Source organism: Artibeus jamaicensis, unplaced genomic scaffold (genome assembly GCF_021234435.1).
Source record: "Artibeus jamaicensis isolate MK-2021 breed Jamaican fruit bat unplaced genomic scaffold, CSHL_Jam_final contig_1085, whole genome shotgun sequence".
Lineage (NCBI taxonomy): Eukaryota > Metazoa > Chordata > Mammalia > Chiroptera > Phyllostomidae > Artibeus > Artibeus jamaicensis.
The window spans coordinates 1,215,777-1,499,299 of NW_026521214.1; the positions used below are offsets into that span (position 1 = coordinate 1,215,777).

The 283,523-nt window shown below is 48.8% G+C and overlaps 4 protein-coding genes and 2 pseudogenes across 8 annotated transcripts; 4 read left to right on the forward strand and 2 right to left on the reverse strand.

Moving 5' to 3' along the window:
• The first annotated feature begins 38,405 nt into the window (after nucleotides 1-38,405).
• Nucleotides 38,406-88,814, forward strand: UNC5A (unc-5 netrin receptor A). Its single transcript, XM_037164044.2, has 15 exons — nucleotides 38,406-38,588; nucleotides 76,514-76,735; nucleotides 79,896-80,039; nucleotides 80,285-80,388; nucleotides 80,493-80,673; nucleotides 81,824-81,988; nucleotides 82,978-83,166; nucleotides 83,272-83,574; nucleotides 86,042-86,129; nucleotides 86,362-86,530; nucleotides 86,637-86,870; nucleotides 86,957-87,106; nucleotides 87,193-87,357; nucleotides 87,953-88,131; nucleotides 88,360-88,814. The coding sequence occupies exons 1-15, from the start codon at nucleotides 38,519-38,521 to the stop codon at nucleotides 88,523-88,525; spliced, it is 2,529 nt and encodes an 842-aa protein (XP_037019939.2). The 5' UTR covers nucleotides 38,406-38,518; the 3' UTR covers nucleotides 88,526-88,814.
• Nucleotides 88,815-89,465: 651 nt separating this feature from the next.
• Nucleotides 89,466-105,576, reverse strand: HK3 (hexokinase 3). Of its 4 annotated transcripts, none has more exons than XM_037164073.2 (20): nucleotides 105,492-105,576; nucleotides 105,269-105,331; nucleotides 102,477-102,597; nucleotides 98,626-98,788; nucleotides 98,286-98,440; nucleotides 98,060-98,179; nucleotides 97,876-97,971; nucleotides 96,886-96,985; nucleotides 96,625-96,808; nucleotides 96,031-96,186; nucleotides 95,643-95,876; nucleotides 95,005-95,300; nucleotides 94,756-94,895; nucleotides 94,550-94,669; nucleotides 92,529-92,624; nucleotides 92,261-92,360; nucleotides 90,512-90,695; nucleotides 90,279-90,434; nucleotides 89,872-90,105; nucleotides 89,466-89,792 (listed from the first exon to the last, which is right to left on the reverse strand). In XM_037164073.2, the coding sequence occupies exons 3-20, from the start codon at nucleotides 102,570-102,572 to the stop codon at nucleotides 89,648-89,650; spliced, it is 2,775 nt and encodes a 924-aa protein (XP_037019968.2). In that variant the 5' UTR covers nucleotides 102,573-102,597; nucleotides 105,269-105,331; nucleotides 105,492-105,576; the 3' UTR covers nucleotides 89,466-89,647. The 4 variants fall into 4 exon arrangements, with proteins under 4 accessions (XP_037019968.2, XP_053519437.1, XP_037019967.2 ...); XM_053663462.1 differs by having other exon boundaries at nucleotides 105,269-105,412; nucleotides 105,492-105,575; XM_037164072.2 differs by lacking the exon at nucleotides 105,269-105,331 and having other exon boundaries at nucleotides 105,492-105,572.
• Nucleotides 105,577-111,923: 6,347 nt separating this feature from the next.
• Nucleotides 111,924-223,304, reverse strand: UIMC1 (ubiquitin interaction motif containing 1). Of its 2 annotated transcripts, XM_037164027.2 has the most exons (15): nucleotides 223,165-223,304; nucleotides 216,726-216,880; nucleotides 197,901-197,988; nucleotides 182,498-182,622; nucleotides 180,627-180,833; nucleotides 173,482-173,546; nucleotides 171,400-171,476; nucleotides 167,682-167,785; nucleotides 158,494-158,647; nucleotides 122,599-122,658; nucleotides 118,183-118,261; nucleotides 115,371-115,542; nucleotides 114,049-114,112; nucleotides 113,023-113,065; nucleotides 111,924-112,505 (listed from the first exon to the last, which is right to left on the reverse strand). In XM_037164027.2, the coding sequence occupies exons 2-15, from the start codon at nucleotides 216,870-216,872 to the stop codon at nucleotides 112,292-112,294; spliced, it is 1,599 nt and encodes a 532-aa protein (XP_037019922.2). In that variant the 5' UTR covers nucleotides 216,873-216,880; nucleotides 223,165-223,304; the 3' UTR covers nucleotides 111,924-112,291. The 2 variants fall into 2 exon arrangements, with proteins under 2 accessions (XP_037019922.2, XP_053519441.1); XM_053663466.1 differs by lacking the exon at nucleotides 122,599-122,658.
• Nucleotides 194,433-194,949, forward strand: LOC119062942 (40S ribosomal protein S25-like; annotated as a pseudogene).
• A 13,227-nt stretch (nucleotides 223,305-236,531) lies between the features above and the next one.
• Nucleotides 236,532-239,825, forward strand: LOC119062961 (RNA-binding protein 8A-like; annotated as a pseudogene).
• Nucleotides 239,826-248,381: 8,556 nt separating this feature from the next.
• On the forward strand, nucleotides 248,382-279,267 carry ZNF346 (zinc finger protein 346). Its single transcript, XM_037164071.2, has 7 exons — nucleotides 248,382-248,591; nucleotides 260,799-260,902; nucleotides 261,440-261,532; nucleotides 263,193-263,337; nucleotides 266,970-267,203; nucleotides 275,771-275,864; nucleotides 277,981-279,267. Exons 1-7 carry the CDS (start codon nucleotides 248,417-248,419, stop codon nucleotides 278,066-278,068), a joined length of 933 nt encoding a protein of 310 aa, XP_037019966.2. The 5' UTR covers nucleotides 248,382-248,416; the 3' UTR covers nucleotides 278,069-279,267.
• The last annotated feature ends 4,256 nt before the right edge of the window (nucleotides 279,268-283,523 follow it).

Genomic DNA, 283,523 nt, shown 5'->3' on the forward strand with positions numbered 1-283,523 from the left:
TTTGGGTATGTCAGACTTCAATAAAAACTTCTTTCCTAAGAAATGACATCCAGACACCGGAAACTAGCTGAGATCCTGAGCTGGGTGGTGCCCTCAGCTGAAGCGTAGAAATGGCATCTTGTTGGTGTGCACAACGCCTGTGAGGATGATCAGACAGTATATGTACGTATCTTCTTTCAAAATTAATAGACTCTGTTTCTTAAAGCAGTTTTAGGTTCTTGGCAAAATTGAGCGGAGCCCACAGAGAGTTCCCAGATACCACTGCCCCGACCTTCCCCACCACTGACGCTTGGCCTCAATGGGGCGCATTTGCTGAGTCAGCCTTGGCACCGCGCTGTCAACGAGTCCACCCTTTACAGTGGTCTCTCTTGGTGTTGTGCTTCTGCAGACTGTGGCCGATGTGTGGTGATGCCTCTCCACCACCACAGCATCGTCCAGTTCCCTGCCCCCAAACGGTCCGTGCCCCACCTGTCCACCCCGCCCTCCCCTGGCCACCACTAACCTCCCTTTACTAATTGTGGTGAGATCACAGAACAAAACCCACCATCTGAACCGTTTCTAAATGTGCCGATCAGTGGCATCCAGTACATTCACACTGTTGGACGCCACCACCACCGTCCATCCCAGAAACCTTTTCACCCTGCAAAGCTGAAACTGGACCCATAAACATAAAACTCCTCATTATTCCCTCCCCAGCCCCCGGCAGCCACTGTCCTGCTTTCTGTCTCCATAAATCTGACCCCTGCAAGTACCTCCCATAAGTGGAACCACAGCATATGTGTCCTTTAGCACCTGGCTTATTTCACTAAACATAATGTCCTCAAGGTTCATCCATATTGTATCGTGTGTCAAAATTTCCTTCCCTTCTAAGAATGAATAATAGTCCACTGTACGTATAAACCACATTTTTTCTGTCAACAGACAATTGCTTCCAAGGTTAGGCTGTCGTGAATAATGGTGCTATGAACATGGGCGTGCAACTCTTTCTTTCCTGACTTTTAACTCTTTTGGGAACACACCCAGTGGTGGGCATTGCTGAGAAATCGCGGCACTGTTCTCCACCGTGTCCTGTTCTCCACCGTGTCCCGTTCCCGCCAACAGTGCGTGACGGTCCCTATTCCTCCACACCCTCGCCAACAGTTATTATTTCCTGTTGTTTTTTTTTTAAATAGTAGCCGTCCTGATGGGTGTTAGGTGTTATCTCATGGTGGTTCTGATTTGCTTTTTCCTAATGATGAATGATTTTGTATATCTTTCCATGTATTGATTGGCCATCTGTACCTCTTTGGAAAAAGGTCTATTCAAATCTAAAGAAAGACTGTTTCTCTATGACAACACTCTGACACCAAATGTGTGGGAGTTTTTTTTCCCCCGTACCAAACAACTTTGCAACTCTCTGGATGCCAGGGGACTGTCCTGTCATTTGATTCAGTTCTGACACTAACCTCCCGGAATTAGTGGCAGACCCCAAAGGTCAAGGCTCAATCCCACAAGGCTGCCCTCCTGTCAGATGCCAGTCATAAGCAATGCATCCTCAGGGGACCCACTCTTCTGTCTGATGTGGCCACAAAATCAAGTGCTCCCCAAACCCCCGCTTAGGTTCCATAATGCACTGGAACAGCCCACGAGACTCAGGAAAACGTTTACTGGTTCGTCGTCAAGGATGTCGTGAAGGATGTAGCTGGACACCCAGAGGCAGAGGCACCTGGACAAGGGCTGGAAGGGTCCTGCGTGCAGGCGCTTCTGTCCCCAAGGAGTTGGGGTGCCCCACCTCCACCCCGGTTCATGGATGTGTTCCACTCACAAGCTTTCTGAACCCTGTGGTTTAGGAGGTTTGGGGGTCCCAGTATCAAGACCGATTGATTAGATTATCAGCCATTGATGACTGACTCTCCAGCCCTGCTGCCCACCCTGCAGGTGGGGGCGGGGCTGAAGGCTTGGTTCCTCCCGTCACCAGCCTCCATCCTGCAGCTGCCAAGCCCCCTTCACTCACCCCAGTAGCAGAAAAGAGACACCGCATCCTTCTGCGGAGTACAGGGTCTGTGAGACTCTCTGTCAGGACCAGGGAGGAAGACCAAGTATAAAATATTTCTTAACATATCATGACATCACAATGTCCTTTGCCTGTTTTTAATCAAGTTGTTTTGTTGTGGGTGAGTTGTAGGAGCTCTTTATACGTTCTTGCTGTTATCACCTTATCAGACACAGGGATTGCAAATATTTCCTGGCTTTCGCTCTGTTGATTGTGTCCTTCACTGCACAGAAGGTTTGGATTTCGATACAGTCCAATTCACCTACTTTTTCTTTTATCACCTGTGCTCTTAGTGTCATTTCCAAGAAATTAATGCCAAATACAATGCTGTGAAAGCTTTCTTCAAAGAATTTTATAATTTTAGCTCTTCCATTTGTTAATTTTTGTAAAGATTTTATTTATTTTTTTTTGTAGAGAGTGGGGAAGAGAGAGACAGAGGGAGGGAAACATCAGTGTGTGGTTGCCTCTCACACATCCCCAACTGGGGACCTGGCCTGAGACCCAGGCATGTGCCCTGACTGGGAATTGAACCAGTGACCCTTAGGTTTGCAGGCATGTGCTCAATCCACTGAGCCACACCAGCCAGGGCAGCTCTTACATTTAGATCTTTAATCCATTTTGAGTTAATTTTTTAATATGGTATAAAGTAAGGCTGCAATTTCATTCCTTTGCCTGTGAGTATCCAGTTTTCCCAGCACCATTTGTTGAAGAAATTGTCTTTTCCCCATCGAGTGGTCATGACATCCTTGTCAAAAATCATTTGGCATTTACGTGAGGGTTTATTTCTGGACTCTCCATTCCCTTCCATTGGTCTGCATGTGTGTCTTTATGCAGGCACCACATTATTCTGATACCATAGCTTTGTAGTAGCTTTTGAAATCAGGTAGCATGAGATTTCCAACTTTGCCCTCCAATCACTGATTTTATTTACTGTCTCCATGGTTCTGCCTTTTCCAGAACCATACAGTATACACGCAGTCTTTTCATATTGGCTTCCTGTTTTTAAAGCACATTTTATGGATTATGTTATTACAGTCATCCCAATTTTTACCCCTAACCCCTCTCTGCCCAGTACCACCGTCCCTCTAGCATTCCATCCCCCTTAGTTCATGTCCATGGGTTGTACATATAAGTTGTTTGGCTTCTCCATTTCCTGTACTATTCTTAACCTCCCCCTGCCTATTTTCTATCTACCAATTACGCTTTTTAATCCCTGCCCCTTTTCTCTCATTCTTCCCCTTCCTCTTCCCAGCTGATAACCTTCCAAGTAATTTCCATACTTATGATTCTGTTACGGTTGTTCTGGTTGTTTGCTTAGTTTGTTGTTGTTTTTAGATTCAGTTGTTCATAGTTATGAATTTGTTGCCTTTTTAATGTTCATAGTTTTTATCTTTTTTTCTTAAATAGGTCCCTTTCACATTTCATATAATAATGGCTTGATGATGACGATGAACTCCTTTAGCTTTACCTTGTCTGGGAAGCACTTTATTTGCCCTCCCATTCTAAATGATAGCTTTGCTGGATAGAGGAGTCTAGGTTGTAGGTCTTTGCTTTTCATCATTTTAAATACTTCTTGCCATTGCTTCTTTCCTGCAAACTTTCTTTTGAGAAATCAAAAGCTGATAGTCCTGTGGGAACTCCTCTGTGTGTAACTTATGCTTCTCTCATTGCTTTTAAGATTCTCTCTTTATCTTTAACCTTTTGCATTTTAATTATGATGTGTATTGGTGTGGTTCTCTTTAGGTCCAACTTGCCTGGGACTCTCTGTGCTTCCTAGCTTGTATGTTTATTTCCTTTGCCAAATTCAGAAAGTTTTCTTTCATTATTTTTTCAATTAAGTTTTCAATTTCTCGCGCTTCCTCCTCTCCTTCTGGCATCAGATGTTGATATGTTTGATATGATATGTCCCAGAGTCTTCTTATACTATCCTCATTTAAAAAAAATATTATTTCTTCTTTCTGTTCTGGTTGAATGTTTATTTCTTCCTTATGTTCCAAATCATTGATTTGAATCCTGGCTTCCTTCCCTTCACTGTTGTTTCCCTATAGATTTTTTTTTTACCTCACTTAGTATAAACTTCATTTCTGCCTTTATGTTGTTGCTGTACTCAAGGAGTTCTTTGAGCATCCTGATCACCAGTGTTTTGAACTCTGCATCTGATAGGTTGGCTATCTCTATTTCATTTAGTTCTTTTTCTGGGGTTTTGTTCTGTTCTTTTATTCTGGCCATATTTCTTTGTCTCCTCAATTTGTTAGCCTCCTTGTGTTTGTTTCTGTGTGTTAGGTAGAGTTGCTTTGACTCCCTGTAAAAGGCAGCTGTAAATTGTGTGGATGTGTAAATTGTGAGCTTTAGACAATCACTAGGTGGAGCAATCTGCTTCACTGCTCTTTGGCTCTGTGTGGGGGAAGGGCTTGGAGAGGGGACTGTGCTGTTACCTGGCTCCTAGGGGTTTGCCTTGCACTTGCCTGACTTCCATTCACTTCACCCACATTCCCTATACGTGATTGGTACCCTTCCAGCTGTTGTCCTGCTGTTGAATCCTGGAGCGGGTGGGTTTGCGTATGTTTTAAGACCACGTAGGCCCCTTAAGTGGAGTTTCCTGAAAATCTGGCAGTTTCTTCTGCTGCCCAAACCCCCACTGGTTTTTACAGCCAGAAGTTATGGGGCTTTATCTTGCCAGCACTGGAACCCTGGACTGTGTGCTCTGGCCTGGGGCTGGGATGGCTCTCTTCCAAGGTATCCCTCCCAATTTTTATCCACCACATGTGAATGTGGGACTGCTGGTGCCCACTGCACTGCCGGTGCCTGTCTGCGCTACACTGCATCTCCTCACCTCTCTGCCCCTCCTACCCGCCTGGATGAATGTGGCTTCTTTAAATCCTTCATTGTCGGACTTACATACAGTTCAATTTTCTCACAGTTCTGGGTACTATTTGTTTTGAGATTGGTTGTAATTCTGTTTGTGTTGCACAAGGAGGTGACATGTGTCTACCTATGCCTCCATCTTGGCCAGATGTCTCCATACTGGCTTCTTTAACTTAGCAATATACATTTAAGTTTCCTCCATGTCTTTTCATGGCTTGACAGCTTATTCCTTTTTAATGCTGTATAGTATTCCATCACCTAGAGGTACTGAGAGACATTTTGGTTGCTCCCAAGTTTTGGCACTTATGAATAAAGCTCCTATACCACAGACATTTGAAGTGGTTATTGATAGAGATGGATTAATATCTACTGTACTTGTTACTGTTTTCTATTCATTGTCCTCCTTCTTGATTCCTATTTTTGTCTTCTACCATTTTCCTGTCTTCTGTGGTTTTATGTGAGCATTTTATTTAATTCTGTTTTCTCTCCTTTTTAGCATATAAATTATTTTTCTCTTTTTCACTTTAGAACTAATCAGAGTCCCTTGTCAGATAACATTACGCCACTTCACAGGTAGAGCAAATACCTAATTCCTGCCTCCATCCCTTCATTTCCGGCTTCCATTTCACTTATCCATAATCTATAATCATCACATACATTGTTGCTATTGCTATTTTTTAAAAAAATCTGTTAGACCAATTAAAAATTAAAGGAGTTAAAGTTTTTATTTTACTCTCACTCATTTTTTTCTCTAGTGCCCTTTCTTTCTTTATGTAGATTCCCATTTCTGGTCTATATCATTTTTCTTCTCTCTGAAGAAGTGCTTTTCACATTTTTTTAAAAAGTAGGTTTGATGGTGACAAATTCCCTCAACTTTTGTTTGTCCTTATTTCTCCTTTGCTTCTAAAGAAAAATTTCCAAGTTGGTGGAAGCAGGGGGGTGGTTTCTCTCAACACTTTAAATATTTCATTTCACTAGCTTCTTGCTTGAAAGCTTTCCGAGCAGTTGGACGTAATTCTTAACTTTATTCCTCTATAAGTAAGATGCTTTCTTCCCTCTGGCTGCTTTCAAGATTTTTTTCTGTCTTTGATTTTCTGAAGTGTAAGGTAATATGTCTAGGTGTAATTGGGGGACATTTATTTTGCTTGGTGCTCCCTGGTGTCTGGCACTGATTTAGAGAGATTCTTAGTCATTATTGCCTCCAACCGTCTCCTGTTTCTTTCCCGTCTCTCTTCTCCTTAGGCACGCCCACTATGTATACAAGCATCACACCTTTTGTCCTGGGCCCACAGTTCTGTTCTATTGTTTTGGTTTGTTTACTTGATGTTAGTTCAGGCAGTTTCCGTTGACATGTCTTCAAGCTCATCCATTCTCTCTTCAGCTGTGTCCACTCCACTGATGAGCCCATGGGAGGCCGTCTTCATTTCTGCTGCAGTGCTTTTGATTTGTAGCATTTCTGTTTGATTCTTTCTGAGAATTTCCACGTCTTTGCTTATATTACCCATTTGTCCTTGAATGTTGCCTAATTTTCCTTCGTCATCCATAGCATATTAACCACAATCAGTTTAAATTCCCGATCTGGTAATTCCAACATCTCTGCCGGGTCTGAGTCTGGTCAGATGTTTGTTCTGCCTCTTGCACTCTTTACCATTTAGTATGACTTCTGATTGTTTTTGTGGTTGAAAGCTGGGCACAGTGTACTGAATAAAAGGAACTGTGGTCAATAAAACTTTAGTGATGTGCTGGTAGGGGGTGGGGTGAGGAGAAGCATTCTATAGCCTTAGGATTATTCCTGTCTTTTTGGAACATTAAGAGGCTGGAAACAAAATACATGTCCATAAGAGGGGACAGGTTAAATACACCAGGAAACATCCTTGCACTGGAGACCTATCCAGATGCAGAAACCAGTAAGGAACCATGTTAATGCACCACTATGGATTATTCTCCAAAATATGGTTCTAAATGGGGGAGAAACCCACCAAAATAAAACAAAGCAAAGGGAAAGGATGCACCTCATACACTGCCCTTTGCAAAAAGAAAAGGGGGCGAGGGATAACATGAACGTAATTTTTTTTGTGGATGCCTAAAGTATCTCTGGAAAAATAAACAAGACACAGATGACGCTGGCTACCTTTGCAGATGGGGGCAGGGTTCTGGGAACAGTGGTGTCAGGGAGATTCTCACTTCATGCTTTCTTTTTTTTTTAAGATTTTATTTATTAATCTTTAGAGAGGAAGGGAAGGAGAGAAGGAGAGAAATATCAATGTATGGTTGTCTCTCGTGCATCCCCTGCTGGGAACTGGCCTGCAACCCAGGAATGTGCCCTGACTGGGAATGGAATCATGATCCTTTGGTTCACAAGCCCGCGCTCAATCCACTGAGCTGCACCAGCCAGGGCTTCACTTCATGCTTTCTACTTTTTGATTTTACATTATGGAAATACACTGCCCTAATAAATGAATGAATGAGTGAGTGAAAGAAATCTAAAAGGAAGGCAGGAAATCCTTTCTCCCGCAGCTTGGAGGATAAGGAGGTTGTACATGGAGCGACCCACACACTGTGGAATACCTGCACCCCTGGCCAATGTACTCATCACAGATGAGTAATGCTCCCAGTGCCTCTGAAAGGTATGTGGTCTACGCCCATGTCACAGTTGGGGAAGCTGGGTCTCAGGGAGAGGAGAAACTTGCCTGCGACCGGCTGCCCCCAGCAAGCTGCTGAGCCAGCCCGGAGCCCAGGTCTGACCCTGGCGGATCCAGCCCATTTCCCCGATGAGGAGGAGACAAGGCAGCTTGACTTCCCGTGTTACAGTGAAGACAGCAGATCCGAACTGCCAGGTCTCCAGCGCGGACTCAGCGGCTCCCGGGGGAGCCAAGTCCACTGTGCAGGCAGAACACCCGTACCTTCCCGTTCGCCCACTCCCTGGGCAGAATCACGTGCTTCCTTCCCCAGAGACTTGAGCTGCTGGATTAATCCCAGTGTTCTCACTTCCTCCACCTCAGAAAACAAGATCCAATTTAATTTAGGGAGGAAAAAATTCACAAAAGCCCTAACACTCAGTTTATCCCTTGAAATGCAATCAGCTGAAGAAAAGAATTAATTTTTAATTCCATCTTAATTGCTCAGAGAAATAATTTAGCCCTGGCTGGTGTGACTCCGTGGATTGGGTGCCGGCCTGAGAACTGAGGGGTCGCCAATTCAGTTCCCAGTCGGGGCACATGCCTGGGTTGCGGGCCAGGTCCCCTGGTAGGGGCGAAGGAGAGGCAACCACATATGGATGTTTCTCTCCCTCTCTTTCTTCCTCCCTTTTCCTCTGTCTAAAAATGAATAAATAAAATCTTTTTTAAAAAAGGAAAGAACTTCTTGGCAGAGCCTGGCCCTGGGGTGTCCTCCTGCCCACTGCCTGCTGCCATGGCCTGCACTTCCTCCAGGCACTGACCAGCAGGGGCAGCCCTGGGGCCGGGCTGGTGCTCCTGCACGGGTGTCCTTTGCTGAGAGAGTCGTGAACTGAAAAAATTCATGTGTTACCTTTTCTTCTGCCACCTCTTAGATTTCTTTAATAAAGCCATGAGGTTTTTTAAATTTAAAAAAATATTTAATTTTAGAGAGAGGGGAAGGGAGGGAGCAAGAGAGGGAGAGAAACATCACATGGTTGCCTCTCACACGTGCCGGGATGGGGGACCAAACACACAACCCAGGCATGTGCCCTGACCAGGAATTGAACTCTCAACCCTTGGCTTTGTGGGATGACACCCAAACAACTGAGCCACATCAGTCAGGGTAAAGCCATGAGATTTATTCCTTGGAAAGGCACAACGGAGGGGTCGACAGACTGGGCTGAGGAGATGGGGGCTGTGTCTTCCTCATTATCCCCTTTTGTTCAGCAAGTATTAATTGAACACCTACTATGTGCCAGCATCTTGTGGGAGCTGGAGACCCGCAGAACAGGTCCCAGCACTCCTGGAACTGACGTTCTAGGGAGGGGAGACACAGATAGTAAACCATAAGCAAACAAATATGATCATCTCAACTGGTAAAAGGTCCTACGTGGTAAATAAAATGAGGCAGTGTGTTGGAGAGTGATGAGAGAGGGTCTGCAACAGCAGATGGGGCGTCAGAGAAAAATCTTCCAGAAACGGGTGTTGGGGGCTGAGGGCTGGGTGGAGCAGCCAAGCAGGGGAGCCAGCAAGTGCAAAGGCCCTGAGGCAGGGACAAGACCCTGCACACAGAGTAGAAAAGCTGGTCTTGCGGGAGCCCCTGAGCTGGGCAAGGGCTAGAGTCGACGGCTGGTCCCAGGCAAAGCCACTGGACACAGACAGGTACACACACACACACACACAGTAGGTAGTCAGGAAGCACTTCCTGCAGAAACAGCACCCATTGCTGCGACAGCGTTTGGGAACGAATTTGTTGCCAGTCAGACCCTTCCCTGCTGCCAGGGAAATTCGGATAACCATCAATGTCCAGGAAGCCGCTCTCACTAACACTGTTGTGATATGTTAACCACTCTTAATGAGGATCCTAATGAGTCACTAAAAATGGCATCATTAGGTTGAGAACAGAACAGTCTACACAAGCAATGTCCAAAACAACCCAGCAATTAGTCAGGGGGCAGACGCCGCCCCAGCCAGCCTGTGCTGGGCAGCTGCCCCCCAGCAATGAGCAGGGAGCCGGGAGCCCGCGGTTCCACCTGGCTCTCCCTGGACTGTGAGTCCCCAGCCCCGAGTGCAGTCATGGACCGTTTGGTCACCACCCACATGAAGCTGTTAGCCTAAGAACTGAGAAAAATGCAAAAAAAAAAAAAAAAAAAAGAAAGAAACAGGGAGAGACTATACAGGGGTGAGGGCTGCAGGCTACATCCGACGCCTGAAGTTTTATTTGGCCTACACAGCAGTTACAAGAAATTTAAATCATTCTCCTACTTTAAATTATTGGAAGAGTTTCCATTAAAATGTGGATGTTCAGCTTCCCCTGAAAAGCCAGGAGCTAGTGGCCCTGGGCCCTCGAGCTGCAATGGGGTGGGTGACGGGGGTGGCTCCTTAGAGCTCTGCCCTCTTTGGCGCTGCCCAGCCGGCCCCCAAGGTCTCCCCACCCTGAGGCCAAGGGTCAGGTGCCATTTATCAATAGGTTTTCCCTGTTGATTTTCTATTTGAAGATTTAAGAAAGGAATATATTTCTCAAGTCTCCTCTTGATCAAAAGTAGGCAAACAAAACACATCGAGAGAGAGAAAAGAGGAAGGAGAGACTATTTTTTGAGGAAATGGAGTCAATTCTCACATGTTTAATATGCTAACAGAGAATCCACTGAGACGCAGGGGGAGCCACCGGGCTGGCCCCCTGAGGGACCCGGGGACTATTGCTAGGGTGTGGGCAGCCTGGGAACTGAGCTTCCGCTACTGGGGCATGAAGTGTGTGACTTGCCTTGAGTCCACTGCAATATTATGAGTATCGTGCGTTGTATTCTCAGTGAAACTGAGAGCCACCGTTTTTCACTTGAATCTGAATCTCACACTCCATCAGAAGGTCCTGCCTGACCCCTGCTATGGCTCCAGCCCTGGAACCCACTGAAGGCATTTATAGCCAGCCCCTGCCCGGGGAGCTGACCTCTGACCAGGGCCTCATGTAAGCAGGGTTGGGGAGATGGCGTGTGCACAAGACCCTTTGAAGGTGCCCAGAAAACTGGCTCGCTGGATCACATATTGCTTGAAGCTTGTAAAGATAGGTGAGGCTCAGGTGCTGGAGCGCCATCCCACGCACCAAAGATTTCAGGTTTGATTCTCGGTCAGGGCACAAACCTGGGCTGTGGGTTCAAATCCCTAGTTTCGGGGGGTACAGGAGGCGACTGATTGATGTTTCTTTTCACATTGATTTTTTTCTCTCTTTCTTTCTCTCAAATAGAAAAACACATCCTCAGGTGAGGATTTTTTAAAAATTTTTATTTAGTTATTTTTCAAGTACAGTTTTTTGTCTATTTCTCCCATCCCAGCCTCCCCCACCCCATGCCCCCTACCTCCCTCCCATTTCCACCCCCCTTAGTTCTCGTCCCTGTGTCCTTCCTATTTCTTCTTCCAAATCCCTCTCTCTTTTTCCCCTATAATTCCCTTCCCTCTCCCCTCTGGTCACTGTCCCCTTGTTCTCTATTTCAGTGTCTTTGATTTTTTAAAATAGGCAAGACATGCTCTTGGGAAAGGAGTCAAACAACACAGAGAGGGTTGCCATGAAAAGCAAGTCTTCACTCACCCAGACTCCTGGTCTCCTGATTTCCTTCCCAGCGTCCTCTGCTCTCCCATGGAGCCGGAATCTGACATGGAAATTGATGTCATTTTACTATTGATTATGTTCTGTTAGAAAAGAGTTTGATTAAAGGGTAAAATCAAATCACACATAAGAATTCTACCAAAAGATTATTTTTATAATGAGAAAAAATATGATCCCCCCCAAATATGCCCTAATCCCTGTTACCTGTGAGTGTGACCTTGTGTAGAAGAGAAAGCTCTTTGCAGACAGGCACTACCTAAGGATTCGGAAATGCACCCGGACTATGCCGATCTGGCCCTAAATCTAATGAACATAATAGACTCAGGGACGAGGAGGAGGCAGTGTGGCCCTGGAGACAGAGGCTGGAATGATGGAGCCCCAGCCCAGGAGGGCTGGCGGCCACCGGGCCCTGCGAGGGGAACGAGAGTCTCTCCTGACCTCGACCTCATGGGGGAGCGCGGCCCTGCGGTCTTCTTTGTGCTCGGGTAGCATTCCACCCGGTGGAGGTCGGGCTGCCTGGCCTCGCCCCTCCCTTACTGATGGCACTGAGGTTGTCCCCAACCTCTTACCACCACCGCCAGCGCCGCGAAGTGCATCGGTTCCCGCACCGTGGCGTGCGTGTGCGTGTGTGTGTGCGCGCGCGCGTTCCAAACGCCCAAAAGCCGGGTTCCCACGGGCAAAACTGCATCCAAGAGCGCGTGCCGTCACTGGTTTCCTGGGTATTACCAGACTGCCCTCCGAGGAGGCTGCACCAGGGATTCCTTTTTTTAAAGTGCACTTTTCTCATTATAAAAGTAATCGTTCAGAAGAATTCTTGAGTGTGATTTGATTACACCCTGTAACCAAAATCTTTTCGATCAGAACATAGTTAAGGGGGAAAAAAACCATCAGTTCCCTGACACTTTTTTCTGGCTGGGTTGACTTCTTTCTGTTAAACGAGGATGCTCCAGTTAGGTGTCCGTCTGTCCGCTCCCGGGCTGTGCCCACTGGGGCCGAGGCAGGGCCTAAGGATGAGGCTCTTTGAGCTGCATGGTGGTCTGAAAGGCCCCCTCCCCGCTGGTGATTGGCTAACGCCCCTCCTCCCCTCAGTCTCCCAGCCCCATGCTCCCGATGGGACAAGAGAAGGAAGGCAAACAGGAAGTCACTTTCCCCACCTGGAAGCTCCCATGCTGAGGGTTGAATGTCCAGCTTGTCCATGTTTTTCGTGTCCCCAGACCAGCCTTTGGCTCAGAGGACAGTTCAGAGCCTGGCTCCCCGAGGCGCTGCCCAAACGCCCGGTTCAGGCACAGGGGACCTCTCCTCTGCTCTTGGCCTGGATCAGCCACCAGGACAGATGGCCTCCGCAGTGGCGTCCCTCCCCTGTCAATCCCCTGTGGTGGTTTCAGAGCTGGAGAAACCCCGAAACCCTTTCTTGTTCAGTCTCTCCTTTTAGGGATCGGCCAAGGCCCTGGGGACGGGGACGAGTTGACTGGTCCCCGGCCACACCCAGAAGGCCCCCAGTCACCTGCTGGTGAAAGAGGTGAGTTCTCTTCTGGCAGTCAAGGGCCCGGATGTAGGCCCTACCTTCATCTCTCGCCTCATTCCCTGCCACTCACGCCCTCACCTGAAATGGCCAGAATGGTCAAAGGAGTTGAAAGTCCAGCCCTCCCTCCACTGGGCGCCCCAGGCTGCACCTGCCCTCCAGCCCACTTTTATACCAACCCTTTCCCACCTCAGCTTTTCCTGGTCAATGCCTTCTCATTTTTTATGACTCAACTCAGACATACCATCTCCAGGAAGCCCACCCTGATTTTCCCTAGCTGGGTTAGGTACCTGTTCTTGGTGCCGTAGCACTTAACCACATTCATCATGATCTGGCCTGGCATCTGTCACCCCTTCCCCAGCACACTGAGGTCTTGGAGGGCTAAGAAAAAACTGAGGTCTCCTGTGTGTTGCCAGTAACACTTCTGTGGGATGAATGAATGACCAAACCAGAAGTCAGGTGGCAGTCACTGCAGTGGAGTAGAAAGAAGGAATCTCGGGCTAGGTACCAAGAGGCCTTTGCTATTTACTATTTATACGTTATTGGTCAAGTCTCTTAACTTCTTGAGGCCTCAGTTTCTTCATCTGCAAAATGGTGTACCTCGGTCAGCTGTTGCTAAGCAACAGACAACAATTAGATGGGGCAACATTCGGCAGTAAGCTTTGTTTGGCTTGTGGCTTCGCGGTTGTTGGGGCGTTGATGGATTCACTTCCTGGGCTCCACAAGGTGACCAGCTGGGTCTGGCTCTGCTCCGTCAGGGGGCCGGGTTCTGTCTTCAAACAGGAGCATGAGTGGGAACATGAAGAAGCCTCTGAAGGCCCAGGCTGCCCACATGCCACTGGGCAAAGCTGGCATACCGCAGAATCACAAGTCAGAAGACCGGGGGCCTTCGGCTTTGGAGGGTGGGAGGAGGAGCTGTGAAGTCACGTGCAAAAGGGTGTAGCTACACAGGGGCTGAGACATAGGCACCAACAAACCAGTCTGTGCAGGCGTCGTGGTCCCTAAGGCTGTGCAAGGCCTGGCGGGCAGCGGCCCCGAGAGGACCCAACCCCTCCGCTGTGCCCCTCGTGCCCTGCTGCCAGTGGGACTGCCCCCTGCTTCCTGCTGCCCAGGTCTCTTCCAGTGGGCGAGCGTGTGCATAGTCCTGTCTTCTCCCCTCCTCAGCCTGCTGTTTTCATCCTGTGCAAAACCTCTGCTAGCATCTGCCCCCTCCTTCGGCAAAAGAACAAAAGCCCACCCATCTGGCCCACCTCTCTAACCAGAAACCTGGTGTTTGCCCCCCTCTCGCCAGCCCTGTGACTGTCACCTCCTTGGTGCCCCCTGACCTGCCATCTCCTCCATTCCCACCTGCTCTGCCGTAGCCCAGCCACCTCACGGCCCCTGGCTGGACTCCTCCAGAGGCGCCCTCATCGTGCTCACCTGCAAACTCTTTGTAGTGGGTGGGTCTGATCGAGCCACACTCTGCTGGGTGCTCACTGCCTAGGACAGGGCCAGCCAGCCGGGACATGTCCGGCTTTGAAGGCACAGGGTGAGTGAGGTGGGTGGATCCTAATTTAATACGACTGGTGTCATCATAAAAGAGAGAAGTTGGGACACAGACAGACATGCATGGAAGGCACACAGTCTGAAGATGGAGAGAGCCCATCTGCGGGCACACCCACGGCCCCCAGAACTGAGGAGGCGGGCAGGGGACAGACTCTCCCTCACAGCTCTCAGCAGGAACCAACCTGCTGGCATCTTGATCTTGGACTTCTGGCCTCCGGAACTGTGAGACAGTAAGTATGACTTCGCTACTAGGCAGCCCTGGGAAACTAACACAGTGTGGGAACAAAACCCCCAAATATTAGTGAAGCAGGGGGTAAATGATAACTGGGAGGCACACAGGGTCCTTAAACTGGGGAGGAAGAAGCAGAAGAGTCAGAAGCAGAGAGGCGGCGACAGGAGGCTGCACATGCCCCTGCTGCCTGGGAAGGTGGCAGAAGGGACCACAAACCAAGGAAGGAGAGTGGACACCCTCTGGAAGCCGAAGAAAGCAGGAAAGGGGATTCTGCCTGAAAACCTCTGGAAAAGAGCGCAGCCCAGGTGACACCTCGGTTTCAGCCAGTGAGACTCATTTTGGACTTCAGACATCCAGACCTGTAAGGGAATAAACAGGTGTGTTGTAAGACACTAAGTTGGTGATAATTTATTACAGCAGCAATCAGGAACCACTATAGCTCCCTTCCCTACCCCCACCCACCCTGCTGCTCTGCTTCTTCTCTCTCAGCCCTGTGCCTGGGAAGCTGACCTCCTGGCCTCACACCCAGGCCCCCTGGGCCTCTGGCTCACAGTTGGGTGCAGCCGAGGGAACCCTGGGGCCAGAGGTGGGCAGGGGCACCAGCTCAGTAGGTGCTCATCAGATGCACTCAGGGAGCAGCAAGGAGACGGGGGGCCTGGAAGGTTCCGGGTAGCATGGCCCAGAGGCATCTAGAATCAGGGCAAAATCTTTGGATTTAACTCAATAGGCTGCTCTGTGAGGGGTTTTGAGCAGGGGGTTGGGGGAGAGGATTAAAAGGCCAAGCATCATCCCTGGCAACTTCCTTCGGAGAATTTTTCAAAGCCATCTGTGCCCTGTTTTCTTTATTCAAAAAGGGGAGCTAGAGTAAGGTAGAACTCCCGAAGCACTTTATTGACAGCTGAGGTCCTGAGAGCAGTTTTTTCCTGGGTGATGTGCCCCCAGATAGACTGGAGGCTCTGACCACCTGCTGTCCAGCAGTGGGCTGGGACCAGGCAGGGTCGCTGCACCGAGTGCTCTGGGGGAGGGCGCTCCACCCAGTGTTGTGCAGGCGGTGCAGCTCCTGGGAGACCCAGAAGGAGAATTCACAGGGACCCTGACTCACAGGGCACCTGACTCACAGCCCCTGCTCCTCACCCCCTCCCCTCTGGGCACAGAGCTGTGTGGCCAGCCAGCCTCGGGCTCCTGCTAACACCTGCATTCCCTTCAACCAGAAAGGCAGGCAGAACCCTGGTGCAGTCTTGTTGGCTGGCTGCCACTGGGTAAATGAGGTGGTGGACGCCAGCCTGTCACATCAGGGTCAGGGCGATGCGCCAAAAGTAAAGATAAAAGCACCATTCTGTGAAGCTCAGGGTCTGGCCTGCACAAAGGGGCCAGCCTCCTCTCAGCCTTCAATCCTGCCAATTATCTTACCTGCTGCACCAGTCACATAGATACCATGTAGATATCTTGTAAATTATTGTCATCGTAATTTCCTTAAAATAATTTATTTGGGATATTTACTCTATAAATCAGAACCCTTTTTGTGTGTCTGAGTCAGTACCCCAACTCAAATAGATAGGCTCAAGAAAACAAGGGAACTGAGCAGTGAGAGTATGAGTGCAGCTTCAGGCATGGCTGGATCCAGGTGTAAAACACCGTCATCAGGGTTCTGCTCCCTCTCCCCACCCAGGTCTCAGAGGAAAGAGAAAAAATTTCTAATGGATGTGATAAATGTCCCAGAATGAGACTCTTTGGGCTTATCCAGGGTCATGTGTCCACCTTAACGTCATTGTGTCGGGGACAGCAACTCTGGGTTGGCAGGCCTTGGCCAGGTGCCTGTCTCAGGTGCCCACCTCCTGAAAGGGTCGGTTCTAGAAGGAAAGTATTGGGGCACAGAGAGTGAGGAGACGGGGGGATGCTGCATGGGGTGGTAGCGCAGGAGCCCTCTGCTCATCCCTAATTTCACTTTTTGCTTTCAGTAGCCGGATGTGTCTTCTAATGCAAGAACATCTCCACTAACAGATCTGCATGTGACCACGACTCACCAGAGAAAACATCAAACTCCTGGCCTGGCTAAACTGGCCAGCTTCCTGCTAACCCCTGTGACAGCCGGGTCTGGCAAAGAGGCAGGGACAAGAATGGCTGGAGCCTTCTGCTCAAGGTCATTGTCCCATAGAGGCAGTCTCTGAGCGCCCCTGAAAGCCCTGCCTGTCACCTTAGAGGGTGGAAGGGACAGAGCCAAAGGCTGCGGCTCAGGCAGGGCCTGAGGCTGCTCCGTGAGAAGGGCCTGGGAGGGCCCTTCCACTTCAGCCGGTCTCTGAACTGCTGTATTGCTCAGAATCCTTTGATTGCAAGAGAGAGAAACAAAATTCAGACTGGCTGAAGCAAAATAGTAATAGTAAAATTACTATTCACAATATGTAAATCACAATAATTATATAATCAGAAACAATGATATATTATATATGATTTTACATAATATAATTTACATAATGATACACTACTACTAATAATTATTATAAACAATAGTATTTCCTGGATCGTGGAACTTCCCACATGGCTGGACCCAGGTGCTCAGAAAACCCTCAGGAAGCTGTAAGTCCCCCCCCTCAGGTCACTTTCCTCTGTGCGGGCTTTATCAGCGCTCCCTGGTCCCCGCAGAAAGAGAGGACCCCCTGAGTCACACAGGGGGTGTCCCCTGGCACATCTCCAAACCGTTCTCTGTAACCAGAGTGATGAGATGCGCTGATCGGCCAGGCCTGGGGTATGAGCACCACCCACATCCCTCCCTGCGTGATGGGCTTCCTCTGAACCCCAAGAACTGAGCCAGGGGGAGGGATGGTCCCACAGAGGGGGACTGACGCCTGCGGAAAACAACAACAGCTGTCCCTCGCTCTGGGAGCGGGGCGGGGAGGGAGTTCGAAGGCAGCCTGCCAAGCCCGGGAGGGAAACTGCCGCTGAGGGAGGAGTCTGAGCAGCAGGAATGGGCGATGCGGGCGCGGGTGGAGGGGCTCGGGAGCAGGTGTGGGGCGATAGCGGGCAGGGGTCTCCGCAGCGGAGCTGACGGGCAGCCCTCGAGGCCGGACAGAGACACAGAAGCTGAAGGCCCAGACAGAGGTCTGGGGCCAACGAGAGAAGCCCTGCCCTCTGTGGCTGCAGTCGGACACCCGCCCCAGCTGGCCCACCCACCATGGGCCCCTGAGGCTCTTGGCGGCTGGGAAGCCCCCAGTAGGCAGCCAGTCTTCCTGGGGTCTCCCGGGGTGGCCAGGGACACGAGTCCTCCCCCAGGAGGTCGAGGCTGATGCTCTGAACAGACAAGGTCCGGGCCTACAGGGGCGCACTTTCTAAATGGGGCCAAGGACACGCCCTCACTCATTCGCCCGGCTCCGCCCCCAGGGGAGGAGGGGCTTCAGGAATTGTTCGCAGAATCAGGGCAGCGAGCTCATCGCCTCGGTGAGAAGCTGCTTTCAGTCCTCCCCACTCTAACTGCCTGGGTGACCTTCACTTAGCCCAACCCTCTCTGGGCCCTCAGGCTTCTCATCAGTCGAAGGAGGGGTTGGAGCGGTCAGTCCCCAAGTCCCTGTCCAGCCCCGTCCCTCTCTGGCTCTCTGGCCCGCCCTCCTGCAGAGGGGACCCTGCCCCGGCAGCCACAGTCGCTCCAGCCCTTCTACCGAGCGCCAGCTCCCGCCCCGCACCGCCGGGCGGGGGCGGGGAGAGGCATCCGAGGCCCTGTAATTATTGTAAAGAGGAGAGTTTAAGTGTTTAGTTTTACGAGGTAGCCGGCCCTCTCTGTCAGCAGAAAGCCGCGCGGCTCCCTGGGTGTGAGTTAATTTCCTCCGTGGCTCGTTTCCTCGCCCGCTGTCATTTTTCCTTGGCTGCTTTATGGCTTTCAGGGCCTTCGGAGCAGAGTGTGGTGGCGGTGGCTGCGCACACTGGAGCTAGGAGCTTCCCGCATCACCCCCCACACTGAGCCCATGAGCTGCAAGAGGTGCGGCTGGTGACCTCTGGGCTGGATGAGACTCCCAGCGGCAGGCTGGGGGAAAGGGGGAGCCAGAGACTGGGCCAGGCTGTCTCCAACCAGGCCATGGCCCCTGGTACCTCCTTGTCCAGCTTGCAAGGAACGAGTCTAAATTAAATGACAGGCCAGCCTTGGAGCCGTGTCCAGTGCTTCCTTTAAAGGGCTGAAGACTTTGCCCTCTGGCCCACAGTGGGCCCGGGGAGGGGGGTGGGAGAGGAACAGGTGAACTGTGGCCTCAAACAGACCTGGATTCAAATCCTCACTCCACCAATGCTGTGTCACCCAGTCCAAGTGACTCCACCCCGAGCTACTATTTCCCAGTGTGCAGAGAGAGGTTGCCTGTGGCACTCACCCCGAGCTACTATTTCCCAGTGTGCAGAGAGAGGTTGCCTGTGGCACTCATCTGGTGGAGCTAAGGGGGTGCAGGATAGTCATATATGCAAAGCATCTGAGATGGGGGTTGGCTTTCGGAGCCACACTGTCACTTGGGGTGGTCTCCCGCCTCCTCTGTGGGCCGTGGGGAAATCGCCCCTACACTGGGGAGAGGCAGGGTCCTGATGAGCAACCTCTCAAAGACGCTGCAGACCTGCCGAGACCAAGAGCCTCCTCTTACCTGCATCAGGCCTGGCCAGCACATGGAACTGTCACAAGGAGGACCTGTGAGGATCCGCTAAACAGCCTGGCAAGGGAAGGATTGCTAGTCCCATTTCCGGTTGAGGGTCCTAAGCCCTGAGAGGTGACACCACATGCTGAGAATCAGCAGGCTCATAGGACACCAAGCCCAGGGCCTGGCAGTCCCAGGAGAGTGTCCTTATGGGCACAGAAAAAACGGGCTCCCTTTCCGAGGCCGCAGATTGTCAGTGTTGTGACCCTGTGGGCTGAAGTCACGTACCTGGGTGGTCCCAAGGAGTGCCAGCGATAAAATAAAGGGAAGAGGCTTTTCGTGCTGCAAAGAAGGACTGTGTGGAGTCAGATTGGGCTTTGAACCCACTGTGCCAATCATGGATTCTGCCATCTGCCAAGCAGGGCTGGCAGCTGCATCCCAGAGCACATGGGAGGGGGGGCTCCTGTTGAATGAGAGGAGGCACGTGGACCAGCTCAGAGCAATGGGAATGTTGGCGGTGTTGGCCCTGTGAGTTGCAGAGGGGCAGGGGGTTTGAGAGACCAGGTTCTCTTCTGGATTCTGCTTCCAGCTCTTGTTCACCCTCGAGCACCTAGCTCGAACCTTTTAGGCTATAGACCCTGTGGGACTTCATCAAGTTGTTGATCCTTTGCTCAACAAAGTGCACACGCAGGGCCCCGTGGACCTGACAGAGCCCTGAAAGCTGTCTGCGGGTCTTTGGTTGAAGCCCCTGAGCTGACGGCTCCTCCATCCCTTCTATGGTCCCAACTTTCTGTGTCTTTGTAGGGGGCCTGGAGGAGGGTCCCACGTGGTTAATTGTGTCCTTTCTGGACCCAGCATCATGCCAATCCCCAGACTGGGCCAGCCTATAGTCCCACTCAACTGCACCCAGGGGAAGAAAAGACACTGTTGTAAGAGTCCAACCAGCCTCTCAGTGCCTGCTTGACTCACCTGCCCACATTCAGGACACCCTTGGTTTGCCTCCAGCACCCATCCCTCTGCCTCTGGAAACAGACCTTCTGAACTCCCTTTGGGAACACACTCCGTGTCTCAGCCTATGATTGGTGAGCTTCCTCCACAACCACCTGCAGGGGTGACCCTGATTGGCTACTCGGCATATCCCCGCCCCTTGGCAGTGGCTTCTCACAGCCAAATCACAGCCAAATCAGCAGCTTCTCACCCCCTTCCCATCTCCACTCCAGATGGTTAGGTAACCCAATCAGGGCCAACGAGACATTACAATATTTCCAAAGTTTTGGGGAAAGCAAGGTCTCCTTGTCATACGTGGACATCCAGAGGAGAACTTCATTGTTCTCCTAAGTGATGCGGCATAAGATCAGGATGAAGGCAGCTGTTTTGCTACCAAGAAGCAGTAGCCTGGCGAAGCTCATGGCAGGTGTCAAGGTCGGCTCTTGGAGGAGCCTGAGGTGAACCTCATGACATGGAAGTCAGACCAGAGAGATGGACAGAAGCCAGGACTGGTGGCTCCTTTGGAGCTGCTGGACCAAGCCTCACCTGATGCTAAATCATCTGCAGACTAACGCTGTATATAGCTCAGCAAACTCCCCCATGATGTGGCCAAGTAGGCCTGTGTCTTCCTGTCACTTGCAACATAGAGCAGTCTCGCTAAAACTGTCTGTGGGCTGGACCAGAGAGAATATCAGGAGGGAGCACTGGAGAGTCAGGAAGAGGAAGTTCTTCCCAAGGAGGTGGGAGGTTGGGGTATCCACCCCCCACCTCGCACTGGGAAAACTTCAGAAGAAAGCCCAAGCTGAGTGGGCAGGTGAATTTTTTGGTGTTATTAGTCTGGACAGGAGCAAAAGTTGGGCTATTTGGAGTTTGATCAATGACCAACTCCACTCGTGTCCACAAACGTTTCCTGAAAGCCAGTCCTATTGGGACGCTCTGCTGAGTGATGGAGACACACGTCCAATCAGGACGGTCCCACAGTGGGGAGCTCCCCAATCAGGTGAGAGGACAGCAGGCTGGGGCAAAACTCGCCTTGTGCGAACAGGACGACGGGGTAAATGCTGAGGTCCAGACTCGAGACACCACCCGCAGGCCCAGGAGCCTGGGGACAGCATGATGCAGGAAGGCAGGATCCAGGGGAGAGAGTGTCACCTCCACCCAGAGAGCACCTGTTCCCAGTTTGCATGAGGACACCTTAGGTACTAGAGTGGCCCCAAACGCCCGGGGCACTGTGGTGGGGATGGTCTCTCCACACCTACCCCTACTGAGTTCTCCAGATTCCGAGTTCCCGGGAAGAAGACTATGGCAGGGTTGGATTTCAGAAGGGCCCGCGAAGGGAGCCAAGTCCCACTGTCTCTCGCAGATGTCGAGACAGTGAGTCCCTGTGCAGTCCCTCTGAAACCTTCCACCAAGGACAAAGTCTCGGTTCGCTGCCTCTCCCGCACTTGCTGACCGCTCCTTCCAACCGAGAGAGCGAGAGCGGGCCTCACCCTCTCGCCTTCTACAGGCAACAGGCGCTTGCTCAGATTTTTTCACACTGTTTTATTTTTGTGGCATTTATTTTAACAGTTGTCTTCTATTTATGGCAAGTAATATTGGCTTTCCATCTATGACAGTGATAAAAAGCTTCCTTTCATATTTCACTTCTTAAGTTGTTTAAAGGTGGCTGGTTGAAAGGCAAATATTAGATAGGGCCAGCAGGACGCAGGCATGGCCACAACAGCAAGGGAGGGTGTGAACGGCCCCGAGTTGGGGAACATGCACAGGCGACGGGGGCTACCTGCTGTGTGCAGATGGGGGGACACAGCCGGGGACCGCGCAGGCAGAACCCCTGCCCTCAGGGGGTTCCCACGAGCTTCCTGTCTCGTGGGAACAGGAAGGGGAGAAACAAATGCCTGGTGTGTTAGCTGGTGGTCGGTGGCCTGCATGCCCGTGAATCCGGGAAGGGATGCAAACCCACTGGGTCAAGCTTCACTGAAACCTGGAGCCAGTGAGTCTGGGAGGCGAGACCATGGCTTCAAAGACACCCCAAGAGGGACCGCAGCAGGCAGCAGGCAGAAGAACCCCGCCTTGCTGCCACTGCTCCTGGGTGAGTCTGGTTTTGGAGACTCTTCTGGTCACGATGACACACTGTAGGAAACCGGAGTCAGGGCGGAGACCAGAGGTGTAGCCTAGCGGGAAGCCCCGGGGCTCAGCGGAGTCACTGCGGCTTTGTCCTGGCCCCACACTCTGCACAGCAGCGGCCCCATGTGTGCCAGCGATCAGGACCCAGCACAAAAATACCCCGCGAGGCTCTGAAATCATCGCCTCCTGAGTCATCAGATTGCCGTTGACTTGCGGTCAATAACAGTATGGGGTGCAAAGTGGACTGTTATCCCACTTGTTTGAAAATTGGTCATCTGTGGCCCATCTGCAGCCTGGTGGGCAGAAAAGCCTCGAGGCAGGTCTGAACCTCGGCTCCCCTGCGTGTGAGCCGTCTGCTCCTGGCCAGCGCCCTTCACTCGCTCGAGCATCTATTTCCCTGCGTGTGCAGTCGGGCAACGCATTGAGTGAGGTCGCTTGTACTGCTCTCAGCACAAGTGGCCAGTCAGTAACCGCCCTGTTCTTCCACATACCTGACTCTGAGTCTCCAGACACCCAAGTCCCTTCCACAAATGAGAGCTGGCAGGAGGAGATGGGCAGGAATCCCATTCACTCACTCAACAAGTATATGTTAGTTCACACCGGGTACTGCCCTGGCTCGTGCAGGTAAAGCAGCAAACAACATAAAGATGATCATCTCCTGCTCCTGTGGGAACATGTCATCAAAGCAACACGGGAGATTCCAGCTTGTCGCCAGGAGCCCACGCAGACTGGACATCCAAGAGGCCTCTGCCTAAGAGGGGACAATGGGGTGAAAAGGAGGACCTTGCTAAGGTTTGGGGGAGAGCACCCCAGGCAGAGGGCAGAGCAAACTTTCCTGGGAGCTGTCTTCAAGACAGAAGGAAGGTCTACTGCTGTAGGAAGTATGTGCTGGGAGTTTGGTGGGAGAAGGCAGGGGGTGTCAGCCCCTGTTGGAGAGGCCTGGGGGTGCGGTGGTGTGGGCTGGGACATGTGAGGAAGCCTGCAGTTCCCATCGGGGGCCAAGGCCCCTTTGACAACATCCTTAGAAAACCCCTGCCCGTTTGAGCCAGACCCTGGGCTCCCACCTGCTGCCCGTGCCACCCCCACCTCGCCTCCCTCTTGGGTCAAGGTTGTCTCTGAGCAGGTGCCCAGGGCACCCACATGCTGGCTGATTCCCCTCCCTGAGTTCCAGCTCTCCCTTGGGTTGGGAGAAATCTGTGTGGCGCTGACAAAGGGAGGGATGGGGGCGGGGAAGCAACGTGTGTCTGCTGGCACGAGAATCTCCACACAAGCCAGTGCTGGAAGCCATCCCGAGTAGTTAGAAATTAAAATAACAAAAGAAAACTGAGCATATGGAGTTTGTAAAGTGCAGTCCATCTTCAAGATGGGACATGGCTTGCTCAGAATGCATGGGAGAGCTGGCATCCGGGAGGACGTGTCTGTGGGCTGGGGGCGGGCATCTGCCTCCCCCGTGGGGACAAGGGGCAGAGTGTGAGAATCCCCTTTGGGTTGTATTTTTGGAAGAGGAGAAAGACTGTCCTCTACAACCCCAGCCCAGGGAATGCCCCCTCCCCAGGCCTCAACCCCAAGCTTGTCTCTAAGTCTTCCCTTCCTGTCCACAACCCGAGCAGTCCTGCACGCCGACCTCCAAAACGCCACCCAAGTCAATGCTCCCCTCCTCCACCCGCACTCTAGTCCAGCAGTCCTCTCGGCCTAGTGGCCCGACGCCTCTCCCACTCAGTCCAGTGTGTCCTCCCCACAGCCACCAGATGGGCCTCTTCTCCAAAGGCTTGTCCTCCCAGTTAGGCTAAACTTGCAGCTCTTCCCCATGGCCTTCAGGTCCAGGGCGATCCAGGCCCCACTGCTCCCCACAACGCTGCCCTTCCTTCTGTTTCTGAAACAGGCCAAGGTCATCCACCTTGGAGCCTTTGTACATGCAGGTCCCTCGGCTGCGAACACCCTCCCCTGCCCTTTCTATGGTCAGCTCCTCGCTCAGGTTCCACCCCCAGTGCCACCTCCTCAGGACAGCCCTCCCCGGGCTGCCTCACGTAGAAGGCCCCCTCTCCGCTCCCTTTGACATCACTGTGTTCCTGCGCAATCAGTCCCACCTGAAGCTGCTGTGTCAGTTTGTTTGGTCCGCTACCAGGTAAGTGCCATCAGCCCTGGACTCCGTCCTCTTTCCTGTGGTGTCGTCACGCCACGAGTGGTGCTGGGCCCAGAGCAGACCCTGCAGAGGCAGTTTATTTGGCTGTCCCCTGGGTGTGCAGGTGGCACTACACACAGCCTTGCGATGGTGGCATGGCAAACCTCGCCTCGCTCAGACCGAACTTCATAGTTCTGGTGGAGCCCACGTGGTTGCTGCAGAATGAGCCCTACCTCAGCCAGATCACCAGATACCCCAGTGGGTGTCCAGGGCTCCCGTCCAGACGGAGCACAAAGCCAGGTGAGGAAACTTGGCCTGTGGCCCTGGAGCCGGGAGCCGACCTGGGGGGCCCAGGTGCCTCCCCCTACCCCAGGTGCTCAGGTGTCCCCTGCGCCAGGCAGCCCAGCTGGCACGTGCAGATGCCCACGGGGGAAGCGCAGAGGGGGCCTGTCCCAGGGCGGCTGAGCCTGTGGAGCCGAGGGGAGGGCCCCTTTCTCTCCCTCGCCACCCCGCTCCCCGTCTGGCTGCTCGTCTCCCGCTCTGCTGCTCGCTGGCCTCTGCAAGATGAATGTTCCTGGCTGTGCCAATCTTGCCGCCACCTGTTCGCGCGGTGCCGGCGCCAGCACCGTGGCTCCGCTTCAGACCCGGAGCAGCTGGGAGAGCGGTTGCCAAGCCTTGTTCTCCTCTCTCCTCTGCTTTGTTGCGGCGGTGGCAGCCTGGGCTCCGGTCACCTGCTGTCAGCTGGACATCCCCTTCTCTCCCTGACACACCCACTGGGCCCCTCCAGATCGCCCCAGACCTCAGCTCCCCCTGCATCAGGCTGCAGAGCAGGGCACAGGCAGGACATGCACCGGAGCCCTCGCTACCCGCCGGCCCCCCAGCCCAGCCCAGGCTCTCAGTCCCCTTCCCTTCTCACGCTTCCTGTGGGGTCCCCCAACTTTCTGCTCCCGGGAGCCTCCTGCAGAAACTCCTGACAGGAGACGGAGGTCTGACGCTGGGCTCGGGATCGGAGGGAGCCGGACCCGTCCTGCTTCACCCACCGAGCCGGTGACTGAGCGTGTGCCAGTGACAGGCGGAGCACATTCTGCACCCCTGGGACCGGAGATTCCTGCAGCAGCCATCCCGCCCACGCTGAGGCCGAGTCCCAGCCCTGCCCCTGGAGCTCCCCCGGGGCTGCATGCCCTTGGTGAAGCCCCTTTGAACCACAGTGTCCTCGGCCGCCCGCCCGCCTGCCCTGCAGTGTCACTGGGAAGACACACAGAGGACCGGTGCCTTGAACTCCTCCGGGAACAAGGCAGGGGTGTAGTTAAATAGGCGTGGGGCAGAGAAATGAGAACCGCGAAGTGGGGTGCCGCTAAGGCGTGATGTCGCTCTTCCCTGTGGGGTGTGGACTGGCTCCCGGGCGGTGGCCCTGTGGCCGTGGCCGTGGCCGTGGCCGCAGCAGGAGTGCGCCCGGCCTCTGCAGGTGGCGACTGTCTCCAGAACTGCAGCTCCCGCTGAGGGGGCCTCTGTTGGCCGAGAGAAAGACACGTCGGAAGATGGAGCGAGACTCAGGAGACAGACAAATGGGCACGGATGAAACAGCCAGGGGTGGCGGCCCCCCCTGATGGGAGCAGACGGTGGTGGCAGCTGGGCTCTATGGCCAGGACCCTTCCCTGCCTCCTGTCACAGGTCAAGAGCCCTCACACGCAAGCACCTGTGGGCACAGGGGCGCAGCATCCCCACGGCGGGCACAACTCGCTGCCCCTGCAGCCGCAATGGGCAGTGGAGGGCGGCAGGAGTCCGGAGAGGGGAGGCCTGGATCCTGGAAGCCTGAGACGCCACTGAGAGAGGAAATAGTCTCTGGCATCTGGGGGCAGGCTCTTCCCTCGGCACGCGGGCTACTTGGGGTCTGAGCAGGCGGGCCCTTGGTGACAATAATAGGGAACTGCAGACCATTTCCCCCGGGGCAGCAGGCGGGGGGGGGCACTTATCTGGGGACAAGTCACCGAGGAGAAGCTGAGGCGGCTGTGGAGAAACCGCAGTACCTGCTCAAGGTTGTTGAGGTGCATCCTTGCCCAGGTGCCCAGAGCTGGGGGCTCCTGCCCTGCCTGATGGTGGAGGGGTGGTTGCTGAGCTGAGCTGGGCTGGGGCGCAAGCACCCGGGGCTGGCAGCCCTGACCTCCCTGCCACCGCCCCCCGGTGCCCCTGCTGTGGGTCCTCCCACTACTGCCGGGCTGCTCTTCGAGAACAGCCATCAGGTCTGTCCCTTCCCCGCTGCCCTCCCCTGACCCAGGGCTTCCAGTTGCACACGTGGTGAAGCTCAAACTGTACCTATGGCTTTGGAGGGCCCAGGGCCTGTCCTACTGACCTCTCCTACCCCTGCCACAGCTCCCCCTCATTCACGGCCCTCTGTCCACACCGGCCTCATTGGTCCTCCAACCAGGTCCCACCTCAGGGCCTTTGCACCTGCCGAGCTGTCTGCTCTCCATTTAGGTCTCAGCAGAGAGGGCTTTCCACCTGCTGACTGGCGCCTCCTCCTTCACTCAGGTGCTATTGCATCTCCCCAGGTTTTGTTCGTTTTCTGATTAGCACGGAACCCCTACGTGGGACTCTGTCCTTCGCATGTTTTCAGTCTGCCTTTTCCCTCTAAAATTAAACTGCTGTCTTGTTCGCTGCTGTTCCCCATGGTCTGGGGCAAAGCCTGGAGCACAACAGACATTGAACACATTCTTCTGTGGCCCTGGCCAGTGTGGCTCAGACATTGGAGCACTGTCCCCTAAATCCCAATGTCATGGGTCTGCCGCCCGGTCAGGGCACATGCCTGGGCCACAGGTTCAGGTGCAGGCCAGAGGCCGCCGATCGATGTTTTTCCCTCACATCGACGTTTTCCTCCTTCTCTCTCCCCCTCCTCGTCCTCTCCTTTGAAATCAATAAGCATGTCCTTGGGCGAGGATGGATACATAAATAAATAAATGCCTCCATGAATGAGTGAGTTGCGGAGGAAGAGTCCAGTGGCCTGGGGCTGGGGACAACAGGCCCAAGAAACCGAGGCTGCGCCGGTGCTGGAGAGACCGCCGGGGGCTCGCTGATGCCCGTTCCCCCATGGGTTTCCTCCCTTCAGCTCACTTAGTGCTCATCGTCGCTCAAAGCTGGGACATTTTCAGCCCATCTCACAGCGGGGGCAGCTGAGGCTCCCAGGGTGTCAAGCCCCCTGGCTTCTACAGCCAAGTGGGCTTGTGGCTCCACTTGCCGCACTCTCCCCTCCGTGGCGCGTGGCCCCCGGCTGGTTAGAGGAAGGTCCTAGGGGCCCCTTCTGCCTCCCTGGAGTCACTCACAGTCACACTCCTTAAAGGGAGTTGCCTGCTTGAGGGGCAGTAGACAGGGGTTGTGGGCGGAAGGCTCATGAGGACCCTGAGCAAAAGTGGGCAGTGGCTGGGAAAGAGAGGCCAGAAAAGTGGGTCCGGGCCCCTAGGGGGCAAAGGAAGGGTGAACAGGGGGTGGCTGTGACTGGGGAGAAGTCTCTGGAGATGACCAAGGGCCCGGATCGGAGTCCCAGCCTGCTCGGGCAACCCGTCTCCTCCGTGGAACGCAGATAAACATGGCCCTCCCAGCCAGGAACGAGCCAAGCCCTGTGTGAGAGTGTTTTTATAACCAACCTGCCAAGGGTCAGAAATCCACCTCAAACTGGCTCACACTCCGAAGGGTGTTCATTGGCTCTTATACCTGAAAAGCCCCACAGCACGAGTGGTGTGGCCTCAGGTGTGGCTGGATCAGGGTGTTCCAACAGAATGAGTCTCCTCTGTGGGGCTCCCTTCTCGGGCAGGCTTTTCATCCATGGGTGGCCATTGGCCCCCACAGGCCTCTGGGCTGACAGATGACCAATCCCGCCTGAAGGGGAGCATCTCCCACATAAGGCCCAGCATAAGCCCCAGGACTGACCCTTGTTTGTACAAACTGCGGCCCCACCCTGAGCCAACCACTGTGGAAGCCAGTATCCTGGGAAGCTCCGACTGGCTACCCCTGGAGCCAGGGGCAGGAGTGGCTCCCTCTGAACCACAGAGCCACCGAGCGGTGGTGGGGAAGGCTCTGCAAAGGAAAAGGGGGCTCCGCTGCCGGACCAGAAGGTGTGGAGCTCAGCTGGCAAATAACATACGTTGATGGCGAGATCGATGGTGCATCCTCCCCTTGCGGCTGGCACTGCAGAGCAGCGCCCCCAGGGGGCCCCCCTCCCGCCTGAGGTTCCACTCTGCACGGCCCTACAGGGCTCAGAGGGAGGGTCCCTAGGAGAGTATTGACTGGGACCGCTGTGAGAGTTACACAGAACCAGTCCACAAACGTGATTTGAAAATGGTGAAAATGCCCTTCACATGCTACCGATCGTCCTTACTGCTGTTTTAGAATAGGAGTGGGGTGGGGACTTCAGGGTTCTGGAACTGAAAGGGGCTTAGAAATCACTGGCCACACAGCCCTCTCACAGTCATTGCCACGAGGCAGCCGGAGGAATGAGTTTTGGACAGAGAGGCCCGGCGGCCCCTGGGCCTGATCCTCCACTGGCTTCCCTTCGCTCTCGGAATGGTTGCAATTCCCCTGCGGGCTCAAGGGTGCTTGGGATCTGCTCTGCTCCCACGGTCAGACCCCTGCCCCCGCTCCTGGCCTTGTCCCCTCCTGCCACTCCAAGGGCTCCAGCTGCCCTGCCCTTCCTCTGGTCACACAACACCAAGATCATTTCCTTCCTGGATGCTTTGCGCTTGCTGACCCCTCTGCCCAAAACACTCTCCCCCCCAATAGCCGCCACCTTCTCATCACCCCGCTGAAACGTCACCTCCTCAGAGACTCTCCTGGCTGCCCTGGAGCTCACGCCCCCCACACCGTCTCCCCCAACTGTCTTCTTTACCCGTTTAAGATCCTTCACCAGCTGGAACTATCTCCTTGGTTTGTTCTTATTTGTTGCTAGTTCCTCTCCTGCCCGCCACCCACAATGGGAGAACCAGACCCAGGAAAACGGGATCTACACTCAGTACAGGCCCTGGCCCGGAGCCGGGGACCGAGATGTACCTGTTGTGTGAATGAACGTGTGCAGGTGGGTGGGCAGAGGGCAGAGCGGAGGGCGCGTGGCTGGGCGGATAGATGGGTAAACGGGTGGCTGGGTGAGTGGACGAGGGAACGGATGGATGGACCACTGGGCTGAGCTCATCTCTAACCTGTTTCTTGTCCTCAAAACACTGTGCCCTGTTACCCCTTTAGAACTGGAATTGACTTGGAGCTCTGGTAGCGAAAGACCCCACCTCAGAGCCGCTCGTGCAAGGCAGCCTGAGTGCCACCTGCTCAGGTCCTGATTCACCTGACGTCAAAGCCCATCCAACCAGCTGGTCACTAGAAGGTTGATGGAACCCCTTCCCCTGCGTGGGCGCATGTCCACCTTTGCTGGAAGCCTGCTGCCCACTGGCTGGGTCTGCTGTCACCGTCCCCAGGAGCAAAAGAGAGCTTGCTGCCCCCTGGCCTGGCAGCCATGCAGGGAGCTCAGCCCTCACAACAGCCTCGAGGGAGGTGTGTCTCGCAGGCCCTGTCCCCCAGGACTGTTTTGGGAGATGGGTAGGGGAAGGTGGCCTGTCTCTTTGAGGACCTCACACCTGAGCTGGGGTAGGGGATGGTTGTGAGGTGGTGCTGTGGTGGCCTCCGCCTGCTGTGGGCTGCTCTGGAGCTGGAGTCTCGGCGACAGAGGCTGGAGGAGGGAGGGGGTGCTGCTGCGACCCTTGCTCGCTCCAGTCCCTGAGGAGAGACAGGGTCTGGGAATCGCTCCAGCAGGCAGGGCCGAGGGGGGTGGCCCTGCAGGGGACAAGAAGGACCCACTGGGCTGAGACCACAGTCAGGGACGCCGTGCTGCATGTCCCGGGCCATTCTGAGCATGAAGTCCCAAGGGCAAAGGAGACTCCTGTCTTTATCCGGAAAACGCCGTTTTGGTGAGTGAAGAGAGCACCAGCTGTCGAGGGGCGGGGTTGCAGGGAGAGCACCGAGGGCACATGCGCAGCAAGACGCCACATTGTAAAAATCTAAAACTAAGCAAAACTCCATCTAGTTAAATCAACATATATACCTGTGAATATGCAGAGAAAGGCCCAGAAGGCTACATGCCAGCCTTCCACCAGAGGAAATACCTGAGATTTAAAGCACAGTTATTTGTAGCCATTTTTGTTTGTTTTACAAAAACAAGGTATTTGTGTTTTACATGCGAAATTTCAAATTAATTTTGAAAGATATCCCCCCGGATGTCATTTGCAGTGTGAGGGTCAGACCTAGCCGTGGAGGAGTGGCAGAAAGGGTCGTGAAAGGGCAGGAGAGCGACCCCCGGTCCAAGAGCCCCGCCCCCACCTCCACTTGGGCGCGCCCAGCACACAACCCTCGGAGCTTCCTTGGGACCAGGTGCCTCCAGCTGCCCTCCCAGACCTGAGCTGCCTTGCAGCTGCCTCCTGGGGAGGCTGAGGCAAATCCAGGAGTGAGCGCCAGGACTTGGGGAGCAGGGAGAGCCGCGAGCCAGGCCCGGTGGAATCGGGAGCGTTCTGCTCCACTGATCCCGCAGCGGCTGGGCCGCCCAAGTGACAGCGTCCACATGCTCCTGCAAAGGGGGCTATTTTATTAACCACCTAGATTAAGCATCTCTCCTTCTAATTACCAGTTTAATTAACCTTGGCACACAGTATATACCAACCCCCAACGGACTGAGTCAGAACCGCTGCACTGGGTGAGCATCGCGGAGCTGCAGTTCGCTACCCTCAGCTGGTCCTGGAGGGACCAGGGCCGGGGCTCTGGGTGCGGGGGTGCAGCAGAGGGAAAAGTGGGTGGCGGTTGTCAGACCTTCCTGGAGCGTGTTTCCACAGGTTCTGGACTCCAACATAGCTGCTTCTTCCGCAGCCCTTCTCTGCAGGTGACCCTCTGCGAGGTGGCGGCGACAGAGAGCTCAGCCTGGGCCTCCCCACTTAGGTCTCTCGTGTTGCTGCGACATGTGCTGGGCAAAGCCTGGAACCAACTGGAAGACGTCCGACTACCACTTAATGGACGCCGATGCTGCAGGTGCCGCCTCGCATGCCCCGAGTCTCAGTTTTCTCATCTGTAAAATGAGCACAGTCATATGTAGGACCTGGGACCATTCGTGAGGTTTCGTTAAGAGAACAGAGGTCGAGAAGCCTGGTAAGTGAGATCCATTTATTCATTCGTTTATCCGTTCACTCACTCAGCACACACTGCTGGGCGCGCCTGCACCGCACATCAGCGAAGGAAGCAGCGATGACCAGCGGCGATGACCGGGGAGGATTTAGAGCCCGAGTGTCTGGCTAAGGACCTGAGAGTCACCCCTGCACGCGCACATGCTTGTGCAAGTGCATGCCCGCCTTCCTGACCAGTCCCCGCCCCACACACTTCCAGGCCTGTGCACACCGGCTGCAGGCACACCTTCCTCTCTCACAGCCACGAAGACAGCACGCAGAGCTCCGGAAACGCGCCTGCGTGCGGGAAGACGCCACAGGGCTCCTCCGCTCTCGCTCTCGACAAGCATGAAGCCAGGGATGTCACATTTCTAAGAAGTGAGAAGGCCCAGGGAAGGGGTTTTTCTATATTTATTTATCTGAAAGCTTATTAAATCCTCACCCAGCCTCCTGTTCACGAACACAGTGTTACTGCAGCTCCTGATGTCTGTGCGTGTGTGTGTGTGGGGGGGAAGGCTGGGTGCGTGTGCACTCGCATGCAGGTGAGAGAGCAGCCTGCCCATGCCTCTGCGTGTAGGGCACGCCCAGGTGTGCATTCCTGCGTGTGCGGGTGTGTATCCAGGTGTGGAGCGGGGCATGCGTTATGCGCATGTTTTTTGGGACTTTTCTCAACCTGTGGTGTTTCTCAGCCTATTGCTCACCATCACCCCAGGAGGAGCCTTGCGGGCACTCGTTCTCTGCCTCCCCCTCTCTGAAGACGTGACACCACGGACACACTGCAGGCCTCTGTGTGCCACAGTTGGGTCTGTGCTTTACGAGGAGGACGTCAGATGCTTTTCACCCACCTCCACCCCAAAGAACCAGTTTCTGCCCCCTTGGGAGCAATGTCGTCCCTGTTGGGAATTCACGGTGCAGGGCAAGAGATTCTGGCTCCAAGGGCCTGGGACCCTGCCAACATGCACTGCGACCCCAGCCTTGTGGCCCAGCTGGACCCTCTGAAAATGCAGATTCCTGCCCCTCCTCTTTGCAGATCCTGTAGTAGTGCTCGGAGGGAGTCCAGAAGCTGGGGTTTTAGCAAGCTCCCTGGGGACTCTGGTACCCTGGCTGGGGTAGGACCCTGGGTCAGAAGGGAGTTTAGGACAATCAGGGGCCACCTCGTCTTAGGGGAGAGGATCTGTCAGGAGTCCCACCCAGTCCTGAGAACTTAGAATCAACCCACAAAAGTGGGGGCCCCAGCTCTCAAGGGCCTCCTGTGTCAGAGATGCCCCAGGGCTCCCCAAAGGAGATCTGACAGCTGGACCAGAGTCCACCCCACTGACCAGGACTCACAGAAGACACGATGGAGTCTGCAGTCTGAAACACTCACCCAGGGTGCCCACACCCCATTTTCCATCCGTTGGGTATGGCCAGACAAGCCCTTTTCCACTATCCTGTGCCTCCCTTCTGGGATCCCCAGCCCCCCACCCAGTCCTGGGGTTCCAGTGGACCGGGCCCTGTGAGAGGAGGCAGGCTGCCCAGCCCTGCCCACTGGACCAGCCCTGGGATTGGAATGAACCCCGTCTGGCAGTTGCCACAGAGCTGGCAGCAAAAACAACCAAAAACAGAGACCCCTACCTGGCCCTGCCCTGAGTGGGTGCCAGAGAAAGGCCCTGCCTCTCTGGAGGGCTGGACCAGTGCCTAGCCCTGGCCCTGGGTGTCCAAGTGATCAGAACACAGGGCACCAATCGACTCTCTGTGGCCAGTGGTCCAGCAAGAGGGAAGGAGGGGCCATTGTGGCGGGCGAGGCAGGGTGGGCTGAGGGTAGAAGTGAGCAGGAGAGGGGCAGGTGAGGTGCAAAGGAATGGAAGATGGAGATGGAGGGAACCTGGAGGAAGAGCGGAGGTGGGGTGGGCGGGGGGGCACTGTGGTCTGGTAGGGAAGTGGGGTGGGGGGAGTCCTTCTTCCTTCTCTTAGGCTTTTAAAGGCATCAGAGCATCTTGCTAATTGTTCATCTCCCAGAGATGCTAATGAAATTAACTCTGCAAAATGCTCATCAGGTCATCTGCGGAGGGCACGGTGCCAGATTTCCACTCGCCCAGCCGCAGCCTCCTCCTCTCCTCCTTCTCAGCTCCTGCCCCCTTCCTGAACAATTCCCGCCCCCTCCTTTGCACAGGCCCCTCAGCAGGGATCCCCTCACCCCTGAACCCACCTAAGCACCCAGGAGGGACACTGGAAATGGGGCTGTGCAGCCAGGGAGGCCTGAGAGTCCTAGATGCTGCGGAGCTCATGGAGCCGCAAAGGTTGTCTCTGGGTGTATTTCTGTGTGTGTGTGTGTTTCTGAGTGTGTGTGTGTGTGAAAGATGGAGAGAGAGCACATGCACCACAGGAGCACGTATCTCTAATAAAACCATTCGTTAGACAGAGCATTCTTGCAATCACTCGGCAAACATTCCAGAGCAGCCTTTACATTTAAATCCTTGTTCCATCTCTGACCACGTGGGTGGGTTTAGGCAAGTTATGTCCCCTCTATGGGCCTCAGTTGTTGTGTCAGTGCAGTGAGCATGACCAGAGCATCTACTTCATAAGAGGCTGTGACAATAGAAAGACATGCACCAGGTTAGGAGCTCAATCCTGTGCTGTGCACGCGGTGAGGGTTCCAGACACGCCAGGCGCTGTCCTTGGTCCTGAAGACAACAAGGCGTGGTCTCCGTTGCTGGGCCAAGGCACCAACCAGGGAGGCACTGGCCTGAAGTTCTCAGTAGCACGAGAATGGGCAGGTGAACGGTCTGTACAGGAAAGAAGCGGGGTCTGTGGACGTGTTTTCACATGTATGTTGCAGGCACGCCCCTGTGCGAGTTGGCTGTGGGAAGTGCATCTATGTTAAGAGCAGAAACTTGGTGGGTTTTGGCATGCAGTGTGTGCGTGCATGTATGTGTCTGTCTCAGGGTGTCAGGCTTGGGTGTTGGGGTTCAGTGTGCAAAAGGGTCTGGTCCAGACATTGCCAGGGGTCCTCTGAAGGGGGGTTGTTCCCGGCTTCATTTTCCCTCGCAAACTTACATGCATTCACCCGACTGATAGCCAGGCTGTCAGTCCGCTCTCACCCACACCTGGGTGCACACGTGTATTCTCCCACAGGTGGCAGCTTCCCTCAGTGGGTAGCATTGAGCCTTGCAAGCAGTGCACAATAACAAGTACCTGCCCTACCCTAGGAAAGGCTCTAGAACAGGCATCTAGAAAGGATAATTCTGTATCATTCTTTCAAATGCAAAGAAAAGAAACTAAAGTGGGCTTAAAGAACAAAAGAGGGGAATGTATTGGCTTATGTAACTGAAAAAGCAGGGATGTATCTGACAGCTTCAGGAGGGGCTGGATCCAGGGGTCTGGACTGATGAACCAGGGCCTGGCACCTCCCTCTTCTCCAGGCTCTGCTGTCCTCTTCCCAGTCTCAGACGTGCGCTTCTCACATCATGGCAGCTCTAGGATCTCCTCTTCCGGCAAGAAAAAATTTATTTCTTTCCTTACTTCCAACAAAAGTTCTGGAAGTGAGCTTGTGCACCAGGCCACATGGGCAGGTGATGCCCCAACTCCCTTTGAGAGATGCCTTCTGAGGGGCAGGCTTGGGGGAGAGCAGCCACAGTGGTCCCCAAAGCCCTTCTGCCATGCTGGTGACAGCAGCAGAAGTGTTTGGCTGAGGAGGGGAAAACTTCAAGGTAGACCCAGACGTTGCTTTTTGAAGTAAAAGAAGAGTCTTCTGAAATAACAGAAGCAAAAGGGGGCTCACACATGCTTGGTGTGGCCCCAGAAAGTAAACCCAATGAGGGGCAGATTCTTGCTCCCTGGAGAGAAGAAACTCCTGCCCAGGACAATGGTGGGAGGTGACAACTACACCCTGTCACTGAGATACTGCAAGGGGTCTACAGACATGTGGTGGCAGGTACCACCTAGTTGGGGTTTGGCCCCTCCCTCCCCTGGAGTCCAGAGGTCAAGGGCATAGGAAGTTGGGGACGTCAGGGGCCTTCTTCCCATTTAGCCGTCTACCTTCAGGTCTGAAACAAGGCCCTCCTGGCAGCCCTCCTGATTCTTAAGCAGAATTCAGGTGAAACATGCACCCCCCATCTCTGCAAGGGCACCCTGCCCCTTTTCTGGACACCCCCTGAGGACCACTTGGGAGGGGACAGCTGAGCTCAGATCTGTGTTATGACAAGGATGCCTGGAAAACACAAAGGACGACACGTGGCCAGGACAGAGCCAGGCAGGGACAGGGCTTGAACACTGTCTGTCACGAACACCACTTTGCATGCATTTCCACGACTGCCTTCTAGGCACGGGGCAGGGTTGCTCTTTCTGACCCTCTGGCGGTAGGGGGGCCAGTGAGTTGTGGGTGAAAGCGATATGTGTCGTTTCTGGGCTGAGCCATGGATTGCTGGTGGACGCCCTTCTGGAGTTGCCTTTTCCTCTTCCTCACTGACCAGAGGGTGACCGCTTCCTCAGCCCAGGTCGGCGAGGAAGGTGATGTGGAGCAGCAGACCCATGGTGAACGAGTGAGAAGTAAACCTTGGCTGATGTGAGTCACTGAGATTTGAGGAACATTTGTCACCACGGCATAACCTAGTCTGTCCTGGCTGCTACAGGGCTGAAGAGAGAGACCCAGAGTAGGGAACAGATCAGCCAAACTGAACAAAGGAGAACCTTTCCTTTCTTGTACCCCAAACCTCATTCCCAAATTTTAACCCCAGAACAGAAATTGCAGCAGGAGGAAATGTAAGGAGCGTGGATATTGAAATCGAACCTCCTGGGACCCATCTTGGCTAGCCAGGCAATCACGGAGTAAGACCAGGCCGGCCATGGGCGTGAGGCACTGCCCTCCCCGGCAGCTTGAGTTACCTCACCCCTACAACGGGAATAGAATGTTTACTTACCGGGGTCGTGTGTAAGGAACAAACCGAATTACAAATGTCACAAAGGACCTAGCAGAGTCCAGCAGACACCATTATGCTATCATATCACAGTCCGGTCCCCAACCTCAGTTCTTCATCTTCAGCCTGGTCCTGCCAGTGCCCACGCCCCCGTCCCTAACCCTCCGCCATCCTAGAGGCCCCAACGCAGGTGCTGCCCCTGTTTCACCTCACCTACCCAGCTCTTCCTGGGAGCAGGGTGGGACCCGGGCACCTACTGCTCCCCGTGCCCAGGCGGCGCACGCGCACGCGCACAGTCCAGTCGGCTAGATCAAGCCCTCCTGACAAGAGTACGTGCGAGCAACGCTCAAAGCAGAGTTGAAAAACCAGAAGCTGGTGCATATTTGTGGACATTTTCATCTGGGATCACGGGAAGTTTAAGTTGTTGTTTTTTTTTCCCAGTTAAAGATTTTAAATCAAAAGATTTCACACACATTGGTTTGGCATTGAAACCTGTAGGGAAATTGGAAAGTGTGGCCCGTACTGGGTTACATTCCACTCCCCTCAACTGGCACATGGAGCAAGAAAAGCCAGCTGTCCCTTTAGTTGGGATCCTGTCCCCAGACCCCAGAGCTGGTGTTTTCCCCCTCGGCACTGAAGCTCAGGGCCTGCAGATGTGTATCTGGACATCGGCTGATGGTTTTTATAGGAGAGTTACATTTCTCATAAGCCGTTTCTATCAACAGTGGGAAACAAAAGACCGAGAGAGGGCCTCGTGTATCAAGAAATACAGAAGACCGCACGTCTCTGTGGAAGTGAAGACCATTCTCACATCGCCCAGCGTGCAGCTCCGATCATAGCGATCACCTTGGCCGCTGCAGGCATGTCGGTCTGGGACCCTGCCCTCAACCTTCTTGTCCCCCTCCCGACCCAGAGCAGGACTCTCTTTCTCTGACCACTTGCCCGGTGCACTTGGTGCTTGTGTGTCATTTCCTTTCTCTTTCAAGGCAACCCTCTTGTTTATTTTAACATGGTTAGTGGATGGGGGTGGGGAACAGGACAGTCCAGCGGCGGTCACTACTGGAGGCTTTGGGAGACGACTTGACTCGCTCAAGGTCAAAGAGCTCGAAGGCAGAAGCGCCTAGACCCTGCTCCAGGTCTCTCTAGTTCCCCAAATCCAGCTGGTTCCTTCACGCCCACGTCTCCAGCCTGTGCGCGCTCGGGGCGCAATGCCGTGCGCCCAGTCAGTAGTGCTGCGCCCTGGGGTTGTTTTCCGTAGGCAAACGTCGCCGCAGATTTAGGGAAACCTTGGGTAACGCTGGGGTCTACCAGGCTACGTGCTTGGGACTGCGGGTGGCCGCAAGTTTGGCCTTCCAGGGCACCTCTGCGGGCTGGCTGAGAATCCGGGCGCTCTCCCGCAGTCCTTCATCCAAGCAGCGGGCTGGTGGCGTACCGCAGCGCGCTGACGGCCTCCGAGCGCGGCCGGGAGGCGGGAGTCGTGCGGGGTGGAGGGAGAGGACTGCAGCGGAACCTGCCCCGGGCACCTCTGCCCTGAGCCGCTCTCTGCCGGCTGGCGCTGCGCCGGGGTCGCCGCAGCCCCCGGCCCCTCCCGAGCCACCTGTGAGCAGGCTGACGGGCCCGGGAGAGCCCGGATCCGAGAATTGATCCACTCCGGGCTTCAGACTTCTGTCTCGGCCCCTGGAGACCGCGAGGGGTGGTGGGAGGCCTCCCCACCCACTACCCCAAACCCTCCCTAGAAGAGCCCCGGGAATTGCCGGGAGGGATCCCCGGAGCCGGAGGTGGCCGGTGAACGCAGCTCCGGGGGCCCGGCCCCTCCTTCCTTCCCCCCGCCCCGCCCTGTCGCTGCCCCGCTCCGTAACTCCAGTCCTGGTTTTCCGGCTTCCGCCGGCCGGCTCCGGGGCTGCGGGCTCCGGGCGGCCGCTGGTCGGTGCGCGGCGCGGCTGGCGCTGCGCTCCGCCCCGGCTGCATTGCTGAGCGCCAGGTGCCCAGGGGAGCCACGCGCCGCGTGCGCCCCGTAGCCGGCCGCCCGGAGGCTGCTCAGTCCGCTGGCATGGGCCCCGAGGGCGCCCGGGGCTGGGGCTCTGGGCTGAGGCGCTGAAAGCCGCCCTACCGCCCGCGGGGCGCCGTGCCCGGCCCGCCCGCTCTCCTGCGGCCATGGCCGTCCGGCCCGGCCTGTGGCCAGCGCTTCTGGGCGTAATCCTCGCCGCCTGGCTCCGGGGTTCGGGTGAGTCACGTGTACGGAGGCTTGCGGGGGACCGTCCGCGCGAACGCTCGCTTCTGGGGGTAGGAGGTGTCCCTGACTCGCGTTGCTGGACCGGGTTGGAAGCCCCCGAGGCCAAACTTTATGGGGAGGGACGCGAGGGCCGCTTCTCCTTGCTGCGCAGCTTCCTCGCGCGCGCTTCCCCAGAACCCTGGGTTCTGCCAAGTCCAGGAGCTGCTGTCAGCACGCGGGGCTGGCGAGCGTAGACGCCCCACGCCTCCGGGGTGGGGGGAAGTTTTCTGGCTGCCCAGCCCCAGAGCATGGTCAGGGGTTTGAATTAATGCCGGGGGAAGCCTGACTCGGAGGGTCTCACATTAGAGGGTTTTGACCACATCCCAGTCCCCTCGAGGAGGGGCTTTAACATACCCCTTCCCTGTAGCATCTGCCTCAGCTACTCACAGTTCCCAGCTTGGCACCTGGCCTCTGCCCACGTCCAGAACACAGTGTCCTCCTCTGTCCCCACCACACACGCTCGCACACGTCCACTCCAGCGCGGAGGCACATACACCAGTCCCCAGCTCTTGCAGCCCTTACAGAGCACTGGGAGGCCCGGCTGGGGTTTCTGACCCCCCTGGTGTGCTGGGGCCAGAGTTCCATTCGTGGGGTCCACCGCTGCTTCCCCCTCTCCCTTTTACTACACAGCCCTCCCTCCTCCCGTCATGTCCTGTTGGTTGGCTGCCGGAACCAGCTCGGGAGCTTAGCCCTCAGCCCGGCTCCTCTGAGGGGTGGAGGCGAGTCCCCCGCACCCTTTGTCTGCTCTCCCTGAGCTTCCACCCAGGCCGAGCTAAGGGTCCGTCCTGATCTCCGCCTCCACCCATGCACTCAGCAGAGCCGAACTTATTTATATGTGTATGGGGGGAGGGGTCATTGATGTGATTGAGAGGGCATGGGGCTTGCCCTAGCAATTCCTGATTCTTGCTGCCCCAAGAAGGTGGGAGATGCCCCTCTACCTGGCCAGGTTATTTGAATCCCAGGGGAGTCAGGAGGGAATGTTGGGGTTCCTGGGATTCAAAGCCAGGCTGATCAGAGATCAGTGAGTGATTGCTCAGAGACCAGCCGGGTGACTGAGGATGGTAGCTGTTTCCTTAAAGGGACTCCACACGGCGCATCCTGCGCCCACCAGTGTCTGGCCACCCTCCCAGCCTGCCTCCTCAGTCCTCCCTCTGCCCTACTGCATCCACTCTGTCTCCCTCCTCTGTCGCCCCCTCATCCCCCCCAAATCCTCACCGAACACACCTTGCTGCCCCATGACCTCCCCGTCTAATCCTGACCAAGCCAGAGGCTGCGGTGCCACCAGCGTGTGTTCATATTGCACACGTGTGTGTGTCAGGAGCGTGTGTGCCACACACAGGGGGTGTGGGTTGCACCATTGACCATGGCGAGCTGGGGGTGTTCGTGCTTCTCACCCAGGGAAGGCGGTGCCAGGTACCGAGCAGGTGCCCAGGGAAGTCTTGCTGAGTCTGGTGTGGGAAAGGGCTGTGTGGCCATATCTGCATGTTGCCCACGTGAGCAGTGTGAGGACCGTGGGTTGGCATGTGTGCCCGCTCATGACGGGGCCTGGCAGGGTGTGCAGCACTGGTGCAGATAAGGGAGTGGTGGGTGCTGGCAAGACCGAGAACCATAGCCGTGGTGGGGGGCTGCCACATGGGTTCCTCAGGAGGCTGCAGAGTCGGGGAGCTGCATCCCTTGTTGGTGGGGCACCTGTTGGTGCCTGGCCGGAGGCTGTCCGGGCAGCTGGCAGGTGGGCCCCTGTGCCATAGGACTGCCCTGGAGCAGAGCTGCCCTCCCGGCACCCACTCACAGGCCTGTGCGAGGGGCCCCCTTCTCACCTGGGCCCCTTACTGTTGTTCCCCGCCAGCTCCCAGCACACGTGCCCAGAGAGGCCAGCTCTGTGGTGGCCTGGCCCCTCCTCAGCAACATCAGCGGGGAATTCGAGTGGCCGAGGGAGGGACAGCCAGCCAGGCGGCAGGGGGCACCTGGGGCCAGGGCCGCCAAAGCCTCCCACTGTCCAGGCTGAGTGTCACCCTGGGTCATACAGAAGCCTGTGCCTTCTCCACACTGTCCTGCTAGTCCCCTCTCTGTGCCGATTTTCCCGTTCATGCCCAGTCACACAGCTGGCACCTGCCTCCCCGGCCCCGTGGGCCATGCACACCTGTGGGTTTCCCTGCACTCAGATCTCCGGTCCTGGGAGAGGGGCCCATGTGGAGCTGGCCCACCTTGACCCCGATAATTTGTCCAGGTGGCCTTTTCCTCAGGCCCCCCCTCCATCCTCAGGGCTGGTCCTGGACCCCTCTGTCTACTCCTCACCTCGAAACTGGAACAGTTGGCTGGGGGGAAGGTGCCTTAATCCTGTAAGGCTATACGCTGCTCTCACTCATGCTGCCTCAGGGACAGGAAGGACCCGGCTTTGCCCCACCCCGCTCCAGGCGTCTCCAGAAGAAGGCAGGTTTTCTGGCTTCCCTTTGTCTGTGTGGTGAGGGCCTTCCCAGGAGCCCTGGGACTGGCAGTGATGCAGGTACCAAACCCTCAACCAGAGGCGCTGGCCTGGTGTCCAGGAGCAACCAACTGTGGCCTCGGCCAGGAGCCAGCCCCTGTCCTGGACACCCACAGACTTGCATTCCTTCCCCTGCCTGGCGCTGCTCTGGGCCAAAGACCTGTACACTCAAGGCGTTCACTCTTGAAGGCGGGAGCCGCCCAGGTCCTGGGCCTCAGACCTTCTCCAGGCACAGGCCCCAGTGCTGTCTTGGCTGCCACCTGGGAGCACGTGTGCACACGCACGCGTGCCTGGGCCTGCCCATCCCAGGCCCAGCATCACCCTCCACTCCTCCCTCCTGGGGGCCCTGCCCTCCCACCCCACTCCCCAAGCCCTGGCTGGAAACCTTAGAGTCTCCCTCAGCTTTCCCTTCTCCTTCACGCTTCACTTCTAATTTGTCACCAAGTCCTCCAGCTCAAACCTACTTGTGACATTGCTCATGTCCCTCCCCTCCTGTGTCACTCCCCCCAAGCCCTTAGACCAGCACCGAGGCCACCCCCATTCACCCCGATCCTGAGTCCCCTCCACTCACACTGATGCCCCTGGTGCTCAGGCTGGGAGCTGTTTCTCCCACTGCCTCCAGAGCCCCGAGCCTGGGGCCCTGGGGAAGCCTCTGAGTCACCACACTTCACTGGGTGTCCTCCCTGGCCCTGCCTGCCGGCAGCTGGGCCTCCACACCCCCAGGCCAGGCCCAGCCCCTCACTGTAGTTCCCCCATCTTTCAGAACCTTGTACCCCCGGCCCTGCCAACCACACTCCCCACTCTATACCCCAGAATCCTCTGCTCTGCCTGGGCCATTCTGCTTATCTCAGCCCCCAGATTTCATCCAGCCCCTCCAGAAAGCCTCCCCCACTCCTTGCAGGGCCCACACAGGGGCCAGGGTGCAGTGATGAGCTCCGAGGGGCTACAGGACAGAGGCACCGGTTCCTTGGCCATGGTGGGGCTGCATGGCCTGGGGTCTGAGCCCCTCATCCACTCCAGTGCCTCCCACGCATGTGGCCCTTGTCTGTGGCACCAGGACCCTGCTCTCAGCCCCCAACATGCCCCCCATCCTGGCCAGTCAAGTGCTTCTCTCTATTTCCTCCACTTGGGTTTGCGTCCTCTGGCTGGGCATGAGGGTGGGGCAGGGAGGGGGACGGAGGAGGCTGCTGGGGCTTGAGGGGGAGGTTGGCTTTGCCCCGCAGCATCCCTCCCCGTCCCTGTCCCCGAACAGGGTGCTGGAAACGGCACCTGTCCAGGGCAGGGGGGAGCGAGGTGACACTCCGCCACGGGGTGGCTGTGCCCTGGCCCCATACACAGACGTCGAGCCAGCTGTCACAAGTATCCACGTCTGGGGTCCCTCACACGGTGGTATGTTGGGTCTGTCAACTAGGAGCCTGCCTGCCCACCGCCATCCCTCCCAGGCACACATGTCCCCAGATGGGTGTCTTCCTGTGTGAATAATGTCACTGAGTCCCAGAGCTGCAGACCCAGATCCCTGGAGGGTGGAGCCGAGGGCACGGGGCCATGGTGTCGCTGGTGCTGAACGAACGCTCCCCCCTGGTGGCCCCCTCCTCTTGCCCACCCTCACACTCAGGGCTGGGTCAGCACCAACACTTGGGCTGCCCTACGAGGCACCTGCTGGGGCTCCTGATGAAGCTGAGCCCACCACAGCACGGCCCGACCCCGAGCATCCTTGCCACCCAGATGGGTGCTCAGCTTCCTGCGACCAGTCCTACCAGCCCACCCCTTTGTCCCCCTGGTCTGCTCCCATGGGGGTGGCATCGGCGGGCCCTCCTGCCTCTGGGGAGCATCAGCCCCCCTCTTCCTATCAGGTGGGGTAGAAAGGGCGGGGGCTGTGGAGGCAGGGCGGGCCAGGTCTCATCTAGGCCTCCTGACAGGGAACTTCCACATCTGCCCAGCCCATGCCCCGTGTGCTGAATGGGGCCACACCTGCCACCTCGGGTTGTCGTGATAAGTTGATGGGCAACCTCAGGGTGGGTCCTGGCTTGGAGCAAGCACCTGTGACTTGTTTGCCGCCTTCTTCCACTTCTCTGGCATCTGGAGGGGCACAGTTTAGGGCAGGTGGGGCCTTAAGCTGCGTCAGGGCCTGAGCCCAGGGGTGGAAGAGTAGGTCCCTGGTGTGTGAGCTGCTTCACCTCTAACTGCTCCAGCCCCCAGCAGGAGCCCCCGGCGGGAGTCGCTACCCCCCCACCATCCCCCACAAGAGCTCAGGCTGTTTGGACTCAGAAGCCTCCGGTGTGAACAGAGCTTGTCTGGGGTATGTGAAAAGGGTGATTTGGGCTCAGCTTGTCCCGGAACATGGCGGCCAAGTAGAGTGGGAGCCCCTGATAGAACTCAGTTCTAGTCTTGCTCTGCCCTTTGGTTGCTTTGTGATCTTGGATAAATCACTTAACCTCTCTGGGCTGCTCACCTCTTTGTATTCGAAAGGACTGGACTTGGTGACTCCGTCAGGGCAGAGGCCGGGGACTCTGGTTTGGCCTGTGCACTCAGCAGCAGGTTCCCCCAGGAACTGCTCACACCTGCCCAGCACCTGCCAAAGCCACCAAGCCCCCTGGCAGCAGCTGTCTGCATCACCTCGAGCCAGGTGGCTGCTGCCGCAGGGCTGAAGGGGACCGTGCAGCCCGCCCAGGAAGCAGAGTTCTGCTTCAGCGGGTGAGCATTTCCCAAGGAATGAACAGCCCTTCTCGGCCCCAGGTGGTCAGAGCGCCCGCTCCAGAGGCCCACTCCCTCCGAGACACGCACCTCGGAGGCAGCAAGGAGCCTTGGTTCCCAGGGGCCAGACCCCCAGGCATTCGGAGGAGGCGGTGAGTTGAGTTGGCAGGTTCTAGGGTCCAGGTTGGACCAGGCCTGGGCAGTGAGGCCAAGGAAGTGTCCTGGGTGCAAACTTTAAGTCGTGCCAGGGTGGGTCAGCCCCTGAGTGTGGGTGCCCTGAGCACCTCTGCACCCCACCCAGTCCTGGCTGCGGGCCCACTCCTCCCTTGTACTTCTTCAGCTTTCGCATAGTCAGTCAGAGGAGTCATAAAAGTGCAGGCCTCGTGCGTAGTTGTGCAGGTGAGACAGCCTGACGCCTGTCAATCCCAGCAGCGGTGAGCACTGTCAGTGAGCGTTTGCAATGGGTGCTGATGGATACAGCAGAGGGCGCTGTTCCGCCCTGGCTTTGGAGGCGTGGGGTGGGCTTTGGTGCCCGCTTTGTGGGAGAGGGTGCAGCTAGGGGTCCAGGCGGGAGGGCAGAGGGCTGAGGGAAGGCCTCCATTTTGGGATGAGGACAGGCCTGGCATCTTTTCTCTGCCCCTCTGATGCCCAGAGCCAGGGTAGAGTCACACCTCCCAGGAGTGGTTGTTACTGGCGCACCCCAGCCCTGAGTCAGAGAGAGGGGGAGACTGCAGAGATCGGGGTGGCAGCTGCTCAGTCCCCAGAGTAGGTCACAAAGGGGCAAGTTTTAGGTCCCAGCCAGGTGGGGGAAGGGCCCTGCAGTCCCTGCCTATGAGTGGGGCCACGGTGAGAGCGTGGAGCGCCAGCATCCTGGTGGGTGAGTCCCCAGACCAGGCCCTCCCCGCGCCTGCATGTCAGCGCTGTGTCCGTCTGGAAGGCTCAGGGTCACCTTGAGCTCCAAGCAAACATGTGGCTGGGACTTGGGGAGGGGTAGGCAGTCTAGACGGGCTGGGCCTGAAGGAGAGCTGCTGCGGCGCTCCGGGGAGGCCTGGGCGCGTGTCCCACCGCTGCCCCACACCTCTCCAGCCAGGGCGGCAGGTGGAATTCCTGGCTTCCCACCCCAGCATGTCCCGCTGGCAGCCTGCAGCGGGGTACCCCCGAATTGGGCCCTGCCCCCTCCGAATTGAGGTGAAGACCAGATGGAGCTGAGGGGCTGATGGTTTTTTCCATGTCTGCATCTTCCCAGCCCCCCTTTCACCACTACCCCCCCCCAAAAAAAAAAGGTGCCAGACACAGCATGTAGGAGGGCTAACTTAGCGTCCCCGGTGTGACCAGAGCCCACCCCCTCCCCAAAACAACCCCGCCTGGTGTTCCGCATACTTGGCGGGCAGGGCACCGGGCTAGAGGCCGGCCTCGGGCCAGGCGGGCTGCGGGACCCCGGAGCGGCCCTGGGGCGGCGGCGCCCGGGCCAATGGGAGCTGGGGTCCGGGTGGGGACCTGCGCGTCCTGCCCGCGGCCCCCGCCTTCGCCCCCGCCCCGCGGGGGTCAAGAGGGCGCGGCGAACTCGGCGGCAGCGCGGAGCAGGGGCGGGTCCCGCAGCCAGCCCGCCCGCCAGCCCGCCTGCGGCCGCCCGCCGGATTACTGGCTCTTTGTTCGGGGCCTGTTAACAAGTTCTTGGCTGAGCGCTCGGCTGCCGCCCGGGGAGCAGGCGTCCAGCCTCCGGGCAGGCGGCTGGAGGCCTCCGCCTCCCCAAGTTTCCGCGCCAGCTGCAGCCCCCGCCGGCGCCCCCGCCGCCTTCCCGGGCCGCGACCGGGCTGGGCTGAGTCCCCCCCCCCCGCAGTCTGGGGTGTGAAGAGCTTGCGGAGCCCCGATGATCTCGGCGCGGAAGGGAGGAGAGCGGCCCGCCCTAGCACCTGCTGGAGGTCACGGGCCTCGAGTGCATCACGGCGGTCGTCCCATTTCACAGACCCGGGAGGGCGAGGCGCCCCTGCTACCGCCCCCCACCCCGGCTTCCAGTCCAGCTCTTTGACACCCAAATGCGCTCTCCTGCTGAGAGGAGAGAGGCCTGGGGCAGTCAGAGCAGGAGCCTTCCGGCCGTCTCGTGTTTTATTCTTAATTAACTCAGTGGTAACCGCAGTGGGGCTGCTCTCTGCCCATGACACCTGACAACAGATGGATAGGTGAGGTTCGTCCCATTTATCAGATGAGGACACTGAGGCTCAGAGAAATGACAGAGGTGAGATGCTGTTATTGCTCCGCCGGACCCCTCCCCCACTTTGCCCCTACAGTCATTTTTTGTCAGGGCCTTGGCTGGTGCCCACGGACTCGAAAGACCGGCCCACTTCCTCCCCACACCCCGCCCCCTCCTTTCCTCAACCAGAGCAGGGTTGTTGTCCAGATCAGGGGTTTGTATTACAGACCTGCCTGGGGGTTGGCTTTCTGACTTGCCCAGGGCCACAGGTCTTCAGGTTCAAAGCCACTTTCTTATAATGGGGAGAATCCTCCCCCGTAAATAAGCTCCCCAAATGGCTCTTGGCCCTTCCCCCAGGAGGCTTCCCCCTTTTTACTTCTTTAAGATGCAGCTCCTGCCTGGCGCCTCCAGCCCTCCCAGTAGCTCCTCAGTAGCCTGGCTCTGAGCCCTCCCAGCCCCCCACACCCTTGTCACCCACCTCTGGATGGCAGTCCCAGGCGCTCCCCCCAATGTGACACAGTGCCCCAGCATGGACCAGTAGCACAGTACAGGATGCTAAGCGTACCTGCTGCAAACACTGGAACTCTCAACCCGAACTGGCTTAAGCCAAAAAAAAGAAAAACCAAGATTTACTGGTGCATATAACTGAGATCTGAAATGCCAGGGGTAGCAGCGCTGGCTTCAGGCATGGCTGGACTCAGGGAGACCACTGTGACTGCGATCCAGCTCATTTCTGCTCTTGGGGTGCTGGCACCACGCTCCAACAGCCTGTCCCCTGGAAGTCCCAAGGTGGCTGCCAGGAGTTGCCAGAGCTACATCCTTGCAGGCTGGTGTGAGGCTGTGAAGGCGAGGGGATGGAGAGCATGACTTCCCCCAGCCTCCAGCAGATGTCCAGGACCTTCCTCATTGGTCCAGCCCAAGTGCTGGGCCACGGGTGAGCCAGCCACACAGCCAGGGGTAATCGTCACGCAGTTGAGCTTGGGCCCGAGCCACCTGTGTCCCTGTCCTGCTGCTCAAGCTGTTTGCCACCACTCACAGCTTCCTGCCCACTGCAAAGGGATGGGCACAGCGGCCGCAGATGTGACCAGTGTGCCATTGGTACCTCTGGTGTAAGTATTCAGTGCAGAGGTTGGCCAGCACCAGGGGCATAGCCTGAGGCTCAGGGGAAAGACCCGAGTCAGGATCTGCATCGGCTGCACCAGAAAACAGCAGTGGGCCTTTGACAGGTGTTGCGTTCCCTCACACGTGCTGTCCCCTGCTCCACGGACCTCCCCCTGCTGGTCTTGAGATGTTGTTGTGCCAGGCGCCTGGCTGAAACCCAGCCTGGGCCAGACCTACCGGAACAGGGACCATGGAATAAGGGAAGCTGGTCTGCCTGCCGTGCTGCGTCCGGGGAGGTCCCAGCATGTCCCTCAGTGTCCTCTCTTTTCTCGGTCACCTGCAGCTCGCTGAGAAGCCCTCCCAGAATAGCACCTGAGGTTTGCATCAGGGTCACCAAATTCCAGTTGGTAGGTCTTATATACATCCAGCTTTCAGCCCCAACCGCCCCCAGAATGTGGCCTTCGTGAGCATTTGGGGGCCCCTTCAGCTCAGCAGCAGGGCCCAAGCCAGGCGAGCAGGTCACCTTCTGCCTCGGGACCTTTTCTGTTCCAGGGTCCCCCTTAAAGCCTCTTTTTCTTCCTCTTCACAACCCAATTTCTCTCCAGTACTTTCCCTTTTTGGCTTCAGTTTACAAGTGTTGGTTTCCGTTGCTTGCACGCGGTGATTCTAACTAACTGCCGCCTTCGCCGAATCCGACTTTCTTTTTTGAAAACTAGACCGCAGCCCACTCATCTCCTGCTCCATGGCCTCCCCACCCCCACTGTCCCAGAGGTCAGCACCAGGCTCTGCAGGCCCCCTGCCAGGACCTGGAGACTCACCTGACTGCACTCTGGACCACTACTCAGCCCACCCAGACCCTGCCATCCTCCTGGAATTTGTCCTCACTCTCCACTCAGCGCCCTGGCTTCCCCGTGCTCCGGGTCAGCAGGCCCGCCCTGCTCTAAAGCCCCCTCTGCCCCCACACCGCTTTTGCATTTCCCAGAAGCCTCAGCCTCCCTCGCTCAGTTGTCTGACTCTCACTGGCACCTCTGTGCTGGTTTCAGGCCACCTTCCCGTGCTGGGCACGTCTGGCCAGGCCCTGAGCCTGCCTATGTGCCAGCAGCTGCCCTGACATTTTTCTAGACTCCTCCTCCCTCCAGACCCCCTGGGCCGCACACAGCCAGGGGTCCCTCTCGGGGCATCCGCTCCACCCTCTCAAGGCCCCTCTCCTTTCAGAGCCCTGGCCCCACTGGGGGGCTTGTCTTGGTGTGAACTGGCCAAAGCCCACCCCCAGGGGCCAGGATGCACCCTTCTGTGGGTGCTCAGCATCTCCCAGCAGAGACATGCTGGTGGATTCAGCAGTGGCTCTCAGAGGGACTGGGAACCGCTCTGCCAATTTCCTTGGTGTAAACACTCCCACCACAGCCTATTTTAAGCTACCACTGTAATGTCAACCGGCTTGCAAACTTCCAGAAATTTTAATGATGGGCTCTCCTGAGCCAGGCTGAGCTGGTTCCAGCACGTTGCTGTTCCCTGGCCCCAGGAAGGGAGTGACAAAGGCTCCTCCAGCCTCTGCCTCCCACGGACCTCCCCAGGCTTGGAGGGGCTACTCCATCCAAGTGCAGGCCTTATGGCGGGCCGAGGGGCAGGGTGTCGGTTGGGTCCCCTAGGGCGGTGGTTAAGAGCCGAACTCCGGAGCTGACAGTGACTTCTGCTTTCAGTGCCTCAGTTTCCTCATCCAGAAAGTGCGGGGAAAGAAAGGCTGCTACCTCAGGGGGCTTCAAGGATAAAAGGGGGTGCTCCCTGCGGAGCCCTTAGCCCAATGCCAGGCCCTCAGTGCTGCTCTGGAAATGGGAGCTGCTGCTCCTGCTGGGCAGAGGGCAGGGGTGGGGCTTGAACTTGACCTCCCTCTGTGACCCCCCTGAAGTGTGTGTGTGGGGGTGTGTGGCTGGGGGGCACGGAGTCCTGAGCTGATCACTTGGCGGAGCAGCATGGGCAGGGCCTCTGATATCTCGGGAAGTGCTCATTTGGGGTGACAAGCCTTCAGGAGGGGGCTTGAGAAGGAAGCTTGATGGAGTAAAGGGTGACTTGTCCTCTGCCAGGTGTGACTCCTGACAGCCTGGGAGCCAGGGTGTCCCCAGGACATGCAGGGGTCACATTGACATTGGAGAGCCCTCGCAGGCCAGGCAAGGAGAGCCCAGCTGCTGGCCTGCAGGTGGCCTGTGGCTGGTCCCTGGCCAACCTCTGAGTCCTCTTATCCAGCGTGGCAGGGGCCTCAAGGCCAGAGGAGGAGAGCGAGTCTGCCTGGGACACGGCGTGGGGTGGGGTTGGGCCAGACAGTGAGGGGACAAGGATGAGCACACGGGTACTCCCTGGTGACAGCATGTGTCCAGGGGAGTGGGAGGCGCAGCCCAGCTGCAGCAAACAGTGCCTGTGGGGGACCAGCGAGGGACGGGGCCGGCTCTGTTGTGGCGCTGGGCAGTGGCAGGCAGCGAGCAGTGTTTAAGGAAGATTAATCTGGCAGCTCGTGGAGGATGGATGGGAGCAGGGAGAGGCTGGAGGCAAGGAGACCAGCCAGGAGGCCCAGCGTCATCCAGGCAAGAAATGATGAGGGCTCCGTCCCCAGCAAGCAGGCAGCAGGGACGAGCAGGCAGCAGGGACGAGCAGGCAGCAGGACGAGCAGGAGAGAGGGGTGTGGGAGACACTGGACAGGAGGAGCCTCTGGGTGCTGCGTGGGGGCGGGGCGGGAGAGGCAGGCACGATTCAGGCCTTTCCAGGCTGAGGAGTCGATGTCAAAAGTGGAAAACGAACAGGGAGCCACCAGGAGGGAGAAGCCAAAAGAGCAAGAAGACTCCACCGGGTGGGAGCCCCACCGGGAACCCCCTGCCGGGCCCCACCCAGAGCAGGGCCGTGGAGCAGGGTGCTTTGCCCACAAGCGACGGAAGCTGCCTATGGCCAGGTCAAGTCCAGGGAACGTAATGGTGTGACAGCTGGCAGATGCAGTGGGTGACAGAGGGACAGGTGTGAAGTCCTGTCCCAGGAGAGAGGTCCTCAAAAGGTCCAGCTGGCAATGGGCCATCCTGTTTGCTTCGGGGCACTGCAGGCAGGAGGGACGTGGGCTGGCTCTGTCCTGTGCAGCCCTGAGGGCAGGGACGGGCCTGCAGGTGAGACCGGAGGCTGAAAAAGACCTTCCTGACCAGCAGTGAGCTGGAGGAGCCGGGAGGACCTCCGGCTGTGAGAGGAGGGGAGGCAGCGGCGAGGAAGGCTGTGGGGAGAGGCCACTCAGAGGAGGCCTGGAGGAAACCTGCTCCAGTCCCCAGAGGAAACCTGTGTCATTCCGGGACAGGAGGAGCCACTTGAGGGCCAGTGCTCCACGCCCAAAGCCACCATTAGAGCGCTGGGGAAGAGGAAGGCGGGCAGGATGCAGAGGCCCCTTGGGATTTGTGGGGCTGGGACCAAAGGCTGTCGGAGACACAGAGAACAGAGGTCCTGCAAGGCTTCAGAGAGGCAGGGGCAGGAGCAGAACAAGCAGGCTGAGCACTTACTGTGTGCAGAGCTCCCTGTAGGTAGGCTCGGAGGTGGAGCAAGTGGAATGGCATGCTCAAGTCCCAGGGAGGCCGCGGCAGAGCCCACATGGCCTGGCCCCTCTGAATGTCCATCTGGATGAGGGGGCTGGGGGGAGGGCAGGTCCAGGGCCCCGTGAGTTCTTGAGGGAAGTGGAGAGGATGGATGAGGGGGGCAGGGCGAGGTGAAGACAGGCCATGTCGGCTGGTCAGCAGCACTGATGGATCCCCTACTGAGTACCGGCCCGCGCCCTGCCCTGCGGTGCACAGCGAACAAGGCGGGCACTGTTCCCATGCTCGGGGAGCTCACATTCCAGTGGGAGGAGGTGGCCAAACTGGACAGTCAGAGTCGGAGAGTGCAGGCAGCGCCTCAGGAGTTGGAAGGCAGCGAAAAGGGCCGAGTGGCGGTGTGGCCACAGGTGAGCCAGATGTGGGCGTGGTGGGTAGCAAGTCGGGCTGCTGGGACTGGGTGGTCAGGCCGTCCCCAGGTGGCCACACCTGAGCTAAGACCCAAGTGCCTGGAAGGAGCCGGCAGTGGGTGCCGCTGGGGAGGTGGGAAGGAGCTCGGTTCCTGGAGGGTCTGCAGGGGAGCGTGGCGCTGGGGGAAGACAGCAGCATGCCTAACCCCTGTGTTCACTTAGACTCTGCTGGAAAGGCCCAGAGTGGCTGAGGCAGGTCTGCTCAGGCCGGTGGGGTGAGGGAGGTGGCTCAGGGGTGGGGGAGCTGCAGGAGAGAGCCCAGGTCTGGGGACACTGGACTCAGCCCTGGACCAGGGGTCAGGAGGCCCAGCCCCGAGGTCTGCTCTGTGTTCAGAGTGTGAGCCCTGGACCAGACACACTCTCTGCCTTATTTGTGAAATGGGGAGAATGAGCCAGAGTGACCGGGTCTGGACTATTGTGGAGCTGATACTGAGGCGGGGAGGGTGGGCACCAGGGGGCAGGAGCAGGGCAGGGAGTCTGTGGAAGGACGCAGGGCAGGCCCCTTCCACTCCGTCTGCAGTCCCAGTGCCAGCCACCAGCCAGTGCAATGAGCTGAGGTCCGATGGAGGGGAGGCTCACCCTCTGCTCGAGCACTTTGATATCTGTTTGATGTATAAATATATGTATGTTTAAGGCAAAATTTGTACAACATAAAAGTAACCATCTTAAAGCTCCCAGGGTAGTAGCATCTGGTACATTCAACCACCACTTCGATCTGTTCCAAAACACTTCCATCACCCCCAAAGGGGACCCCGTTAGCTGTCACTTTCTGTTCGCCCCACGCCCCAGCCCCCGGGGACACAGGCCTGCTTCCCGTTGCTGTGGGTTCGCTCACTCTGGGTATGTCACGGAAATGGAACCCTCCACTGGGTGGCCTTTTGTGGCCGCGTCTCTCACTTGGCGCAGTGCATCCGCGGCGCATGCGCGGAGCAGCATCTCAGCACCGCCCTCCTTTCCAGGCTGAATAACGGCCCACAGCGTGGACAGACCACCTCTGGCTTATCCGCTGTCATCCACTTGGGTCGTTTCCACCTTTTGGCGATCGTGAATGATGCTGCTTTGGACACTGGTGTGCGAGGACTTGTTTAGACATCTGTTTCCGGTTCTCCCGGGCTCCTGGCTGGGAGTGGCATTGCTGGGTCTCGCAGAACCGCCACACCGTCTTCCTTGGGAACCGCACCCTTCCGCGCTCCTACCAGGTTCCAGCTTCTCCAGAGGCTTGTTGCTGATATGTTACATTCTTTAAGGAGTCTTTTTAAATTGACTTTTGAAAGAGAGAGAGAGAGACACACATTGATTCCTTGTTCCACTCATTGATGCCCTTATCGGTTGCTTCTTGCATGTGCCCTGACTGGCGACCGAACCTGCAATCTTGGCGCAGGGCACGACGCTCTGGCCAACCAAGCTGCCTGGGCAGGACTTGATGTGTTAAATCCTTGTGGAAATTATTTTTTTCTCCTGTCTTGGTGCTCATGCTTGCATCTGAATGGAGCGTGGCACCAGGCCACGCAGCCCCACTTGGTGCGGGTCTCCTGGCCCAGTGTCGGCATCCAAGGGCAGGTTTGGGGGGACATGAGCCCCGTCTGACTCTCCCTGGCTCTCCAACCTCCAGCAGCGGGCCAGGCTGACTGTCGGGGTGGGGCTGTGCCACACCCACCCTCGGGACCCCTGCTTCCTCCCCCTCTTCCTCTGAACGCCCGACCTGGAGCTGCCGGGCTGCCCCCTGCTCCACTTGGTGCGTGAGTCTCACCACCAGGACAAATGCGGCCACAAACAGTGAGGCGGGCTGGGCGCTAATTTGTCAGACGTGGTGTGTGGCTGTGATTCCGAATACATTAACATTTTCACGTGAAATCATTTCAATTTTTAGTGATTAAGAAGTATTTGTTTTAAAGCATCAGGGTGATTTACTGCAGGCCTCGGCAACAGTGGGGGCAGGGGAGCCCCAAGTGTGATGTCATTCGCTGGCACCAGTGCCAGCCAAGTGCACCCCCGTCACCAGCCTGTGCCCTCTGCGGGCTTCCCAGGCGTGGGGCTGGAGGAGGCAAGAGTGGGTGAGTCACAGGACCTGGGGTCAGGGGAGAGCGTGGGGCCCGAGGGTCCCTGGAAGGCGTGGGGCTCAGACACCTCCGCCCCTGCCTTCTCCCCTCTTCATCATGTCACGCGAGCCTCACTGAAAGTCACCTCCTCAGAGAGGCGCCCCCTCAAGCGGCAGGCTGACACTGTCTGTGTTAGCTTCTCCGCGCCGCTGACATTGGCAGTGATCTTCTTTATTGACTAACATCTTTGTTTCTATTTCCCCCACCCCACCCCCTTTAGAGCGTAAGCTTCTTGAGGAACTGGCCTACTCACAGTTGGGTCCCCTGGGCCTAGAACAATGCCTGGCACTAGAAGCTCGGAATTTGTTGGCTGGACAGATGGATGGGTGGATGGTGGATGGATGGATGGGTGGACAGATGGGTGGGTAGGTGGGAGGGAGGGAGGGAGGGAGGATGATTGTTCAGGGGACACAGCAGACCCTCGCCATACCATGTGTCCTATCATCCTTGAGTCAAGCTTCCTCTGCACCAAGGTGCCCCGCCTGTCCCAGGCCATGGGGTGTACCCTCTGGTGTGCCAGGCTTCCAGGCAGCTGGGAAGTCCAAGCTCATTAGCACTGGGGCCGGCACTCACAAGCCCACACTCCACCCTCTCCCTACTCACCCCTGCTCTTTAAAGCCTGTCTGTGCCTCTCTCTCTGGGAACCTGGGAGCCACTGAGGCTTCCCTAGGACTTTGGACTGACCAGCTCCCGCAGGTCCCAGCCACTGCCAGCCTTCTTGGCCAGGACCACTCTCCTCCCCTCCCGGGGGCTCCCAAGCAGGGCAGCCCTCTCCAGAGCACCTTGCAGAACAGCTAAGCACCAGGCAGGAAGGACAAGCCTGCAGGAGCCCATGTGCATGCATCTCCACCTGGCACAGGGGTGCCGGGACGTGCTCAGGGCTTAGCTGAGCGAGCCTCGGGCCCCTGCAGGCCTCTCTCTGCTGGGGCCAGACAAGAGGCTCCTCCTCACCTTTTTGTGGCCCCAAATTCTGTGGCCCTGCACCCCACCCTGGAACAGACCCCTCCCACCACCTACCCCAGTGAAAGGAAAGTAACTGGAAGCTTTCATCGTTCAACAGAAGCAACATCGGAAAACAACGACCGTTTCCATTACCTGCTGTCGCAGATGAGACAGCCGGGCTGTGAAGTGCAATGACCCTTTCGTGTGGGCAGGCTGCACCTGGCCCAGGGTGCGGCCACAGCACCGCAGGGGCCCCTGCAGTGCGCTGGGCTGGGAGTCCCTGGGCTGCTCCCTGTCCGTGGGGGGCTGTTGGCCTGGAGCAAATCACTCTGCCTCTCCCGCTGCACCTCCCTTTCTTCATCTGTAATGCAGCGTGGCACTGGCCTGTCCCGTGGGACAAGAGCGTCCAGTCAGCTGGAGTCACCAGGTGGGGCCCAGGGCAGGGGGTGGGGTAAGAAGGAAGGCCTGTTGGCTCCTGGCCTTGCTGTTGACACGGTGACGGGGGCTGGAAGTTGAGGCTGAGAAGACAAGTTGAGTCCACACTACGAAGGGCCCTCAATGCCACGGCCAAAGAGCTTCACGCCGCTCTAGAGAGGGTGGGACGCTGCAGAAGATGGCAGATCCGGCAGGCCCCGCGCTCAGGTCCAGATTTCAGAGGGAGCTTGGTTGCACGCCCATCAGTGGGCAAGAGAGCCAAGTCAGGACCAGAATGAGCTGGACAAGGGCTGGCGGGGCTGGGACATCCAGCTCTGCTGAAGGTGGGCAGGCAGGGCTCGGGGTCACCCCTCAGGCAGAGGCGGAGCGAGAGGACAGTCATGGTCTTCATGGGGCTGGCCTCCTCCTGGACACGTCCTCTCTTCCCTGTCTGGTGCCAAGGACGGGACTGGCCACGTGTTGGCCACTCTGGCCTGCAGGACGCAGGCGAGTAGCTAAGAGCCGGGGCCCAGCAGGAACCTCTGGGGCTGAGGCCAAGTCAGAATTGGGGGGGAACTTGGCTCAAGAGGGTCTTTACCTTTGGTCCCTGCCCATCACTGGGGTTCAGCCCCTCTGAGTGACCTCAGGAGCCTGGTTTTGTCCCCTGGACAGGCTTGGGCACAGCAGGCTGCGAAGAGGCAGGCAACGAGCCAAGGGGTGAAAAAGAAACAAAACCATTGCACGCTGCCAGGAGTGCAGGAGGGAGGCAGGGAGGGGCTGAGACGGCCCTGTCTTGTCTGCCTGTGAGAGGCGGCTCACGCTCCCCTGCCCTGCCCAGGTGCATGCCCCACCTGCCTCCCTATCTCCCCGGGTCTGGCCATCACTTCAGCGCTCTGATGTATTCCCCAGGGGCCCGGCAGGGGCCATTTATTTAAAGATCTTCTGCGGGTCTTATTCTCTGAGAATCCTGGGAGGAAGAAAAATGCCAGGGGAGGACCAAAAAGAGCAAAAATCACCTGCTTCCAGAGCTCCCGAGCGGCAGGACCGTGCAGAAGGGAGCAGGGCCCTGCTTGCTTGGAGATGGATCTGTGCAGAGGTGTCAGTGCCCCCCGCCCTGTGTCTCGCCCTCGGCCCGTCTGAGCACCACCCCTCCCACCCCGCCCTGCCCCACCCAGGGTGCTGGGAGATGGTGTTCCTCCCCCATCGCTCCCAGTTCTGTGTGGGGCCACAGTGCGCTGCGAGGGTTCCTGTGGGGACCGGCCTCATGTGCACCGTGCCCTGTAGCTGGGCCAGAGGGTTGGGCAGGCTAGGCCCACCCTGTGCCAGGAGGGTGGGGAAGAGACAGGTGCTGGTGTGCCTGCCCCGAGCAGCATGAAGTGCAAGCGGCTGACCTGAGTGCTCTGGGCCCTGGCAGGTGCTCCTGTGTCTCTCTAGACTGGAAATCATTGCCTGTTTGGGATTTCAGAGGAAACTGCTTCTCAGGGAAGCATTTGGACCTCCAGGCCCCCACCTTGCACCATGGGCAGCCCCTGTGTTCTGTAGGCAGCGTGGCCAGGGAAAGAGGTGGTCTCAGGGTGGCCTGGTGGGGTGACCAGTCTTCTCACGCATCCCGTGAGCCTAGGAATGGGGCCTCGGGCCTGGGGCTGGTGTGTGCACTAGGAGGGGGACTTTGCATTTTTGCGATGGAGGAAGTGTGCACCCATGGGTGAAGGTGACCTCCCTGCAGGCTTGGAAAGCAGGAATGCCCACCCCTCTAGGCTGGCCTCTGGGGGCACAGGACCACCTGCCACGCCTGCCTCTCTTCTCTTCCTGCCTGGCTGGGCATAAGCACAGGGTGTGACTGTCACATGAATGTTCCCAGGTGGGCGCCCTGCGCACTGCTGAGGGGGGCTCCCTTCCGGGACTCTCTAACCACCCAGTCCAGGTTCCAAGGGAATCCTCTCCCAACAGCTCCAGGTGCTCTGGAGCCTCCAATCCTTTTCTTTCACGTGCTGGCAGTCCTCTGCCCGAATGTGTCCCCGTCCCTCCTGCTGAATGTGAAGTCACGGGGCTGCTCAAAGGGCAGCGTGACCGCCCACTCTGCATGCAGGCACCTGAACGAGGGGGGCGTGGGCACCGGGATACCCAGTGCCGGAGCTTGGGTGCCCAGGCACCTGCATCGGTACCTGTGGGCACTTTGATAAAGTGTGTGTGTGTGTCCTCCTGTTTTTATCTACAGTGTTCTGGGTGTGGGTCCCATGCGTTGTAAAAGTGGATTCACCGGGAACTCAGAGCACCTGTTCCATCATTGAGAGGAGCTGATGAAGCGAGGAAACAAAAGGTCTGAATGAATAAACATCGTCAGGATGGAGAAGTGTGAGATGTGAGCTCAGCCAAGAATTGGAGCTGGTCTTTTTTTATTTTAACATTTAAATAAAAGATCTGGAAGAGGATGTGTACAGTGAAATCACCGAGTTTGCAGTGAAATCTAAACTCTGCTAGGCAGGGGGTGGAGCAGCAGAATGCCACGCCTGTGAGGGACTGGCTTTAGGAGAACCTCGTCCTGGAAGGCAGCAGACTGGGCCGAGGATGGCCAGCGAGTTTTAGTTTGGGGGAAAGATGGGGAAGGTGTCTGGGGGGGAGAGCATTTGGAGCTTCCTTTCTAAAGAGGGACCCAGGTGGGCCACAGAAGCTGGCAGGCAGCTGGGAAGGGGGTTGGACACCAGCCGTCGATGTCCCCTTCTCCCGACACGTGAGTGCGGGGTGCCAGCATCCAGCCATCCGGTGTGCTTGTGGTCGTGCCTCTTTAGGGGAGCACCAGGCTGAGACTGGGGGAGCCTGGGTTTTAATACAGGCTGATGTGAGGTGGGTGATTCATTTCCCTCCCTTGTCCCTCAGTTTGTGTTCCTGTGAAATGGAGACAGGGGTCCCCGGGGCCCGCTTTCCCACGTGTGAGAGAGACAGAGCCAGTGTGTGGTGCCACTGAGTGGCTGTTGTCAGGAAGAGTTGTGATGAGCAGGGCGCTGTCATGTAATGTCACTAGCCCATCTGGGACAACTTCAGTGTATGGAGAGAGGCCAAGGAGGAATGTGGCTGAAACCTGTAAAACCAGAAAGGGCACAGAGCAGGGGACACGGGGTAGTGAAGGACCACAAGATGCCGCCCCGCTCCTGGCCCCGCCCAGAGAGGCAAGTTTAAACACGGTAACAGGAAATCCCCCGGCGCTCAGCAGGGAATAAACTTGGACAATAATTTCCCCAGGGGTGATACAAGTCGGAACTATAAATTGCTTTCAGAGAGGTTTAGATGAGTTCATGGATAGCAGTTCCTGGGAAAAATGAGACCATCGGGAGGCCTCGCCCTGTGGGGACGATGCTATGGGGAAGGTCCCCAGCAGAGCCACAAGCCCAGCTTGTCTCTGTCCCTTGAGGGTGTCTGCCCTCTCACCCCTGCCTTTACTTCCTCCCCAGTCCCTCGCCCCATTGCCACTCCGGCACCTGTTAAACTCCATTCTGCAGAGCTCCCTAGTCCCCCTCCCAGGTGCCCTCCCTCACAGTGCCAACCTGTAACCCAGCTTGCCTGTCACCTCAGAGCAGCCACCCCTCTCTCTGCACACTGTCTTCCAGCTCAGGCACCTTGCCTGGCAGTGCCTGCGGGCCGGTGAGGCCTGGAGCTTGCCAGGCCCTCCAGTTAATGCTGTTGGCATGTAGCCTGTCTCTCCGGCTGCCTGCCCAGAGCTTGTCTCTGACTGGCTGCCTCGCCAGGGACCCCTGCGGAGGCTGGCTGAATCGAGGCTGATGTTCAGGCCCCTCAGAGACCCACAACCTTGGAGAGGGTGGACACCTGAGGCTAGCCAGGGTCACCACCAGGTAACAGGACCGCTCAGGTCTGTGCCAGGTTATCTATCTTGTGCAGAAGGTCCTGGGGGACTGGAATTAACAGGGGAGGCCAGGTTATGGAACCTGCTTCCCCGCCGAGGTGTCTTGAGCACGGGCTGCGCTGCCTGCCGAAAGCTCTGTTTCAGCACCGCGGAGAGCGGCCTGGTCCACGGCGGGCGCTCTTTCAGAACAGCGGACAGCTCCGCTCGGTGCCGCCGCCGCCGGTTTCTGGGGCTGCGCCACGGCCACCTCCAGAGAATTCATTTTTCCACTTGCCGGGCTTTATTGAGCACCTGCCTGCTCTGAGCCAGTCCCTGTTTTAGACGCTGAGAGCCTCCATTCTCCGGGTCGTGGACTCCCACCCCACAGGCCCCCACTGACATCCCTAGAGCTCATTGCAGGCGAGGCAGCCTGGCAGGCCCGTGCAGGGCGAACGGATTATGCTTTTCTGCGTATCTGCTTCTCTGCCTAGCTTCTGAGAAGGAGCAGGAGAGGCAGGAAGCAGGGTTGGTGAGGCCAGTTCCGATGGTATTTTAGGATGCTAGTGTGATCCAGCCATGGGCCTGCTGAAGAGGCTTGCAGGCTCCCGAGTGCCCACAGAAATAAACAGCGGTGCCCAGCGCGCAAGCCCTTGGGTAGAATGTTCCAGCTCTAGTTTCTTACCTCTCTTCTCCAGATGAACTGGACCTTTAGTCAAGAATATTTTGCTTGTAATATGACAGGAAACTCAGACAGACTTCAACAGCCAGTGGACATTACTGACTGTTGCTTGTCACTGGGAAGCCCACAGGTGTGGCTGACGTCAGGCGAGGCCACGTGCACCAGCTGCAGCGCCGTTGCTCTGGACTGCTCTCACCGGGCCTCCGCTCTGCCTTCTCCTGTGTTGGCCTTGTCCTTGGCTTCTTTGTGGAGGCCCCTGACAATTCCAAACCCGCCCTGTCTTGCAGGCGAAATGACTACAGCAGCCCAGCCTGCACACCCTCACCCCTCACCCTTCAGGGGACCAAATGCCTTCATGGACTGGTTCCCATGGCTGTCCCGAACCAATCACGCAGTCAGGGTGAGAAATATAATTGGTTTAAGCCAATCAGGGCCCACTCCTGGAGCTGGGTGGGGAGGGGAGGTCATGTCCATCCAATCAAACAACTAAATATGGAAAAATGGGGGGGTCCCAATGATACGCAGCTGCTGTTTGTTGGGATGGGAGAACTGGAGGCTGCGGAGGAGGCAGCAGGTGTCCAGGCACTGAATCTGCCTCTGCTATTCTTTACCTGCCGGTCCCCCATCATCCCACCTTCCGATGACCCTGTGTCACCTTCCAAGCTCTTCTCAGATGCCACTGGCTTGCCGACACCACTCTGTCACTCCCGCCCTCCGGGGAGTCCTGTCTGCCTGCTCTGATCCCTGCCTGCACTTGGCTCACTTTCTCCCTCCCGTCCGTTCACCAGTCCCTGTCGGCAGGCGGTGAGGCGAGGAGGGACATGCCCCCTGGGGGCCCCTGCACCGGAGCTGGGTGACGGGTGGGTGCTGTCGCGTTGGCTCAGTGGGGCAGGATAACCACCTCGCTGAGCTGCAGGCAGGCTCGGGACTGTCCCCTGCAGTCGCCCCCGGTGAGAGCGCAGACCTGCCCAGTCTGTGGGTGGAGTCTCGGCCCCTGAAGCTGCCCTAGCAGGGTGACAGGGTGACAGAGGATGTGCATGGAGGAGGTGGCCCAGCCTCAGTGAGCACTGAGGCACCTGGGGGCAGGTCTGCGGGGGTCCCAGAACAGACACTAAGATGCAGGGTCCCTGCTTCTCCTCAGCGTGGTGACCTTCTTCAGGCCCCTCCGGCAGTGGCCAGGGGTGGGGGAGTTGAAGGGAGAGGAAGGACTTGTAAGAACCTGCTCTTCTCAGGGAGGGGAGACTGGAGCTGAGTGTCAGAGGGAGGAGGGAAGGAACTCAGAGGCGCTGGGAGGGGCGGATGTGAGCGTGTTTGCTGATGGGCGGGGCCTGGGGCTGGGAAGGGGCCAGAACCATTTCCTTCGTTCCCCATCAAGCTTTGCAGCTTCCCACCACACCGTGGGTCACATCAGCACCTTCCCTCCACGGCTCTTGTTCTAGCGACGGGGGAGGCTCTGCTCCGGGCGACCGCATCTCCTGATCTTCTCTGTTTGACAGGGGTCCTGCACCCCGTCCAAGGGCCCTGGTGTGCCGCAGAGCTCAGGGTGGCTGAGGGCTCCTGTGAGCAACTAGTGGGGGTTCTCTGTCCCTCCTGAGCCCTGTGAGCGCTGCCTGGAGGGAGCTGGTGAACAGGACAGGAGGGAGGCTCCTCGCTGGCCTGGCCCAGGCCTCCCTGCTGACCACCTTCTCAATCACTTGCCGAGGGTGTTTGGTGTGTCCAGGCCAACTCCCTTCTACAGTGGACCGGACAGGACCGGATGGCAGGGGACCTGCCCCGGTGACCCCACTCTGATGACCTTACAGAGGTGGAGGGGGGGTGGGGCTGGGAAAGCGCCCTGCTTGCCCTGCTTGCCCTGCTGTCCCTGGGCGGCCGTGGTGGGGAGGGCTGCCTCCCTCTAACCCCCGCACTCTGGGTGTCTGGGCCTTGGTTTCCTCACTGGGAAACTCCGTCCTCCAGACAGAGGGTGTCTCCGTGGGTTCACACTGCCGTAACAAGCGCCACGGGCCTGGTGGCTTAGAAGTGGGCATTCACTGTATTTCTCACAGCTGTGGAGGCCGGGAAGTCCAAGATCAAGGTGCCAGCAGATTGGGTGCCTACTGAGAGCTGCTTCCCGGCTCGCAGACAGCTGTCCTGTCCCTGTGTCCTCAGTGGTGGGGGGCGAGGGAGCTCCCAGGACCTCTGGGACCTGTTACAGGGGCACAAGTCCCATCCCAGAGGACCGATCCCTCAGGACCTAGTCACTTCCCAAAGGCCCCGCCTCCGAACACTGTCACCTTGGGGGTTAGGATTTCCACCTGGGAATTCGGGGGTAGGGGGACACAGACAGTCGGTGTACAGCAGAGATAGCAGGGGCATTGATGCACACAGTGTGACCTGGTGGTGTGTAGAAAGCCAGGGCAGACAAGGTCAGGAACCCTCCTTGTCTCTTCTGCTAAACCCGTGAGGTCCTGGGGCCGGGACAGCGTGGCGATGCTCTCAGAGCTGAAGCGTCAGGGAGCACCGACAGTCCACTCAGCCTGTCTCCTCCAAGCCCTGGGGCTGCTCCGTGAGGCAGGTGGCCGTGGCCGCCGTTTGCGGACAGGGGTGCTCCAGGGTCCGAGGCGCCTGTGCAGGACTGCTACTGACTCCAGCCTTCAGCTCCAGGTCGGGGCCTCCGAGTCTCGCCCCGGGCAGAGCGGCAGCGGAGCCAGAGCCTTCGAACACAGAGCCTGGAGCCGGGCTGCCGGCTTTGCCAGGTCCAGTCGTGTGACCTTGGGTGGGTGACTCCTTTCTCTGAGCCCCCGTTTGTCACCTGTAAGGTGGGGTGAGGATAGTCCTTGACTCATGAAGTTGAGAGAACTGGGATGTTATGTACAAACACATTCGGTGCAGGAAACAAAGACAGAATCTCTAATCAAGTGAAGTATGTGCTTACCATAAGCCCTCGCCATCCCTTCCCTACGAGAAGTGAAGATGTGTGCCCCCCAGGCCGCTGCATGAGGGTTCACGGCAGCCTGTGGCTCCCAGCGCCGATGCACAGCACCAATGCACAGCACCGGCGGCGGGCAGACCAGCCGTGGCGTGGTGGGACCCTCTCAGCAGTCACGGGGGCCTGGTCCCGACCCGGACGACGTCAATGGCCTTCAGACACAGGGTGCAAAGTGAAAGAAGCCAGACACAAAAGACTGCACACTGTGATTTCATTTCCGGGACATTCTAGGCAAGGCAAAGCGGTGGCCGCAGAAGGGCCCGAGGTGGGCGCAGTTGGGAGAGGGGCCTCCCAGCTTGGGGGCCGGAGGGGCCGTGTCTAGGGGGACGGAACGGTTCTCTGCCTTGACTGTGGTGGTGATAATAACATTGGTGGGAACTCACCAAACTATAGATTTGAAGGCGGTGAGTTTTATTTTATTTGGCAAAAAAAAAAAAAAAGCAATCCTGATTTTTGAAAGGCAGAGCCGCCCTGGCCGTACGGCTCAGTTGGTTGGGGCATCATTCCATGCACTGAAAAGTGGCTGGTTCAATTCCCAGTCAGGGCACATGCCAGGCTGCAGATTTGGTTCCCGGTGAGGAAACCTGCAGGAGGCAACCGATAGATGTTTCTCTTTCATCTCTCAAATCAGTGGGAACGTGTCCCCGGGTGAGGATTGAAAAACAGGCAAAGTCGGACAGAGTAAACAGGACGTGTCAGCTGTGACTAACACTCTTGTCACTGGCACTGCCGTGAGAAGGGCCTCTGGGTTGGTCACTCACCCCTGGCCCTGCCCCGGAACCCGCCCTCCACGCACTTTGCCCGCGGGAGGTCTTCTGGCTCCTGGACCCCAGCTGCGGGCAGACAGGAGGGGCACCCTCGGTGGGGGGGGGCGGCGCTCGGCTGGTTCCCGAATCTGGCTTCCCTCCTGCTGATCCTGCGAGGCTCTCAGCAGCATGTTAGCAAGAAAGACGCCAGGAGAAATAAAGTTTGTTACGAATTATTCTACTTAGGGCTAATTATAGGCACAGAGGACAGGATTATTTACAAGCAGGAGGCAGCAGGGAGGCGGAGGGGCCCAGAGGCGTGGGAACCAGATGGAGGGCTGTAGGGAGTTGAGCTGGGTTTGGAGGAGTGAAGCTTTTCTAAAATAAAAGCTGTAGCTAACCTCAGGTCCAGGCTAATGCAAGTGTCTCGACAGACGGAAAGCTGGATCCTAGATGGCAAGTGGAGAGGACAGTGGCCTGTGACACCTGTGGGGAGCAGAGAAACAAGGATAGAAGAGGCAGGTCCAGCGGGCGTCTAGCTGGGCAGCACAGGGCAGTTTGCACAGGGCTGGCCACTTGGGGTGGCCGCCTAGCAGAGCTGAGGGGAAGCATCCTGCGGGGATGGGCCCAAACGTCCTGCAAGTGGGTTTGGGGAGCCTTCGGCCTCCAGGTTCTCACAGAAGCCTGCCATCCCCCAGGAGCCAGCAGGCCAGAGGGCAGTGGGCAGGGGGAGGCTCTGCAGAGAGAGCCCTGAGGGCAAGGGTCCCTGGCAAATGGGAGAAAGGGTTTCATCAAGGAGCTGGAGGGCAAAGCGGGACCGGAAGAGCGGAGCTGGGACCGGGTGAGGGCAGAACTGGAGCCCGGCGGGCGGGAGAGAGACAGGACCTGGTCTGGAGAGAGGCAGGGTCAGGTGCGGTTTTCCTCTCCTTGATGGAGGAGAGTTGAGCACCCCTGGGGACCCTTGGACCATCCAGGCATCTCTGGGACGCCTCAGATCAGGCCCCCGCCGCCCCTGCCAGGCGCTCTCGCTGCCACCTGGGCCTCTCGGAGAGCCCCGAGCCTACTGCCCTGGCTCCCAGCCAGCGTCTGTCTCCCACGCGTGGGAGGGTCCGGAGAGGGGAAGCCCAGGGCCTGTCGCGGAGGGTGGGAGGTCAGACAGGCCTGGTCCTGGTGACAGGCACAGAAGGAGCTGAGGCTGCTGGGTGGCGAACTGGCCCAGGAGGAGGTCGCGCTGACCTTGCAGTGAGCTGGCCTGTGGCCTGAGCGTGCATCTCGGCGGGGGGTGGACGCAGCCGCTCTGCAAATGCTCTGCCTGCCCGGGGCTTCCCCAGGGGCACCCCTCTCCCACCCCGCCCCCACCCAGTTGCCCTCCCCACTGGACCCTGCTCCACATGGGCTGCTCTGACGGCAGCACCCCGCTCTGGTCTGGGGCAGATGGAGGTCCGCCTTGTTCACGTGCTGCCGAATTTGGGCTCCGGCTGAATGCCCACACACAGCAGCTGGGAGGTCCACGGCCCCCCCCCCAGCGCCCCCTCTAGGGCAGGGCTTCCGGAGAGGGTCAGGGCTGGCCTCAGGGACTGGCCGTCTTTGCCGCTGGTTCTGGCAGGACAGCTGGTGTGTGGGGGCCACACACTGACCCATGAGCCCTCTGCCAGGGCCACCCTGGAGTGGGGACCCGCACCAGGAAACAGGGGCCGAGGGGGTGCCCTCAGCAATCTCAGACTCCCTTGATTCATCAAGACCTGCAAGTTTCTCATTGATATACTTCAAGTTCCTTTTAAGGGGAGCAAGCGTAGAGATAATGGATAATGAACCCTCAGTTAATGCCCTGGGTTTACTGTGTGCAATTTACATCCGCTGATAGCGTCGCTCACTCCCAATTACCCATTTAGCTGCGGCGATAGCAGCAGTTCAGTCGGACCGATACCAACTTTTACGTATTCCAGCCCCATAGCAATGAATACCCGCACGGAGACTCCCTGCACCCACTGTATTTTTATTAAGATTTAAATATTCATGCAATTATTAGTGATTTATTAAGAACTAATGACCCCTTCAAGAGGCTCTAAATGTCCGCCCGGAGACCCTGGCCCTCCCCTCCCTCTTTGTCCCCATCTCTCCTTACTGCCCCCCCAAATCAGATGGGCTGCTCTTCCACGGCCCAGTGACAGCACAGCATCGCCTGCGTTTCCATGGCAATGGACAGCAGGTGAGGCAGAGGCCAAGGGTGAAGGTCAGGTCTAGGGAGGGTCTGGGCTTCGTGAGAATGCTCCTGCTCCCTCCCCACCAGACTGGGGGGAAATGGGGACAAGGAGGCCCCCCCAGTCCCAACCAAGCAGCAGCCCCCACAGGGCAGCCTCCTCCAAGCTGGTCTCCAGGATTGTCCCCTCCCTCCCTCATGATGACATTACTGTTACTCCAGCACCCTCCCCTCACCCACCCCTTCCACCATCATGACTTTTTAAAATTCTTTTACCCCCTTCCCCACATCCCCTCATGCCTTTCTGAGGCTGCCCTTCCCTTTAGGGGCCCTTGGGGGGTGGGGGACACTAGCTTCTCTCTCCTCTGCTGCCCTCTCCCTCCTTTTGTTCACTTTGAAAACTCCCACCCCAATGGCATCAAGGACAAGAGGGTGTGCAGGGATCTGGGGCTCTGGGATTCAAGGCCCAGAGAGGGCAGTGGCTTGTGTTGGGCTGCACAGCAAGGCCAAGGCTGCCTCTCTTTCCTCCAGCCCCCTCTTCTCTACCACAAGACCTCAGAGCCCATTATGGGGACAGGAAAGATAATGAACAAGCCAGGAAAACATGAAATTAATATCAGGAGAAAAAATATGGCTGCCATTAAGTGAAATAAACAAGCTAGTAATTATTTGGACAGTGGGTAATTAAAGTGGGGCGAGGGCTCATTACTATTTCGTAGAGGTGTTTTGGGTGCAACCAAACACCCTCTTCCCAGCTGGAAGGCCAAAGCCAGGCTGAGCTCCTGCCTGCCCAGATGTGGAGGTTCATTTTGGGGGCGTCCCTGTGGAGTGCCACCCCTACCATGCACACCTGCCTGCCAGCGTCCCTGGCTCCGGCAGCGTCTCCCTGGTCAGGGTCTCAGGCCCCGTGTGCAGCCAGGCCTCGGTCTGTCTCTCTTCCCTGATCCCACCACTTTGTCAAACCCCTGTTTGGCACCCCAGGTCCCAGCCGAGAGTACAGCGTGTGCTGACGACTCAATGCTGACCCCCGGGGGGTGATGGCCAGAGGGCCCCTCCACCCTCTGCCAGCTGCCCGGGGGCTTCCTGCAGCAGGTTGTGGTGAGGCAAGTCCCAGGGAGAGGAATGGATAGCTGGTGCTGGGAAGGATGGAAGAGTGGGGGCGCGGGGAGACCAGACCTTCGTCCTGCTGTGTATGACCCCAACCCTTGGACTTGTAAAGTCAGAGGAGACCGTGGACATGGTCCAGTCTGGCTTTGGCCTGCCAACTTATTTGGCCCACACAGTGTTTAAATGTTTAAATTAGTTGTCAACATTTTAAACAAGAAGTTTCACATAAAAATGCATTTCCAGCTTCTCCTGAAAGGAAAAAATCTGGCACCTCTTGGCCGGCCTGCCTCGGGTGGCAGCAGTCGGCCAGGCTGAGCTGACCCTGGGACGGCTGTTTTCCTCTCCACTTTTCTTGGCCCCTCCCAGCCCCTAAAGACACCTGAATTTGCCTGAGGCCCAGAGAGGACAATGACTTGCCCACGGCCACCCAGCCAGGTAGAGGCAAAGTGGACAGGGACTGGAGACCCAGTCTCCTGATCCCCTCAGTGAGTGCATGCCATGGGCCAGTTGCTGACAGGGACAGAAGGGACACAGTGCCCACCCCTGGAGCTTGCAAAGAATGAGGGGGACACTTCAATTCACCCACAGTCACTACCCCCCAGCCTACTAGTCCCTGAGTTGGAGACTGCTGAGAAGAGGGGGCTCAGGGCCACTGCGTGTACCTGACGGTGCCCAGCCCGATAGAGGAGGCAGCCCACACCCGTCCTGCCCCGTCCCACCCCACCCTGCCCCACAGAACCAGCCCAGGCCAGTCAACGGAGGTCTCTCAGCCACAGAGACAGGGGAGCAAGCTGTGCATCCATGTGCAGAAGGACTGGGAGGGAATATGGGGGAGGTGACACCTTGCATTATGAATTAACAGGCGGGGGGCATTGGTAGTGAGTGGGGTTCCCTGCGGGGGCCCAGTGAGCAAGGAGGGGACATGAGGGGCTGTGCCCAGGGTGAGGCTGCTGTGTGGGGTGTGGGGAGCCAACCTTCACCCTGCAGTCAGTGAATCCCTTGCAGGGGTTTGAAGTATGGGATCAGATTTTCTTTTCTAGAAGTAGCTCTGTGGCACCATAGCTGACAATGGCACCGAAGCCAGCAGGTGGTCACAGGAAGACACACTGGTGGGGGGCACTGAGTGAGTTGCGTAGCCATGAAGTGAGAGAGGACGGAGTGGGTAGGAGAGGCTTGGGGGTACTCAGAGACTGCAGCAAGGAGGCAGGTGAGATGCTCCCTGAGGCGGCTTGGGGCGTAGCCCTGCTGACAGAACCAACCCTGGGCGCAAGTGAAGGCAGGTGTGAGGTCCTTGGGGACACCCAGAGACAGGGAAGTGTAGGCATGGAGCTCAGCAGAGCAGAGCCGAGGGCCCTAGGTGGGGAGCCGTGTGCAGGAGGCTGGCATGGTGGGGGTGGGGCCATGGAAGCAAGGTCCCTGGGAGAGGGAAGGGCGCAGCCAGGCAGCCTCGGAGGGAGGCTGGGGTGTGTGCCAGCAGAGGCTGGACCCGTGACTGGCTTTCCCTGCAGGCCCCTGTAAGAGGAGGGGCCAGGCGGCTCATTGCTGAGAATGGGTCCCAGGGTGACCAGGGACCAGTGGCTTCAAGGTCACCATCCTGGAAAGGGCAGCAGCTGTCCCAGCCAGACTCAGCCTGGAGGACAGCGGGCAGTGGTGGTGCACATGGCGCGTGCATGGGGGTGTGGTGTGTGTACTCAGCCCTGGGGAGGTGATTCTGGCATGCCGTGTGCCCAGGGCTTGCTGGGTGGGGCCGTCGCCACTGGACACCCCACGGGGCAGGGACTGGAGCCCACGTCAGTCACTGTTGTGTGGCCTGGGCCTTGCACAGCCCTTGGCCCATCGTGTCCATCACACATGGGCTGATCACCTGTGTCCTGCCTCATCAAGAGCAGGGGGGCCCTGTAGCCAGCCTGCTTGGATGGGAATCCATCTCTCCCTGCTGACTCTGCCCCTCTGTGCCTCGGTTTTATTGCCTGCAAGTTGGAGATTTAAAATAGTTCTTCGGCTCCTAGAATAGTTGTGAGAGTTAAGTAAGAAAATCCGTGTGGATTCCGTTGTGATGGTGCGACTGCGTGTGCACGTGGGTGTGCACGTGCTGGCTAGGGGTGTGGGCAGGATCTCCCAGCGGTAGGTCCCGGTGTGCCCTCCCTCCTGTCTTGGCTTCGTCGGGCCGCCGCTGCCCCGGCCTGTGCTGGGCAGGGCAGCTGCTCCTGAGCCACCGCCTGCCCCCCTGGACCCTGCTCTAGCCAGGCTCCCATTAAACCACTGAGATATGAAATGCCGCCATATCTGGGACAGGGTCTTTAATTAAATTAATTGCCAGCAACATTGTAAAAATGCTGATGGGTCATAAACGGCAAGTTGGCGGCACCATTCATCATCTCCTCGGACTGGCTGGGGCTGGGGGCAGGGGTGGCGTGCTGGGCTGAAGCAGCCAGGAGGTCTGCACCCACGAGGACCTCTGCGGGAGGGCCAGCCTCAGAGGAGGGGATAGCAGGTGGGGTGGGGAGCGCCTTGTCTTCAGGGTGTGTGTATGCGACTGTCGCACTGTCCTTACTTAGCTTCTATTTTGACCTGGTGAAGGACACGAGTGGAAATGGGGGGGGTGCCTGGGGGTCTGGTGGGGTGGGGGAGATCCTCTGGCTTCCTGGCCAGTCAGAATCACCTTCGATCCACGGGCAATCTGAGGATCTGGCCTGGCCTGGCCACTGATCGCTGTGTGACCTTGAGCAAGTCCTTCCCATCTCTGAGCCGTTTACTCATCAGAAAGACAGGAGGGCCACCCTCCTGCAGGGAGCTGTGCCCAGGGTCCTTTTATGTCTTTCAGCTCAGGCTGCCACAGACCCTGGCGGGGCTCAGAGCCTACGTGCCCACCTCCTCGGGCACGCAGTGGTGAGAGGGCAGGGCCAGGCCCCTGGCTACCGCTGCCAGGTGAAAGGTGGAGGCGGCCAGTCGCGCACACACAGGCACGCATGCGCACACACACCGGACCGCAACGCAGCAGCAGCACACTGCACCAGTAGGAGATTCCAAAGCAGGAGAACGCCTTCCTTCCCCAGTTCTCGCTGGGCTCTGCGACCACATAATTACCCTGGATTCCATTCTACTTAATTGCAGCTTATTAAATCCTAACCAGCCAATTATCAGCCACAATTACAGCTTAATTCGGGGACACAATAGCTATTTTATCGTTTGTTAATCAAATGCTTATTTAGGTCTCAGTTTTATTAACTATTTCTCTGGTCTGAAGTAAGGCCCCCCGGGCCTGCAGGGGCCCCAGGAAGCGTCCCTGGGCCGGTCCCCCATCACAGTGCTCACCCCCAGGCATCCCATCTGGGCAGTTTCCAGGTCCCTTTCCCTGGGGCGGGGGCTCTGAGCGAGGCAGAGGTGTGGCAGGGGCCTGGGCTCCGGCTCGCAAGGGGGAGGCCCTGTGGGTTCATCCGAGCTCCCAGCGCGTTTACCAAAGCGCCTGCCGGGGCCGGGTCCTGGCACTGCATCAGTGAGCATGGTAAATATGGCCCCGTTGTGGTGACCCATTTCGGGGGACGGGACACAGACAGGAAGGAGATGAGGTCAGATGGTGGTGAGTGCTCTGAGGAAAATGGACTGAAGAGGTGGGGCACAGCAGTCAGGGCGGGCCTCTGGGAGGAGGCAGCACAGGAGCCAAGACCTGGGGTTAGAGGGAGCACCCACGGGAGAGCAGGGGGCAGCAGGAAGAGCACGTGTAAAGGCCCAGTGCTGGGCTTGGCTGAGAAGGTTTGAGAAACATGGAGTGAGCGGGTGTGGTGTGGTGGGCGGGCCAGACGCTGGTCCGGGAAACACTCAGGCCCTGCCCGCCCTGTGCCCTCCTTGCCCTGGATGGCAGGGAGCGCCCCCGCTGCCCTCTGTGGTTGTGTGACCCCAGGCAAGTCCTGAGCCTCAGGGTCATTGGGCACAGCTGCCTGCTCCGTGGCAGCTGGTGGCGGGCAGTGGTGCCCAGCCCACACCCAACCCATGTGAGTCTCCTGAGCTGGTGAAGTGATACCTTCTCCACGCCCCCCAGCCCCGCCTCCTTTGTCCTTTGCGGTTTGGCTTGCAAGTGTCCCCCTCCTGATGCCTGTCGGTCCCTGTGACAGGGCAGGGCCCTGGAGCCCACTGGCAAAGAGGGTGACTTTCCTCCAATGTTAGGAAGGTGGTGGCTGCTGCTGACACTTTCACACACACATTACCATGGAAACCAGAGCGCCACGCACCAGCGTGTGTGAGCATGGGTCAGGAGAGCAGCCCCCCCCTCACAGGCACACCCGGTCACCTTCACCCCTGCACACTCCTCGGCAGCAGAGTCTGCAGTCACCCCTCCCTTGTTAACTGAACACCCCCCACCCCGGGCAAAAGAGCCTGCACTCGGACCTGCCCCTGCCTGCCTTCCAGGAAGTCTTTGCTGTTGGGACTGACAGCCAGAGAGAGAGATGACTAAGGGACAGACCCAAGGGCTAGGAAGAGTGGGTGTCTCGAGACCCCAGGCAGGGCGCCCCGTCCTGGTGCAGGGTCTGCCCCACACGAGGAAACGAGGGTTGAGAAACAGGTGTTGCACTCAGGTGTGGGAGTGGCTGGCGGCCAGTGCGGGGGTTTTTTAGGTGCTGGCTGTGGCGGAATTCTGGGACGTGCACCCCAGCTTGCTCTGGTCCCAGTGGATCCTGTCTTCACCTCCCGGCAGTTCCTGGTGCATCCGGGTATTCTGTGACCTGTAGTCTTGGGGCCTCCCCCTCCCACTCCCCCACTCCCCACAGTTGTCTGTCTGTCTGACAGCAAGTGCAGACTCCACTTCTGCTCCACAGAGCCCCTGAAGGAAGCTCCTCCGTCACAGACTGTCCTGAGTTTAAAAAATAACTCAGGAAACCAGCTCAGGCCACTGGGGTGCAGGGGACAAGACCCCCCCACCCCCACACTTCTGCCTACATCCCCGATCCCCACCACCACCGGGAGCACCATCTGCCTCCCCCGGGTCCTGCACAAGTTTCTGATTGATTGATTGATTGATTGATTGGAATCTGATTGTGTGTCCTCTATCTCTGACCCTCCTTTCTGGGCTCTGGTCCCCACTAAGGGAATGCTGTCCAACATTCATTCAACAAACTTGCTGGGGCCCTGGCCAGGATACACAAAGGGTGGGGGATGTCACCCCTCAGCCCCTGCCCTCCGGTGCTGACAGAGTCCTAAACAGTGTGACAAATAGGAGTGAGGCAAGTTTGCCCAGGGGCTGTGAGAGCTCAGGGGGCTGTGGCCAGCCAGTTCTGTCTGGGGTCAGGAAAGCTTCTGGGGAGAGTATTAGAGCAGGACTTGAAGGGCAGAAGTGGCCCAGGCCAGGAGCAAGCGAGCAGGTGCATCCATGCAGTACAAGGTCTCTCTCCCCAGAGAGGGGTCCAGGCTTGGTGGGAGCCCAGGCCCCAAGGCCGCGGCCCCTCTCTTCCCTGGTGGCTCTTCACGTCAGACCCAGCCGGCCCTGCCCCTCCCCTTCTGCCAGACCTCCCTGGGGCCTCAGCACCAGCCCCCCAGAGGAAGGTTCTCTCTTCTAGCAGCCCAGCCCAAATCCCAGAACCCCACCTGCTGGGCAGAGCGACCTGCTCCGGGAACCAGTCAGTGTCCAGTGCTCACCTCTGGGGCCAGAGACTGAGTCAGCCCGCCTGCACGGAATGACTGTGTGGCCTGGATGGCGTGGGGGTGGGCACTCCTGGGTGCTGTTAGCTGAAGGGGGTAGAGCTGGGACACAGCCCTTGAAGAAATGCAGACAGTGAGGGCACCTGGCATGTCCTCCAGGCGAGGCCAGGTGGCAGGTCAGGCCCTGGGGCAGCAGGGCCTCCAACCCCAGGGAAGGGCGTGGGAAGGGCAAGGGGCGGGGGCTGTGGGCCCCGGGAACTCTGCTCCGTCTGCCTCGGCCTGTGGAGCACAACACCCCCACCCAAGCGCACCTACCAAATGCATGTCAGCAGTCAAGGCTGGCTAGGAGCCCAGGCCCCCAGTTCAGTGCTGCAGGAGGGGGGTTCAGTGCTGCGGGGTGGGGGGGTGTTGGCGGTAGGACTGGAGTAGGACGGAGGCTGCTAGGCCCCAGCCCCCTCCTCCAAATGCACAACATTCTCAGGGAAGTAGAATAAGTGGGGGCTTGCCACCCCACCCCTTTGCTTGTCCCTGAGGTGGGGGGTTGTGAGGATGAAAGGCACCCCCTGCCCCCAGCCTGCCTACCCCTCTTGCTCCCAGAGACTGAGTCCCGCACAGTAAACCCGAGCTGGCTAATAGCTTGATTTAATCACACCTCATATTTTCGTGGTGCCTTTAAAAATAAAACATTTGAAAGCACTTTCACACCCACCCTGGGCCTCGGAGTCGCAGGGGAGGTCTTATCATCCCAACTGCAGGCAAGAAGAGGGGACTCTGCCGCGGAGCAGTAGCATGTGGGTAGGCGGGCAGCCTGCGGTGCAGACCCCTCTCCTGGCGCGCCAGCAGCTCTGCTGTGGGCTGCTCTGCACCCCCTCAGGGCTCCCTGCGGAGTAAAGGGGCCACTAATGGGCAGATCTGAAATTCAGGGGAGCAGAAAGGGTGGTCATTCAGTCACTCAGCAAGTCCTCCATCAGTATCCAGGTCAGACCTGGGGTCCTGTCCCGAGCAGTGGCAATAGGCAGACAAACCCACCCTTGTTCTGGATGCGGTGTGCACCCCAGAGGGAAGTTCGGAGCACAGGCAGGCATTCGGGCAGGAAACAAAGAGTACAGATCCAGGGAGGCCTCCTGGAGGAGGCGACGCATTTGCTGATACTGAAAGCTGGGTGGATGTTCCCAGATGAACCACATGAGGTAGGCCCACCATGGTCCACCCCGCTGGTCTCTCATGCCCCCGCGGGCCCAGCCTCCCTTCACACATGGCACACACTCAGGCGTGGTCTTCCCAGGGCCAGTGGTGGGTCACGGCTGGGATCGTGCCTGCCACCCTGAATGGAGCGGCCAGAGCAGAGGCACCAATGCTTCCTGAGACAGGTGGGGGCCAGCAGACCAGCCCCAGGGCTCACTGAGCTGGGTTCCCACAGCAGGGGCTGAGCCATCTGCCAAGTCCTGGTGACCAAGAGCCCATCGGGATGGCTAAGTAAGCAAGGGAGATCTCCTCCTGAATTCCAGGGCACAGCTGGGCCATGTCCTGTGACGGCGGGAAAGCTGGGGGTGGGGGGGAGGCCTCTGGACAACTTGGGGTGGGGTTCGGGAGGTGGCAGGGCCACACAGCCAGTGGGCTCTGCGCCCTCCTGCCCCCTCCTGCCCCCTGTAGCCCTGGAGTGTCTGCCTGGGACAGCATTTCTCCCATGTTGTCACCTCAGAAGCCCCAAAAGAAGCGGGGACAGGCACCCCAGTCACTAGCATGGGACTAGGCAGCCTTGGATTGGTCAGCAGGGACCAGGGGTGGACAGGCTGGCAGTGGGGACGGAGGCCGCAGCCCCTCACTGGCCCCTCCTGTGGCAGGAACTGCAGCACAGTGAGGGCCGGCCCCAAACACAGAGAGGGCCGAGCAGCCCGTGTGCTGTCCTGGGGGGTGACGTGGGGGATCCCTCTTCCCAGAGGCAGTGGCCATGGAGTTGGGCCCTGAGGAGAAGGTGGGAGAGCGCTGGCAGACCTGGAGGGAAGGGGTTTCAGACAGGGTGCAGACTGCGGGCAGAGACAGTGCCCTGGGGGGGGGGGGGGGGGCAGTAGGCATCTGCATGGGAAGGCTGGAGAGTTGACTGGGCCGGAGCAGGGGGTTGGTTCAGTGATACCAGCCAAAGGTGCTTGACACCATCCCGAAATGCCTGTGGGAGCCAGGAAGACAACAGAAATTGAAGCAAGCCCAGAGAGGGGCAATAGGGAGGGGTGGGGGCTGCGGTGAACTATCCAACCTGCCCTGTTGAAAGGATCATCAGTCATTTGGCAGTGAGCATGCACTGCCTTGTATTATCGTTGATAGGCAAGTATAGTATTCCTGTTAAAAAGTACTCCCTCTGGCAGCCCGAAGTGTGGAGGGGACAGGCCTCATTGGGACACTGAGGTGTCGGCCAGGCTATCGGTGCCGACTGCCCGACAGAACTGAGAGTGGGCTCAGGGCCCAGAGGGAAGGAAGGTGGTTCTGGCCACCCAGGCAGCTTCTGTAGCCCCAGGATGTCACCAGGGGGCTGGGATGGGCCCTCACCTGTGGCCTTGGAGTGTCCTTGCTGGAGGGCATTGCAGTCGCCCAGAAGGTCTCCCTCGAGTCCTACCCCATAAATGCAGCCTCGGGGTGAGGAGGGGAGGCCACACCAGTGTGGCCTGATGCAGACCCTGGAGAAGTGAGCTATGTCACTTATTGGTCACAGTACATTTATTTTTCATTAGCAGTTAAATGCAGACACAAGGGATGGTGCTGGGTTCAGTGCGCAGCCACCGGGAGTGGTGCTTGGCGCTTTGATGGCCAGAGGGACTGGAGGGCCACGTGCCCCACCCCATCCGTGGCCCCAGCCAGGACCCCTGCCCATCCAGCCCCAGCCAGCAGGCGGGTGCAGGCCATGCTGAATCTCCATGAGGGGTGGCCCCAAGCCTGCGGCCCTGCCCCCAAGCCCCTGCAAGCCTCCTTCAGGGGTCCGCCTCAGCCCGGAGTCTGCTGGGCTGCTGTGGCTTCCCCGAGAAATGTCTAGAGAGGCCACTTCCAGGTCCCTACTGCAGGTCCACACTCGGAAGCTTGTCCCTTTTCTAGACCTTGTCGCCTGAGCCTGCTGCCTGGGTCAGGGCTCGAGAGCAGCTGCTGAGTGACGGTGAAGAGCAAATGGAATAATGAGAGGGCAGGAGGCTGCCCCTCCCAGACACTTTCTGAGTCCAGGGCCGGAGGTGGGGTGTCTGGGGGTCTCAGAGTCCCCATTAGTAAGATACCTAAAGGGCTTCTCCCCTCCGCCTGCATCCCCACCACCCCGTCTTGCGGGTAAGGCCCCATTAGCTCTGTGAATACCTCCTCCTCGTCAGCCCGAACCCCTGCAGAGACGCTGTGAGCATTCCGAGCCGCAGCCCTTTGCCATCCTCATTCAGGAGCCCTGGGTGTTGGCAGCAGCCTGCGCTCCCCAAACCCGCGCTGATCCCTGGTTCTGCCTCGGCCTCACAGCCGCCCTCGGAACCCGGTGCTCTCTCCCCATTCCTCGGCGAGTGCAGTGGCTGTGGGGCTGGGGGGCTTTCCTGAAGTCACACCAGGCTTGTCAGCCTCGTAGCAGGCCTTCCCAGCCCACCTGCCTGGCCCTGGACACCTGCATGACCCTGCACAGGTCCCCTCCCAAAAACTACACACTTGGGGCAGAGGGGGTCAATTCCCACCTTTAAAAGGCGGGAGGGGAGGGCCGTGTGGATGCTTCCAAGGGTGGGCACAAGCCCGCTGGGAGTTGGGGAGGCCTGTGGGAAGGGTGTGGCGCCTCCAGATCCCTCCCAGGGAAGACAGCATCTCGGCCCAGGTCACCACTGGCAGGGGACAGAAGTGGCCTCTCAAGCCTTCTTCCCCTCTTGGCGTAGAGGCCACTGTGGACAGAGTGGGTGCTTGTGGGGACATCCCTGCAGCTCTGAGGGAGGCAGGGCTGTCAGTGACCTGTCTGGTGGGCAGCTGGGTGGAGGGACTGAGGGTGCCCCCCTTATCTCACCTCCCCCGCCCCAGCCCTGCCTTCAGGGGCCCTGCTGGTCCAGCAGCTTGTGAGACTTGGGGCTTTACCTCCACCAAAGCCTCAGAGCCAATTACCTGTGTAATTAGCAACAAATGACTTGTGGGATGCTTGTGGTTTTCAGTTAAAATTAGAAGGAAACCCACATTCAGGTCTCCTTGAAGGGTGGGATGTGGCCCAGGTCCCTCAGGCTCCTAGACACTGTCCTGGCTCCCATCCCATGCCAGCCCAGGCCACCCGGCCCTCCCCGGGGTCTCTCCTATAAGCTCTGCCCCTCCCCTCCTTTATTCACATGTTATTTTCTGAGCACCTACTGTGTGAGGGACCAGGAATAGGGGTCAACCCGGAAGCCGCCTGGAGGCAGCTGGAGCAGGGAAGAGACTGCCCCCCTGCTGGGGTCCTCTTTCCCTGCCCCCCCACAACAGCTTTCTCCCAGGGGGTAGGTTGTCTCACCTGATCCCCGAACTCCTACCAGGGCCATGACAAGCCTGACTACTGCATCGCTCCGCAGTCTTCAGAAGTGAGGGGCTACTCTTCCCCCACTTTACAGAGGGGGACTCTGAGGCGGCAGCAGGACATTTAGCAGCCCAGCTTCACTCCTCCCTCGGCCCCCCAGCAACGAGCTCCCCATGGCCCAGCCCCGCCCTGAATGGCAGGGAGCCCCCAGAGGGCCCCCCAGCCCAGCAGAATCCTGGCTCACTGTGCTCCCCCCCACCCCTGGCTCCACCCTGCTGCAGGTGCCCAGCAGAGCGCCACGGTGGCCAACCCGGTGCCCGGCGTCAGCCCAGACCTGTTCCCCCACTTCCTGGTGGAACCCGAGGACGTGTACATCGTCAAGAACAAGCCGGTGCTTCTGGTGTGCAAGGCCAGGCCCGCCACGCAGATCTTCTTCAAGTGCAACGGGGAGTGGGTGCGCCAGACGGACCACGCCATTGAGCACAGCACGGACGGGAGCAGCGGTGAGGCCGGCTGCGCAGCGGGCAGGCTGCAGGAAGGGGGGCCCAGCTGGGGGCCTGCAGGGCACTGCCGCCATGGGTGTCATGGGGCCAGGATGTCGCCAGCTCTGTCTCTACCACCCAGATCCCCAGGAGAGGCAAGACTCCACCGAGGGCTTCTGTGCATCCCCCAAGGCCTGCCCTGGGAGCCCCCCACCAGCCCTCACAGCTTGGTGGGGGAGAGGAGGGAAGGCCCCAAGAATGCCTGGGGGCTCTGGGCAGAGGAGGGGTCCCCACTGCCCTGTCAGCCCAGGCAGCTGTATCCACAGAGGAAAGAGGCTCGGAGGGAGTAGGCCCCAGATGACAGAAGAGCTCACGGCTCCCACACTCTGTGATTACTTTGTTTTTGTGTCCACTCACAGTCCCCGAGCACTCGCTCCATGCCATGGACGCAGCCCCCGCAGAGAGGCGGGCAGCTTAGCAACCTGGGAGCGAGGGCTGGGGACTGCAGCTGCCTGGGGAGGTGACAGGGGAATGGAGCAGGGTGAGCAAGTGGTCAGGGAGAGATGAGGGGTGGGGTGTCCCAGGCCACCAATGCCAACAAGTCCTCCCACTGCTGTGTCGGGTTCTCCAGGGAAAGGACAGGTGAGGAGGAGGAAGCCACAGACCAGAGACCTGCCTTTCTGCAATTGTGAGGCTCTGTCCCGGAACCTCTGGAAGGCCCCAGGCCTGCCCCCCAGGGCTCCCCGCCTCCCCTCTCTTCTCTCCTGCTGTCCAGAGGTCGGGGATCCCTGGCCCAGCCCGCACACCGGGGCCCCGCCAGGCTCTGTTGGCCTTGCTCCCTTCCAGCCAGACAGCGCAAAGCGCTCATGGGGCCATCTCCCACCCGCACGACCAGGACCCTCCTGCCCTGAGCACCCCACCTCAGGTCTCCCCTGGTCAAGAGCCTCTGAGTTTTCATCGATCTTGTTGATTTCTCAACCCAAAGCCACTGAGTGCTTTGGAGCTTGGAGAGAGGCTTCCCTTACCTACCCGCAAACACGTCTCAGCCGCAGCGCCATGCGGACATGCAGACATGCAGCCCCTGACCCAGAGACGGCCTGTGGTTGTTGATCACCCGTGGCAGTGATCAGAGGTCAGTCATACCCATTCATGGGTGGGGCTGGGGGCGGCTGGGCAGCACCCCGTCCCCCCTCACTTGCCCCCATTCCCTAACCAGGAGACCAGGGGTTAGGGACCCATACCTGCTCATACTGGAAAAGCCTGAAATCTGCAAAGTCAAGTACCAGAGTCCAGCCTGGGGGTGTCATTTACTGTGTCCCACAAACTGATTGGTCATTAGATGCAGGTTGGCAAGGAGAGCCTGAGCCCCCACCCCACCAATCACGTAGCCCCCAGAGCACTCAGAAGCCCCTTGGGGCCTTCCCACGTGCCCTGCCTCCCCCTGCCGCCCCACCACTCCTGGGCCTGCAGGGACCCCTCCCAGACCCCGCATCTGCTCAAACTGGGCCCCAGAATGCCCCCAGGACTCAGGCTGCTCAGTGACTCACAGGGAGGCAGGCACAGCCAGGCACCTACTGGACCCCTGGGTCTGCCCTCCCGCCACACACACACCCCCCCCCAGAGCTCCTGGGGCTCCAGGGCGCGGCCTGGAGGCGGTAGGTGCTGGGCAAACTTGGCTGTCATTCCCGGCAGCAGGAAGGAGGTGAGGAGGCAGCAGGACAGGAGTGGGAGGAGGTGGGGAGAAAGAAATAGGCTCGCTTAAATTTAGTGCCGTTCCCCCAGGCTGACTTGCCGGGCGGTGCGCTCTGCTCCCCCACCCCAGAGGGGGATGGAGTGGCCAGTTCACAGACCTGTCTGCCAGGGAGGAAAACTTCCCAGCTCAGAAAGTTCTGGAGGCCTGTGTCTCTGGGGCGTGTTCATGGATTTGGTGTGTTTGACAGGTGGCTGATGCCTAGGCCCTCTCCTGTACACAGCCCTGGGAGGGTCCCTCAGTTCTCAGCCCTCACCCCGCCCCAAGAACCCCAGGCACCCCCGCCCCCTATCTCCTGTGAGAACTAGCCACACAGGGCAAGCTAGGAAAGTTGGGAGGGGAAAGTCTGGGGCCGACATGGGAGTGGGGGTGGGGGCAGGCTGAGGAGGGCTGTGGGCAGGGGGCAGGGAAGACGCAGAGGAGAAATTAAGAGAGAAACCAGCCTCCCTGCTCAGCTGGGCTGCTGCCCCTCCTGCAACGCAGCCCTAATTGAATTTCTCTGTTAACAATGGAAACACATTGCTGCCGGCCTCTCTCCCTCTTTCTGATAAGCCAATGACCCGAGGGAAATTGGGGTCAGAAGGAGGAGAAATTGGAAACACATAGTCTTTTCTCACTCTTGGGACACTGGTTTTGGCCAGGAGGCTGGAGGAGAGGGCTGCTGTCCCCATCTGGGCCCTCGGAAGGTCTGGGCCCTCCTGACGCCCCCGCCCCTGGGTCCCAGTGTGTTCTAGGGCAGGGGACTGAGTCCATTCCGGAGAGGGGTCCCCCGCCCAGGTAGTGCAGAGCGGGTCCCAATGCCCGTCACAGCCCAGGCCTCCCCAGGGGGACCCCAGGGCACCCTGAGGATGCTTCCACAGCAGGGAGTTCTCTGGCAAGGCCCTGCTCCTGGGAGCCTTCGCCCTCTCCTCCTCGGAGGGAGGGAGGGGGCGTGTGGTCCAGGGGTGGGTCGGCAGAGATAACAAGCCAGCATGTGGGAATTGCTTGCTAAGCCCAGGGGTCTATTATCACACTAGGCAATGGCGTAATTATATTGTTAATAGCCGCTATTATATTATCACTGTCAGGAGCCACCTGCTAACCCCCAGGGATCTGAGCCAGATTCTTCCTCATCCCTTTACACCCACCAAGCCCTCAGGGGTGGCCAGTCTGTTCCACCGGCTCTTCCTAGGGTCCGGGGAGGCCAACCCCTGCTGCCGGATGCCCTGCTAGGGACGTTTCTTTAACTGGAGGGAGACAGGTCACTGAGTAACGACGTATGACGAGTGGGAGTGCTCAGATCTACTCCTGGCCACCAGGGGAAATAAACCGGGCTCCCCGTGGGCCCCCCAGAGTTCTCTGCAGGCTGGGAACCACCCCAGTGTCCACTCTCTGGACTGGAGCAGGAAGGCTTGGCACAGCTGGGCCCTAGCTGTGCCCTCTCCTCCCCAGGCCTGCCCACCATGGAGGTCCGCATCAATGTCTCACGGCAGCAGGTGGAGAAGGTGTTTGGGCTGGAGGAGTACTGGTGCCAGTGCGTGGCCTGGAGCTCCTCGGGCACCACCAAGAGCCAGAAGGCCTACATCCGCATCGCCTGTGAGTGCAGGCCCGCCCTCAGGGCTTGGCCCCAGGGTGGCATGGGGAGGGTCCCTGTCAGAAAGCCTCAGCTCCCACCTTGATGATGGGAGCGTCTGTGGGCCCTGCCCAGCTACCGCCTGGCCCCTGGGCACTTGGCACATCCTTCTGCCCTGGGCCGTGGCCCCCTGCAGGATAGGAGGGCACAGCAGGCCAGGCTGGCCAGTGTGAGGTGCTCAGGCCACAGGACACTCTTGCTCTTCCAGATCTTCGCAAGAATTTCGAGCAGGAGCCGCTGGCCAAGGAGGTGTCCCTGGAACAGGGCATCGTGCTGCCCTGCCGCCCGCCGGAGGGCATCCCCCCCGCAGAGGTGAGAGGGCTCCCAGGCTCTGCCCAGTCCACCAGGCTGACTGCCCCCAGGGCCACTGTCAGCCTGGACAAGGGCGGCTGTGCAGGGTGTGGCTCCTTCCCCAGGTGGAGTGGCTGCGGAACGAGGACCTGGTGGACCCCTCCCTGGACCCCAATGTGTACGTCACTCGGGAACACAGCCTGGTGGTGCGGCAGGCCCGCCTGGCCGACACGGCCAACTACACCTGTGTGGCCAAGAACATCGTGGCTCGCCGCCGCAGTGCCTCCGCGGCTGTCATCGTCTACGGTGGGCCCCGGCTCTGGCGGGGGGGGGGGGGTGGCTGCCACAGAAGGGGTCCTCAGAACAGCACTGCGGCTGGTGCCCGAGGGAGCCGGGGCCTGAGGGAGCCGGGGCCAGGCAGGCCCCACTGTGGCTGTCGGGGAGCCGCAGGGCGTGTCTGGGCGAAGGCAAGGGGCCACAGCAACGCCTTGGCTTCTTTGTGGGCAGGGGCGTTGTGCGGAAGGAGGTGAGGGCTCAGAGGGAGGCTAGGAAAGGTGACTTCAGGTGGGAAGCAGTGTCCTGGGCACCCCTAGGAGCAGGCAGAGGGAGGGGGTGGGAGTCGCCCCTGTGAAACGCTGGCATCTGAGCCGGAGGGACGCAGAGCTGCAGTCAGGGCCGGCTGCCCCTAGTGCCCGTGGCACCTGCCAGTGGAAGGAAGGGGCTGGGGAGCGGGTGCTGCCCGCCTGGGGACAGTCCACAGAGCATGGCCTCCCCTCCAGGGCTTCCCTTCCAGCCCTCCTGCCCCAGCCCCGGGGCCAGCGTGTCAGAGGAAGCCCCCGCTCCCTGACCCCAGTCCTTCTCTGTCCGGCCAGTGAACGGTGGGTGGTCGACGTGGACCGAGTGGTCCGTCTGCAGCGCCAGCTGTGGGCGCGGCTGGCAGAAACGGAGCCGGAGCTGCACCAACCCGGCGCCTCTCAACGGGGGCGCCTTCTGTGAGGGGCAGAATGTCCAGAAAACAGCCTGCGCCACCCTGTGCCCAGGTACCAGCGGCCGCCGCCTCCCGCATCGCTCCTCACCACGCCATCTCCGCGCCCTGGCTCCATCGTGCCCACCAGCCTGCCCCCAGGGCTCCATCCCACCTGCCCACACACAGGGCCAGGCTCAGTCCGAGCCCAGGACAGGGTTCCGTGCGCTGGAGGCAGGGCTCCGCCGGTGTGTCCAGCTCAGTCACCGCAGGGGTCTGCGTCCCAGGGCCCCAGGCAGAGTCAGGAAAGGTGTAGTCAGTGTGGGACAAGGGTCATCGTGCCTCCCATCATTAGCATGTGTCACCCAGGCCAGCTGGACACTGAGGGCCTGCAGACTGCTGGGCCTGGGCCTGGCCTCACACCAGAGCCCGAGCTGGCTGCCCAGGCTAACAGTGCCCTGCCCTCTCTGTCCGTGTCTGTCTCCCATTCAGTGGATGGTAGCTGGAGCCCATGGAGCAAGTGGTCAGCCTGTGGGCTGGACTGCACCCACTGGCGCAGCCGCGAGTGCGCGGACCCGGCGCCCCGCAACGGAGGCGAGGAGTGCCGGGGTGCTGACCTGGACACCCGCAACTGCACCAGCGACCTCTGCGTGCACAGTGAGTGCTCTCCGCCTGTGAGGCCTCTCCAGTTGACAGAACGGAACCTGCCCAGCCCCAGGAACATGGTGGCCAAGCAAGGCAGTCCCCTGTCACGGGCTGCACCCTCTCCCAGCTCAGGACCCTCGAGGGGCCTCCATCCATGAACACCCACTCATGAGCCCTTGTATGCCCCAAAACACCCCTTGCCCCCCTGGATGTGCATACATTTGAGGCTTACTGTGCGCACGCAGCCCGGGTACATGCCCCACACCTACCCCCACCCCTCCTGCAGCTTTGCCTCCTCCCCGTCCCCCATGGGCACATGCGAGTCTTGTGGGGACACAGGCTTGTGCGGCTGGTTAATTACAAGGCCATAACTAACAATTAAAGATCTCAGTTGGATTTTTTTCCCCTGGAACACACCCTCCCCCATTCTTTCAATTAAAAACCTAATTATCTGTGTCAATTCTTCTCTGATGGACATTTCTTCCATTACACAAAGCCCTTCTAAAATCAATACCACTTCCTCCAGGCACTCAATCACCCCTCCCTGCCCTGCCCCAGGCCCGCAGAGGAAGACAATGACAGGAGCCCTGGCAGGGACCCCAGGAACCAGATTGGCAGACCCCCCCAGGAAGCAGCTCCCCTGCTTTGAGGATCCTGGGAGGTCCCCACAGCCCCATCTGCCCCAGGCCCCCAAAGAACAAGTTCAGTCTAGCAGCCCCGCCCCAGGCCATCTGGGGAAGTGTCTCTTCTCCCGATTCTGATTCCCACGGCAGCGACCTCAGCCTGAACTGGGCCTCCAAGGAATGCGATTTGCTCGAGGATTGCCGCTGCTGTGAGGTGATGGCCGCTGCAGGGCTGGGGCTCCACGCTCCCTGAGCCGGCATCGGCTGCCCAGAGTGCGCATGCCCAGGAATGGGGCCTCGCCCCCTGGAATGGAGACCGCTGGCCTCTCCTCCCCCACCCCCCACGCCGCCCCTCCAAGGCCGCGCTCTCTCCCACAGCTGCTTCCGGGCCCGAGGACGTGGCCCTCTACGTGGGCCTGGTCGCCGTGGCCGTGTGTCTGCTGCTCCTGCTGCTCGCCCTCATCCTCGTGTACTGCCGCAAGAAGGAGGGGCTGGACTCGGACGTGGCCGACTCGTCCATCCTCACCTCGGGCTTCCAGCCCGTCAGCATCAAGCCCAGCAAAGCAGGTGTGGGGCCCCTTCCCTCAGCACTCCTGCCCTGGCCCCAGGCCAAGGGCCGCTCGGCTGGGGCCGCCCCCAGCGCCACCCCCTGAGTCTGTCTTTGTCCCACAGACAACCCTCATCTGCTTACCATCCAGCCAGACCTCAGCACCACCACCACCACCTACCAGGGCGGCCTGTGTCCCCGGCAGGATGGGCCCAGCCCCAAGTTCCAGCTCAGCAATGGGCACCTGCTCAGCCCGCTGAGCGGTGGCCGCCACACGCTGCACCACCGCTCGCCCACCTCCGAGGCGGAGGACTTCGTCTCCCGCCTGTCCGCCCAGAACTACTTCCGCTCCCTGCCGCGCAGCACCAGCAACGTGGCCTACGGCACCTTCAACTTCCTCGGGGGCCGGTTGATGATCCCGCACACAGGTGGGGGGTGGGGCGAAGGGCCCCCGGGGCTCTGGGAGGCAAGACCAGCCTCCATGACCCTCATGGAGGAGGAGGGGACATCCCTGGTGCCCTTCCCGCGCCGCTCAGACTCGCCCCAACGCTGAGCCAGGTCGGCAAGGAGAGCGGGTAGTTTGGGAGAGGATGCGGTGTGGTTGGCAGGGTGCCGGCACTGAGGCAGTGGCCAGAGCTGTTTGGTTTCTGTGGCCTAGGGCATAGGGTTTCGGTCCACTCCTGCACGCAGCCAGCCTGCATGTGCCAGGCTCGTAGTGGGGAGGGCTGGCCTCAAGCTGGGCAGGTGAAGGGACAGCAGAAGACTGGCGCCTAGACTAGACAGGGGGTCTGTCCACCCACCATCTCCCAGAAACCCCTCTGACCAGCCGTGAGACACCTGGATAGACAATCCACGGACCTTTTCTGTGGTCACCTTTTGTGGCTTCTGGTGTGGCTGGCCACTTCCACCCTGAAACTCTCTCCCCTCGGCTTAAAGGAGCCTCCGAGCCCCCGTCTTCTGGCCTCACTGTAGCCGCTCTGGAGGCCTGTCCCTGGCTGTAGCTGTCCTTCAGCGCCCCTGCCAGCGCCTGCCCAAACGCACTCCACGGCTGTGATCTCCACGTCTGAGCCGATCACTCCTCCTCCAAATTCCCAGCCCAGTTCTCCTGGGTGACAGAATCGCACACCCAGCTGCCTCCTGGGCAGCTCCATCTGGATGTCTCACAAAACCTCACATTTCTGGTGCCTAAAACAGCACCGTCTCCCACCTCCCCCAGAGCCTCCTGCTTCCTGGCTTTCCCCACCTCAGGGACAGCACATTCAGCCAGAAACTGGGAATCACCTTGACCCCCCTGCTCCCCTTCACTCCCCACCCCACCTCTGCACCAGCCTCAGCCACACAGCCATCCTGTCATTCCTTCTGCATCCTCATCTTCCCTCAGCGCCCACCCTACCCGAACCAGGCCGCCACGCCTGCCTGTCGCCTGGTTCACAGCTCCTGGCATTCACCAGTGAAGCCACACTTCATCATGTCTCTCCCCTGCTTGAACTCTTTCCGGGGCTCCCCAACACCCCCTGAAAAGCCCACCAGGGCTGCGGTGGGTGCTCAGCACACCACGAGCACCATGCCGCTCTCTGCTTGCACGAGGCCCTCTCCCCCACCACCCTGGGCCTGGGCCAGGGCCCAGCCGCTCTCCCCGCTCTGAGCCTCACACCCCTGCCATGGGGATGAGGCTGGGCGGTCCACGCCAAGCTCTTACGAAGGGGCAGGTGCCCGTGGTATGCAGTGACCATCTTGAGGTGGTCGCCCCCAGCACCTTGGACTCTGTCCCCCCCACCGGGCTGGGTGCTTCTGCGAGCAGGGCTGTGGTTTCCCCCTGCTTCCTGAGTGCCGGCACTTGGTGTGAGCACTCACCGGATGAGAACACTCTGGGACTGTGACCGATGCTGGGAGCAGCGGCGGGGACAGGTGGAGGGAACCGTCACAGTGAACTCAGCGCTCCCCTCTCCCGCACTGCGGTTCCCAGAGAGTGGCAGCATTCCAGCCGGCCCACCCAGTCGCCCACTCTGCAGGGCATGCCTGTGCTTTTGGACACGGTGGGATAAAGGCATAGAATTCTTTCCCCTCCTAATGTGAGGGCTCCCTGTCCTAAAAGGGCAGGAAGGTGGGGCAGGGCCGCCATTCGCCCTGCCCAGAGCAACACCCTCTGTCCCCCGCGTCCCATCCCACCACTTCGCCCCTGGAACACTCAACAGGCACTTTCTGATGCTGTCCCTGCAAGACACCGGGGCAGAGGTGACTCCGCCGGACAGGAGGGCACATGTGCGATGGCTTCCAGACCAGGGAGAAGCACCAAAGCAGACCAGGCTGCTCAGGGCCCCCGCCCCACTGTAGGGGCCACTGCCAAATGAGAAGCAAAGTCCAGCAGGGTGGCCAAGAGCAGCCATCCCCAGAGGTGGCCACACTGGCAGAAGCGGGGGACGCCTGAGTGGGGCAGGGGGTGGGGCACCCAAGCAGAGGCAGCCGGGATAGTGGCCCTGGAACGGTGAGTGTGCAGTGCAGCACAGGCTGGGCTGCAGGTGCGGCTGGGAAGGCAGTCGGGGCCGGAGGTGTAAATGCCAGGCAGGGAGCTGGGCTTGATAGGGTAGGAGTAACGGGAACGTCTCAGGGAGGGTGATGGGGAGGCAGGTGCAGCATACCCGGCACCTTTTGTTTTGGTGCTTTCTGTGTCCAGGACATGCTTTTCCCACCCAAGCTCCCTTGGCCTCTCTCGAGGTCACTGTGCCTCAGCTTCCTACCCATGTGGGTAGTTGGACCGTCCCTGTGGCAGCTCTGTCCCCAGCCAGACTAGCACTAATCAGTCTTCAAAGGAAGGCGCATGTGGGGGCAGGCAGATGGGGTATTTGGTGTCCGCACAGCCCCGGTGAGTCCAGCCCTCCTCCCACTCTGACACAGGGGTCAGCCTCCTCATCCCCCCCGACGCCATACCCCGCGGGAAGATCTACGAGGTCTACCTCACGCTGCACAAACCAGAGGATGTGAGGTGCGGGCGCGGGCCCCGGGGGCTGGGTGGGTCCGCCCCTGCCTGCGGTGACCAGGAAGCCCCTGCCCCATCACTGTCTGGTCTGGTCTGGCGAACAGGGGCCCAGGGAACAGCTGCCCCTAAGCCTGACCCAGCTCTGCCCCCCCGAGCTGGGTGCCACTGTCCCATCCTGCCCAGGTCCTGTAAGGCCCGCTGACACCTTTCCCTCCCCACCCACGCTTCCCCACTTGAGGTTGCCCCTAGCCGGCTGTCAGACCCTGCTGAGTCCCATCGTTAGCTGTGGGCCCCCTGGAGTCCTGCTCACGCGGCCCGTCATCCTGGCCATGGACCACTGCGGGGAGCCCAGCCCAGAGAGCTGGAGCCTACGCCTCAAAAAGCAGTCCTGCGAGGGCAGCTGGGAGGTGAGTCCTCCACTCCCCACGGAGCCAGGTCCCTGCCCCAGTCTCTGGCCAGCCCCGGCCCGGGAGCCGCATGGGTCCAGAGCTGACCCGTTGGGCCTGCCCACAGGACGTGCTGCACCTGGGCGAGGAGTCACCCTCCCACCTCTACTACTGTCAGCTGGAGGCCGGCGCCTGCTACGTCTTCACGGAGCAGCTGGGCCGCTTCGCCCTGGTGGGAGAGGCCCTCAGTGTGGCTGCTGCCAAGCGCCTCAAGCTGCTTCTGTTTGCCCCTGTGGCCTGCACCTCCCTGGAGTACAACATCCGGGTCTACTGCCTGCACGACACCCGGGATGCACTCAAGGTGCTGCCCCCGGCCCCCGGGGGCGGAGTGGGAGCAGGAGGGGGCTGTCCCTGCCCCAGGCCCGCTGACCACCTGGGGCACTGCAGGAGGTGGTGCAGCTGGAGAAGCAGCTGGGGGGACAGCTGATCCAGGAGCCTCGAGTCCTGCACCTGAAGGACAGTTACCACAACCTGCGCCTGTCCATCCACGATGTGCCCAGCTCCCTGTGGAAGAGCAAGCTCCTCGTCAGCTACCAGGTGAGGGCACTCGCAGTTCCCGAAGCCAGGCACACCTGCCGCCCGCTCACCTGACACCACCACGCCTTCCCCTGCCCCCCCCCCAGGAGATCCCCTTCTACCACATCTGGACCGGCGCACAGCAGCACCTCCACTGCACCTTCACCTTGGAGCGCATCAGCGCCAGCACCAGCGACCTGGCCTGCAAGGTGTGGGTGTGGCAGGTGGAGGGGGACGGGCAGAGCTTCAACATCAACTTCAACATCACCAAGGTGGGCAGAAGGGGTGTCGGCACCACCTGTTCGCCACACCCCCAGGCCTACCTACCCTTACCCCTCCTCCAGGAAACCTCTCGGCCTCTTCACTTTCAGTCCGAGGGGCTGGGAGGTGCAGGTGCAGACAGACAGCTGTGGACGGGTGCAGCGGGCCTGGGGAAGGGGCTGAAGAGGGTGTAGGCGCAGCAGGAAAGGGACGTGGGGCAGCCCGGAGAAGGGACTTTGTACCGGGTCTAGAAGGATCAGTAAGAGTCAAACAGACAGCAGAGCAGGAAGGGCAGTGTCTCGGGTAGCGGGGTGGGGCTCAAGGACACGGTGGCAAGAGGAGCTCTGGGCACCTATGTGCTTGGCAGAGGCTGGGTAGGGAGATGGGGGAAGGGCTGGCAGGTCAGGGGACGAGGCTGACGGCTCCAGGCTCACTGGCTTTGGACAGGTCATTACACCTCTGACCTCGGCAAAGGGTGCCCGAGAAACAGTGGTGCCCACACGACACCATACTCTGGGTGGCTTGGGTATGCCCCCAGCAGGAAGTTGTGGTGGGCCTGGACCAGGGAAAGCCCTAACAGTCTTCTCCACCCCTTCTCATGCCCAGGACACAAGATTCACTGAGCTGCTGGCTCTGGAGAGTGAAGGGGGGGTCCCAGCCCTAGTGGGCCCCAGTGCCTTCAAGATCCCCTTCCTCATTCGGCAGAAGATCATTAGCAGCCTGGACCCACCCTGTAGCCGGGGTGCCGACTGGCGGACTCTGGCCCAGAAACTCCACCTGGACAGGTGCCTGGGAGATGGGCAGGGAGGGGTGGCCAAGGCCACCGGCAGCCCAGCTGGGCAGGGTGGGTGGGGTGGACAGGATGCTCAGTGGGGCCTGTGCCCCGCCCACCAGCAGCCAGGGCATCCAGCATGCTTGGCAGAGGGAAGGCCTGCCTTGAGGGGGCCGGGGGGCAGGAGGCAGCAGCCTGGGGTGATGCGGGCACTGATGGCCCCCTCCCCTCCCCTCCGCAGCCATCTCAGCTTCTTCGCCTCCAAGCCCAGCCCCACAGCCATGATCCTCAACCTGTGGGAGGCCAGGCACTTCCCCAGCGGCAACCTCAGCCAGCTGGCTGCGGCAGTGGCCGGCCTGGGCCAGCCCGATGGCGGCCTCTTCACGGTGTCAGAGGCCGAATGCTGAGGCCAGCCAGGCCCCCAACACCACACTCTCACCAGCTTTGGGACCCACCAGGGACAGGCAAATGCCGGGCAGGGCCCTGCCCCCACACCTGGGGAGCTGCAAGGACAGGCCCCTCCTGGTGGACTCATCCCTTCACACTGGCCCTTCAGACCCCACCCACGCTCCCATCCCTCCATGGCCTGACAGGCCAGGCTGGCACTGCCCCTGCCCCCCAGGGCCCAGGGTAGGCAGCGCCTGGAGCTGGACCAGGCCCCACCCATCTGTGTGTGTGTGTGTGTGTGTGTGTGTGTGTGTGTGTGGCTACCTCTCCTCCGGCCCCTGGCTGGGGGCCATGCACACACAGTGCGCGCACCCTGGTCTCGGGACACGGCCCTGAGCTCCTGCCTGAGCCGGACCTTATGCAAACATTTCTGTGCCTGCCGGGTAGGGGCACGTCTGAGGGACCTGGCTCCAAGCCCGTGGGACTGAGGGCCACAGCCGAATGGGGGGGGCAGCCCCTGGATTCAGGCACATGACCTCTACACAGGCATGTGCCCACGCATGCCTCGTGTGCCATCTCACCCGCATCCCCCTGTGCACACATCTCACGCTGCACACCTGGAGGCCACTCACGCCTCTCACGCCCGGCATCAGCCCGCATCTGCCTCACATGCTGCCCTCCTGCCACCCACCCAGGGACACCCCACGGCTCCTCCCCGTCCTCCCCTGCCCCCCACCAAGAGGAGCCCTGCCCAGTGGGGCGTGTGAATATGCAACGGGAGTCCCGGGCTGGCCGACGGCGAGTGTGCGTGCTGTGGTGTGCCCGCTCCTGGGCCTGTGGTGTGAAGCTCGTGCCCTGACTCTGTCTTAAGTGCGTTTGTGCACTTACACTTGGCCTTATGTACACAGCCTTGCCCGGCCGCCGGGGCGCGTAGGGATTTTAGCGGAAGTGAATGTAAATAAATTATATATATATATTGCTAACCCAAGTGCCGCTTCTCTACAGGAAGCCAGAGGCTGAGGCCAGTGGCCACAGCGGGGTCATGTGGGGGCTGTGCTGGGAGTCCCTGGTGGGGCTGGGCCTGGCCGGGAATGCTTGGGGCCCGGGCCCCGGTCCAGCGCAGATCGATCCCGGAGACTCCTTCAGACAAGGGCCTGCTGGGCCAGGCGGCAGGCGACGGCGGTGACCAGGGCTGCCCCTTTGCCCGACCCATCCTCCGACTGCAGGAAGGTGACCGCGCAGCGAGGGGCCAGCTCCCGCACAGTGGCCTCCACCAGGCCAGAGAAGCTGCGGGGGAAGGGCGCAGGTGAGCCTGGGCAGCCAGGCCCTGCCTGGCCTCCCAACTGGGTGGGGGGCCCAGACTCACTGGGGGTGCAGCTTGTAGAGGGTCCCGTCTACCCCCACGGACACAGTGAGCGCCTCCAGGCCCCGGTTCTCACGGATCTTCTCCACCACGGCAGCCACACCTGCCCCACAGAGCTGGGCGGCCCGCTGGGACACAGCCTGGCACACCTCTAGGACCATCAGGGCGTCGTCTGAGGTCAGGGGCAGCCCCAGGTCCTCCAGGATGGCCCGGACCTGCCTCAGGGCCAGGCTGTCACTGGGGACAGGAAGGAAGAGAGCTCAGACAGGCAGGGTCTGGTATTGGCTGCCCCCTCTCGCGTGACCTCTGCGTTCCCAGGTGGAGCTCCCTCCACGCAGCCTTCCACCCAAGGAGAACAGCCAGACTCTTTGGGAGCCGGGGTGGGGGGGGGGGAGTGCAGGTGTCAGCACCTTTCAATCTCAGAGAGAAACTTGGTCTTGAAAATGTCCCTGGTCTGAAGGCGCTGGGTCTTCTGGCCCCGGAAGAGAACTCCAAGGCTCGTCAAATGCAAGAGGATGTGGCGGACAATCTCCCCCAGGTACATGCCGCTGATCATCTTCTCAAACCTGCATGAAAGTGTGTGTGCCCATGGGGCGGGAGATCCCACCGACCGCCAGCCACCCCCGCCCAGCCTGGCCCCCACCTCTGTTTGCCAGGGTTGATGGATGCCTGATCCACGAGATCGTCGAAGCAGGTCGCGAGTGTGCCCAGAGAGCCATCATCCCCAAAGGCGCCCCACTCCATGTTGATGCACATGAGGCCCGAGTCCCCGGCGACACCCGCCACGTTCTGGAGCTCCTCCATGTAGCAGGCGTTGGTGCCGGTCCCTGTAGGAAGGCCGGACGGTGTGGGAGCCGCTGACTAACGCACACGAGACCCCTCTGAGCCCTCTGCACCCTGAGGCTCATATTTTCACCTCTGTATCTTCCCACACTCATGCCCTGCCCTGGGTCCTGGTCGTCCTTCCTGACCTTCCTTCCGAAGACCCTGCCAGCACCAAACCCTCCAGGCCTCTGCCACTGCCCTGCCAACGCCACTCTCAGTGTCCCTCCCGAGCTGCCCTGGGGGTCCTAAAAATATCACCAGTCGTGTCAGTCTCCTGGGAGAAGTGTAACAGCCCCTTGCTGTCTTCAGGTGAGAGGCCTGAACAGACCGTACTGGCCTTCAGGTCTTTAGGCCAAGCAGCTGGAGCTGCGCCGAGCGCCAAGGACACAGGCAGGTTGGCGTCTAACCAGCGGGGCCCCATGGAGGCCAGAGGCGGGGCAAAGAGCAGCCAGCTTGCATGTGCTGTGTGTGCCCCAACAGAGGTGCAAAGAAGAGCACCGTGGGAGCCCTGGGCATGGTGAATCTTCCTGCCTAGAGGGTCAGTAAAAGCTACAGAGAGGAGGTGACATTGGGATTTGACCGTGAAGCTGAGAGGCACGGAAAGGAACAGCATTGCGGGCAGAGGCCAAAGACAGCCCCTCCCTGTCCCCAACGCAGTCGGCTCTAGGCAGGCAGGCTCCCTGGGGGCCCCACCTGGAACTCCTCCATCCAGGGGTTTATTCCCACGGCAACCTGGGTGTGCCTGTTCTAGAAGCTCCCGGTCCCGTGAGAGGCCGTCATACACCTCAGTCGCTGAGACTAATGCCAAAGGGCCCGCAGACACCCTCCTTCCCCACCAAGCCATAGTCCTTCTTCCCCGGCTTGCTTTGCAGGTCTCCCTGATCATGCAGCCCCTTCCCGTGGGAGCCCAGGCTTGTCGCCCTGCCACAGAGAGGCAGGGTCAGCTCTCTCTGACCGCCACGTGCTGTTCTGGGCTCAATGCCTGCTAAATGGTCAGTTTTGAGAAGGCAGGTGTCTCCCACCTTCTTTATGCATCTTCCTGTCCCTTCATCCAGCCCCCAGCCAGCCACAGGATAGGTGCTTAATAAAGGCTTTGAATCTGGGACGATGGCCTGAAGGACCCTCCCAGCCCATCCCCTGTCTACCCTGGCCCCACCACCTCAGGCACTGGGACCACACCGCTGTGAGGCAGGCCCTGCACCATGCTTTGCCTCAAGATAGGCGTCATTATTATCTCCATTTTAGAGATGAGGAAACTGAGGCTCTGGGGCCCTGCCCGAGGCCATGCAGGTAGAAGTGGCAGAGCCGGTATTTCCACTTGAAGCTGATGCATTAAACAGAAGGGTAAACTGAGGCTCAGAGAGCATCACTGAGTCGGCAGTTGAGGGGGGCTGGATACCCCCACTCCAGACTTCTGACCCAGTGGGGTGTTCCAGGGCCCTGCTGGGTGGGACGGGAAGGATCCTGCATCCCCAAGGCCAGGGGAACTGTCCAAACCGAGGAGGCAACAGGGGGCAATGAATTAGTATCAGGCAAAAGGGGCACAAAAGAGCAGCATCCTCCTCACCAACAATTAGGCCGACCTCACAATGGGGGTCTTCATAGCCACAGGACATCATGGTCCCCACCGTGTCATTGACAATGGCAACGACATTCAGCTTCACTGCCTGCGCACAAAAGGATGCTGCTAGTTGCTGGGCAACATGGTCGTCACGGCAACCAGCACTGGACTCAGAGGTCTCTACTTCAGAGGGTCCCCATCTCAAGAACCAAGAGACCCCTTGCTCCCCGCCAGGCATGCCACTCCCAAAGCACCCGGGAGGCAGACGCCTTACCTGTCTGCGCACAATGGCCTGCCGCAGCAGCCCCACGACGTCCTGGCCCTCGCAGTCTGAGGCGTTGAAGCCCTTCGTCCAGTTCAGGAGGATGCCCTGGCATGGTACCAAGATGGGATGGGGAGCTGGATGCCCCCTGGACTCTCACTTGGCCTCCCAGAGCCCCCACATCCTCCAGCACACAATGTCCGCTGTCCCCAGGCAGGGTCCCAGGCCCACTCGCCCACACAGGCGCCCCTGCCACTCCTCCGATGCCTTCCAGTGTGAAGAGACCTGCGGACAGCCTCCCGCACTGTGTCTTCTGTGTTAGTTCAGAACGCTCAGGGCGGGGCTGCCTTAAGACTTCTCCCAGAAGGAATGGCCCTTTGTGCTTGGGTTAGGGAGGGACAGAGCTGGTCACTGGAGCACTGTGTGTGTGTGTGTGTGTGTGTGTGTGTGTGTGTGTGTGTATGGGGAGGGGGGGCGGGGCGCAGAGAAGCTCAGGTGCCCAGGACAGCAGATTCTGCTCTTTTGGAAAGAACTGGCCAGGGTCGCCTGACAGGAGGACTTCTCAGAGCTGGGATGGAGCCGGGTCAATGAGAAATTCACTTGTGTGTGTTCCAGACGGGAGGGACCCACAGAAAAGCCGGAGCCCAGGCACCTGGCGGGAGGCGCGGGGGACCAGACAGATGCAACTTTATCGTGAGAAATTGGCCTTAAATTGTGGACGGGCCTTGACTGTGCTTTTCTCCATGTGCTTCCCCTGAGGGCGAGCAGGGGAAAGGATGGATGTCCCAGGGGCAGCAGGATGCTGTGGAGACACTAACCAACACCCCCTTTCCCATGTGACCACCTCTAGGGTGTTCTATGTTCACAGCCCCCCACATAGAAGCCGGCAAGCATAGAGAATGAATGAGAGGAGGCTGGCTGTGGGGGCCAGATCGTGAGGGTTCAGCGAGCTTCCCTGCTCCCAGACCAGATGAGGGACCCCTGCCTGGGGCAGGGTGCTGAGCAGTCAGAGCCAGGCCTCTGATGGCTTCCTGAGAAAGTGCTCTACACCCTTCACCCTGGGCCCGCCCTTGGGGGCAGGGAGGGAGATCAGAGATCTGGACAGTCTGAGAACAGAAGAGGCCCCGCCCTCCTTCCCCAGGGGGGCCTCAGGACCCAAGAGAGGGAGCCTGGGTGTCTCCCCAAACGCTTCGCCCTTGTGCCTGCACTTTCTTTACAGCAGAGGCCAATCGCTGTGCAGCTGAGGGGGCCCTGCCTAGGGAAGAGCCCCTCCAAGACTGTGGGCTCAACACAGAACTGCAGCTCAGTGATAGAAGATCAATAGGACCCCATTTCTAGCATGCCTGACTTTGCATCTTGAGTCTACCTGCCTCTCACACCTTACAAGACCTGATCAAAGACTCCAGCTGCTTAGCCTGGAGCAAGGACCAGCAGAGAGACGCCGTGGCCAAGGGTGCAGGCGCAAGTGAGGAGAGGGAGCAGAGTGCAGAGGCCAGTGCCAGGCAGGTCGGAGCAGGGGCAAGCAGATGGCGACAGCCACCGGGGCTGCTCAGAGCCGAAGGTGTGTGCACGGAGAGTCCAGCCTTCTTATGGGAGGGCTGCAGGGGTGTGTGCCGAGTGCCCGCTGCTCTGCCACCCCGCAGCCAGGCACCCACCCCCAGCAGGCACTGGCAGGCCGGGCAGGGGAGAGAGGGCAGAGAGTCCATGTGAGCACAGCCCCTGCAGGGACAGGGGCAAAGACTGTCCCTGCAGGTCCCTCTGCCAGCACGCCAGTGCCACGGTCAGCTGGGATCAGGCCCACCTTGCTCCCGGGGGCCCAGATCTGACCCAGGGCCCTCTCCGCCCCAGGCCTCTTTATGAGCCTGGGTTCCAGGCCCTTCACCACACCCATCTACCTAGGCGCATCACGTCTAGGGAAACTGAGGCTGGCTGTAGGCTCCGTCCAGTGGTGCCTCTGCCCGCCCCTCCCCGTTTCGTCCTGCCCGCTCCCTCCAGGGCATGTGGCTTCTCCCGGCCCTGCTGTTCTCTCTCACCTGGTCCAGGCCGACCTGCCTGCAGGGGAAGGAGAAGGTGAAACCCAGGGGGAGGGTCTGCCCGCTGAGGCCCTGCTTCTGCTGGAAGTTCAGGATGCAGTCCACGATGTGGTCAAAGAGCTGAGTGGGGCAGAAGGGGCAAATCAGCATGAGGGGAGCCCAGGCCCTTGCCCACCTCCCTGCACTCAGCCTCTGGCGGCGGGCACCTGCTCTCCAGGGCCCTGAGCCACGTGCTCAGGGATGGAGTAGATCTCGCTGGTGATTTGCACACCACTCGCGGCCACGCGAACCAGGAGGACTCGGAAGTTGGTGCCCCCGAGGTCCAGTGCCAGGAAGTCCCCCCGCTCTGTGGGGCAGAGATGCTCAAGGCCAGGATGGGGTGGGCGTCTCCCTCCAGCACACACTGCGACCCCCAGGAGCCCACCTCCCAGCCCCGCACTCAGGCTGGTCCTCACCGCTGCCATCAGGAGTGGCCCGGACGTAAGTGGGCAGCATCCGGAGGGAGGAGGCCTCCCCTCGGAGCCCCTGGGCCATGGCCTCCCGCATCTGCGCCTGCACCTGTGCCAGCTGCTCGTGGTTCAGCCGGAACGGGGCCAGGGTCTCCTCCAGCATGCGTTGGTGGGCCGCCACTCGGGCAGCCACAGCGGTCACCATTGCCACGCCCCGGCCACCCCCATCCACAGAGGGGGTGAAGGAGACGTCACATTCGGGGGCCAGGAGCTTCACAGTCTCCCGCAGGACGCTGAGGAACCTACACAGACACATGGCAGGCCACCCTGTCTTGGTACCGAGCCCTGACCCCTGGGGCTCAGTGGAGCCTGGGCCCCACCATTCCAAACCAGTTTGATTTTCAACATGCCTGTGCACTCACTGCACACCCAGCCCCCAGGGACCCCTTGCACACCCAAGGAGAAACAGATTTTCCATCCTTTAGCCTCTTACGGCCCTCAGCCCCGATCTGGCCCCACTCTGCTTGGGCGTCATCCTCACCCACTGCCCTGCAGCCCTGGTACCAGAGTGCCCTCTGGGTGTGTGTCTCACACACGTGTGCTCCTGCTCCCTGCTCACTCAGGCTTGCGTGTTTTCCCCATACCTGGGGTGTCGCTCAAACACTCGGCCTCCAGTAGCCACCGCGATCTGCAGCGCCTGCTGCTCCCGGCCGTGCTGGAGGCGTGTGAGGACGGCAGCCAGGGCGGCAGCGCACAGGTGGGCGGCTCGAGTGCACACCGCCGCACACACGCGCTGCACCAGCTCAGTGTCCGTGGCCCCTGGATTCAGGCCCAAGCCCTGCAGGACGGCTTGCACCCGGGCTGTCCCGGCCGAGGGGCTGGGGGGACAGGGTGCTGATTTGAGGCTCAGGTTTCCCAGATGCTCCCTGTCCCCCTTCCCCCAAACCCCCGAGGCTACGTGGGGCACAGAGTCTCCTCCCTCCCCCAAAACAGAGAACCTGGCTGTCTAACCCGCTGGCTTCCCACACTCACTCCTCCATCTCGGCCACCTGCTCCAGGAGGATGCCTCCTTGGCTCAGCAGGGCCGGGGAGGCACAGCCGCCAAAAAGGACCCCGTGCCGGACCAGGTGAGCCAGCACCTGCCGCACCAGCTCGCCCAGGTACAGGCCGCCAATCATCTTCTCAAACCTGCAGGCGGGAAGGGTGGCTGGACAGAGGTTTTCCTATGCCCTCAGCCAAGGCCCAGCTGCAGGAGCCCTGGAGGAGGTTTCAGAAGCTAATGGCCTCCTCCCAGGAGGCAGGTAGGTGTTTATCCAGACCCACTGCCCCCTCCAGCTTAGGTTAGGGTTAGGGGGCTTCTGGAGGGTGACAGGTGCCAAAGGAGGGTGGGAGCAGTTTGCTTGGCAACCCAGTCAGACCCAGCTCCCACCAGGACTAGCCAGAGGTAGGAATAGAGGCAGGCCAAGGGTTAAAAACTCTAAGTTCTAGAACCTTGAGCCCTTCCTTCTTTGAGCTCAGCCAGGGCCCCCAGGGAACAAGAGGCTGGGCCCCAAGGAATGAAGCACAGGGACAGTGGTGGATGGGGCGCAGAGCAGGGACAGGGCTGAGAGCAAAAGGCCAGGCCACCTCTGAGCACCGGGGTTCAGGGACTCCTGGTCCAGGATGCGGTCGAATGTGGTCAGCACTGGCCCGAGGGCCCCATCATCGCCAAAGGAGCCCCACTCGACGCTGACACAGACGCGGCCCCGGTCCTCGTCCAGCACCGCCATATGCCGCGCCTCCTCCATGTAACAGGCGTTGGTGCCGGTGTCTGGCAAGGACAACCCGTCAGGCCTGCCCACTGGGCCCCTGGGTCCCGCCCACCACCACAGGCAGCCCACAGCTCACCCACGACGAGCCCGACCTCACAAGGCACGCTCCCTGGCCCGCAGCCCATCATGGTGCCCACCGTGTCGTTCACCACGGCAACCACGTCGACGCTATAGGTCTGTGTGTGAGAGGGCAGAGCAGGGAGGCCTGGAGCTGGGCCCGGCCTGGGCCCTGTCTCCATTGGAGATTCCTTGAGTCCGTGAAACACGTGTGTCTACATGCCCAGACCCCCCAGGTCCTCCATCCCCCCCAGAAAGGCTTTCCCACCACCCCACGCCCCTTGGCTCCTTCACCCCCCAGTTCAGGCCCTGGGTCGTCAGTGGCCCCCAACCTTGGCCGTCCTCCCCACTGCACCGGTGTCCCCAGGACCAGGGCCAGGGGGGCCAGCATGGCACCTTGAAGACTGTGCTGGAGGCCCCTCGCTGGCTCACCCCCCTCGAGGCCTGGCTTCCAAGCCCCTCCCCTCGCCCCGGCTCCCAGCAGCGCACACAGCATGGCCGGGCGGCCGGGTGGCTGCTGGTCCTGGCACACTGGCCTCTCCAGGCACCCAGACTTCTGCCTGTGCCCTTCTCTGAACCCGGATCCTCCCCAGCCCCCAGCCCCTGCTCAGGCACCTGGCAAACTCCTTCAAGTCCCTGCTCGAGTCCCAGTGGGCCCTCCCCTGTGTCCCCAGGGTCCGCAGAACTGCCACTGCAGCAGGGACAGTCTTTCAGTGGAATGCTTTCCCCTCTAGACGGTGAGGGCCTTGATGACAGGGACAAGCCTTCTCATCGTTCGTCCCCAACCCCCCCCCCCCCCCACCACAGTCTAAGCACTGAGGTGGCTTCTCTTGGCCTCTTCTTCCTCTTCATCTGGAAATCGAGGATGGTGGCAGCACTGACACCACCCCCGCACCCCCCCAGCCCACCAGAGTCAGGAGTCACACTGGACCAGGCACACAAGCAGGAAAGGCAAGCAGGCCTCCCAGAAGCAGGAGGCGGGCCCTCAGGCAGCTCCGCCCCCACTCACCCCCTGCCTCTGGATGGCCTCTCGGAGCAGCTGGACCACATCCTGGCCTTCCACACCACTACACCTGAAACCTTTGGTCCAGGAAATGAGGGTGCTCTGGGGGCAGAAACACGGGGTCACTCCTGCAATGCGTCAGTCACAGGGCTACAGCCCCGCCCCTGTCCCCACGTGCACTCTGCCATACCCTGTCCAGGCCCGTCTGGTGGCAGGGGAAGGAGAAGTTGAACCCTAGCTGCAGCCTCCGGTTGCCCACTGGGAAGGCGTCCAGGAACTCAGACAGACATCGCGCAGCAAAGTCAAAGAGCTGTGGGACACATGGCGGGGCGGGGGGGTGGCGGGCAGCTCAGCTTCGGCCCCCCCCCAGCCCCCGCCACCCTGCAGGTCCCTGAGCTCTGGCAGAGAGCCCTTACCTGCTGGCCAGGACCCAGCATCAGCTCTTGGGGGATCAAAAACTCGCGGCTGCGGGGCTCCATCTGATGCCCCTCAGAGCCGGTCAGGGTCACCCACAGAACACGCAGGGAGGCCCCGGTGGCCCCCAGCTCCAGCACCAAGAAGTCCCCTTGCTCTAAGGATAAGCAGATCACAGAGAGGCATGCAGCTGGGAAGACCAAGAAACATGCCTGAGGCCTGAGTCTTGTCAAAGGACCTCAGAGAGGGGAACCTCAGAACCCTCAGATGCGAAACGTCCCCTTCCCCAAGTTACAGCCCTCTCCCCGGGCCTGGCTGCCCGCTGGACCTGGTGTCACCCACCAGTGCCGTGTGGGATGGACCCTACATAGGTGGGCAGCATCCGGACGGCGGGTACGGGGCTGGCCTCGCCCCTCAGGGCCAGCTCCATGGAACCCAGGATCCTGGCCTGGATCTGCCGCAGCTGGGGCTCTGTCAGCTTGAACTGGTTCAGGCAGTCCTGCACCTGGGGAGAGGCAGACCGGCACCTGGGCAAGGGCCCTGACGGCCTAGCCAAGTCCCCCAACCCCGACCAGGACAAGCCAGCCCTGCCCAGCTCGCTGCCCCCCTCAGCTTCCCCAGGGCTGGCCTGAGCCCGCTCTGAGCCTTGCTGGTCTCCCCACACCACCCAGTCTGCCCCTCACCTCTTCACCCCCTGGCTCTCTGGCTGCCTACAGTCTGCACCCAGCTCCAACACCCTCAGAAGGCTCCTTTTGGGGGGAAAGATTCGCCTACTTCCTCCTGTTCTATTCCCTTGTGGCTTCTCAGCCCACGACACCCCCAGCCCCTTCTATGTCACTGAATCCAAGGTTGGCAAGAACCTTCTCCCATCACACAACTGATTGGCTGTGGGCGCCCAGGACCCACAGCCAAGCTGTTCAGTGAGTTGTCACTGAACACACTGAGGAGGCGAATGAACACACATGTGAGCACACTTCAAGTTCAGGTGCTTTCCTCCCCAGGTCCACTCGACTCTGCAGCCTGAGCAGGCCCGGTGCTCGCTGTTTTTGCTTTTGCTTTAACGCAGCATCACTCTTCATTACTCTGCTCTCCCTGACAGACCAGCATGGAGGCTGGGAGGGGCTGGGCCTCCCTGGAGATCAGTCCATCTGGGGACCCCATGTGGCCACCCAGGGTGCCCTGGCACCTGGTGGGGGTCCTAGGGCCTGTGACTCTCCCCCACCTCCAGGCTGTCCCTGCCCAGAGCCCTGGTGGGCTGAGGCTATGTCATACGTGGGAAGAGCTCCCCATGTACAGGAGCAGGACCAGTAGCAAAAGGTCACGCGAGGCCTCAAAACCTGCCAAGCTAAACATCCACATGTGACAGGAGGGAAACTGAGGCAAGAGGGTAGAACTCAGGAAAGCAGGACAGGGAGTCTGCAGGGGAAGTGATGAGGGGAGTCTGGAGGCCACGCTATAGGGTCAGCCCTCCCCAAAGCGGCTGGTCCTCCCACCGGCGTGGGGCGAGGCCCCCTGTGCGCCCAGGACTGCTCCCAGCATCCAGCCCTGCACCACCAGCTGAGGCCTGCCCTGTGGCGCTCACACTCCGCTGTAGTGGCAGAGAACAAGCAAATAGACAAGACAGCACGGTCTGGTAGTGATGGTGGCTATTCTTTTTTTAAAACACAGAAATGGAAGTCCGAGAGTGAGCAGGAAGTAAAAGCGTTTTTGGACACCAGCCAGGGAAGGAAGGAGCTGTTTGAACAAGTGGGGAAAGAGTATAAAGGCATGGGATTCGGGGGTGGGGGGTGAGGAGGATTCGGTGGGGAGTGGATCAGAGTGGGGGAGGGGAGAGCAGGCAGGGGACGGGACACCCTGGGTCCTTCTCCATCAGGAGCCCTGCTACCCTCCTCTGTAAGGAGAGCTCCCCAGACAACCATTTGGCCCGTCCTTTGTCCTTTGAAGAGGCCCAGCAGCCTGCCTGGGTTCATGGGAGGGGCCCAGCCCAAGACTCCACTCTCCGGGCCTGGCCTTCCCCGGGCCCCCACCCTCTGCTGCCCCCTCCGGACCTGTATTTGTACAGCAGCCAGTTGGGCACCCTAATGGGGAAGCCGAGAGAGACTGGGAAGGGAAGCTGCCCACTGAGGGAGACGGGATGCCTCTGCCCCACCCTGGCTTCAGGATGCGATGGGAAATAGACCCTAAGGCAGCAAGTGACCCCTACAGGAGGCCAGAGATTGGTTCTCTGTTCCCATTTCCGTTACGCAGATGCTCGGGGCAGCCACAGTGCCTGGAGGGCTTCTTCCCGCTGTGAGTGAGGAAACAGAGGCTCGGGCATGGACCGGCACTTGCCGAAGCCGAGCAGCTCTGAGAGCACAGGGTGGGATTTCACCCTTGCTCTGTCTGACTACAGAGGTGCTTCTAATTGTTATAAAACCCAGCAACTTCTGAAAAGAACCCACAGCTGATGGAGAGGCAGTAGAGGAACCCCATAGGACCTGGGACGAGACGAGTTACATCCAAGTCCTTGTCCTGCCACTTCCTGGCTGTGTGGCCCCGGGCAAGTCACAGCTGTGTCTGAGAGGGTCCCCAAGGCCAGGGGCCATGTCGTACAGCTGCAAGTCAGGGCCACACGGGCTGGCACCCAAAGCTGGCAGCATCGAGGAAGGCTGTGTTGATTGAGTGGCTGTGGGGACATAAGAATTCACGGGGACCCTGTACATGAACATGTAAAGTGCTGTTCAGGTGTGAGGGGTGTGTTTTTATTGCTCAGTGACAGTGGTGGCTGCACAGCAGCCAGGAGGAGCTAGGGACTGCCCCACCCCCCCACTTCCTGGGGGTGGGGGGGAGAGCAGGGAGAGGCCTCAGCCAGGAGAGCGAGAAGTGCATTAGAGAGAGACCAAATCCCACAGGCACCAGGACTAGCTTGCACGCGGTCGGCCGGGTGGCTGGCGGCTCAGCCCTCTGAGCAGCCTCCCTGCTCTGTGCAGCAGGACCAAACGCAGCACCACATTTTCTGGAGGACCGAGAAGGGCTGCGGCAGCCAGGGGGACACACTCACTGATACAGAGGTTTCCTCTCCTCAGAGCGACCCACTGGATAGCCTGAGGTGTTACTGCCCCTCTGGCGACTAAAAGACTCCTGGGGACGGGGTGGGAAAGGGGCTCTGGGAAGGGGCTGCGCTCAGGCCACACACAGTTACTAACCAACTTCCCTGGGAGACTTTGGGAGGGGAGCGAGGGGAGCCTGTGGTGGAGCGTCTGTCTTTCAAGGGCAGGCGTGTGTGGTGAGGCTGGCAGGGCAAGTGCGGGGCGAGCACGGGAGCCTCAGGAGGCAGGGGCAGGAAGTGGTGGGAGAGGGTGGCCGGGGCCAAGCCCCACAGCTGGCCAGGCTGCGGGTGGGGTGCAGAGAGAATGTTGACGGCAGTGGGGTCTGGGGCGGAGGTTGGACAAGGTAAAGTGGGAACATGCAATACAGTGAGGGGTGATGTCCCCACAGTGGGGACAAGGAGCCAAGTCCAGCAGAGGTCAGAACAGGCCGGGAAGCTGCCTCGGCTGCAGGGAAGGACTAGAGAGCCCTGTCCTGGGGTCCCCTCTGTGCAGGTCCATATTCTCTCCTGTCACTCACTCTCCAGGGGCCGGGAGGACACAGTGACTTACACAAGTGTTTCCTGCTCAAGGGTGTGTCGTGCAAGGGCTTTGAATCTTGGTCAAGACCACAGAAGGAGGGGACTCCGGGCTGAGCTAGCTGGGGGCAGGCGGAGTGAGCTGGGCTGTGACCTGGCTCTGCCTGGTTGCACAGTGTATGGAGAGAGACCTGAAGAAGTGACTAGGGACGTGGGGACAGCAAGGGCATTGAGAACACATTTCTCCACCAGAAAACCACAGAAGGTCCTTTCGAGACTGTGTTAACCCACCTGGGGCAGAAGCACGTGGGTGGCAAGGTGGCCGAAGCAAATGAATTTGGGGCTGAGATACCCTGGCTCTGGTCAGACCCCTGTCTGCCCCCTGAGCCCCTCCTCCTGGGCTGCAAAGTGAGGGGCTCATCCCCGCCTTGCAGTTGTGTAGGAGACTGTTACTGGATCAGATGGGAAAGCCTCAGAAAACTGGAAGGGGCTACCTCAGTGGGACCCCATAGCCCCACACCATCTTCAGCTGCTCCTGCTCCTGGCAGCCCTGAATGGGCATAGGATGGGAATCGAGTGCTGAACTTACCAACTCAGAGCTGTCCGGGGGGCGGGGCAAGCCCTCCTGGGGGCAGCCAGGGGCTCCTTCCCCTGGCTGCAGCTCTGCAGGGCCCATGGAGTCCATGTGGTTCCACAGTGGGGGTGGCTGCCTGTAGGAGGAAAGGACCGCCTGGGTGAACCGCTTACTCAACAGGCCCTAGGAAGCTGTGACTCAGAGCCTTGGGGACGGGAAGGAAGTCACAGGCAGAGCTCAGAGCCTCTGACCATCAGAGATCCCTTAGTAACCAAGGAGGGGCTTTCGGTTTCCGGGAGCATTGATGAGAGAGCGCGGGAAGGCTGTTTTCCATTCCCAGCACTGTTCATCCATCCTGGCTTTCAGTTTACTGCTCCGAGGGGCATGGGGGCATCGACAGAGCGGGCCAGAGCCCCGCCTTCGGGGCCTCACAGCCCCCCAGCGGTCCCAGGAGGTGCACACAGGCCCCATCGAGATGGGCATGCCATGCCGCCGGAGCTTTGGGGAGGAAGGGGGTGATGTACTGGAGACACTGGGAAGGCTGGACCGCGGATGGTCCTTACGCCAAGCTGAGGGGCATGGACTTCTCCCTGAAGAGATGAAGATGGGGTGCGGGTGGGGACTCCCACGAGTGGCACAAACATGGGCAAGTCATTTATGACTTCTTGGAATTTCAGTTTCTTCATCTGTAACACAGGAGGAAATATCTACCTGCGCAAGGTGGTTGGGAGAATCACTGTGTTTTTTGGACTATAAGACGCGCCCTCCCCCCCAATTTGGGAGGAATGATGGTTGTTAATGCTGCTGTTGAATTCTGTTTACATTGACATTGGTGAAATGTTATGTCATTTATGTTATTAAATATTTTATCACATTTTTTGCTTCAAAAATTTTTCCCTCTTTTCTCCTCTAAAACCTAGGTGCATCTTAGATGGTCTGAAAACTACGGTACATGGACTCACACCCGGGCAAATGCCTTGGGAACTTGAATTTAAGCCTCAGCTCCTGGGAGGGTTTGGGGAGGGGCGGCAGGGGGTGCAGGAAGGGCGCTGCACCCAGCCGCTGTCCCCAGTTGCTCAGCCTCAGGGCCTGGTTTGCTTCATCCGCCCAGTGGGACCAAGAGAAGCCAAAGGGCTGTGCTGGCAAATGAGCTAAGAGTGGAAGAAGCTTGCTCAGTGTCTTTGGATTATTTAGCTGAATCTGAGTGGGAACTCTAAGAACGTGTTTCCTCTTCTGGAACAGGGAAAGAAGACACAGTTCTCATGACGATTAAAGGAGGCCATGGTTCTGAAAGTCCTTCGCACATGGCAGAGACGTCAGGTGCCACGTTCACTCCAGCTAGAGGTGGTGTCGCCGTTCCAGCAGGGTCCCCAGGGAGCCTCCATGACCCTGGTGCCCTTCGAGGCTGAGGAAAGCGAGGAATGCAGTGGGGCGCCCAGGGTGGGCAGTGGGCCCGTGTCCACGGAATCGCTGCACCCCTCCTCCTGGAAGAGCAAGCTGCCGGAAAGACCCTTCCACCTCCTACTCCCATCATCTGCTACGGTCACCCACAGTCTCCCACGGGACCAGTCCCAGCCTCTTCCTCTTGGCTGCTGCTCAGCCCTCTCTTTGGCGTGCACAGAGAATGCACAGCATTCCCTTTACTACAAAAGCCTCCGGTCGCTTGGCCTCCACAGCCAGCTTCTCCTGAGCCTCCATCCAGAGTCTCTCGTCGTCTTCCTAACTCCTCCCTTTCCCTAAACAAAGTGGCTCCCTGGTTTCGGGTGGCTCTCCTTCCCACAGTCCCTCGTCCTCTCACTCGTCCCCAAGATTTGACTGCAATCGCCCGCGTGAGGACTCCAAACCACGCCTGCCCGAGCCACGTCCCACGTGCTGTCAATCTGTCAGATTCCCAAGCAGGACACCGGGGAGGCTCCTGGAACCCGACCAGCCCTGTTTGTTTCCCTTTCACATTGCTCACGATGCATCCCGTCCCCCATCTGCCCACCCCGCCCACTGCCCACATGCCACCAGAGTGACTGTGCTAAAACAGATCTCATGTCGCTCCCCAGACCTCGTCTCCGAGAAAGGACGTCGGCAGAGAGAAGCCCCAGACTGTGCACTGTGGCATCGCAGGCGCCTCACACTGTCCTCTCACCAGCTCCCTCACTGCTGCCCTTCCGGCTCAGGCTACGCATTGACCCAAGCTTCTGCCCCCTCACCGCCCCCGCCTCCCGGTCTCCTGCTGTCCAGCCTTCGTTCACGGTGGTCCCCGAGTCTGGAGCCGCCATATCTAAGTCACTTCTGCCTCTTCAACACCCAGCACATGGTCTGGCACAGGCAGGTGCTAATGCAACTCTATAAAACTGGGGGTGGGCGAGAAGGTCCTACTCAGAAACCAAGAAATGGTTCCTAACAACTCTCTCCCGAGTCACAGACATCGATCGGTTCCTGCACCCGGTTTCTAACCCTGTCAAATGGGAACGTCAGCTCCACATACATGGCGCGTCTGCCCCAGATACAATGGGGCACCTGGGTGATCGCCTCTGGAAACAGCCGAGGACGCACACCAGCTGAGCTGCCCCCCCCGCAAGGCCCAGCAGGTGCAGCCATTCACTCCCTGACCCTCCTTCACTCCCTCTTGTCTTTGATGCTCATTTGGCCCTTCTCCACGCTGGGGACTGTGAAACTTCCCCCAAGAAGCCCTGGCACTCATACCCTCGGCACTGCACCCACGTCTGTCTCCTCCAGTGGAGTGTCCCTGTGGGGGGGGCACATGTCTCCCTGATCACTAGGTCCCCAGACCTCAGTCCAGGGTCTACACACACCTGAAAAACCGTGAGACTCTTGGCTTCCGCAGGCTGAGTCAGCTAGACGGAACAGGCCTTCCCCTGCAAAGGAATCTCAGGGTTGCTGGCTGGGCGGGGAGCCTCCACTGAGGACCAAAGGTGCAGCCTTTCCAGCCTCCACTCCTGCAGCAGGGCCTCCATCAGAGTGAGGGTGACAGGTAGGCTGAGGAGGTAGGAACCAACCAGCCCTGGAGGATCTTACCTGGACCAGCAGCAGTGGGTCAGCCTTCTCGAGCCTGAGCTCTCCTCTCTCAGTATGAGGCACCCCACTGACCTCTCCATATAAGGCACCCAAAAGTGAAAGTCACCAATGGCCTCAGCAATAATGACCCCCAAGCCCCACCCTTTTACCAAACAACAGCTGATTCACTTCCTTTTGAATCTGTCCTAAGAGGAAGTCAGAGACCTGGACCTGAAGGAACCTGGGACGTGCCCTCTACAATGCTGGGTTTTGAAGTGGTGGTTTCCCCCTGGAAAGAAGATGGAGGGGCCTGGTCTGGGAAACATACCATCAAATGGACAACTTTGCAAAACATGCAAGCACTAGTGAGCAAGAGGTAACTCAGGCTCAGAAGAGGAAGAGACCAGGCCTGGCCTGGTGTGGGTGGGCAGGCTGCGGAGGCCAGCCCGGAAGGAACAGTGGGGGTATTCTGGCAGAGGCGGTCCTCAGAGAAGAGAGGGGCACGCGCAGTGTCATGGAGTGCAGGGCACCTTGAGGAATGGGGTGCAGCTCCGAGGGTCTCCAGAGATGTGCAGATGGGGCTATGCGGTGGGAGAAGTGGCGGCCAGACCACGGAGCTCAGCCTTTGGTCTGTAGGCCAAGGGGGAGCACAGGCTCTCAGCAGGGGTCTTCTGTGCTGAGAGGGGAAGGGGGTCTCGGGCTGTGGTCAAGCTGGCGGCCACCAGCTTGGTCTGGTCTGGTCTTCTTGCTGTTGCGGTACGCAATGTGTGTGTCCTTCTGACATTCACGTTGGCTTCGGAGGTGGGGCCTTTGGGAGATGACTAGGTCTTGAGGGTGGAGCCCTCATGAATGGGATTGGTCTCCTCCTGAGAGAGGCTCCCGCAGATCCCTCTTACTCCTCCAGCCATGCAGGGGACAGAACTAGACAGACGTCCGCAACCAGAAGAGGGCCAGAGGCAGGTACTGACACCTGCTCTCCAGCCCCCAGAGTGTGAGAAACACATTTCTATTGCTTCCAAGTCACCCGGTTTGTTGCATTTTGTTACAGCAGCCAAAACACACTAAGACGCCCACCACAGTAGTAGACGACACACTGCACCAATTTTTGCTTTAGGGAAACTGGTGGGCAGACACTTTAAAACTCCAGGCTCCCTCATCAGCAGTAACCCTAGTGCTGTCCACAGAGAGTACGTGACTTCCACACAGCACCAGGGTGGAGACTGGGGCGGTAACTCTTGTATCAGTTTCAGTATGACTGTGGCACGGGTACCAATTTGGGCCTTCAAAGGCCGGGAACTCGAGGATGGGGGCGGGAAGGAGTCAGCCACTCCGAAGCGTCCTGCCTGGTCTAGAGTTCTAGCCTCTCTACACTTTGCTCATGTGGGAGGAGAATATGGAACTGAGTGCTAGAGGCCAGCTGTGGCTCACGCCCATGGCTGGTCTGCAGTCTCCTGGGCCCGTGCAAGGACAAGCCCCTGACAAGCAACGCCAGGGCTCCCTGTGTTTCTGGAAATCTTGTGTCCGTCTGCCTCTGTAGGAGGGGTCCCCGAACCCAGGCTGATGTCAGGGAGGAGGCAACTTGGACAAGAGGTCTGTAAACAGCTGGTCGGCCCTGCTGTAGCAGAGGCGCAGCAGCGGCCAGCAGTTCTCTGCCAACACCAGATGGCCACGGACCCACAAGGGAAGGGCAACCATGCCAAGGCCCCCTCACAGCCCCATAGTGCCCATCTCCAACTGTCCAGAAGGAACTAAGAGATGGGGGGAGGTGGTCAGTGGGAAGAAATGGGGGGCCACAGCCAGAGTGCCATTGTCGGCCCAGGAACCAGAGCCTCTGAGGGTCTGAGCTGCTCCCAAGCAGACAGTGCCTGGCAACAAGGCCAACGGGCTCCAATAAGCTCCCCGCAACTCCCTCCATGCCCTTTCGCTAGGAGGTGCCTTCCAACTCTCCTATGTCCACACGCTTCTTCACTCTTAGGTCTCTGTTCACACTGATTGCTCTAGGATGACTCCTTCCCTGCCCTCTCCAACCTTTTCACCTTTAAATTACACCTTGGTCAGCACCGATGCCTGGGGAACCTTCCCTGATAAGCTCCTCCTGGCCCTGACCCAGCCTAGTGTGGCCCACAGATCCCATGGTGCCCCAGATTTTCCCCACCATTGCGTGGACAGTCGTGGGCTCCCGGCACATGCTTCCTGTTCATCTTGTGAGCCCCAGGGCCCAGTTCTAGACCTGACAAGGAAGGACACTATTAACTTTTGTTAAATTGAAGAGCCCTCCCACAACTGAGAGGAAATCGGTAAGCTCTGCTAGCCTTCCTGGAGCACGTGACCTCAGCGGCCTTCCCACTAGGGCTGCAGCATGTCCATCTTCCCACGGGAACTACCATCCACTCAGCACTACCTGCCTTCCCCTCGCCCTGGTCTCCGTCTACTAAGGCAACCCAGGGCCTGGGACCCAGGAGCTCCAAGCCGGGGAGCTGCGCTTGCATTTGCGATATTCCAAAAAGACCACCCGGAGGTCCAGCAGATGGGGGCACGCAGTTTATTACCAGGGAGTGCACCCACGGCGGCGGATTGGGCGAGAGACCATGCTCTGCCCCCGGCCTTGGTGCTACTTAGGGTCAGGGAGAGAACAGTGGTTACGGACGAAAGCTTTATTTACATTTTTGTGATACACAAGAGCCTTGTGAGGGCCGGGGCATCCATGTGCAGTTTTCCACATCCCTTAGGACTGCTGGCCAGGCAGCCTTCTGTTCTCTGAAGTCACGGAGGGGCATGTCCCAGGTCACCCCCCCAGGGCCAAAGCGGCCCTGCCTCACAGGTGAGAAAGAACCCATCCACACCTGAAAGCTCCACTGAGTTCTGTCTCTGGGGGGAAACGTAGGCGGTACCACAGTGTAGCAAAGAGAGCATGTGCTCTGCTGGCAGGCAGGCCGGGGTTCAAATCCCATCCCATCTACCAGTTGTAGGACCTTGGGCAAATTTCTCCGCCTCTCTGAGCCTGTTTGTCCAGGCGTAAAACACGTGTAGACTCACTTCTTCATAGCATTTGCCTTAGCGTGGGTTCCCCCGGGATGCGATCAGATTTGACAGCAGACAGTTAAGTTGGGAAGGGATCCAGGCCAGGGCTGGGATGCACGTGTGGCACGTGAGGCTTCTGTGGTCCCCAATGTCAGGGGGCCCTCAGGTTCACGAGCCCAGGAGTGAGCAATTTCCAGCCAGCTGGTGAATCGCAAACCCTTATCTCCCCTTATCAAGGACCCCTGAGAGCAAACAGTTTACACCTCTCCTCCCTAACTGGAGAGTACATAGCTTATATCTCCCTGGTCTAGGAAATAGGGAGCAGAGACCCAATTAATGCCACATGTGTCAGCTAAACCCAAGGACAGACAGAGTCAGGTGAACAAATAACAGAAACCCCATTAAAAGCCAGACAGATCCAAGATAAAAGTAAAACAGTATAACAGACCAAAGAATAATCCCAAACCCTCCCCGAAGATTCTCACCTGCAGGAGATAAAAAGCCCTCAGGACGCAGACTCAGTGCAGGCTCACTCTAGAACATGGCCATGCCGCTTCCTGGGCACAAACCTCTTTACTTCCTCCTAAACTCACAGGGTCCCTCACGAGACTTGCAGCCAGGGGAGCAGCAGGTAGCGGCAGCTCCACCCAGGTTCACCCCCAATCCTGTCTCCAAGGCCCCATTTTTCTCTGACTTTCCAGTGAGCTAAGAACAGCCCCGCCTTGGCCCACTCCCTTCCTATACATCTAGGGAGCTGAAGCAGAGCACTGCCTGGGCGCTCTCCTGTTGCTCTCCCATCCCAGGTCCTTCTTTTGTCTCGCTGTCCCCAGCTTGAATAAATGTGCTCTCAGAAGCACCCGGACTCGTGCTGGGAAGTCTTTCCCAACAAGCACCCACACACTACAGGCAGGCCTGCCACAGACCCACTCCGGGCCAGTCCCTGTCCAGTAGCACTGAGAGGCGAGGAAGCTGGGGTGCTCACCCTCCAACTTCCAGGTTCCACTGGCTGAGGGCTGCTTCAGGGCCCTGATCACGCGGCACTCCCAGCCTGTGCCCCACACGCCCAGAGAAGGGCTATGGCAGAGTCACAGGTTCTTGTAATAGGACCGTGTAGGGTTTTGTACGAGCATGGTGAGTACCCGGGACAAGAGGGCGAGGCACTGCCTCTGCTACAGGGCTATTGTGAGGATGCAAGGAGACCACGCCTCACAAGGAGAAGGGCCCTCTCCCAATTCATGGCAACTGCTTGTGAAGTTTGGGGAGCTTCCTAGATTTCCACGGGTCAGCAACACCAGAACAGCTGCGCCCACTTTGCAAGAAGCACAAATCCCCCCAGACCCCTAGGAGAGCTCTCAGTGCCCAGGACTGCAGCTTACTGTGCAGAGTGGTTGAGGGAGTGAAGGGAGAGGGCTCGCCCCTCTTAGAACTGTTTCTTCCCGCACCTGCGCCCCACCCTCCCTCTGGCTTCTCCACCTCTTACGCTATCCTCACTCCTTAGGACACACAGAACCAGCACCACGTGAGTGACCACAGCTGCCACAGCCCTGTCATCTTCTGTGATGGGTGCTGTGTCTGTACACACACTATTTTAACCCCGAGGACACTGCATGATTTTCCCCACTTTATGGATAAGGAAACTAGATCTCTAGAGAGGCTGACCTGCATCAGAATCAGGGATCCGGACTCAGGGTGGTGGGATACTCTTTCCATGGACTTCCCTTCTTCACCTTCCCAGCAATGCCCCTCCCGCATGACCAGCCTTTACCAGTGAAAGGTGGGAAGGGGTGTCTGGGGAGGGGGGCTGTTTCCCGTGACTCCCTGTGAGCTGACAAAAAGCCTATTGTTCCTGGTCCTGCTCATCCACACCCTCCCCCAACAATGTGCCACTGACCCACATTCTAGGTAGACTGTTCCATTTTAAGCTAAATATTCACTTTGTAAAATCAGCCCTTTCCCTTTCTTACCTTCAGACAGAGAAGTAACATGCTACCCCATGTACGGATTTCTACCTCCAATAAAATGCTATTTCATGAGAAGACTAGTGAGAGTTAAGCTGATGGGACATCACTAACTAACTTTCATTAGGGAGACAGGAAAAGAATACTTCAAAATACAGCATTTTCTTTTCCTGGATATAAAAAAAACATTCTATTTATTTACTTTTAGAGAGGGGAAGGGAGGGAGAAAGAGCGGAAGAGAAGGATCAATGTGTGGTTGCCTCTCACATGCCCCCCACTGGGAACCCAGACTACAACCCAGGCATGTGCCCTGACTGGGAATCAAACTGGCGACCTTTTGGTTCACAGTCTGGGGCTCACTCCACACCAGCTGGGGCTATAGCATTTTCTTAAGGAGTGAAGAGGAGACCATGGACAAAAGTGGCTTTATTTGTCCTTCTCAGCCTTTGTTCACTCATCTGAAAATCGGGAAGGACAATACCTACCTTACAGGACTGCTGTGGGGACTAAGTAAAGGCACACACACTGCTTGAACCACAGCAGCTGCTCAAAAACTAACTGGCATTAGTCATGTGGCGCTGGCCTCAACATCAGTGCCTCCAACACCAAGGAACTGGCAGGGCAGGGTGCCTGCCATCCTGCCTTCAAAGTCAGACAGCGTGTGTGCAGGGCACGCACGCAGGAAACTGTGCCTTCCATCCTAGGTATCTCTGAACCCCCCAGTCTCACACACACCTCATCTGCATTTTAAAATAAAGAAAGGAAAAGGTAACATTGGACTTGATAGATCAGAAGTTGGGAGAGTCTGTGTCCCTGTTCATCCTGTCCCATGATGCCTTCCTGTTCAGCAACCACCCCCACAATCTTTCATTACACCTTCACATTGGTGTGGGCCAGAGCTAGCTTTCCGAAGTCCTTGTCTGGCCACCTTCCTCAGGCGGTCGCTTCTGCCAGTCAGCACCCTCTCAGGACTGCCCGTGCGCTGAGGACAGACCTGGTCTCTGCTCTCCTCTGGGAACCCTGGGCAGCGTGGCTGAGAACGTGCGTTCCTCTACTAATGTTCTGAAATGGACCCCACTTCCTGTTCCTGTTATGATCTCTGACAGCAAGAGAACCAATTGCGCTTTTAACAGATGAATGTGCTTGGCATCCCCACTGGTTATTCCAGGAAGGAAAAATAATTGCACTGGAACTAACTAAAACCAGAGTGCTCACTTACAGATTCTGGGGAAGAACAGCGGGACATAGCCCTCAAAGGTTCTATGCTCTGGCTGAGAATTTGTGAGTGGGCGAGGCAGCAGTAAAGTAACGGGTCACGGCACAGTAGAGGCAGCAGAGTAAGGAGCAGGACTCAATGTGCCGGCCCCTGCAGACAATGTCAGAGGAGGTCAAGGGAATACGCCTGCAGTGTCTGGAAGTGTGCACTACACATTCAGTGAACATGGGTTGCACAGCAAGGACCAGTGAAAAGTCATTCAGGAACATGAAATTTATGTCTGAGAACTAGCTCCACAATTAAAACAGCCCCTCCCCAGACCCTGTAACACACAGGGGAAAAAAGGAAGCTCCATCTCACTGAAATAAGATTTCATACAAACATAGATAAATATATTTAAATTTTCTTTGAACTACAAGCGAATTCAAACAGGCTGTTATAAAACAGAACACTATACACTGATGTCCATACAGATCATAGAAAACATGAAACCGGAACGCTGAGCAGTGCTCACGGCAGGGATGGCAGGGCCACGACCTGCTCAGCAACGAACTGGGCCACCAAGGCTTGGTGAGCACGGCCACCCCTACTGCTCACGGTCTTGTCAGCCTTTAGACACTAGAAATTCAGGATTTTCTCTTTCTTCCTCTGCCTGCTTTGGTCCGTGTCCGGCTACCTGGCCGGACAGTAAACTGCTTTTTAAAGTCAACTAGGCAATCTGTGGCTTCTGAAATGGAAACGAAAGACTTGATGGGAGACTCGGTTAAGTCGAGTTGTGCAAGGGAGCAGCTCTGCATGTCTCTGCTGCAGCCTGCCTCTTCCATCCCCGGGGAGGGCACCCTAGAGAGAAGCGGGAAATTCAGAATTTGATACACACCACTAATAAACAGTATCATGTAGTGCAGCAGGGGCTCTGAGATATATTATTGCTTCACATAACTGCTGTCATCATCCAACCAGACAAGTCCCATCATCCCCCTTTTACAGATGAGGACATTAGGTAAATCATATACATAAAGCCACACAGTTGGACAGTGAGGGAATGAGGATTCAGAACCAAATTCCCAAGCTGCTGGAAATCCAAGTCAGAGGACCAGGGTTGGGTGGGGATAGAGGAGTAGAGAAGAGTAAGAAATAGCTTTTGCTCTGCTAGTTGTAACACCGTAAGTGAACTGAGCTCCCCTCCAGTTGTTAGCCCAGATACGAGGCTATCACAGAGGTGTACAGAGAAGTCATACAGTTCCACTGATTTCTACCTTCAACAGTTTGAAAACCATGCCATACACAGAACCCAGAACCAGGCCTGTCCTTTGCTAGAACTGCAGACAGTCACACCCCAATGCACACCCCAATGCACCTGAAGGCCACTGTTTCTGAAGACTTGGTCTTTATCTTTGCATCTATAATAGGAGAAAAACAGTAATAATGTTGTTAGTAGTATCACAATCATACCACTGCTCACTGATCATGTGCTTCCTGTGTTCTGGGCACTGCTTTCGTCAAACTGATCCAGGTGGCTCAGTGCCAGTTCCCACACCAAGGGAATGTGAGCGTTTAGCATCCGACAGGCTCAACTGCAGAAGTACGGAGGTGAACACTTTTGAATGAATGCCCTTTGCATAAACCTACTTCAAACCTGGACCTGAGGAACAAGGAGTTGCAACCCACCTGCAGAGAATCACAACCTGCTGATCTAGAGGCAGCAGGACAAGGGGCTCAAAGAGGCTGCCTTTTCACAGTCATCAGAAAGGCTTAAGCAAAAGTTCCTCTTCCATTTGCATCTAGTGAATTTTAACAATAGCAACCAACAACCACCACAGTAATAACAGCAGCTAACATTTATCGAGGGCCTATTTGTGCCAGGGGATATGTCTGGAGCTTTACTAGATATAATCCTTACAATCTGTGAGGGTGGCATTCCTCTATGCAATGCACATAACCGACCTACTCTATGCTCCCTAAATACTAGGCACAAAGAAAGTTACTTCCCACAAGACCTCAGGAGCATAGGTTTGAACACTAAGCTCAAGGCAACATAGGAATAAAGCACAAAATCTCAGGAGGAGGCAGTAATGTCAGCATATCTGCTTTTCCATGCCTGTTCCTGTAAAGGGTACTTGGGGCTTGTTTCATTGTCCCGCATTTGGAAATGCTTTTTCCCAGTTCAACAGGCTTTCTAAAGCCTGAAATGGAATGCATGATGCTGAAGACAGGCTGTCTCCCCATCTTCTTTAGGGAGAGATGACCCAGGCCGAGTCTCCAAGGCTGGCTACTCTGGTCAAATGTGCATCCACTTAACTCCAACAGACAGGAAGGTGGCGGAGGTTCTTCTCACTGCCGGGCCTTAGCCAGAAACCCGGAAATCCGGTCCCGGAGTCCTCACCTTCAGCCTTGTGCTCAGACTGGTCCAAGAGACTGAGGAGTCGGCCTTCACTGCGTCCTTTTTCCTGCGACAGAGATAAATAAATGAAGGGAAGGGTTACCTCATAGCAGAGAATCTAAAACACTCCTTTAGCCCAGATCATACCTGTCTCCAGGAGGAAGGGGTATGGAGGTGCCCCTCTAGGGAAGCCTTTTGCTTTCTAATAAATGAGGGTGCACAAGTGAAAAAGATAACCAGGGTGAAGAGAACACATCTTTATGCCCAGTATTATCCAAGAACAGATACCAGAGTGAAGGCAAATTATTCCCCCGAGATCATATTGAACAACAGTAGCCTTTGGCCTACAGCTGATTTGGAGAGATTGAAAATAAAAATTAGCAGTTCTGAGGTACCTTCTAGGGGCAGGGATGCCAGAAGAACCCCCTGGCTCTGTGGTCCAAGCCCAACTCCAAACCACCACCTCAGAACCACCCCGTTCGCACAGGGCCCCTTTCTCATGTCCTGACAGAGAATGGCTCTTCCTCTTAGTGTGCACTGATGGCGCTAGGCCTGCACAATGGAGCTGCTGTTTTATTTTTGATTTCTAAGCTAAGATTTGCTCTTCCTAATCTCTAATCACGAAGCCAGAAAACACATGCACCTGCCCCATGCCCCACACCCCGCGGCCTCCTGAGACCAGGCACACAGAACATTCAGCAAAGCTGGTCTCTCGGCTCCTGGCGGGGGGTGTGACTGAGGAACCTTTCTGCAAAGCAATTTGCGTGTTTCATGAGATTTTTAAATGTTTACGTCCACTGCCTTAAGAATTCCACTTCAGGAAATCCATCTAAGGAAATAATCACTGGTACAAAGACTGATTAATGTTTTAAACGTAGTTTTGTAACAGAGAACTAGAAACAACCTGAATGTCCTATAATGGGAACAGTTAAGTGACTGTTTGATACAAACATTCAGAGTATTTAAAAAAATAGTTTAAAAATAAACCAAGACAAGTGTTTATGCTACAATGTTCAGTGAATACACACATACAGTATGGTGCCAACTATATTAAAAATGCATAGAAAAAACACTGGAATTTTCCCTAATTCTTCATATTTTTAAAATTTCACTTTTCAGTTATAGCTTGTATTCAATATCTTCACTTTTTAAAATATTTGTATTTTCTACAATGAAATGTAAGTATTTTTTTTTTAATTAAAAAATGTTACAAAGCACAAGTCTTGTTTCAAGACAAACAGAAGAAAAGGAGGCAGGAAGGGAGGGGAGAAAAACCCCCGAACAGAACTGCGGAGGGTCCGTCTTTCCCAGAACACCGCACCGACCTTTGGGTTCCGCGGCCACTGCTGCTGCTTCCCCTCCACGGCCAAGTGCGCTCTCCCACTCTCTGCAGGCCCGTCTCCTTGGTCACCCCTTGCCAGCTGGAGACAGGATTCCACATGACACTGGTACTCTTTGAATGGGACCAGGGATTTACAGAGATAACACTTCTCATTCCTAGCCAATCAGAAGAAAAAAAATATAAAGCAGTTTTAAGATTTGCTTTTGCCACTGGCATCCTGGGTATATCTCAAATTGTGTTTTTACGTCTCTGAGTTACTCTGTGGAGTAGGCCTGCCAACCAATGCAGAGTTGCTCAGCAGGGCTGCCGACAGAAGCAGCCCACTGACAATCAAAAGGACGGAGCGCTTAGTGGTTCTCCTTCGCAGCTCCTCCGAGCCCCACAGCTGCAGCGGTCGGACAGCAATAAAAGCACCTCCTCCACCTCAAACAACGCTGACTGCTCTTCAAACATAAACTGTTCTGTCAAACTCTTCTGAAAGTAAGTGTAACAGTCTTTTCAAAGGTAAGCTAACATTCTGACAGAAAAGGGAGCACCAAGAGCATTTAATCAAGATTACAATTTTTACGAAAGTAGATGAACTTGTCTGATTAGTGAATCAAGTCTGTCCATATGCCAACTTCCTTAATTCTACAACTGCAACTAGGAAGTTACCAAAACCATGTGGTTCTGCCAGAGGCTTCTGCATGAATTCATACACATAGTTATTTTTTAACTTTTTGTAACAGTTGAGTTTGTGGAAAGAGAGGGCATTGTGTCCTTGAGGTGAGGTTTACTGGACATTGGGGGAAAATGGAATCACTGGGGACAAAGGAAGAAAATGAACATTTATTGAGTATTTCCTCTGTGGTGAGAACTGGTGGAAGGCACTCTAAATACAATTTCTCAATTAAGTCTCCAGCCCCATTAAAAAGGTGCTTTTCTCCCCAAGGTCCTATAGCTAATAACTGTCAGAGGCCAGGTCTGACTGGCTCATAAGAACAGCATCTTAATTTTAAGAAGCTAAAGCCAACTTTCCAAAGTTTGCTTTCTTAGACTTCTCTTTCTGGCTGTTACTATTCAATTACTACAGCAGGGGAAACTGGATTAACTCTAACGAAGAGTTTCCCTGAAGGTCTTTAAAATGGAAGAAGTCAGTCTCTCAAGCACTCCACCATGAGAAGGATGCACTCTTCCTCACGAGAAGAGCTAGCCGAGTGTCTCTCTCATGGCTGACAGTTAAAGCAGAAAGCGCCTACTCATCCCTACTGTGTGAGGGACAGTGGCACTGGGGAAAGGGTGTGAGTCAGGCAGGCTTTGCCAGTTCTGGCCACATGATCTCAACCAGTTACTTCCAATTTCTCTCTAGTTTCTTTATTAAAAAGACAAAAAAGAGGCACTACCTTCCTTACCATCCATTGTGAGAGTGATATAGTAAACCAAGCATCTAGCACAGTGGCCAGCACACAATATTAGGTGCTCAACAAATAGCTTTTACTCTTGCTGCTGTCTCAGACACATTTCATTAGCTGCTGGGGAACAGAGCAGGAATGAAGGCAAGTATCTGTCTTCAAATAACTAACAGTCTAGCCAGGGAAACAGAAATGTCAAAAAAAAACCCTGACCACGACACACTCTGATGAAGTGTGCTGCAGCGATGACACAGTCCTAGAGGAATGTCCGCACGATGGCAGGATTCCACACATAGCGGTGATCAACTCCGCTCGCCTGGATTAGGGGAGGAACTCTAAAATGTGTTTCAAAGATAAATGTTTCTGCCTAATGACCACCTGCTCTGATGGACTGCTGGCAACGTCCTTCCTTTCGGGAGACAGCACTTTCAACCCGACCCCCTAAGTCCCCCAGAATGCACTGCACTTTCTTAGGCTACAACCCGCAAGCCAAGGAGGTTGTCTACATTGCCCAACCTTTTGCAATTCAACTTCTGTATCATTACATCACAAAATAGCTCACTACTTCCCAAAACACCAAATACAAATATGCACATTCAAAGAAAAAAATTTTTTTAATTTCAAAATTAGTTGAATGCAGCCAGAACTGTGGGATTAAACTATACATAATAAACTATTATACATATACACACATCTACACATATACATACATATATAGATATACACACATATATTTTAAGTTACAGGGAATAAAGTTTATTTTGGCTGATAGTGTTAAAACAAAACTAAAGTTGTAGACATTAGTAACCTAACTCAATATCCTTAGTTTGGTATAAGTGTGGCACATTTTCTTGCTTTCTTGTATTCTATTAAATCGCCATAATCTAAACCACTTTAAAAACTGACAAATTGCCCTGGCTGGTGTGGCTCAGTGGATTCAGCGATGGCCTATGAACCAAAGGGTCACCAGTTCAATTCCCAGTCAGGGCACATGCCTGGGTTGTGGGACCAGGTCCCCAGTAGGAGCATGTGAGAAACAACCACACATTGATGTTTCCCTGTCTTTCTCCCTCCCTTTGCCTCTCTAACAATAAATAAATAAAATCTTTAAAAAAAAAAACATGATGAGTTGAAATCAAGCTTTACTGTTTTCACTTATGCTCTGATTCCAAAGCTAAAAGCGATGTGGAACTGGAGTAGCAGAAGGCTTTTTTAGGGTAATAGAAAGGGATATACGGAGGCCACACACACTGACACAGACTGGGAATAAGAAAGTCGGGCATCCGAGGGAACAACGACTGGCAGGCCAAAGAAACCCAGGGCAAGAGAGTCACTGGTCTCTCTGTCCGTTCTCAGCAACAGCGTGCTGAACAGGAGCTCCCTGAACACAGACAACCTACTTACTTCTCAACGTCCAGGGCAGTCTGGGCAGCTGTCCCACTGTCACTCTTGCTCTGGGCCTCTACTTTTCTCCAAGTTGACACTTTCAACACAAAAAGAAAAAAGAAGAAAAACTGTTAGTTGGCAGCAGACTCTGAATATGAAAGAGGAAATGTAGAGGAAGAAGCAAAGTTGAAGATCTTACTCCACTGGGAGAGGCGCACTTCCTGGGAAACCTCTGCCTTTCTAACACAGAGTAGCCCCTTCAGCACGTGTACTGCAACCGCCATGCGGAAGATATGCCCGTGTTTGCTGATGAGATCTATTTACCCCCAATTTGCCATGAGAGTTAAAGACTCAGGCCACACAGGGAAAGGTCTGTGCGCACTATCCCAACCTGCAGCACCCAAAGGAGATTTTGTACTTTTCCAGTCACTATGTCTGACTGGCTTAAATTGAGCTTAAAGACAAGGTTCATCCCCTGCCTACCCAAATCACCCTCAAATAATATGTTATTAAGACAAGTGTCCTAATTCTATACTTAAGTAACTACATTGTTGGGTATTTTCCCCCTTTAAACACAGGACTTTATAGTTGTCCCTGTTCTTTTCAGGTGAGCATTCCAGTCTGTTGAGTTCATTTGCGGTCTTTTTTTCTTTTCTTTTTAAAAGATTTTATTTATTTATTTTTAGACAGAGGGGAAAGGGTGGGAGAAAGAGAGGGAAACACCAATCAATGTGGAGTTGCCTCTTGAGTGCCCCCTACTGAGGACCTGGCCTGCAACCTAGGCATGTGCCCTGACTGGGAATCGAACCAGTGACCTTTTGGTTCACAGGCCAGCACTCAGTCCACTGGGCCAGACCAGCCAGGGCTCCTTTGTTGTCTTGATTCTATCATCTGATGTTATTAGCTCTCTTTTCCAGCTTTGTGTCATTTGTACACGTAACAAGCAGGCTTTCTGCATCTTCATTCAACCCACTGGGGACAAATGGTTTTAAAGGACAGAGCCAAGGACAAAGAACTGTGGCATGTTACCAGAGAAGCCTGTCTTCGCCCCCCGGTCCAAGTTTCTTTTACATACTTAATAAAGCAAATATTGATAGAGAATCTTCGATGTGCAAGTAATTTGGGGAGATAGAAGAAATGATGAGGAGGGGTCCTAAGGAGGATACAGTGTATTAAGGGAAACAGCACACACAAACAACTGTAACAGCACGTATAAAGAGATATGCATAATTAAACCAGGTTGTACACACAAGCAACTACGAACAGTGTTTGTCTCTGGAGAGAATGGCAGGAACACTTGATGACTGGAATAGTAAGGAGGTATGTTTTTCACTACATACTTTCTGTACTGTTGAAATTAAAAACTAAAAGGGAGAAAAAAGATCAGATTATGGAGAGTAGACAATCTATTTCTAAGGTTCTTTCCAACCCAGAGATTTTGTAAGTAAAAATAAAGTACTGCCACTCGACATCGTTGTATAACCACCACCAAATCCTCCTCCCACTCTATCAGCCAGCCCCATTTCCCATCTCATGTACAAGGACTTCATGAGAGATTTTATCAAGGGTCTTGCTGAAATCAATTCTTAAAAGGTTGGCACCTCACAGATTACAGAAACCTTTAAGAGTTGTTTTTTCTCTCTCTCTCTTTCCATTTGTCCCCAATCTTAACTACCAAGTATTTTTCAAAAATGAATACTTGGAAACCACTCCATAGACAGCGCTGGAAAAGAATTAATTGCTTCTCGCACTTTACATGTACCTCTACTGCACTCAGCACAGTTCTGTTACTTGTTGTATGCCAGTCTCTTCTACACCATGCATCTTTCTGAACTTAGAGATTCTGAGTTTTGTTTTGATCTCTTCAGGATCCCCGGCAGAATAAAGCACATATTAAATGCTAATGAAAATTTGCCCAATTAAATCATAGCAACGGATTCAAGGGGAAAAGAGCTCTTGTTGTACGAGGACCTACTCTGTACCAGGGACGTTATAATCTCTAATCCTTAAAATAAAACCCTACAAGGCATATATCATTATCTGTATTTTATAGATGATGAAATATTAAGTAACCTGATCAAGATCTCAAAACTAAAACAACAACGACAAAAACCCGATGGAACACAACGCAAGTCTAACTTCAAAGAAGCATATGTCCTACAGGAGCAGACTGCCTCTCCTGAGAAATCAGAAGGTAAAGGATGGCAAGAGAAGAAGTTTAAGTGTAAGTGAGTGGGCAGGTGGAAAAGAATGCGAGTGAGTGGAGAGACCTGGCAGGTGGCTGGGAACTGTGTGCCAATTCTCCTATTGAGGTTATCTCTTAGGCTCTCCAGGGTGAACTGGACTAGGCCTTGCAGCTCAGTTTTTCCTCTGAAACCCACTACCCTTTACAAAGGAACAGAAAGTATAAGTTGCTATTAAAGGAGCCTCCAACTCCAGTTTGTGAGGGTTGAGACAGCAATTTCAAGCAGCTGCAGGCAAAGAATTCAGTATGAAACTGAAACCCAAAACCCTTGCTGCTGGTGACAACAGCCAAAAATTCAAAAGGGAACAGTGGAGTCTGAGGAAAACAAGTACCAGGGCAAAGTAAGCAAAATGGAGGAGAGGAAAGGTGTCACTAACTGCTGGGAGAGCCACCTATACACCAACGACCACTAACTCAACCCTTTTCATACCCCTGGATAAACACACCCTAAGGAGCTACACTAGGGACTCGCCTTGGCACTGTTAAGATGCAAGGAAGCAGCAGGGCCTGGCGGAATAAAGTACACCAACTTCAGAGCTGGGCCAAATGGTGTCCAAACTGAGACTCTACTCACTGTTTGCCGCAGGCCGATAATCTGAGTACTGCTGTATTTTACCACACATAATGTGCACTTTTTGCCCAAAATTTTGAGAGGAAAATAAGGGTGCACGTTATACACAGGTAGTGCCTGAAACATTGTGTACCTGTTCTTGTGTTTTGTCATTTATTTGTTACATAAAATTTCTAGTATTGTAATATGTTAAAAAATAAATGCTAAAATTCCTTTACAATATGAAAAATAAGTATCTAAATATAAATAATTGAATTTAAAAATTCAAATGAAAGACTTTTTTCCTGAAAGTTTGGGCCAAAAACATTGGTGTACACTATACATGGCAAAACACAGTGTGTTAGCCGACGTACCTACAAAATGAGATGATACAGTATCTCCCTCACGGGAGTTGGTAAGGATCACATCAGATAATTCAAATAATTGGTAAGGGTGTCCAACCCACAGAAAGCACTCAGCAAACACAAATTGTTAATTGTCATTAATATTCTTCCTGACTTATTTCTTAGCCTTATCCAAAGATTTAAGTGCATCCTTAGAATAAGCATTTATCAGCCTGTCTATAACTCAGATTAGGTATTAGGCTTAAGTGCTTCCCATACTAACTTTCACAAACTGAATGAACAGTAAACAACCAAAACATTACAGAACAGTTATTTATCAATATATACTATGTAGACATCAGCATATTTGTTTCCAAAAACCCAAAGACAAGCAATCAAAAATAAAAACACATGGCCTAGAACTAACAGTGGACACAATGGCTGCTTGAGGGGAGTAGAAATTATAAATACAAAAAAGAGACTTAACAGAATGACAGAAGTTAGTATTCTCAATATATCTCCCTCAACTCAAAACCACCTCAGCAAAAAGTAACAGGAGGCCACAGACTTGCAGGTATTCCCGTTGGAAGTGCCTCTCTTCCAGCCAGGCTCTTCCTCAGTGGGATGTAATGAGAAAGGGAGTGTGTTTCACCTGCACATTGCCGGCCTCAATGCTGCTGGCCTCCCCTAAGAAACTCCAAAAAGGGTTATCATTAGAATTCATTATCTACCATTCTGAGTGATGTGGCTTTTAAAATTTAAATCTTAATCAGAATTAAATAGCATTTAAAATTCAGCTCCTCAGTCCCATGAGCCATATTTCACATGTTCAATAGCCATACATGACTGCTGGCTTCCATACGTGACCCCAGAGATTTGGAACATCTCTGTCCCTGAAGACAGTTCTACTGGTTAGCACTGCTCCTTTAAGAGACAACCAGGACTAATGCAGTAGTATCAGGCCTTCAGTCTGTTCACCTTGGACATCTTGAGAAATTCAAGGCTCCTTGGCCTCTCTCACCACCTAGCTTCCCATCCCTCCATGACTCTGACCTGTCCTCTGGGGGCACTTTTCTAACCTCACTCGGTCGTCCACGCCTACTCTGGAAACAAACGCCTTCCGGAATTCGTGTCACCGGTGGACTAAACCCCTGATGTGCTTGCTCAGCCTCCTCTGAAAGTTCTCATCCTCTTGTTGTCACTGAAAGAAGGCTGTCCTCTTAGGAGGGCACTGCTTCTCCTCGTACCTTCTCAAGCATTGGCTTGTTTCTTCTTTACATCACAGCGCTACTGACCTGGAGTCGGGGTGGATATCCTCTTCCTCCTCGCTGTTGCTTCCAGTCCACTGGGAAGACCTAGTTCAAAGCACAAACCACGTGTTACCCCTGCTACCCACCTCGGAGCAGTCATCTCCTGTCCTCCTGGTTGCCGGTCCCCCACACTTCCCGTCATTCACTGAAAACTTGAACATGTCACTGACTGTCTCTCTCTTCACCACTGCAGCCATCATTCTTGGTGATTTCAGTATCTACAAACTATATGAGACTGAAGCATATGAAGTGGCAGTTTTTATAAGTTTCAATCTAAGGTATGCTCCATTCCCTATGCTTGCCTCTCACTTGCTTGGCTAGTCCTATGGATCATACCATCCTGGCCTTTCTCGAGGGGGATCTGAGAGAGAAGCAAGCCTAATGCCCTAAGGCATCCACTGTATGTGATGAGTTAACCTCTCTCTGCTGCATTTAGAGTGTCTGGTACCAGTTCTGTACCCTCCTTGGGAGAAGTAGAACAATCTGTTCATTTTCTATGTTTCATGGTTCTGCTGAGAAGCCCTGGTTGAGCCTGTCGGTAATAACTGGGCCACTTGCAAGATCTCAAGTTCAAAAGTCCATTTCTCTGATCATCACCACCTGCCTTTTCCAACTCACACCCTCTAGCACCCTAACTCCAATAATTTTTCAGCCCCTCCAGGACATCTAATTCCAGACTGTCACCTTTTCCATGTCCATTATCCTGTCAGGTCCTCAATTTCCTTCTTGCCTAACTTAGATCTCAGTTACCATATTAACAATTGCTTTGAAGAGTCCCTCAACTTATTTCTAATCTCCCTTGTGCTCCCCAGGAAAACCCAGTCTTGGTGAAATCTAGCCCTTCACCTGTTCTGTGTTCCTACCTCCACCGCCCAACCGTGCCGACTGGGCTCACATCATATTGAAGACCGCAAACCTCAAGCGGCCCGTCAGTACAGCCTAATGTTTCCATTGTCGGCTTATTACTGTGCTCGCTCAGAGGCTCTTTCACATCCTCCCCACTATTCTCCTCACTATCCTCACACCTCCAATACCCATCCTGATTCTGCCATCCTCATTCTTTTTATTTCAATATAACAACTATAGCTTCAATATATGAAGCTATAATTCACATATATTCAATGGTTTTCAGTATATCCAGAGCTGTACAACCATTCCTACATCAATTTTAGAACATTTTCATTAACTAAAAAATAAATCTGTTCTTATCCATACTCACTCCCCATTTTCCCCCAAACTCCCAACATAGGCAACCACTTATCTGCTTTCTGCATCTATGGATTTGCCTCTTCTGGGCATGTCCTATAAAGGGAGCTACAGTCTGTGGGCTTTGTAAGTGGCGTCCCTCACCCAACCTACATTTTCAAGGCTCACCCACGTTACACCACGTGTGGGTACTCCATTCCTTCTTCTCCCACTGTCATGTCAGATTCCCACCGACAGTGTGCCGGGGTTCCAATTTCTCCACATGTTTACCAACATTTGTTATTTTTAGGTTGGAGTGTTTGTTAACAGTCATTCTAGTGAGTATGAGGTGTTATTTCATTATGCTTTTGAGTACTGACTAATCATGTTGATCATCTTTTCATGTGTCTGTTGGCCATTTGCACATATTCTTTACAGAAAAGTCTATACAATCCCTTTGGTTTAACTGGGTTATGTTTTTGTTGTTGAATGGTAAGAATTCTTTTTATATTCTGGAATCTAGACCTGTACAGACATAATTTGCAAGTTATTTTCTCCCATTCAGTAGGTTTTCTTTCACTTTCTTGATACTGTCCTTTGGTGCACGATAATTTTAAAATTTGATGGAGTACAATTTATTTATTTTTCCTTATTGCTGGTTCCTTTGGTGTCTAAGAATTTAAAAATCCATTGTCAAATCTAAGGTCATGGAGGTTGACCCCTAAGAGTTTCATAGCTTTCATACTTACATTTAGGCCTTTGATCCATTTTTTTAATATATGGTGTGAGGTAGAGCTCTACGTGTTTTGCATGTGGATATTCAGTTGTCCCAGCCACATTTGTTGAAAAGACTATTTTTCACCCACTGAACTGTCATGCTTTTGTCAAAAACTGCGTATAAATGTATGATTTTGCTTCTTGACTCATAATCCTATTCCATTGATCTATATTTCTATCCTTATGTCAGTACCACACTGTCTTGATTAATAAGTTGCAAAATCAGAAAGTGTGGACTATTTTTTGGCTATTCTGGATCACTTTGTCTCCTACTCCCCCCAAATGGAGTCACCAGTAACTCAGCTGCTTGGGGCAAAACCTTGGCACAACCCGAGTTTTCTCTTTCTTACTCCAACGACGCCTATAGATTCAATCTTCAAAATACCTCCCAAATTGGACAATTTCTGCACCTCACAGCTATTACTCTCATCCAAGTAAGCACTAGCCTTTGCATGGAACACTGCATCAGCCTCCTGCTTAGTCTGCTCACTTCTGCATCTTGTCTCCTGTCCCTTGGCAGACTACTTTTTCCACACAGTAGCCGGAGTTAATTATGTCACTCCCTTGCTCTTAACCCTTCTATGGCTTTTCATCATATGTAGAATGAAGTGCAAAAGCCCCAGGTGAACTGACCACTGCTTATCTCTTTTTTTCCCTATTGTTTATCCCACTTCACTCATTGTGGCTTCCCTCTACACTAAGACACATGCCAAACACGCTCTTGTATTAGGGCCTTTATACATATTCCCTTCACCTGAAATGACTCTATTCACATATCAACTCAAGATGTCTTCCTTAATCTTTTTTAATCTTAATCTCCCTTACCCCAATCTTTCCTGCCCTGGTCATTCTCTATCCCTTGTTCTTGCCTTATTTCTCTTAATTTTTGACATCTATTTCCTCCATAAGAATGTAAGCTTCACGAGAACACAGATTTCTCTTTTGTATCCTCAGTTTGTATCATAGTAGCTGGGTTATGATAGGTGCTAACTAAATACTGGACTGTCAGTTAAAGGAGAATAAATAATACATTATAAACAGCACAGTCATTTTGTGAATTATTGAGGGAGGCTCTCTAAGCTGAGCATCCAACAGTGGGCTTAGTCAGAAACCTGAGCCAAAGCTGCCCTCTCTCATCATGACTCTCAGTCACAAAGTCAGATTGATTCTCTCACCAAAAGATTCTCAAATCTATCCACTCCCATTGACCCTGCTTCATTACCTGTCTCCCTGTTTCCAGTCTCAGTCCCTCCCATCCTGCTTTCGTACTACTCAAAGAGAAATTCAGGCCCAGCATTAGCCATGGCAGAACCCCAAAAGCCTTCCCTGAACCAAGAAGGCCCCAAGCTCTGCAGGTGAACGGCACCCCATGTGCATATCCATCACAGAACTTCTCGCACAACATTGTAGTTATTGCTTTACCTACTTATCTCTCCTAGCAGAATCTCTCCTCATCACTTCAGAATTTCACATTTCTGACATAAAACTGACACTCAATATAAATATATATTTAATGAATTAATTTGGCAAGGTAGTTTCTTATTCACAAGTTTGATGGAGTATTTTCTTGGCTTTAAGAACAACAGGGAGACTTCCGCCAAGATAGAGGCATAGGTGGAGAGGCCATGTTTTCTCCCACAACCAAGTTTACAGACAACAAAATATTAGCAACAGAAAACACAGCTGGAATACAGAAATTTGAACTTTTCGGAAGTCTGATAAAAACCAATTCTTCAGCCTGACCGGTAAGAGGGGCGAAGCCAACAGCTGGTGGAGCAGGGTTGCACAGAAAAACTCGGTCAGACAGACTCAGGCGCGCGGATCCCAGGCGTGGGGTTGCAACGAGCAGACCCAGTGAGTAACCCAGTGAACAACCCAGTGAGCGACCCGCATACCCAGCGAGGAGCTGACTGTGGTCCCGCATTCGTGCACAGATAGACGAGCGAGGGAGTGGGCGGTGAGACGTGACTGAGCAGGCCCCAGCAGCCAGAGGCAGCAGAGGGGGCCACCATTTCCCCGCTCTGACCCCGCCCCCACATACAGCGTCACAACCCAGCCACCTGGGCGGCCCCGCCCTGGTTAAACACCTAAGGCTCTGCTCCTCATAATTAATGCGCATGAACAGACCAAAAATGGCTCAAGAAGATCTCAAAGCCCCAGAGCCCATAAATCTAAGCAACGAAGAAATAGCAAAACTTTCAGATGCACAGTTCAAAACACTGGTGATCAGGATCCTCACAGAACTGGTTGATTATAGCCACAAATTAGAGGAACATATGAAGGCGAAACTCATTGAAATGAAGGGAAACGCACAGGAAAGCAATAGTGATGGGAAGGAAACTGGGACTCAAATCAATGGAGTGGACCAGAATAAAGAAATAAACCACCAAACAGAAAAATATGAAGAAACAAGAATTCAAAAAATGAGGAGAGGCTTAGGAAACTCCAGCACATCTTGAAATGTTCCAACATCCGAATTATAGGGGCACTAGAAGGGGAAGAGGCACAGCAACAAGTGGAAAACTTATTTGAACTAATAATAAAGGAGAACTTCCCCAATCTGGCAAAGGAAATAGACTTCCAGGAAATCCAGGAAGCTCAGAGAATACCAAAGAAGGTGGACCCAAGAAGGAACACACCAAGGCACATCATAATTACATTAGTCAAGATGAAAATGAAGGAGAGAATCCTAGAAGCAGTGTGAGATAAGGGGACAGTCACCTAGAAAGGAGTTCCCATCATACTGTCAGCTGATTTCTCCAAAGAGACCTTACAGGCAAGAAGGGGCTGGAAAGAGGTATTCCAAGTCATGAAATCCAAAGACCTACAACCAAGATTGCTGTATCCAGCAAAGTTTTCATTTAGAATGGAAGGACAGAATAAGTGCTTCTCAGATAAGGTCAAGTTCAAGGAGTTCATCATCACCAAGCCCTTATTATATGAAATGTTAAAGAGACTTATTTAAGAAAAAGAAGATTAAAAAATATGAACAGTGAAAGGACAGCAAACTCACAGTTACTAACAACCACACCTAAAACAAAAGCAAACTAAAAGGACAGCTAGATCAGGAGCAGAACCATAGAAATGAAGATCACATGGAGGGTTAGCAACAGGGGAGTGGGAGGAGGAGAAGGGGGGAGAAGGTACAGAAAATAAGTAGCATAGACAGTAGATAGAAAATAGATGGGGGAGGGCAAGAATAGTAGGGGAAATATAGAATCTAAAGAACTTGAGACACATGGTAATAAACTGAAGGGGGGAGCGGTGGGGGAGGGGGGTACAGGGTAGAGGGGAATGAAGGGGGGGAATAGAACAACTGTAATGGCATAATCAATAAAAATTTTTAAAAAAGAACAACAGAATATTTTTGTAACTTAGATGAAAATGTCTCTAGAGCCCTGATCTAAAATAACTCTTGAAATGGGAAGGCCCTATCTGCCTCATTCCACTCAATAAATACATTCTTACTGTTCTCTTGGGTACTAGATTTTATAATCTTATTCTACTAGAAATAGCTTCTAACTCAAAAATCCTAATGATTATGTCAATAGTTCTTAAGGATAAACATTCCTAAAAAAAGTAGGCATCCCTAAATCCATTTTACAGATGAGCAAGTAAGGGCTCAGAAGCTTCAATCCTGTAAATACCTGGTCTAGGCTATGAATCCAAGTCTGTTGTACTCCGAAGCCAGTATCAAATCTGCTACAATATCAAACTGCTTTCTTTGCTGCTTAGAAGGCACAGAGGACCTCGTTCGTACTCAAGTTGTAGTAATTTCAAGCTTAGAGATAAGCTTTATTTCTTAACAGGTACACCTGAATGTTGAGCTCTTGACCTTAACCTCCAGTGCTGCTGAAGTTAGTGCCTGTATCTGAAGTGTTAGCATGACTTCTTCAACACCTTTGCATACAAAGATAAAAGTACTCACATAAAAATATCTTAGGACTTCCGTCAAGATGGAGGCATAGGTGGAGACGCGGTGCCTTCTCACACAACCAAGTTTAGAGACAACAAAATATTAGCAACAGAAAATACAGCCAGAACACAGAAAATTAAACTTTTTGGAAGTCTGTTAACAACAAATTCTTCAGCCTGACCAGTAAGGGGCGAAACCAGCAGCTGGCGGAGCGGGGTTGCAGAGGAAAACTCGGTCAGACGGACTCAGGTGCGCTGAATCCAGGCGCAGGGTTGGACCTGGTGGGCAACTCAGCAAGCAATAGCGGGGAAACAGCGAGGGAGCAGGGCTGTGGGTTGACTGTGGTCGCGCATTTATGCACGGATAGACAAGCGAGGGAGTGGGAGATTGGACGGCACCCAGCGGGTCCCCACTGCGAGCGGCAGCGGAGGGCACCGCCATTTCCCCGCTCTGACCCGGCCTCCACATACAGCGTCATAACTCAGTGACTCTGAGTGGCCCGGCCCTGGTGAACTACCTAAGGCTCTGCTCCTCACCCAGCGGTGAAACAGCAGAGGGGGCTGCCATTTCCCCGCTCTGACCAGGCCCCCACATACAGCATCACAACCCAGCAACCTGGGAGCCCAAGGCTCCGCTCTGCACACTTAAAGGGCGCAAACAGACCAAAAATGGCTCAAGAAGATCTCAAAGCCCCAGAGCTTATAAATCTAAGCAATGAAGAAATAGCAAAACTCTCAGACGCACAGTTTAAAACACTGGTGATCAGGATCCTCACAGAACTGGTTGATTATAGCCACAAATTAGACAAACATATGAAGGAGAAACTAATTGAAATGAATGGAATTGCACAGGAAACCAATAGCGATGAAAAGGAAACTGGGACTCAAATCAATGGAGTGGACCAGAAGAAAGCAAATAATGGCCACACAGAAAAGAGTCAAGAAGCAAGAATTCAAAAAAATGAGAGTCTTAGGAACCTCCAGGACGTCTTTAAACGCTCCAACATCCGAATTATAGGGGTACCAGAAGGGGGAAAGACACAGCCACCAGTGGAAAACTGATTTGAACAAATAATAAAGGAGAATTTCCCCAATCTGGCAAAGGAAATAGACTTCCAGGAAATCCAGGAAGCTCAGAGAGTACCAAAGAAGGTGGACCCAAGAAGGAACACACCAAGGCACATCATAATTACATTAGTCAAGATTAAAATGAAGGAGAGAATCCTAGAAGCAGCAAGAGATAAGGGGACAGTCACCTACAAAGGAGTTCCCATCAGACTGTCAGCTGATTTCTCAAAAGAGACCTTACAGGCAAGAAGGGGCTGGAAAGAGGTATTCCAAGTCATGAAATCCAAAGACCTACAACCAAGATTGCTCTATCCAGCAAAGCTTTCATTTAGAATGGAAGGACAGATAAAGTGCTTCTCAGATAAGATCAAATTCAAGGAGTTCATCACCACCAAGCCCTTATTATATGAAATGTTAAAGGGACTTATCTAAGAAAAAGAAGATTAAAAAACATGAACAGTGAAAGGACAGCAAACTCACAGTTATTAACAACCACACCTAAAACAAAAGCAAACTAAAAGGACAGCTAGATCAGGAGTGGAAACATAGAAATGAAGATCTCAAGGAGGGTTAGCAACAGGGGAGTGGGAGGAGGAGAAGGGGGGGGAGAAGGTACAGAAAATAAGTAGCATAGACAGTAGATAGAAAATAGATGGGGGGGCAAGAATAGTATGGGAAATATAGAATCTAAAGAACTTGAGACACATGGGCATAAACTAAAGGGGGGGTAATGGTGGGGACGGGGGGGTAAGGTGGAGGGGAATGAAGGGGAGAATAGAACAACTGTAATGACATAATCAATAAAAAAATAAATTTAAAAAAATCTTAGCAGTGCCTCCTACCTTGAGGTCAAAGAGAAGAGTCAATACTGAGAAAATCCTTAAACCACACAATTCCTATTTAGGATATAAAAATAAAGGGTCTAGAACCATTATATTTTTATGAACAAAATTTCTGTCTATGAGGTATTGAATAATTTAGAGGTCTTAGAAAAACAGCCACTTGTCTAGTTCATACTAGTACCTGTATATAATATTTATAGCTCAATCTTTTAACAGCTGGAATTTTTATTTAAGCAATTCAACGATATATATCAAGAATTTAAAAATAACTTGTATCTTCTGACCCAAGAATTATACTTTGGGAATCTACTCTGAGAAAATCATTTGAATTTAAATGAGATCACAAGACAAAGGTATTTTATCAAAGCATTATTTATAACAATAAAAAATTTAAACAACCCAATGTTCAAACAGAATAAAATACTATGCAGGAATTCAAAATAAAGACTGAAAGAAAATACTTGAATACTAAAATATCAACTGTAATTCAGGGGGAGAGAGGTTGGCTCTGGGGTGATTATTTTGGGATGATTATTTTTCTATGTTGCTTTTTTTTCCTGATGAGCATATACTACTTTAATCATTTAAAAAGTTGTTTAAACATTGAGAGACACCCTAAATGAGAAAACAGGTCCAGGCAATGATCAACAGTCACTGTCAGCTGAAAGTTGGGCTTTCTAATGGATGGATTAGTCTGATTCCACTGATCAAAGGTAACAAGAGACTATGTAACCCTGCAAACTGATGCAATATAAAGCACAAAATGCTTATAAAGTACTCTTGTCAAAAAATTTAATAAGTGAATCTGATCAAGCCTCAAATCTAACTAGAAGTTTCCAGCAATTACAGTCCAGAACAGAAGAACATTTTAAAGATAGAACAGGGATACAATCAGCAAAATCCAGGAGGGAAATTCTAAAAGACAAAAGCTGGTCTCCTTAACAAATAAACCACAAGGAAAAAAGAAAGAGAGAGAGTAGAGGATAACAGATTTAAAGAGACTTAAGAGAGACATCAGCCAAATGTACTGCATGAACCTTGTATGGACCCTAATTTGAGCAAACCATTAAAAAAATTAAGAGATAATTGGAGAAGAGGAGATGCTGACTGTTATAATAATGGTACTGTGGCTTTACTTATTTTTATTTAAGTAGTCCTTATCTTTTAAAGATACAAAATAAAATATTTATAGATGAAATAATAGTACTGAAAATTGCTTCAAATAAATCTATTGGGGGAGCAGATGAGAAACAAGTCAGAGGTGAAAAGAGACTGGCCATATGCTAATAATCAACAAAGCTGCAAAATGGGTTCATTGGGATTCATTATACTGTTAAACAATAAAAATTTAAAAACTGACTCAAAATACAATCTGCTGTTAAAAGCTAACTGTGTAAAACCAAAAAAAGTAAAGTAAGAATACACATCGAACTGTTGACACAGTGCCTTGGACTAAGGTGGACCGTGGATGAATTTTTTCTGAGTAAGAAAAATTTCCCTAAAATCTTCCAAAGTAAGATGTACTACTTAAAAATAATTGTTAGATTGCAAACAATCTAATAATTAAGAGTAGAGCGCCGCTGGACAAGTGGCTAATTCCAGGGCTGAAGCAGGAAAAGTCAAGGTAGCCCCACAACCTTGTGATAAAAAGTAAGGAAGTGTTCAGAGAACAGATGGGTATGTGCCAAACAGGGACAGAAGACAACTTAAAGTGACTTTCAAAGTTAGAACAATTTGAACATCAAAACGATTGCTGGAAAGAATGAATCATAACACAATAAATTTTAAAAATGAATCCAGAAGCCCATACCACATTTAAAAAAAACATTGACAGAGGAGGGGAGAGATAGTTTCTCTCTCCAGAAGGATGTCAGCTAATTAATGCAGAAGAATGACAGAATAAAAAGTTACCATTTACTACTATTGTAGTAATTTAAGCAAGAATCACCAATGGATGCTAAAACCACGTGTGACTGCCTGATTGAGAATAGGATATTCATACAGCCTCAAAGTATTACCCCACAGATGACATTACTGATCGCAAAAGGGAAAAAGTACCTTTACAGAAGAAAATCTGATAGATACCACCTATGAATTTTAACAGTCCCAATAGCACACACTAATACCTCTTGCTCCCTCATGTGTTAGGGACTAAATGTTTGTGTTCCCCCAAATCCTTATGTTGAAATCCTAACCCCTAATGTGATGGTATTAAAATTTGGGGCCTTGGGGTAATTAGGTGGTGCCCACTACCTGAGGACACGGCAAGAAGTCAGAAATCTACAACCCAGAAGAGGGCCCTCACCAGAGACCCAGACCCTGATCTCAGACTTCTAGCCTCCAGGACTGTGAGAAATACATTTCTGTTGTTTATAAGCCACTCAGTATATGGTGCTTTGTTCGAACAGCCCAACCTGACTAAGACATGGTGCGTTTAGAAGAACGCAACATTACCTTCATTATGTTCCTGCCAAAAATGTTTCACTTGAATCTAATCATAAGAAAACATCACACAAATGTTGTTCCTTAGTGTGGACTAAGGAATATCCGGGTGGAAAAACCAGAGAGGAGAAGCTCTACATTCTGTGAATAAATTCTGCTCGTGTCCCTTGCTGTCTCCAGAAACACTTGTGTACTAGGTAGACTCTTATTAAGGATAAAATAACCAAACTGAGTTTAAAGTGCAGTTTGATTCCAACCCACTTAACTGTCTTATGAAACAAATAAAAATAATAATTTTCTGAGGAATAAAACCGACTCTAGAATATAACAATGTAACATTCACAATTGTCTAGGATACCACCCACAATTATTTAACATACAAAGAGAATGAGGAACGTTTTCAATTGATAGGGGGAACAACAATTTGATTGGCTACAGATTTCTTGTCAGAAACTAAGAATGCCAGAAGATAATGGAACAAAATCTTTAAAGTGCTGAAAGAAAAAACAAACAAAAGAACCCACCACCCAAAATTCTAATTAGTGAAAATATCCTTTAAGAATGATAGCAAAATCAAGACACTCTGAGATAACAAGAATGCTAAGGAAGCTTGCTGCTGGTAGACTCACACTGCAGAAATGCTCACAGCAATTCTCCAGGCTGAAGGAAGTGACACCACATAAATCAGATCATCAAGACAGCTGAAGGGTATCAGAAATAATAAATAACTAGCAAATATGAAAGACTATTTTCTTCTTTCTTCAGAATACAAATTATTGTTTAAAGCAAAACTGTAACATTGTTTGATGGAGTTTATGATCTATGTAGATGTACATATGACAACTATGGTATGAAAGGAAGGGGAGGGTAGTAAATGGACCTATGTACTTACGAGACTCCTAGATTTCATAAAATGGTATTAACTGTAAGTAGACTATCTAGGTGGTCTACTTACAGTTAGTGGCTGCTCTAGGGAAAGCCTACCTTCCCTAGAGCAGCCACTAAAATTCAAAAAAGTTCTGAGGAAGGAAGGAAAGAAAGAAGGAAGGAAGGAAAGAAAGAAGGAAGGGAGGGAGGAAGGGAGAGAGGAAGGGAGGGAGAGAGGGAGGACAAATTCTATAACATATTCAAATAATTAAAAGACAAAAGAAAAATAATAAAAAACTAAAATGGACAAACAAAAAACAGTAAAATGGTAGACCTAAATCCAACCACATCAATAATTAAGTTAAATGTTAATTAATGAAATTTCCGATTAAAAATTAGAGACTGTCAGAATGGGTGAAAAGCGTGACCCAATGGTATGCTGCCTAGAAGACAGACTTTAAAGAATACAGATATGTTAAAAGTAAATGAACTGAAAAAGATATCCAAGCCTAGGGCACGTGTTTGGGTTGCAGGGCAGGTCCCCAGTAGGGGGTGTGTGAGAGGCAACCACACATTGATTTTTCTCTCCCTCTTTCTCCCTCCCTTCCTCTTTCTAAAAATAAATAAAATCTTTAAAAAGATAAAGTAAATAAAATATATATGGAAACAGAATGACTAGAAGCGGCATTGAAACTGATAGGAGGAGCGGAGATGCTAAACAGCTGGGCAGTTAAGAAAGCAGAAGGAGCTCTGGCTGATGTGGCTCATGGACTGAGCTCTGGCCTGCAACTGAAAGGTCACCAGTTCATTCCCTGTCAGGGCACATGCCCAGGTTGCAGGCTAGGTTCCCAGATGGGGATGCAAGAGAGGCAACTCATTAATGTTTCTCTTGCACATGGATGTTTCTCTCCCTCTCTTCCTCTCTCTCTAAAAGTAAATAAAAACAAAATCTTAAAAAAAATAAGAATGCATAGGGATCTCTCCTCTACAGACGCCCCCACTGTGAAGCGAGGGGACCAGCCTCACATCTAGCTCCCCAGCCCAGAGCCCCAGCGCCAGGAAGAGTCCCCACAACATATGGCTATGAAAATCAGTGGGACTGCATCCAGGTACGATGAAGGGCTACTTTCTACTTAAAAGGACTGTGCTGAGACTTACTCACAACCACTTGCCCTGTGCTCCAGCAAAGGAACAACTCAAAGAGTATGAGGTACACACAGGGAGGAATGAGCAAGGGCTGAAGGGATGGCTCTCTCCTGGACAGAAGTGCCGGCAGATGCCACTGGTCCTTTGTTGAGCCCCACCCACCCACCCACCCACCTATCCTGCAGGCACTAAACCTGAGTCTCAGTCAACTTGGCTAACACTGCTCACCTCACCCTGCTTATTCCTGACACCACACTCTGCCCAACTAGCACACTAGCTGCTCCTCACAATCAGCTGGCCTCAGCCCATGCTGCAGACTTTCCTCAAAATCCTTCAAAGGTCTACAAACCCAAAATAAGCACTGGCCTCAGTGTGCCCTATACCTCTTACTAAGTGACCCCAAGACAGACACTAGTGGTAGCTGGCCTAGCTTCACAGCATGGCCTCTCCCATATGCCTCCAAGCCCAGAATAGGGAGCACCAACTGCAGATCATTTTATAGCACCTACCAGGTGGTCCTAGGACAACCACAGGCAACAGCTGAAGTGTGCCAGCACCAGAGCAGACCTCAGAACCAACACACCTGATGGCTTCAGACCACACCAGAGCATCACCTAATTAGCTACATAAGTGACACACCCACAGAGCATCACCTAATTAGCTACACACCAGAGCATCACCTAATTAGCTACATAAGTGACACACCCACAGGATGGACTCCACAGCCCCCCAGAGCCATGATAAACCAAATTCCACTCCATGGGGCAGCCCCCACACAACAGCTCGTCCACTACAGTCCTGGCCAGTCATCACAGCCAGTCATCCTGAGGACCAATCACACCACTGACATGCCAACAGCAATCCAGGCTCAACTACAACAGGAGGGGACACACAGCCCACACAAGGGCCAACCCTGGAGCATCTGGCTCAGGTGACCAGAAGTTCTCCACCACTGGGCCCCACAGGGCACCTACTACATAAAGACACTACCAAGGTCAGGAGTGATCCATTACATAATGGATCTAACTGCTATGTAGAAAAAAATCACTGGGTGACAACAAAATTGAAGAAACAAACAAACGTCCAAAATGAAAGAATAGGACAAAACTCCAGAAAAAGAACTAAATAAAACAGATGTAAACAACCTACCAGACACAGAGTTCAAAACAATGGTTATAAGGATGCACAATGAACTCAGCAGAATAGGTGGAGTCAGTGAGAACTTACACAAAGAGATAGATAACACACAAAAAAAAAACCAATCAAATGAATGATACACTAACTGAAATGAAGAAAACATTAGAAGGAATCACAGCAAATTAGATAAAGTAGAGCACTGAGTCAGTGATTTGGAAGGCAACAGAAAAAAGGAACCCCATTGGAACAGAAAAATAAAAATGAGAACAGTTTAAGGGACCTCTAGGACAACATCAAGCATAATCACATTTGCATCATAGAAGTGCCAGAAGAACAGAAAGAGCAAAAGACTGAAAATCTATTTGAAAAAAATGAATGAAAAACATTCCCAACCTGGTGAAGAAATAGATATACAATTCCAATCCACAAGGCACATTGCAATTAAAATGCCAAAGGTTAAAGACAAAGAGAGAATCTTAAAAGTAGCAATAGAAAAGCAGTCAGTTACAAGGGAGCTCCATAAGACTGTCAGCTAATTTCTCAACAGAAACTTTGTGGGCTGGAGGGACCGGCACAAAATACTCAAAAGCAATGAAAAACAAGAACCTACAACTGAGATTCCTTGCAAGGCTATCATTTAGAATTGAAGGAGACATAATGCTCCCCAAATAAGAAAACACTAGACTTCCGGCCAAGATAGAGGTGTAGGTGGAAATACTGTACCTCCTCTCACAACCAAGTTTAAAACAACAAAGATTTAGTAATAAAACACAGAAAATTGAACTTTATTGAAGTCCGACAACAATGAACTATTCAACCAGACCGGTAAGAGGAGTGGAGCCAGCAGCTGGCAGACAGGGGTTGCACAGGAAAAACCGGCTGGACTGACCCAGGCACACAGGTGGCAGCTGACAGATCCCAGGCGTGGGGTGGCAACAGACAGACCCAGTGGGGGCACAAGGTGGCTGGCTGACTGCTGTCACACATTCATATGCAAATAAACCAGGAAAAGGAGCGAAGGAGAGAGCAGTAAGACAGACCGCACAAACCAGGGCCCCAGTGATGGGAATTAAAGCCTAAAAGCACCAACTGGAAAAACTTTCAGGGGTCAAGGTGCCAGGAGAGGCTCCCAGGCTCACAGAGTTCGTTGTAGAGACCCACAGGGTCCTGGAGGGTGCACAAGCCCACACACCCAGGAACCAGTACCGGAAGGGCCCAATTTGCTTGTTGGAAGCAGCAGAGGGGACTGAAATCCAAGAAAGAGCATGGAACAAGCGCCATTGCCCCTTCTCTGACCCCACCCCCACATACAGAATCACAACCCAGGTCACTGGTGAACACCTAAGGCTCCACGCCTCATATACAACAGGCGCAAAGAGACCAAAACATTATGGCTCAAGAAGAACAACAGCTCAAAGTCCCAGAGCCAATACTTCTAAGTGACCAAGAGATAGCCAGCCTATCAGATGCACAGTTCAAAACACTGGTGATCAGGATGCTCACAGAATTGGTTGATTTTAGTCACAAATTAGAGGAACATACGAAGGCTAAACTAATTGAAGTGAAGGGAAATGCACAGGAAAGCAATAGTGATGGGAAGGAAACTGGGACTCAAATCAATGGAGTGGACCAGAATAAAGAAATAAACCACCAAACAGAAAAATATGAAGAAACAAGAATTCAAAAAATGAGGAGAGGCTTAGGAACCTCCAGCACATCTTGAAATGTTCCAACATCCAAATTATAGGGGTACCAGAAGGGGAAGAGGCACAGCAACAAGTGAAAAACTTATTTGAACAAATAATAAAGGAGAATTTCCCCAATCTGGCAAAGGAAATAGACTTCCAGGAAATCCAGGAAGCTCAGAGAGTCCCAAAGAAGGTGGACCCAAGAAGAAACACACCAAAGCACATCATAATTACATTAGTCAAGATTAAAATGAAGGAGAGAATCCTAGAAGCAGCAAGAGATAAGGGGACAGTCATCTACAAAGGAGTCTCCATCTGACTGTCAGCGGATTTCCAAAAGAGACCTTACAGGCAAGAAGGGGCTGGAAAGAGGTATTCCAAGTCATGAAATCCAAAGACCTACAACCAAGATTGCTCTATCCAGCAAAGCTTTCATTTAGAATGGAAGGACAGATAAAGTGCTTCTCAGATAAGGTCAGGTTCAAGGAGTTCATCATCATCAAGCCCTTATTATATGAAATGTTAAAGGGACTTATCTAAGAAAAAGAAGATTAAAAAGATGAACAGTGAAAGGACAGCAAACTCACAGTTACTAACAACCACACCTAAACAAAAGCAAACTAAGCAGACAGCTAGATCAGGAGCAGAACCATAGAAATGGAGATCACATAGAGGGTTAGCAACAGGGGAGTGGGAGGAGGAGAAGGGGGGAAATGATACAGAGAATAAGTAGCACAGACGCTAGGTAGAAAATAAGACAGGGGGAGGGCAAGAATAGTGTGGGAAATGCAGAATCTAAAGAACTTGTGACACGTGAACATAAACTAAAGGGGGGGAATGGTGGGGGAGCAGGTGTGCAGGGTGGAGGGGAATGAAGGGTGGGAAATGGAACAACTGTAATGGCATAATCAATAAAATATATTTTTAAAAAACACTAAAATTCATCATCACCAAAACAGTATTTTAAGAAATATTAAAGGGACTTCTTTAAGAAGGAAAATAAAGAGGTCAAAAATTATAAATAATGAAATGGCAATAGCTACACACCTATCAATAATCAGTTTAAATGTAAATAGATTAAATGCTCCAATCAAAGGACACAAGGTGGCTGAATGGACAAGAAAACAAGACCCATACATATGTAGGCTGCCTAAAAGAGAGCCGCTTCATATTGAAAGATACACACAGACTGAAAGGTAAAGGGTACTGAAAAAGACACTTCATGCAAATGAAACAACAACAACAAAAAAACCAACCCCAAAACCTGGGGTAGCAATATCTGTACCAGACAAAACAGACTCTAAAACAAAAGCAGTAACAAGAAACAAAAGAACAGTTCACATACAATAGCCAAGATACCTAAGTGTCAATCAACAGACAATTAAAAAGAAGATATAGGGTGTGTATATATGCATACATACACATATATGTGTGTACATATATAAGAATATTACTCAGCCATTAAAATGAATGAAATCTTACTATGTACAACAACACAGATGGACATGCAGGGTATTGTGCTAAGCAAAATAAGTCAGACAGACAAATACCACATGATTTTTTACTTATATATGGAATTTACTTATGGAATCTAAAAAACAAAATGAACAAAACAGCAACAGATTCATAGATACAGAGAACAAACTGATGGTTGACAGATGGGAAGGGTAGGTTAGGGAGCTGGATGGAAAAGATGAATGGATTGAGAAGTACAAATTGGCACCTATGAAAGTCATGGGGATATAAAGTACAGCAGGAAGAATATAGCCAATAATATCGTAATAACTATGGTATCTATGGAGCCAGATGGGTGACTAGACTTACCGGAGGGATCACTCTATGTATTATATAAATGTTTAGTGTATTATATAAACATTTAACCACTATGCTGTACCCCTGAAACTAATATAATATTGAATGTCAACTGTAATTGAAAGTTTTTTAAATTTTAAACTATAAAAATAAAAATTTAAATTAAAGAAAAAAGTACCTGACTTTAAGACTTACTGTGAAGCTGCTAGTCAAGATATTTTTGGGATAGGCATAAGGAAAAACAAATAGGCCAATTAACTATAACAAAGAACACAGGTATAAGTCCTCACTTATACAGTTATCTGAATTTCTATAAAAGCACCAAAGTAATCCAATGGAAAGAAAGTCTTTTTCAATAAATGGCTGAAAACAAGCTAGATATCCACATGGAAGAAATTAAAACTAAATCCTTACACCTCACACCCTATATAAAACCTCCAGATGCATCATAAATTAAACAGAAAACAATAACCATAAAGGAAAACAACTGATAAATCAGACTTCATTTTAAAACTTCTGCTCATCAAGACATCATTAACAACGTGAAAAGGCAAGTCACAAACTAGAAAAAAAGTATCTGTACGACATATATGACAAATGACTAATATTCAGGACATATGAAGAACTCCTAATCTCAATAATAAAAAGTCAAACAATCCAATTCACTAACTTAGTGATTCTGACCAAGTACTTCTCCTTAACGGATGATAAAATCCAATTTGTAAGGTTACTGCAAAGATCAGGTGAGATAGGGTACAGTCCACCTTTACCACCCACCTCATCCATAGTTCTACTTTTATGTTTTATATACATATATGTATATATATGCACGTGTGTGTGTATGTGTGTATAGTTTCAAATGAGATTTTATTTGAAAACAGGATTCTCTTGTTTAGGAAAAAAAAAGATTGAAATTCATGGGTCTACAACTCACTCCTGGTCTTTCTGACGACAGTAACTACAATTTCTACTGGTTAGTGCTAGGCATTATTATGCACTGTGTCCTTATGTTGGGTTGGTCAAAAAGTTTGGTTTTTTCCGTAAGGTGGCTCTAATAGTGCTTAGTTGTCTTTAACTTCATTTGAAACAATTTTGTTAGATTGAATTGTGACAACTGTCCTATCATCATGCATTTAAAAAAAACTTATCAAAATTGGTGAATTTTTGTGTAGCCATTTTAATATGGAAGAAATATGCAATAATAATATGCAATATGCAATATGCAATAATATGCAATATGTATATTGCAATAATATGCAAATATGCAATAATATGCTTCCATAATATTGAATATGGAAGAAAATATGCAACATTTTCAGCATATTATGCTTTATGATTTCAAGAAATATAAAAATGCAACTGAAATGCAAAACAAATTTTTGCAGTGTATGGAGAAGGTGCTGTGACTGACCAAATGTGTCCAAAAGTGGTTTGTGAAGTTTCATACTGGAGATTTCTCGCTGGACAATACTCCGTGGTCATGTAGAACAGTTGAAGTTGATAGCAATCGAATCAAGACACTGAGAACAAGCAATGTTATACCACACAAGAGACAAATGAAATATTTAAAATAGTCAAATCGATAAAGTTATTGGTGAAAATGAAAAATGTCTTTTACAGAAAAAACACATGCATATACATATATACATATATATATACATAAATATACATCTATGTACATATAAAACACATAAAAGCAGAACTCTGGGTGAGGTGGTTGGTAAAGGTGGACTGCAATACCAGTACTAGTCCTAGCCACCCTGCCCTTTTCACACCTCCTGAGAAGCCCGGTGGTCTACAAAACACGTTGTGGAGAACCAATGCTGCAGAACAGGAATAGAAAAGTCACTGGCTGGCCACCTGGTTTTCAAAATAAACTTTTACTGGAAAACAGACACCTCATTCATTTACATATTGTCTATGGCTTCTTTCACACTATAGCAACAGAGTTGAGTGTCTGTGACAGAGACCATATGGCCTGCAAACCTGAAATATTTACTATCTGTCCATTTAAGAAAAATTTGCCAACTTCTGCTTTAAGAGAGCACATTTTCTGAGAGCTGAGCTGTGCAGCATCATGTGAAGATGCTGAGGAAAAAGAGCTATGACACTGGTAATGACAATACCAAGCTCATGAGTGTAAGTCATTAATGTTTCACTCCTAAAAAGGAGTTTTTTGGGGTTTGACTCTCCTATAAATTAAGAGAGACTGAGATATTATCATCGAAAGCCCTCTGCAATGTGTGAACCTTGTTTGGATCCTGATTTCAACAAACCAACTGTAAAAAACAATCATGAGAGTCAAGGAGATGTTCAACAGACCAGATATCGGATGAAATTAATCAGGTTTAACAATATTATGGTTAGGATTTTAAAAAGAAATATATTTCATTACCATACAATAAAATGACATCTGGGACCGATTTGAAATAACCAGGGGAGGGGGGCTGTGGATGAACTAAATACAGGATGAAACAGCAGTGACTGTAAGTTCATAATTGGGCGACACAAGGGGGTTTCAAGGCACTTCTATTCTCTCAAGTCTCACATTTCAAATTTTCTGTAATTAAAAAGAAAATGAATATACACAAAGCCCTTCTGCATGAGAATAATCAAGGTAAAACTGGCCATTGTCTTTTGAAGAAATCGGTATTACAGTTAGGTGGGCACAAATACAAGGACCTAGAAAAACACCAAGACACCTCTTTCTAAAGAATCATTAATGGCAGTCAAATCCAGTGGTTGCATATGATCATCAGAGCCTAAATTAAGATAATGCTAAATGAGTTTCATATGTAGGAAAAACTCTGAACTCTGAATTTTAGTGGCTGCTTTATTGAAGTTCCTATGAAAGTGAAATGAATGACAATGGAACATAATATAAGCATGAACTTTTAAAAGTTGTCTTATAATACGTACAAAAAAACTATATAGGCAAACCAATCATCCAAGTCAAGAACTAGACCGATTAGTTGTGTGCTCCTTTCTGATCCCATCCTTTCTCTTTACACATCCCCACCAAGAAGTAGCCCTTATTCTCAAAACTATTATTACTTTGTTCTTATAGCATATACTCTTACTATAACTTTTTAAAATTCTATTTATTTATTTATTTATTTATTTATTTATTTATTTATTTATGGAGAGAAGGGAAGGGAAGGAGAAAGAGTGAGAGAGAAATATCAATGTGTGGTTGCCTATCATGCATCCCCTACTGGGGACCTGGCCTGCAACCCAGGCATGTGCCCTGACTGGGAATTGAACCGGCAACCCTTTGCTTCACAGGCCCATGCTCAATCCACTGAGCTACCCCAGCCAGGGCCATAACTTCTTTAAACAATATATTGACTATTGTACTGGATTCAGTGTTCTCAAACTTTTTTTTAAATCTGAATTTTCATGGATGACTCTTTAGAGCATAAGCTTTTGAATTAAAGCTGGTTGTGTATCGCAGCTTTTGCTGCTTTCTAAATATGTAATCTTGGAGAAATTATTTTTCCTGTCAAGCCTCAGTTTCCTCTTCTATAAAAGTGGAATAATATCTGCTTCTCAAGTTTGTGAGAATTAAAACAGAATATACAAAAAGCATAGCTCCTGGGGGAAGGGGGGCAAAAGACAACTAGAGCTAATGGGAAAAAGTGTAATAAAGATTAAATTTTTTTTTAAAAAGCATAGTTTCTGCCCTGGCTGGTGTAGCTCAGTGGATCAAGTGCGGGCCTGCAAACCAAAGGATCACAGTTCAATTCCCAGTCAGGGCACATGCCTGAGCTGCAGGCCAGTTCCCAGCAGGGGATGCACAAGAGGCAACCATACATTGATTTCTCTCCTGCCCTTCCCTTCCCCTCTAAAGATAAATAAATAAAATCTTTTTAAAAAAGCATAGTTCTTAATACATAGCAGGTGCTCATAAATGGCAGCTACAGTTAGTTAAAATTAAATATGATTTATAAAGGTATGGCAAATTTTAAACCCTATTTTTTAATAGGAAAACTGATATCTTACTGTTGAGAATTTCTTTTAGCCCTGACTAGTGCCCTTCAGTTGGTTAGGGGTCACTCCACAAAGCAAATGGCTGGATTGACTCCAAGTCAGGGCACGTGCCTAGGTTGAGGGTTCAGTCCTCAGCTGGGGTGTGTTAAGAGAGGCAACCAATTGATGTTTCTCTCTTGCATCAATGTTTCTCTCCCTCTCCTTCTCCTATCTCTAAAAATAAAAAAATAAAAAATTAAATGAAAAAAGAACAGATACCTTTAAGGGGGAAAAAATGAACCTATGAAAAAAGGTTTCTCCTATAGTAGGCCCTTGGAAAATTCCATAGTAGTCAGTCATTCTGTGACTGGCCGATCTCCACAGCCAACACAGAAGTGCTGGTGCAGCTCGTCTAACCCTGTGACATTGCACACGTTGTGCAGAGGTGACTCGTGTTGCATCAACTCAGTTCATCAGGAAAGAATCTGAATCCATCAAACTGTTTCTTCCAGGTAATTGAAAAGCTGACAAGGTCAATTCTGATGAGATGAGATGAGATGAGATTGCATGTTTACACGCAGGGGTGAAGGGCTCTAGTACTCCACCTTCCTGAAACTGACTTAGACTGCTCTGGTCTCGAACTCTGTCCTGACCGTGTATGTGCCTGTCTCTATGCCTGGAGGGCAGACAGAAGAGAACGAGGAAGAAGACTGCCAGCTCTAGGGTCAGGCCAGCCTGGGCGTGGGCTCCAACTCTGCTGCTGGTGAACTGCCTGATACTGGACAAGCATGATGCCTCTCTGAGACCTGCTTCCTCACAGGTAAACTGGAGGCAACAGCACTCACCACCTAAGGTGATTATAGTCCTGACTGTGGCTCTACAACAGTTTCTAATGGAGTCAGCTGATTATATATATATATACACCTATCTATCTTTAGAGGGGAAGGGAAGGAGAGAGAGAGAAAAATATCAATGTATGGTTGCCTCTCCTGCATCCCCCACTGGGACACTGACCTGCAACCCAAGCATGTGCCCTAACTGGGAATTGAACCACAATCCTTTGCTTCGTAGGCCCACTCTCAATCCACTGAGCTACACCAGCCAGGGGCTGATCTAATATTAATTCCTTGACCTTTCTTCTTTCTTACAATGCTCTAGATCAGCAATTTTTAATCTCATGGCACAAATAAATGAATTACTAAAATTTTGTGGCACACAAAAAATATATATGTTTTGCTAATTTGACAAAAAAAATAGGCATAATTTTGATTCATTCAACCAGATGGCTACTGTTATATTGGCTGTTGTCACTTTTTAATTTGACAGTCTAAGGGAAAAGAGGTCAGTGCCCCTGACTAAACATTCAGGCATTGCATGTTTTAAAAATTCTTGCAGAGTACCAGTTGAAAATCACTGCTCTAGGTACCTAAATTAAAAAGTATGACTAGATCATGAAGTGTGAGAACTTCTTTAAAGTGGTTTTTAGCCACTAATATTCCTTCAATACCTAATGCTCTGGGTATTAACTCAGGTGTTAACAAGAGCTATTTTATTTTTCAAGAAAGGAGTAAGAACATCTGGCAGAAAAAAAACTGCTAAAAGAAATCCTGAGGCCTGGCTCTGCGGCAGCGCAGCACGGTGAGCAGAAGTGAGCAGACACAGTCGGCACTGCAAGGAATGAGATGGGGACAGCAAAGGCAGCGAGAATGCGCACAGACCGAGCCAGCACTCAGACTGCGGTTCTGCGTGCCCCACCACACAGCACCTTTGTTAATGCACCAGAGTGGGGCTGCAAGGAGGAAACACCCCACAGAACGGCTGAATGTAAGTTTTCAGAAGACAACTAAGTTGACCCCTGTACCAGGCCACCATCTCCTTCTACCTCTTAGCTTCCTCCTCCCAACATCAATGGCAATGAATTCTTTATCCTTTCCCCTCGCTGCCCACTCCGCCCTTAATTCTGCGTGGGTTCCAATATTCTTCTCCCCGTATCAGTGCCACTTCTGTCACACCGATTAGATCTTTCTGCAGGGTCAGCAATGCTTCTGCCTGAAGAAATAAAAGCTCTGACAGCATTCACACAAGAAGGGGGTTGCCATCACAGGCTGTATAAATCTAGAAACTTGGTAAAAATTGATGGGTGATGGAAAAAATTTAGAAAGCACCTTTTAAAAAATATATTTTATTGATTATGCTACTATAGTTGTCCCATTTGCCCCCTTTCACTTCCCTCCATCCTGCTCACCCCGTCCCACCCACATTCCCCTCCTTTAGTTCATGTCCATGGGTCGTACATATAAGTTCTTTGGCTTCTCCATTTCCTATACTGTTCTTAACCTCCCCCTGTCTATTTTCTACCTACCATCTATGCTACTTATTCTCTACACCTTTTCTCCCTCTCTCCCCTTCCCACTCCCCTGTTGATATAATAGAAAGCACCTTTGAAGCAAAAGGCAAATGTCTTACAAGGAACTCATATAAACTGATAAGAAAAATACTAAGAAACCAATACTCAGGCAAAGTTCAAAGAACAATTCTTCAGAGAAGAAATACAAATTGGCTTCTATAAACAGAAAATAATTCCTACTTCGATAATAATCAAAGAAATATAAAGTATAATGAAATATCACTAATTAGCATAAATATGCCATACTTTTTAAAAAGAGTATTTCTCAGTATTTGAAATGGTGTGATGAGAGGATCACTCATCTATTAGTGAGAATTTAAATGAATGTAACCTCCCAAAAAGCAATCTGAAAACTGTATACATATAATCCAGTGATTCCACTTTTAATAATCCCCTTTACAGGAATAGCTTTTATCAGAAATTCAAACAATTTATACATTTCAAGGCTAACTGCTATTTTAGATGCATTTCTGTCATAGAAAAAAATGTTGAAAAACTCATGCTTGATATCAGGAAAACAACGAAGAATCTGTCCTTTTCCTCACCAATCAGAAGGAGTCCCTTCCTCCTCAGCGAGCAGTTAGTGCTTCTGTTTAGCACTTCAACTGACCTGCAGTGTACTTAGCTGTGTCCAAGTCTGCTTGTCTCACTGAATTGTGAATTCTCTGAGCACAAATTTCAGGTCCTATTCAGCTCTGTATGGTTATCTTTTACCACCTCTTGAGCAGCCCCAGCACCTAGCACAATACTTACTTCACTAATAGCAGGACACAAAAATTTGTTAAGTTGAATCATGTACAGAACCAATTAATCAATGACTTCAGAGATAGTTTAATTTTATACAAACAAAGCCATCTGAACAAACATAAAAGATAGCAGCAAACACAGTATTTATAACTGACCTAATTCTACCACAACTTGAACTTAATTACACAAGATTATAGAAATAAGTATCAGATTGCATTCTAATGTGGTAGTAGTAGCAGTGGTAGTAGCTGTTGTCAGAATCTGCAGTCACTCCCTTTTATCCTTTCTCTTTCTGCCTGCCTGGAACACAGATACAAGGTCTAGAGATGCAGCAGTTATTTTGAGACCATGAGTCACGAAGCCACAAGTGAAGGATCGTAGAGCCAGAATAGAAAAGCCTAAGTTCTTGTTACATCACTAAGCCACTGCCTCACTCCAGACATCTTGTTATGTGAGAAGAAGAAACACTACATGTTAAGCCCATTGTCAATGGTGTTTTCTGTTACTGTGGTTGAAAGAATTTTCTGGTAAGACTGTGGAGGATTTTTCCATTACTTGTTCTGACTTATAAACAATACACACCCATCCACCTGATTATAGTGGCTAGACCAAGACTGGACACTTAAATCAAGTCAAGTCAATCAGTCTTTCTCCAGACTGACTCATGTGGTCTCCTTGACACTAAAGGCTAAAAGTCCATGGCTGCTGGTAGTCATTATTCCTGTCCCTTGAAAAAGTCCACCTGTTAAATAGAGACGAGTGGAGTCAAAAGATGGAGAGCAAGACAGCTCTGCCTAAAGCCTGTACCAGACTTCTCAATTATCATGCAAACTTTCTCTTTGTTTTGCTTAAGGTTAGTTGAATTATATTTCCAACCAAGAGTCCTACATATTACAGTGGGGCAGGCATACAAATAGTTATTTTACAGCTGAAAAAGACTTTGTCCTATATTAACCCACTTAATTCAAGTTACATTTATTGTTCTCTAATTGTCTGCGATTTCCTTTCATACTGCCCACACTACAACCACAGTGAACTGCTTGCTCTTTCCCACATGCTCTCCACATTTTTCTATTTATTTGTTTTTTGCTTACTGTTCTTTTACATTAATACCCTTCCCTCTCAATCTCTAATCACATTTCCTCTGAAACACCTCAGGATTTTATCTATATGTCCCTTAGTAGACTTGACCTTGTAGTACAGTTATTCATGAGCATGTCTTATCTATCCAAACGCACTATAATCTCAGTGTGTCTGGATTTGTGTATCTCCCCGTAAGACAATGTCTCCCAAATCCATGTTTTTTCTATTAAACCTATGCTATTTTCCACAAGCACATAGTTAACACCTCAGTAGTTGGGTGTCAATAGCAATATACTTAATCTAATTGTTCTGGATATCAGAAAAGCCACACTGATACAAGTGAGAGGAGTAAATGGGGTACAAATTACATTCGGGTGTATTAAAGAAAAAAATCAATTTTGTGCAATTTAAGAAATGTCTTATGATTTTTGCTGAGTCACCCAAGTCACGCCTATTATAGGCCTCAGGTCCTTTTCTGTTAGCTCAGCCTCACCACTTCCACACCCTTATTCTCCCAGGAGCGGTCTGGGGAGAGGAAAACCTCTCCCAGCAGCACCCGGACTCTAAGCCACAGCCCTGTATGCAGGCCCAACGTGTGCACAGTTCATGCCTCCAGCTTCCCTAACTCTCCTACAACCTTTCTCACTGGCTGGTTCTTACCACTTTGATTATCAGACTGCCTTTCCCTGTCTTTCATCTGTCCCTTAACTCTGCCTGGCTGACTACTTATCCTTTACATATTAGCACACAAAAACACAGACTTCACCGAGACTACAAAGGCAAGAATATTCAATAATAACAGCAGCTACCATTTACTGTATACCTATTACAAGCTAGACCCAGTGCTATGTATGTACTTTATGAAGTGTTTCTGATTCTCATGGCAATCCTGATGACATCAGACTAACTGTACAAACGAGGCACCTGATCCTCAAAGAGGTAAGGTAGTTTCTCAAATATCACCCAGCTGACAGCATTCCAGCTCCACCTAGTTGACAGCCCATGTTTCTCCCGCTCTATCATATTGCCGAAACTAAAACACTGGCTGCTCTCCCAGCTTCTACCCTTGTCCCCCTCCCAACAATCTATTCACAGCAGCCAGAGTGATTCTTCACTCAGATACTAATTCATTCTTTGCTCAAATCCCTCCAATAGTTCCTCCTTTGCTCAGAGTGAAAACTGAAGTCCTTACTATGGCCTAAGAGCCCTATTCCCTTGTCCCCTCCTCAATTACCTGTCTGGACTCATTGTTCACCTCTCCTTCAGTTACTCCACTCCAGCCACACTGGCTTTTGTCATTTCTCATACATACCACGCCTGTGGGTCTTTGCACTTACTGTTCCATCTGCCTGTAATATCCTCTCCTCTCCACCCTGAAAAACTCTTAGCTTATTCCCTCACTTCTTTTAGGTCTCTTGCTCAAATGTCACCTTCTCAAGGGACCTTCCCTGACCACCAATTTTTAAATGGCTAACTCCTAACCTCAGACTCTCTATTCAATGCCCTGTCCCTGCTTTCTTTTTTTCTCCAAAATACTTGACATACTGTTTACTGTCAGTATCCCACTGCTAGAATATAAGCTCCTTGAGAACACAGACCTTGTATATTGTGTTTACTGTATCTGCTATTTAAAAGTACTTAATAAATATTTATTGAATGAATAAATGGAGAGCCTTATTCTTCTTAGGTGTTTAAATAAAAATAGTCTTGAAGACATTTTCCAGAAAGCAAAGGCAACCTGCCTTTGTCCTAGTCTAGATTAATTTACCAAATCCTCTCCTCTCAAACAATGCTTTTAAAGGCCACTCTCTCTAATTTTTCCATAGTGTGAATAGATAGCCATGTCATTGAGCAATAGTGAGCAGACTGAGCCAAGTTAACCAGAGTGTAGTATTATCATCACATAAAACTTACAGCAAAGTTAATCAGACACATATTTAATGACATACATAATTGTTATTGTGCTACACGGTAACTAGGCATAAATGGTAGACACTTCATGTAAATGACTCTAATTACTATTTTTTTTTTTTTACACAGCCAAACCAAGCATGTCTAGGATCAGATTCAAAGGAAAACAGAAAGGAGGGAAAAGCTGGATACTTAACGCTGGGATGTCTCTCTCTCATTCCATACCCGTAGGCATTGGGCTAATGGTTTACCAGTCCAGGTTATGTACCTTCGAGAGCAACTCTTTTAGTTACTCCACAGTCAGAGAGGCTTCCTTTTACAGAAGGTAACAAAATTAGGCTGAGGGTCTGCTCTATCTCCAGACACCAAGCTGACAGGAACCAGAACAATCACTGTTGCCCCTGGCAAGGATGACAGGGGCAGGCAAGCTGGTAGTGAAACCAAACAGGTAGGAAACTTACTGAGGGCCTATGCCAAGCACACTAGTAGGTACTTTGCATAATTTTCCTAATGCCATCCCACCTGCAGCCCCAAATTCTGTCTTCAGGAAAGCAGGAGTAAGCAGAGGGGGACAGTTCCAGTGAGGACTCCCTCCGCCAAATTCTCTCACAGGGCTAAAATGGCATCAGAAAAGATAATTTAGGTGAGCAAGCTAACATTACTAGGAAGACGCAGAGAAAGCTGTTGTTTACTGCTGTTCCCCTTGCTTCCTATCCTATCTACCCTGTAACAGGACACAGGGCCCTCTACTTTCCTATGGGTTTATGAAAACCTATCCAGCCATTACAGAGCAGGCTAAGCCCACCCTCTCTGAGACGTCCTCACTATTCACTGCGGCTTCTCTTCTTCCTATTGCACTTACTGTCAAGGACATTCATTTGGGGACACAAACACTCATTTTGTGTCACCCTGTAATGAATTTCTTAGGTTAATGCATCTCTCCCCAGTGAGAAGCTCCTTAACTGCATAAATCTTGTCTTCAACTTCTTTACTAACTCACATAAAGTCCAGGACGGTTAAAAAAGTGTTCCATAAGTATCCAAATGAATTCAAGTTAAGTAGGAAGGCAGTAGGTGATAGAAAGGAATCAAGTTTCTGATTTTAGGTAGATAAGCTGGAGGTGAAAGAAGTTTACTTCTAAACTAATTTTTAAAGATTTTATTTACTTATTTTCAGAGAGAGGAAGAGGCAGAAAAACATGGAGAGAAACATCAGCTGGTTGTCTCTCACACACCCCCAACCAGGGCCCCTGCCTGCAGCCCAGGTATGTGCCCTGACCAGGAATTGAGCCACCAACCTTTTGGTTCATAGGCTGGTACTCAATCCACTGAGCCACACCAGCCAGGTCTGAACTAATTTTTAAAACAAATTTCCTTATGAAAAAGAAAGTGTGACTGTCATTCAGGATAGAGTACACATCTTTGGATGTAATCTGAGACACTTGGATCAGAGCTACAAGAAACAGTGCCAAAAATTTAAGACCTTCCGGTTACATCAGAAAACACACATCTATAATATCCAAAGAGCTCTCAAGACCACAGTGCAAATCCCATTGGATAGTGTTAGACAGGGTCACTGACTGACCTCTGAGCCAATGGAATAAAGAGAACCTGAAAGGCTTTCCCTTAATGGATGGTGATGCAAAACTGACTCTCCTTAGCCCAAACCTGATGGTGTCAGCTTCTCAAGTTCATTGAGAACAACCTGGTTTTGTGGTAGAAATCTGCATTTGGTTTGAGAAAACTCAGAAACAAGCCGAATCAATTTCAACAGCAAATATTTGGGGTTGAGAGTTACCAAACCACACCTCAGTTAAGGAACAAAAGGATTTAAAAAAATCAAATATTGACTTCCAGTCAAGATGGCAGCATAGGTAAACATGGCTTGCCTCTTTGCACAACCACATCAAATTTACAACTAAAATATAGAACAACAATAACTCAGAATCATCACAATTTGAGTTGAATGAAGTCTGATAACTACAGAATTAAAAAAAAATACTCATCCAGACAGTTAGGAGGGGTGTAGATGCAGAACGGGCTGGTCCCTCACCCAAGTGTGGTGAATAAAAATTCAGGAGGGGTATGTGGGAAGGAGGGAGGGAGGGAGGGAGGGAGGGAGGGAGGGAAGAGTCCCAGCCCCACACCAGGCCCCCAAGCCCAGGATTTCAGAAACGTAAGTCCACACAACTTCTGGATGCAAAAACCAGTGGGGATTTAGTCAGTGGAAGAAACTTGTGGAGCTCCAAGCAATTCCTCTTAAAGAACCCACACATGGACTCATGGACTCAAACTCACTTCCACTGGGCTCCAGCACCATGTAGCAACTTAAAAGGCACCAAGTGGCATAAAGAGAGGAAATGAAGTGTCTGGCATCAAGGTGAGCAGAGGACATTGTCCCTTTTCTAAACCCTCCCCACTCAGAGCCAGTAGACTGGTGCCATATCTGAGACTCTATCAACCTGGCTAACACTATTTGATTCTCCTTGGAGAGCCCCAGAAGCGCTGCCCCACCCAACTTTCAGGTGCCCACCCAAGCTGCTTTTCCATATGAATGGCTGGTCTCCATATGAAGTTGCTTCACACCTTCCTAAATCCTCTCAAACAAGCAACAACTGGACTCAGTAACCTCCAGACCCAGCACAAGCAGCAGCCATCTCAAATTGCTTTATAGCTCAGGTAGGTGCTCCCAACAAAACACAGGTGGGGGCTGACCTTGGCCTGCACCACCTGGGAAACCCCAGGGCCTGTGCACACAGTGGACAGCTATCGACCACACCAGAGCATCACCACCTGCCCCTGCACAGCTGATCCTCCACAGAGGGTGGAGGTTGGTGGTCAGTGGTCACAGCCAGTCCTTAGAGCTGACTGGCCTAGATAAATCCCTACCATTGACCTGCCAACAGCAACCAAGGCTCAACTACAAGAGGAGGGCTTACTCAGCCCACACAAAAGGCATATCTCAAGTACCCAGCTTGGATGATAGGGGAGGCTGTGCCACTGGACCCTACAGGACACCTACTACATTAGGCCACATTACTAAGACATGGAGTCAAAGCAGCTATACCTAATATATGGAAACAAACACGGGGGGGGGGGGTGCCAAAATGAGGAGACACAGAAACATAGCCCAGGACTTCCAGCCAAGATAGAGGCATAGGTAGACACACTGTGCCTCCTTGCACAACCAAAAGAAGAAAAACAACTATTTAAAAACAAAAGCAACTAATTTCTCTAAAGAAATGATAGAAAATTGAACTGTATGGAAGTCCAACAACCAAGGAGTTAAAGAAGACACACTCATCCAGACTGGTAGGGAGTGGGAGAGATGGGCGTGCAGAGAGAACTCACCACTGGCAAGTGGCTGATGGAGTAGGTGGTACCACATTTGCACGCAGATAAACTGGGAGGAATAATTGGGGACCAAAACAGACCATACATCCCAGAGTTGCAGCACAACCCAGGGCCCCAGCGCAGGGGAATAAAACCTCAAACCTTGAGGCACCAGCGGAGACACTCCCAGCCTCACAGGAAAGCTCGTTGGAGTGATCCTTGGGGTCCTAGAACATAAACAAGCCAACCCACCCGGGAATCAGCACCAGAAGGGCCCAATGTGCTTGTGGGAAGCGGGGGAAGTGACTGAGAGCTGGCAGAGAGTGGAGCAAGTGCCATTGTTCCCTCTCAAACTCCTTCCCCACATAAAGTGTCACAATGCAGCAACATGGGTTACCCCACCCAGGTGAACACCAAAGTCTCCACCCCTCACACATAACAGGTGCATCAAGGTAAAAAAAAAAAGTGGCCCAAATGAAAGAACAGATCAAAGCACCAGAAAAAATACAACTAAGCAATAAGATATCAGATGCACAGTTCAATACACTGGTGATCATGATGCTCACAGAATTGGTTGAATTCAGTTGCAAACTAGATGAAAAAATGAAGGCTACACTAAGTGAAATGAAGAAAAATGTACAGTAACCAATAGTGATGGGAAAGAAACTTCCTTCACTCCCAATAGTGAGGGGAGTGAAGGGGAGAAAATGGGACAACTGTAATAGCATAATCAATAAAATATTTTTTAAAAATAAAAATAAATAAAATCTTTAAAAAATAATAAAAATAAAATCTAAAAACCACATCCTTGGTTTTAAAAACACACTGCCCAAGAGCTAAAAAGAGAAATAATAAATAAAATATAGCTGGAAAAAAAAAGAAAAAACATAGCCCAAATGAAAGATCAAAACTCCAGAAAAAGAGCTAATCAAAATGGAGATTAGCAACCTATCAGATACAGAGTTCAAAATGCTGGTTATAAGGGTGCTCAAGGAATTTAGTGAGGACCTCAACAGCATAAAAGAGATCCAGTAAGAAATGAAGGATTCATTAATTGAAATAAAGAACAATCTATAGGGAAACGACGGTAGAGTGGATGAAGCCAAGAATCAAATGAATGATTTGGAATATAATGAAGCAAAAAAACACCAATGAGAACAAGAAGAAGAAAAAAGAACCCTAAAAAACAAGGAGAGTATAAGCAGCCTCTGGGGCAACCTCAAGCATTCCAACACTGGCATCATAGGGGTGCCAGAAGGAGAAGAGAAAGAGCAAGAAATTGAAAAGCTATCTGAAAAAACAATGAAAGAAAACTTCCCTAATTTGGTGAAGGAAACAGACATGCAAGTACAGGAAGCATAGAGTCCCAAACAAAATGGATGCCAAGAGGCCCACTCCAAGACACATCATAATTAATATGCCAAAGGTTAAAGATAAAGAGAGGATCTTAAAAGCAGCCAGAGAAAAGTAGTTAATTACATACAGGGGATTTCCCCTAAGACTGTCAGCTCATTTCTCTAAAGAAACTTTGCAGGCTAGAAGGAATTGGCAAGAAATACCATATTTTGCAATAGGTGTAATGCGTTCCTGTGTATAATGGGCATCATGTTCTTGGTGCGAACTTTCAGGAAAAAAAACCTTTCATTTTAATTTTTTAATTTATATTTAGAAACAAAATCAATTTCATATTCCAGGGTGATATTTTGCATACAGATATAGTTATTACTTTCTAGAGTTGTAGTAGTTTTAATGCATAAGCATAAATAAAATAACTAAGAACATTTATATAGATACAGAATTAGTACAACCCATGTATAATATACACCCTTATCTTTCCCTAAAAAATTTGGGCCAAAAAGTGAACATTATAGATGGCAAAATATGGTATTCCAAGTTATGAAAAGCAAGGACCTATAGCCAACTATAATTTAGAATCAAGGACCTACAGCCAAGATCGCTCTACCCAGCCAAGCTATCATTTAGAATCAAACAGCAGATAAAAAGCTTCCCAGACAAGAAAAAACTAAAGGAGTTCATCTCACTAAACCATTATTTTTTTAAAAGATTTTCTTTATTTATCTTTAGAGGGGAAGGGAAGGAGAGAGGGAGAGAAATATCAGTGTACGGTTGCCTGTCGTGTGTCCCCTGCTGGGACCTGGCCTGCAACCCAGGCATGTGCCCAGACTGAGAATTGAACTGCGATCCTCTGGTTCACGGGCCCACGCTCAATCCACTGAGCTACACCAGCCAGGGCTCACTAAACCGTTATTATATGAATGGTTAAAGAAACTTATTTAAGAAAAAGAACATTGAAATTGGGAAAAAATACATCTCTATCGACAATTGAATCTTGCCCTGGCTGGTGCAGCTCAGTGGATTGAGTGCATGCCTACAAACCAAAGGGTCGCTGCTTCGATTCTCAGTCAGGGCACATGCCTGGGTTGCGGCCCAGATCCCCAGTGGGGTGCATGTGAGAGGCAACCACACATTAATATTTCTCTCTCTTTCGCCTTCATTTTCCCTCTCTCTAAAAAGAAATAAATAAAATCGTAAAAAAAAAAACAATTGAATCTAAAAAGCAAACTTAGCAAACAAGAAGAACAGAGCCAGAATCATGGATACACAAGAGCATTTTGATGGTTGCCAGGTGGGAGGGAAGTGTAGGGGAAAAGGATGAAGATGTGAGGAGATTAAGAGGTACAAATAGGTAGTCAGAGAATAGCCATGAGATGTAAAATATAATATAGGAAATGGAGTAGCCAAAGAACTTATAAACATGACCCATGAGCATGAATAATGGTGGGGGGGGGGTTGTCTGAGGGAGTGGTATGTGCTGGGTGGAGAGGTATAAAGGGGGAAAAATTATGACAACTGTAATAGCATAATCAATAAAATATAATTTAAAAATAAATTTTAAAAAGCAAATATATAGCTTAAAGATGTCTGACCACAGTAAATACTATAGCTTCCTGTTTGAGCACACACTGCCCGAGCCCAGTCTGGAAGGTATCAGTAGGGGCTGCTCTATACAGCTCCTTACCTAATAACTCTGACCAGAAGAAGGTCTTCTACTCCTAGAGCTCAAGGGGCAGCCAACTTCTCAAACTCACTGATTTCTGGACCTCAGTGCTGAGCAGGCTGTTGACTCAGACAAGGAGTAACACCACTTGGGGGAGCGTGTTTCGTGAGGCACACGGACAGTCTCTTCCTTCTCTGGTCACCAGATGCCCAACCCAGAATTCTTTCAGTCACTGGAACTCTCTGCTAAAAGTGAGACTAGAACTACATCAAATTAATATTGCATCTAAAATCGCAGTCCTTCAGTGCTCTTCTCGTAAAAGACGTTGATGGCCCTGGCCAGGCGGCTCAGTTAACTGCAGCATCATCTCACATACCAAAAGGTTACAGGTTCAATTCCCAATCAGGGCACACAGCTAGGTTGTGAATTCAACTCTCTCCCTTCTCTCTCTCTAAAAATCAATAAATACATCCTCAAGTGAGAATTTTAAAAAAGCTGATGACCAGATTTAGGTCTTCACCTTTTACTGTATTCAAAAGACTACAATCCTATTAAATAAGATCCTTAAAAATTATGACAAAAATCTTTGACCAAGTAATTTCACTACTGGGAGTAGTAACAGCAGCTAAAAGTTCTTAAGTACTTACTATGTGGTCTGTACCATGCTACCCACTTTCCTGAAAATATCTCATTTAACCTCACAAAAACCAAATAAGGTTGTGACTATCACTGGATAGATGAAAGGGAAGCCTGGAAACTGGCACAGGTCACACACTCTAGTGAGTGACAGAGGTGGGGCTCAATCTCAGACGGTGGGACTCCAGAGCCCATCTTTTTTTACCAGCACCCACATGAGGAATGCATCCTTGGGAAATAACCCCAAAGTATAGCAACGTCTTAAGGCATAAGAGGCTCAGTGCCATGTACATGGCAATTTGAAGCATTCTAAATACACAACAGTTAAGTAAATGGAGACAATTCAAATTACAAAATATTACATAGGCATTAAAATACTTTTATATTGCCCTGGCTGGTGTAGCTCAGTGGACTGAGCACAGGCCTGCGAACCAGAGGATCGCGGTTCAATTCCCAGTCAGGGCACATGCCTGGGTTGCAAGCCAGTTCCCAGCAGGGGACACATGAGAGGCAACCATACATTGATGTTTCTCTCCCTCTCTCCTTCCTTCCCCTCTAAAGATAATAAAATCTTAAAAAAATACTTTTATAGCTAACTTTTACTCATGAAGGAAATTTATGCTATTAGAAGAGAAAGCAAAATACAAAACTTTACACATAGACCTCAACTATGTAAAAGTTACCTGCACATGGAAAGATCTAATTCACTGTTATATAAAAAAGACAAGTTGCACAATAATATATACATGGCATGGTCCCACTTATATAGATAGAACCTGACTCTAAATGTAAGCCATTATTATTATTATCACTACAGTGGACATGTACTACTTTTCAATCAGGAAAAAAGTCAACAAATTTATTTAAATTATACATTTTTATATCTTCCTTATTTAAGAAATAACAAGTGTATTGCTTCAGGAAAATTAAATAACATATCTTTCTTTCCCAGAAATCTGAACTTCTAAACTAGCTCACCGTTTCAGATTAAATGCCTCTATCTTATGGCACTCAAGCAGCACTGAGGAACACACCGCACTACCACCCATCATCTCAAGTACAGTTACATTCTGCATGTCAGACCACAGAAAACCGTGGACCACAGAATACTGATAGTATTACGCATAGAATTCAAAGTCGCAGACAGAAAAGCAAGGCTGCGGTGGAACTTCAAGGGCCCCTCCCTTACTCACACTGGAGTTTTGGTGCACTCTTCAAGAGACAAGCAACAGCTTCAGGGCAATGCAGCAAAAACATGTAGGACACGAATGGGGATTAGAAATGTTTGGCAACTGCTGACTTCAGGTAGAATTTACTTGCACACACACACAGAAACCTACAAAGTACTTTCTTTAAAGATCTTTATTTTTTGAAAGAGGGGAAGGGAGGTAGAAAGAGAGGAAGAAACATCAATGTGCAGCTGCCTCTCACACGCCCCCTATTGGGCCCACAACCCAGGCCTGTCCCCCGACTGGGAATCAAACCAGCAGCGACTCTTTGGCTCAAAGGCCGGCACTCAATCCACTGAGGACAAGGGACTTATTTTTAATTGAAAATGGGCAACTCTAGAACTTAGTTCCTGAAGTTCCATACAAGTTTCAATATTTAAACACGTAAGTTGAAATGCAAATTCCATGGCACTGTCATGAATGTCAGCCTAACTATGGCAAAGAAGAAGCTGCAACATTAAAAGATAAAAGATTTCCCCTTTCCCTTCTCCTCAGGTATGTACTACAAAATGACATACCTGCCAAAGTAATAAAGAACATGAAAAGTAATAAAGAATTAATTAGATAGAAAACAAATAAACAAAAAAAATTATAACTTTGAAGAATTGTCTCTTTTTTCTGTACTGTATTGTACAGAATTACAAAACCGTCACACAGTTAGTCCTTACCTGTATCCTGCCCCACCAGCCCATTGCAGTACATGGCATGTCGCTCAATCTTCGTGGGTGGGAAGCCTTGGTCACACAGTGGGCAGGATACCTTGGTACTGGATGGGAAGGTAGAAACAGGTATTTCCTTCTCAGCATCTTCCCTGTTACCAACCTGAAGAACATGACAAACAGCAATTGTTAACAGCTTTACTTTATAAAATAATTTCCCCCCAAAGAACTATAAGAAACTCTATCCATACTTCATTTACTATTCAAGAGACAACTCCAGTCAGCTTGCATGAGGACTGGACTGAGGATGAGACATACAATGACACACTTAATATTCGGTGCCTGCCCACTATTTGCTAAGTACTCTGCATGTAAAATTCATTTGATACTCACAGCAGTCTAACAAAGGTATTAACATACCCCTTTGACACATGAGAAAAGCGTTGTCCAAAACAGTAAAGCAACCTGCCCACAGTTACAGGACAAGGAAGTGGAAGAGCTCCAAACACCACAGACATCCCTCTGTCCCGCTGCAGGTCCCTGTCCTCCCGGAGTCAGTACACTGTGCCTGCAGTGTTCCTATAGTCTACACAGCAACAGCACCTTAAAGACACTCTCCCAACCTCACAAAAGGACTGCGATGTTGTACTTGACTTGAGACATATATAAGGAGTTAGAAAACAAAAGAGCTCTAAGCAAAAGCAGGACTAGAATTTAAGAATCTAGGTCTCAGCTTACACCAGTTGAGATACACCATCTCTTGTGTTTTATTTATGACTGTTGGATTGAAAGCAGATATACCACCAAGACCCAAATATTCAAGAAGTTCAAAGAAAAGTCATTAAGACAATTCTGCCAAAGCCACTCTTACACCTTCTCTCCCCTGTTCCTCCCATTGTTCCACAGTCATCATTTTTCCAACAGTTGTGGTGTCTCTCAGAGGCAGTTTTGTTTTACCTTTACGGGTCAAAACAGAGAACTCTGCAGTGATATATTCAACAGTATGAGTTAGCACTGCAGCACTACTGCCCAACACTCGCTTGGAAGGACAGCGTGTCCTATCCAATCAACGTGAAACTGTCCTGCACAGTCACTGCTCCCATTTCAGAGCAAGGAGCACCTGGGCTGTCATTACGCCTTACTACAGGGAAAAAATAGACCATCTTCTGCTACAAGAAAACAGGACCAAAACTGCAATGAGTGGATAATCTGAGCTCTAAGCAAACTGGGTTTGGGGATAGTTTTTTGTCTCTTAAGTTTAGAACATCCCTGAAATCTACTGCTTGTGAAAGTGACCCAGCAGAGAGGGAAACAGGCCATCTAAATACCAAGTCAAACAGTTTCTACAAATGCCAGAAAATGCTGTTTTCAACACACATGCTTCGTACTTAAAAAGACATACTCTGAACAGGGCAAAAAAGAAAGATGAGGAAGGGACTAACAGTGGCTGAGTTCCTACACTAAACCGGGCCTGGCCAAGCATGTTCCGTATCCATCCCTCTCAACAACCCAACTAGTCAAGGTATCACTAGCTCCAGTATTACAGAAAAGGAAACTGAGGCGTAGAAAGGCGAAGTAACCTACTGATCACAAAGTTAGCAAGTAGGCAATCTAGACTTAAGGCCTGTATGATATCAGCCCTTCATTTCCACTCCACCATGGTGTGGCAAAAGCAAAAGGCATCTCCTCCCACTTTATTCCTGGTAGCTGGCTCTGCCAGGTATTGGGAGACTATATGGTTCTATTATCCTTCTATAGGAGGTGGGGTCTAGAAGTTCTAGGTGTTATTTATTCCAAGCTTAGTTAATGAGCTTCTTACATATCCAGCTTCTTCTGTTCATAAGTTTTACAATGAAAAGTCATCTTGTGCATGCAAGGCTATCTGAGCAGAGGGGGGGAAAATCAAATATACCCAATAATTTGCAAGTAGTCTTGAATTACTGAAAGTTAGTGTCTTGGCCTTCTGAAGTTCACCAAGTGCAGAAAAACTGTATAACATGAATGTCACAGTGCTCATGCCCAGCTCTGTAAAATGCAGAAAATGTACCTTCAACTATTAATGTATTCAAGAGAGAGCAATCTATTATTGTCTTATTGTAAAGACAAAAAGCACTGCCAAACACACTCATAGGCAACTCAGAAGGTTTCTGAACGTTTTTATATTAAAATAAAATGTTTTCCCAACACCATTAAATGGTCTATTTAAATATTAACTATAATGGAGGAACCTCAGGAAAAAAACCACAAGCAAAGCAACTTTTACCAGGACCATGCACTCAGGGACTAAGTCTCTGCAGGATGGCTTACACTGCATGTAAAATATGTACAGCCATTTCTCAAGAAAGGCAGCTGGACACCACATCTTGACCTCTTAAATGTCTCTTTCCTTCTGGTCTCAAAAGAAACTCCACCTCAAGAAATGGACCCCATGAAAATAAAAGTGCACCCTACAAACTACTCCCCCTCCCCCACCATCTGCTGGGTGACTGAGAAAGCCGTCTATTTAGCTATTTTCCCTTTGACCACAGGTCCCTTAACACAATATATTTAAAAAGCAATGGACTAAACCAGCTATTTGATTTTGAATAACATCTATGAACTCTTCTGAAAACTGATAATCTGAGATTCCATCTAAGGGAAACTCCCCTAAGGGTAAGATACTCAGAAAACATTATTTCCAAAGGAACCTGACCACTGCAGGAAATCATATCAAGAGGGATTACAGTTCTGCCCACGGGTACTCCAAATACCCAAATACTGTAGAGCAATTTGCTGCCATTAGTAAGGTAATATCACTGAACAACTGCAAATACATTACGAAGCAGTAAAATAACAACTAGTTCCACATGCATACTTCTGCCAAATCTCTACTACAGTCTTCATCTAATTTAATCCTCAGAAAAACCCAGTGGATATCTCCATTGTACATATGAGAAACTGAAATTCGGAAAAGTATTCCCCTTTGGTACTCCCCTAATGCCCCAAGCATCTCTCTATCATTGTATTTCTCAGACCACATTATAATTATAATTTTCTGTTTATATATCTGTCTCCTCCCTTAGCAGGGCTCTTTGAAAACATGAATGGTTTTTTTCTTATTTAATTTTATGTCTCATGAGTCCAAAACAATGACTAGGTTCAGTATACTAATTATAAATATCTGCTAAATAAATGACTAAAATGACTAATTAAGTAATTTGTGCAGCCCTGGTCAGTGTGGCTCAGATTGCTGGAGCATTGTCCTGCACCAGAAGGTTATGGGTTTGATTCCTGGTCAGGGCACATATCTAAGTTGCAGGTTCAATCCTTGATCTGGGCATGTATCAGAAGCAACTAGTCAATGTTTCTCTCTCCCTTTCTCTCTCTCTAAAATCAGTGAAGAAAAAAATGTCCTTGGGTGAGGATGAAAAATTTGTACAAGGTCACCAAGTTAAGTGGAGAGACTGATATTCTAAGTCACATCTTCTAATTTCAATGCTCAAGCTACACTTGCACTATACCATACTACTTACCAATAAACAAGAAATTCCAGGACAAATGATCCTATACAGAGATCCCAAGGACAAGAGTACATACCCATTATACTATCTTTGTGTACATAAAATGTACAAATTCTATCTTTCTAATTAGTGACTTATATAACTAGGAAGTGATTACTCAACGACTTAAACACTGCAGTATCTCCAATTTCTTTTAATGAAAACTTCTAAGACTACAGACATCCACGGATATCAGCAAACAGCAATCCAAAAGGAGGACATTCAATGTGAGAAAGACCATACGATTCCATTTGATGTGCGTGCAGTGCTGCAGGCGTATGTACTGTAAATCCTAGTGAGTGTTAATGCCCTTTACCCCAAACAAAGAACAGTCTCCTTTGCAGTCGTGCATGGGTAAAAACCGGGCCCGAAGAACCAAAGGCTCGAAGAGCTTCTTATACACATTGAGATGACTGTGTTAATAACACTCTGTTCCCTCTCTCTCTGTTTAGAAGGTTTTGGTCCCTCATTAGGAAAAGAACCTGCGGCCATTCTGACATTCTCTCGCAGGCTCTGTCCTCAAGTTGCTCTGTGCTGCAGGGAGTGTCATCGTCTTTTCTGTCACCACTGGCATCAGGGAATCTGGGTCTGTCAGTTGTGACAGATCAGATTCCAGGGAACCAAGCAATATGCATGATTCATGAAAGCAGCATTTCTACCCAGTTACCTGCAGTGCAGAAAATAGGGAGGGGTTCTAACTTCAACTGTAAAAACTGTTTTTTAAAAAACCCAGAATATAAAAAGGAATAAGAGAATGAATCCCTTTTAAGGTCCTCAGAATAAAAGAGTATAAACAAATGTAACCCAAACCTTTATTTCCACAGAAATATTAGTTTAATTCTCAGGCTGTTTTCACAATAGATTTTAAAGACTTTAAGTTCTTTTAGAAAAAAAATTCTTGCCCTGGATGGTGTGGCTCAGTGGATTGAGCATCAGACTGTGAACCAAAAGGCTGTTGGTTTGACTCCCGGTCAGGGTACATGCCTGGGTTGTGGGCCAGGTCCCTAATTGGGGACACACAAGAGGCAACCAGTAGATGTTTCTTTCCCCCACCCTCTCTAAAAATAAATAAATAAAATCTTTTTAAAAAGTATTATCTTGTAATTAAATGTTTTATCAGACTCAAATATGAAAAATAAACATTGAGAATTTTCAACAAAAGCATGAATTTGGACTTCCGATCAAGATGGTAGTATAGGAAAACATGGTACTTACCTCTGCCCACAATATACTGAAATTACAACTAAATTAAAGAATAAGCATCATTCAAAACCAACTGAAATCTAGCTGAACAGAAGTCCTACAACTAGCGATTTAAAAAAGAAGCCACGTCGCCATGGCTGATGTAGCTCAATGGATTGAGCACTGGCCTACAAACCACAGGGTTGTTGGTTTGATTCCCAGTCAGGGCACCTGCCTGAGTTACAGGCCAGGCCCCCAGTAGAGGGTGCATGAGAGGCAACCACACACTGATTTCTCTCCCTCTCTTTCTCCCTCCCTTCCACTGTCTACTTAAAAAAATAAAAAATAAAAAATAAACCACATCAAGACAGGTAGGAAGAGTGGAGATGCAGAACAGGCCGCTCCCACACCTACACGTGGCAGATAAAAATCAGGAGGGCTATCTCAGCTGTGGATGTCTCACTTGAGGAGCGAGGGGCCCCAGCCCCACACCAGGCCCCAAGCCCAAGGTTCCAGTGCTGAGAAGAGAATTCCCCCAAACTTCTGGTTGTAAAAATCAGTGGGAATTGAGGCTGAGAGACAGAGGGCTCTGGAATCCCAGGCAGTTCCTCTTAAAGGGCTGGCATACAGACTTATTTTGACTCACTCCCTCTGAGCTCCAGCACTGGGATAGCAGCTCAAAAAGCACAAGGACATACAGAAAAAAACCGAAATGTCAAGCATCAGGGCAGGGGCTGAGGGACAACTTTCTTCCAGACAGAAGTGTTTATAGAGGCCCCTGTTTCTATTCTGAGAATCCTCACCACAGACCTGGCAGGTGGACACCATATCTGGGTTTCCACCAACCTGGCTATCACTGTTTGCCCCACCCTGGTGATTCCCTAAGATTCTGCCACCCAACTTGTGGGCCCACCCAAGCTGTTTTCCAGTGTCTTTTACATACAAATGGCCTGTGTTGGCTCACACTTCAGACTTTCCTAAAATCTCTCAAACAAGCAGCATCTGGCCTCAGAGAGTCCCATACCTCTTGCTAAGTGGTCCCAGGCCCAGCATTAGCAGCAGCCGACCATGATGTGCAGCTTAGCCTCTCCTGGGCACCTTCAAGCCCAGCACAAGTAGCAGGCATCTACAGATGTTTTGTAGCTCAAGCTGAGTGGTCCTTGGCAAAATACCGGGAGTGGATGACCTTGGCTGCACCTCCCTGGAGGCCCCAGAGTCAACACACCAGATAGACAGCTTCAGACCACATCGAAACACTGCCCAACAATCTCCACATCAACACACTCAGGGGGCAGATTCAGTGGGCACCAGAGCACTGCAGAAGTAAGTCCTGCTTTGTGGGGTGGGCCCCTGCCCAGCTGATCCTCCAACAGTGGTTGCAGCCCGTCCTTGCAGGGGACTGGCTTGGGAGTAAATCCCTCTCATTGACAGGTGACCTGCAATCAAGGCTCAACTACAACAGGAGGCTGTACACAGCCTACATGGCGGTGGGGAGAAGGGAGCTTGCAATTGGAGTGCCTAGCTTCAGTGATCAGGGAAGGCTGTGCCACTGTCACCGAACTCTACAGGATACCTACTACATCAGGCCACTCTGCCAAGCCTGGGAGACAGAGCAGCTCTACCTAATACATAGAAAGAAATGCAGGGAGGCTGCTAAAATGAGACAAACATGTCTAAAATGAAAAGAAAAGAACAAAACTCTAGAAAAAGAACTAAACAAAACAGAGACAAGCATCTTCTAGATGCAGAGTTCAAAACACCAGCTATAAGCATGCTCAAAGAACTGAGGGGAAGAGTAGTTGAACTTAAGAGAAAACTTCAACAGCATAAAAAAGAGCATGGAAACCATAAACAAGAACCAATCAGAAATGAAGAATACACAAACTGAAATGAAGACTAATTTACAGGAAATCAACATCAGTTGAGTAGATGAAGCTGAGAATCAAATCAGTGATTTGGGATATTAGGAAACAAGAAATACCTAATCAGAAAGGAAAAAAAATCCAAACAAATGAGGATAGTGTAAGGAGCCTCTGGGACAACTTCAAGCATTCCAACATTCACATCATGGGGGTGTCAGAAGGAGAGAGAGAGCAAGGAATTGAAAACCTGTTTGAAAAAATGACAGAAAACTTCCCTACCTAACCTAGTGAAGGAAGTAGACCAGAGTCCCAAACATGATGAACCCAAAGAGGCCCACACCAAGATATATTATAATTAAAATGCTAAAGGTTAAAGAGAGAATCTTAAAAGCAGCAAGAGAAAGACAGTTACCTACCTACAAGAGAGCTCCCATAAATCATCAGCTGATTTCTCAACAGAAACTTTGCACACTAGATAGAAACTGGCAAGAAATATTTAAAGTGATGAAAAGCAAGGACCTACAACCAACATTACTCTACCCAGCAAAGCTACCATTTAAAATGGAAGGGCAAATAAAGTGCTTCCCAGACAAGAAAAAAACTAGAGAAGTTCATTACCACCAAACCAGTATTACATGAAATGTTAAAGGGTTTTCTTTAAGAAGAAAAAGATTTAAAATATGAACGATAAAATGGCAATAAATACATATCTATCAACAAATGAATCTAAAAAACAAAACAAAATAAATGAACAAGCAGAACAGAAACAGACTCATAGAGAGAATGTTTTGATGGTTGCCAGATGGGGAGGAGGGTTAGAGGGATGGATGAAAAAGGCGAAGCAATTAAGAAGTACAAATTGGTAGTTACAGAATAGTCATGGGGATGTAAAGTGCAGCACAGGAAATATGGTCAACAGTATTCTAAATCACAGGTGGCAAACACAAGGCCCATGGGCCAGATGCGGCCCTCTGCCTCGTTTTATCCCACCCAGCACCTTGTTTCTACCCTGCACCCAGCTCTCACTTAACTGTTTGGGAGTAGTTACATGTATACAGTCCTAAAATCACATTCGGCCCTTTGAAGGCAACCAGGAGGCTGACATGACCCCAGGGGAAAATGAGTTTGACACCCCTGCTCTAATAGCTATGTATGGTGTCAGATGGGTACTAGACTTATCAGGATGATCACTAAGTAAGGTTTTTTTTTCCTATTCTTTTTTTCTTTTTTACAAACTTTCAATAGATGGCAGTGAGGGAGCTGCACTGCTATGTATGAAACCCTGACTCACACAGTAAGTTATATAAATGTCTAATCATTTGGGTGTACACCTGAAACTAATATAATACTGTATGCCAACTGTAACTAAAAAATTAATTTAAAAAATTTTAAAAGTATAAACTTGTAGCATCAGGTTTACAATTAAAGCCAGATATGTGACATTAGGAAAGGTCATACTACAAATAGAGACTTGCTTATTTTATCACACTGCTGTTCTGACTTTGCATTTCTGAACACACCTAAAAATTAGGGCTGAAAGTTAGTTATCTCATAATATGTTAGGCCTGTCCAAAAAAAGTGCAGCCATTGTTAATATAACAAAAACGATTTGTGCAATGTCGATGTAATCTGGCAGCCAAGGAGAGTGGACTGGAATGCACATGTGTGAGCAATGATGATTATCACCTTTTGAGTCAGTGGGGGCGGTAGAAGGCGTTGAGTGAGCATGTGTACTGTGCAGCTGTTGCATTCAAAATGACTAAGTGAGTAGAGCAATGAATGTGCAACAAATTTTGCATTAAGTTTAAATGTTCCCCTGTGGAAACTATTGGGTGATTCAGAAGGCGGCAGCTATGGGCAACTGGTGATTGGCAGCTTTATCATGACAACATGCCTGCTCATGCATCATGTCTCATGCAGAGTTTTTCAGCAAAACATCAAATCACCCAGATGACTCAGCCCCACTACAGCCCAGACTTGGCACCCTGCAACTTCTGGATTTTCCAAAAACTAAAAATCACTTGTGAAACAAAAGAGATCAGACGATCGATGAGATTCAGGAAAATATAACAGGGCAGCTGATGGAGATTGGGAGAACTGTGTGAGGCTCCAAGATGCTTACTTTGAAGGGGAATGTGGTGTCACTGTCCTATGTACAATGTCTCTTGTGTCTTCTTTAGTAAATGTCTCTATTTTTCATATTACGTGGCTGGATATCTTCTGAACAGACCTTGTAAATACAGTGACTATTTCCAAGACTATTCATCTCTATTACTTATCGGTATATAATAAAAATACCCCAAATTTAGAGGCAAATCTATGTTTAAATTCTAACTCTACCATTACCAGCAGTTTGAATTTGAATTACTTAAACATCTTAAGCCTCAAATTCCCCATCTGTAATAGAAATAATAAAGCGTATTAAAGTACTCATGAAACACTATGTTAATTTTAGAAACAATGCTGAACTTAACTGTAAGAATCCTCTCTGAGGTAAGTGTCCCAAAAGATAGTACCCCATCATCTAAACCTTTTCAGTCAAGGTCAGTGTGACATCAGACAGAGGACTACCAATATAGAGAAAACACTGAGAAAAATTAGAGAGAATATTCACCTCCTTATCTGCCATTATTATTCTTACTTCATCCAGGGACTCTCTGCTACCTGGAGAAACTTCTCTTTCAAGGTCAAAAGTTTCAGGGGAACTTAGCTGTGTCTCTGTAATTAAAAAAATATAAATCTCATTAATTTTCATTTTGTATTTTCACTGTTGAAAAAACAAACACCTGCCTTGGCTGGTGTGGCTCAGTGGACTGAGTGCTTGCTGCTTTGTGAGCCAAAAGGTTCGATTCCCGATCGGGGCACATGCCTGAGTTGTGGGCCACATCCCCAGTTCGGGGCATCAGAGAGGAAACCACACAATGAAGTATCTATACCTCTCTTTCTCCCTACCTTCCCATCTCCCTAAAAATAAATAAAATATTTTAAAAATTTGTTTTAAAAAGCCACACCTATCTCCCCTAAAGTTTAGGGTATGATAATACGGTGGTAGCCATATCGATCCCGCTTGTTTCTTTTTAAAACTTTACTGACACATAATTTATGTACAGAATTCACCCATTTTCAGCATATAATTTTATGAGTTTTGACAAATTCATACAACTTAGACATGTATCATTTATACCATGTAATTAACTACCACAATCAAGATATAAAATATTTTAACACCCCCAAAAGTTCTCCCTTTCTAGCAACCCAAAAGGGTGCCCTTTGTGGTCAATCCCCTCCCTCTTGGCTCCTTGCACTGACCAATCTACTTTATGCTGCTATAGCTCTGCTTTTTCTATAATGTCATCTGGTGTGTCATCCTCCGTGTCTGACCTCTTTCATTTAGCATGTGTCTGAGAGGCATCCCCAAGGTCACATGTGTCAGTAGTTCATCCCTTTTTACTGCTGAGTAGTATTCCTCTATGTGGGTATATCCATTTGTTTATCCACTCATCAACTGATCCACTTGGCTTTTAGTTTTAAAGTATATTTATTTTGACAGAAAACAAAAGCCTGACAATGTTGGTTCTGAGGTCAAAGGGATGATTAGGGATGACAAAAATTTGGAAGCAGAAATAGGAAATACATTCTCAACAAGGATATGCCTTTCTTTAATACATTCTTTAAGCAGCATCTATTCATTCATCATTATTCAATAAGCTCCAGGCACTTTACAGACTACTAGAAATATGGAGATGAAAGATGTCACAGTTCAGGGGTAGGCATTCTATACAGCTCATGGGCCAGACTCAGCCAGCTGCCTGGTTTTGTTAATACATTTTTATTGGAACATAGCCACACTCATTCTTCCTTGTGTTGTCTACAGTTGCTTACGTGCTAAAATGGCAAAGCTCAGTAGTTTCAACAGAGACTATATGGCCCACAGTGCCAAAATATTTACTATTTAGCCTTTTATAGAAAAGTCTGCCAAACTCTGGTCTAAACCCCTATCTCTTAATTTAACAAAAGAACGGTTAACTATATTTCAAAGAAGGACAATAAATCTGGAGAAGAAATTTGTTTCAGAACACAATTCCAGTAAGTCCTCTGTTATTTACACTGTACACACTATACATCTACCTGGTACTTCTGTGCTTCTCAAATACAACGAATGGTCAATAATGGGCAAATAAAGTACCTGTCAGATACTGAGGTATCTCCTCAATCATCAGAGAAGGATTAAATACATTTCTAGTGTTAAATATATTTTAATAAGACATAATTTTTGAAGACGATATATACACACACAATTTTACCACTTTATTGGAAAAAGGATTACAGTGCATAAACTTCAAAATCTTTGTCAAGATTCCGAGAAATATTAATTACCAAAAGAGACACTGAGTCTATCAAAAATAACAGCTGCTCACTGCTTGCTCTACTGTAACAATAAAAAGACTCTAATTAAGCTTTCTGTAAAGGGTGGAATGCCCAAATGTAAAGACAACTTAAAAGGGCATTAGCCCCTTAGAAATAAACAATGCTGGTATCATATACAAAGTGGACATATTGGTAAAATCCTGCTTCTTCAATGAAGTAACTAACTCTAAAAGGATGCTATAATTTTGAGTATCAGGCCCCTGGAACTGTCAAAAATATGTAAAATAAAATAGGTAAGATGAACTACTACATGAAGTCTGTGTTTCACTCGTTTAGAACAAAGTTTTCAGACAATTCAAATGCACAGCTTTTAAATTACATATTGAGGGGAACTATATATTTAGAGACTCAGGAGTCTGGCTCCACGAAGAAGGAGTTTTACTTTCGCAACAGGTTATGAAAACCTTCTGCAATCTCACTTAGAAGTGGTTGTGTCAGCAAACCGTTGGACTTAATTAGCAGGCTAATGTGAACAAGTCATGATCTAAAAGTTATCTAACCTCAGTCACAAAGGGCTTGCTTTTCCCTCTCTCCATAACCAGGGTTTTAAAGATGATTGTATTTGCAGGTTCCTCCAGCGAGATCCCAGGGTGCTATCACATCCCTCATCCTAAACAGGCAGACTGAGTGACTCTGGGCAGAATGGCCTAAGTCAGAAGCCCCACACAGAGGGGCAAAGCTTTCTTCTCACCAAGACAGCACAGCATTCCTGCGCGTTCCTGCCAAAACTGGGGCACTTGATAGTGGGGTCACTGGACAGGCAGTAGTCCAGACAAATGCATTTCGAGTGAATTAAGAAATCGCTTTCAATAAGCACCAACACAGTTAAATTTTAAAATGAGTAAAGAAAGACCTTAATGATATGCTGTCAAATGTTTTAAGATATTTACAGGACTTAACAGTTTTCTTATTTTGACTTCTTTCAAGTTTTCTCCATAGAAACTCAAACTTATTTTATACTAGTCTCTCTGACCATAACAGGTTATATATGACCTAGGAGAAAACTAGATATGATTAATGGTAATATTTGTACAATGCCCAAGAGTTTAAACATTGATAGGAAGTCCCTCAGTCTCACAGGAATGAGGTTACTAATAAATATAATGGGTTCCACTTTTAAGAAAAGCCAAAAAAAATACAATCTAAAACAAATTGCTAAGAAAGTAATGGTTCATGTCACAAAGCAATCCCTCACTGTACAGAATGATTCAACCCAAGAGTTCTCTTAGATCATAGGTATCTTAGTTCATCTAAAATTATTTGTATATCAAAATCTATGCAAGTACATCTTTGAATGAACAGTTCTTGTATCTAAAGGTACACATCTTTTCATCTCTACAAAGAACAAAAAGTAAAGTACAAAACTTAACCAGGTTAAGTATCTTGTCTGAGATTAAAGTATAAGTCAAAAACAGAACTGTGCACAAAATGCAATTTCTTGACTCCCTATGCAGTAAGATCTTGTGAATGGCAATGTAAAACTAACTAGTGAAAGCCTCTGAGAAAAATCTGCTCAATGTCAGGCAGATTTAAGGACAGCCCAAACTTGAGAATTGATAAACCAAAACATAAAGTCCTCTTGGCTCTGAACGTACAATTAAGTGCTATTCCTGATGCTTTGCTGCCATCTCTGATGAGGTTGGTCGCAAACAAGACAAGGAGCTATGTCAATTTCAAAACTCAAATATCTCTAATAGAAAAGGTTGAGAATCATAGCCAATGTCCATTCATAAAAAGTGTGTGTGTGGGGGTATACATATGTACATGTGTGGTGATACACACACACACACACACACGTACACAAATAAAACTCCCTGGGAGTGGGATGGAAAAGTCAGATAAATTAATAGGCACAAAGATAGCTAGGGATCAGAAATTCAGTAAAATCACAGCAGGATGCTTACCAGGACACACAGTGATTTCCTCTGCAGAACTCTCCGGCATAAGGACTAAGTTTCTCTTACTGGCCAAAGCAGCAATGCTGAAAAAGAACCAAACCCCACATGAATTCCCAGGTAAATAAATCAGAACATAGCACCTACAGCAATGGTGAGTCATTCTCAGTGCCAAAGGTAATCTGATACCTGCTGTCCACTACCTCAAAAGCTCAACAGGGAAGCAAGGAATCAGTAGTGAAAACTCCAGACCAGAAACATGGGAAATAAACATGCTTACAACTCTGGTTCCAATGAAACCACAGAATGAAAAGAACCCCCTTTTGGAGTGTTCACAAAGGAAGGTTGAAGGGTAAGCACGATCTATGAATATCACAGAAGACAAAAACTCCATTCCAGTGCAAAGATGTCAAAGGTGTTTCAGACCCCATTTCAGCCTTCTGAAGACTAGAGATCTGGAAACGGGTAAGACAAAAATACGGAGATTCTCCTGACAACACACTAGCTTCTCTCGCACCTTGCAGTTAAATTCCTTCTTTTCCTCAAGATGTGGCTTTGTAAGCGACAAAAATAAGACACAATTCCAAACTGCCCTAGAGCAAAAATCTGCCCATAGAAACTGATTATTTCTTCTGAGAAAAACACAATTATGAATGGCTCCCCTCATCTGACCTCCTGGTTAACCCTTTCTGTCCATGGAGTACAATCTCTTCCAGACATGGGGACTGACAGATCGGAGCATCTGACCCCCCTCCTGCCCCCCCCCCCACTTCACAGAGCTTTACAACTAGTTTAATAGGGTATGTAAAAGGATACACATCCTCACATCAACCAAGAACCACAGAGAAGAAGAAATAACCACCACTGATTCATGATAAATAACTAAATCCTAATGGGAAACCACAAGTGATTTCTCTGTCTAAATAAAACATTTCATAGCATTTGTTATAAACCCAAGCCAGACACAGTTTACTATGCATGTAACATTAGGGCTCTATTCAAAGGGTCCATCACAAAACAATTTGCTGACATTTATAAAATGGGCTAATCAATTTGAAGTCAAACCACACTGCCTGCAATTCCAGCTCTCTCCTGGTGACAAAGCATATAATCATTTATTAAAACCTTCATCTGTGCTGCATAAGGCTCACTACGATAAAGCAGAAGGCCTACTCCAGTAAAACCACTTCCAAAACGTCTTAACAGCAAGAGACTCGAACCAAAGCCATATTCTTTAGCTCAGGTAGAAATACCTAGTACTATTAACCAAAACCTAAGAACACCAACACTAAATTACAGCAAAAGGCAACTGGGCCTCAACTTCCATATGGAAGGTGAAGGTCACTCAGCACAAGATTAGGCTTTGACTAATCCCCGAAGGTCAACTACGGATAAAGGGAAAAGTAACTGAAAGCTTGATCCAGTTAATATTACAGTTTATAACCAATCAACTACTACATATTAAAGTGAGAAGACCTAAGAAAGTAACCCCATTAATCAGTCAGTGAGAATAATTAAGGAGGTAATACAAGTATTAGCATTTAAGGAAAAGATGAGATACAAACGAATGAAGTGGCAGAAGACAGGGAGCGAGAGTGGTACAGGTTCCATGTGGCCTGAATAATATGATGGCTTCAAAAGAAGAGGAAAGTCTTAAGGGCAGACTTAAAAGATGTATATGGTTTAGACTTGCAGACAAAATAAGCATAAGCAGAGGGAACAATGGGGATAGGAGGACTAGAAGATCATAAAGAAATCAGTTTACAGCCTTTACATTCATTGGCTTAGGAAACTCGAGTATTTGCTTAAGAGAATAGCAGGATGTAACCACTTTTCAGAAAGTGTAAATGGGATTTGTACTAGATAGCTGGATTGGACAAGATAAACCAAGGTTTCTTTCACCCAGATATTCTCGGCTTCTATATGATGCATATATAAGAACTGGGAGATAATCATATCTCCTAGTCTGTAATTATAAAAGAGCTACAAAGGTCCCCAGCAAGCTGTCCCCCCAGGCTCACTCAGGTGGTTCACCTCTTACTCTGGCACCATCGGAGGGGAATTCAGACCCCTAACAACATGTAATCTTACCTTTGTGAGGCAGGTACAGAGTTTCCTTCTTCAGAAGTTTCCTCAGCAAATAGCCCTTGGGAAGACTACAAAGAAATACATAACATCTATTAATATACAAGCACAGAAGAACTAGTTTCTCTTTCTTTAAAAAAAAATTAATTGTTCAACATTACCACTCAGCAGATAGCAATAAGAATAACATTTTATATTGTCAATAAGCCTCAGTAAAAAGACTGAGATTTAAATCACAGGTGAATCTTCTATAAACTCTGTAATCTTGGTTAAGTCACATCTGAATTTGTCTCCTCATCTTAAAATGGGTATTAATAATTGCCTCAAAGAATGCTGTGAAAATTAAACCAGGTAAGATATGCGATGCACTTCATGAATGTAAGATATAAATATTAATTAGTGAATCAAATGAATTATGATTTCAGAAAAGCAGTTATAAAGCTTTTGTTGTGGGAGGAAGAGAAAAAGTTCAGTTTTCAGTGGAAATACTAAGTTGGGAAAAACATTGTAATCCATGAAAGATGTCTCTCTGCACACAACTGAGTCGTAACACAAAACACTCCAAAAAGAAGGTTATAAAGATTTCTTTTACTCGCCCTGGCCAGGTAGCTCAGTTAATTAGAGCACTGTCCCACACTTCAAAAGGTTGTGGGTTCAATCCCTGGTCAGGGCACGAATGAGAGGCAACTGATTAATTTTCTCTTTCTCTCTTCCTCTCCCTCTAAAAATCAATAAAAACATGTCCTCAGGTGAGGTTTGGAAAAACAAGATTCCTTTTACTAGAAATCTGCTATCATGTTTTTGAATTCTGGGAAATTTTTTAAGAAACATAATAGGAACTAGGTAAGGAAAAGACTATTTTCTTTGATTAACAGCAAAGTTGTGCAATGTCAACTCATTAAATAAAGGTACACAAAAAAAGCACAGAAAAAGCAGCTATTGCTGACTTAGGTGGATTCTAAGGAAGTGCCTGGGCTATTATAAGGCTTCTTCCAATAGCTGTAAAGCTACTGGCTAAAGTTCACAGGGTCTCCTAGCAGGGCATAAATACCCTAAGCAAGTTAGGCATCTCTCCACCACTCAGGTAAACGATGAAATATACTAAAAAACAGGAATTCCTTCAGTCAAAGGGAAGATAAAGCTCTACAATCATCAGGAATGCAGCCATTATCAAAATAAGAGTTGGGTCCTGACTGGTGTGGCTCAGGGGGTTGAGCGTCATCCCACAGACCAAAGGGTCACTGGTTTGATTCCCTAGGCAGTCCACATGCCTGAGTTGCAGGCCAGGTCCCTGGTCTGGGGCTTGTGAGAGACAGCCGATTGATGTCTCTCTTGCACAATGATGTTTCTCTCCCTCCCTTCTCCTCTAAGAATAAATAAATAAAATCCTTTTTTTAAAAAAAGCAAAAATAAGGGTTAGACAAAACTGCCAAAAGTACTAAAATACAATTACAATAAAATACTTCACCTATTAGTCTGAACTCAGTAGTGAGAAACCTTTCATTCTTGAAATATCAAAAAAGGTAAATACTGACACCTAGTGTCCATTTAATAGAATTTTACCTTCTTAGAATGACTTGTTGACTAAGCCTTAGGCTTGAGAAGCAATCGAAAGGCAGTAAGCCACAAGATACCTCCATCTCTACCTCAGGAAAAAGTGTATCTACCTTTCTCAGAGTAAGTTTTTAAAAAAAGATTACTGTGTACCTATTATATGCCAGGCCTATGATAATCACTTACATGCATTATCTCCTTTAATTGAGGAAAATGATTAAATTATTTTAGAAATGAGGAAAACGAAAAGTTTGACAGGTTAAATAATTTGCCCAAAACCAGACTTGGTCAAAGTGGAACTGGGACCTAACTCCCAAATCCATGCTCTAACCACTACTGTTATGCTGTTTACTCAAACGATTGTCTTCCCAACTATTTTAACACATCGCAAGAATGTCTTCATTTCTTTTTTCTTTAAAGGTTTTATTTATTTATTTTTAGAGAGGGGGAAGGGAAAGAGAGAAGGAGAGAAACATCAATGTGTGGTTGCCTCTTGTTCATCCCCTACTGGGGACCTGGCCCGCAACCCAGGCATGTGCCCTGCTGACTGGGAATCGAACCTGAGACCCTTTGGTTCACAGGCCATCACTCAATCCACTGAGCCACACCAGCCAGGGCGTCATTTCAATAAATCATTTGTAATTTCTAAACTTATACCTCAATAACAGTAATCTGAAGATGGGGTAAAGTGAGATTCCTCCAGAATAGGAAAATAACATAGTAAAACAGCAAACAAAATTCTATCTGAATACAGGAATTTAATCGAGGTGGACAGGGAAGCACCACAGGAATGTGACTTTAACTAAGGGAACAGTGGCCTAATCAAGACACAGCACTCTGCCTGAAGAAATATGTTAACAAGAACGTGAGAGTTTACAAAAAGAGCTAAAAAAAAAAAGGGCGGGGGAGATCCAGAATCAAGCAGTGTCTTCAACATCATGGCCTGGGAAGCAGAAGTGAACAGACACATCATCTGGTCACCATCAAAATGTCCTCAGATGTCAGGCACTGGTAGCTTATCAAGTCTTTCAATGGACAAGTTGAACCACGCCTTAAAATTTCCATTTTTCTGATTATTATATCAGCTTTCCAGACCCCTCATCCTAGGAGGAGATAACAGGAGATAACAGACTGGAGTATTCCCATCACCACGAATGTCTCTCTTAGACAATAAATTAACAAACTGTCACTTAGTGTACAAGTTGGCCTGAAGTTTGGCTAATCAAAGTCAGTCCCCACACCCCCCACACAATTTGATGGTTTCTGGGAAACAAATTCCAGTATATGAACTAAAAAAAGTAAAGATCAGACACTGAAAATTAAGACAACATTAATATACTACCCCTCCACTTCCTTGCTGTATAGTCATCAAAACAAACTCTCCATCTTCATTAACAATTTCCTTATTATTTCAGTGATGCCAGAAACCAGTTATCACCCGATTCTAAAGCTTTTATAATCTTTATGTAAGCAATCTGCCCCAGAGTGAATGTTTTTGAGTCATTATTTCTAGAACAGTCTTGTTTACCAACCAACTTGTCTCAAATGGGGGCAACTTCATCAAAGCCAAAATCAACAAAACATATTTAACAAAATCATAAACTCTTTCTACCCACAGTGCCTAAAGACCAAAACAGAAGGTAAAATTATAATCATAACTCTTTCATTATTTGCCTACACAATTAGCAAGTTCATTGCTATAGGTCTGTTAAAGATTCTGTTCTACATGGGCAAGGCTGCAGTGAAGGAGGTATTCCCATGCACTGCTGGAAGGAAGGAGTACAAATCTGAGTGACATTTCTGAAAAGCAATCTGACAATAAATAGCAAATCTTTTCTTATGTTCATAACTCTTTAACCCAGCATTTTCCTCATTCTCTATCCCTAACACTGCTTTTAAATAAAGAAAAGTTTTCGGAAAGATGTTTATCACAGACAAAACATCTGGCATTAGAAAAATAGTTAAAATATTACAGTAAATTCCTAAGCCAGAAAATTAGTCATTAAAAATGAAATCTATTTTATCATATGAAAATGTTTACATATTAACTTTAAAATACAAAAATATAATTTAAACCATATAAAAAAAGGTCTAAAAAAAGAACAAGGAATATATCACTAGATGGTAGGATTGTGTATGCTTCCAACTTTATTCTTCAAACTTTTCAACATTTTTCAATAGTTCTAAGTGACCTGTAAAATTAATATTAATGACCACCCTAGATATTAACCAGGCTGTCTGCCCAGTCTCCTGTTACTGATGACTGCCCCTCAGCGCCCCCACTGTACTACAGCATCACAGCCATTTGTACAACATGACACATGCCCGCTGCAGGCCTCCGCCAGCTGAGGGCTATTAACCTCAAACAGGCCTTACGTTCCTTTTCTAGAAATCTGACATTGAACTGGGAGAGAGTAAATCTCCTATAACCTGTACTTAAGTTTGAGGGCTGTGGGATCAGCATCTTCCACCGAACACGTGAAACAGAAGCACAGGGAGACAGTCTGCAGGAGTGAAAATAAAGCAGATACAATACAGCGCTAAGACCTAATTGCAAATGATTTTCTAAACTCGGTACCTTCTCTGGGGTTGGTTACCATTCTGTTTTAGAATTTATGAGGCACCAGGTTTCCTTATGATAAAGTCCTCTTTTTAATTAAGACAGCTTGATTTGAACTGTTGTAGCCAAATAGTTTGAATTAATACTATTTGTAGCACTTTATAGCCTGTTCATGAAATAAAAGATCTTCAATCTAATAAGGCCAGCCACTAGGGTCTGACCACACCCATACTATTCCAAAGGCGTTGCCTTCAAACTTCAGAATTTGACAAGCCTATGCTCTGTAACACTGGCCCCAGGAATCTTTTAAGCTAACAACTTAAATTACAGTAAATCACTGTGGAGTTAATTTATTCTTTTATGGGAAAGCATCTATAAATTGCAAAACACTAAGAAATGAAATGTTATCATAAGCATAACTTTCCATTTGCAAAAAAGGCAAGTCACTAGAAGTACTCTTAAGAAAAATGCCTTCCAGCCCTGGCTGTTGTGGCTCACTGGGTTGAGTGCCAGCCAGCCTGAGAACCAAAGGGTCACTGGTTGGATTCCAGGTCAGGGCACAGGCCTTGGTTATAGGCCAGGTCCCCAGTAGGGGGCGTGTGAGAGGTAACTACTCACTGATGTTTCTCTCCCTCTCTTTCTCCCTTCCTTTCCCTCTCTAAAAATAAGTAAATAAAACCTTTAAAATTTTTTAATAAAAAGAAAAGAAAAATACCTTCTCTTCACATACAGCAATCTTCCCATAATGTGAATAAAGAGGATGCCAGAGGAGAATGATCCCTAAAGGTACCCTACACAGAGCTACCATTTACTGAGTGTCTTAAGCATTAGACTAGGCATTTTATACAATTCACTTTAACACTTAAAACTACGTGACTGGCTATTACCATTTTACAGATGTAAAAAACCAAGACTCAGGAGGTTAAATGGTTTCTTCAGAAGGCATACAGTTATTACTAAAACAAAAAAGTCAAAATTCATACTTCAAATCCACACTCTCTACATTATGCTATGAAATTTCTCATCATTATTATTTCCTAACCCCTTATCAAAACAGACAGAACAAATAGGATTAACAGCAAAACAATACCAAAAATAGAAATAGCAACAAAAAAGTGTTATAAAACAGAATACTCTTTCTATTTACAGTTTATAAAGAGTTTGAAATTATATGGTTGCTTTTATAACACTCAGAAAAAACTGACTATAAACTCTTTTCTTTCAGCTTTTTAAAAAAACTCATATATGATACAATCTAGCTATGTCAGAACAAATACAAGGAACTGTTTCCAGTAAATTATAGAAAATTACCACAAGCAAAATTGGAAATAGGCTATTATGTGAGGGGGAAAATAAACAGGAAAACTATCTGTACTTCCCATCGCAAAAGCGCACTTCCCCTTATACATGAAGAATGCCTACAAACCACTAAGAAAAAGATTGTCAAAAAGAAAAATGCCCATAAGATCTAAACACAGAAAAGGAAATACAAATAAATATCAACCACACATATAACAAGAAAAATGCAAATGAAAGATTATATTGAGAAAAAATAAAAGACTTTACTGAGGTATTTTTTTTTTCTCTCAGATTAACAAAGATCAAGAGGTCCTGATAATGCTGCACTGGGAAAGCGTGCACTCAGACTCTGCAGTGAGTGTAAATTTATACAACCTGCACCGAAGGCAATTTGACAATAGCTAATAAAACTGTAAGTGCATATACATATTCTGATCCACCAATTACATCTACAACAAATTATTCTACAAATATCTCCCAAGTGAATGAAATATCTTGTGTACAAGAATAATCACTGCAGTAGTGATTACAATAGTAAAATATTGGAAATAGCCTAAATGTCCACCAACAGAAGCACTGGATAAAATAAAACTCATCACACATGATATGCTACACACCCCACACACACACATATCAAAAGAGAGAGAAAATTTTCATATACTGTTAACAATGATCTCACAGAGACAGTAAATGAACAAAGCGCAGAATAATGTGCAGAGCATGCCATGATCTGTGAAAAAGCAGCTGCCTGTACTACATAAAGTGCCTTGGAAGGATGCACTAGAAAACTAGACAGAAAGGCTGACTCCAGGGAGGAGCACTGGTTGGCCAGGAATGGGGTAGGAGACATGTTTTATTCACATCTTTTTTGAATGCTGTGCCATGTGAACATTATTACCCATTCAAAAACTTAACTTTTAAAAAATAATAAAAAATTTTAAACACGAAAATAAATTATGGTACAGTCATATGACACGATGTTTTCAAATATAGTTAAATAAATCAGAAAAGATCAAGATAAACTATCAAGTGAGGGAAAGGAACAAAGTTTTCATAGAAGAGTTTTCATTTTGCTGAAAAAGTAAACAAAAAAATTTTTAAAGAATTATTTATTTATTTATTTTTAGAGAAGGGGTGGGAGAGAGAGGGAGAGAAACATCAACATGTGGCTACCTTCTCAAGTGCCCCCAGTCAGGGACCCGGCCCACAAACCAGGCATGTGCCCTGACTGGGAATCAATCCAGCAATCCCTTGGTTCACAGGCAGATGTTCAATCTACTGAGCCACACCAGCCAAGGCAAAAATAAAATTTTTAAAGATTTTATTTATTTATCTTAAACGGGGGGAAGAGAAGAAGAAAGGGAGAGAAACATCAATATGTGGTTACCTCTCATAAACCCCCGACAGGGGACCTGACCTGTTCCACAACCCAGGCGTGTGCCCTGACTGGGAATCAAACCAGCGACCCTTTGGTTCACAGGCCGGAGTTCAATCCACTAAGCCACACCAGCCAGGCAAGAAAAAGAATTTTTATGCACAGAAATAATGATTGCCTCTCTCGGTGCTGGGATTATGGGTAATTTTTTTCTCCTTTATACTCTTTTCTCCTTTCCTAATTCTCCATAGTGGGCATGTGTTTTGTTCAAAATAAGGGAGAAAATGCCACAAAAAGAATGGCTAAAATCTTAGTTTAACCTGTAAATAAATCATCTTTAATTACAGCATCACTGACACTTACCTCATGACTGGTTGTTGGCTCTTCCTTTGACAGAAGTTTCTCTTTTAAGCTTTTAATTGGGCTTTCCTGGAAATTCTTGGGTTTTGAGTGCCAGACAGATGCCCTAGACTCCTGCCTCTCTTCCTCTTTGTCTTCATCTCCCGTATCTTCTGAGATGCCTTCATTTTTTTCATTTTCACTAGCCTGATCGCCTTGGCCACAGTCATTCTGGATCAGAGAAGGAGGTCTAGGTAACACTGGTTCGCCGAATCCTTTTTTTTTTAAGAGCTGCCTCTGAGCCATTTTCAGGCTCTTTTGATAAACCTCCAACTGGCAGAGAATGACCTTGGTATACTGGTTAGGGTCTATTCCAGCTGGGCAAAATGGAATACCCCAGAAGTAGTGCACAGTGCCCCCCCTGTTCTGGAGACCTTGGGCATCTGCCGAGGCAGGCAGACAGTGCCTAGATGTGTCCCCCCTGCCCTGGGCAGCTTCGTGAAAATCACATCCCCTCCCAGTACTTCCCTGTGGCTTCCCACACTGTGTGTGCTCAGCCAAGTGGCCAGTGCATCTGTCAAAACATTTAACGTTCTCTTTCTCAACTACTGGCTGGCTTGACTGGTCCCAGCTTCCTGAGCTGCCAGAGACCGGCTCCTCTTCAGTGTTTTCAGTGTGGTCCCAAGGCTCCTCTCTTTCCTCAGCCTCGTTTCCCTGACTGATATGTGAGCCTTTAAACAGTGATGGAGGTACCAGCTGCCATATGCCTGTAGGTATTTGAGAAAAAGTAGGGCTAAGGACAAACTGATTTTGTTAAGAGGGCTTGGTAAGTTCTCACTTACCAAGAATTACAAAATGTGGGTAAAAAAGGCTCTTCTTTGGGTTTAACCAAATGTTGGCTTTTCCTTGGAGATAAAAGTATGCTGGATATTAGTGAGATCTCAACTACTTTCTGATTTAACCTCTTTAATATCACCAAAGAAATCTGGGGAATTTCTTTATATCTACTCTCAGCGTGAGATCCCTGTGATGTGGTTATACTTGATGAGTACAAGGAATCAGAACAGGGAGACATGCCTTCAGTGGTCCCAGAGTCTGCAGTTTTCACTTGGTGGGACTGTGAAGATGGTTCAGTGGCCAAAGGTCCAGATCTGGTAGCAGAAGCATCAGAAGGCTGGTAACTCTGAAACAAGTGATCCCACACCAGACCAGGTGTATTATTACAACAGCTAGATATAAAGGTCACAGGAAGGACAACGAGGGGAGGCCACTATCCCTAAGAGATTCTCCTCTTTAAAATACAGCTGCTCGATCAAATGAATTCCACAGTGGATAGTACTATGTGCAAAGTTCTGCACTAGATCACTACACTAAAGCCTTTTCTAATATAGAGACGCAAATGGCATAAATGGCTCAGGACCTGCCACTGGCAAATATCCTTCACATTTAAAATAATTTCAGCAACACATATTCAAATCACAATTTAACATTACTTGAAAAAATTCTGACTACCTATTCTTTCTCTCCATAACCCACCTCTGGTTCTCATTCTCTTTGCTCTCTGCACAAAACAGGGGAGATAAGCACCTTATCTTGCCCCTTTTGGTTTCTTGGTAACAGGTAATTCTTTTCAGAAGCTGGCAACTACTACCGTTCTCTTAAACCATGGACTGAACATCTGAGAGGTGCGAGAAAACTCTCATATAAAATTAGCAGAAACACTTCAAATTGGGATCACCAACAACTCAACACAGGCTTTAAAAATTATTGTGGGAAGTATTTTTTGGTTGAAAACCCTATGAACTGCTGCAGCTAGTTCCAATGCAACCACCACACCACAGAAGTAGAAGAGTGCCTGCCAGTCCTCACCACCTCTCTCAACAGAGCTTACTTACACTCAGGCTCTCCTGGATGGCTTTCCTCAGGAGCGCCTCTTCCTCCTCCGCCTGGCTGTTCACCTCCCTGGCCTCCTGCTCACTCATTCTGACAGCCAGAGCAAACTGTTCTTCTTCTGTCATTTCTGTGAAAGGGCAAAGAAAGAGAGGGGAGGGACACCGCAAACACTGAATAAGCATGGAGGCAAGAAACAGAATTGTTTAACTTTTCAAGTGAAGACATAATAAAATTTTATAATCTTATAAGTGAGGAAAGCCCCCAAAGGTAAAGTGTTGGCCAAGATCAGTAGAAGTTATAAGAATCCTGGGCTAATTAGACTGTGCGCTCCTGTGAAGGTAGAGTTTTTACCTATTTTGTTCATGATTGTATCTCCAGCATACAAGGGTGGGCAAGAGTAGGTTTACAGTTGTGAGCATGCAAAATGGTTTATCCTTATATTACTTATTAATTATTGTATTATTTATTATTATTAACCTACTTTTGCCCACCTCTGTATAAAAGGCTGCCTGGTAACTGGCAGATACTCAAATATTTGATGAATGAATAAACAGAGGAAAAGGCTTTCAGGCCTTTTGCTACACATCACACTGCTTTATGCTCAACATTTAAACAGAATAATTTTACTCATCAGAATCCTCTTGGTGGGACTGTTTGTTTAACCAGCAGAAAAGACTATCCCTAGTGACCAGAATGTGATCTCCAAACATCATTTCCTGTTAAAAACAACTGGGATACCTTGACAAAATGGCTGATTCAAAGTCCAGAGCTAGAAATGTTAAGATAAGCTAGAGTATCCGTCATAACTGTGAGCAAGGAATCTATCAGGTACTACTAGGGTCACATCAAAAGAAATTAAAGGCCAACTTAAAAAGGTTCTCACTGCCCAAAACTGAAACAACTGGAACATCAATCAAAATAATGAATGCAATGAATTAAAACACATTAAATATGTTTAAATCTAGGAATTAACAATGCTAATTTTGGACTTCCGCCAAGATGGAGGTATAGGTGGATGTGCCGTACCTTCGCACACAACCAAGTTTAGGGACAACTAAATATTAGCATCAGAAAACACAACCAGAACACGGAAAACTGAACTTTTCGGAAGTCCGCTAACAACAAATTCTTCAGCCCGACCGGTAAGGGGCGAAACCGGCGTCGGGTGAGGAGTTACAAAGGAGGGCTCGGTCGGACCCGGGCGCGGAATCCAGACACGCGAATCCAGACGCGCAGGTTCCAGACGCAGGATTGGACCTGGTGAGCAACCGAGCGACCCACCGGGTGAGCGACTGCGGAGGAGACAGTGGGGAGGCGGTGCAGCGAGTTGACTGCGGTTGCCTGATTGCGCTCGAGCAAGGGAGTGGGCGGTTGGACCAGCTGCGGCGGCGGTAGAGGGCGCCGCCATTTCCCCGCTCTGACCACACCCCCACATACCAGGTCACAACCCAGCGACCTGGGACTCCAAGGCGCCGCTTCTCTCATTTAAAGGGCCAGAACAGACCAAAAATGTCGCAGGAGGACCTCAAAGCCCCAGAGATAAATCTAAACGACGAAGAAATAGCAAAACTCTCAGACGCACAGTTTAAAACACTGGTCATCAGCTTCCTCACAGATCTGGTTGATTATAGCCACAAATTAGAGAAACATATGAAGGCTAAATTAAGGGAAATGAATGGAATTCCACAGGAAACCCATAGAGATGAAAAGGAAACTGGGACTCAAATCAATGGTGTGGACCAGAAGGAAGCAAATAATGGCCAAACAGAAAAGAGTCAAGGAGCAAGAATTCAAAGAAATGAGGAGAGTCTTAGGAACCTCCAGGACATCTTTAAACGCTCCAATATCCGAATTATAGGGGTACCAGAAGGGGGGAAAGGCACAACCACCAGTGGAAAAATTATTTGAACAAATAATAAAAGAAAATTTCCCCAATCTGGCAAAGGAAATAGACTTCCAAGAAATCCAAGAAGCCCAGAGAGTACCAAAAAAGTTGGACTCAAGCAGAAACACACCAAGGCATATCATAATTACATTAGCCAAAATTAAAATGAAGGAGAGAATCCTAGAAGCAGCAAGAGCTAAGGGGACAATCACCTACAAAGGAGTCCCCATCAGACTGTCAGCAGATTTCTCAAAAGAGACCTTACAGGCAAGAAGGGGCTGGAAAGAAATATTCCAAGTCATGAAATCTAAAGACCTAAAACCAAGATTGCTCTACCCAGCAAAACTTTCATTTAGAACGGAAGGACAGATAAGGTGCTTCTCAGATAAGACCAAATTCAAGGAGTTCATCATCACCAAGCCCTTATTATATGAAATGTTAAAGGGACTTATCTAAGAAAAAGAAGTTAAAGAAACATGAACAGTGAAAGGACAACAAACTCAGTTATTAACAACCACACCTAAAACGAAAGCAAACTAAAAGGACAGCTAGAGCAGGAGTGGAAACATAGAAATGAAGATCTCAAGGAGGGTTAGCAACAGGGGAGTGGGAGGAGGAGATGGGGGGAGAAGGTACAGAAAACAAGTAGCATAGACAGTAGATAGAAAATAGATGGGGGGGCAAGAATAGTTTGGGAAATATAGAACCTAAAGGACTTGAGACACATGGACATAAACTAAAGGGGGGTAATGGTGGGGTTGGGGGGGCAGGGTGGAGGGGAATGGAGGGGGGGAATAGAACAACTGTAACAGCATAATCAATTCAAAAAAATAAATAAATTTAATTAAAAAAAATGAGACTATCACCATTTTGTATAATGTCTACAGAAAGAATTTTGGCAGTGTCTAACAAGCCACATACATGACTCAGCAATCCCAATTCTAGCAATTTACTCTAAAGACATACTTCCAATTAAGAGAAAGGTAAATATCCACTACATTTTCCACTGGAGCACTGTTTGAATATGTGAAACACAGAATCTACTTAATGACTAACACAGGACATTGCCTGAATAAACTCTGGTACAATACATATAACCGTTAAAAAAGGGATAAGAAAGAAACCCACAGACCAGGAATAAAATAATTTCAAGGATATAATCTTAAATAACAACAAAGTGTATATATAGTGGTCTACATTTTGTGTGATAAGGGTGAAACACCAGAAATATGTATACCTGTTTATTTGGCAAAGAGTGGCACAAAAAGGAGTCAAACACTAAACACCAAGTCAAACACTAAGAGGAGTCAAACACTAAACACTAAACCAAGTGGCTACCTTTAGATGGTTGAGAGCAAAGATAAGAGAGGGAGTGACACTTCTTTGACTGTACCTTTTTGTATGTCTGACTTATAAAATCACATGAATAGTATACATATTTTTAAAAGTAAAATAAAATCAATAAAGATGATGGATCCCTAAATTTGAATCCAAACATTAAAAAATGCACCCAAGTGAATTTGTAATAACTTTTTAAGAATGAAAGTATGACATATCAAAACTTGTGGGATGCACATAATACAATGTTTACAGGGAAATGTAGAGCTATACATGATCACATTAGGAATAAAAAAGTTTAAAATCAGTGATCCAAACCTCCTACTTTAAAAAAAAAAAAAGAGTGAAATTAACCCAAAAGTAGAAAGAAATATAAAAACCAGAAACAAAATAGAAAATGGCATAGAGAAAAAAATTAAACAAAAAATTGGTTCTATGCATAAACTCCTAGAAGAAAACATAGGCAGTAAACTCTCTGACATTTCTCTTAATAATATGTTTTCTGACATACATCCTGGGGCAAGGGGGAAAAAGAAAAAAAACAGATGGGACTACATTAAAGTAAAGTCTTTACTCTGGACTGCAAAGGAAAACAACAAAACAAAAAGACAACCTACTGAATGAGAGAAAGTATCTGTTTGCCAATGACACATCCAATAAGGGGTTAGTATCCAAAATTTATAAAGAACTTATATAACTCAACATTCAAAAACAAACAATCCAATTTAAAAAATAGGCAGAGGACTTGAAGACACTTATCCACAGAGGACATATCTATGGCCAACAGACATATGAAAAGATGTTCAATGTCACAAATCATTACAGAAATGCAAACTGAAACCACAATTGAAACTTCCAGTCAGGATGGAGGCTTAGGTAAATACGCTTTGTCTCCTCACACATCTGCAAAAAAAATTAATACTAGACCTCAAAACAAGTAACACCCAGAACCGTTAGAAAAATGAGCTGTATAAAAGTCTGACAACCAAGGATTTAAGGAATGGTCCTACAATCATGTGTGGTGGATAAAAATCAGGAGGGATGCTTCAGGAGATTCCAGCCCCATCCAGACCACACAGGCCAGGGTTCCAGCACCAGGAAGATAAATCCCCATAACTTCTGGTTGTAAAAACCAGGGGGGTTGAGGGAATAAACTGTCAGATTTTCTGGAGACTCTGCTTAAAGGGCCCACACAGACAGAGAACTTACACAGACCCACCACCTCTGGGATTCAGCACCAGGGCAACAGTTGGAAGGGTACCAACCCCATAGAGGGAGTAAGACAAGTGACTACAAAAAGGGAGAGTGCCAGGCAAACCTCCAGAAGACAGGCAGCAGCACTGTCCTCTCTCCAAGCCCCCCACAGAGCCACAAAGTGAAGCAGGTTGCCCCACCCACACTGGTGACTACTTAAGGCTCCACCCCATACAACTTACGAGTGTATTTTTCTACAGTAGGCCACACTACTAGGACAAGGAATCAAAGCAGCTGTACCATAATACACAGAAATAAACACGGGGAAGATGCCAAATTGAGGAGACAAAGAAATAGGGCCCAAATGAAAGAACAGAACAAAACTCCAGAAAAATAATTAAATGAAATAAAGATACCCAATCTATCAGATGCAGAGTTCAAAACACTCGTGATAAGGATGCTCAAAGAACTCCTCAAGTATGGCAACAGTATAAAAAACACCCCGAAAGAAATGAAGGTTACACTAAATGAGATAAAGAAAAATCTACAGAGAACCAACAATGAAGGGGATGAAACCAAAATTCAAATCAATGATTTGGAACATAAGAAAGTTATTCAACCAGAACAGCAAAAAGAAAAAATAATTGAAAAAAAGAAAAAAAAAACAACCCTAGGATAGTCTAAGAAGCCTCTGGGACATCTCCAAACATACCAACATCCAAATCATAGAGATGTTAGAAGTAGAAAAGCAAGAAATAAAAAACTTAATTGAAAAAATAACTAAAGAAAACTTCCCTAATTTGGCAAAGGAATACAAATCCAGGAAGCACAGAGAGTCCTAAACAAGTTGGACTCAAAGATGACCACACCAAGACACATCATAATTAAAATGACAAAGGTTAACGATAAAGAAAGAATCTTAAAAGCAGCAAGAGAGAAACAGAGAGTTACCTACAAAGGAGTTCCCATAAGACTATCAGTGGATTTCTCAAAAGAAACTTTGCAGACAAAGAATGACTGCCAAGGAGTATTCAAAGTGATGAAAAGCAAGAACCTACAACCTAGATTACTCTATCCAGCAAAGCTATCATTGAGAATTAGAGAGCAGATAAAGAGCTTCTCAGATAAGGTAAAGCTAAAGGAGTTCATCATCACCAAGGCATTATTACATGAAATGTTAAGGGACTTATTTAAGAAAAAAAGATCAAAACTATGAACATTAAAATGGCAGCAAATTCACAACTATCAAAAACTGAATATAAAAAAACAAACTAAGCAAACAAGCAGAAGAGAAATAGAGTCATAAATGTGGAGATCATTTGGAGGGTTATCAGCTGGAAGGGGGAGAATAGGGGAAAAGGTACAGGAATTAAGAAGTACAAATCAGTAGGTACAAAACAGGCAGGGGGATGTTAAGAACAGTACAGGAAATGGGGATGCCAAAGAACTTACATGCATGGAGGGACTCCCGCCAAGAGGGAGGCAAAGGTAGACACACTGTACCTTCTCGCACAACCAAGTTTAAAAACAACAAAATTTTAGCAATAAAGACGCAGCCAAACCACAGAAAATTGAACTATATGGAAGTCTGACGACGAAACTTCCAGCCAAACCGGTAAGAGGGGCAGAGCCAGCAGCAGAGCAGGGTGGGGCAGGAAAGATCCACCGAACTGACCAGGGCGCGAGACCCAGGAGCACCAGCAGTTGTGGGCAGATCCCAGGTGTGGAGTAGCAGGCGGACCCACTGAGGGCTGACCGTGGTCACACATTCGCGCTCAAATAAACCCGTGAAGGAGTGAGCACTGAGAGGGACTGCGCAGGCCCCAGCAGCAGGACGCAGCAGAGGGGACAGCCATTGTCCCTCTCTGACCCCGCCCTCACATACAGCGTTACAAACCAGCAACCTGGGTGGCCCCTCCCTGGTGAACACCTAAGGCTCTGCTTCTCCTACGTAACAGGCATGAACAGATCAAAACGTGGCTCCAGAACAACTCAGAGCCCCAGAGCCAATAAATCTAAGCAATGAAGAAATAGCCAAACTTTCAGACACATAGTTCAAAACACTGGTGATCAGGATGCTCACAGAACTGGTTGATTTTAGTCACAAATTAGAGGAACATATGAAGGCTAAACTAATTGAAATGAAGGGAAATACACAGGAAACCAATAGTAATGGAAAGGAAACTGGGACTCAAATCAAGGGAGTAGACCAGAAGGAAGAAAAAAATGACCAAACAGGAAAGAATGAAGAAAGAAGAATTCAAAATAATGAGGAGAGGCTTAGGCACCTCCAGGACATCTTTAAACGCTCCAACGTCCAAATTATAGGGTACCAGAAGGGGAAGAGGAACAGCCACAAGTGGAAAATTTATTTGAACAAATAATTAAGGAGAACTTCCCCAATCTGGCAAAGGAAACAGACTTCCAGGAAATCCAGGAAGCTCAGAGAGTCCCAAAGAAGTTGGACCCAAGAAGGAACACACCAAGGCAATCTGGACCATTACATAAGTCCAGATGAAAATGAAGGAGAGAAGCCTAGAAGCAGCAAGAAATAAGGGGACAGTCACCTACAAAGGAGTTCCCATCAGACTGTCAGCTGATTTCTCAAAAGAGACCTTACAGGCAAGAAGGGGCTGGAAAGAAGTATTCCAAGTCATGAAATCCAAAGACCTACATCCAAGATTGCTCTATCCAGCAAAGCTTTCATTTAGAAGCAGATGAAGTGCTTCTCAGATAAGGTCAAATTCAAGGAGTTCATCATCACCAAGCCCTTATTATATGAAATGTTCAAAGGACTTGTCTAAGAAAAAAAAGATGAACAGTGAAAGGACAGCAAACTCACAGTTACTAACAACCACACCTAAACAAAAGCAAACTAAGAGGACAGCTAGATCAGGGGCAAAACCATAGAAATGGAGATCACATGGAGGGTTAGCAACAGGGGAGTGGGAGGAGAAGGTACAGAGACTAAGTAGCATAGACAGTAGGTAGAAAATAGACATGGGGGAGGACAAGAATAGTAGGGGAAATATAGAATCTAAAGAACTTTTGAGGCCCTGGCTGGTATAGCTCAGTGGATTGAGTACGGGCCTGCGAACCAGAGTATCACGGTTCGATTCCCAGTCAGGGCACATGCCTGGGTTGCAGGCCGGTTCCCGGCAGGGGATACATGAAAGGCAACCATACATTGATATTTCTCTCCCTCTCTCCTTCCCTTCCCCTCTAAAGATAAATAAAATATTTTTAAAAAAGAATTGCAAAAAAAAAAAAAAAGAACTTTTGACACATAGACATGAACTAAAGGGGGGAATGGGGGGGAGCAGGTGTGCAGGGTGGAGGGGAATGAAGGGGGGAAATGGGACAACTCTAATGGCATAATCAATAAAACATTTAAAAAAAGAATACTTAAAAAATAAATAAACTAAGATTTGAATGATAAAACAAAAACAAGAACTTAAATTAGTAACACAGTGTGGTTCTGTTTTCTAGGTCATATGAAGGAAATTCCAGAGCCAGAAAACTTGGGTTTAAATCTTGATTTTGCCACTTCAGTTGTATAATCTTGAGCAGGCAATTTATACTCTGTACCTGGACACTGGTGCTGGTCTCTGATCTCCCTTAAGGAAAATGCCAGCAAGTGTGAACCTTAGAATCTCCAAATGAAGTGGCCACCTCAGCTTATCAAATGATTCTGCTAAACTAAACACAGAGCAGTAGACAATTTGTATGATTATGCTGGTCAATAATTTATAATGACTAATGTCTCCCAACATTCGAGTTCGCCTCCCAATGAGATGTGCAAACAGACTGTTAATAATCCAGAACACAAAACTGGATAGTACATATCAAAGAAATCTGTATAATTTATGAGTACTTAGAATGGCTGAAAGAGAACATTTCATATAATAAAAAAATAAACCTGACAAATTATTTTCCCACCCAAATCTTTTCCTAAGAACCTTCTTTTCTAAAACGATATGACTCTGCAACTGTGATAAAGCTGATATACCTATATATTGCCAGTTAGAGTATAAATTTATAAAACATTTTTAAAGCAATAAGACATTGTGTCAAAACCCTTATAGATGCACATTCTCAAAGGGATACCAGGGAATTTAACCTAAACAATCACTGAAAAGTGCTATACACAAAAAGATGTTTGACACACTTTTATCTATAAGAACACTGACTTAAATGCCTAAAGGCAATAGTTAAGTAAATTATAGCATGTTTACTTAAGAGACTAAGAAGTTATCCAAGTGCTAATCATAAAGATATAATAATGATAAATTATGTAAAAGCCAAATGAAAATATAATGGGGCCCACACACTAATTTCTGGTTCATAAGGAGTTTATAAACTGCCACTCTGTCCTAATGACAAGTACAAAGCTGAACAGACTGAAGTCAGTAACTCTTCCTAGATCCCTGAAAGAAATGGACACAGGACAAACAGATGCCCCCAAGATGGAGAAACAGACAGGGAATACAAAGTCATGGCTTGTCAGAGCAAGGGTTCAAGAGTGGAAACTCCACATAAACCAGTGCCAGGATATGAACACCTAAACTGCAAGTGAAATATTGTTGGAGGCTCACTGTGGACAAGTTTAAGAGTTAAAACCTCCAGAGGGATTCAGTCACAGGGGGTCCCCACATTTTTGTGTTTTACCTCTAAGAGCTCAATCAGGCTCTTACAATAAATGTGGGGAAAACCTCCTCTTAAGCATTCCAGAGAGAAGAGAAAAGGAACTATATTGAAATATGCCCCAGTACTGTTCTTTTCCACAAGGCCTGCCGTTAGAGAAACTAGTTAACCAGCGCTTGAAGTGTCTCAGACTAACTGACCTGAGAAAAGGGAAATGCCAAACTCCAATCTACTCTAGCCATCCTGTCCCATCTAAGGGGGAGGGGAGGAACTGAGAAACACTTGATGTTGACAGACCAGAGGCACAGGCTCACTGAAAGATAGACCTAATCACAGAACCATCAGAAGTTTTACCTGCCACCCTGGCTGGTGTAGCTTAGTGAGTTGAGCATGGGCTGTGAACCAGAGGGTCACCAGTTTGATTCCCAGTCAGGGCCCATGCCTGGGTTGCAGGCCAGGTCCCCAGTGGGGGCCAGTTGAGAGGCAACCACACATCGATATTTCTGTCTCTCTTTCTCCCTCCCTTCCCCCTATCTAAAAATATAACTAAATAAAATCTTTTAAAAAAAAGTTTTACCTGCTCCCACACTTTACACTACATTACTGAAGACCTATCAGACCCATTACTGAACAACTATCAATAAAAAACGACAAGAAAAAATTACAAGACATACTAAAATGAAAACAAAAACACAATTTGAAAAGACAGAGTAAACATCAGAAATAGGCACAGCTGAGATGCTGGAATTATCAAACTGGGAATTTAAAACGATTATGATTAATATGCTAAGGGCTCTAACAGATAAAGCAGAGAGCATACAAGGGCAGATGGGGACTGTACATAGAGATGGAAATCCTATCAAAGAACCAAAAAGAAGTATTACAGATCAAAAACACTGGAACAGAAATGAAGACTACCTTGATTCGTAGACTGAACACAGCTGAGAAAAAATATGAGCTTTAAGGACATAGTAATAGAAACTTCCAAAACTAAAAAGTGAAGAGAACAAAGAGTAAAAAGAATAAAATAGACCACCCAATGCTTTGGGGACAATTACAAAAGGAGTAATAAACACATAATAGAATTACCAGAATGAAAACAGCAAAAGAAATATGTGAAACAATGACTCAGAATTTCCCCCAAGTTGCTGTCGAATACTAAACCACAGATCCAAGAGGCTCAGACAACACAAAACAGGAAAAATACAAAAACAAACAAACAAAATGTCCTAGTTGGTGTGGCTCAGGGGAATGAGTGCCAGACAGCAAAGCAAAGGGTCGCCAGTTTGATTCCGTCAGGGCACCTGCCTGGGTTGCAGGCCAGGTCCCCAGTAGGGGGTGCATGAGAGGCAAACACACACATTCCTCTCCCTTTCTACCTTCCCCTCTCTCTGAAAATAAAATAAATAAAATATTTAAAACAAACAAACAAAAACATATACCTAGGTATATCATTTTCAAACTACATTAAGAAAAAATTCTGAAAGAAACCACAGGGAAAAAAACCTCACCTATAGAAAAATAAAGATAAGAATTACATCTGACTTCTCTGAAACCATGCCAGCAAAAAGAGAGTAAAAAGAAATATTTATTTATCAAATCTTCGTTTAGTTAGATCTTCTTTGATTGTGTTCATGAAAGTAGAATTTATCCCAGGAATGCATGGCTGATTTAACATATGAAAATCAATTAATACATCAAATCAAGAAAACAAAAGACAAAACCTACATGATTATCTCAACGGACAAAAAAAGCATTTAACAAAATTCAACACTTCATAATAAACACATTTTCAAATGGTTAAAATAGTATATTTTATGTTTTGTGTATTTTACCATAATAATAATGCTTTTTAATGAGCAACAGATCTGAATAGACATTTCTCCGAAGACACACAAAGGACCAATAGACACATGAAAAAATGCTCAATTCCATTAGTCATAGAAGTGTGCACATCACAACCATAGTGAAACACCATTGCATGCCCACTACATGGCCATTAAAAAAGAAGTGTTGCTGAGATGAGGAGGAATCGGAACCCTCATGCAGTACTAGTGGAATGTAAAAGGTGTGGCCACTTTAGAAAATAGTCTGGCGCCCTGACTGGTGTAGCTCAGTGGGTTGAGCATGGGCCTGCAAACCAGAGGATAGCAGTTCAAGTCCCAGTCAGGGCACATGCCTGGGTTGCAGGCCAGTTTCCAGCAGGGGACGCACAAGAGGCAACCATACATTGATATTTCTCTCCCCCTTTCCCTTCCCCTCTAAAGATAAATAAATAGAATCTTCCCCTCTAAAGATAATAAATAGGAGAAAAAGAACTTAAAAAAAAAGAAAACAGTCTGGCAGTTTCTGAAGTAATTAAATATTGAGTTACCGTATGAACCAGGAATTCTACCTCTAAGTACATGCCCAAGAGAATAAGAATCTATGTCGACACAAACACTTATACTTGAATATTCACAGCAACTTTAGTTATAATAGCCAAATAGTACAAACAATCCAAATGTACACCAAATGATAAATGGACAGACAAATTGCGGTACAGCAGTATAATAGGATATTACTTAGCAATAAAGAAATGAAGTATTGATACATGCCAAAACATGGATACAGCTGAAAACATTAAGCTAAATGAAGGAAGCCAGTCACAAAAAAAAAAACAACAAAAAAACCACATTATGATGAGATTCCAGATACGTGGAATGTCCATAACAGGAAAATATATGTAGACAGACCAAAGAGATTTAGCACCTGCTTAGGGCTGGGTGGAATGAGGGGTGAAAACATTCTAGAATTAGACTATGGAGATGACTACACACTTGTCAATGTACTAAAAACCACTGTACACTTCAGATGATGAATGTACTGTATGATGAATGAATTATATGGTATGTACGTTATATCTCAATAAAGCAATCACCATAAAAATAGAGAAGTAAAGACTTTCTCCTGTTTTGTTTTGTTTTTTTTTGGTTTAGCATCTTACTGAGGCAGCTCTGGAAGCAGGTGCTCTTGGAGTTTCACTGTGCTGCCCAAGGACAAGAAGGAATATAGATGCTGAGGAGTCAGCCATGAAAGACAGAGACCCAGTGGACAAGTCTGGGGGTAAGGCCAGAAAGAAGTGGTAGTCCAGGGGCAAGGTTCAGGACATGCTCAGTAACCTAGTCTTGCCTGACAAAGCAACACATGGCAAACTCTGTAAGGAATTTCCCAACTATAAGCTTACACCCGCAGCTGGTGTCTCTGAGAGACTAAAGATCCATGGCTCCTGGGCCAGGGGAGCCCCTCAGGAGCTCCTCAGTAAAGGACTTAGATTCAAAGCACAGAGCTCAAAAAATTTACATTGGAAACATCAAAGGTGGGGATGCCCCAGCTGCTAATAAAGATGCATGAACAGTGGATTGAGCGTGAGCCTGCGAACCACACGATTGCGGTTCCATTCCCAGTCAGGGCACATGCCTGGGCTGCAGGCCAGTTCCCGGCAGGGGACTCACAAGAGGCAACCATACATTGATGTTTCTCTCCCTCTCTCCTTCCCTTCCCCTCTAAAAGATAAATAAATATTTTTAAAAATTAAAAAAAAAAGATGCATGAACAACAGGTCCCACCAGCTGTACATTTTGACAAATAAAACATTATTAATTTTTTTAAAAGAGGCTTTCTGAGACAAACAGAAATAGAAAATTGGCAACATATTTACATTACAAGAAGCGATAACAGAAATTCTTCTAACAGAAAAAAGTACAGGGGGGAAATAGAACAACTGTAATGGCATAATTAATAAAATATATTTTTTTTAAAAGTACAGTACTGGACAGGAACTGAGATTTATACAAAGAAATAGCCCTTGAACTGGTACAAAGTATGCAATTCTTTATTTTTTACCTCCATTGCTCTAAAAGACAACTATCTAAAGCAAAAAACATATCAAGCATTGTGCATTTATAACATATATGGCAAAAATAATACAAAGGAGGGTAGAAAGTAATTAGGAGTAAACTGTTACACAAGTCTACACCACACCTGAAGCAATTAACAGTATTTGAAAGTGTGATTGAATGTATATTGTAAACTCTAGGGCAACCACTAAACATTTCTTTTTTAATTCTGAGAGTACGTTTATTAAAGCAGGGACAATGAAACAAAGAAAGGGCTTAGGACAGAAGCACCAGGAAAGAGTTTAAGCGGGGCTGCTTTGACTCTCTAGAAACATTCCAGGAAAGAAGTGAGCCAAGGCAGGGCGCCTCGGGCTCACCGAGAAGTCAGAGAAAAGGGAGCCTTGGCGAAGGACAGGGTCAGGGCTCAGTCAGAGAGGAGCTGCCACCGCCCACTGCCCCCTGGGGTGCATGTCTGTGGGGTCCTTCCTTCAGACTTTAGGAGATGCGCTTCTAAGGAGCAGTGGAAGGGAAAGGCACAGGTGTGCTCCCAGAATGGGGAGGGCCTCGACATTTTTAAAGGACATATGAATAATAAATAAGTCAACAGAAGTTGAACGTAATCATAAAATAATACTTAACAAATACAAGAATGGAAAAAGAAACAATTGGAGCCAATAGCTTTCAAAATGGTAGATTTTAACAGAATCACATCAATGTAAATGTGAAACACCGAAGTTGTCAAACTGGATGAAAATGCACAACACAACTAAAAACAAGTAAAATCCAATTTGACCACAAAGATCCAGAATTACTAACCAAACAACTGTCAACAGGCCAGCAGTGGTGGCAAACATTTAACCATCAATTGATAAAGACAGAAAATAACTCTTATTGGTAATCTCAAATCTGAAAGTAACAAGTACATCGACAAATCAACCATATTAATAGCCACCTTTAGATGTAATTCAGTGATTTAACAACAAAGCTGTTTATAGTAAATTTTACAAGGCTGAGAATTATACATTAAATCACCAAAATGCAAATTAACAGTGAAAAGTCTTGTTTATTTTCAGTCAACTGAAAATTGACTGAAATTATTTTAATAATTTCAACCAGTTATCTCTTTGAAAAGGTCACTGAAATATGTGCACATTTCACATCACATAAAAATGTAATTACTAGCCCTGGCTGGTGTAGCTCAGTGGATTGAGTGCAGGCCTGCGAACCACATGATCACAGTTCGATTCCCAGTCAGGGCACATGCTTGGGTTGCAGGCCAGTTCCCAGCAGGGGACGCACAAGAGGCAACCATACATTTGATATTTTTCTCCTTCTCTCCTTCCCTTCCCCTCTTAAAGATAAACAAATAAAGTCTTTTTTAAAAATGTAATTACTAGCCCCTGCACTCAGTCCAGCCAGCTCGCTTCAGTCTGAGGAGCTGCACAGGGCCCGCCCCCTCCACCCCCACCCCCCTTCCTGCCAACGTGGTGCTATGCTGAAAGAATGGGCCACCTCAGCACTCTGACCGCTCGCTCAGCCCTGGGGAGGGGGTACTATTCAGGCATCACACACAGGCCCGTTCTGCTGTCAGTATGTCAATTCACAAAGATTAATGGGTAACAATAGAAAATGTTACTGAAATGGTGGGAAACAACAATTTTGCAAAGGGAGCAAGGGAACTGTTGCTTACTGTAGTTTCCCTGAAGTTGGGACAAAAATGAACAAAAAGATAAGTTTGGTGCTTTAGAAAGTGTGAAACCTGCTAGTGAATTCTGTTCTCCCCTATTAGGAGAAGTAACTGAAATTAACGAAGCTCTAGCAGAAAATCCAAGACCTGTCAACAAATCTTGTCAGGAACATAACTGGCTAACAAAGATGACAGTGAATAACCCTTCAGAACTAGATGTACTAACAAGCCCTTAGCCTGGGGACAGTCCTGTGGGACTAAGCCCTAATCAAGGAGGTGGCACTGGGACCCAGTTAAACCGCAGGACACCCAGTCTGTCTGTGTCTGCCTGAGCTGGAGAGCTGCTGGGTGTAAGGAAAAGACCCTGCATATCTGATGACCAGAGTGCGGAGCTGAGAGCAGAGGAGATGCACAGAAAAGCTGTTCCCTTACCATTCTACTAAGTAACTTCCTAAGTGAGTGTATTATCTGTATTTTATTGACAAGCAAACATAGGTTAGCTGAAAGCAGTGACTTGCCTGAAGTCCACACACTCAGCGTTGAAGAAAGGACTCAAATCCAAGAGTGCCTAAGTCTGAAGGCCACATTTTTAACACTGTCTCTAATAAGTCAATTGTATAAGATCGAGGTAATTGTGACTCCTTAAAATTTTAATGGGATCCAGAATAAACAAAGCACATACATCCTTATTCAGAGAAATCTTTTCCTAATGAAGAAACTAGTATCAATTCTATGACTTACAATTTCTAAACCATTCTCAACACAAAAATGAAACATACGTGCAATTTTTTTTCTTTTAGCCAAACATCTTCCTCTATTTGACTGTTTAGTCGTCATTTTCTGCAATCCATTCTCCTCCTTCGGTTCCTGTTGAAAAACAAGTAATATGATCAGGATGGCTACCATTAAAAGTATACTCTCTCAATCTCCTCTATAGCTAAGAGGCCACTGAGTATCTGAAGAATCAGTGGTTGTAAACATTCACAGAAAACATCAGTAAAAGATCTTTTACAGCACAAAAGTAGACCTGGAGCCAATAAATATAAAAATAAAAATGTATAGTATATTGACATTATTATGTCATCCACATGCTTATGTAAAAACTGGCCCATCTACAAACAGCACCCAACCAAGTTCAGAAAAGGCTTGATTGAAGGTCTAAAAATCAACAATAATGTTTTAACTCAGTGCATATACATTTTTTAAATCAGTACTTTAAAAAGCAACAGAACAACTTGGGGAAAGTGCAACATATTTGTCAGATAAAGTGTTAATTTTCCTTATACAGTCACACATAGCATAAATACATTTCAATCAACAATAGACTACATATACTACAGTGCTCTCCTAAGATTATATTTGAACAGCCCTGGCTGGTGTGGCTCAGTGGATTTAGCGCCAGCCTTCGAACCAAAGGGTTGCTGATTTGATTCCCAGTCAGGGCACATGCCTGGGCTGTAGGCTAGTCTCCAGTGGGGGGGCGCACAAGAGGCAACCGCACTGATGTTTCTCTCCTTCCCTTTCTCCCTCCCTTCCCCTCTGTCTAAAAATAAATAAAATATTTTTTAAAAGATTATAATAAGCTGAAATATTTCTGTCTCCGCATGACACCATAGCCATTGTAACATCGTACACATTACGTTTGTGGTGATGCTGGTGTAAATATCTACTGTGCTGCCAATCATACAAAAGCATAACAAATACAACTGTATAGTGCAGTACGTAATACATAATAATGATAATAAATGACTATCTTACTGGTTTATATATTATAATATACTTTTAATCATTATTTTAGAATGTTCTTATTTCTAAACAAAGTTTACTGTAAAACAGTATGCCATGTTATACCAACAGTAACCTCACACATTTTGTGCTTACTATGTATCTCTTGATTGAACCCTTTTCTCTTATATTTGATTAATCTGTGTTGTTTTGTACAGTAACATGCTGTACAAGCTGGTGGCCTAGGAGCAACAGGCTATACCATATAGCTTAGATGTGTACTAAACTAAACCTTCTAGGTTTGTATAAGTACACTCCATGATATTCACACAGTAAAATCTCCTAACAACACATCTCTCAGCATGTGTCGTTAAGCAGTGCATGACTATATACAAAGAGCCCTTACAAATCAATAAAAAGACCAATATTTAGCCTCTTCCCATAGGAAATGACATAATAAGACACTTCATAGGAAAACATACACAATGGCTGATAAGAATATGGAAAGATGCACAACTTCACTTTAGATATGCCAATCAAAACAATTACATAGACTTTTTTTTCCCTACACTAGGTAAAAATAACATATTTTACAAAACACTGTGGGAAACAGGTACTCACATACCACTGATGGGATAAAGTGGATGCAATAGGTTTAGAGGGCTAATCGGCAATAACCACTAAAATCGTAAATACACACGCTCTCTGTCCAGCAATGCTGCTAGGAATTTATTCTAAAGAAATGCTCACACATTAACATAAAGATGTGTGTACAGTAATTTTCAGAGTAGAATATTTTGTTAGTGTAAGACTGTAAACAACCTCAATCAATGCTACTCAAAGTATGATATACAGGTGGCAATCAGTACACTGCTTGTTATTAGTCTGTAGCAAAATAAACATGGAAACTTTTATAGCAATTTGACATTGCTAGAACATCCATGCAGGATATCAGGCCTTCCATGGTAAAAGCCGCAGACTAGTCATTTGCAAAAGCACCAAATTATAATATGTGATAGTTTAAGATTAGTTATTTATTAAAATTCAAAGTATATAAATACCTGGAAAAAACATTTATTTATAACAGTATATTAACTATAATTTTTGTAGTTAATTTTTAATAAAGCCTATTTTTGAATTATACTTTATACTGTTAGTTAAATAAGAGAAGTTCATTATGACCCAGAGATTCCACTTCTGGGAATTCATCCAAAGAAACCTGGAACACTAATTAGAAAGAATATATGGACCCCTATGTTCTTTGCAATGTTATTTACAATAGCCAAGATTTGGAAGCAGCCCAAGTGTCCATCAGCAGATGAGTACATAAAACAACTATGGGACATTACCACAATGGAATTCTACTCAGCCATAAAAAAAGAAGAAAATTTTACCTTTTGCAACAGCATGGATGGTCTTGGAAAACATTATGCAAAGTGAATTAAGCCAGTCAGAGAAAGACAAGTACCATATGACTTTACTCATGTGTAGAATCTAACAAACAAACTGAACAAGCAAAATAGAAACAGACTCATAGACAGCAAGCTGACAGCTCATGGTGGGGTACAGGGTGGAGGGATCGAGCAAAAAAGAACTCATGGACATGAACAACAGTGTGGTGATTGTGGGAGGGAGGCCATGGGTGAAGGTGGAAGAGGACATAAGAGGGATAAATGGTAATAAAACTATTCTAAAAAGAAGGACTTCGGTAAAGATGGCAGTGTAGGCAGACACAGCTCGCCTCTTCACACAACCACATTGTACTTACAACTAATATACAGAACAACCATCGCTTAGAACCATCAGAAATCAAGTTGAACAGAAGTCTGACAACTACAGAATTAAAGAAACCACATCCATCCGGACTACTAGGAGGGGAACAGACCAAAAAATGGCTCATCCCACACCCACGTGTGGTGAATAAAAATTCAGGAGGGATATGGGGGAAGCGGGGAAGAATCCCAGTCCCACACCAGGCCCCCCAGCTCAGGATTCCAGTGCCAGGAAGAGAAGACCCCAAAACTTCTGGCTACAAAAACCAGGGGGGATTCAGTCGGTGGACGAAACTGCTGGAGCCCAAAGCAGTTCCTCCTAAATAACCCACACACAGTCTCCCCTACTCAAGACTCACTCCCTCTGAGCTCCAGCACCGGGGTAACAGCTTGAAAGGTATAGAGGGAGAAACTGAAGTGCCTGGCATCAAGGTGAGCAGAGGCCACTGTCCCTTTTCTAAACCCTCCCCACACAAAGCCAGTAGACTGGTGCCATATCTGAGACTCCATCAACCTGGCTAAAACTGTTTGACTCACCTTGGAGAGCCCCAGAGACGCTGCCCCACCCAACTTATGGCTGGACCCAAGCTGCTTTTCCATATAAATGGATGGTCTCCATGTGAAGTTGTTTCACAACTTCCTAAATCCTCTCAAACAAGCAACAGCTATCTTCAGAGAGCCTCAGGCCTGGCACTAGCAGCAACCAGATTAGAACCATAGGCTGGCTTGGCCTAGGAATCCCTAGGCCAAGTAGCAGCCATCTCAAACAGCTTTATAGCTCAGACAGGGTGGCCCCGGGGCAAAACAAGGCAGGGGACTGACCTTGGCCTGTACCACCTGGGAAACCTCAGAGTATGCACACCCATGGTGTGCTACAGCTACAGACCATGGAGGAGCACCACCACCCTGCCCTTGCACAGCTTATGCTCCATAGACGATGGAGTTTGGTGGTCAATGGTCACAGCCAATTCTTGCAATGAACTAGCCAAGTAAATCCCTCCCACTGACCTGCCAACAGCAATCAAGGCTCAACTACAAGAGGAGGGAGTACTCAGCCCACACAAAGGGTGCACCTCAAGTACCCAGCTTGAGTGATAGGGGAGGCTGTGCCACTGGACTCTACAAGACACCTACTACATTAGGCCACACTACCAGGACATGGAGTCAAAGCAGCTCTACGAAATATATAGAAACAAACACAGGGAGGCTGCCAAAATGAGGAGACAAAGAAACATGGCCCAAATGAAAAGACAGATCAAAACTCCAGAAAAAGAGCTAAATAAAATGAAGATAAGCAATCTATCACATGCAGAGTTCAAAACACTGGTTATAAGGATGCTCAAGGAACTTAGTGAGAACCTCACTAAGCATAAATAAGACAGTAAAAAAACGAAGGATTCATTAACTGAAATAAAAAACAATTTACAGGGAAACAACAGTAGAGCGGATGAAGCTGAGAATCAGATCAATGATATGAAACATAAGGAAGCAAAAACAACCACAAAGAACGACAAGAAGAAAAAAGAACCTCCCCAAAATGAGGTCAGTATAAGCAGCCCCTGGGACAACTTCAAGTGTTCCAGCATTGGCATCATAGGGGGGCCAGAAGGAGAAGAGAAAGAGCAAGAAATTGGGAAGCTATCTGAAAAAATAGTGAAAGAAAACTTCTTAATTTGGTGAAGGGAATAGACATGCAAATCTAAGAAGCACAGAGAGTCCCAATCAAAATGGATGCAAAAAGGCCCACCCCAAGACACATCATAATTAATATGCCAAAGGTTAAAGATAAAGAGAGAATCTTAAAAGCAGCCAGAGAAAAATAGTTAATTACATACAGGCAAGTTCCCATAAGACTATCAGCTCATTTCTCTAAAAGGCTAGAAGGGATTGGCAAGAAATATTCAAAGTCATGAAAAAGCAGAGACCTAAGCCAAGATTACTCTACCCAGCAAAGCTATCATTTAGAATTGCAAAGCAGGTAAAGAGCTGCAGTCAAGGAAAAACTAAAGGAGTTCATCATCACCAAACCATTACTATATGAAATGTTAAAGAGACTTTTTAAGAAAAAGATCAAAACTATGAACAATAAAATGGCAATAAATACATCTAGCAATAGTTGAATCTAAAAAACTAATGAAAGAGCCTCTGGAAGAGCACAAGAATAAACCAGCCATGGAAACATTAGGCTGTACTGACAGGCCACTTGAGGTTTGCGGCCTTCAATATGATGCGAACTCAGTGGGCACTGTTGGGCTGTGGAGGTAGGAACACAGAAAAGGTGAAGGGCTAGATTTCACAAACACTGGGTTTTGCTGGGAAGCACGAGAGATTAGAAATAAGTTGAGGGACTCTTCAAAGCAACTGTTAATGTGGTAATTGTGAGATTTAAGTTAGGCAAGAAGGAAATTGAGGACCTGACAGGATAATGGACGGAAAAGGTGACAGTCTGGAATTAGATGTCCTGGAGGGGCTGAAAAATTATTGGAGTTAGGGTGCTAGAGGGTGTGAGTTGGAAAAGGCAGGTGGTGATGATCAGAGAAATGGACTTTTGAACTTGAGATCTTGCAAGTGGCACAGTTATTACTGACAGGCTCAACCAGGGCTTCTCAGCAGAACCATGAAACATAGAAAATGAACAGATTGTTCTACTTCTCCCAAGGAGGGTACAGAACTGGTACCAAACACTCTAAATGCAGCAGAGAGAGGTTAACTCATCACATACAGTGGATGCCTTAGGGCATTAGGCTTGCTTCTCTCTCAGATCCCCCTCGAGAAAGGCCAGGATGGTATGATCCATAGGACTAGCCAAGCAACTGAGAGGCAAGCATAGGGAATGGAGCATACCTTAGACTGAAACTTATAAAAACTGCCACTTCATATGCTTCAGTCTAATATAGTTTGTAGATACTGAAATCACCAAGAATGATGGCTGCAGTGGTGAAGAGAGAGACAGTCAGTGACATGTTCAAGTTTTCAGTGAATGACGGGAAGTGTGGGGGACCGGCAACCAGGAGGACAGGAGGTGACTGCTTCGAGGTGGGTAGCAGGGGTAACACGTGGTTTGTGCTTTGAACTAGGTCTTCCCAGTGGACTGGAAGCAACAGCGAGGAGGAAGAGGATATCCACCCCGACTCCAGGTCAGTAGCGCTGTGATGTAAAGAAGAAACAAGCCAATGCTTGAGAAGGTACGAGGAGAAGCAGTGCCCTCCTAAGAGGACAGCCTTCTTTCAGTGACAGCAAGAGGATGAGAACTTTCAGAGGAGGCTGAGCAAGCACGTCAGGGGTTTTGTCCACCAGTGACACGAATTCCAGAAGACGTTTGTTTCCAGAGTAGGCGTGGACGACCGAGTCAGGTTAGAAAAGTGCCCCCAGAGGACAGGTCAGAGTCATGTAGGGATGGGAAGCTAGGTAGTGAGAGAGGCCAAGGAGCCTTGAATTTCTCAAGATGTCCAAGGTGAACAGACTGATGGCCTGATACTACTGCATTAGTCCTGGTTGTCTCTTAAAGGAGCAGTGCTAACCAGTAGAACTGTCTTCAGGGACAGAGATGTTCCAAATCTCTGGGGTCACGTATGGAAGCCAGCAGCCACATACCTATTCATTACTTGAAACGAGGCTGAAGCAACACCCACAAAGATAAAGAGAACATCAGTGAACTGTGGGACTATTTCAAGCAGCCAATACACAGGTAACTATAGTCCCTGAAGGGGGCCAATGGCAGAAATTATATTTGACAAAATAATGGCTTAGAATTTTCGAAATTTAATAAAAACTAAAAATCTACATACCCAATAACTTCTGTGAACCACAGGCACAAAAAAAATCCTCATAAATAAAAAACACATCATAACCAAACTGTTTAAAACCAAAGATAAAAATAAAACATTAAAATCATCCAGACAAAAAATATGTATTATATTAGATTTCTTGCTCACAATAATACAAGCAAGAAAGCAATAGAGCAAATTCTTTCAAAATAATGAAAGAAAAAAGTTATCAACCTAAAATTCTACAACCAGCAAAAATCTTCCAAAAAAAGACTACTAAAGGTAATGTGGTATCCTAGATTGGATCCTAGAACAGAAAAAAAGGAGTAGTGGAAAAACTGAAAAAACAACTGATGAAATCCAAACAAAGTCTAGAGCTTCATTAATAGTAATATATATATATTATACTATCTTAGTTCTTTTTTATTTTAATTTTATTTGCTCTAAAAGGAAATTTAATCTTTTTTCTGATTAATTTTTTTTCACATTTTTTTTATTGTTGTTTAAGCACAGTTGTCTCCACTTCCCCCCATCACTTAATGTCTTAGTTGTGACAAATGTACTATAGTTATATAGCGGGGAACTTAGGAGATAGTTAGTGAATAGTATCATTCCAGTGTTTTACAAAGGTAAATTATTCCAAACTAAAAATTTTACTGAAACATAAAGATGAAATGAAGATTTTTCAGATGCATTAATGCCGAAAGAACCCATCACCAGCAGACCCACTCACAAGAAGTGTAGACCTTCAGGCAGCAGGGAAAACTGTTATGGTCTGGACTGTCTCCTCTGCAGAAAGTATGAGGAGTGCTAACCCCCAATATGACAGGATTTAGAGCCTCCCCTCTAGGGGGTAATGATCATTAGATGAGATCATGACACTGGGCCCTCATGATGGGATCAGTGCCCCTACAGGAAGAGACACACAGTGCACACAGGGAGGAAAAGCCATATGGGCACGCAGTCAGAAAGCCACTACCTGCAACCCTCAGAGGGAATCCTCAGCAAACAATGCCCCTGCTGGCACCTTGCTGTTGGACCTCTGTTAGTCCACAGGTTGGAGAAAATAAATTTCTGTTAAAGCTATGGTATTTTGTCAGGGCAGCCCCATAAGACTGCCCTGATTTACATGATACCAGATATAAATACGAAGTTACACAAAGGAACGAGGAGCACCAAAAATGGAAACTACATCATAAATATATTAAGATTGTTTCTCTTCTCTTCAAAAAATAAACTGCCCAGACCTGGCCAGGTAGCTCAGTTGGTTAGAGCATCATCCCCACATGTGAGATTGCACGTTCAATCCCTGGACAGGGCGCACGCAACAATCAAGGAATGCATAAATAGGAGGTACAACAAACTGATGTTTCTCTCTATATAAAAATCAATAAATAAAATAATAAAAATTAGAAAAAGATAAACTGCCTGTTTAAACAGGCAGCTTAAAATTGCTGTTAAAATAATTGCTGTTAAAATAATAGCAATGTATTATGGGGTTTAGAATGCAGGTACAAGTAAGATACAGGACAACAGTAACAAAGTTCAGGGGGAAGTAATAAAAGCAAACTATCATAAGATGTTTACATTATACATAAAGTAGTATAACATCATTGGAAGGTAAACTGTGATAAGCTAAATATGCATACTAAAAACCCTAAACAAACCACTAAGATGAGCTTTATATCAAGTCAAAAATAGAGATAAAATGAAATGATTAAAAAAATACCTGATCAGAGTGGGAGGTGGGGGAGGGAGGGAATGGAGACAACTATACTTGAACAACAATTTTTTAAAAAACAATATGATTAATCCACCCTGACCAGGTGGCTCCATCGTTGGAGCATCATCCCATACACCAAAAGATTGTCGGTTAAATCCCCAGTCAAGGCATATACCTACGCTGCGGGTTTGATCCCTGGTCAAAGTGCATAAAGAGGAAACCAATCAATGTTTCTCTCTTATATAGATGTCTGTCTGTCTGCTTCTCTCTTCCCCATAATCCCCAGCAATAAAAAAAACCCTCAGATAAAGATAAAAAAATAAGAGTACATACTGATATCTAAGCTATCTTTCTTAATGGGGTAAGCAGATACTAAGAGCAAAACAAATGCTGTGAGATTCAAGAACTGATCCTCTAAATGATGGGGCGGGGGGGGGGCAGTATAGCAGACAAGAGTATATTTTCCTATTTGCAGGAAAGCAAAGACTTGTATCCAAATGAAATACTTCAAAGTGACAACTGTGAATCTTAAAAATGTGGAACTGAAAATTGAAAAAGGTAAGAATAAATAAATCAAATTCACTGACTGGTCCCATGGACGGTTTTGGTACTAAAAATATCCACTGGCTACTTACCCTTGTGGGCATCTTCTTTCAGGCAGTGAGCAAATGCTCCAACTAGCACCGAAGAAGTGCTTTTGTGACACAGCACATATTTCGTATTCTCTTATATAAATGTGTCTCTTATAAGTCTACCAGCTTTAGAGAGGAATGGTTTGAGGTGAATTTCTTATTTTTACTAACACACTATATTAAGTAGCACTTTGAATCTAGAAATAATGTATAAATTTTAAAAGATTATCTGGTAATTTATACACAACATTTTTGTCATAAAATATCAACAGACGCTTTTAAAAATAACAGTAATAACAGTTACCACATATTGCATACTCATTGTGTGCCAGGCACTCTATATACATTACCTCATATAATTCCTGTGTGAGAGTATCATTGCCTCCATCTCACTGATGAGAAAACTGACACCCAAACAGTGTAAGTCAAGAATAAAACTAGCTCTGCCCAAGCATAAAACTCCAGGTATTCTTTTCTTTCCCTTTTGATTTCTTGTTATTACTTTGTTAACATGAAGAAACTATAAGAGGAAAAGACAACTACTAGGGTTTCTACCCACCTAAGTCAGTCAGCTTTACTCCCCGCCATTCTGAGACTGCATCCTGAACATTCACAGTGTCAGTTACCATCTACTGAAGTACCACTCTAGAAAACTTTACTGATGTCATGCCTAAACCTCACAACAATCCTCCAGTGTATTATTAGTTTTATATATAATATAAGTTTTATATATATTAGTTTTATATATAATATAACAATTATATTATATATAATAAAAAGTTCAGAGAGGTCACATAGTAAATGAGAATTCTAACACAATGCAGGGTTTGCAAAAGCGCATTTCTGATCTCCTAGGGACTTGATAAGAGTGAGAATAGAAATGATCAGCCCAAGTAACTACTCAGCAAGGCAAACTATGACAAAGCCCCAGTGATACTGGGTTTGTGCCATTATCTTTATGTTAAAAAAAAAAAAAAAAGACATTTTCTGGCTTCTTTTGCACCAGGAACTAAGACATTTTCTTAAAGAAATGTTCAAATAAGAGAGGATCAACAAATAAAATCTGATACAGATATTTTTTTGAGAATGCCTACTAGTGCAAGCAAGCATTATTACTAAGTATTCCAGATAAAGAATTCCTGCTTCCAGGAAATCATGGTGCAGTAATGAAGGCAGAAAAACACAATGGCAACTTCAAAACAGCGTGACAACTAATACTAAAGAAATAAGCGTAGGTTCTATAGGAGCATAATAGATAGCCGATTGACCCAGTCTTGGAAAACCTGCAAGGACCCCCCAGAGGAAATGATACCTAAACTGAAAGACAAACTGGAGTTAGCACTGTCAGTAGTGCAAAAAGCAAAACAACAACAACCCAAAATCAAATGATTCATTCAATTTTTCAATTTCCAAGGCCAAATAACTGCATTCCCAAATGACTCTACCATCTATTTATTTATATTCTTTAAAAGTCTTTTAAAAAATGCACAAAAGTAACAAGACATTAAAAGAACATAAAGTATATATTAAAAATCAATTAATAGGACAGTTTTATGAGCAAGTGCTAGTAAACCTGAAAGCACAGATCATTCCCTTACTATCTAAACTGTGGTAGGACATAAAAAACAATGAAAAGCTTCCCTTCTATTTTATAGCATAAACCAGGAATGAAAATCTGATATAGTACCAAAAAAGCCCACAATTATGCAAAATCAATGCCACTGGGAATACAGATGCCAAACTCCTAAATGATATATTGAGAAAGCAAATTCAATATTATGTTAATGTAATAATACTTCATGACCAAGTAAAATTTTCTCCAGAAATGCAAAGATGTTCCAACATTAGAAAATGTATTTTCCTGCCCTGGCTGGTGTAACTCGGTAGATTGAGCTTGGGCCTGGGAACCAAAGGATCCTGGTTCAATTCCCAGTCAGGGCACATGCCTGGGTTGTGGGCCAGTTCCCAGCAGGGGCCAGTTCCCAGCAGGGGTCCCACAAGAGGCAACCATACATTGATATTTCTCTCCTTCTCTCCTTCCATTAGCTTCTAAAGATAAATAAATAAATAAATATCTTTAAAAAATGTATTTTCCTGGCTGGTGTGGCTCAAAGGATTAAGCGCCAGCCTGCAGACTGAAAGGTCACCTGTCCAGTTACCAGTCAGGGCACATATGCCTGGGCTGCGGGCCAGGTCCCCAGTTTGGGGTGTACAAGAGGCGACTGATCGGTGTTTCTCTCACACATCAATATTTCTCTTCGTCTCTTTCTCCCTCCCTCCCCCTCTCTCTAAAAATAAATAGGTAAAATCTTTTTACAAAGAAAAGAAAATGTATTAATGATCTATTTATTAACTGATTAAAGGAGAAAGACTACACCATCATCTTGCTCAGCAATGAAAAGGCATTTGATTAGACATCCATTCCTAAAAGTACTAATAGGAATAAGCAATTAAAGGATATTTCTGTAATATAATAAATAACAGAAATATGAAACAAATAGCAAAACCTCATAATACTTCTACAATTAATTTCAAAATCAAGACGAAGATATACTCTATCACTGATAATAATCAACATTATTCTGAAGGCTACGTTTAATGTAATGAAACCAAAAATTAGGTAGAAGTACTACAAAGGAACACAGAAAAGATCATTATTAGCAGATACAAGTGCCTACCTAAATAACCCAAGATAATCAACTGAACAATGATTTCAAAATATATGACAGATAAATAGGTCAAAATCAAAAAAAGAACATTTATAGACAAGATTTCAATTTACAATAAAGACAAAATTTCAAATCTTTGGAAAAAGGGTAGATTATAGAAAAATGTTCGTAGAAGTGTCTACCACTGAGACTCAGTTTTGCAATATATATGCACATGGTTTAGATACACATACAAAAATGGTAGAATTGTAAGGAAAAGCGTGGAAAGATGCAGTGGTGACCTTTACGTGGGTGGAAAGGGATGCAACTAGGGATGGTCATACTAGGTCTAAAGACCTTCTAAAATGGAGAATGCAGCTACTCAGATTATATTTTAAAACTACACATTCATGCCCTAGCCAGGTGGCTCAGTTGGCTGGTGCACTGTCCCATATACAAAATGGATCCAGGTTCAATCGCTGGTCAGAGCACATACCTAGGCTGTGGATTTGATCCTCAGTCTGGGAGCATACAGGAGGTAATTGATCAATGTTTCTCCCTCTCCCTCTCTTTCCCCCTTCCTCTCCCTCTAAAATCATAAAAACATCCTCAGGTGAGTATTTTAAAAAACACTGAAGGAAGAAATTGAGGAAGATACAAATAAGTAGAAGAATATACTGTGTTCATGGATTAACATCATTAAAATGTCAATACTACCCAAAGCAATCTACAGATTCAACGCAACTCCTATTAAATACCAATGGCATATTTTGTAAATCTAGAACAAATATTCAAAAAATTTATATGGAACCAAAAAAGACCCTGAATGGCCTCATCAATCTTGAGAAAGAAGAACAAAGTTGGAGGGATCACAATACCTGGTATCTAACGATACAGTGCCACTGTAATCAAAACAGTCTAGTACTGGCATAGAACAGACACATGGACCAATGGGATAGAATAGACAGCCCAGAAATAAACCCAAATCTCTATGGTCAATAAATATTTGACAAAGGAGGCAAAAGCACACAGTGGAGTAAAGACAGTCTCTTCAATAAATCGTATTGGGAGAACTGGTCTAGTATAATATTTGGAAAAAAAAATGAAGCTAGACCACCAACTTACAGCATACACTAGAATAAACTCAAAATGGATAAAAGACTTATATTTAAGTTGCAATCCCATAAAAATTCTAGAGGAAAACATAGGCAGTAAAATTTCAGGTATCTCGTGTAGTAATATTTTTGCCAGTATATCTCCAAAGGCAAGGGAAACAAGGGAAAGAATAAACAAATGGGACTACATCAAATTAAAAAGCTTCTGCACAGCTAAAGAAATCATCAACAAAATGGAAAGGGAACCCACTGTATGGGAGAACATATTTGCCAAGGATACACTGGACAAGGATTTGTTTTTGTTTTTGTTTTTTTATTATTTTATGGTTGTTCACGTACCGTTGTCTGCATTCCACCCCCCGCCAGCCATCCTCACTTCCCTCCCCTGACTCCACCTGCCTCGGTTTTATCCTTTAAGAGTTGTTCCTGTTCAACCTACAGGTTCACATGACTCCACACCAGGAAGACAAACACTCTGATCAGAAAACAGACAAAGGACCTGAACAGACTCTTCTCCAAGGAGGACATGCAGAGAGCACAGAGACATATGAGAGGATGCTCAGCATCACTAGCCATCAGAGATACAAATTAAAACCACAACGAGATACCAACTGACACCTGCCAAAATGGCCGTCATCAATAAACCAACAAACGAGTGTTCGCAGGTTGTGGAGGAAACGGAACCCTCATGCACAGTAAGTGGGAATGCAGACTGGTGCAGCCACTGTGGAAAACAGTAGAGTTTCCTCACAAAATTAAAAATGGAACTGCCTTTTGACCCAGCAATTCCACTTCTGGGTATATAACCAGAGAATCCTAAAACACCAGCTCAAAAGAACATATGCACCCCAATGTTCATAGCAATGTTATTTACAATAGCCAAGATTTGGAAACAGCCTAAGTGCCCATCGGTAGATGAGGAGATAAAAAAGCTGTGGTACATTTACACAATGGAATACCACACAACAGTAAAAAAAAAAAAAAAAGAAGAAGAAGAAGGAATTCTTATCTTTGCAACAGCATGGATGAAACTGGGGACTATTATGCTAAGTGAAATAAGCCAAGCAGTGAAAGACAAATCCCATATGGTCTCCCTTATAACTATACTCTAAGAAACAAAATAAAACAAGCAAAACAGAATCAGAGGCAAGGAACAGATTGAGAGCTGCGAGAGGGGAGGTGAGAGGTTCGGAGGGTGAAAGAAGGTGAAGGTATTAGACAAGAACATAAATGCATCATCCATGGACATGAACAATGGTGTGAGGATTGACTGTGGGAAAGAGGAGCTGGGGGGAGGGGGGCAAAGAGGGAAAATTGGGACAACTGTAATAACATAAATGATAAAAAAAAAACCTATATAGTCACATTTTATGTACTTTCTTATATGTGTGACATAGTTGACAATTTTTTAATTTTAATGAAATGGATACATATGTGCTGTTATGGAAAGAGCTCCAAGAAATATTAAGTGAAAAAAGCAAAACTGTATGTGTAGCATAATGGTATATGCATAAAGATTTTTTTTTTTACCCTGACTGGTGTGGCTCAGTTCGTTAGATGTCATCCTATAAAGCAAAAGATTGCCAGTTTGATTCCGGTCAGGGCACATGACTAAGTTGAGGGTCCCATCCCTAGTAGGGGCATGTATTAAGAAGACAACCAGTCAGTGTTTCTCCTTCACATCGATGTTTCTCTACCCCTCTTTCTCCCTCCCTTACCCTCTCTCCAAAAATAAGTAACTGAAATATTAAAAACAAAAAGCAAAAAAACCCACCCTGGCTAGTGTGGCTCAGTGGATTAAGCCTATGAATGGAAAGAAAGGTTGCTGGTTCAATCCCCAGTCAGGGCGCATTCCTGAACTGGGGTTGGGGAGGGTCAGGGAGGACGGGGGTGAGGGGGAGGCACATGAGAGGCAACCGACTGGTGGTGTCTCTCTCACACACATGAACACACTGATGCTTCTCTCACTCTCTCCCTCCCTTCCCCTCTCTCTAAAAATAAATAAAATCTTTAAAAAAGAACTTTTTTTCTGAAACAAAACAAAAAAAATGCACACTGACTGAAAGGTATACCTCATTGTATACCTTTCTATACCGTTTTGTTTTCAAACAGTTTTTATTCTGTTTTGATTTTTCTAACATGTATATAACTTTTCAATATATCTGTGTGTGGTAGAATTGATTGGCTATTTTTTAAAAATACTTTTACATGTAAAAAAAACTATTTTCACAAAAATCCTAATTAAAAACTGATGAGGAAATTCAAAAAAATAATCAAATACCCAATAGAGGTATGAAAGAATTCTCAATCTTCCTGATTATTAAAAATATACAACTTTCTTAATTAATGAAATAGGAAAAAATTTAAAGAGTGAAACAGTCTTGGCAAGGGGACAAACGAGGAATATACTGCTAATAAGAATATAAATAAGATTACATACACTAAAATGTGAAGGTTCTGATACAGTGTATGATTAAAATTCTAAACTGAGCTTGCAGGTATTATGGTCATAAATTTTTAAGCAATTGAGTACAAACATCAAAAATCTGAATTCTTTAAAAGACAGTGGGAGTGAGCTAAGTGAAATGTAGAAAGAAAAAGCTGAAGGCAGAGAACCAAGTTCATAGTCTGTTGCAAGAATTCGAGTAACAGATAGTTAAGAAAAGAAGTGGAGCAACGAGAGTAAACGAATGCCCAGGAATAAACTTAGCAAAGGATGTGAAAAACCAGTACTGAAAACTACATTTGGAGAAACTGAAGACACCAGAGATGAAAAGACATTCCATGGTCATAGGCTAGAAGAATCAACATAATTAAAATGGCATACTACCCGAGGCCACATACAGAGTCAATGCAATCCCCATCAAAATCCCAGTGGCATTTTTCAAACAAATAGAATTTAAAAATTGTCAAATTTATATGAAACCACAAAAGACCCCAAATAGCCAAAACAACCCTTACAAAAAGAACAAAGTGGAAAGTATCACACTCCTGATTTCTAATCATACTAAAAAGCTACAATAACCGAAACAATATGGTATTGGCAGAAAAATAGACACAGAGACCAATGAAGCAGAATTGAGAGCCCAGAAATAAACCCACGTGTAATGGGCAACTAATTTTCAAAAAAAGAGCCAAAACATACACAATGAGGAAAAGAATAAGAAAAATTGTAGTACCTTGACTAAGTATTCATTATACTTAAATTTAAAAAGACAATAAAATACTTCAACAAAAAGCCTCTTTAATAAATGGTGCTGAAAAAATTGGAAAGCTACATGCAAAAGGATGAAAACTACACTATCTGACACCCTATACAAAAAATTAACTCAAAATGATCAATAAACTAAATATAAGACCTGAAGCAATTAAATACCTAGAAGAAAACATATGTACTAAACTTACGAACCTTGGTCTCAGAGACGATTTTACAAATTTGACCCCAAAAGCAAGGAAAGTAAAAGCAAAAATAAATGAATTGAACTATAACAAACTAAACGGCTTCTACACAGCAAAGGAAACCAACAACAAAACAAAAAGAAAACCAACTAAATGGGAGAAGATATTTGAAAACAATACTTCCAATAAGGGGCTAACATCCAAAATATATAAAGAACTTACACAATGCAACAGAAAAACAAACAACCCAATTAAAATAAGGGCCAAGGACCTGAACAGACTTTTTGCAAGAAAACAAACGGCCAATGAATACATGAAAGGATGCTCAACTTCACTAACCATAAAGAAAATACAAATCAAAACCACAGTGAGGTACTACCTGTCAGAATGCCTATTATCAACAAGATGAGAAATAACAAGTATTGGAGAGGACATGAAGAAAAAGAAATCCTCATACACTGCTGGCAGGAATATAAACTGGTACGGTCACTATGGAGAAGAGTATGGAGGGTCCTCAAAAATTGAGAATATAGCTACCATATGACCCAGCAATCCCTCTTCTGAGTATTACCCCCCAAAATTAAAAACATTTATTCATAAAGATGTATGTACCCCTATGTTCACTGCAGCATTATTCACAGTAGTCAAGACATGGAAACAACCCAAGTGTCCTTCAACGGATACTTGGATAAAGACATAGTACATAACTACTCAGCCATTAAAAAAAAAAAAAGATGAAGCACTGTCATATGAAATAACACAGATGGATCTTGAGAGTATAGGGCCAGCACAGGGGCCTGGGCCCCGGATCCCAAGGACACCAGAAGGCCAGAAGAAATACCCAAAAAGCCCACTACCCCTCCAATCCCTGCTTGAAAAATATTGCAGAATTTTATCTCCCTTCTAACCAGTTGCTTCTCCAACCCTCATGTGGAAAATTTCCACTCTCCATTCAAAGTCTGTGTGAGCCTCCCCCTCAAACTATTTTTGGAGAGCAGCCCGAAACCTCATTTCTCTCAGGACTGTCTCCCTTGTGCTCAAGCATAAGCTTAAGAAAATCTGTCTAAAAATTTCTCTGGGGTTTCCTCTTGATCTGTCTTGCAGAACCCAAACACCCTAATGCCAGTAACAGTGTAAGTCAGAAAAAGAAAAGCAGCAAATGATTTCACCCATTTGTGGGACATAAAACTAAAAGAAGCAAATGAATGAACAAACCAACCAAACAAACAAAAACAGCTCTTGACACAGACAACAGTATGGTGGTTACTGGAGGGGAATGGGGGAAGGCGGAGGTTAAAAAGGATAAAGAGGGTCAAATATACGGTGATGGGAGGAGACTAGACGCTGGGTGATGAGCACACAACGCAATATATAGATGATGTATTACAATATTTTACACTTGAAACTTGTATGTTCTTCTTAACCAATGTCACTCCAACAATTTTTTAAAAGAACTAGAAATGAAAGAGAAGACACATCTGTGTGTCATTTAGGAGGCAAAAACTAAAGGATGTGGTAAACGATTAGGTATAAAAGGGGAGAAAGAGGGAAAAGTTAAAGATAACTCTGAGCTTTGTAACTAGAGACAAATGTGTAACTCTACCATCCAATAAAGTAGAAGATAAAGGAAAAAGATAAGTTGGACAGAAAAAATGATTTGATTTACTGCCTTATTGGATATGACCTACAAGGTGAAATCTGCAATAAACAAATGGAAATAGGAAACAAAAAAGAGACATTAAAGAGAACACGATTTGATAAAGCCGCTACAATCGACAGGTGAACGGATAAAGAAGATGTGGTATATGCCCTGACCAGGTTGCTCAGTTGGTTGGAGCGTCATCCCATACACCAAAAGGTTGCAGTTTGATCACCGATCAAGGCATATACCTATGTTTTAGGTTCGATCCCCCATCAGGGTGTGTACAGGAGGCAACCAGTTCATGTTTCTCTCTCAAGTCAATGTTCTCCCCCACCCCCATTCCTCTCTCTCTAAAATCAATAAAAACATATTCTCAGGTGAGGCTTAAAAAAATAAGAAAAAGATGTGATATATACATAAAATAGTATCCAGCAATAAATAATGAAATCTTTCCATCTGAGACAACATGGATGACCTAAAGGGTATTATGCCTAGTGAAGTCGGTCAGAGAGAGACAAACATTATATTTCACTCATGTGAAATCTAAAGAAACAAAACAAAAAACAAGAACAAACAAAGCAGCAACAGACCCATAAATATATAATACCTTCAGATGGTTGACAAAGGGAGGAGTAAGAGAAGCGTGGGCACTAAAAAAAGGTTTTGACAATGAGGAAAATGTTCTGCTGTTTCATACAGCAGATACTAGACTCATGCGGCTTTGATCACTTGAAATGTAACTAGAACAACAAAGGAACTGATTTTTACTATTATTTAACTTTAAATAGCTACAGGTGGCTAGTTGCTACCACACTGGAGGAGAGTATATCTAAAGAGTTAAAGAGAATTTCCATCTCCTTTCTCTCACTCTCCAGACACACAAAAATTAAGATTTACATTTGATCTAGATTATTCAGGTAGTTTTAAAATACCATCAAAACTGGGGAACCATGGTCCATTCTCAGCCAAACAGTACAATTACTTTCTTTTACATAATTCTCAATTCCATTTACAAATCAAAATGAAGCTGAGTAAAAATTGCATGGACCGGCAAGCTGGCATTAAGGTGTAGTTGCGACACAAACCAGTCTTGAATACTAAGGGCTAGTTTGAGACCTAGAGTTCTACTCTTCAAAATACTGACCTCTCCATCACTATCGGATATCACAATGAATACTGACCTCTCCATCACTATCGGATATCACAATGAATGCATCCTCAAGTTTACGCTTCCTCTTCACGTTGACCGAACTGGCAGTTTCTGCATCTTTCTTCTCCAGGTTCTGAGCTTCAGAAGCTTCTTTAACTTTTTTCTTTCTCCGTGGCATCCTTCTTTCTAAAATACAAGGACAAATAACTCACTCGAAGTATATGTTTTCTAGATGCTATTTGTAATTTACACATATAAAAGATATCCATCTAACAGAAGTAAAACTGGATTTCTGAATTTTTCCACTTCTCTACAGAAATTTCTATAGGAACAAAATAATAATCTGTCCTAATTCCTTAAACATTGAGTTAAATAATTGGTTTTCTTAACTGTATATTATAATTTACCTAAAAGATTTTTTTCAATACCAATGCCTCAACCTGATCAAAGGGCATCTCCAAAAATCCCACAGCTAATATCATACTTAAAGATAAAAGACTAAATGTTTTCTACTTAAGGCAGGAACAAGATAAGAATGTCTGCTTTTATCATTTCTATTTAACATTATACTGAAGACTCTAGGCAGGCCAAAATTTTTCAAAAAGAAATAAAAGACATCCAAATTGGAAAGAAAAAAGTAAAACTACCATCATTTGGAGATGATATAATTTTGTAATTTAAAAAAATGAAATACACACAAAAAATTGTAACTAATGAACAAATCCAGCAAGATCACAGGATATAGGGTCAATACACAAAAATCACTCATACTGCTGCTATCCACTAGCAATAAATAATCCAAAAATAAAATCTAAAATTTCAATTTCTAATAGCTTAGGAATAAATTTAACAAAGGAAGCAGATTTGCAACTGAAAACTTAAAATACCATTGAAAGAAATTAAAGACTGTCTTGGCTGGGTAGGTTAGCTGGTTAGTCCTGTACACCTGCAGGTTTGATCCCCAGTCAGGGCATATACCTAAGTTGTGGGTTCGATCTCCAGTCTGGATGCGTAAAGCAGGCAACCCATCAATATTTCTCTCTCACATCAATGTTTTTTTTCCTCTCTCTCTCCCCTCCTCTCTCTAAAATCAATAAATAGCCCTGGCTGGTGGCTCAGTGGATTGAGTGCCAACCTGCAAACCAAAGGATCACCAGTTCCATTCCCAGTCAGGACACATGCCTGGATTGCTGGCCAGGTCCTCAGCTCAGGGTACTCAAGAGGCAACCACACATTGACGTTTCTCTCCCTCTCTTTCTCCCTCCCTTCCCCTCTCTAAAAATAAATATATAAAATATTTTTTAAAAAAATAACATCAATAAACATATCCTTGGGTGAGGACTAAAACAATTTTTTTAATTTAAAAAAATTAAAGAAGCCCTGGGTGGTGTAGCTCAGTGGATTGAGCACAGGCCTGTGAACGAAAGGGTCACCAGTTCGATTCCCAGTCAGGGCACATGCCTGGGTTGCAAGCCAGGCCCCCAGTAGAGGACACATGAGAGGCAGCCACACACTGATATTCTCTCTCCCACTCCTTCTCCTTCCCTTCCCCTCTCTCTAAAAATAAATAAATAAAACATTAAAAAATTTAAAGAAGATCTAACTAAGTGCAAAGACATCCACTGTTCATGAATTGGAAGACTTGATACTGTTAAGACAATATTCCCCAAATTGCCCCAAAGGTGCAATGTAATTCCTAATAAAATCTGTTAACATTGTTGTGGAAATAGACAAGCTTATCCTAAAACTCACATGGGAACCGAAAAGTCCCAGAATAGCCAAACCAATCTTGAAATAACAGAACAAATCTGAAGGACACAGACATCTCAATTTCAACAAGGTGCTGAGGTAATTCAATGGGAAAAATATAGTCTTTCCAACAAATGCAGATATCCCATGTAAAAAAATGAGACTGGACCTCTATCTAACACATACAAAAAGTCGTTAAGAAATGGATTTAGGTTCTTAAGTGAAACACAGCATAGAACTTTGGGATCTTGAATAAGGAATGGTTTGTTAAATATATGGCGTCAAAGCATAAGCAGTCTTGGCTAAGTGGACTGGAGCGTCATCCCATACACCAAAAGGCTGCAGGTTTGATACCCTGCCAGAGCACATACCTAGGTGGCAGGTTCAATCCCCAGTCAGGGCGCCTATGGGAGGCAACCAATCCATGTTTCCCTCTCTCTCCCTCGCTCTGTCTTTCCCTTCCCTTCCCCTCTCTCTAAAATCAGTAAAAAACACATTCTCAGGTGAGAATTAAGAAAAAAAAAGCATAAGCAACAAAAGAAAGAATAAACCAGACTTCATTTAAATCAAAAACCTTTGTGCTTTAAACTATAGTATCAAGAAACTGAAAGAAAAAAAGAATGGAAGAAACATTTGTAAATCATCTATGTAATAAAGTAATTGTAGCTGAAATACATAAAGAATTCTTGTAACTCAATGGTAAAGAGGCAAATAAACTAGCATAAAAATGGGCGAAAAACCCTGATCTGGTGTGACATTACTCAGTCAGGCATTGTCGCTGGGCACAAAGCAAAAGGTCACTGGTTTGATTCCTGGTCAGGGGACATGCCTGGGTTGCAGGTTCGATCTCCAGTTCAGGTACATACAAGAGGCAACTGATGGAAACACTGGTGTTTCTCTCCCTCTCTCCCTCCCTTCCCCTCTCTCTAAAAATAAATAAATAAAAATCTATTTTTAAAAATATCAGCAAAGAGCCCCAGCTGGTATGGCTCTGCTGGTTGGGAGTCATCTCCCAAGTTGAAAGAAAGGTCACAGCTGATTCCTGGTAGGGACACAGGCCTGGGCTGTGGTTAGTTCCCAGGTCAGGACACGTAGGGTAGGCAACTGATTTCTCACATCAATGTTTCTCTCCCTCTCCTTCTACCTCCCTCCCCCTCTCTCCAAAATAAAATAAATAATAATTTTTTTTAATGGGCAAGAATCTGAATATACATCTCTCCAAAGAAGATATACAAAAGGCCAATAAGCATATGAAAAGATACTCAACATTATCAGTCATTAGGAAAATTCAAAGCCCACTACTATGTCTGTCAAATAAATGGAACATAACACTTGCTGATGAGGATATGGAGAAACTTGAACCCTAGAACAGTGTTGATGGGAACATCAAATGGTGCAGCTGCCGTAAGTATAAAAAAAAGAAATAGTGATACATGCTATAACATGTATGAACTTTGAAAAATACAGGGTCTAGCCCAAATAAGGCCCCCTTTTTACTACATAAACATATTTTATAACAAAATCATAAACATGTAATTCTGTAACATAACAACTTGCACACCATATGACATTTTAGGTGAAATGTTTCAAATTGCTGCCCATCTCGTATGAGACATTCATGTACTGTACCAACCACACTCAATGGCATTACTTCTGCTGGACCCCGTATATTAAGTAAATGAACCAATTACAAAAGCCTAACTCTGTATGACTGCATTTATATGAAACACCCAAAATATGCAAATCAAATCTATAGACAAAAAGCAAATTAAGATTACTAGGGGATGGAAGAGAAGGAAATGTGGAATGAGTGCTTAATGGCTACAAAGTTTCTTTCTGGGGTGATGAAAAATGTTCTGGAATTAGAACATAGTAATAGCTGCGCAACATGTTGAATGTACTAAAAGCCACAAAATTGTATGTTTTAAAATGATTAAAATGTTGGGTTTTATGTTTTGTGAATTTTACCTAAATTAAAAAAAAATACTTCCCCAGATGATTTTACTTTATAACCAGAGCTTAGTCACTGATTTAAATAGAACAACCTTACCTGTGTTACAAACTTCTCAAACAGTTTAAGACGACTGTTACATCTTACCAAAAGGAATCTGCACAGTCCTACCATTCAGGAAGGACAGTAATGTAGCCAGATGCTTCCACTCTGAAGTCCTTCACAAAATCATTTCCCATCATAAAACAGAAGCATAAACACAAATAAATATCTTTTCTAATTTTAAAAAATTTTTTTAATTCAAGTACAGTTGGTATACATTATGTTGATTATCTTAGTTTCAGGTGTACAATATGGTAACTTGACATCTTCATACCTTACAATGTGATTAGCCCTCTAATTCTAGTTATCATCTGTCACCATGCAAACTTATCACAATACTGTTGACCATACTCCCCTTCCTCATTTCACCTGTGACCTCACCCCCTCCCCTCTGGTCACCATCCCTTTGGTCTCTGTTCCTATGAGTCTGTTTTCTTGTTTGTTTGTTTGTTTGTTTGTTTGTTTTTTAGAGAGAGGGGAAGGGAGGGAAAAGAGAGGGAGAGAAACCGACTGGTTGCCTCTTGCACGCATCCTGATGAGGGGACCGAACCCGCAACCCAGGCATGTGCCCTGACTATAAACTGAATCAGCGACCTTTGGTTCCATAGGCTGGCGCTCAGTCCACTGAGCCACACAAGCCAGAGCTCAACGCAGTTTTCAAAGAATCACAGCAGATAAGGGATAGATAAGAAGCACTGTGCAGAGAGAGGTGCCTCACAGGTACAGATTACAAAACTGCAGTGCTTCACGAGATGTAGCCACACGGTTTCCAAAGTAAATTCTAAGAGTAAAAAAGGTCACTGCTCCACCAATTTGAACAAGCCAGCATATAATTCAATTACTATTTAATTCAGTTTTTGCCCTTCGAAATGAAGAACTCACTAAAACAATGGCTTATCTTCAACTACTTGCACTGAAACTACAGAATGAATTACCATTAAGTGTCTGCAAAAGAGGAGCAGAGCCTGGACGCCAAAAGCCTCTTCATAACCATGACAGTTGCAAATACAATGACCCAGAAAAAATACACAAGCAGGAAAGGTGACCCAACACGAGACGTTTTATTTCACAGATAGCATTTTGGTAGCGTCATTGAAAATCTCCAATTTAGGATGTTATTTGTCTTTTTCTTTCAGCACATCCATCATCTTGATACTATCTGAAGAAAAATCACTGACAAGATCATTTAAAACCTTAACACTACCTGCCCAATCTGTCAAAACTGCTTTGAAAGCTTGGGGGTACAGCAGAACCTTAGCAATAATAATTTATAAATGGCTGGCTCTTACCCCTATATAAGTCACTATGCAAGAAATTTGCTACCAAGCTTCTTATTGCCTGACCACATCAGCCTGGCTGTTTCTCAAATTTAAAAAGAAAAAGTAAATACACACCTACACCTTCGTACACCCAGACATGCGCACCCCTGTTCATGCTCAGCCTCAGCTTACGACAAATGTGCAACAAGAAAATCCAAATATGTTTTGAGTAATAATTAAATTATAATTATTTTTTAGATTTTTTTAATTTACTTATTTTTGGCGGAGGGAGAAAGAGAGGGAAAGAAACACCGATGTGTGCTTGCTTCTTGCACGCCCCCTCCTGGGAACCCGGCCCACACCCCGGCATATGCCCTCACTGGGTATCGAACCAGCGACCCTCTTCTTCACAGGCCAGCACTCAACCCACTGAGCCACACCAGCCAGGGCTCAATTGTAATTACTTACTGAGTCCTTGGCAGACTACTCTAGATACCTCAAATGCATTTTGAAGTTATTCCTCCCCATAACTCTGTGATAAGTATCATCATTTTACGCTGTTTTTATAAGCCATTCGTATCACTAGTTTACAGGTTGAGAAAGTTACTCAAAGTCAAACAGCTGTTAAGGGGTCAGGCTGGCAACCGACTGTTTTGAGAACCCAAGCCCGCCGCGTCTGATCCCAGAAAGACATTCTCTGACTCAACCACACAGCACTGCCTGCTCCCTGACAGCAGAAAAGGGAGCGTAAAACTGCCCTGGTCCCAGGCGCCACCGACACCTCAGAACGCCACAGCGACCCCAAGCCGGCCCAACCCCTTCCAGGGGTGTCTTTGTCAGCTGCTAAGTACAGCCAGCGGTCCCGCACCCACTCGTGCAAATCGAGCAAGCGTGTGCACACTGGCAAAACACGCCAGTGCTGCTGCAGGGCACAACGGTGAACGCCGGTAAGGCTTTCCAAGGAAAACCCTTGTTCTGTCGAAAGAGCCACCTAACGCACCCACTACCGCTTCCCGCTCAAACGGAGGCCACCGGAGGGCGGGGCGCGAGAAGGCGCCGCGGGGCGGCCGGGCCCGGCTGCCGGAGGCGGCGGGGACGGACCTCCGACTGGGCTCCCTCTGCCCGGGGCACCGCGGAAGGGGGACGCCTGCGGTGGGCGGGGAGCGAAGCCCTTCCGCGGACACCAGCCCAGGGAAGCGGAGGCCCCCAGAGGCGGCGCGCAGGGCCAAGGGGGCGGGCCCGGCACCCAGGGGCAGAAGCCCACGGGCTCCCCTAAGGGCCCACCCCGCGCTCCCAGGCCCGCCCCAGCATAGGGAGGGCCCAGCCGGCGGCGGAGAGTGCCGGCCGCCAGGGAGAAAAAGAGGCGGGAGGAGGAGGACTAGAGGTGTGTGGAGGCTGCAGGTACTCACCGACAGGCTCCGGCGTTCAGCCGAGCCCCTCCTCCGGGGCGCTGGGGTCACGAGCCTCAGCACCACGTCAGGAGCTGAGGGCCTTCAGGCAGACCGGCTCCAGAAGTTCGGAGCCGCCAGGAGGAGAAGCAGCGCAGGCGCTGGCGTCACCCGGGGCGAAACCAACGCACAGGGCGGGGAGAGACTCCACCAGAACGTACCAACTGTGGGAGGCAAGGGGCTCCCCTGCCCGTTTCCGGTCTCCGGCGTCCTGGGTACCCCACGGGTGTTCTCTCAGTGTTTGTTGGGTTTTATTATCTGCTATCCCTGAGGGAACCGAGGAGTAGCATAGAGCCCACCAAACACTGCAGCTGACCCTTCAGAGTTTTCTGTACTGTATCAAGCCTCCTCTGGACTTTTCTAGGCATGTATCTAAAGTTATACTGAACTTATATGTTCATATGACCACTTGAAAACTTTGGGAATGATAAGTGATAAAGTCTGATCATTCCAGGGGAAGGGGAAAATCTGGGAAACTCTTTGGGATGTCAGGTGAAGTGTAAAAGCAGAACAAGCCCTGGCCAGGTAGCGTTAGAGCATTGTCCCCATTCTGCAAAGGTTGCGGATTCGCGTTGGATCCCCAGTCAGGACACCTACAAGAAGCAACCAGTGAATGCTTGAATAATTAGAACAAATCGATGTTTCTCTCTCACACTCCTACTCTCTCTAAAAATAAATAAAATAAAACTGCAACAGCCACTTCTGGTGAAATTTATTTTTTTATGATCTTTAAGTAGGGTTTTATGTTTTTTGTTGGGGTTTTTTGGTGAAAATTGAAATGTGCAGGGTTTTTAAAAAGATTTTATTTATTTATCTTTACAGGGGAAGGGAAGGAGAGAGGGAGAGAAATATCAATGTATGGCTGCCTCTTGTGGGCCCCCTGCTGGGAACTGGCCTGCAACCCAGGCATGTAGCCTAACTGGGAATCGAACCACAATTCTTTGGTTAGCAGGCCCGCGCTCAATCCACTGAGCTACACCAGTCAGGGCAAAATGTGCGTTTTATGACCCACCAATTTCATGTCTAGAAAAATACAGGTGATTGCACAAAAAGACACGTTCATGTTCAAGCCTACTCCTGTGCAAAAAGTAGAAACAGCAGAAATGTCTGATATGACATAGATGATGTGATATGTTCCAAAAATAAAATATTAAAGCAAATAAAACTCAGTCATATAAGTAGCACCATTTGATAGCTCACGAGTTATTGAAATAGCGTCATGACAACAAATAATGGTACACACTAATTTAAAAATGCACAGAATGACAGTGTGTCTTGATTATAGAATATACATGTGTCTACAGAAAATGAACTAGCACCAACTGGTGTGGCTCAGTGGGTTGGGTGTCATATGCAAACTCAAGGGTCACAGGTTCGATTCCCAGCTAGGGCACATGCCTGGGCTGTGGATCAGTGCTCAAATTGGGGGTGTACAAGAGGCAACCAATCTATGTTTCTCCTGCACATTGATGTTTCTCTCCCTCTCTCTCCCTCTCCCCTCCCCTCCACTATCTCTAAAAATAAATATATCTTTTAAAAATTAAAAATTAAAAAATGGAACTAGATGGATAGATGAACACATATTATGATAATGATATGAGGTGAGGAGAAGGGAGGGCTGGAAGCCAGGATGGATGGGGAGAGGGAACAAACAGGACTTCAGATCTGTCATAATTTCTTTTTAAAAAAGAAACCTAAAAATTAACATAACAAAATATTAAAAATTTGATAGTGGCACTTAACTATACATTATTCTCAGTACTTTTTTGTAACATTTGGTTCTAGAATGCCCTTTTCCTATCTCCCCAAGTCACCTTCTTCCAACTGACCCTCCAAAGTCCAGCTAAACCACTTCATTTGCCTCATCTAACTCCAGTTCATTTCTCCTGCTTGCTTCCTCAGCTTCTGGGACATTCAATCACCCATCATATAGTGCAGCTATTGGCTGTATGTGTCTATCCCTTCTGTGGCACTTGTTAGCTTTCTGAAGCCACGATCCATGTAACACTAGCAAGTAGCAAAGAGCATGGCCAAAAGCAAATAGTACATTTTTATTGAATTGAATTGTGAAGAAGAGAAATTAGAAAAGGTTTCAATGCAGGGCCAGAAAGGTCCTTTGGCCTTACCTCCAAGAACAACAGTGACACAGTTGTTGTTAGCAGCCGTCTGGCAACACTGAGGGGAACCAGCATGAGGCAGGCAGTCTCTAAGGTGGCCCCCAATTGTGACGGAGTGAAATGCTCAGTCTCTGTGACTTTGTCTTAATTCTAGCCTTCATCTTTCCCATGGCCTTCAGGCCTTCAGGCAAACAGCTCTTGAGATAGATATAGACAGATGATATAGATATAGATATAGATATAGATGTAGATATAGATGTAGATGTATAGATGATATAGATATAGATATAGATAGATATAGATATAGATATAGATATAGATAGATATAGATATAGATATAGATATAGATATAGATATAGATATAGATATAGATATAGATATAGATAGATATCTCAATGATTAACATACCTATATGGAATTCTACTAGAAAATTGAGTTTTCAGAAGAACAGCTCCTTGCCAAAAAGGTACCTCTGCTGAAAAGGTGACTCAGATCAGCAGGGGCCAAGAGACCCAGACCAGGAACAAACAGATTTCAAGATTTCTCACTCTTCCTCAGATTCCGGCTGGTGCCCAGATGTCTAGGTCATCAATCACCTCCTTCCCATCTTTTTTTCCCTTCTTTTGACATAAAAGGATCCTGAATTCTGGACTCTCTGGGGATGGATTTGAGGAGCTGTAAGTGCCCCCATCTTCTCAAGCAGGCATCTTCCCCATCAGTAAACATTTCATTATTCCAAACTCTGTTTTTAATGTTGGCCTTTTGAAGCATCCAGCACACAGACTTTAACTGGTAAGAAACACTATCACCCAGCCTCCTGGCAGTCACACTCTTGTGAAATCTCGTCCCTCCCCTTGAGGTAGGATACACTTAATAACTCACTTTTTAAAAAATATAATAAGGCAGAGTGATGGTATGTCATTTCCAAACCTAGGTTATAAAAAGACTGTGGCTTCCTTCCTGGGCACTCTCCACCTCTGGATTTGCTCAATTTGAGGGACTCCAAATGCCATGTCATAAGGCAATTGTGTGGAGAGACCCACCTGTTGGAAAGGATTCTCCCCCATACTCTGCCCACCCCGTCTCACAGCTTAACCACAACCTCATAAGGAACTTTAAGTCAAGGGCACCTTTGGGCTGAGTCATGCCGATTCCTGACCCACAAAAACTGTGTTTATGTTTTCAGCCTCTAATTTTGGGGGTAATTTGTTACATAACAAAATAACTATAGCTTATTAGTTATAACTATAACTATATAGCTTAGAAAATTAAAAATTTTAAAAAAAACAGAAAATAGTAGGGTGATACCTCTGATCATATATATGGGTATATATATACATGGAGATCATTCCACTTCTGGTCTTTCTGTAATACGAGATAATAAATATCTTTAATATATACATCACTATGCAACAAATTTATGTTACAGTAGACAACATCCTACTCCATATAAATCTGAATGTCCATCAGTATAGAAATGATTTATTACATAGGATGGCATAGTCATGTACTAGAATAACGGAACAATTAAAAGAAATTAACAAGAGGACTTCCGCCAAGATGGAGGCATAGGTGGATGTGCCGTGCCTTCTCACACAACCAAGTTTAGAGACAACTAAATATTAGCAAGAGAAAACACAGCCAGAACACAGAAAATTGAACTTTTCGGAAGTCTGATAACAACAAATTCTTCAGCCTGACCGGTAAGGGGTGAAACCAGCGGCTGGTAGAGCAGGATTGCACAGGAAAACTCGGTCAGACGGACTCGGGCGCGCGGAATCCAGGCTCAGGGTTGGACCTAGTGAGCGACCGAGCGAGCAACCAAGAGAGCAACCGCGGGGGAGACAGCAAGGGAGCAGGGCTGCGTGTTGACAGTGGTCACGCATTTGTGCACGGATAGACAAGTGAGGGAGTGGGCGATTGGACCAGAACCCAGCGGGTCCCCACAGCAGGCGGCAGGGAGGGCGCCGCCATTTCCCTGCTCTGACCCCACCTCCACATACAGTGTCATAATCCAGCAACTCTGAGTGGCCCCGCCCTGGTGAACCACCTAAGGCGCTGCTCCTCACACAGCATCGCGAAACAGGAGAGGGGGTCGCCATTTCCCCGCTCTGACCACGCCCCCACATAAGCGTCAAAACCCAGCGACCTGGGAGTCCAAGGCACCGCTTCTCACACTTAAAGGGCACGAACAGACCAAAAATGGCTCAAGAAGATCTCAAAGCCCCAGAGCCCATAGATCTAAGCCATGAAGAAATAGCAAAACTCTCAGACGCACAGTTTAAAACACTGGTCATCAGGATCCTCACAGAACTGCTTGATTATACCCACAAATTAGACAAATATATGAAGGCGAAACTAATTGAAATGAATGGAAGTGCACAGGAAACCAATAGCGATGAAAAGGAAACTGGGACTCAAATCAATGGAGTGGACCAGAAGAAAGCAAATGATGGCCAAACAGAAAAGAGTCAAGAAGCAAGAATTCAAAGAAATGAGGAGAGTCTTAGGAACCTCCAGGACATCTTTAAACGCTCCAACATCCAAATTATAGGGGTACCAGAAGGGGGAAAGGCACAGCCACCAGTGGAAAACTGATTTGAACAAATAATAAAGGAGAATTTCCCCAATCTGGCAAAGGAAATAGACTTCCAGGAAATCCAGGAAGCTCAGAGAGTCCCAAAGAAGTTGGACCCAAGAAGGAACACACCAAGGCACATCATCATTACGTTAACCAAAATTAAAATGAAGGAGAGAATCCTAGAAGCAGCAAGAGCTAAGGGGACAGTCACCTACAAAGGAGTCCCCATCAGAATGTCAGCTGATTTCTCAAAAGAGACCTTACAGGCAAGAAGAGGCTGGAAAGAAGTATTCCAAGTCATGAAATCCAAAGACCTACAACCAAGATTGCTCCATCCGGCAAAGCTTTCATTTAGAATAGAAGGGCAGATAAAGTGCTTCTCAGGTAAGGTCAAGTTCAAGGAGTTCATCATCACCAAGCCCTTATTATATGAAATGTTAAAGGGACTTATCTAAGAAAAAGAAGTTAAAAAAAACATGAACAGTGAAAGGACAACAAACTCACAGTTATTAACAACCACACCTAAAACAAAAGCAAACTAAAAGGACAGCTAGATCAGGAGTGGAAACATAGAAATGAAGATCTCAAGGAGGGTTAGCAACAGGGGAGTGGGAGGAGGAGAGGGGGGAGAAGGTGCAGAAAATAAGTAGCACAGACAGTAGATAGAAAATAGATGGGGCAAGAATAGCATGGGAAATATAGAATCTAAAGGACTTGAGACACATGGTCATAAACTAAAGGGGGGTAATGGTGGGGACAGGGGGGTAGGGTGGAGGGGAATGAAGGGGGGAATAGAACAACTGTAACAGCATAATCAATTTTAAAAAATTTAAAAAAAGAAAGAAATCATGCTAATCCAAAAAAAAGGAAAAAAAGAAATTAATAAGATCTAAATGTGTTATCAAAGATCTTAAAAAATTAACTTTAAAAAACAAGTTGCAGAGGACTTCCAGTCAAGCCGGAGGTATAGATAGACACACTTTGCCTCCTTGCACAACCATAAGAAGGATCACAACTAATCTTAAAACCAAAAATACCTAGAACTGCCAGAAAACTGAACTGTATGGAAGTCCAACCACCAAGACTTAAAGAAGCCATGTTCATCCAGATGGTAGGAGGGGGGTAGATGGGGAGCCAGGGTAGAAAGGACACAGTGTGTCAGCAGTGAGGTGGCTGGTGGAACAGGCAGTCCCACATGCACATATAGTGGGTGAAATCAGGAGGGATACCACAGGAGCAAGTGATCCCAGGCCCAAGCCAGACCACACAGCCCAGAGCTCCAGCACCAGGAAGATAAAGCCTCATAACTACCAGCTGTAAAAACCAGCTGGAGCAGTAGACTATATTGCTGGTCTCTTGGGTGAGGCTGTTTAAAAGGCCCACCCTGTCCTAGGACAAATGCAAACCCACCCACTCTGGGAACCACCTCTAGAAGGGCAGCAGCTAGGGGGTGACAGTCACGTACAATAAGGGAATGAAGTGAATGGAAACGAGGCCAGTGCTGAGCAAGCCTCAGCAACACCGTCCTCTCTCCAACCCCTCCCTCACATACAGAGCCACAAAGTGGTAAAGTGGGTTGCCTCTCCCTGGTGAATACCTAAGGCTGTAACTTAACAGGTGTGCTAACACAGGGAGTTAAAGCAGCCCTATCTAACATACAGAAACAAACATAGGGAGGCTGCCAAATTGAGGAGACAAAGAAATATGGGCCAAATGAAAGAACAGAATAAAACTCCAGAATAACAACTAAAGGAAATGGAGAAAACCAATCAATCAGGCACAGAGTTCAAAATACTGGTGATCAGAACTCCAAAACACATCATAATTAAAATGCCAAAGGTTAAAGATAAAGAGAGAATCTTATAAACAGCAAGAGAAAAGGAGAGAGTTACCTACGAAGGAGTTCCCATAAGACTATCAGCTGATTTCTCAAAAAAAACTTTGCAGGCAAGAAGGGAATGGCAAGGATTATTCAAAGTGATGAGAAGCAAGGACCTACAACCAAGATTACTCTACTCAGCAAAGCTTTCATTTAGAATTAGAGGACAGATAAAGTGCTTTCCAGACAAGGTAAAGTTAAAGGAGTTCATCATTACCAAGTCCTTCTTATATGAAATGTTAAAGAGACTGATTTAAGAAAAAAAAAAGATCAAAACTGTGAACATTAAAATGGCAACAAATTCACAACTATCCAAAACCAAATCTAAAAAAATAAACTAAGCAAACCACTAGAAGAGGAACAGAATCATAGATATGGAGATTATTTGGAGGGTTATCAGCGGGTAGGGGAAAGAGGGAGAATGGGGGACAAGGTTCAGGTATTTAGAAACATAACGGGTAGGGAAAAATAGAGGGATGTTAAAGAAAAGTATAAGAAATGGAGAAATCAAAGAACTTATATGCACAACCATGGACATAAACTAAGGGGGGGGATTGCTGGAGGGAAGGGGGTACTGGGTGGAGGGAAACAAAGGGGGAAAACTAGGACAACTGTAACAGCATAATCAATAAAAATATACTTTAAAGAAAACAAGTTGAGGGATAATGCAAGTTCCAGGTGAATAGGGACTCTATTTTGCACGTTGTGTAACCCCAGTACTCAGAAGAGTAGCAAATGGTAGAGACAAATGACAAGCCCAAACTTAATCCATTCATGTGAACACAGACTCTTACACAAATAATATCATGTTTGTTAAGATAATAGACACATTAAAAGTATTTTTATAGGCCTGGGGAAATACAGCGATACATAGAGGATACTTCTGAAAAGGTGGCGAGAGATCCAAAGTTGGAATCAAAGGGAACCTTAATATAGCCATAATGTTTTCATTTTATTTTTATAGCTACTGTGTAATTGAAATGAATATATATTTTAAAGCAAAACAATCACCTTTTAGTCATGGATGCATTCCCAGTTAATGTTTCAGTGCTGATCTCTTTCTAAAATTTCTCTTGCCATATCTAAGTAGAACTTCTTGTTATTTTTAAAGTGGGTCATTTATTAACATTGGGAAGATCACTTAATCACAACTCCTCCTGTCCCATATTGGGAAGATCACTTCTTCAAAATTTCCCTCACTCCATGTGACCCCTCTCAACCTCTTCACTCCCTCCTCCCCAGTACAGCTAACTTATGTCTGGTAGGTTTCAGAGAAGGAAATGCGCATGCTTCACCCAGCTCTCTCCTGACTCCCGGACCTGCCTGCCTGCCAGCATGAAGCACACATTCTCTGTTTGTCTCAACTATAAGTACACCACCCCTCACCTCTTCCCACTCTACCAAGAAATGCCAAGAGTGTTTAGACATGTCTATAATGGGGCAAGTCCAATTCGGCGTCGAAATAAAAGCTAGGTCATGTAGCTACCACACTAATCTCTCAATTGGGTTCCAATCTTGAACAAGGAACAGGAGTTTTATTTATTATCCTCCTCAAACCAGAATAAAGAGGAAGCTGGCAGTGCACTTTTTAAAAAAATGTAATGCTGCCCTGGCTAGTGTAGCTCAGTGGATTGAGCACGGGCCTGCAAACCAGATGATCACGGTTCAATTCCCAGTCAGGGTACATGCCTGGGTTGCAGGCCAGTTCCCAGGAGGGGACACATGAGAGGCAACCACACATTGATATTTCTCTCCCTCTCTCCTTCCCTTCCCCTCTAAAGATAAATACATAAATAAAATCTTTTCCAAAAAAATGTAAGGCTATTTTGCCCTGGGAACGTTGCTCAGTTGGTTGGAGTGCCGCCCTGTGCACCAAAAGGTTGCAGATCTGATTTTCTGTCAGGGTGCATGTCTAGGTTGCCGGTTCCATCCCTGGTCAGGGTCACGTACTGGAGGCAACTGATTGATGTTTCTCTCTTACATGAATGTGTGTGTGTGTGTCTTGCCCTCTCTCTCTCTCCCCTTCTCTCTCTCTTTCTTCTTCTCTCTTTCAAATCAATAAACATACCTTTGGGGGATGATTTCTTTTTAAAAGTAAAGATATATGTATATGTATATGTATATGTATATGTATATGTATATGTATATGTATATGTATATGTATATGTATATGTATATGTATATGTGTGTGTAAAACTAATGAGAGAGTAGTACCACAGCATGTGTGCACAGCATGTGAGAAAATGGCAGGTGAGTGTCAGGTATATACGCACAGTCATGGTATAATCTTCTGTGGGGGTCTTAGCATTTACTGTAGGTTTTGGGTGTTCCCTTACAAGGAATACACACCTTTAGATAGTGTTCTTGATTCAATTTTGAAGCAAAAACTCTCTTCTCTTTTAAACCTTTTGAATCAGTTTAAATGAAAACCAGCTTGAGATTGCAAGCAAGCTATTTTAAACTGTTATAATTAACAAATTCTCATCTGTGTAAATCTAGATATTTTAAGGTATTGTGAGTCAAAATAAAAGAGACACATGCCTTCAATAGTACAAAAGTGCATAAGGTTATTCACTGGTGACTTAAAAATACTGAAAACAGCCCTGGCTGGTGTGGCTCAGTGGACTGAGCGCCAGCCTGTGAAGCAAAAGGTCACTGGTTGGATTCCCAGTCAGGGCACATGCCTGAGTTGCGGGCCAGGTCCCCACCTGGGGCCGTGCACGAGGCAACTGATCAATGTTTCTCTCACACATCGATGTTTCTCTTCCTCCCTCCCCTCTCTCTAGAAATGAATAAGTAAAATCGTTTAAAAAAAGAAATACAAAATAAAAAACTCCCACAGAACATTTGTTAAATTAGCACAAACAAATAAGACATACAGAACTCAGTGCTAACAGCATTGTGGAAAAATAAGTATATTTCTGCATTACGAAGTATATTAATGCAGTATAAACAAGGATCCTATAATTTTTTAGAGATTTGGCAATAGCTGTCAAAGATCATAAAAACAACCATACTCGCAACCTGGGTAATGCCACATTGGGGAATATATCTCAAGGAGATGATTCGAAAGAGAGAAGACTGGATTTGAACCAAGATGATTATAGCTGAAAGTTAGAAACAGTCAAAATGCTCACCCCTGGGACAAAGGCCAACATAAAAGCGGCCATGGTAGAGCAACACGAGAACAGATTATTACGTTATCACAGGGAATTCCAAAAAGAGAATCTGGCAGACATGTGGCAAGAACCCCATGAGGCAAGGATAAGCTGAAGATGACAGAACCCCAGACACCCTTGCCCAGCCCAACAGCTAACAGACAATCTGCACGTAGGTGCCCAGGAAACAACAGGTTTGCAATGTGCAGGTGATTTTGACTTGAAATCTTTTTTTAAAAATAGGGCTGATATTATTTAATGAAATCCGTGTACCAGAGAAATGGGAAGGGAGATCAGGGCCAGACCCAATGACTACGGCCCCTCAATCTTAGCACCACAATGGGACAGTGTCTCTCTTTTTCTTCTTTTTTTTAAGGATTTATTTTTTTATCTTTAGAGAGGAAGGGAAGGAGAGAGGGAGAGAAATATCAATGTGTTGCCTCTTGTGCGTCCCCTGCTGGGAACTGGCCTGCAACCCATGTGCCCTAACTGGGAATCGAACCGCGATCCTTTGGTTCACAGGCCCGTGCTCAGTCCACTGAGCTACATCAGCCAAGGCAGGGACAGTATCTCTTGCTTTTTAAAAACAGCTTCACTGAAATGCAATTCCCAACCCATAAAATTCTTCTGTGCAGAGGGTCAGCTTAGAGAATGACAGAGTGATGTCCACATAAAAAAGGTCCAACCCTGTAAGAATTTTTATGAGTTTACTTGTGCCAAACTGACAATTGCTGGGAAGCAAAACCTCAATGGACTGAGAAAATGCTCTGGAAAATAGCAGTGTTGTACCTTATTTTATACATTACAGCCAAAAGAGGAGGCTTAACGGGGTTACATGAAATCCACTGCTGATAGATTAGGGAGGTGGGAGGAGGCAGAGAGGGGAACCTCTGGCGCTGGATGAACACATACTTGTGTTACAGAGGTGGGTACCGGATAGTTAACAGTCAACAGTTAACATGATGACAATCACAATGGGGGGGGGGGTGCCTGTGCTTCGAGGGGTCCGGAAGAAGGAAATCCGACATTGCAAAGGTATATTATTGCACATTGAAAAAGATAACTGACAGGCCCAGCTGAGGGAAAGACTGACCTTTTTTGGGAAAAAATACCAACCTAAGATGTGACTATGTGCCTTATATGCTTTTAGTTAGAAAGCTTCTTTTCACTTTTTTAAAGATTTTACTTATTTATTGATTTATAGAGGGGAAGAAAGGCAGGGAGAGAAACAACACTGTGTGGTTGCCTCTCACACGCCCCCTACTGGGGACCTGGCCCATAACCCAGGCACCTGCCCTGACTGGGAATCAAACAGGCAACCTTTCAGTTCCCAGGCTATAGCTCAACCCACTGAGCCACACCAGCCAGGGATAGATCATCCCTTTCAAATGCTGTCATTAACATCACTTAAAATAAAATGAATGAAGCCCTGGCTGGTGTAGCTCAGTGGACTGAGCGTGGGCCTGCGAACCAGACAATCGCGGTTTGATTCCCAGTCAGGGCACATGCCTGGGTTGCAGGCCAGTTCCCAGCAGGGAACACACAAAAGGCAACCATACACTGATGTTTCTCTCCCTCTCTCCTTCCCTTCCCCTCTAAACATAAATAAATAAAATCTTAAAAAAATAAAATAAAATGAATGAAATCTTTAAAGCCTCATTAAAAAGAAGAAGAAGAAGAACCAACAGGAAATTTAGGAGTTGAAAAATACACTAACTGACAAATGAGATATCACCTCACTCCTGTCACAATGGCCGTCACCAATAAATCAATAAATGACACATGTTGGCAAGGATGTGGAGAAAAGGGAACCCTAGTGCACTGGTGGTGGGAATGCAGACTGGTGCAGCCAGTGGAAAACAGTATGGCAGGTCCTCAAAAACTTACAAATGCAACTGCAATTGGGACCCAGCAATTCCACTTCGGGGTACATATCCAAAGAAACCCAAAATACTAATTCAAAAGAATATATATACCCCTATGTTCATTGCAGCATCATTTACAATAGCCAAGATATGGAAGCAGCCCAAGTGCCCATCACTAGAAGAGTGAATAAAAAAGTAGTGGTATATTTATACAACTGGAATATTACTCATCCACAAAAAAAGAATGAAATCTTACCATTTGCAATGGCATGAATGGAGCTAGAGGGAATTATTCTAAGTGAAATGAGTCAGTCAGATTAAGACAAATACCATATGGTTTCACTTATATATGGAATCTGAAGAACAATATAGATGAACAAACATCAGAAACAGACTCATAGGTACAGAGAACAGACTGACAGTTCTCATTGTGGAGAGGGGTTGGAAGATTAGGTGGAAAAGGTGAAAGGACTGAGAAGTACAGATTGGTAGTTACAGGTAATTATGGGGATGCACAGTACAGCATAGGACATATAGTCAATATTGTAATAACTATGTCTGGTGCCAGGTGGGTACTGAAAATATTGGGGTGAACATTTTGTCAAGTTTATGATTGTCTAACCCCTCTGCACTACACCTGAAACCACTACAAAATAACAGTGAATGTAAACTGTAATTGAAAAAATAAATATTTTTAAATAAAATAAATACATTAACTAAAAATTTAAAAATTCACTGCAGGGGCACAAAAGCATATATAAAATCTGAAAAAAAAGACTGTGCACTTGAAGATAGATCAACAAAAATTTTGCAAAGTAGAAACAGAAACAGATTGAAGAAAAATAAGCAGAACCTCAGAGGAATGTGTGACACCATTAAGCACACTGACAAACATAATTAGAGTACCAGAAGGGGAGAAGAGTGTGAGAAAGAAAAGAAACAAGTATTTAAAAAATTATGGCTGAAAACTTCCCAAATTTGTTGAAAAATAATAACCTAAACATCCAGGAAGCACAACAAATTCCCGGCAGGATAAATTAAAAGACATCCCCAGACACTTTGTAGTAATAATGCTTAAAGTCAAAAAGACAAGCCCCGGCTGGTGTAGCTCAGTGGATTGAGCATGGGCCTGCACACCGAAGGATCATGGTTCAATTCCCAGTCAGGGCACATGCCTGGGTTACAGGCCAGTTCCCAGCAGGGGATGCACGAGAGACAACCATACATTAATATTTCTCTCCCTCTCTCCTTCCCTTCTCCTCTAAAGATAAATAAATAAAATCTTTAAAAAAAAAAGACGAGAATTCTGGTCAAGATGGTGGCATAGGCAGACATGGCTCATCTTTTCACAGAACCACATCAAAATTACAACTAAAATATAGAACAACCATTACTCAGGAACATCAGAAACCGAGCTGATAGATGCCTGGCAACTACAGAATTAAAGAAACCACATACAACCAGACTGGTAGGTGTGATGCAGACATGGAATGGGCTGGTCCCACATCCACATGGATGAAAATTCGGGAGGGATGTCTTGGGAACGAGGCGGCCCAGACCCACACCAGGCCCCGCAGCCCAGGATTCCAGTGCCAGGAAAAGAAGTCCCCACAACTTCTGGCTGCAAAACCCAGCAGGGATTGAGTCAGTGGAAGAAACTGTTAGAGCCCCAAGGAGTTCCTCTTAAAGAATCCACATGCTAAATTCCCTTTGAGCTCCTGCACCAGGATGGCAGCTTGGAAGGTACCAGGCATATTGAGGGAGAATCTGAAGTGTCTGGATCAAGGTGAGCAGAGGCCACTGTCCATTTTCTAAACCCTTCCCCCACAGAGCTGCTAAGCTGGTGCCATATTTGAGACTCCAGCAACCTGGCTAACACTGTTTGACTCACCTTGGAGAGCCTCAGAGGCTCTGTTCTACCCAACTTATGGGCCCACCAAGCAGCTTTGCCATATGAACAGCTGGTCTTAGCTCCTAAATCCTATCTAACAAAAAACAGCTGGCTTCAGTGGGCCCCAGGCCTGGCACTAGCAGCAGCTAGATTAGATTCACTACTTAGTTTCCACTGGGAATCTCCAAGCCCAGCACAAATAGCAGCCATCTCAGATTGCTTTACACCTCAAGCACGGTGCCCTAGGCAAAACACAGATGGGGGCTGATCTTGGCCTGCACCACCTGGGAAAACCCAGGGATGGCACACCCAGTGGACAACTACAGACCATGCCAGAACACCACCACTTGTCCCTGCACAGTTGATCCTCCACAGAGGACTGAGGTTGGTGGTCAGTGGTCATAGCCAGTCCTCACAGCTGACTGACTTGGGTAAATCCCTCCCATTGACCTGCCAACAGCAACCAAGGCTCAACTACAAGAGGAGGGAGTACTCAGCCCACACAAAGGGTGTACCTCAAGTACCCAGCTTGAGTGATAGGGGAGGATGTGCCACTGGACTCTACAAGACACCTACTACATTAGGCCACACTACCAAGACATGGAGTCAAAGCAGCTCTATGTAATTTATAGAAACAAACACATGGAGGCTGCCAAAATGAGAAGACAAAGACACATGGCCCAAATGAAAGGACAGATCAAAACTCCAGAAAAAGAGATAAACATAAGGGAGATAAGCAATCTATCAAATGCAGAGTTCAAAACACTCATTATAAAGATGTTCAAGGAACGTAGGACTTCAGCAGCATAAAAGAGACCCAGTCAGAAATGAAGAATTCACTAATTGAAATAAAGAACAATTTATAGGGAAACAATGGTAGAGTGGATGAAGCTTAGAATCAGGTCAATGATTTGGAACATAAAGAAGCAAAAAAACAACCACACAGAACAAGAAGAAGAAAAAGAACCTCCCCAAAATGAGGTCAGTATAAGCAGCCTCTGAGACAACTTCAAGAGGTGTAACGTTGGCATCATAGGGGGGCCAGAAGGAGAAGAGAAAGAGCAAGAAATTGGAAAGCTATCTGAAAAAATAGTGAAAGAAAACTTCTCTAATTTGGTGAAGGAAATAGACAAGTCCAGGAAGCACAGAGTCCCAGGTATGATGGATGCACAGAGACACATCATAATTAAAGACCACTCCAAGACACATCATAATTAAAATGCCAAAGGTTAAAGACAAAGAGAGAATCTTAAAAGCAGCAAGAGAAAAGAAGATACTTACCAGGTAGTTGCCAGATAGAAGGGGGGAGGGAAAGAATGGGTGAAGAGGTGAGGGGATTAAGAAATACAAATAGATAGTTACAGAATAGCCATGGATATATAAAGTACAGTATAGGAAATGGAGAAGCCAAAGAACTTACATGCATAACCCATGGACATGAACAAAGGTGTGGAGATTGCTGATGGTGTGTGGTACTGGATGGAGGAGGGAAAAGGGAGAAAATTCAGGACAATTGTGATAGCATAATCAATAAAAAATAATTTTAGCCCTGGCTGGTGTAGCTCAGTGGATTGAGCATGGGCCTGCGCACCAAAGGATCAAGGTTCGATTCCCAGTCAGGGCACATGCCTGGGTTGCAGGCCAGTTCCCAGCAGGGGACGCACAAGAGGCAACCATACACTGATGTTTCTCTCTCTCCCTCTGTCCTTCCCTTCCCCTCTAAAATAAATAAATAAAATCTTTTAAAAATAAAATATAATTTTAAAAAGATATAAAGTCAAAGACAAGGAAAAGGCTTGAAAGCAGCAAGAGAAAATGACTGTTTGCATACAAAAGAACTGCAATAAGCCCTGGCTGGCATGGCTCAGTGGATTGAGCACTGGCCTGTGAACCAAAAGGTTGCTGGCTTGATTCCCAGTCAAGGCACCTGCCTGGATTTCAGGCCAGGTCCCCAGTATGGTGTGCACAAGAGGCAACCACACATTGATATTTCTCTCCCTTTCTTTCTCCCTCCCTTCCCCTCTCTCTAAAAATAAATAAATAAAATGTTAAAGAAAAGAGCCCCAGTTAGATTAACAGACAACTTCACATCAGAAAAAGGGAGGCCAGAAGGCACTGAGACAACACATTCAAAGTGCACAATGAAAAAAAACTGTCAATCAAAATCCCTATATCCAGCAAAGCTGTCATTTGAAAAAGAAGGTGAAATAGAGACTTTCCCAGATTAAAAAAAAAAAAAAAAGGCTGAGGGAACCGTTGCTAGCAGGCTCACCTTACAGGAACTATCGAAGGAAGGTGTTCAGGCTGCAAGTAAATAGCTCCAGGCCTGGCTGCTTTGGCTCAGTGGATTGAGCACCAGCCTGCTAACTAAAAGGTCGCCAGTTCAGGTGCAAGAGGCAACCGATTGAGGTCTCTCTCCCTCTCTTTCCCTGTCCCTTTCCCTCTCTCTGAAAATAAATAAATAAAATCTGTTTGAAAGAAAAGCAAATGAACCCAGGTGGTTTTCATCTGATGTCTTTGTTTTTGACATCACCAAAATTAAAAACTTTTGTGCTGTAAAGGATAGTATCAAGAGAGTGACATACTGGATCTTCATGAGGGTGAGGGAAAAGATTTCATCAAGGATGAGGATGAGGACAAGAATCTACAAACTGAAAGAAAAAGTGAAGAAGCAGAAGGGCCATGGCTTGAGCATGGGTGCGTAAGGATTATGCTGGCGTGGAGCAACATGATGAACCCATACCACAGTGCTCTGTCACTGGAGTCCATGAGGAAGCCACCAAAGAAGACATCCATGACAAATTTTCAGAGTACGGGGAAATAAAAAACACCCACCTCAATCCGGAGAGGCCTGCAGGATACCTGAAAGGGTGAGCTCTAGCTGAGTCAGAACTGTACAAGGAGGCCTAGACTGCTACAGAGGAAGGACCCGAAAGCCAAGATTTGACGGGACAGCTAATCAAGACGGACCATGTTTTGTACAGGACCCACCCAAGGGCAAGAAGAGAGGTGGCCAAAAATGCAGCAGGAGTCCAGACTGGAATTGCTGCCGACAGGTACTCTGTAGTCTGGGTGGTTCGGGCAGAGATTCCACTGGACCAAGCAGCCTTGGAGAAATGTGGCAGGGGTGAAACTCACTGTGTTTAATCTCTTACCCTATTGCTTAGTGGTATTTTTCTGAGTTGTGAATAATGTCCCATTTTTGTTCTCTACATTTGAGAAAAAATAAAATAAAGAGACAAGCAAGAATCCGCAGGATCAAAACAACACACCAATACTCTAATGCCTGCCAGAAAAATAATGCTAATCCTTCTGGGAGTAAGATAATATAAACCAAAACATCTAACTTTCTTTCCCCACAATGTCCAACATCCAATCAAAACTGAAGAGTCACGCCCTGGCCAGGTGGCTCAGTTGGTTAGAGCATCATCACAGGCACCAAAAATGTAGGGGTTCAATTTCCGGTCAGGGCACATACCTACATTGCAGGTTCGATCCCCAGTCAGGGGGTGAATGGGAACCAATCTGTGTTTCTCTCTCACATCGATGTTTCTCTCTCTCCCTCTCTCCCTCTAAAATCAATAAACATATCCTCAGATGAGGATTAAAAATAATAATAAAATGAAAACAAAACTGAGTCATGCTAAAAATGGAAACAAATGACTGAAAGTGAAAAGAACAAAACAAGTAATAGAACTATATCAACAAGTGAGTCAAACTGTGGGAGCTATCAGAAAGCGGGTTTAAAATAACTATGACAAGATGCTCAAGAAAATACTTGTTTTAAAATGAGGAAACTGCATCCGACATCTGGAATCTAAAAATTAAAAAATGGCATATGTAAAGTCTAAAACTAAAAATGCTATATCCAAAATTTAAAATACTACAGACATTTAACAGGGTATTAGCAGTAGGACAGAGGATTAATGAACTAGACGAAACAACAGTAGAAAATATCCAGGCAGAAGCACAGGGAACAAATAATATGGAATATACATTGAGTAAGAGACTACAGCACATGGTGAAAGTTCAAACACATCTGAGTAGTCAGAGTCCTGGGAAAAGAGCAGAGCATGAAACGAAAACAATATTTGAAGAAATACTGGATTTCTTCAAATATTTTCTTCAAGAATTCAAATACTCTTCAAGAATTTTCCAAAACTGCAAAGATATCAATCATGGATTCGAGGAGCTCACTGAACTCCAAACAAAATAAATACAAATAAATACTATAAAATAGAAGAACATATCACACTAAACTGCTAAAAGCCAATAATAAACAGAAAATCTTAAAAAAACAGTCACATAAAAAAGATACATGATGATCGAAGGAGCAAGAATAAGATTAGTGACTATCATTCCAACAGAAATAGGGCAAAACAGATATGGAACGGAACAGAATGAAAAAACGGCACTTTAAATCGGTGAAAAAAACACATCTATCCACTTAGGACTCTCTAGTCAGCAAAAACACCCTTCAGAAATGAAATGGAAAGTAACACATGTTGACAAAGATGTGAAGAAACTGAACCCCTCACACATGGCTCATGGGAATGTGAAGTGGTCAGCCACCATGGGAAACAGTATGCTGGCTCCTCAAAAAATTAAACATAAAATTTCCACATGGTGCGGCAATTTCATTTCTAGATATAGATCCAAAAGAATTAAAAGCAGGAGCACAGCCCTGGCTGGTGTGGCTCAGTAGATCAAGCTACCAGCCTGCGAACCAAAAGGTCACTGGGTTAGATCCCCAGTCAGAGCACACGCCTGGGTTGCGGGCTGAGTCCCCAGGTAGAAGTGTGCAAGAGGCAACCGCTGGATCTATCTCTCACACATGAATGTTTCTCTCCCCCTCCTTCTTCCTCCCTTCTCCTCTATAAAAAGTAAATAAATAATACCTTTTTTAAAAAAAACAGGACTTCAAACAGGTATTTGAACACCAATGTTCACAGTAGCATTATTCTCAATAGCCAAAGGGTAGAAGCAGCCCAGGTGACCACCGATGGATGAATGGATGGGTAAAACAAATGTGGTATGTACATACAAGACGGGGACCCAGCAAAAAACAGACTTACCTTCTGGGGGGCTGGCTGCTTGTAGTACGGACTTCCCACACTAGGTTAGTGTTCTAGAAACCCATCAGGATCAGAGTACCAGCTGGCATTGTTGTGAGAGGCTGCGTTTGTCTTCAGTGAATGTTTTTTGAAGACTTTTTCAATGTGTTTGCTCATCTCACGGTGGGAGATTTATGAGCTCACTTGCCCAAAGTGAGCAATTTTTGACCAAACCACCCTCCCTATTCACCCAATTGCCCTGAGCTATTTCCAGATGAAAAAAGTCCTCAGAGGGAAATGTTTTGCTGATGTGGAAGAAGTGAAACAAAAAATGGTAGATACACTAAAAGGCACTAAAACTGATGAGTTCAAAAGCTGTTTTGAGCAGTGGAAAAAACATCTCAATAGGTGTACTGCATCAAATGCAGACTACTGTGAAGGTGACTGAAGTTTAAACACGTGAGAATAAATACACAGTTTCTATAAATAAGTCCCAGTTTTGGGAGGGCCCTCCCTCATACAATGGAGCATTATTCAGTCTTAAGAAGGAAGTTCTGATACATGATACAACATGAATGAACTTGAAAACATGTTAAGTGAAATAAGCCAAATACAGAAGCGTAAATATCATATGATCCTACTTATATGAAGAACCCAGAACAGTCAAGTTGGTAAATACAGAAAGCAGAGTAGTGGCTGTGGTTATGGTGGGCTCTGGGGAGTGGGGAATACAGAGTCAGTGGTCAGGGAGATGCTGGGCAAGCTCTGGAGGCGGAGAGTGGGATAACTGCCCCACAACGTGAATGTACTGAATGCCCTTCGACCGGACACTTTAAAATGGTTAAAACAGGCTGTAACTTCTGCCAAGATGGAGGCATAGGTGGAGACGCAGTGCCTTCTCACACAACCAAGTTTAGAGACAACTTAATATTAGCAACAGAAAACACAGCCAGAACACAGAAAATTGAACTTTTCGGAAGTCTGTTAATTCTTCGGCCTGACCGGTAAGGGGCGAAACCAGCAGCTGGTGGAGCGGGGTTGCACAGGAAAACTTGGTCAGATGGACTCAGGCGCGCTGAATCCAGGCACAGGGTTGGACCTAGTGAGAGACCGAGCAAGCAACCAAGTGAGCGACCGCGGGGAAACAGCAAGGAAGCAGGGCTGCAGGTTGACTGTGGTTGTGCATTTGTGTGAGGATAGACAAGCGAGGGAGCGGGCGATTGGACCGGGACCCAGCGGGTCCCCGCAGCAAGTGGCAGCGAGGGCACCCCCATTTCCCTGCTCTGACCCCACCTCCACATACAGCGTCATAACCCAGCGACTCTGAGTGGTCCGGTCCAGGGGAACCACCTAAGGCTCTGCTCCTCATCCAGTGGCTCTTAATAGCAGAGGGTGCTGCCATTTCCCCGCCCCCCACACACAGTGTCACAACCCAGCGACCTGGGAGCCCAAGGCTCCGCTCCGCACACTTAAAGGGCGCAAACAGACCAAAAATGGCTCAAGAAGATCTCAAAGCCCCAGAGCCCATAGATCTAAGCGAAGAAGAAATAGCAAAACTCTCAGACGCACAGTTTAAAACACTGGTCATCAGGATCCTCACAGAACTGGTTGATTATAGCCACAAATTAGACAAACATATGAAGGAGAAACTAATTGAAATGTATGGAATTGCACAGGACACCAATAGCGATGAAAAGGAAACTGGGACTCAAATCAATGGAGTGGACCAGAAGAAAGCAAATAATGGCCAAACAGAAAAGAGTCAAGAAGCAAGAATTCAAAGAAATGAGGAGAGTCTTAGGAACCTCCAGGACATCTTTAAACGCTCCAACATCCGAATTATAGGGGTACCAGAAGGGGGAAAGGCACAGCCACCAGTGGAAAACTGATTTGAACAAATAATAAAGGAGAATTTCCCCAATCTGGCAAAGGAAATAGACTTCCAGGAAATCCAGGAAGCTCAGAGAGTCCCAAAGAAGTTGGACCCAAGAAGGAACACACCAAGGCACATCATAATTACATTAGCCAAAATTAAAATGAAGGAGAGAATCCTAGAAGCAGCAAGAGCTAAGGGGACAGTCACCTACAAAGGAGTCCCCATCAGACTGTCAGCGGATTTCTCAAAAGAGACCTTACAGGCAAGAAGGGGCTGGAAAGAGGTATTCCAAGTCATGAAATCCCACACCAAGATTGCTCTATCCAGCAAAACTTTCATTTAAAATGGAAGGACAGATAAAGTGCTTCTCAGATAAGATCAAATTCAAGGAGTTCATCATCACCAAGCCCTTATTATATGAAATGCTAAAGGGACTTATCTAAGAAAAAGAAGTTAAAAAAACATGAACAGTGAAAGGACAACAAACTCACAGTTATTAACAACCACACCTAAAACAAAAGCAAACTAAAAGGACAGCTAGATCAGGAGTGGAAACATAGAAATGAAGATCTCAAGGAGGGTTAGCAACAGGGGAGTGGGAGGAGGAGAAGGGCGGAGAAGGTACAGAAAATAAGTAGCATAGACAGTAGATAGAAAATAGATGGGGGGGCAAGAATAGTATGGGAAATATAGAATCTAAAGAACTTGAGACACATGGTCATAAACTAAAGGGGGGGTAATGGTGGGGACGGGGAGGTAGGGTGGAGGGGAATGAAGGGGGGAATAGAACAACTGTAATGGCATAATCAATAAAAAATAAATAAATTTTTTAAAAAATGATTAAAACAGTCAAATTGATGGTGCATATATTTTACCAGAACAAAAAAATAATGAAGGCAAAATAGGACATTTTTTGACAATCAAATGCTGAGCTGATTCATCACAAGTAGACCTGCCCCACAAAAAAGACCAAACGAAATTCTGTAGTCCGAGTGAAGACGAGCTAGATGGTAACATGGAACCACCAAAAAAGAACGCACACTGAGAGGATGGCTAAACAGGTAAACACTGACAGTTTCAAACAGCACAAATCATGTCTCAAAAGACTGAAAATATATATTGCTGCAATTTTCAACCTTTTTCATCTCATGGCACAACTAAACTAATTATTTTTTAAGATTTTTAAAATTTATTTATTCTGAGAAGAGGGGAAGGGAGCAAGAAAGGGGGGAAGAAAACATCAATGTGTGAGAGAAACATCCACACGGGCCTGGACCGGAACCAGCCCGCAACCCAGGCCTGTGCCCCAACCAGAAGGAAACCGGCCACCTTTCACTTTGCAAGAGGGCACCCAACCAACTGAGCCGCACCAGTCAGGGCCACATAAACTGATTTTTAAAATTCTGTAGCACATCAAAAAAAGGTTATCTTTTTTGCCAATCTGACAAAAGAAATAGATATAATTTTAATTCGTTCACATCAGACGACAGCTGCTGTCCTGCTGGTTGTCATTTTTTATTTGGCGAGCAAAGAGAAAAGAGGTCAGTGCCCCTAACTAACAGTCAGTTACTGAATGTTTTAAAAATTCTTGTGAAATAAAGTACACAACAATAGCACAGAAAGCAGAAAGTGTTAAAGTTAAACTTTCTTGAGGTTCTAACATTGTTCAAGCAGTGGGAAAAAATACTAATTTAGGGTAGACTATGATGAATAAAGAATATAATTATAATCTCTAGATTAACCACTAAAAGGATAATCAAATAATAATAAAATATTTAAATAATTAAATAGTAATCAAAACAAAAGATAAAAATGGAATAAAAAATAATTGTTCAATCCAAAGGAAGGCAAAAAAAAGGTAAAATAAAGATCCAAAGAACAGATGGAACGAACAGAAACCAAATAGCAGAATGGTAGAAATAAACACAATATATCATAGTTAAATCAAATGGAAATGGACTAAACACTCTAAATAAAAGATTGTTAGGCTGGGTTTTAAAAGTCCAACTCTGGCATATGCTATTTACAAGAGACACTTTATTTTTTTATTTTTCTTTTTTTTTTAATACAAGAGACACACTTTAAATACAAGGTTATCAACATTTCAAAAAAGAACACAAAAAAAGAGGATGGCTATTGAATGCATTTGGGGAAAACAGGAGGCTCAGTTGGTATTGCGATATCAGTATTCACATTTTTTACCACTAAATAGTATTTATAAAGATTTTGGACCTCTGCTGACAGGTATTCTTTAACAAAACACATTATAATGAATACTTGGGAATGGTTCCTGTCTCTTTTCCCAAATAAATATTTACCTCAATTCATGCTCAAAACAAGAAAAAAAAGGATTGAAAAATACATACCATGCAAATACGAACAAAAGAGAGATGGCGAAGCTAAATTAGCATCAGACAAAGCAGACCTTAAGGTAAGTATTGCCATGGACAGGCAGGGCACTTCACACTGATGGAAGTGTCTACCTAACCTAACTGAAAATATGACTTTCCTATTATATATTTAGAAATGAGATACATGAAGCAAAAAATAACAGAACCAAGCACAGAAACAGACAAATCCAAAATCATTGAGATTTGAACACACACACATATACACACCCATAATTAATAGAACGAGACAAAAGTCAGTAAGGATATAAAAGATCTGAATATATTACCAACCACATCAACATAATTGAATACAACACTAGACCCAGCAACTGCAAAATACACATTCTTTTCAAATACAAATGGAACATTCACCAAATAGTTCATATGTTAAATCATAAAACAAATCTCAAGAGATTTCAAAAGACTGAAATCTTACAGAGATTCTCTGATCAGAATGGACTAAATTAGAAATTAACGACAATAAGAAATTTAGAAAAGCCCCTCATATTTAGCAATTCAACAACTTCCTTGTACAAAGTTCACAATCAGGCAAAAACTAATTTACAGTGTTAGAGTTCAGGACAGTGATTTCTTTTCAGTGAGAAGAGGCACAGGCAAGCGCTGTGGGACTGTAGAAATGTTCTATATCTTGACCTTGGTGGTAGACATACAGGTGTATTTATACATAATATTGTTTCAAGGTTTGTATTTGTATACTTTACACCTCAATAAAGAAGTTAATTAGGAAAAAGAGATATTAAATTTCCTACTACCTAAGAAAATATCTAGTTCATTGAAGATGCTTAATAACTATTTAATGAATTTAAAAAGGAGAAAGATGCCCTAATTTAGGGTAGACTATGATGAATAAAGAATATAATTATAATCTCTAGAGTAACCACTAGAAGGATAATCAAATAATAATAAGCTGGTGTACCTCAGTAGGTTCAGCGCCCACCTGGGAACCAAAGGATTACCAAAGGATTGCTAGTTAGACATGCCTAGGTTGTGGGCCAGGTCAGATCTCCATTAGGGGGTGTGAGAGAGACAGCCACATGTTAATGTTTCTCTCCTTCTCTTTCTCCCTCCCTTGTCCTCTAAGTAAATAAAAATGTTTAAAAAGAATCAACCAAGCACACGTAAGTGGAACAAATGGATGCTTCTCTTTCTCTCTCTGTCTCCCCCTCCCCCTCCCTTCCTCTGTCTCTAAAAATAAATAAATAAAAAGCTAAAAATAAATAAAGCGGGAAAGGAAGTGAAGTGTGTGCAAGTGTGTGCGGAGAGGTAAAAATTAGATACACTCTGGAAAGAGGAAGAGAGGCTGAGCCCTGAGGACAAATGGGGAAAATGCATTTCGGGAGGCCAGGGTTACTAGCACAGGGCTGGAGGCTAACAAACACAGGGAGACAAGGCCAGAAGATGTTAAGGGAAGTCAGATCCTGTAGGGTCCTCTTGGCTAAACTCAGGTCTTGGGCTATTTGACGAGTGAGATAGAAAGGTGTTGGAGAGTTTGAACACCAGGATGTCATAATATGGCTTGTTTCAAGAGGATCACTGGGGCTGCTGCTGTGCTGGGAATACGTGAAGGGCAAAGGAAGGGACCAGTGTACTCTATAATAATAACTTTGGCAAGAGAGGGTGGATCCAATAGAATTACAGAATTGACACGTACACAGAAAGGAGTTCAAAGCGGTCTGGGGTGGGGATTAGCAGCTGAAACGCAAATACACCTATTTAGTCGTGGAGATGGAGTTCTGCTTTACCACTAACTTACTAGTACTGAACTTTTTAAAAAAATCTTATTTATGTACTTTTAGAGAGAGAGGAAGGGAGGGAAAAACAGAGGGAGACAAATATTGATGCAAGAGAGAAACATCATGCCTGGACCAAGGACCAAACCTGCAACCCAGGCATGTGTCCTGGCCGGGATTCCAACAGGCAACCTTTCATTCTGCAGAAGACACCCAACCAAGTAAGGCACACCGGTCAGGGCAGCAGTAAGCTCTTAAAATACACCACTTCAAGGTTCTGGGTCTCAATTTCCCTACCAGTGAAATAGGGAAAATATTCCCACATCACACAGCCTTCAACGAGAATGAAATGAGAAATGTCAAAGGCGGACCGTGAGCAAAGTGACAACCCAGGGCCAAGGACTGCACGAGCCCGTCCAGAAGGGAGTGGGCCACTAGGAACCTGCCGCTCAATTTCTGAATCTACAGCAGACCACCCGAGCTCCCCAGGGGCCACCCGGCAAAAGAACCGCCAGCGCGGGCACCGCGCAACAAAGTCTGCGGCTCCCAAAATCGCGAGATTTGTTAGCCAGGCAAAGTCACCCTCCCAACCACATCTCGCGAGACCAAGGTTCGAGAGCGGCTATCCGTGGGTTTGGGGTTGCGGGAAAGATGGAATACGCAGCGTTGGGCTCAGTGGAGGCCTCGGACGGCGGAGGGGCCCGGCCCTACAGCGGCTCGGAGGAGCGGGAGGGCCGGGAACCGGACGGGCTGCGATTCGACCGCGAGAGGGCGTGCCGTTTGTGGGAAGCCGTGTCAGGGGCCCAACCAGTGGGAAGGGAAGAAGGTGAGTCCGGGGGGGAGGGTCTCCAAGGAAGTGAGCCTCTAGCCCGCGCGTTGCGCGGGGAGTGGCGGAAGCGCGGGGCGAGAACGATGGCCAGCCCCCGGATCTATGGTCACACCCCCTGGCTCCCGGGCCGCCCCCTTGCGTGACGCACCCGGGGACTCCCGGACTCGTGCACCCCATCAGACCCGGGCACCGCGGGCCAGTTCCTGAAAATCAAGGCCGCGGTACGCAGGGAATCCGGAACCCGAATTCAAATGGTCAAAGGCCTCACGCTCAGGGCCGCGCGTGTTTCTGCCCCGCCTTCCTCACCCACCAGAGCGCAGCTCCTCCCAAGCTCTTGGAACGTAATCCCCTCTGCCTTCTGTTAGACCCACTGAACCTCCCCCGCCAGATTCGTAGCTCCCTCAGCATTTCTTCCTGGCTGTCCATCGTCCCAGTCTCCAGGGTCCCTTCAGTCATGCCCCACACTTCAAAGGCTCTAGAAGGCCTTCTCCTTATGCCTAGCCTTGCTGACAAGGCCTTGCTGGCGGAGCCCTGGCTTCCCACTGTTTCCAGTTGTCTGATCTCTACCCTTTTCTGAGAGGGGGTCCAGGTGCCTGAGAAGCAAGCATCCCAGTTTGCTCTGCATTTTACCTGACAGTGGGTAAGATAGACATAGAGGAGATGGCAAGAGCTGCCCTGACGTAATTGTGTGACCCTCTTCACAGGCCTTGGCATAACTAGCTGCTTAACTCTACCCAAAAGTGCACCAACTGTCTGGGCTTCTGTGCTAATCCTGGCAAGTAATCTGCAGGGCCATCAGGTTTCTCATAGTTGGTTTGCTTGCTGAGCAGACTAATCTTGGAAAGTTTAATATGTTGCCTGTGAACTGATTGCTCTGAGGTAAAGTGGAATTTTTTTTACCACATCCAAGGACTATATGTTTAAGTTTGGGGGGTACATAGACCTCACATACCCTGATATACAAGGTCTGTCCAGAAAAAGCCCAGCCATTGTTAATATAAGGACATCAGTTTGCAGGACATGGATGTAACCTTGCAAGGAGAATGAACTGGAATGCACATGTGTGAACAATGATGACTTTACTGTACTAGTCAGTGGGGGGCAGCAGACCCTTTAAGTGAGCATGTGGACTGTGTGGCTCTTGCATTCAAAATGACTGAGTACAGCAACTATGCTGCATCAAATTTTGCATTAAGCTTAAGCATTCCTCCGTGGAAACTATTGGGATGATTCAGAAGGCTGGAGCTATGGGCAACTGGTGATTGGCAGCTTCAACAGGACAGCACACCTACTCATACATCACTGTCTCCTGCAGTTTTTTGGCAAAACATCAAATCACCCAGGTGCCTCAGCCCCCCTACAGCCCAAATTTGGCACCCTGTGACTTCTGGTTTTTCCTAAAATTAAAATCACCTTTGAAAGGGAATGGATTTCACACCATCAATGAGATTCAAGAAAATACAACAGGATAGCTGGTGGCAATTGAGGGAACCGCGTGAGGTCCCAAGGTGCCTATACTGAAGGGGACTGCGGCTTTGTTGTCCTATGTACAATGTTTTTTTATATCTTCTTCAATAAATGTCTCTTTTTCATATTACATGGCTGGATACCTTCTGGACAGATCTTGTATATATACTTCTCCAGTTTAAAAACTAGGCTAACCTGATTCTTAAATTACTACAGATGCCCACTCTCCCTCATACTTTCAGACTTCTTTGGTGCAAAGTTGCCCCCATCTCCCCACAATTTTCCTTTCATTAATTTGACAAACATTCACTGATGCCTGCTCTATTCCCAAGACCTGTTCTATATCAGGGATGAGGAAAATACTGTTCTTGCCCTGGGGGTGGGGCTTGTAGTCTAGTCCAGGAAGCCAACACCAAAGCAGTTTTATTATAATGTAGAGGATTCAGTAAAGAGGAATGTTTAAGAGGTGGAGGTGCACAAAAAGAGGAAGGTTACCTTTGTTCTCAGGGGACAAGGAACACAGCAACTGTGCACTGAAAAGGGAACTGTCTCTTTATGTGTGTGTGAAGGTACAAGAGTCACACTCACAGCCCAGTTCATTTCCCTGCTCTTCTGCAATATTTATATGTCCCCTTTCTCCACATCCTCACCAGCACTTGCTGTTTGCTGATTTATTGATGATGGCCATTCTGACAGGTGTAAGGTGATATCACCATGGTTTTAATTTGCATTTCTCTGATGATTAGTGATGTTGAGCTGCTTTTCCTGTGTCTGTTGGCCATCTGTATGTCCTCTCTGGAGAAGTGTCTATTCAGGTCCTTGCCCATTTTATAATTGGATTATTAGGTGTGTGGTGGGGGAGGTTGCTGTTAGGTTGTATGAGTTCTTCATAAATTCTGGATATTAACCCCTTATCAGTTATATCATTGGTGAATATGCTCTCCCATTCAGTAGGTTGTCTTTTCATTTTGTTAATGGTGTTCTTTGTGGTGCAAAAACGTTTTAGTTTGATGCAGTCTCTTTTGTTTATTTTTTCTTTTGTTTTTCTTGCTCAAGGAGATGTATCAGAAAAAAATATTGCTAAAAGAAATGTCAAGAGATTTTACTGCCTGTGGTTTCTTTTCGGAATTTTATGGTTTTAAGCCTTATGTTTAAGTCTTTAATCTATTTTGAATGTATTGTTCATATGGTGTCAGTAGGTGGTCTCGTTTCTTTTTTTTTTTTGCATGTATTTATCCAATTTTTCCAACACCATTTATTGAATAAACTGTCTTACTCCATTGTATATTCTTGCCTTCTTTGTAAAGTATTAATTGACCGTATAAGTGTAGGTTTATTTTGGGGCTCTCTAGTCTGTTCCACTGATCTGTGGCTGTTTTTATGCCAGTACCATGCTGTTTTAATTACTATAGCCTTGTATTATGGATTGATGTCAAGTAATGTGATACCTCCCATCTTGTTTTTCTTTCTCAAGATTGCTGTAGCTGTTAGGAGTCTTTTGTGGTTCCATGTAAATTTTATTATTTGTTCTAGTTCTGTGAAATACGCCATTGGCATTTTGATAGGAATGGGGTTGAATCTGTAGATTGCTTGGGATAGTATAGACTCTTTAATGATGTTAATTCTTCCCATTTGTGGGCATGATATACACTCCTAGTTATTTGTATGTTCTTCCATTTCTTTCTTCAGTATCTTTTTTTTAAATTTTTTTATTGATTATGCTGTTACAGTTGTTCTATTCCCCCCTTCATTCCCCTCCACCCTACCCCCCATCCCCACCATTACCCCCCTTTAATTTATGACCATGTGTCTCAATTCCTTTAGATTCTATATTTCCCATGCTATTCTTACCCCCCCATCTATGTACTTCTATTTTCTATGCTACTTATTTTCTGTACCTTCTCCCCCCTTCTCTTCCTCCCACTCCCCTGTTGCTAACCCTCCTTGAGATCTTCATTTCTATGTTTCCACTCCTGATCTAGCTGTCCTTTTAGTTTGCTTTCGTTTTAGGTGTGGTTGTTAATAACTGTGAGTTTGTTGTCCTTTCACTGTTCATGTTTCTTTAACTTCTTTTTCTTAGATAAGTCCCTTTAACATTTCATATAATAAGGGCTTGGTGATGATGAACTCCTTGAATTTGATCTTATCTGAGAAGCACTTTATCTGTCCTTCCATTTTAAATGAAAGTTTTGCTGGATAGAGCAATCTTGGATGTAGGTCTTTAGATTTCATGACTTGGAATACCTCTTTCCAGCCCCTTCTTGCCTGTAAGGTCTCTTTTGAGAAATCTGCTGACAGTCTGATGGGGACTCCTTTATAGGTGATTGTCCCCTTAGCTCTTGCTGCTTCTAGGATTCTCTCCTTCATTTTAATTTTGGCTAATGTAATTATGATGTGCTTTGGTGTGTTCCTTCTTGGGTCCAACTTCTTTGGTACTCTCTGAGCTTCCTAGATTTCCTGGAAGTCTATTTCCTTTGCCAGATTGGGGAAATTCTCCTTTATTATTTGTTCAAATCAGTTTTCCACTGGTGGCTGTGCCTTTCCCCCTTCTGGTACCCCTATAATTTGGATGTTGGAGCGTTTAAAGATGTCCTGGAGGTTCCTAAGACTCTCCTCATTTCTTTGAATTCTTGCTTCTTAACTCTTTTCTGTTTGGCCATTATTTGCTTTCTTCTGGTCCACTCCATTGATCTGAGTCCCAGTTTCCTTTTCATTGCTATTGGTGTCCTGTGCAATTCCATTCATTTCAATTAGTTTCGCCTTCATATATTTGTCTAATTTGTCGGCTATAATCAACCAGTTCTGTGAGGATCCTGATCACCAATGTTTTAAACTGTGCGTCTGTGAGTTTTGCTATTTCTTCATCGCTTAGATCTATTGGCTCTGGGGCTCTGAGATCCTCCTGCGCCATTTTTGGTCTGTTGGTGCCCTTTAAGTGTGAGGAGGGGAGCCTTGGATTCCCAGGTCGCTGGGTTGTGATGCTGTATGTGGGGGCGTGGTCAGAGCGGGGAAATGGCGGCCCCCTCTGCTGCTTCTCACAGCTGGGTGCGGAGGAGCAGCGCCTTAGGTGGTTCACCAGGGTGGGGCCACTCAGAGTCGCTGGGTTATGATGCTGTATGTGGAGGTGGGGTCAGAGCAGGGAAATGGCGGCGCCCTCCACTGCCGCTTGCCATGGGGACCTGCTGGCCAGGTCCGACCGCCCACTCCCTCACCTGTCCACCCGCGCACAAATGCGAGACCTCAGTCAACACGCAGCCCCGCTGCCCCGCTGTCTCCCCCTCGGTCGCTCGCCTGGTTGCTTGCTCGGTCGCTCACTAGGTCCAACCCTGCGCCTGGATTCCGCGTCTGGATTCCACGCCTGAGTCCGGCTGACCGAGACCTCCTGTGCAATCCCACTTCACCAGCCGCTGGTTTCGCCCCTTACCGGTCAGGCTGAAGAATTTGTTGTTAACAGACTTCCGAAAAGTTCAATTTTCCGTGTTCTGGCTGTGTTTTCTGTTGCTAATATTTAGTTGTCTCTAAACTTGGTTGTGTGAGAAGGCACGGCACATCCACCTATGCCTCCATCTTGGCGGAAGTCTCTTTCTTCAGTATCTTATAATTTATTTTACAGCAGTACTCCTCAAACTTTATTGTGCAAATAAACTCCTCAGCCTCTAGGAGGAGGTGATTTCAGCAGAGATAGGAAGGATGAGCCACTGAGAAATTCAGGGTCAGGCTCCTGGCACACACCAGGAAGCTCCTGCAACTAGAGCACAAGGTGGAAAGGCTCCCAGATCAGTTCCAGGGAGCCAGTGCAGGAGGGCTGTGGTAAGGGACCGATTTCAGTCTAAGTCCAGGGTCAACGTGGAGGGTGTGGATGAAAAAGGCCTTCTATGGACAGTAACCTCACAGGGTGATAATAAATTGTCAACTAGGCGGGTTGTGGTGGGTAGTCATGCCCCAGACATATAACTTCTTTGGTAAAAGGTTTATCTGCCTTGAGCAAGCCCTGCCCATCATTTCCGTGCATCTGGATGAACACATCTTTGAAATGCCTCATTTCAGGCCCTTCCTTCTAATATGTGACCATCCTTTTCAGACCAGACTCCTCCTTCTAAAGCAAGATCACTCTCAAGAGAGTACAGAATCTTAACTATCCTGTAATCCAATCCAGACCTTGCTTCCTCCCACTTTCATGAAATCTTCCTTAGGTTCTCTCCTTAATTCCAAATGCATAATAGAAGCTGCAAACTGTCCTTGTCTTGGAAACATTTATCTCGGTTCGTTGAAATCCTGCTTTCAGGTCTATCTACTGTTTGGCTCAAATCAATGTTTATAAAAATTCTCTACTGATTTGGCCCTGGCTGGTGTGGCTCAGTGGACTGAGTGCTGGCCCTGCAAACTGAAAGGCTGCCGGTTCAATTCCCAGTCAGGACACACACCTGGGTTGTGGGTCAGGTGCCCATTTGTGGTCATGCCTGAGGCAACCAATTGATGTATCTCTCACACATCCATGTTTCACTCCCTCTCTTTCTTCCTTCCCCTTTCTCTAAAAATAAATAAATAAAATCTTTTAAAATTGTTTTCTTTAGATTTGGATGTTCTTAGTGGATAAGGGTTTAAGCAGGAAAGTGATTTGCCTTACGATCCCTCTGGTTGCTGTGTGGGACGTGAAACCTCTCATCTCAAAGTTCGTGCAGGGAGCCCCTGGCCATGGGGGGCGCTCACGAGTCAGGCCCCATACCCCTCAAGTTGTGTGGATTTACTTGGGGGTCAGGAATGACCAAATGAGTAAGGAGCCACCAGGGCAGAGTTGTTATGCTGCTTGAAGGAGCTCGTACCTGCGCGCTCCAGGGACATGACTTTCTCCACTGTTTTTTTACAAAGATTTTACTTATGCCACACCAGCCAGGGCCTTTCTCCCTTTCAGAGGACTTGGACTTCCGTTCACATTGCTAGTTACCACGGCAGCTTGGACACATCCCGCACTCTGGGCCTCAATCTCCCCACCCATCAAAGAGAGCGTCAGGCCAGCCCACACGTGACACCCCGGGCCTTCACTCCAGCACTTCAGGCAGGTTAGGCATGGACATGCCCCGGGCAGAGGCAGTGTCCAGTGGCACACACTGGGCTCTCTTCCTGCTTGGGAAACAGGCACAGTGGGGAGAGGAACGTGCGCACATCTCAGGCCCACGTGAGCTGCCCAAGCCACCTGCCACTGGCCTCTGCGCAGAAACCCAGGCCCAGCGCTGCCAGAGACCAGGTGGAGCCTGAGAGTGGGAGCAGGTCTGGGACTCACAGAGAGTGGACTAGTATGCAGGACGCACCTCAGGTGTCCCCAGCCCCAGCAGGAATGAGCAACTGGACCATGTTGCTGGGCACAGACTTGGCCCCCTCCCCAGGCCACCCCTTATTTTTTGGATGCAACTGTAAGTGGGATTTTTTTTCTTCATTTCCCTTTCAGGTAGGTCGTTATTTGTGTATAAAATGCGACTGATTGCCCTGGCTGGTGTGGCTCAGTGGATTGAGCACAGGCCTGTGAAGCAAAGGGTTACCGGTTCGGTTCCCAGTCAGGGCACATGCCTGGGTTGTAGGCCAGGTCCCTTGTGGGGGACACATGGGAGGCAACCGCACATTGATGTTTCTCTCCCACTCTTGCTCCTTCCCTTTCCTTTTTTCCAAAAATAAATATAAAATTTTTTTAAAAATGCGACTGATTTGTGCATATTTATTTTGTGTCCTGATACTTTGCTGAACGCATTTATCAATTTAGTAGTTTTTAGTGGAATCTTTAGTGTTCTTTATATGTAGTATTATGTCATCTGCAAATTATGACAGTTTTACTTTTTCCTTTCCAATTTATGCCTTTTCTTTCTTTCTATCTGGTTGCTGTGGCTAGACCTTCCAGCACTGTGTTGAAGAAGAGTGGTGAAAGCGGACATCCTGCCTTCTTCCTCGTTTTAGGGAAATGCTTTTAGTTTTTCCTTGTTGAGTGTAGTATTAGCTGTGTGTTTGTCATATATGAACTTCATTATGTTGGGGTCTGTACCCTCTCTAGTCCCACTTTGCTGAGAGTTTTTGTCATAAATGGGTGCTCGATTTTGTCAAATGCTTTTTCTGCATCTATTGATGATTGTATGGTTTTTTTAACCTTTATTTGTTTATATGGGGTACCACATTAATCAATTTGTATATATTATACCAACTTTGTATGCAAGGAATAAATCCCGTTTTATTATGGTGTGTGGTCATTTTAATGTGTTGCTGAATTGAGTTTGCTAATACTTGGTTGAGGATTTCTGCATTTATGTTCATCAGGAATATTGGCCTAAATTTTTCTTCTTTTGAATAACTGGTTTTGGAATTAGGATCATGCTGATTTTGTAAAATGAGCTAGGGAGTCTTCCCTTCTCTGGACTCTTTTGAAATAATTCGAGAAGGACAGATGTAATTTTTTTCTTTGAGTGTTTGGTAAAAATCACTTGTGAAGCCATCTGGTTCAGGACTTTTGTTTCTTGAGGGTTTTATTATTATTATTGCTTCAATTTTGTAAAATGTAATTGGTCTGTTCAGATTTTCTCTTCTTGATTTAGTTTTGGAAGATTGTATGTTTCTAGGCATTTACTGATTTCTTCCAGATTGTTCATTTTGTTGGCATATATGTTTGTATTCTCAAAATCCTTTGTATTGTGCTGTGTCGGTTGTTACTCTCTTTTTTTTAAAGACTTTTCTATTTATTTATTTTTAGAGAGAGGGAAGGGAGGGAGAAAGAGAGGGAGAGAATCATCAGTGTGCAAGAGAAACATCAATTGGTTACCTCTTGCTCACCCCCAACTGGGGACCTGGCCCACTACCCAGGCCTGTGCCCTGACTGGGAATTGAGCAGACTACCTTTCCGTTTGCAGGCAGGCACTCAGTCCACCGAGCAACTCCAACTAGGACAGTTGTTACTTCTCTTTCATTTCTATTTCACTTATTTGGGTCCTCTCTGTTTTTTTCTTCATGAGTCTGGCTAAAGATGTAGCAATCTTGTTTATCTTTTCAAAGAACCAGCTCTTGGTTTCATCACTTTTGTATTTTTTTTTTAGATTCTAAAAAATCTAAAAAAAAAGAGCTTGTATTTTTTTCACTTATTTTTGCTTGATCTTTATTATTTCCTTTTTTCTATTCACTTTGGGCTTTGTTTGTTCTTTTTCTAGTTCCTTTAGGTATAAGGTTAGATTGTTTATTTGAGATATTTCTTGATTCCTGAGGTAGGCCTGTAATGCTATGAATTTCTCTGAAGCACTGTAGGAGGTAAATGGGGAAATAAACAAGAGACCCTAAGAGACCAAACACAGCCAGTCAATAGTCCTTCTGCTCAAAAGCAGTGAAATAAAAAGAGTTACATCAAAATTGTCTACCAAGAACCTCCCTCTAGGGCATCTGGACTACTCTTTGGTCCAGAGCAGACAATAAAAAACATAGACTTGCAGTCCCCTCAGTGGACGGACTCAGCTCGGCCTCACGCTATCAGTGCCACCGTGGTTCTCATGCCCTGGGCGAGGTTTTACTCCCTCCCCAAAAGGCCAGGCTTTGTTCTCAACACCCAAGGATTAGGTACAAGGTAGTCCCATGGGTTCCTGCAGTGGAACTTGTGTAATATGTTAGGTGATTTCACATGTTTCAAAGTCAGAGTGAGAATAGTGAGAAAAGCCCTGACTGGTGTGGCTTAGTGGGTTGGGTGTCCTACAAACTGAAAGGTCAGCAGTTCAATTCCAGGTCAGGGCACATGCCTGAGTTGCAGGCCAGGTCCATATCTGGGGGCATGTGAGAGGCAACTGATTGATGTTTCTCTCACATAGTGATGTTTCTCTCCCTCTCTTTCTCCCTACCTTCCCTTCTCCCTAAAAGTAAATAAAATCTTCAACAAAAAAGAATAGTGAGAAAAGTTTTAAGTTATTCAGTTTTAGATTAAGAAATATCATAGGTACAGTATAGGAAATAATTAATTTGCTCAGAACCATGGGGCCCAGAAGATAATTTGACAGTAGCATTGAAATTGAGCAGAGACTGGATGAGGCGATGTGCTGAGTGATTTATATGGAAGACTGTAGGAGAAACCGTTCCTTGAGATGCATGTTACCAGCCCTCCCATTTTATACCAGAAAAACAAACAAAAAAACCCATGGGATGGAGGTTAAGTGATTTCCGCAAAATCACAGAGCTAGTAAGTAAAAGAAGCAGGATTTGAACCCAGGTCAGGATACCCAGGGAGCCCTAGTTCCTAACCATGGTTTCACTATGAACATTTAACTGGTATTAGATAATAGTTTGTGCTTACTATGTAAGGGTAGGGCTAATTTACCTTTCCTCATCAGCACCATCTTCTAACTGATACTTATCCTCCAAAATTTCTTTTCACATCTGCTGAATGATTTATTTAAAATAAAAACAATTTTTAATTTTAATGTCTCCATAATAAACAGAAACTCACATTCTTTCCATATAAAAAGAATGTTCTAGTCTTTTAATAATTAAACCCCAATATAAGTTTCTAACCAATTCTGTGTATACTACTATGCCAATGTAAATTTAAGTAATAAGAAAATGTGCCGTGGCTGGTATGGCTCAGTGGATGCTGGTTTGATTCCTAGTCAGGGCACATGCCTGGGTTGTGGGCCAGGTCCCCAGTTATGGGTGCTTGACAGGCAGCCACACATTGATGTTTCTCTCCCTCTCTAAATAAGTAAGTAAATAAATAAATAAATAAAAAGAAAATGTTATTGGCCCTGGCTGGATAGCTCAGTTGGTTAGAGCATCATCCCAATACGCCAAGGTTGTGTGTTCAGTCTCTGGTCAGGGCACATACAAGAAGCAACCAGTGAATGCATAAATAAGTGGAACAACAAATCAGTGTTTCTTTCTCTGTCTCTCTTCCTTCCTCTCTCTCTCTAAAATCATCTTTTAAAAATCTTTTAACATAAAAAGAAAAACACTATTTTAGTGGAGCATATTTGAAGGTTGCTCTTTTTTTGTTTTTATCTTTATTGTATTTTTCCCATTACCATTTAGTCCCCTTTATACCTCTCTCCCCCCATCAGTCACTACACTGTTGTCCATGTCCATGAGTCCCTTTTCCTTTCTGCTCAATTCTTCCACCCCCTAACCTCCCCACACCACTAGCTGTCATCCTGCTCTCCATTTATGAGCCTGTCCCTATTTTCCTTCTTAGTTCAGCCTGTTCATTAAATTCCACATATGTGTTAAGTCATATGGTTTTTGTCTTTCTCTGACTGGCTTATTTCACCTAGCATAATATTCTCCAAGTCTATCTATACTGTTGCAGAGGGTAAAAGTTTCTTCTTTTTTTTACAACCAAGTAGTATTCCATTGTGTAAATGTCCAATAGTTGTTTCATCCACTCATCTATTTTTTTAATTTTTGTTTATTGATATTAGAAAGAGAGAGACAGCCATCAATTTGTTGTTCCACTTACCTATACATTCATTGGTTGATTCTTATATGTGCCCTGACCAGGGATCAAATGCACGACCTTGGCATATCGGGGCAACACTCTAACCAACCGAGCTGCCCAGCCAGGACAAGGGTTGCTCTATTTTTAATTCCACTGAAAATGTCCCACAAATAGTAAAAAGATATAGAATGTATTATTATTTTTTTAAAGATTTTATTTATTTATTTTAGAAGGGAAGGGAGGGAGAGAAACATCAGTGTGTGGTTGCCTCTTGCACAACCCCTCCTGGGGACCTGGCCTGCAACCCAGGCATTTGTTCTGAGAATCCAACTGGCAACCCTTTGGTTCACAAGCCGGGGCTCAATCCACTGAGCCACACCAGCCAGGGCCAGAATGTATTATTATAATAAAAATTTTAAAAGAACAGCAAGGAAATTATTCCCCTTCCAAGTCCTTCAGTCCTTCCAGTTCTATTAGGGAAAAAGTCTCAGGTGGGAGCACCCTGGCTTAAAAACCTCTTCCCAGTTGCTGTTCTTGTGGCTCTTTTCAGGGGGCGCTCTAAGCCACTGGTGCCAGCATCTGGCTAGAATTGTTTCATTTTCACCGATCTATTGTATTTAAGTTTGTAATCTGAAGATTCCTTTTTAAAAGAATTTATTTGTACAGCATGGTAACTATGGTTAAGAACTCTGTATTGCATATTTGACAGTTGCTGCCCCGACCAGATAGCTCTGTTGGTCAGAGCCAAGGTTGCGGGTTCAATCCCTGGTCAGGGCACATACAAGAAACAACCACTGAGTGCATCAATACGTGGGACAACAAATCACTTCCTCCCTCTCTCTCTCCCCCACCTCTTCTTTCCTCTCTTCTCTAAAATCATTTTTTTAAGTCACTAAAGAGATTAGATCCCAAAAGTTCTCATAACAAGAAATAATTGTAACTCTGTGGTGCCTAGTGTTGGACTTATTGTGGTGACCGTTTCATGATTACACAAATGTTGAATCATCATATTGCACACCTGAAACTAATATAATGTTATATGCAATTATATCTCAGTTAAAATTCTTAAACAGTTTATTTAGTAAATAAAGTTGGCTTATGTGGCATTATAAAGTAGGCAGTCGTGTAGATGGTGTGAGAACGTAGGGTGAGTTGGGAGTGCAGCAGGGGAACAGTGGCTGGGGCTGCCGAGGCGTAGACCTGCGCGGCATTGCATTGCTCCGCGCCTGCGTTCGAGGCAGACTTCAGGCGTGAAAGCCAGTTTTTGACTCTGAAGTTTTCTGTTTGCCTCTCTGCAGTGGAGCACATGATCCAGAAGAACCAGTGTCTCTTCACCAGCACCCAGTGCAAGGTGTGCTGCGCCCTGCTCATTTCGGAGTCCCAGAAGCTGGCTCACTACCAGGTACGCTGCTGGTGCTGCCTGCCAGACCCAGCTCGGAGCCCCCGCCTCTCCCGGGCCTGCGCCGTGAGGTGCAGTTCCTCCAGCCACGCAGGCGTTGCCTCCACCCATGTTGACTGTACTGAAGACTGACTTAATTTTTCTAAGTCTCATTTCTCACATCCAAATCAGGGTCATTACACGTGTGTCTTTCCTTGTAGCTCATGTAGTAGAAAGTCTGCACTCTGGCTTTAAATACACCAGAGGTTGACTCAGCACTGCTACTCATCTTGGGCAAGAAACTGCACCCTCTTCAGCCTCTGTTTCCTCGCCTATAAGATAGAGACGATGACGATTTTCCCATAGACTGTTGTGAAAATTCCATTTGACAGCATGCACAGTGCCTTGAACAGAGTAGGAACTCAATACGCTGGGTTTCTTCCCACACCCTCTCCTGCCCAAATGTTTGAGAGTGAATCGGGTGGAAATCTAGTATTTTTGAATGCCTTAGATATGAAATGGCATTTGGCTATCTTTGATCTTTTTCCTGGGTTCTTGCAGAGCAAAAAACATGCCAACAAAGTGAAGAGATACCTAGCAATCCATGGAATGGAGACATTAAAGGGGGAGACGAAGAAGCTAGACTCAGATCAGGTAATCCAGCTGCCATGTTGGACGCTCGCTTCCAGCACAGCCAGCAGGCGGGGCGGCGCGGTGAAAGAGCGCGGGCTTTCCGCCAGGCTGCCTTGGCCTTGGTCCCAGCCCTGCCGGGACTGGGGCAGGTCTCGTCACTTCTCTGAGCCTTATTTCTTCCTCTGGAAAAATGAGTATGCTAGCATCAGCTATGTTTCAGGATTATCCAAACTAAAATGAGGGAGGGAAAAAGTACCCAACCCAGAGCCTGGCACACAGTAGGACCTCAGGAAATGGAGCCATTGCTGGGCATTACCCACCAGTGGTTTGCTGAAGTGGGACAAGAACCTGGCCATTCACTGCTCCAGGACCCAAAGTGGAAGGGAGCCAGGCTGCTTGCTTTCTGGAGACAGGAAAAGAGCCGAGTTCCCCCCAGGACTATTTGGAATGAACAAGTGGAAGAAGCAGCTTCCCAGGTGCCTGCTCCAACAGAGGTGTGAGCACATTTGCTTTCTGGCGTAGATATTGCAGTGTGGGAATCATGCTGACACAACCCTGATCCCTCAGGGGCACTGTGACTCTTGTCCCGTGGGAGGCCATGCAGACATTTTGGGATGAGAAGTCAGCAGACTGGGGCCTAGTGCTGGCTCTGCAACTTCCTGGGTGGGCGACTTTGGGTGAATCACTTAGCCTCTGTGCACTCCACCCGTAAAATGGGGATAGTAACGCCTGCCTCTTCAGGGTGTCCTGAGGTAAATTTTTAATTCCCCGTGGTCATGCAACAGTTTATAAACTGTGCCTCCTATCACAGTGGCCACGGGTTGGGAAGGTCTATGCTCTTCCCTTCCCCAGTTCACTAGACTGACCCCCTGGATGCCCTTCCCCTTACAATTTCAAGTCCATGGAGTCGGATTAACGCTGTGACCCTGGGCAGGTCGCTTCGCCTCTTTGTACTTCGGTTCCTTCGACCCGGGTCGCCCAGTAGTTCAAATAAGATGACAGGCTCCTCCCCACCTCCTAATAAAGCATAACTGTGCAGCCCCAAATGTCGATAGTGCCAAGGTTTCAAACTCTTGTTTCCTAGCCATCATATCAAGTAAAACCCAGGGGTCTGCTGTGTGCCGGGCTCCAGCGGGGTGCTGGGAGAGGAAACAGACGACCCAAACAGGAACGCGGGGCTTCCCAAACATGGAACTGTAGTTCACGGGAAAGCCTCCCGAACTCGGATGCTGTCGGTGTAGGGCGGCAGGCGGCATGCTAGAGAGGTCTGTTTCAGGCACTCTGGGAGTTCAGAGGAGGAACGAAATTCTACTGGGAATCCTCAGAAAGTGGCTTAATAATTGTTTACTGAATGATTTTCTTGACTAAGAGTCTCCTAGAAGAGGTGATATCTAATCTGGGCCTTGAAAGCTAAGCAGACATTTGCCAGGCAGGACAGAAGGAAAGATCATTCTAGGAAACAAGAATGGCCCAAACAAAGCAAGAAAGCCTCAGAGCATCAAGTGGGGACTGGTGAGTAGAGCCTGGGATGAATTAGCTGGAGGAGAATTCAGAAAGGTAGGGCGGGGCAGTGTGCAAAGGGGGCCTTGCGTGCCCGTTCTCCCAAGGGCAGTGGGGAGCCATGGAAGGTGTTCTGGCCGGGCAGTGACGTGACCAGACCTGTGTTCTTTCTCCCAACCAGAAGAGCAGCAGAAGCAAAGACAAGAACCAGTGCTGCCCCACCTGTAGCATGACCTTTTCCTCCCCTGTCGTGGCCCAGTCGCACTACCTGGGGAAGACCCACGCAAAGAACTTAAAGCTGAAGCAGCAATCCACTAAGGTGGAAGGTACTGGTTTTCCTGAGTAGTGCTATATTGGGACCCCTCCCGTTCTCAGGGCACCACGGCCAAGGTGCTCCAGAAATGCCCACTGGGGCCACAGACTGGGAGAGGTTGAACTGCTTTTGAGAGCCCTTAAAAACATAAAAGTAAACATAGCTTCGTTGGAATGCAGCCTTGGAGCTTTGCCCACCTAACCTGCGTTCCTTTGGTCCCGTCAGTGTCTCTCTGCAGAAGCTGTCAGCCCTGAGCCCTTGCTCTGACTAATACTATGACGGAGAGCCGGAGTCCTCCAGGCCCACCACCGCCTGCCTGTCCCGCTCCACGTTCTCCCTGCCAGCACCCGGCTGCCCTTGTTATCCTGTGTTCCAAGTTGAAAGCTGAAACCTTGTCTTTTTTGTGTGCTCAGGTTATGCCCTGCTCACTGTAATCCTCAAAGTGGCCTCTTCTCCTCAAGACAGGGACTTGCCTTTCAAAGCCGGACACTTCAGTGCGGCCACCACCGCCCCTCAGCAGTGTGTGTACCTGCTGGGCATCCTTTCACTGCCAGCGAAGTGGCTTCTCTCTGAAGCAGCCCTTTGTCTTGCCACCCCTGGGGCACGCTTTCCTCTCATTAACTCCTGACTCTGTGGGGTTTTGCACCTCTGCTAACGGCAGCTAGTCAGGAGTCAAAGTTCTTTTGCCTTTATTTTTTCTTTGTCATTTTTGCTTCTATCCCTTTTGGACCAAGAAATAGACTATGCTTACCTGTAATACTTACTATCCTTTTTTATATTACTGTATTTGAAAACAAGACAACAATGTTTTGGAAGACTTTGAAGACAAAGTAAAAAAACACTTATAATTTAAAAAACCCACTTATAATTTTACCCTCTTATCATACCCAAATCTAGTCATTCATGGTACGAAACAGTAGAACATGGACTGTGAAGCCCCAGACACCCAAGCTTAAACCCCAGGGCTGCCATTTGCCACCTGTATGGCCTGACTCCTTCATGCCTGGGTTTCCTTGCCTATAAAATGTCAATAACGCTTTCCCCTTCATAGGTTTTGAGGATGAAATGATAGATGTAGGAGGAGCCTAGGACATAGCATGTGCCCGGGAAATGACAGCTGCTGTCGTTAGTATTATCACCGTCGTGAAGGTAGCCAGTGAGTGGAATCCCCTGATTCAGTGTGGTAGTTGGTTGGGCATCCGCCGCCTGGAGCCTGTCCTTGGCCTTGCCCCCGGTGCCATTCACGGTACCCAAAGGGTTAAACATTTGGCCAAGAAACCAGCTGAAGAACAGAACTTGATAAAGTCGCTCACTTATCTTTAAATGGACTCATCTTTCCATAAGTGGGAAAATGCCCTGCAATGTGCCTGGTCCCAAAGACTCATACTCACGAGGTTATTCCCACACCCACTTTTGGCCTCTGCTGTGTGTGTGTGTGTGTGTGTGTGTGTGTGTGTTTACGTAGGTGTGGCCACCATGCCTGCATTCTGCTTTCCTTTTGATTTGGCAGTTTAGTCACATTTCCTGGTATTACATGAGTTTATAGCTACATTTCTGGAATTACACACTTTTAATATAAAAGTAATACAAGCATGTTATAGAGAATATGGGAAATATCGATAAATGAAAAGAAAAAGTACCCATAATTTTACCATTCAGAGATAACCACCGTTAGCATTTTGTAGTACTGTCTTCTGTAAGCCTGTGTGTGTATGTATGTGTGCATTGTTTTATCTGTGTCTTGATTAAACCCATGTATATGTACATGCAAACATAAATACTTTAAATAATCTTACTGTTTTTCTAAAAACGATACATACTCATCATGAATAATTCTAGTTCAAACAATGCAAAAGAACAAAGAGGAAAGTAAAATTTTACCCAGATCCTACCACTAGGAGAAAAATACTGTTAATATTTTGTTGACATTTTAAAATACCAGTACACGCATGAAAACTGTATATATCTTCTCACAATGATAGAATCACCATTGTGTGTCTAACTTTCTTTTATACTTTTTCATTTTAATACATTTGTGTTTTCCTCGTTATTAGAAGCTTTCTCATAAAACATTTTCAGTGACTGTAAAGTATTTCACTGTACCACATTTAACCATTCCTCTAATGTTTCCGCCCACCCCTTTTCAGTGTTTATAAGTGACTCTGTAGCAAACAGCCCCACGGAGCGCTGTTCCTGCCCTTCAAGCTGTTTGCTGAGAGGCGGCTCCCACAGCACAAGGCCACTGGCTGTCCCCCAAGTGGTTCACCCCAGTGCTGCTCCTCAGCCTCTGTTGAACAGTGACCTTCACGTCAACCATTCCCTCTTCTGACGTCAGAAATCTGCATTCGTTGTAGAAAAGTTGGGAAATACCGAAAAGCACCCTCTTACTCTGTCTGTGCTTTTGGGCTTTTTCCCGTACATCATCACCATCTTGTTTTTCGTGGTGGTTTTACAGAACTGAGGACATAAGAAACAGATTTCTGTGTAACCTCTTCTTTGTAACTCACCACCACATGCTGCATATTTTTCTCATTATTAAATATTCTGCAACATGCTCATTTACTTTTGGAGTGATTTGCTGAGACAATGACCAGAAAAATTTGAGGTTCTCTGTACTGGAAAATTAGTGCAGGAGAAGCCAGCAAATTCTTCCCAGCTTGCTGAAGACCCTCCTCACTTCCCCCATCAAAGTGGCGCCAGGACGAAGGCACACATGGGCCACCCGGGAGGGCTGCTGAGCCCACTCCCCCGCCACCCTAGGTCAGGGTTCTAGGTCACATTTTTAAAACAGTAGTTACTAGATCCATACCCTTCCAGCCACATGGCCTCAATAGTGAGTTCATGGCATCCACTGTATGAGGCAGCAGCACCCCCACGGTCAGCATGGGGAAAGACACCTGCTGACCCATGGGAGGCTCACACGTGCCCATACCAGGCTCTGGTGAACGAAGCGTGCTGACCAAAGCCAAACTGCGCCTTCAGGTCTCCTTGCCTCACACTGCAGTCCGACAGAACAGAGAGGGCGTGGTCCTGAGGGTCACTGAGACCTGGGTTCTACTTGCTGGCTCGGTGATCCTGGGCAGGTCATTTCACCTATGAGCCTCAGCTGTTCTCTGTAATGTAGCAAAACAATGCCTAACTAATGGAGCAGTTCTGAGAACAAAGCATGTAACAATGTCACTGTCACCCTGTTCTCATCCCCCCTCACCCCCCGGCCCAGAAGGCACTGTAGCCGGAAAGGCCTCCCAGTGTAGTTGCTCATTTACTCCATCTGCATGGCACCCCCCCAGCTCTCTACCTGGGGTGCTGCGAGGAGTCCTGGGGAATTCCGAAGGATAACAAGACCGCAAGCATGCACTCTCTAGTCTATTGTCATTTGGCAACTTAATAGCAAAAGTGCCTGAATAGCAAAAGTGCTGAGCTTCATTGGGCTCTGAGAAAGCAGGACCCATGTGCCCAAAGCAGTTACAGCAGTTGAACAAATAGCAGCCCCCATCTCTGCAGCTGTCACGCCGAGGTCCCCAGCAGCTGAGCCACGAGTGCAGGTGTGGTTACCTAGTGATGGGCCTTTGTCTGCGTTTTGTGCTGCTCAAGATCCCGAACCTTCTGTCTTCTCACTGCTTCTGTTGGGCTCTCTCACCGCAGCGCCATCGAAACGCCTTACGAACCCTCTCCTCGTGGCCTCCACCTTAGCCTCGCACCAGAGCAGAGAGGTAAGAGACCCAGACAAGTTCTGCAGCCTCTGCCACGCGACTTTCAATGACCCTGTCATGGCTCAGCAACACTACGTGGGCAAGAAACACAGGAAGCAGGAGACCAAGCTCAAGCTCATGGCGCACTACGGGCGGCTGGCAGACCCCGCAGTCACTGACTCAGCAGGTAAGGGGACCTGGAGGCCCAGTTCATACCTGTGGCTGGGTCAAGGCCAGACGACCAAGGCGATACCTCTTCTCCTAGCGGTCTCCTGGGGCAAACTCAAAGGCCTGCAGGCCCCATAGGAAATCCAAACAAGGGGAAGGGCCCGGAGGGGGTGTGGGCAGCCAGACGTTGCAGCCTCACCTGGCCAACTCTGGCCACTTGCTACCATATCTGTCCGTTTGTCAAGAGGCTCTAGAAGCCAGATCTGAACAAGAATTCTTATTTTCAAATGCGTGACCAATTTTTTAAATGTTAAGCCCTGTGAGATTTGGGCCAAGGGCTGCCAGTTTGCAGCCTTCGATTTAAACTCCCTGCCATTCCCACTCCTTTTGTGAAGGTCTCTGTGGCCTCTGCCAGATTTCAGAGTGTCCTCAGGGCCCCTCCTCTCCCAGCAGCCAGGCCTGCCTGTGCTCCTGGGACAGCATCAGGGAGGAGAGGGTTGGGACTCAAGTGTCGGCTCCTGCCCTGGCCTCAGTGTGCTCACTGGGTACAGGAGAGAAGGTTCACAGGAGGGGAGGAGTCCGTGTTTATGGAGCGCCTGCTGTGTATCCTCACTGAGGTGCACTGGTGACCAAGACTGACACAGCTCCTGTCTCGTCAGCCTGTGTGAGCACCCGTGTTGGTCCCTGGGGACTCCTCCCCAGGCCATGCAGGTCCAGCACCAGATGACCAATGCCTGAGGCCCCCCAAGGCCCCAGGCACTAACATCCCGGCCTCAAGGAAGCCGCTTCCCAGAGGCTTCTGTGCTCTTCCCACCAAGCCGGGCAAGTGAACACACAGCCATCTCAGATATTCCAGGCTGCCTGTGGGCAGGGGAGGGGCACAGCTCTTGAACAACCCTCCAACCCAAAGCAACCAGAAGGCACTGGCCGCCCTGCCAACCTTGAGCACTGCTGACAAAGAGGGCAGTGGCTGGGAAGCAGGGCGGAGAGCCCTCGCTCGAGCAGGGGGCAGGGATTGCTGCCTCCCACCCCCACCCTCTGTGCCACTGAAGGACCACTGTGCAAGCCTCTTCCAAACTGGAAAGGGATGGCCAGTGTTTTCGTACCATTCCCACACACAGGAAGTGCCTTCCCCTTTAACAGGGTTGGCCTCACACAAAGCTCAGAACCAAGTTCCTTAGAACCCTGCTTCACAGAGGCCTCCCATTTCGGCCTATGACTGATAGGAGCAGCACAGCACCCCACTGGCCTGGCCAGGGTCTCTGGTGGTTGACCCTCTCTGCTCCATCCCTGCCCCTCCTTTTCTCGGCCCCGCCCTAGCCATCCCTCATCACCTCCTGTCCACTGCCCCGACTCAGGCACTGCCAAGTTTGAGCTGCTTATCTTAATGTGTGTTCGTTGTGTTCTTTATCTACAGCCAGAGCCTCCTTTCTGTACCCACCCTCCCCCATTTGTCTAAATCACACAGTCTTGGAACTGTAGCCTTGGTTTGTTTGTTTTTCTTGCTTAAGGCATTTGCTTTAAAGGTCAGCCAAAATCTTTCATGAAAACCTAGGCAGAGGAGCAGGGGCATCACGTGTCCCTTTGATATTGTATATACATTATAATTTAGTCCCCACGGCATTCCTATAAATAGTCATGGTCTTCCTACTTCACAAATAAAAAAAGATGGGACTCAGCATGATTTGCTCAAGGACATGCAGCTAATGTGACCTGATGGCAATCAGTGACACTGTCAGCATGGGTCTCTAACTCTGTCTGGCTCCAAAATTTCTCCTGCCTCTGGCTCTGAGTACTGAGCAGAGGGCTGAGCCCAGCCCAGCCCACACTCACGGAGCTGGGGTGCGGACCCAGGAGTGCAGCTGTGCCTTCAGCTCACAGGCTCCGCCTCAGCAAGGGTTTGGTTTGTGGGCAGCTTGACGTCCCCCTGCCCGCTCCACCAGCTTTAATTCAGATGATGTTCGTCCATTAGCTCAGTCATCCTGCATCTACCCGTCGCTGAATGCTGGTGTCCAGGCCTTAGGGTGGGGGTTCTCGCCTATAATCAACTGCTTTAATCCCCATAGCAACAATGTTGTGCAAGTTTTGTTGTCCCCATTTTAAAAATGAGGACGTTGGGATCCAGTAAGAAGAAGTGGGTGCTGTCCGGGTAGCTCAGTCCATTAGAGCCGCATTTTGATAGGCTAGGGTTGTGGGTTTGATCCTGGGTCAGGGCACATAAAGAACCAACCAATGAGGGCAAAAATAAGTGGAAAGACAAATCTTTCCACTTACTTGAAAAGACAAAGACATTTCTCTCTCTCACTCTCTCTCTCCCCCCACCCCACTGCTCTCTAAAATGAGTCAATAACTTTTTTTAAAGAAAGATCAAGTGATTTCTCCTGGGCTACACACTAGGCAGCAGAAGAGCAGCATTGAAAGAGGTCAAGTTTTGTGTTGGGTCCAAAGACTAGTTTCCATGGGGTTCCTGGCAAGTGTCTCATGACAATTTGGGCCAAATGTGAGATGACCCAGATTATCTAAAGCTCCCACTAGGGCTAGACCCAGCATCTACCAAGCAGAATGAACAACATTTGGAGTCCACTGTGTACCTCAGGCTCACATTTCCCTCACTTCCCTACAAACTAAAACTAAAACCTGCACACCATTCAGACAGCCGGGTCCTTCGGCCTGCAGCACCCCAGGCAGCCCCAGGTTGCTGCTGTCTTCTGCTTCACCCTGTCCCTCTGGCCTCGCCTCCTGCACAGAACGGGTCTGCTTCCTCTGCCCCATGCTGACCCCTTAGTCTCTTCAACCCCTGCACTTAGGATGGGCTGCAGGTCTTATAAAGTCCATATATAGTCAAGAAATATTTATTGATCTTTTTCCTAACATATGCCAGGTGTTGTACATGTGGTGATAAACAAGAGGCGTTGTCCAAGTTCCCTTGGAACTTAGAGTCCACAGAGAAGGTAGGCATGGAGCAAGTAACAAGTGGGACAACTTTAGAACAGGAAGTCTGTGGACACTATGGAGATGCCCTGCTGTGAGGGAAAACTTATTTGAACAAATAATAAAAGAGAACTTCCCCAATCTGGTGAAGGAAATAGACTTCCAGGAAGTCCAGGAAGCTCAGAGAGTCCCAAAGAAGTTGGACCCAAGAAGGAACACACCAAGGCACATCATCATTACATTAGCCAAGATTAAAGATAAGGAGAGAATCTTAAAAGCAACAAGAGGAAAGGAAACAGTTACATACAAAGGAGTTCCCATACTACTATCAGCTGATTTCTCAAGAGAAACCTTGTAGGCAAGAAGGGGCTGGAAAGAAGTATTCCAAGTCATGAAAGGCAAGGACCCACATCCAAGATTGCTCTATCCAGCAAAGCTATCATTTAGAATGGAAGGGCAGATAAAGTGCTTCCCAGATAAGGTCAAATTAAAGGAGTTATCATCACCCAGCCCTTATTATATGAAATGTTAAAGGGACTTATCTAAGAAAAAGGAGATCAAAAATATGAACAGTAAAAAGACAACAAACTCAGTTATTAACAACTGAACCTAAAACAAAAACAAATTAAGCAACAACTAGAACAGGAACAGAATCACAGAAATGGAGATCACATGGAGGGTTATCAGCAAGGGAGTAGGAGGGGAAGAGGGGAAGGAAGGGACAGGGAATAAGAAGCATAAATGGTAGGTAGAAAACAGACAGGGGGAGGGTAAGAATACTATAGGAAATGGAGAAGCCAAAGAACTTCTGTGTACAACCCATGAACATGAACTAAAGGGGGAGAATGTGGGCGGGAGGGGGTATGCAGGAAGAAAGGGAATAAAGGGAGGCAAATGGGACAACTGTAATAGCACAATCAATAAACTATGTTAAAAAACATGTCAAATGAAAAGCAGATGAAAGTTGATGAGTGCGAGTACTGGACAGACCTCGTTTTAGAGCACCGATGAATTGTGAAGTTCCCCAAATGACAGTTTTGGGTCCAGGTTGCAGATCAGCAGGTAGTGTGCTGAATGAGATCATGCACCTCACAGGGTTCACAGGAGAGATCAGAGAGGTGTGTGGTGCCAAAGGGAGAACAGGGCTTCACCACCAGGGGGTAGAGCCCGGCTCTGCCCAGGTCACCTGCCTCTTTCACCTTTTGGGGTTTGTTTCCTGCTTTGAAAAATGGAGATGACCACCTGGCTTGTAGGGTTGTTGTAAGAATCCAACAACACAGCCCTGGCTGGTGTGGCTCAGTGGATTGAGCGCCAGCCTGCAAACCAAAGGGTTGCTGGTTCAATTCCCAGTCAGGGCACGTGCTTGGGTTGCAGGCCAGGTCCCCAGTGGGGGGCGTGAGAGAGGCAACCACACATTGATATTTCTCTCCCTCTCTTTCTTCCTTCCCCCCTCTCTAAAAACAAATAAATAAAATCTTTTTTTTAATGGTAATTTTAAAAAAACTAAATTTAATCCTTAAAAAAAAAAGAATCCAGTGACACAAATACCCAAAATCCTGGTGTGGTGCCTTGTGCTTACTAGCTAATAATAGTGGACTTTTGTAATCTGGGCATCAGTGACTCTTAACCATTGGTGGTTGTCAGCCCAGCCCAATCCAGTCTCAGATTCCACTCTTGACCTTGGAGGCAGGGTGGTTCTGGTAGTTCATTATGCAGCTTTTCCGCGTTAGAGTCAAACCGTGAATTCTGGCCTAAAATGCCTAAAAAGGACCTGAGTTCTGATTGCAAGGAGTTTCCCCTTAAGTGAAGATACAAAGGAGACAAATAGACCTGGGGCATCAGGCACCCTGGTTCGCCTATGGAGGAGGGGAGGTGGTCTGTGCTCTCGGGGGCTGTAGCTGCCGTGGAAGGATGCTCAGAAGACGCTCTCTACCTCTTTGCCAGCGACTCCTGAACCTGTGAGAGTGGACTAATAACAGCGATGAAAACTTAGATGTGTTGAATGTTTACTGTGTGCCAAATGCTTTCACTGGAATCACTGCAGTGACCTAATGAGGTTGACACCAATGTTGACCTCATTTTATAGGTAAGAGCCCGAGTTTCTGAGAAGCCCCACTCGGACCTCCTCTCAGAGAGGTTAAGTAACTGACCTATGGCCCTACTAAGAAATGGCAGAACAGGGAGTTGAGCCCAGGCGATCTCACTGCCAGGCTGAGAGACACTAGGGTGGCGGACGGTTTAAAAGGGAGCAGAGCCACGGGGCTCCTGGAATCACAGTGAAGTGCATTGCCCGTGAGGTCTGTCTGGAAAAACTCCAGGCTTTGTTAATATAATGAGAACAGTGTGCAGGATATCAGTGTAACCTGGCAGCAAGGAGAGTGGACTGGGATGCACAGGTGTGAGCGATGACGACTTCACTGTACTCGTCATTGGGGGCAGTAGATGCTGTTGAGTGAGCATGTATACTGTGTGGCCATCGCGTTCAAAATGACTGAGCAAGTAGAGTAACAAATCTGCATCAGCGTTTGCACTAAGCTAGAACATTCCTCTGTGGAAACTATTGAAATGACTCAGAAGGCCACAGCTGTGGGCAACTGGTGACTAGCAGCTTCATCACAACAATATACCCACTCATGCATCACGTCTTGTGCAGAGATTTTTGGTGAAACATCAGATCATCCAGGTGACTCAGCCCCCTACAGCCCAGATTGAGTGCCCTGTGACTTCTGCCTTTTTCTAAAACTAAAATCATCCTTGAAAGGGAAGAGATTGAGGACTTCCACCAAGATGGAGTCATAGGTGGAAACACCTTGCGTCCGCACACAACCAAATCTAAAAACAACAAAGTTTTAACAATAAACGCAACCAAACCACACAGAAAATCGACAATACGGAGTCCGAAAACAACGAAATGCTCAGCTAAACCGGTAAGAGGGGGGAAGCCAGCAGCAGAGCAGGTTGGCCAAAAACATCCCCGACTGGGGTGGTGCGCAGGCAGCCGAAGGCGCAGATCCCAGATGCGGGCTAGCTACGGGCGGACACGGGGAAGAGGCGCAGCTGGCTGTCTGTGGTCAGTCGAGCATTTGCATGCAGATAAACCAGTGAAGAGGCGAGCATTGAGACCGCATGGCTCAGGGCGGCGGGCTCGCACATTTCCGCTCAGATAAACAGACGGAGGTGAGCAGTGGGACAGATGGGCCAAGCGGAGAGGACCGCCATTGCTCCCTCTCTGACATATAGCGTCACAGTCCAGCAACCTGGGTGGCCCCGCCCTGGTAAACAACTAAGCCTCCGCTCCTCATACTTAACAGGCGCAAACAGACCAAAAATGGCTCAAGAACAACTCAGAGCCCCAGAGCCGATAAATCTAAGTGATGAAGAAATAGCCAAACTTTCAGATGCACAGTTCAAAACACTAGTGATCAGGATCCTCACAGAACTGGTTTATTTTAGTCACAAATTAGAGAAACATAAGAAAGCTAAACTAATTGAAATGAATGGTAATGCACAGGAAACCAATAGTAATGGAAAGGAGACTGGGACTCAAATCAAGGGAGTAGATCAGAAGGAAGGAAAAAATGACCAAACAGAAAAGAGTGAAGAAACAAGAATTCAAAAAAATGAGGAGATTTAAGGGGAAAAACGGGGAGGGATTTTGAAGAACAAGTATGAAAGACACAGGGATGAGGTCTGGGGGGGGGATGGGAGGGAGGTGGGGAGACGGGGCGGAGGGGGGGTTGGGATGGGAGAAATTGACAAAAGAAAACTGTACTTGAAAAATAACTAAATAAATTTTTAAAAAATTTTTAAAAATTAAAAATAAAAAAAAAATGAGGAGAGGCTTAGGAACCTCCAGGACATCTTTAAATGTTCCAACATTCGAATTATAGGGGTACCAGAAGGGGGAAAGGCACAGCCACCAGTGGAAACCTTATTTGAACAAATAATAAAGGAGAACTTCCCCGTTCTGGCAAAGGAAATAGACTTCCAGGAAATCCAGGAAGCTCAGAGAGTCCCAAACAAGTTGGACCCAAGAAGGAACACACCAAGGCACATCATCATTACATTAGCCAAGATTAAAATGAAGGAGAGAATCCTAGAAGCAGCAAGAGATAAGGGGACTGTCACCTACAAAGGAGTTCCCATCAGACTGTCAGTGGATTTCTCAAAAGAGACCTTACAGGCAAGAAGGGGCTGGAAAGAGGTATTCCAAGTCATGAAATCCAAAGACCTACAACCAAGATTGCTGTATCCAGCAAAGTTTTCATTTAGAATGGAAGGACAGGTAAAGTGCTTCTCAGATAAGATCAAATTCAAGTTCATCATCACCAAGCCCTTATTATATGAAATGTTAAAGGGACTTACCTAAGAAAAAGAAGATAAAAAAGATGAACAGTGAAAGGACAGCAAACTGACAGTTATCAACAACCACACCTAAAACAAAAGCAAATTAAGAGGACAGCTAGATCAGGAGTGAACCATAGAAATGAAGATCACATGGAGAATTAGCAACAGGGGAGTGGGAGGAGGAGAAGGGGGGAGAAGGTACAGAAAATAAGTAGCATAGACAGTAGATAGAAAATAGATGGGGGTAGAATAGTAGGGGAAATACAGAATCTAAAGAACTTGAGACGTGTTCATGAACTAAAGGGGGGAATGGTGGGGGAGGGGTGTGCAGGGGGAGGGGAACGGGGGAATAGAACAAATGTAATGGCATAATCAATAAAAAAATATGTTAAAAAAAAAAGGGAAGAGATTTCAGACCGTGGGTGAGATTCAGGAAAATATGATGGGGCAGCTGATGGTGATTGAAAGAACTGTGTAAGATCCCAAGGAGCCTACTTTGAAGGGGACTGAGACATCATTGTCCTGTGTACAGTGTTTCTTGTGTCTTGTACCTTCTTCAATAAATGTCTCTCTTTTTCACATCACATGGCTGGATACCTTCTGGCCAGACCTTGTATATGGTACGCTTGGTAAATGATAGCACTGCTTTTTATTGTGTGTTAAGGTTAGGAGTTGTGATATAATCGGCAAATAGTTGAAAAAAGCTGAGGATAAGAAAGGGGAAGGGATTCGGCCAAGGTCATGTGAAGGCAGAGCCAGGAGTCCAGCCCCATATCTCTGCTTCTGACCATCTCTCTCCACTAGGCTGTGTGTGGAAAGGCCACTTTGCCATTGGAGCAGCCCTGGTAAGGAGAAAGGTGCCCGAGAGCCTCAGAGTAGAGAAGCAGATTGGTTTTCCGAGCAGACCTTCTCATCAGTTACTGTTACCCCGCAGGCCAGAGGAGAGTGGCACCTGCCCAGAGATCCCGGGGCAGGGCGTCCTGAGTGAGGCCACTTAGCACTGTCCGGGTGGGGAAGACAGGTGCACCAGATGCCGCCTCTTTGTTCTGTCCATCTTTCATCCACTCAACAGACAGCTACTCGGGACACAGGTCCCACACTGGGCCTGGGGGCAGGGAGGGGAGGGAAGAGGTTCCTGCCCTCAGCAAGCACATAGACACAGCCTGTGCCCCAGAGCACACACGGGGGCTCTGGGGTTCTTGTGCCTGCTCGGTCAGCAGAAGAACATGTGCAAGCAGTCTCCGAATGCAGTGCCCAGGCTCCTTCTTACTGGGGAACTAAGCATCTTGGCTTTTATGTGTGTTTCAGCTGGGAAGGGCTACCCATGCAAGACGTGTAAGATCGTGCTGAACTCCATAGAACAGTACCAAGCTCACGTCAGCGGCTTCAAACACAAGAACCAGTGAGTAATCATGCTTTGAAGTTCAAGGGCCTGCTGCAGGAGCTCTGAGCTTCTGGATCAGAACAAAGCCGGGGACTACTTGGCTAAAAGGGAATCCTGACAGCCATTACTCAGTCAGCAGAAATCAGTCCATTAACAGAAAGTTTCACTCCCATCAACCCCTCCCCAGCCTGTGGACCTCCCAGGCTGGAAGTGTTGGTGTGGAAACACAGTTCCTCCGAGGTCTCCAGACCTGGCCTGTAGCATAACTAGCAGGCTGCGAAGGAAGCCTTTTCTCCCTCAACTCTATGGCGAGGGCTCCCTCTACAGGTCATTACCAAACATGACCACATTCTTTCCTTCCTTGGTCAAATACTTAACACCTGAGTGGTGGCAGGATCCGCTCCAGCCCTTGCTCTCAAGACCTCACATTCTGCTGGGAGGAGACAGAACATGAGTAAACTCCAGCAAGTACGAATTGTGATGAGTCCTTGGAAGGGAAAAGATTAAGAGTCATCTATCCATGACTCGTGAGAATGAGTAACGTTCTTTGGGTGCATGTTCTGTTGCAGCCATGTACCGAGCACATTCACTTTCCGGTAGTTCAATCGCCCTGGGGAGAAGAGGTCATTATTCTGATTTACAGACAAAAGCAGGCACCATTAGGAGCGACCCAGTGAGGCAGAACCGTAGTTCCAGCTGAGGTGTCTCTGGTTCAGTACACGCTCCTCTGGGACCCCGTGCTGACAAGGAGCTTGTGGTTCCACGTGGGATGGAGCAGCCAGGAGTGGCCAGGGGGCTGTGTCCCTTCCTCTTGGGAAGGGACCGTGTGGTGCGGACAGTGTGCCGCAGCATAGCCTTCTGAGGTCGGAATCATCTCCGTTTTACAGATGAGGGGTTTCGGGTGGGCGAGTCCATGCAGTGAGGGCTTTGACTGGCATTTGACTCTGCGTTGCTACAGAGCCTAGCAAATTAGAGGCGGTGGAAACAGTGCGCCACCAGAAGTAGTCCTGCCCTCTCTCTTAGTCCACCCGGAGTCTCTCCTCTCCCCAGCAGGCCTTCCTCTGCATTTGTAGGCATGTCTTTAACTGGGAAGGCTCCTGCGATGTCTTAGACGTGGACTTGATCCCAGCCCCAGCACCCCGGCCTGGAGCTGCCCCTCGGCACCCCTGCAGCGTGTGGCGCCTTGACGGGCGGCACAGTCTGGGACCACCCACACTCGAAAATGCTCGTGTTGTGCACTGTCTTACTCTTCCACTGAGCCACCCCAGGCACATCAGGAAGCCCCCTGAGCCTCCGGCTCTTCCTGTAAAAGTTGCTGAACACCAACTTTGATCATGTTGAATTCACAACAGTGGCTCTGAGTTAGGATCCCTCTTATACCCCAAGGACACCTAATGTCGGATGGGCCAGGGGACTTGCCTGGGGTCTCACAGTAACCGGCAGCTGGACCCAGGACTCATGCCGCTCTGGCCCCACAGCCCCCCTCATTTCACTGTGCCACCCCCAAAAGGGGCTCATTGCCCTCAGTCCCAGTGCTGTGAGGATCAGAGGTCATCTATTTCAAGTGCTAGTGCCAGTAATGGGAACTGTTGGAGATGAGCTTTTATCCACTCAGCACATCACCGGAGGTGCCAGGCTTTGATATGGGTGTCGGAGCCTCCCCCAGAGTCCAGACAAACTCCGTCCCTGACCCTCCAGTCCGCCCCCTGGTGGTGGAAGCAAATCCCAAACCAGTCCATAAACAAATGAGACAACAGCAGGTGGTGCTAGGGGCCAGGAGAGTGGGATGGAGAGTGACAGGAGTCCACAGTAATTCCCGGATGAGGGGAGACCTGTGCCAGTAGGGCCCCGTGGGCCTGGGGGCAGAGTAGATGGTGCTGGGGTGGCGGGAAGACATGGCTGCAGTCCTGAGTCTGCCACACTTGAAAGCTTGCTGTGAGCAGGTCACTTACACTTCCTGAACTGGAGTTTCCTCCTTTGCAAAATGGGGGTGCTGCTCCCCACCCCCCGGCAGGATTGCTATGAGGACAAACTAGGATGCTGAGGATGCTGTGACACCGTCAGAGTGAGCTACCTGAGCACCTTCACAGCCACCACAGACTGACCCACACCTTTGTTCCTTCTCAAACTGCAGGTCACCAAAAACAGCAGTGTCGCCCCTGGGCCAGATTCCAGTGCAAAGACAGCCCACACAGAAACACACAACTACCTTGGAAGACTAGTGTTTCCATCCAGCACCCCAGGGTGAAGCAGCCAGGAGCCAGCCTCCCCGAGACCGTAACCGTGACTGTAGTCAGCCCTTGGCTTCCTGTTCCTCCTTTCCTACCCAGGCCTGTGGCAGGAGTGGGCCACAGGCAGCCTCGTGGTGGCCCGGGAGGATGTGAGCGCTCACAAGAGAGGGAGGTAGAGGACGGTCTCTCCCCTCCACCGGCCTTCTGGGCCACGTGTCCTGTGTTTCCTTGGCAGGTCACTTTTGGACCAGTTCTCGCAGCTAAACCACTGGGCTCTCCAGGCTTTGGCACGTCTGGTGAAACCTGGCCCTTCCACCCAGACCTTGACCTAGGCAGGAAGGGGCAGATGAGCGTGGCTGCCACATGGGAGCCTGGCGCTAATGAGACACTCCCCCGCCCCCAAAAGTGCAGGCTTGCAAAGCCTGGGACTAGATGCTGGCCGTTGTACAGGTTGCTGCCCTCAGCGAAGCTCCTGGAGCAGTGCCACAGCCCTGGCAGGGCACTGCTGTCCCTCCTGCCCCTCCTCACAGTTCCTGAGTGGTGCTAAGGACCTGCAGCAGCTGGGGACCAGCTGGAGCTGGGGAGCCCGTGGCACCCGGGGGGCAATGGAGAGCTCCAGGGCCCTTTCCCTCCTCTGTCCGAGGCCCCTGACCCAGGTCACCTGGGAAAGCCCCCACCTGCGCATTTGCGTGATGGCTCTGTGCCCTGGAAGGCAGGCTGCCCTGGGCCACCAGCCCTTCGGCCTCCCCAGCCCTCTCCTTCCCCGTGTGCAGCAGGCCTCCTGCCTGGGTGGTGCTAGCCTCCCCTACCACGAGGCTCCTGGGTACCAGGGCGTGGGATGGGGCCCCCCCCCGGGAAAGAAAGGAGGGCTGGGGCGGGTGTCGGATGTTCCCCAGGCCCCAAACCCAGGTTTCTCCAGTGCTGCCTGTTTTATGGCCTGGGATTCACTGGGAGTAGATTTTTTCCTGTATCTCTCCAGCAGGAGTCCTAGGGAGTAGCACCATCTGAGGCCCCCTTTTTTTGGGTCAAAGAAGCCCCTCGCTACTGTCATGGCCTCCTCCCCCCACTTCCTGCCCCTCGCCTGTGAAACGCCTTCAGTGTCGTGTGTGGGTGTGGGTGTGTGCGTCTGCTCTGTCGCATAGTCACTGGAGCATCTAAATAAAGAATTCCTCGGCCTGGCGGGCCACTCATTCGGTTAGAGCCTGGTCCCTGTGCACCTGGGTTGGGACTTCAGTCCCCGGTCAGGTACATACCAGAACCCACCAATGACACATGACTAAGTGGAACAACAAACTGATCTCTCTCTCCCTTCCTCTCTAAAATCAAGACAAAATAAAAGGAATTTCTCCCATGAGCCAGACGACTACAACTTCACGGAACTGGGATTTGGGCCACACCGCCTTGGGTCTGACATGTGTCCCAACCCCTCGCTCTCATTCCCTTCAGACCCCCAGGGCTCTAAACACTTCGGGGGGGTGGGGGTCGGGACAGAAAGAGACATCCAGGTGGTCTGGCAGCCCTGTGGACATCTTCTCAGACACCCTAGACTCGGTGCCGCCTTCCCCCGTGGTGGGGGCCTTCCGGGGTCTTCAGGGGTTTTAGACCAGTACCGTGATCTGCTTTGCTTGAGAGGATTGTTCTGGCTGCTCAGTGCAGAAGGGGTACAGGGGACAGGAGGAGAGACAGGGAAGGCAAAACGGAGCCCGCGCCCAGCGTGGCTGTCTCAGGCTAAGTCTTCAGGGCAGAGACTGAGCCTGTTCGCCTCCGCTGCCCAGTGCGTGGAGGGGCGTGCCCTGCGTGCTTGATGATTTAAAGAATGCAGGTAGGTGAGCAGAGGTGGCCCTGTCCTGCCAGCTCTTCCACAGCTGTGGGACTTGAACGAGGCCTGGAGATCTTAGGACAACCTTTTCCGTGACCCAGAAATAAGCCGAGGCAGGGGGACGCTGGCTTCGGGAGCCCCGTGTCCACACTGCCGTGGCTCCACGCTGCACTCCGCACACCATTCTCGAGCACCTGCTCTCCGCCAGCTGGGAAGGACCCTCCGCAGCCCCAGCAGTTTCCCCAGCCCTGCCCCAGCCAGGGTGTCAGAATCGGGCCCATCCCCTGGGCAAGGACATGAGGGCAGAGGGGTGGGTGGCCTTGGCCTGCAGGACCGCTCTGTCTGGACTCCGGAGTCCCCGCCAGCAGTGCGTGCACCCAGCCATGTCGGCGCGGGGGTGAGCACTTCTTGTCCTCAGGGAGCTCACGCACCATGTTTTGACCTCCATCACCCTAAATTAGTTTTGCTTGCTCTTGAATTTTATAAAAATGGAGTCATACATTCTTTTTTCAATATTATATCTGAGTTCATCTGTGTTATTGTGTGTGTCAGAAGTTCATCTATTCTTTTTTAATTTATTTTAGACTTTATGTACTTATCTTTAGAAGGGAAGGGAAGGAGAGACAGAGAGAAATATCAATGTATGGTTGCTTCTCATGCGACCCCTGGTGGGAACTGGTCCCTTGCTGGGAACTGGCCTGCAACCCAGGCATGTGCCCTGACTGGGAATCGAACCGCGATCTTTTGGTTCGCAGGCCCGTGCTCAATCCACTGAGCTACACCAGCCAGGGCAGAAGTTCATCTTTTCATATGAATGTACCACAGTTCAGCCCCATCACTGCAGACGGACAGTGGGCTGTTCCGGTTTGGAACTGCTGAGAATACAGCCGTTGCGCACAATCTTGCCTTTGTAGGTGAGTGTGCGGAGCGCCTATGCCCAGGGTGGGGTCACTGCGTGGTAGAGCGGGCACACCTAGCCTGCGCGGACGCTGCCCAGTGGCTTTCCCGAGCGGTTCTACCCACGTGCCCATCTGCAGTGCGGGTGCATTCCGCCTGCCCCACGGCCTTGTCAGCACCCGCTAGCGTCGGCCTTTCTGATGTTGGCCAATCTGGTGACACCCAGCAATTTGAATCCGAGGGTCCTGACTGCACGTCAGGGCCCCTCTTACTCTGTTCAGCTCTGAGATCAGCTTCGAATTTCTCTAGCCTGCAGTGGCCTCTGATGTCAGTGCCTAGGACCCACAGTACGACTCAGCAGGTGAGCCTCAGAGGGGGCACCAGTCCATGGCCCTGCGGCCAAGAAGGTTGGCGCAGGCGGAGAGGAGTCAGCTGTGGAGACACAGTGTGGTGCTGGAGCGAAGAACTGGGGCTCTGGAGCCAGGCAGGCAAGGCCCGTGCCCCAGCTCCGCCACCATGGGGCCTCGTCGTCTCGTTTAGCCGCCCTGCACCACAGGGTGGAACAGCACCTACCTTACAGGCTTGTTGTAGAAATGAAAAGAGCAGCTACAGCCCTGACCGGGGGGTGGTCAGTCGGTTGGATGTCCCACAAAGCAAAAGGTCGCTGGTTCGATTCCCAGTCAGGGCACGTGCCTGGGTGTCCTCATTCAGAGCATGTGCAAGAGGCAACCCATCAACAATTCTCTCTCATATGGATGTTTTTTCTTTCTCCCTTCCCTTCCCCTCTCTCTAAAAATAAATAAATAAAATCTTTAAAAAATAAATTAAATCTCTGAAACAAAAGAACGGCTGCCCATAAAGCCATCAGAGAGCTGACACATGGCAGGAGCCTGGCACAGCCCATCTGTATTGAGACTCAATGGTTACGAAGGGGTTAAGAACCAAACAAAAACACGCTCACAGACAGCAGCGTGGAGGTCACCAGAGGGAAAGTGGGCGGGAGAGGTGGCAGAGAGTAAAGGGAGGTAAATGGGGATGGAAGGAGACGTGACTTGGGGTGCTGAACACACACTACAATATAGAGATGATGTATCATAGAATTTGTAGCCCTAAAACTTATAACCTATATAATGTTAACCAGGGTCACCCCAATAAATTCAGTTTTTTAAAAAGACCATGATTTATAAAATGCTGGAAACAATTCAACCTGAAAAGGGTCGGCATGGGGCAGCGGTGGCTCTCCCCTGGGCTCCGACAAGAACCCACATTCTGGTGTCTGTCTGTCTGTCTCTCTCATGCCCGTAGGGGCCTTTCCGCCTCCTCTCTCCCCTCAAGGCCCGGACCTTTGTTTTCTGTCCTGCGCTCCAAGGGCCCCTCTTCTGCTTCTGTAACTTCTTTCCTGAGCCTACACAGCCCAGCTGGCTCACTTTTCCCATGGCTCATTTCTTTTACCTCTGCGACTTTTTAAATAAACTTTTGCTTGTTTAATGAAAATAAAGCTGCCCTGAGCAGTGTAGCTCGGTTGGTTGGTCGGGTGTCATCCTGCAAAGTGAAAGGTCACCGGTTCTATTCCTGGTCAGGGCACAAGCCTGGCTTGTGTGTTCAGTCCCCAGTCTGAGCATTCACAGGAGGCAACCAATCGATGTTCCTCTAACATCGATATTTCTTTTTCCCTCTCTAAAAATGCATAGGCAAATAAAATCTTTTAAAATAAAAATAAAATCACTCCACTGCTAGGGTACCTCAGCTCATGCCAGGCACCCCAGCTCTGCAGCCAGTGACACCCCAGGAGAAGATGTGATGAACCTATGTGTGTGGCGCTCTCGTCCAGGGCGGGACGTAAAGCCGTATTGGGATGTCCTCGCGAGTGGTGCAGACAGAACTGTGCAGGTACCCAGATGGCAGCCACGGAGTGTGTTCGGGACACTGGCCTGGCACTCAGCATCCCCAGTCATGGGTTTGAGCCCTGCTACCAGCTTCATGGGGCCTGAGGCCGGGACAGTTTCTGTGGAGGACCAGTTGGGAGAAATCACAGCGCCCAGCTGGAGTCCTGAGCAGGCAGTGGCAATGGGTAGGCGGGGCTTCTTCCCAGAGCAGGTGAAGAAGGGAAGAAGCCCTGCCTTCACAGCGGCGCCGCCGTTCTCGCCCCTACCCAGACTTTCCTCCCGGTGGTCACCAGCGTCAAATGCAACTTCTCCCTCTGACCATCTGTCCACCTAACGACCTCGCTGACTCCGCCTGTGCCAGGCTCCTGTTCTGGCACTCCCCGGTTCCCTGGCCACAACGTTCGAGACCTTCACTCCGCCAGCATCCAGTCCGTAAGGGTCTGGGCTACGGTGCAGTGACCCCAATGGCCACTAGGTGGAGAGCGCTCCTGTTTTTGTTGGACGAGGTAGACAAACCCAGGACCTTACCACAGAGTTTAGTGCAGAAGAGCACAGGATGGCTTCTTCTGAGCCCTCAAAGCCAACTGCCTCTCCCCTCAGGGCATTTCCCTCTGGAGGACACCCGTGAGATCTTTGATTTAGTCACCCGTCTGGGAGCTTACCTGATACCTGGCCTATTCGTCAGCCTCTATTTAACTCTGTCTTTGAGCTCCATTATTCCACCCTGGGCCTTTGAGAGACTGATCCCTCTCCTTGGTCCAGGAGAACGTGTGACCCAGGGCCAGGCCACCAGATCATATATCTGGAGCTGTCAGGAGCTATCTTTGCCAACACATAGGGACAA

Bases quoted from the DNA above. Each gene is read 5' to 3' on its own strand.
- UNC5A (XM_037164044.2), top strand. From the start codon at position 38,519: ATGGCCGTCCGGCCCGGCCTGTGGCCAGCGCTTCTGGGCGTAATCCTC. The intron at 86,130-86,361 runs GTGCGGGCGCGG...TCCCCACTTGAG, and splicing joins CACAAACCAGAGGATGTGAG to GTTGCCCCTAGCCGGCTGTC. The intron at 87,358-87,952 runs GTGGGCAGAAGG...TCTCATGCCCAG, and splicing joins TCAACTTCAACATCACCAAG to GACACAAGATTCACTGAGCT.
- HK3 (XM_037164072.2), bottom strand. From the start codon at position 105,571: ATGGAGAGGTCAGTGGGGTGCCTCATACTGAGAGAGGAGAGCTCAGGC. The intron at 96,809-96,885 runs GTGAGCTGTGGG...TGTCCTTGCCAG, and splicing joins TGAGGTCGGGCTCGTCGTGG to ACACCGGCACCAACGCCTGT. The intron at 90,435-90,511 runs GTGGGGGCCAGG...ACTTTCATGCAG, and splicing joins ATCAACCCTGGCAAACAGAG to GTTTGAGAAGATGATCAGCG.
- UIMC1 (XM_037164027.2), bottom strand. From the start codon at position 216,872: ATGCCACGGAGAAAGAAAAAAGTTAAAGAAGCTTCTGAAGCTCAGAAC. The intron at 180,834-182,497 runs GTAAGTAAGCTC...TCTCTGATCCAG, and splicing joins CCATCCAGGAGAGCCTGAGT to AATGACTGTGGCCAAGGCGA. The intron at 118,262-122,598 runs GTCAGTAGCGCT...TTGTGTTGAAAG, and splicing joins GATATCCACCCCGACTCCAG to TGTCAACTTGGAGAAAAGTA.
- ZNF346 (XM_037164071.2), top strand. From the start codon at position 248,417: ATGGAATACGCAGCGTTGGGCTCAGTGGAGGCCTCGGACGGCGGAGGG. The intron at 248,592-260,798 runs GTGAGTCCGGGG...GCCTCTCTGCAG, and splicing joins ACCAGTGGGAAGGGAAGAAG to TGGAGCACATGATCCAGAAG. The intron at 261,533-263,192 runs GTAATCCAGCTG...TCTCCCAACCAG, and splicing joins AGAAGCTAGACTCAGATCAG to AAGAGCAGCAGAAGCAAAGA.